Source organism: Diceros bicornis, chromosome 14, assembly GCF_020826845.1.
Source record: "Diceros bicornis minor isolate mBicDic1 chromosome 14, mDicBic1.mat.cur, whole genome shotgun sequence".
Classification (NCBI taxonomy): domain Eukaryota; kingdom Metazoa; phylum Chordata; class Mammalia; order Perissodactyla; family Rhinocerotidae; genus Diceros; species Diceros bicornis.
In genome coordinates this window covers 16,358,439-16,646,796 of record NC_080753.1, presented here as the reverse complement: position 1 = coordinate 16,646,796, position 288,358 = coordinate 16,358,439, and the positions used below count along the sequence as shown (strand labels likewise).

The following is a 288,358-nucleotide window of genomic DNA, read 5'->3' as shown; positions in this document are numbered from 1 at the left end:
ACTGTTAAAAGGGAAAAAAAAGCATATAAACCATTGAGCCATTATATGTGTCTTAGGGCCCTGAACTTGGTGTAAATCAGTTGTTGACATGAAAATTATTATAGCATCTGCATATGCTTAGCTTTCCCCCCTGGAGTAGGGATTTAAGAAGTCATTTCTTTTACTATTTTTCTAGTGATGACAGTTTTGTGATATTTCCTGCTTCATTGTCAGTTTTCTCTCCAACATTTAGCTGGGTCTACTAGAGGCTAAAGCTTAGTTTTCCATGAAAATTTCTAAATAGATATTGTTAGATCCAGAGTAGCTTTGGAACAGATATCATATATTCCTATGACTACCTATCCACAAGACTGTTGTTTCCTCTAATTCAAAAGAAATTAAACACCCAAATATTTTTGGCTTTAGGATTCAAAAATGGGAAAATCAGTTCATGTGGTTTAAATTGCTATCTTGCTTTTATCTTTAGGACTCTCTCTTATGGGAAATTAAAGAGAATCCCAGCAGATGCTAGGATAAGAGGGATTCTTTGAACACACACCAAGATCTGAGGCTACTCAGGGAAGAAAGGGTTGCTGGGAGTACTAGTGATGCTTTCAGGACCAGCCTTAGACACACCGTGAAGAACGGTGAACTTGCTCAGCATCTCCTCATGTTTACTTTTCTCAGAGTCCTCCCCTCTATAAAGTACTCAAGCCCACATTATCACAACGTGTACCAACTAAGGAACTCATCCATATCATGGGTAGAAGACTTAATGCCTCACCTCTTCAAGAAACATTTGCATTTTTAAATTTTAGAAGGGTGACTCCCAAGGCAAAAGCATTAAACATAATAGTGAATTATCAGGCACCAGCAGAGAAGGTATGTGAGCAGTGGTTTTCTCTCTTTTCCTAGAATCTTACCATATAGGACCCAATAGTGATGGAGTTGATGGCACTGATAACCCAATATATTGATGACCTCTGATTTCAATGAAGTTATATTACCATAAAATCTCTTTGTTGCTTTGGGTAACTGGGCCTCATAGGAAAAAAGTTAAGCCCATATTATATTGATTTTTTTCCATATATTTTAGGTCATGTGGTATCACTGTTCCACTGAATAAATTAATGATGTCTCCTTATTTGTATTATCTAGAGATATGTTATTTATTGCCTTTGATGCCAGGAGGAAAAGACATTATCTCACCAGCTTAAAAATGCATCCTTAAATTACTCTGTCTTACATGAGGGGTGTGAAGCATGTATGTCGACTTAATTGGAATTTACAAATAATAGAAGATGACAGCTGTCAAGCACCAGTATGAGAAAACGAAAAGCATTATTTAAGTGGGAATTCTAAATTAGCATTTTTCCACTAGTAACAAAAACAACAAATAGCTTCTCTCTAGATAACTGCTATTGCATCATATAAAAATTCATATTTATGCTCAAGAAGGAATTGAAGAAATTTTAACCTTTAGATGAAACCACACACACACACAATTCTCTTAGGTTTCTGAAGATACTGAAAATGTCATGAAGGTTTTCATATTTTTTTTTTTCAAAATCAAGTGCCACAAGGGACACATGTAAATAGTGATAATATACCTGGAGGTACTATTTTATGATACAAATATGTTGTCCTATAAACTAGTTTTCTCTATTGTAAGGAAACTCTTCTCTGGGGTTAGTAAAAACAAAACCTGTTTTTAATTCAGTTTGTCCTGAGTCCAGAAAGATGTAATATAATAATATCCTCATAGTTTTCATTTGAAGAAAATTTATTTTATTATAAAAGAGTCCAAACTTTTGAATCTTTTATCCAAAATACTTATGTGTTTGAATTTTAAAATTTACTCAAAGCTGAACTTATTGTTAGAGCACTTGGTTTCATCTGTACTGCTAAGGGATGGAGTTGGAGCTTCAAAGAGCAAACTATTGAAGTCCTGGGCCACTCTTAAACCAGAAGTGTCTAGAAATTTTTATTTATTTGTTTGTTTTTCTTGTCTGTTTTTAAGGTGAGTAGAATTATTTTCTTGGGGTGTATGTTTTTACAGTTTTCTTACATACACAAGAAAAATACTTTTCTTATCTCAAGTAGCCTTAAAAGTGTCAAAACAGCTCTTTCAATGATCTCCATCAAGACACTTTAGCTGGTAATCCAACCTGAGATGAGTACAACGGTTTATAAATGAGGGTACACAACCCAAGTACATGAAATCCAACAGGGCAAATATTGCCTCCATTATTCCTACAATAGTTGTCAAAGAAGAGTTTCTTCCTCCAAAATGAGGCACCAAGAGGTTACTTCCTTTCCAAGATGTTTCAATACAACATGAAAGTAATTATAATATTTAAGAAGAACTTAGTAAATACCATAGTCTATACTGGGTACTTTGCATATTTATGTATCATTAATCCTCATGATAATACTATGAGGTAGACTTCATTACTACACTTAATTCACAGATATGGAAATTGATGCTGAAGTAGTTTAAATAAATGGTTATTTTCTTTTTATAGAATTTATTTATTTATTTATTTGCTGAGGAAGATTAGCCCTGGCTCTGAACTAACATCTGAGGAAGATTAGCCCTGAGCTAACATCTGTACCAATCTTCCTCTACTTTATATGTGGGTCACCACTACAGCATGGCTGATGAGTGGTGTAGGACTGCATCCAGGATCCGAACCCGCGAACATTGGCTGCCGAAGTAGAATGCGCCAAAATTAACCACCACGCCATGGGGCCAGCCCCAATAATTTGTTAAATTTATATAGTCAATAGGTGGCAGAAACAAAGTCTGAACTCAGGTATCAGTAATTCCAAAGGCCATGCTTACTTCATAATCTTAATATTAATTGCTATGTAACTGGACCCGAGGTAATAGAGCCATTAAAATGTTATTACACTCTAAATCAGTTGAAAACACCAAATTTTTTAAAATGTGAATTCTCAAAGTAAACTATGCCACATAGTATAGTCAAATCTATTATTCAGTATAAATTAGTGGGAAATCCACTGTTACTGTACTACACACCGTGCCCATTATTTCTCAAGGATCCAGATGATTATGCTTTAATATGCTATCTAACTTGTCTTTCCAGACAGCCAGCCCATACCGAGAACAAAGCATTTGATCAAGTCCTTAAATTGTCTCCCACAATGATATGACTCACCAGAAGCCTTACTTTTTAGTAAAATCACAAGGCTTTTCTTTGTGATTCACTCATGGGACTATCACAAACCACTCTTTTGGCAATTCAGTCACTCCTTTATCTCCAGTTACATCAACCAAGACTTCTCTCTCTAGAAAGATATTTCACCCACTCAATTAACATTTCCATTTTACCTGGTGACAATGGGGCCAAAAAGAAAAATAATGCAAAGAGAAAGACAGGAATCTTCATGATTGAAGAAAGTCAGTCAAATCAGCAGCTGTGGAGTCTTTCAGTAAGAGGAAGGTAGAGAGGATATCTTTTTATATTTTTCTCCCTGCAGTGATATGAATTTAGTTATTCATGTTTATCAAAGGCTAACAATCTTGTTTGGCAGTGCCTGGGGCAAAAGTGCTGGACATTGCTTTTCTTTTATCTTGGGAATATAAAGGGCTTATGACATCTCCAGCAGATTATTATGATTTTTAATAACTAGTTGTCTAAAAAATTTCTTATCACTGGGAATTTCCTACAGAAGCTCTGAGGAGTATAAATATGAGAGTTTAATCTTTGCTTTTCTTTTTCTGTTTCTTAAAAAGCTGTGCAAATTAAATAAACTATGTACTAAATTTAAAAAGTAGTTCAAAATCATTAACTATCAGGGAAATGCAAATCAAAACTACAATGAGATATCACCTCACACCTGTCAGAATGGCTATAATTAACAAGACAGGAAACAACATGTGTTGGAGAGGATGTGGAGAGAAGGGAACTTTCATATACTAGTGGTGGGAGTACAAACTGGTGCAGCCACTACGGAAAACAGTATCGAGATTCCTCAAAAAATCAAGGATAGAACTACCATATGATCCAGCTATTCCACTGCTGGGTATTTATCCAAAGAACTTGAAAACACCAATGCGTAAAGATACTTGCACCCCTGTGTTCATTGCAACGTTATTCACAATAGCCAAGAATTGGAAGCAACCTAAGTGCCCATCAAGGGACGAATGGATAAAGAAGATGTGGTATATATACACAATGGAATACTACTCAGCCATAAGAAACGATGAAATCCAGCCGTTTGTGACAACATGGATGGACATTGAGGGTATTATGCAAAGTGAAATAAGTCAGAGGGAGAAGGTCAAATACCGTATGATTTTCTTCATTAAGTAGTAGATAATAACAACAATAAACAAACACATAGAGACAGAGATTGGATTGGTAGTTACCAGAGAGGAAGTGGGGAGGGAGGAGGGTGAAAGGGATAATTCGGTACATGTGTGTGGTGATGGGTTGTAATTAGTATTTGGGTGGTGAATATGATGTAATCTATGCAGAAATAGAAGTATAATGATGTACACCTGAAATTTTTACAATGTTATAAACCAATGTTACTGCAATAAACAAAAAATTAAAAAAAAATGCAGCAGAAATTCTTGTCTCCTAATTTATTACTTTGCCACTAGACCACATTTCCCCTGTCATCTATTGTCATTATCAAAACCCTCTTCATCGTTACTGACGTAAATAATTCTTTGTTGTCTCTCATATGCAATAGAGATCTTAGAGACACAATAGGTATAAGAGAATTTCACAATGAATACATACACTCACACACACATACATAGCCAAATAATAATGTGTGTAATGCTGTATTTGCAAGATGCCAAATGATGACACCATCAATAAATAGTAAGTCATTTTAATAGGAGAATAAATTATTTGGATGGTGTCTTCAAGGAGATATTTTAGTTATGGTTATATAAAGGAGATGTTTAACAAAAGTTCTGAGTCAATTTTACTTTTCTTTGGGTGTCCTTTTTTTAAGATTGGAAGTAACAGGATTATTGGAAATGGTAGTTACCATGGTGCATTAAAGAGAAGTAATAATGAAATGCCCAATTTAAAGGCATTAGATTTCTCTGTTCTTAGAGGGCAAGGGAAGTTTCTCTATTAAAGATAAGAAATGTAATAAACCTTATTATGTTTAATTGCTGAAACAAGAAACCTAGAACACTGCAAGATTATTCAGTGGTTGTTATATAGCAAACTGTTGAATTCCTAGGACCAGTCTCTGTCTGCAACAAATTTGCAAAAGTGGGTTTGGGTCCTCTGGGCTATCTTTACTGTTTGGGTGGGTTCAAAGCCTTGGTAATTATTCAAAGCAAAGGTGGGTAGTTTCAGATTCGATGTTACCCCCTGTCCAAAGAGTGCTATTAAAGCTTCAGGGCTCATCCAAGCCTAATGTTTTTAGGATGTATTTCTCATTCTCAGCACACTGATTATTGCAAAGGCTGCCTACACTGCTCCAGAGATTAAAGAAACAGCTAAAAGGAGAAACTAACATGAAAATAACAAAACCCCTGTCCTTTTTGACATCTCTCCCTACTGTGGGATTCTTTCATGGACCATAGCCTCTTATGTATCTAGGAAGTGTTGTCTAGGAGTTATGGTACCCGAATTCTTTCCCAGATGCTACTGAGTTGCTAAGAAACATTTTGGTCAGTTCATCTATCTGGGCTTCACATCCTTTATCACTGACTAACAAGTGATAATAAGATAATAAGTGATCATAAGAGCTAACATTTGTTGATCATTTACCATGTAGGCACTGTTTTGAACTCGTTATATATATATATTTATATATATAACCCATTTAATCCTTACAACATCTGAGGTAGGTAAAATTATTACAGTATTTCCAACCTGTATATGTGGAAACTGAGACATGAGGAGATCAAGTAACGTGCCCAGTTTGGCACAGTTGATGGGTGGTAGTGGGGGGAGTTGAATCCAGGATGTTGGACACCAGAGTTCCATCTCTTGACTACCTTCTCCACTGCGTAGGAAGAATATGATTAAATTATCTTGCAATATCCCCAGTGAAAACATTCTTTTGTTCTGATTTCTTTCATTGCTCATGACCTAAGACATAGATAAAAACTTATAATACACATGATAATTCAATGTAACGTTATTACTATGAAATTATTACGGTAGCTAATCCTGCCAATATGGTGTTCAAAAAATAGTTTTGTAATTTCTAGAAAAAATTTGTTGAGTTCATTGAATATTTTAAGTAATCTATCACACATCACTTAAGCTGGTATTTTTAAGGTAAAGCACTGCATTCATCTAATTATTTAATTACCAATCTGTCAAATGTACTGAATAAAAGTACCATAACAAAGTCTTTTTGTTCTTCAAAAGAAGAAACTTCTTTAAGAACTCAAGAAAGTGAGACTCTGTGTGATATCCAAGTTGTAACATTGATTTCTGAAGTAGAGCAGATAGGATCAAGGGCATCTTCTAAAGATGAAGTATCCTGAAAAACAGCAAAAAGGAGGATGTACCTTCTCAGGTATAATATACTACAAAATTATAGCAATAAAATAAGATGATATTTCTTAAAAATATAGGTAAATTGATCAACAAGCAGCATATGCATTAATAAGTTTAGTTTTTCATGAGTATAGCATCTCAAATCAATATAGAAAGTATGGTATATTCACAAATGATGTTGGGATTAACAAAATATCAGAAAAAAAATGTGTAAAAACCCATATCTTCTAATATAAGCTAAATTAATTCCAAATGAATTAAATTATATACTTCAAAGTAAAAATGGTCAAATGTGAAAAATACGTGTGTCTGTGTATGTGTATATATACATATATGTGTATATGAAATATACCAAAAAAATATATGGAAACATTTTATAATCTTGTCACAGGGAGGACCTTTCTAACCAAGAAAGCTTTAGGAATTATACAAAACATAATATGATTTAATTATACACAAATTTATAATTTTTTTAATGAATGAAAAACAAGCCAACTTTGAATGAAATATTTTCAACATATATTAGCCAAAAGGTTGATATAAATATACAATAAGGAACAAGTGTACAATTATTTGAAAAAATACAAACAGTCCTGAAGGAAATTAGGAGTTGGTTATGAAAAAACAAGTCACAGAAAATAAATACAAAAGTCCAATAAACTTATCTAAAATATTTAACTCCCTGGGAATTAGGGAAATTTAATTAATACGATTATGAATTTTTTCATAACCACACGTTGCATTTTTTTTTTTTCTTATGAGGAAGATCAGCCCTGAGCTAACATCCGATGCCAATCCTCCTCTTTTTGCAGAGAAAAATTGACCCTGGGCTAACATCTGTGCCTATCTTCCTCTACTTTATATGTGACGCCGCCACATCATAGCTTGACAAGCAGTGCATCCGTGTGCTCCTGGGATCTGAACCTGCGAACCCCGGGCCGCTGAAGCGGAGCACGCGCACTTAACCGCTGCGCCAGCCCCACATGTTGCATTTTTTTGTTCTTTAAAATGCAATTATGAGTTGTGGGCCCATTGTGGGAAAAAGGGCAGGACAGCCTGGCTGTGCACAAACATTAAAAATTCACATATACTTTGACCCAGGAATTTCAAAACTTCACATTTCTTCTGCAGATAATGTGCATAAAACTGAGTGAAATTTAGGCACACAGATGTACAGTGCAACATAATGAGAAATTGAAGAATTGAAATGAGCATAACTAGGGGAGTGGTTAAAAATAAATGTATGGAGCCAGCCTGGATGGCCTAGTGATTCAAGTTCCACGTGCTCCGCTTCTGCAGCCTAGGTTCAGTTCCTGGGTGTGGAACTACACCACTAGTCTGTCAGTAGCCATGCTGTGGCAGTGGCTCATATAGAAGAACTAGAAGAACTTTACAGCTATACACAACTAGGTACCGGGGCTTTGTGGGAGAGAAAAAAGGAGGAAGGTTGACAACAGATGTTAGTGACAGGCAAAACTTCCCGTGCAAAAAAGCAAAAAAAAACCAAGGCAATCCCTGAAAAAAAAGGCAAACTTATGATGGCTTCATGCCATGATGAATTATGTAGTCATTAAAAAAGAAAAATGAACATGTGTAGAGAGAGAGAAAATCATCTGTAATATCTTCAGTAGTTTGTGAACTTGGGCATATCACAGTAAATTGAGGCCTTTCCTAAATTTCAACAAATATCTCTATATCCCCAACATGTTTACCACATAACCAGGGAATATTTTGACTACCTCTTGGCCACTTTGATGTTTCCAGTCTTTCTACATACATGCTTACCTTCTAAGCAGCTCAAAAGTGGTGTGAAAAAATAAAAGAGTAGGTCTTAAAAAGGTACTCCTTGCTGTCCTTACGTTCAGATCTCAGATGCTCCCCTGCAAGTGGTAATTATAGAGAATGTAAAGAAAGAATAGGGGAAATTACTAACTGGGAATTGAAATACCCAGATATGGTGAAGATAGGTATAAACATGGCAGAAGTTTCTTCTGTCACATTTCATTGCATGAGAATGTAGTACCACAGTGATATTCTGTCAAGAAAAGGCCTTGTCCTGAACCCTGCTATACAGGGCACTCTCTTACCACCTCTGTACTTTGGAGTACCTTCCTAGAATTTTTCTGTGTTCCTTGGACCATTCAGAGCCATCTGAGTGAGGCGCTCCAAGCCCAGAGTAACCCTGAGTAGGCCCTGGTGCTGTTTCTTTCCTTCAGGCAGTCTCTTGACTCTCCAGCCTCCCCCACAATGCCTAGTGTTGGCCAGATGTCTTAGGGAGCTCTGGGTTTCATGCCTAAAGGTCATCCTAGGGACTCCATAGTGAGGCCCTGATTGAGCAGGAAGCCTGGAGGGTGAATTGATACCGCTGGTTGGCATGGTATTTCTTTTGCGAGATAAGAAGAGATTGGGATGCCAGAATGGTAGCCCACATTGACACTCTAGTATTGGGCAATTCTCACTCAGATGGGACATTGAAGAAATTCAGAGCTTAGAGCTACCAATGGTTCACTGCTGCCCTTGGAACTGAGCTTTGTGTTTGGGCTTATGGGATAGGAGCTCCTTTCCTTCTTGTATTTACATAGCAGTGCCATCTCCTGTCCAGTACCCAATGGCAACAGGAATGGTGGCAGATTTTCTTTACATTGTGCACCGCCACCCCATCCTTCTCCTCTATCTTACTTAGGTACTTAGGGTGGTTACTCTACTCTCTACCTTCCTCCACAGGGGTATCAGTTATTAGGTGGTGCTGAGGATGAGTAACCTATCTTCTGAGAATTTTCCAGATTGTCACTCCTCATTTTGAAATGCTAATGGGCCCTTTGGATCAGTCAATGTCTTCTCTTGCTTCTGATGGATGCGATGATACTGTACTCTCTCTGGTTGGTCTTAAGCTCTGCTGAAAGAGAGATAACATTCCTTGCTCAATGAGGCCATTCTTCTTGTTTCAACCACAGGCTCATCTTCTACCCTCCAGTGGTGTGACAGTGATGTATGGAAGGCAGAGGAATGGTCAACATTGAAATAGATCACATTTTAGGAATGCAGTGATTGAGGCTTAAGGCGTTCAAGAAATGGTTAGAAGATGTATTGTACAACCTATATGCTATAAAATTCCTCACCATAAATTTAGGATAACCAGAAAACAAATTACCATTCTCATTTTCCTTCATATTCTGGATGTGACCTGCACTTGTGGTAATCACCAAAAACTCAAAATAACATTTGGGAGAGTGATTGGAAACCAGCATTCAATAGCTACAAAATAGGTGATGCAGCATTAGGAAAAGATATATTATTTCAATAAAAATAGATTTTCAAGAACCATGGCATTATGATTAATAACAGCATTCCTGCCATTTTTATGTGTGTGAGAGACAGGAAATTCATAAGGAACAGGCATCTGACAATAAAGAACATGCAGAGATGTTGCCTGAACATGATGAATAATCTTCACATGCACTGATTGGACAGTAAACAGATATATCACATACCTCTTCTTCTTACCATAAATCTTATTGATACATAATTATACTTTACATGGACATATGGATTTTGTCTTGCAAAATCATTTCAAATCAAATGATTTACATAAACAGGCAGTCTGTGAGAATTATTTTCCAGGATCCAGGAAATTGGGATCCCCTTCCAATAGCTAGTACCAACTTGCCAACGCGTGAGTCAACTTGTGCATTCTCCAGACCTACTCAAACCTTCAGATGACTGCAGCTAAAGCACATATACACTGTAGTCTCAGAGAGTCCCTGAGCTGGATTCTCTCAGCCAAGCAACTTTTAAATTCCTGATCTACAGAAACCATGAAAAATAATTGATAATTATTTATTTTTAAGCCACTAAGGTTGGAATGATTTGTTATGAGGTACTAGATAAATAATAAAACACTTCTGCATGTTCTACTATATTCTCCAAAATTATTTTATACATTTTGAGTTTGTACTGAAAGCAGAATTTCCAAATAGAATTTTCCAGAAGGAAGCTACAAAAAGATCATGGAGAGCATTGGAGAGGGTAGCATTTGGGGATTTTTACAAGCTGAACTAAAGAAAGCACAGAGGATCAAGGACTAAAACTTGGGGAAATCCATAGATAGAGTGCTGGATTATGAGGAAAAATTTATAGTGTTGATAGAAAAAAAATGTCAAAATGTCAAAATACAGAAAGATATAATTCACACAAACCAATAAGATATCTTTAAGTAATAAAGAAAACCTTGGAAGTGTCAAATGAACCAAATATAATGTGAAAATAATGACATGTAAAAGGCAATTGAATTTATAAAAAAAAAATTTCTAAATAATTTGAGAAAATATTACCAGTATAAGCTGAGAGTAAGAGCCATGTTGCATGACATTAAAGGAATGTGGTTAGATTCGTACAAAGAGAATGTAGGGCAAGGACTTGTAACGTTTTAGTTATAAGAGAATTTTTCAATCTAAGTAAGATAAATATAATGTTATAAAATTGGAAGGTTATTTTTTTGTTTTCAGTCCATTCGAAAAGGGGATACAGATTCAGGTTTAAAGCAAAGTGTAGAGGGAAGGAAACTCATACTTTTGAGCAACTGCTACATGTCAGACAATCTGCAGAGGGCTTTTTAGTACATTACCCCATTTACATTTCCACTCCTTACAGAACTCTGCAGAGATTATAGTTCTTCGTATTTTTACAGCTAGCACAACTGAAATTCTTGGAGACGAAGTAACTTATCCAATTTAGCACAACTCTTGTGTCAAACCAAAGTCTCTATGATTTCAAAGCCATTTGTGTCTTCTTTTTATTACACCACTATGAAGATGCCATTGAGAAAAATCAAAAGGAGCCGTCACTAAAACAGAATTAGTGTTCAACAAATATGTTGAGTGAATGAATGAAGAAAGCAACCCAGAAAGTTCAGTAGAAATCAGTAAGGGAGGAAACTGAGAACTTCATTGCCCATACAATAGCCGCTTGCCACAATGAAGCTTTGGAGCACTTGCAACGTGGCTAGTCCCAACTCAAATGTGCTATGAGTGTAAGACATACACTAGATTTTGAAGTTCTAATACAAAAAAATAATGTAAAATATCTCAATATGTTTTATATTGATTATATCTTAAGAAAATATTTTAGATATATTGGGCTAAAGTTAATTTCACTGGGGTTTTCTTTTATTTTTTTCATTGTAGCTACTAGAAAATTTAAAGTTACATATGTGGCTTGCATGTGTGTTTCACATCATGTTTCTATTGCACAGCACTGTATAGAATGTACAGGTAGAACAGTGATATTGGAGCGTGGAAAAAACCTTCTTTTAGTCCATGGAAGAACTGACGAGACACCAAGGGGATAAAAGGCGTGAAGCATAGCACTGGACATCTAGATTTCTAGGCTTAATAGTAGCATGAACATATTTGGCCGAGATTGCTTCCATCTCACTGCAAACTTGACTTTTTTCCCCAGCTTTATTGAGATATATTTGAAAAATAACATTGTGTGTGTAAGATACAAAATGTGACGATTTGATACACATACATAGTGTGAAATGATTACCACAATATTTAAGACCTCCATCACCTCACATAATTCCTTTTTTTTTTTTTTTTGGCAGTGAGAAATTTAAGACCTACTGTCTTAGCAACTTTCAAGTATGTAATACAGTATTGTTAACTATAGTCACCATTGTACATTAGATCCTCAGAACTTATTCATCTCATAACTGGAAGTTTGTACCCTTGACCAACATCTCTCCCATTTTCCCCACCCCCTATCCCTTGGCAACCACCATTCTACTCTGTTGCTATTGTGGGAGATCAAGATTTGGCCACCCTGAAATCTATCTCTTTACCTTGGTTGTTTTCTCTAGGGACATTTGACCTCCCCCATTAACTGCCTAAAGAATTTGACATGGTGGCTCCTTCCTGGAACAGATCTATCATGATGGCTATAAAGATAACGTAGGGTAAATGTTACAATAGGAAAGGTACCAACAAGCCCCTCTTATCAGAAGTTCTGTCTCTCTGGCCACATTCTCTGGATGACCCTGTGAGGAGTTGCCAGACAATCATTTACATTTATAAGGGAAATCTCCATTTGTAAAGGTATCTCCCTCTCTGTTTTGAGAAGAGAGGGGGATGAGCTCATTTCTAGTGACTTATCAATGTGAAAGGTGAGGCCTTGAGCTACATAATAAACCTTACTCTTGTTTACTGTGCTTTAGTGGTAATCTCCTGTAACTGACTCCCCCCACCCCCAAAATCCTCCTTTGTCATTGGCTGAAAATGATATTTAAGACGAGAATTTCTGCTATTGTGTTGAGAAACGCAGTGTCCCTGCTTTCTCCCATGTATACATGTTATTAAACTTGGTATTATTTTCTCCTGCTAACCTGTCTTGTTGATTATTTGGCCAGCCATAAGAACCTTAAGGGAAAGGGCAGAGGGAGATTCTCCCTCTTCCCCCTACACTATCACTTCAGTTTTTTTAGATTCCGCATTTAAGTGAGACACACAGTATTTGTCTTTCTCTGTCTAACTTATTTCCCTTAGCATAATGCTCTCAGCGTCCATCCATGTTGCTGCAAATGGCAGGATTTCCTTCCCTCTGATGGCTGACTAATATTCCATTGTGTGTATATATTGTGGGCAATCTTTCACGTTTCCTATTGCCCTTTAGGGAACACGTAGCTCCCTTCTTGTGGTTCCCAAGTCTTCCCGGTCCAGCCCCCAAGCTCCCTCGAGGTGTTCATTTTACCCCAGCATTGCTGTAGTTTTCAGGTTCTTGTGCACTTCCTCACCTCTGCAGCACTGAATGTGCCTTCCCCTCTCCCTGGTGCTTTCTCCTGCGCAGCCGTAATATTGTGCTAACTCCTCATCTTTCAGGCCTCTCTTTCTCCCAGAGACCCTCTTTGTCCCCACCCTACGCCTGCTCAGGTAGAGACCCCATCATGCGCCAACTTGCTCCAACCATCATGCTCCCTAGTTTCTCAGTTCCTAGCCCTCACGCTCCTGTTACATGTAAGTGGTTGATGCCTTCACTCCCTGCTAGGCCATAAGACCCACACTGGATCTTCAGACCCCAGCACAGGATCTGATAAAAAAGAAAAAAAAGAATATATATATATATATAATATATATATTATATATATATATAAAATATATATATGTAACACGTGTTCTTTATTCATTCATCCATAGATGGACACATATGTTGTTTCCATATCTTGGCTATTGTGAATAATGCTGCAGTGAACATGAGAGTACAGATATCCCTTTGAAATCCTGTTTCCATTTCCTTTGGGTAAATACCCAGAAGTGGGATTGCTGGATCCTATGGTAGTTCTATTTTTAATTTTTTGAGGAACCTCCATACTGTTTTCCATAGTTTCTGTACAAATTTCCATTCCCATCTTTAGTGCACAAGGGTTCTCTTTTCTTTACATCCTCATCAGCAATTATCTCTTGTCTTTTTGATAATATCCATTCCAATAGGTGATATCTCATTGTGGTTTTGCTTGATTTTCCTGGTGATTAGTGATGTTAAGCATCTTTTCATGTGCCTATTGGTCATTTGTATGTCTTCTTTTGTAAAATATCTATCCTGTGTCTCTGCTCTTTTTTTAATTAGTTGCTTGGTTTTTGCTATTGAGTTGTATAAGTTACTTATATATTTTGGATATTAACTCCTTATCACATAGATGGTCTGCAAATATTTTCTCTCATTCCACATTGCCTTTTCATTTTGTTGATCTCCACTAGATCCTTTTTATTTTTTAAAAAATGTTTTCAATTTTCCAGTTATAAATACTCAAACAGAAAAATCTTTCTTGACCCCATTTTGATCTCTAGCTACCACATCATTTCCTTTGTTCCATTAATTGCCAAATTTGTTGAAATAATTTTCCGTATTTTCTCTTAAATTTCCATCCTCTCATTCTCTCTTGAACCAGGCTTTTGGTTTTTCTACTCTTCTGAAATTGTTCTAGTAATGGTCTTCAAAGACTTTCACATACTAAATTATTAGCCGTTTCTTTGTTTTTATTTTAGTTGGTTTATTAGCAATGGTTGATACATGCTTGTAAGTGGGGTTTCAGGATACCACATTACCTATTGTCTCCTAACTTTCTGGTCACTTCTTATTAGTCTGTTATACTGGTTTCTCATCTCATAAATCTGTGAATTTTGGCATCCCCAGGAATATAAAGATTAATCCTAGAAATTTTATCCAAATTCATTCCTAAGGAGATCTTGTTCAATCTCACGGCTTTAAATGACATCTAGAAGTTGATGATTTTAAGTTTTTATCTCCAGCCTGAACCCTTTCTCTTGAACTTTAGACAAATATTCCACTGCCTATTTGAACTTTCCAATTAAATATCTAACCTAACACTCCCAAACTGAGCTTCTGACATGCACACTTTCGCCAAACTTGCACCTCCCACAGTTTTCCCAGCTCATTTAATGGCAACTCTATTTTTGCAATTACTTGAACAAAAAACCTTAGATCATCCCTGGCTAGCAAGGATGCAATCACATCCTCACTTTCTGTCTCCAGCAATTCTTTTAGCTCTACCTTCAAAATGCATCAAGAATTTGATTATTTCTCATCATACCCACTCTCACTACTATGAAGAAGAAGACTTCTAGAAGTGACAGAATGATAGAAATTAAGAGAAGAAAGGAGATTTTAATGTGTTGCTATGAACTGTGTATAAGGACCACCTTAAATAGTTGGGAGACATATGAATAAAAATTGAAATTCCCATTTGGAGGACTGAATAATATGGATCATAGCTTTATTTATATTTATTTAATGATAATATATTATCATTATTATTTATAGATGAGAAAACTAAGAGCTAGTTTAGTAACTTGTCCAAGATTACATGAGTCAATAGTAAATCATTTAGGATTAAACCCAGAAATGCCTTCTAGAAATCTCAGAGTTTTCCAGTTCAGCATTGCAATGAAATTCAAAACCATAAAATTTCAAATAAAATGTTGTCTTCTTAAGGAATACAAGGAATAAGTTTGAATGTCTAAGATAAATGTTTCATTATTTTCCAACATTTATTGATTAATACCTACTATGGTTACAAACCTGTTATAGGTTTGAGAAGAGAAAAAGGAAAAGGATATAATACCTTCTAAACCATCATAATTTACTTGGAATCTGGCTGTGGATCCAAGAGAGAAGAATCTATAGGAGCCAGAGCACAGTGGAATATAATATAATGAGCAAGTACATGATAATGCCAATACCTCAGCTAGAGCCCTAGGACAGTATTTTGTACAACATTCTTTGTCCCTAATTAACATACTGAATTGGGATATTGAGAAATGGAGATTCTAGACCTGGATCTGTCACTGACTATAGGCATGGGCAAAAACTGAGTTTCCCTTCCCTCATTTTCCCAGTCCTGGTCAATTTTTTTCCCTACTCCAGCAGTTTTTTCTTAACATTGGTGGCTTTCTTGGAAATGAGCCCTGTCTGATCAGTTTCAAGAGTTCATAGGAGTAGATTTCCCCTATTTCCAGTGATCATTTCACTTACTCTTGGATTGGAAAATCCTTCCCAGCTACAGACGCTGTAATCAAATTGGCATTCTATCCTTCCCAATGAATGCTGGTCGCAGTACGGGGCTCTTCTATTCTCAGATCCATCAAAAGGCTACATTTCTTCCATCTGATTTCTCCTACACAAACATAGATTTCACAAAGGCCTTTAAGCTGTTGGTGTTTTTTTCTCCACCTATTTATATAATAAGGTATGTGGGGATATCTTATCACCTAATTTGTTGTAAATTTTTCCATGAGTTTTGGTTTTACTATCTAGTAGCTCTATTTTAAACATCTATGTTCCTGCCACCATCTTCCAAAATCCCTTTCCTCAAAGTTTTAATGTAAATCTTGAATTATTTTGCCTTACTTTTTATTGCGTTTGACTTTTCAACTTGTTCCTCAACCCTAGAGGTTTCTATACATTTCTTTCTTTCCTTCTCAAATCCTTGAATTTGATCCTCATGTCTGATTCTTGATCCTACGGAAGTATAGACTTTAGCTATCTTCCTTGCCTCTAATTTGTGCATTCTACTTGAATTAAACATGTTTTTGTTTTGGTTTGGTTTGGTTTTTTTTGAGATACTCATCACTTAAATCCCTAGTGGATATGTGATGCATGTCCTGGTACAAGCTATTTAAGGTAGACATTCCCACTAGGTTCACTGGATCTCCAATTAAAGGAAAACAACAACAACAACAGTACTCTTGGGCCAGTAGTTAAATTAGTTTTAAAGTACGTGATCATTAACAAATACCTTTTGGAACGTGGTAAAATATTGATAAAGGGTTAGTTTACCCTTTGTTTTTAGCTGGAAAACAAATTCTAGTCTCCACGTTTCTTCCCCAACTTTTAATGTTACAGAGATGATTTGTACTGTCTAGTACTTATATTGAGGCTGAAATAACAGATCTTTATGCATTTTCTATTCCATCTAGAACTAAGTAAGAAAATGCTGAGCTAATGTTTTACGAGTCTAAACTCTTTAGCCAAAGTTCAGATTATATTTAAATCCAATTTAATAGTATTACTATTAGATAGTATTTGATTAATATGTTTTTTTGAATAAGCAGAACGTTGAGAGAAGAAAGGAAGGCCCAATGAGTATCTCCATGCCCTACTGTAGCTTATGCATTCACCTTGTACTTAGGTTTCCTGTCTCTTAATGTCAATAACATAATGATATTTAGACAACTGATAAGCCTATGGTTATTAATTTTCATGAATCAGATTTCTAGTGAGGTTACGGTTAAGGTGGGAAATGTTCAATTGTGTAAGTGTAGGTGAACCACAACAGATCAAAAGTGGTCCTAAATTGAAGCAAAGATGGTATCCATACGATGGGAAATTAGCACCAGATATGCCTCTATCAAAACTTCTAGCTTAGAGAAAATAAGAAAGGTCCTACCTCATTCCATCAAATACATAATTAATGTCTACAAAGGAACATATCAACGTTGGCTTATGTGTTTATTTATTACAAAGTTTCCAATTATATTCTTACACCTCTCTGTGCTGGTGCACACATGACTTCTTTGGTCAGAGGTACCTCTTCGTTTTCAAGATTAATCTTCAAACAACCTCTCAATGCAGCAAATCTTACTTGATGAGAAACATATATCAATTTGCTTTTCCTCTTTAAGACAGTGTCTCCTGCAGTGACCGAAATATTTAGAGCACCGATCAGGATCCACCAAGGTACACGTAGCTGTGGTAAAAGAAGAGTAACTGAAATTACTGATCTCTTATTTAAGAGCATATTATTTCTTATTACAAAAAGTGCTATGTGTACATTGTACAAATTTGGAAAATACCAAAAATAAATAGACACCAAAAATATTACGTATCCCTATATATATATGAAATTTAAACTTGTTTTTAATTAATATATGATTAATTTTTTTCCATATATTACTCTCCTCAAGAAGAGTCAAGATTTTTTTGAACTATATAATATTCCCTTGCAGTTTATACATGACAATTTATTCAACTTTTCAACTAGGTCATATTTAAAATTTTAATACTTTAGGATTATGATAAGCAAATTTGTATGGCATATTTTAATGTTTACATGATATGTATTTAGCATACTTATCAAAGATTTAAGATTCTAGGGTTCTTAACTTATATACTGCCACCAACAATGTATGTAAATTTTGCCCCAAAATAAAACGGCATCCGTTGCAATTTTAATTTTTTGCTTTTGGTAATTTGTTGTGAACAGTTTTTCTTTCTTTTTCTTTATTTAATTATTCATATACTTTGCTTACTATGTTATTGGCATTTTTTGTTGTTAATGAATTCATAAGAGCTCTTTTTATTTTTTAAAAACTTGATTTTTTTTAGAGCAGTTTTAGGATTACAATAAAATTGAGAGGATGGTACAGAGGTTTCAAAATGAAATTTATCTTCATTTATTTAGTTCTTTGATTTCATCCATCATAGTTTTGTAGTTTTGCTCATATAGATCTTATACATGCATAGCCTTCCCCATTATCAGCATCATTCACTAGAATGGAACAATTTTTACCAAAGATAAACCTACATTGACACACAATAATCACTCAAAGATCATAGTTTACATTAGAGTTCACTCTTGGTGTTGAACATTCTGTAGGTTTGGGCAAGTATATGATGATAAATATATACCATGGGCAAATATATCATTATAATATCGTGCAGAGTATTTTCACTGCCCTAAAAATCTTCTGGGTTCTGCCTATTCATCTCTCCCTCTGCCTTTCTGGCAACCATTGACTTTTTTATTGTCTTCATAGTTTTGACTTTTCTTGTCATAGTTAGAATCATACAGTATGTAGCCTTTTCAGATTGCCTTCTTTCACTTAGAAATGTGCATTTAAAGTTCCCACATGTCTTTTCTTTGGATTGATGGCTTGTTTCTGTTTAGCACTGAATAATATTCCATAGTCTGAATGTCCCACAGTTTATTCGTTCACCTACTGAAGGACATCGTGTATGCTTCCAAGTTTTGGAAATTATGACTAAAGATGCTATAAACATTCATGAGCAGGTTTTCGTGTGGACTTAAGTTTTCAACTTTTTTGGATAAATGCCAAGGAGCACAATCACTGGATCATAAGGCAACAGTATGTTTAGTTTTGTAAGAAACTACCAAACTGTCTTCCAAAGTGACTGTACCATTTTGTAATACCACCAGCTGTGTATGCAAGTTCCTGTTGCTCTATACCCTTACCAGAATTCGGTGTTGTCAGTATTCTGGATTTTTGATGTTCTAATACATGTGAAGTGATATCTGATTGTTGTCTTAATTTGCATTTCCCTGATGACATATGATGTGGAAGATCCTTTCATATGTTGATTGTCCATATGTATATCTTCCTTGGTGAGGTGTCAAGATTTTTGGCTAATTTTTTAATCTGGTGTTTTGTTTTCTTATTGTTGTTTTAAAAGTTCTTTGTATTTTTTGGATAATGATCCTTTATCAGATGTGTATATTGAACATATTCTTCCAGTACGTGGAAGAATCTCATTATCCAATCTTTGATCTCATTATCTTGTCGTTGTCTTTCACAGAGCATAAGTTTTTAATTTTAATGAAGTCCAGCTTATCAATTCATTCTCTCATAGATCTTGACTTTGGCATTGTATCTAGAAAGTCATCGCCATACCCAGGAAATTTAGTTTCTCTCTTATGTTATTTTATAGGAGTTTTATAGTTTTGCATTTTACATTTAGGTCTATGATCCATTTTGAGTCAATTTTTGTGAAAGGGGTGAGGTCTGTGTCCAGATTCAGTTTTTTTGCCTGCCGATGTCAGTTGTTCCAACATCATTTGTTGAAGAGACTATCTTTGCTCCATTATATTTCCTTTTCTCCTTTGTCAAAGACCAGTTGACTATACACATGGGCGTCTATTTCTGAGCTCTCTATCCTATTACACTGATCTATTTGTCTATCCTTTCACCAACACCCCCACTATCTTAGTTACTGTAGTTTTATAGTAAATCTTGAATCAGGTGGTGTCCTTTTTCCAACTTTGTTCTTCTCCTTCAATATTGTGTTAGCTATTCTAGGTCTTTTGCCTCTCCATATAGACTTTAGAATTAGTTTGTGGATGTCTGCAAAATAACTTCCTGAGATTTTGATGGGGATTGTTTTGAATCTATGGAGTAAGTTAGAAAGAACTGACGTCTAGACAATACTGAGTTTTCCTATCCATGAACATGAAATTTATCTTCATTTATTTAGTTTTTTTATTTCATCCATCATAGTTTTGTAGTTTTCCTCATATAGATCTTATACATATTTTGTTAGATTTATATCTAAGTATTTCATTTTGGGGATGCTAATGTAGGTGGCATTTTTTTAAATTTTATATTCAATTTGATTATTGTTGGCATATAGGAGAGCAATTGACTTTTTTATATTAGCATTGTATCCTACCATCTTAGTATAATTACTTAAGTTCCAGGAGTTTTGTTTGTCAATTCTTTCAGATTGTCTACATAGATAATCATGTCATCTATGAACAATGACAATTACATGTCTCCCTTCCCAATCTATATACATTTTATTTCCTTTTCTTGTCTTATTGCATTAGCAAGAACTTCCAGTGTGATGTTGAAAAGGAGTGGTGATAGGGAACAGCTTTGCCTTGTAGCTGATCTTAGTATGAAAGTTTTGAGTTTTTCACCATTAAGTATGTTGTTAGCTGTAGGTTGCTTGTAGACAGTCTTTATCAAGTTGAGAAAGGTCCTCCGTATTCCTAGTATACTGAGAATTTTTATCATGAATGGATGTTGGATTTTCACAAAAGCTTTTTCCATCTAATGATATGATCATATGTGATTTTCTTTTTTAGTTTGTTGATTTGCTTGATTACGTCAATTGAATTTTGAATGTTGAACCAGCCTTGAATACCTGGGAAAAATTGTGCTTGGCCATGGTATATAACTCTGTTTATACATTGTGGTTTTGATTTACTGATGTTTTTGGAGGAATTTTACATCTATGTTCATGAGAGACATCAGTCTGTGGTTTTATTTTCTTATAGTGTCTTTGTCTGATTTTGATGTTAGTATAATGCTGGCCTCATTGAACAAGTTAGGAAGTATTCCCTCTGCTTCTATTCTCTGAAAAGATTGTGGAGAGTTCACATACTTTCTTCCCTAATTGTTTGGTAGAATTACCAGTGAATACATTTGGGCCTGGTGTTTTCTGTTTTAGAAGGTTATTAATTATTGATTGAATTTCTTTAAAATAGGCCTATTATCATCATCCATTTCCTCCTATGTGAGTTTTTTCATGTTGTGTCTTTCAAGGATAGGTCCATTTCACCTAGGCAATCAAATTTTTGACATATACTTGTTCACAGTATTCCCTTATTATCCTTCTAATTTCCATTGGATCTGTAGTGATGTCCCCTATTTCGTTTCTGATATTAGTCATTTGTGTCCACTATCATTTTTGCTTAGTCAGTCTGCCTAGAGGCTTATTAATTTTATTGATCTTTTCAATGAACCAGCTTTTGGTTGTGTTGATTTTCTCTATTGATTTCCTATTTTCAATTTTATTGATTTCTGCTCTAATTCTTATCATTTCTTCTGCTTAATTTGGGTTTAATTTGCCCTTCTTTTTCTCATTTCCTAAGGTGGAAACTTATATTGTTGATTTTAGATCTTTCTTCTTTTCTAATACATTCATTCAGTGTTATAAATTTCCATCTAAACACTGTTTTCACTGCATCCCAAAAATTTTGATAAGTTGAATTTTCATTTTCATTTAGACCAAAGTATTTTTAAATTTCTCTTGAGATTTCTTCTCTGACATACATGTTATACCAAGAGCTCTTTTTATATTAATGATAACTTTTATCTGCCATATTTGCCATAAATTATTTTCCATGGTTGTTTACATTTTGTTAATGGTGGTTTTTAGACAATAAAAGGTTTATTATAAGATAATGCATATTGATTTTCAAAAATGTAAAAATATCTTGTAACTTTAACATGCAGAAATATATAGAAAAGTTATGTTTTTAATGTATTATTTCACCTTCACTATAAGGTATTCTTACATAAAATATTTTTATTTTATATTTTATTATAATATTTTTTTCTTTAAATAAATGGTAATTGCCAGATATGTAGTTAACTTCATTTCCCTTAAATTAATAAATAATTGTCTCATACCATTTTTTGAAAAATCCTCTCCATGCTTTGAAATGATCTTCATTACATTCTTAATTAATGTTTTATATTATCAATTCTCACAAACTCTAAACATGTTTTGAGCTATCTATTCAATTTTGTGGGTATATCTATTGATTTTTTTAAAGAAAAACAAACAGCTAATCAAAATAAATAATAGAAAAAGCATATGATTTATTATATTTTATTTCTTTATATATAAATAAAAAAGTAAAGCAAAATTTGCAGAAGAGCGTCCAAACTTAAATTCCCAACTAAGAGTATTATTGAAAATTAAGCCCTTGTGTAACACGACTTGGGGCAAGAAATAGTACATTACCAACATCAAATATGTGTCCTCTCTCAATCATATCCTGTTCTACTCTATCATTTTCAAAATAAACTATTATCTTGACATACTATTTTGTTTTAAAACTTTATGTGAATGCAACTGTACAGTATAAATATTTTCATGTCTGAATTCTTTCACTGTTTTGTGTAACTGTAATTCTTCCATATTCATTATGATATAGTATTTTGTCATATATACATATTACACCCTATCATTAATTACTGATGAATATTTAGATTGTTTCTAGTTTTGGAATACTCTTGCACTTGACTCTTAGGGCACATGCTCATGCATTTCTGTTGAGCATATCCCTAAGGGTGGAATACAAGGGTATTGTGTCTTCATAGCTCCAACTTTAGGAGATAAACATGGTTCCGAATCATCTCTGCTACTTTAACCTACCAGCAGCATGATATAATAATTGCAGACATTTCAAAACCTAACCAATGTTTTGCATTTTTAATTTAGTAATTCTGATAAGACTACAATGATACCTCATACATCTCATCTCATATCTCACAATAAAATTTTCATTTTTCTGATTACTGAGGAAATACATCTATTCATACGTTTATTGACCTAGTAGATATCCAGTTTAGAGAAAATGATTAGGCTTTGTCCATTTTTCTAGTGGTTGGTCTTCTATTATATTATTTGTATAAATTCGTTGTACATTCTAATTATGTACCATTTGTATGCTAAATATATTGCAAATATTTTTTCACAATATACAGCTTGCCTTTTTACTCAATGATGTTTTTGATTTATAAAAATTTCCTAATTTTAATGCAGTCAATATTGTTGTTTTTATTATTAAGAAATGTTACTCCGCATGTGCCTAGATTATTAATAAATTATCCTCTATTAACTTGTATGATTTATTGTTTTGCCTTTCATGCTTACATCTGCAATCTACTTGCAATTGAGTTTGGCTAGCAGTCAAGAGATAGCGGTCAAATTTCATTTTTTCCTCATTTGGATATGCAATGAAATCAGCCCTATTTATTGAAAAGTTTATTTTCCCTGTTGTTTGCAGTATCATCTTTATCATTATTCAAATGTTTGCATGTGTATGAGTCTGTTTCTGGATTCTCTATTCTGCTCCATTAATATATTTTTTTCACCAATACAACACTGTCTCGTTGATCAATTCCTCGCACCTCAGTCTTCTTTTGACATTAATATCTTGATTATTATTTAATGCTTTACATTTCCATACCAATTTCAGAATCACAGTATCAGTTTTCACAAAACAAAACAAATAGAAAAATACTTTTGGGATGTGATAGGATTACATTAACTCTATGGATTAATTTGGGAAATAGTGACAGTTTTACAAAAATGAATCTTCTAATTAATTATATGACGTATCCTTCCTTGAATTAAGGTCTTCCTTTTGTTCTCTCAATAATATACGTTTTTTTAGCTGTCTGTGTATAGGTCTTATAAATCTTTCTTTAGAGTTATTCCTTTGCACTTGATACTTTTAATGCTATTCTAAATGGTATTGAATTTATAATATCATTTTCTTCTAGTTACTAATATATAGAAATCTAATTGATTTTTATACTGACTTTTTAATCCAGCAATCTTGCTAGACTCACTCATTAATTCTTTTAATTTATCTGAGGATCCCTTGGCTTTTTCTACATACACCACCATGGAAATGGAATACTGACAGTCTTTCTCTTCTATTCAAATCTTTATAAAATTTATAACATTATTTTCTTAATGCACTGGCTAGGACTCTATCGCAATGTTATTTGAAATTAATAATACAAGGCACTCGTTTTGTTTCTGATCTCAGAGGATAAATTTTTATTATGTTGCCATTTGGTAGGATGTTTATCGTAGGAATTTTTTGCAGATAAACTTCATTAGATGCATGAACTTAATTCTGTTTATTTGCCAAGACTTTTTAAAAAATAAGGAATTTTACCTAATAATTGTCCTTACCAAATGACTTGATAATATCAATTTTCTCCATTAATCTGTTCATGTGGTGACATTGATTTTAGAATGCTATATTAACCTTGCAATCCAGGAATTCAAGCAAACTTTTCTGATATTGACTTGATTCTAGTTTTTTTTATTTTTTTTTAAGATTTTTGCATCCATGTTCATGAGTGATGTTGACCTTTAATTTTCTTTCTTGTAATGTCCTTATCAATTTTACCACCAGGTAATGTTTATCTCACAAAATGAGTTAGAAGTATCCCTTCATTTTATATTTTCTTGAAGAATTTGTGTATCATTGGTTCTGTTTCTTCTTTAAATATTCAATAGAATTCAACAGTAAAGTCATCTGTGTTAGGTGTTTTCTTTATAGGAAGCTTAATTATTATGGATTCTATTCCCTTAATGGATTCAGAGCATTTAGATTTTCTTTTTTTTTGGGGGGGTCAGACTTATTATGTTGCATTTTTGAGGAATTATCCATTACATATCAATTTTTGAATATATTGTCATCAAGTTGTTCATAACATCCTTACATGATCATTTTAATATCTGTAGCAATGTACTAATATCTCTGACAAAGTTGATTTTGCCTTTTTTCTTTTCAGCTTTGTTAAAGCTTTATTTTTTCAATGAGAACTTTTAAGATCTACTCTCTTGGCAACATTCAAATATGCAATACAGCATTATTAACTATAGTTACTATGCTGTATATTCTCATATCTTATTTATTTTAAAAGCTTTATTAATTTTCTTAGTAAAAAACAAAATTTAGCCTTTTTGACTATGTTTTTTTAATTGGAAAAATTGGACATGTAACATTGTGTAAATTACAGCAAGTTACTTTGATACATTTGTATATTGTAATATGGTTGCCAATGTCACACTATTTATCACATTACGGACTTATAGTACAACATTACTATATTCCATATACTGTACATTAAATCTCTAAGCCCATTCTAGTACTGTTATGAGTTTGTACCGTTAAACACCATCAATCTTATCCTCTCACCACCCCCCCATCCCCTGATAACCACCATTTTCTTCTCTCTCTTTTTTTTCTTTTCACAGGTTTGAATTTTTTTAGTGCAACCACTGTGGAGAATAATATAGCAGTTTCTCAAACAATTAAAAATGGATCTACCATGCGATCCAGCAATTCCACTTGTAGTGTCTGTATTCTAGTTTATTAATATCTGCTTGTGTGTTATTATATCCTTCTTACTTTGGGCTTAATTTGATTTTCTTTTTCTAACTTGAGTTAAATTTTTAGTTACATTTTTAGCTTTAATTTTTCTCACGTATGGATATAATGGTAGATAAACACTACTGTAGCTGTAATCCATGAGCTTGGATTTATCTCATTTGAAAAATCTCAGGTAAAAATATTTTCTAATACCCATTGATATTTCTTCTTTGAATTAGATCAAGATTTGTTAATCTTCATGTTTAAATCTTCTATTTCTTACTTTGCGTTGTTTTTCTATTTTTTGTGTAACTGAGCAAGGTATGTTATCAACAAAATTATTATGGCATTCTCTACTTCTTTTGTGTGTCTTTTTTTTTTACACATTTTGAGACTAAACTATTAGTTGCATTAAATTTATGATTGTAATATTATGCTGTTGAATTGGATCTTTTGTCATTCTGAATAATCATTCTTTGTCTCTAGTAATGCCTTTTGTCTTAATGTCTACTTCATATATTATTAATATAGCTACTTTACCATGCTTTTTATTAGGTGTTTACATTATATTTTTTCCTGTTCTTTAGATTTTACAACTTCTATTTTCTCATATGTTAGATATTTCTCTTATAAATAGTCACTACATTCAAAGCTGTATTCACTTCATTCAAAAGATTCACTCTAACTTTTTTAATTTTATGTTTATATTTACAATAGTAATATATGTTGGGTGAAATACATCTGTTATTTTTCTTCTTCTATCTTTCTTTCCTATCTTCTTTTGTCTGTATTGGTTGTTTTTTATTATTCCATCACCCTCATTTACTATTGTGTAGTTATATTATCTTTTATTATTCTTTTACTGTTTATGCTAGAGGTTTCAACTTACCAAAGTCTTATCAAAAGTCATTGCATTTTTTTTTCTGTGTCTCTGAGCTACCACATGAGAAGATAATTTTCTTTCTATCCAAACAACGCTTTTAAAAATTTCCATTAATATAGGAGTGCTGATGTCGAATTCTTTGTTTTTGTTTGACTGAAAATATCATTATGTAACTTTCATCCCTAAAGGCTATTTTCATTTCATGCAGAATTCTAGATTACAGTTATTTTCTTTCACTGAAGATATCATTGCATTCTCTTATGATGTCCTTCTTTGTTGTCGTTGTTGAGAAGTCAGCCGCCAATTTATTTGATTTTTTGAAAGCCATCTGTTTTCTTCAACTTTTACTTTGTCTCTGATTTTTTTGCAGTTTATTATGTTTTTTCTTCTTTCTTTTCTTCCTTTCTTTCCTTCCTTCCTCCCTTCCTTCCTTCTTTTCTCTTTCCTTCATCCTTCTCTCTCTCCCTCCCTTCCCCACTTTTTTTCTATTTTCCAATCTTTAATTTCCCCTTGTTTCATTACAGATATTTTCTTCTGATTTATCTTTCATCTCTATTCAATATCTCCAATTATGCATAAATTCCTGCTTAACACACTCATTGTGTGTTTAATTTTGCTTTATTTTATTTATTTATTTATTTTGTCCTGGTAGGTACATAAGGCTATCAGATATCTGCTTTTCACCTTCTCTCCTGCCTCTTGAAGAACCGGCAGGTGCTTCTAGGGAGAAGAGCTGCCTCAAAGGTTGATCTCAGCCAGATTGTTTTGTAATTTTTAATTGATCTGTGAACTGCAATGCCTTGAAGTAGATTTGGGATTTTTTCTTTTTCTTTCTCTCCCCCATCCCCCTCGGTGAGGAGGTTATATGAAAAAAGCATAATTTTATAGTACGTTTTAATATCAGGTTGCTATGTGAAACAGACTACTATAATTTTATAGTGTTTTAACATATGGTAGAGCAAACAAATCACTATTCTTATTTTTCAAAATCTTTGTGTGGTATAGATTGATAGTTTTTTCTAATTGCAGAGTGATGATGAGTATATAGCCATGGTCTTTGAGCTTGAATTTTAATTTTTTCTTTTGCTAGCTATGTAACTTTGAGAAAGCTACTCAAGTTCTATGTGCCTTAGTTGCCTCATTTGTGAAATGGAGACAATGGCATCTAATTCACAGAGTCTTGGTGAGACATGAGAAGTTAATATTTAAATATGTTTATAACAGTGCCTGGAATATGATAGTTTCTCAGAGATTAAGAACTATTATTAATTAGTGGTGAACAAAAGACTAGTTAAAATTAAATCATTATTGAGTGCAATTTTTAGACCAGGCAGTGGGCTTTATTCTGAGGATAAAATAAAACATTGAAGCAAGGAGATAAACACACAGGCATGAAAGAAGAAGATAGATTAATTAAGTATCATGATAAAGAAATATATTGGGTCCAATATGTGAACAGATAATGGTTTGCTTATTGTTGTGAATGAAAGAGAACATGGTATGTTTAGGTCCAAAAACTAAAAATAATGAAAATAGTTTTCAGTCATTCAAAACCTGTGTCCAGTATTGTTTTAAATATTTTGTATACATTATCTCGTTTCACTCATAAAACTTTGAAGTAGATGACGTTCAGATTAAAAAACCTGAAGCTTTGAGTACCCAAATAATTTTCCCAAGGATGCAAAACTAATGCTTGCTTAACCCAGGAATCACTCTTAAATTGTTTCAAATCCAGAATTCACACTTTAAATATTTAATCCATGGCCTCTACATTGAAAAGGTTGAAAACTGACACATGAAAAGCATTCAATGGGTTTCTGGATATTGCCTCAAATTAGACACTGCTTACTATACATCTGGCTGTCTCTAGGAGACTTAATTATTTTATGACAACAGAGGAACATGAAGATATGAAAATTGGAAATTGAGTGTTAGGTGAATGACAAATAAAATGGAACTCTATTAAAATGCATGTGTTTGTACATGTAAAGAATCATTATAATAAATACTTCATAATGTACTCTATATATCCTTAATAAATGATTTTCCAGGCTGCAACCTGAATGTAGGAAAAATTTTACCTTAGACAAATTTAAATAAAAGAATTCTATCCTCTCTATTTGGAATTCTCTGTGAATCCCCTTGACTTTGGTATGTCTTAACTCAAAGATGGATGATAACTGGGAATTTAATGTCACTTTTTGTTCCCCATGTTTTACCCACATCTTATTCAGATCTTAGAATTAAATCCTTGTTTTCTTTCTGTTCCTGAAACATTATCAGTTTGGTAAGGGTTATACTTATCTTTTATTTTATGGCTGGGACCTGTATCTCTACTATTGAGCAGACTTCATATCAATTAATAGTACTGTCATGTAGAAGTCATAAGAGTTCTAAAATATTAATATTTGTGATTTATTTTTCCTTAGCTTATTCAAAAATGTTTAAAGGGTCTACAAATTGAGGAAGGTGTAATTCTTTCTGTCAGGTAGATAAAAATATAGAAAGGAATTAAGACTAATTTGTAAATTACTTTAGCTAATACAAATTAGCTAATACAAACTAATCATTGCCATAAGAGTAGCACTAGCATGGCGTTCATTTGTTTTAGGGCATCTCTCTGGATTGCTTGGGAAGTTATTTAGTTGATCAATAAAATCCGAGCCAATTTGAAGAGGCTTTTTTTTTTTCGCTGAGGAAGATTATCCCTGAGCTAACATTCATTGCCAATCTTCCTCTTTTTTTTTTTTCTTGCTTGAGGAAGATTAGCCGTGAACTAGCATCTGTGCCAATCTTCCTCTACTTTACATGTGGGACACCACCACGGCATGGCTGGTGAGTGGAGTAGGTCCGTACCTGGGATCTGAACCTGTGAACCCAGGCCGCAGAAGTAGAGCATGAGGAACTTGAACCACTCAACCACAGGGCTGGGCCTGAGACTATTTATTTTTATGGACTCCACTTTTCTTGCAACGTTTTATCTTATTTCTCAGGTAACCAAGTTGCCTTGGTGATGGACTCATCTTAATTTTAAAAATAATAAAACGTGGTGCCCGCCCTGTGGCATAGCGGTTAGGTGCATGCACTCCACTGCAGTGGCTTGGGATTCTTGGGTTCGGATCCCAGGCACTCACCGATGCACAGCTTCACTTGTCGAGCCATGCTGTGGCGGCATCCCATATAAGGTAGAGGAAGATGGGCACGGATGTTAGCCCAGGGCCAATCTTCCTCAGCAAAAAGAGGAGGATTGGTGATGGATGTTAGCTCCTGGCTGATCTTCTTCACACACACACACACACAAAATAACAATAATAATAAAACATAGAATACCCAGACTGATATTGTCTTCTTGCTAACATTTCAACACAGATGAATGTCTCTGCTCTATTTTAGACTCAGCCTCCCATTCGCCACGCAATATATAATAAAGTCGCCAAGGCTACTACGTTTCTGCCATTTGAGATCCATGACCTACATCTTAAGAACTGGCTACATCTGGACACTACCTTGTATTCCTTCTCCTCTCCTACTTCCTCTTCTCTTCTTTTGTCCTTTCTACTTCTATTCCTCTTCTTCCATTTTTTATAATATTGCAGGACGATATCCAATGTGATAAACACTTTGCTTACATTATCTCTTTTAATCTTTGCAAAACTTTATTAAATTAATGATATTACCATCCATTGTACAGTTAGGAGAACTAAAGCTTCCTCCACAAATACAAAGGATTCCCAGGTCCTTAATATAAACCCTAATCTATTTGATGGCAAGCTCACTCTATAAACCACTATAGTATGCTGCTTTTACTATCTCTATGGATTATTTCATGCTTGTACTTCCCCTAAAATTTTGCCCATTCCTTCATGTTTTAACTATCATTGGTATCGGTTGCTATCAATTTTCTACAACTGGTTTCTCTGGCATGGTATCACTCTGAACCAAACACTGATTTTACATCTTCACAAAGTATCCACTTAGACTGAACACTTTTCCTTGCTTCTTTTGTGACTTTAAGGTTTTACTAATAGCTAAACCACAACGTTGTGCAACTGGTATGTACTATTCTGTGAACTCCTTCAAAGCCATCCACTCACCTACTTTGGCATCTTGTATTGCCCTTCTTGTTTTTTTGATCTATCAAACCAAATATAGAGCATTCTATCCATGCTAGTAGGCATTATAACTTAGTAACTGTTTGAATGATCAAAAGGTAAGGGAAAGCTTGTGGTCATATTCATAGACCAAGTGGTTTCATAGCCTTATTTAAAGTTTTTTGCAATGCTCAGAAAATGTAGGGCATGATGGTATAGACCCTATACATCTGAAATGCAGCTATCTTCCCATGTGACCTCACTGCTTTTGACCAAATTATCTATTCAGCCTTTTCTTTAACCTCAGTGCCTTCTATAGGACGCAAGATGAAGTAGAAAGAACAAATATACTGGAATCTGAAAGTCTGGATCTGTATTCCATTTAGCACACATAGTAGTATAGGTGTGACCTTGAAAAACTGTCTTCTTTGATGTCATTTTCCTCTTCCATGAAAAGAGGCAATTATAGTCATCTCATAATGTTACCTGAAAGATCAGATTAGATATCTCCATGGAAAGTTATGGAATGGTGTTCGGCCTGTACTAGACACCCATATTTACCTTTTGTCTTCTCTTTCTTTCTCTCACTTTCTAAGGCCTAAATACAAGTGTCTTACTGCAATTTCAAAGCTCTTCATCAGAGAATTGAGGACATTTTTTCAAACCTCCAAGGTTGCCTTAATTCCATCATTCTTTCTATTTAAAGTGTACTTATATAAACTTTCTAAATCAAGCAAATGCATTGATTTATCTGAGTTTATTCAACTAGCTTGTAGTATGCTTAGAGAATTACTATCTTTCTCTTCTCTGTTTCCTCAGTGTCAGCATTGTGCTCAGTAGATCACTGGGCACTCAATATTAGATGATTATTGATTGACACACTAGCACCATGTCCCTCAACACCTTCCCTAATCACATTTGAGGTCTTCACTTCCTCAGGTCCCTTTCATTATTAATAATAACTGTAACAACAGCAACAACTATAATAATAATAATAGTACCTAAATTGGCACGGTAATTTTCAGTTTGTAGGGCTACTTTCTTTTTCTTTTTTATTTTTTTTATGAGGAAGACCGGCCCTGAGCTAACATTTATTGCCAATCCTCCTCCTTTTTTTCCCTTTTTCTCTCCAAAGCCCAAGTAGATAGTTGTATGTCATAGTTGCACATCCTTCTAGTTGCTGTATGTGGGACGCCCCTCAGCATGGCCGGACAAGCGGTGCATCGCTGCGTGCCCGGGATCTGAACCCAGGCCGCCAGTAGCAGAGCGCGCGGACTTAACCGCTAAGCCACAGGGCCGGCCCAGTAGGGTTACTTTCCAATACATTATTTCACTAAATCCTAACTGCAGTCCTTCGAGGTATGTATAATTAACAGGCACAAAATGTTATATTGGATCTTTATTTTCTAAAGTTGGAGTTGTTATTGATTCTGCTTGTATTGTCTTTGTTTTTTATTAAGAATGTTGACAAATCACTTAAATTCTCTTGAGTGGCAAGGTTCACAAGCTATTAAGTAGGGAGCTAGTAATAAAATCTAGATCTTCTAAATTTGAATTCAGTTCTATTTCTGATACCTGTTGTACCTCTTGAATTTCCAACTTTCTAGGGCCAAACTAGAATACTTTTGGGTGTAAATTTACATATCTATTATTAGAGAGCCTGGATTGCCTCAGTGGTTACATCTGTCAAGAATATCATATAATCACTACCAAGGGCTTCATTACAGTACATATTTTGATTATTTTTAATTGATGCATAAAGTCATTGCTATATTCCTTTACTAATGCGTTAACTAATTTGACAAAGATTTTTGAGGTACTATTTCTTTATTTTTTTTTTTACTATTCTTTTATTTCTGTTGTACTTCATTGCTCAGCATATTATGAGCCTATATCTTGGATCATCTTATAGATTCTGTTATTGGTATCCCAAGAGATATATACTATCGTTCTCAGTCCATTCATCTTCTCTGGGGCTCAATTTATTATGAAGCCTTCACTTTTGAATCTTATAAGTAAATTTAATAGATTATTATTTTCTTAACAATTTAAATATCTAAAAAAAAATCAAGGCCCAAAAAGAACATAAGATCTCACCTTAATCATCTCATTTTATCTGCATATTAATTTTCAAAATGAGGTAAGTAAGTTACATTAGTATAACACTAGACTAAATGAGGAAACCAAGATTCAACATAATCAACAGACTTCTTTAACTGACAAGATTGTGTTAAGAATCTGCGTTTTCCAATTCATCACCTAGTGTTTCTATTTTTAGCTAGAACCTATATGTTACATACAAACACACAGGAAGCATCTGTTTTACCTTGTAGAATGAAGGTCACGTAACACAGAAAATGGAGGAGATAGTAAAAAATCTTCATTCTGTAGAAAGAAGCTGCTGAAAAAATTGGTAACAAAATCTAGAGACCAGAGCACTTTCCAAAAAGCCAAGAGACCTTTACTATTTATAGTTTTCTAATGGAACAAAAATTCTCTTCATCCGGAAATTGTTTTAGTTTTGTGTCCTTGTCTCTGCTCCACTGACTAGGGCTGTAGGCAGAATTACCCAAATTGAAAACTCTTGAAATTAATTGGTCTTGAGGAAGGAATCTCTATGTGGATGATAGCTGTAAACATGACATCTTTATATGATTGGTGATCAATTAAACATCAACACTGGGGGTATACATGGAGTGAGTTTAAGAGAAATATGTATTTACCATTTTAGCTGTAAAACAACTGAACATTACCCTGTCAGTTAAACTGACTACTTCTCGAAATATATTCTAGTCACTAATCTGATGGGTTAATTCATCAATATGTCCATAGATATATAACCAAAATCTTCACTTATATCCAGTTATCTCATTAATTTCCCCAAATTATTCATTTACCAAAAGCCAAATATTAAGCCTCAGTTTTGTCACTAATTTTTATTACTTTTTTTCAGATGCAACTTGAATATTCACGGAGCTCTCTTTTTTCCTAGAAAAGCCCAATTAGTCTCCATTTATTTTAAAAATTTTTATCGAGCTCTCTTTTCCTAGAAAAGCCCAATTAGTCTCCATTTATTTTAAAAATTTTTATCGAGCTGTCTTTTTCCCTAGAAAAGCCCAATTAGTCTCCATTTATTTTAAAAATTTTTATTGAGGTAATATATGCACAAAATATATGTTGAAAAAAACTTTGTAATGAATAGAAATAATTTCCGACCTCAGTCTCTCCTTTTTCAGGTCTTCTGGTTATTATTAACATAAGAATTAGGATATAGCTTATACTTTGTCCTTGCTTGGCAACCACAAAGTATATCTTTTGTTTTCCACTAAGAAAAATGTGGATTTAGATCACTTATACTCTCTCCTTTGCTGTCCTTCTCCTCAAATATTTGAAAGTTATACTAATTTTTGAAAATTTCTGTAGGTTATCTTCAAACATTTAAATACCTGTATCTTTGCCCCACCAACTTTAGTCACAATATTAACTCTTCTCTCTTTAAAATGAAGATATTAGCCCCTTTGTTATTCACTCCAACATTTCTCCTCACTTTGCACCTCTCATTCACTTGTTGTTACACATTTCCTTTTATCTTGTCTAGGATAATATTTGCCCTCTGTGTATAACCAGGATTGAGACACTCAAGCTTTATATTTAACTACTGTAATACAATAAGCAGTATGGATTTTGTTACCTTTTTTATGTGTCTAATATGACAACACATGCTAATCAAAGACAAATGTTCTTGGTCTTAAAGTCCAGTGGATTATTGTTATTATTTTACTATTATTTTTTCTTTTATTATTACTTACTTTTCCCTTATTTTCATTTTTTTCTCAAATGTTTTCAGGTCTTTTAGTTTTAGTTGTTTCTTTTTTCATGTGTGAGGAAGATCAGCCCTGAGCTAACATCTGCCAATCCTCCTCTTTTTGCCAAGGAAGACTGGACCTGGGCTAACATCTGTGCCCATCTTCCTCCACTTTATATGGGACGCTGCCACAGCATGGCTTGACAAGTGGTGCGTCTGTGCCCGCCCGGGATCCGAACCTGCGAATCCTGGGCTGCCGAAGTGGAGCGAGCGCACTTAACTGCTGCGCCACGGGGGCCGCCCCAGTTGTTTCATTTTTGATTATGACATTTTTGAAAAGTATTTTTTTTTGTAGTTTTCTTGTAGGTATGGGCAAAAAATATAAACAATGGTCATTATTTATCCTCAAGTTTATCTTAGTATCGTAGGCGATTCCTATGCCTGTTTCATTCTGAGAGTGTCTGACCTTGTCCTCCTGTGTTGAATCTACTGGTATCTAGACTCATGCCTTTTTTTTCTTGTTTTTCTCCATCCAGAAACGTTTTCAGAAAAGATGAAAAATATGGCAATTTCCTTGCTGGAAAATATTTTTATTCTGCCCTTGTGTTTGATTGTTTGGATGTAAAATCTAGGCTCGAAATTATTTGAAGTTGTTACTCCACTAACTTCTAGCATCCAGTCTTTCTGATGAGAAATCTAATGCTAGGATAGCTCCTTTTAAGTAGTTTTATTTTTTTCTCTCTAGACACTTTTAGGACATTCTCTTTGTAATTCATACCCCAAATTTTGTGATTCACACACTTCCTGGTGTGACTTTCTTTTTTATAAGTTATGTCTGGCATTGGTGAGCTTGTATCTTTCTTCAAATCCGGGAAATTTTCTTCTCTTTTTATACGTTTTTCTCTGATAAAGTCTTTTCCTCCTTATTTGTTTGTTTGTATAGTTATTTTCTGTCTTTTGGGGATTTCTTTTAGTCAAATGTTGGAATGTTCCTCTATACGTTTATCTTTACTCTCATACTTTTTTATCTATTTACGTTGTTATTTTGCAATGTTAAATACACATTTCTCTTTTATTTTCACTTTTTCTATTTTTTTTTTAGCAAACATATTTGGAATATAAGTGCCCTTATATGTTCTCTGATTGTTCTTTTGTCATAGAGCAGTATTCTTGCTTTATAGATGTAAAAGTTTCTTAAATCCCTCTGCAAATATATTTGAGAGTTTCGTTCATTTATATTAAATTCTGTTTTGCTTGAACTATCTGTTTTCTCAGGGCCTAGCATTCTGTTTGTCATCGTAATCTTAGTTACTCATGCTGCTTGTTTCACATATTGTTGTAAAATCATTGGTTTTAGGATGAAGAACTGGATAACTTGTGGGGATTTTCTTGGATGTTGTTCAAATCTTTTTCCCCCAAAGACCTCTCTTCAACGGAATTCTCACGGCAAGGTCTGTGAATGTGGGTTGAATGGGCTTCTTTAATGTGAACAGAAGGGATTAGGACTCTCGATGTCTTGAAGATGAAACTGCCTTTTTTCTGGGGCAAAAGTTCCTATACTAGAAATTTTAGCTCTTGTCACATGATTTGTTGAATTAGTGTATGGTTTTATTTAAAGAAAATTAAAAACTCGGGGAGAGAAGAACTGTATTTGTCTTGTTCAACAGTGAATGTCCAATATGTAGAAATATTTTCATTACAGAGTAAGAACTCCAAAAATGAAAGTATAATCCAAATGAATTTCCTTGGGATCTTTGTAAAAAATCAATTGACTACATATATTAGAGTCTGTTTCTGGACTTTATATTCTGTTTTGTTGATCTATATTTCTCTCCTTTATGTCAATAGCAAATTCTCTTAATTACTGTAACTTTATAGTAAAATGTGAAATCAGGTAGTGTAAGTTTTACAATTTAGTTCTAAATTCTTCAATTTATCGTTGCTCTTTTAGGTCTTGTGAATTTCCATAAGTAAGATTGTTAAATATATTTAAAAAGCCAGTTGGATAAAATATGGAAACAACCTATGTATTTATCAATGCATGAATGGATAAAGATGTGGTATATATAAACAATGAAATACTAAGCCATAAAAAAGATGAAATCTTGCCATTTGCAACAACATGGATGGACTTGAAGGTATTATGCTAAGTGAAATAAGTCAGATGGAGAAAGACAAATACTGTATGGTTTCACTCATATGTGAAATATAAAACTAACAAAACAAAACAAAAACAAACTCATAGATACAGACAACAGATTGGTGGTTACCAGAGGGGAAGAGGGTTCGGGGTGGGTGAAATGGGTAACAGGGGTCAATTGTGTGGGACAGATGGAAACTAGACTTTTGGTGGTGAGCATGCTGTAGTATATACAGATATAGAATTATAATGTTGTATACCAGAAACTTACATAATGTTATAAACCAATGTTACCTCAATAAAACAAATGCAAAAAGCCAGCTGAAATTTTGGTTGGGATTTGTTGAATTTATAGATCAATTTGGTGATATTTGATGTTTTAACATTTCTAGTACATGAACAAAGTATATCTCTCTATTATTTAGTGCTTTAATTCCTCTCAGCAATGTAGTTTTCAGTGTATAAGGAGGTATTGCATATAGCTCTATCTCTATTTCTCTCCTTAATTTTGTCATTATTTTGGATACTTTCATATATAGTATTTTTTATTTATTTGTTTATTTGTTTTTGTTTTTATTGCGGTAACATTGGTTTATAATGTTGTATAAATTTCAGGTGTACAACATTACACTTCTATTTCTGCATGGATTACGTCATGTTTTCATGTTTACCACCCAAATACTAATTGCAATCCATCACCACACACATGTGCATAACTATCCCTTTTGCCCTCCTCCCTCCCCCCCTTCCCCTCTGGTAACTACCAATCCAATCTTTGTCTCTATGTGTTTGTTTGTTGTTGAGATTATCTACTACTTAATGAGTGAGATCATACGGTATTTGACCTTCTCCCTCTGACTTATTACACTTTGCATAATACCCTCAATGTCCATCCATGTTGTCACAAATGGCTGGATTTCATCATTTCTTATGGCTGAGTAGTATTGCATTGTGTATATATACCGCATCTTCTTTACCCATTCATCACTTGATGGGCACTTAGGTTGCTTCCAAGTCTTGGCAATTGTGAATAAGGCTGCAATGAACACAGGGGTGCATGTATCTTTACGCATTGGTGTTTTCACGTTCTTTGGATAAATACCCAGTGCTGGAATAGCTGGATCATATAGTATTTTTTAAATTCCATTTTCCAAGTATTTATTGCTAGTTTACAGAAATATAATTGATTTTTATATTGATCTTGTATCAACAACCTTGCTAAATTCAATTATTACTTCTCTTGTCTTCATCTTTAGATTCCTTAGATTTACTATGTAGACAATCATGTTCTTCAAATAAAGACTGGGTTCTTTTTTCATTTGTAATCTATATACCTTAATTTAATTTTTTTATTGCATTTTCTAGGATTCTCTTACAATGTTGGATTGAAGTGATGAAAGTGAACATCCTTACCTTGTTCCTGATCTTGGGGAAAATGCATTCTCAGTCTCTGACCATAAGAATGATGTTTGCTGTAGGTGTTTCATAGATATCTTTTTCAGTTTGAGAAAGTTCCCTTCTATTTCTGAGTGCCAAGGGTTTTTATCATGATGGGTATTACATTTATTTCGAAGATTTGTTTGCATCTATTGATATAATCATGTTTTTGCTTTTTCCTCTTGTAGTATAGGGAATTATGCTAATTGATTTCTGAGTGTGAAACTAAATTTTCATTTTATTTGACAATATTTTGTTAGGATTTCTACATCTGTATTCATGAGGAATACCAGTCTGTAGTTTCCTTATAATTTCTATTTGAGGTTTTCCTTTTTTTGTGTGTGAGGAAGATCAGCCCTGAGCTAACATCCATGCCAATCCTCCTCTTTTTTCTGAGGAAGACTGGCTCTGAGATAACATCTATTGCCAATCCTCCTCCTTTTTTTCTCTTTTTCTTCCCAAAGCCCCAGTAGATAGTTGTACATCATAGTTGCACATCCTTCTAGTTGCTGTATGTGGGACGCCACCTCAGCATGGCTGGAGAAGCGGTGAGTCGGTGTGTGCCCGGGATCTGAACCTGGGCCGCCAGTAGCGGACAACATGCACTTAACCGCTAAGCCACAGGGCCAGCCCCTCTATTTGAGTTTTGGTATGGGATAATGCTGGCCTCCTCATATCATTTGGGAAATATTTTCTCCTATTGTATTGTACAGCAGTATTTATGTATAACGGGTATGCTTTCATTATTAACTATTTGGAACAATTCAATGGTGAAGCCATCTGTACTTGGTATTTTCTATGTGGGAAGATTCGTAAATATATATTACTTTTAAAAATAGATATAGAATTTTTCAAGTTGTAAATTTTTTCTTAAGTGACTCTTGGTAGTTTCCATTATTCGAGGAATTTTTCCTTTTCAAACAGTTATCAAAGTATTGATATAATGTTGTTTATTACATTCTCTGATTGTTCCTTTAATATCTGTTGCATCTGTAGTGATTTCTCCTATTTCGTTCTGGATATTGGTCATTTGTGTCTTCTGTCTCTCTCTATCTTTATCAATCTAGCTAGAGATTTTGGCAAAACAATTTTTTACCTTTTTAAAGAATCAGTTTTTGTTTTTATTGATTTCTTTCTGTTTGTCCATTTTATATTTAATTAATTGCTGATCTTATTTTATTATGTCCTTTATTATGTCCTTCCTTCTGCTAAGTAAAAATGAGGATTTCATTGAAGTGCATATTTTATTAAATTAGTCTTAATTTACCATTCTTTTTCTAGATTTTTAAAGTGGAAGCTTAAGTCATTGGTTTGAGACATCTCTTATTTTTTAATATAACCATTTAAAAGACTATGGTTATAGTCTTGGGCTCTCTCTTTGTCTCTGTATCTTTCTCTGTCTCTTTCTGTGTGTATCACTATGTCTCTGTCTCTGTCTCTGTCTCTCTCTGAAGCCCTAAGTCCAATAGCTGTCAAGAATGAAGCCTACCAACAACCACGTGAGTGAGTTTAGAAGCAGATCCTTCAACTCCAGCTGAGTACTGAGATGTCTACAGCTTAGGTCACCTGCTTCAGTGCAACCCCATCAGAGACCTTGAGACAGAAGCATCCAGCTCAGCTATTTCTGGAAACCTGCCCATAGAATCCATGAGATAATAAAGGTTTTTAAGATGTTACTTATTGGAGTAATTTATCATGCAGAAATATATAACTAATACAATATCCTATCTTATAGTCTCTACCATTTAATTGCATGTTCACAATATTTACATTTAATGAAATTATAATATATATAATATGGTTGTGTTTAAATCTGCTAGCTTGTTATCTGTTTTCTATTTGTTCTCCCTGCCTTTGTTCTCTTTTCTTTCCTTTCCTATTTGTGTATTTTTTAATAATTACATTTTATCTACCCCATTGGCTATATATTTTGTTATCTTTTCTCTAGGGTTTATAATATAGGTCTTTAACTTTCACATATAATGTAAAAGGCTTCCAATCCTATTCTTCTGTTTTCCCTTCCCATGATTTGGGTTATTGCCATTCATTTCTTTCTGCAATGCTATAAACTGCACAATATATTATTACTTTTGCTTTAAGCGGTAAATTATCTTTTCTAGAAATTAAAAACTGAGGAAAGGATATTTTATATTTACCCACAAATATACAAATTCCAACTCAATTTATTCCTTTGTGTAGCTCCAAATTTCTGTCTTGTATACTTTTCCTTCTGCTGGAAGAATTTTGTATATTTCCTCAAGAAAGGTCTGCCAGAAATGTGTTCTTTCAAGTTTTATTTGCTTGAAAGTGTCTTTACTTCACTTCCATTTTTGATACTTTTTTTTCGCTGAGTAGAAATGTAGGTTGACAGAATTTTTTTCACTATTTAAAGATGTTAATACATTGTCTTTTGGCTTGCATAGTTTCTGACAGGAAGTTTACCTATATTCTTCTTTTCATAACAATATTATTGAGATTTAGTTCATGTGCCAAACAATTTACTCATTCAATGTGTGCAATTCAATGGTGTTTAGTAGCATAACCATCACCACAATGAATTTTACAATATTTCAATACCCAAAAGAAACCTGGCACTCTTTAGCTGTCACCCTCGCAAGCTCCTCCTCCCCCTAAGTCCTAGGCAACCACTAATCTACTTCCTGTATGTATATATTTGCCTAGTCTGGATAGTTTATATAAATGGAATTACACAATATGTGACAATTTTTGACTTGCTACTTTCACTTAGCATAATATTTTCAAGATTTATCCATGTTGTAGCATGAATTAGTACTTCATTCCATTTTATTGCCAAATAAAGGCAACATGATAGGCCACATGAAGTTTACCCATCCATCAGTTTATGGACATTTGGGCTGTTTCTACCTTTTGGTTATTTTGAATAATGCTGCTATGAACATTTGTGTACAACTTTTTGTATTGATATATGGTTTCATTTCTCTTGCATTTCTCTTGAGAGTGGGATTGCAAAGTCAAATGAAAACTCCATGCTGGTCTTTTTCAGGAACTGTCAGACTCTTCTAAAATGTTTGTACCAATTTACATTGCCACCAGCAGTATATGAGAGTTCCAATTTCTTCATATCCTCACCAACATTTGTTAATGTCTGTTGTTTTGATTATAGCCCTCTAAGTGGGTGGGAAGTGGTAACTCATTATTGTATTGATTTGCATTTCCTTGATGGCTATTGAGGTTAAACATTCTTTCCATCTGCTTATTGAACATTTGCATATCTTCTTTGGAGAAATGTCTATTCAACTCCTTTGTCCATTTTATAATTGGGTTATATGTCTTTTTATTATTGACTTGTAGATATTTTCTATATATTCACAGCTACCATGACTGGGAGGCTGCTGGCTCAAGGCTACTGTGGAGCTGGGGCGAGTTGAATGGTAATAGAGCAGTTGAAACATGACAAAACTAGCTGTTCTTACTTAGATTCAATGTCTTTTCTTAAATAAATGCTCCTTGGATTTTTGTAATTCTGTGGTTAATTTGCAGAGCTCTTACAAGGTTGATTTGACAAGGTCTTGCCAGTGTTTTGTTGCTTTTATGAAGGGCCAGATTTTTGGAGGTCTTTACTCCATCATTTCAGAAGTCCTGCCTATGATACATTATGTATTGTTTCTTTTTCTTTTTCTTTTCTTAAACTTTTATAGTTTGGAAGTTACACAAACTTCTGGTGGCTGTGCTGAAACTTAATGGCTTAAACAAAAACTATTTTATTATGCTCATTGCTTCTATGGGTGAAAATTAACACAGAGCGTGGTGGGAAGGGGTAGGTTCTTTTCTTTTGTATCTAGGACCTCATCTGGAAAGACATGAAGACTGGGAGTGAGTTCTTATTGGCTAGCTTATACTTCTTACTCTCCTTAGTGGAGTTCAATTTTCCTTAACCTACTTTAAATGTTGTTCCATGGGATTTTAGACTTTTTTTTGTTCTCAATCTGTAGTGTTCCCCTGGATGATTTTATCTCATTGCTTCAGATAAACGTTCCTCAAATCTATGTTTGAAGCACATACAGCAGAAAAATCTAAACTCAACATGTCATAAATGTTCCTTTTCAAATCTATACCTCTTATCATAAATTTTCCTTTCCAAATCTATACCTCTTACTATATTTTCTGGTCCATGATTTCGTTGTTCAGCAATTTCTCTATGTCAGAAAACTGGCAATTATCCCTCTCTCTTAAACCCCAAATTCACTGAACTTCTTTCATTCCCTCTAAATCAGAATTCTGAGTTAAATTTGTATATTGTTTAGATCTGTGCTATAGCTGTAGGTAAAAAAATATGTGCTGTGAGGACTTTAAATTCTGAATATCAAGTATTTACTGATGGAAAGCTTTATAATTTGTAAGAAAGTTTCTATTAACATTAGTTCAATATTGTTACATAATTAATGTGGAAAACTGGAAACACAATGAGTTCATTGAAGACAGGGATGAGGACAGAGCATTAAATACTGAATTATAATATGAAGAAATTAAATAAAATTCTGAAGGACCAGGAGAGAAGACCCTTGGATTGCCTGCCTGTGTTCAGAATTTATTATGATAAATAGTTAGCTCTGGATAGTAGAATTAGAAACGACTTTTCTTTTTATCTTCAGACATTTCTGTGTTCTTCCAAATTTTCTTATTATTTTATAATAAGAAAAATATATACTTTTAAAATGTTTTTAACTTGCTTTTAGTCTCATCATATTTTACTTACTAAGTTTTGCTTGATTGCTCTTTCTCACAATTATATTATCAATACTGTCCTTGCATGTGATTAAGATGTATACAACTGTGTCCAAGACCCAAGCACATTTTTGCTGAAGCTGTATAAAGGTAGCATAAACCATGGTTGAGGGTTGATACCTAAAAGATCATATGAAAATAACTGGGCTACTGCACAGGGCAAATAAATAGGCCAGAGGTAAAGGGAAGTGTTAAGGATGGAGGTTGTTTGTCATATGATGGAGGAGAACTTCTGCCAATTTAATGAAAAGGCTACCACTCTTCTTTATTTCTCTTGTACTAACTCAACATTGAACTCACTGGTTCATGATATAGTTGTGTAATCCAGAAAGACACACACATGAAAAGAGATTCATAGAAAGTAGAAAGCTCATTTTTATTAATAATATTGTTACAATTTAGAGTTATGTAGTGTAGTAGAATTATAAGTTACATCTGTAGAAGTCGTAGTACTGTTGTGTCTAGAGGTTGGCTTTTGGTATTCCCGTACAACGCAGCAGGGCTCGATATGGCAGTAATTATAGATGTATTCCCAGGTGTTGCATGAAGTCTTGCAAGCACCACGAACAAGGTAACATTCTCTTTTTCTCTCTGCAATTTCTTTTGTTGTTTTCTGTGAAACTAGGAAAAAGTAGCTATGATCATGATTCCAGGTTTAATCCCCTTGTGTAAATAGTTAGCTAGCGAGCTACATAAAATTGTTTAAAGTAGATAGTTAAACCACTTTGTTTCTGAAATTATGCCCAGGCAACTCTATTGAAGAGTTTAGATTTCATGTCTTGTAAATTGGTACAATATAAATATTTATCCAACAAAATTTCCTTTGCCATTAGCTATTTTTTTGTACATAGAATATCCTTAAATATCTAATCTGTGCATGCTTCCTCAAGAGTAAAAGGAAATGGATTTGGAAAAAATAATCTACATGTTTTGTGTTCTAAATAGCCATCCACCTCCAATGCCCCCTTCCCCACTCCCCTATAAATACTAGGCCAATCGTAGAAAGCTTAATTTTGACAACACTCACAATAGCAGTTCCTTAAATTGCATTTAAAAAGAGAAGGCAGTAGGAGCATATAAGGAATTATAGTCTCATCAAACAAAACAACAAAATAAACAGGTTAATTCTACACCTTGGAATTTTTTTCCATTATCTTTTCACCTATCAATTCTACTCATTTCTTCTTCCATGCAAAATAATTAAGAGTGAATTGCATTATGAGTTCAGATGGAGTCTCCTGATAATAATTTATTTGTTTTATTTTTCCAGAATAAAGCCTTAAAAAAAAATAAAATATTTGCCCTCCCCTCCTTTTCCATGTTAATAAATATTACCTGATGGACCACAAGACACAGTGAAGACAAAGGTCAGGAAAATACAAAGTATCTTCATTCCTGATATAATTACTTGAGTGAGGTTGAGGCAGAGCTCAAAATGCGAGTTGTGTTATTCTTTGATAAAAGAAAGATGAACTCTTGTTTTTATAGCCTTCTCAGGGTGATTACTATTCTGATTAATGCCACTTTTCAAGATTAAGCACATATTCATGTAAGTATTGTGCAATAGCAACAAGCATAAGAGAGGACTTAGTTCTGTTATGACCTTAATGAGCCAAATGTGAATTCATTTTCAGTTATACAAGCAAATAATGAGGTTAAAGTCATCTTTAATTGAAAACACATAATCAGCATCATCAACATTTTCAGTAGTATGTTTTTTTGAGCATTTATTATGTGTCAAACAGTGTTCTAAGTACTTTATATGGATTAAGTAGTTTAATCTTCATGACAAATTCTATGACATAGAAAATTCTTATTTTTCAGTTGAGAAAACTGGCGCAGAGGCATTATGTAATTGCCTCAAATCATGCAAATGGTGATTGCTATAGCTGGACTCTAAAGTAATATGTCAGAGTCCATACTCACAACCTTCACATTCTTCACCCTCATAACTGAGTAACAGGTGTTCAACATGTGAAGTTATTTTCTGTACCTGTGGCCTGAACCGGAAATTCCACTGTACCTGGAATTTAATTTTTTGATGCACAGAAAACACACAGTTCTAGTACTGTTACATTAAAAATTATCATAGTTATGCTATAAGAATAATAAATATAATTCTTTGTATACCATGTAATTACTCTGTCATAGGATTATCTCATTTACAGCAGGAAGCAGTGTGTTAAAATTTGAATGAACACTGGATTTAGACACAGAAAACTAATGCTGAGATCTGACTATTCTGTTTACTAGCTGTATACTTGGGATAAATATTCACTAGTTGAGCCTCAAGATTCTCTCCTTGAAAACTGCATTGGTAGAACCAGCCATACTTAGAGGTTCATGGGAAGAATCAAATAGATAATATATGTGAAATATGATTTAGAAGTAATTGACACATAAATTTAGACAATTTGACTGGGTATGAGAATCCAAAAAGACATATCCTTACAACTTAATGGTTTATGTTCTAACTCCCTCTGTCACTGAGAAAAAACAAATTGTAAGGGTATTCTATAATCTGAGTTTTAAAAGCAGTAATCTAATCTTCTTGTTACTTCTTTACTTCATTCCTTATCCAAAAGGTGCCTATGTATTTACAGCCAAACCGTGGAAAATCTATTTTATCAATATCCTCTTTCTAAAAACATCAAAAAGAACCCTTTAAACTGATGGAGATTTAATAAGACCTATTTTATGTAAGCAGAGCAAAATAACATGTATGAAAAATACATTATAAATTTAAAAAGCCAGGCATTATCATAGTGATGATGTGGGTGAGAAGATGACCTAGGACAAAATGGCCCATTTTTGCTTCCCTGCAGCTGTATCTATTTCATGTGTTTAAAACTAGCCACTCCTATCAAGTTGGAACATCAACTAAACTCTTATAAATAGCATAGTCTTGTCCCTCTTTGCTTAAAGGTGAAGCTGGGGCTAGTGACATCTGAATCACACAGAACAAAAATAAAGATTCAAGTGACTATCATCTCAATTTTTCCAAGGAAGCCACGTAAGTAATACCAAACTGGATGCATAGGAGAGAAGTTAATTTATTTCTTTATTGCTTAAAATGGATATCCTAGGGCTTAATTTGGGGAAGATACAGATTATAGATTTATACTAATAATAACTTTTTTTAAGGGGAACAGGCAGTGAAAAAAGTGTAGTAAAAGAGATAAGAATGAGAATGAAAGTAGTGATTAAGGAAAAGAAGTGAAGATAGAGAGGAATATTTTTTAAAAGAGTAGAGAATTGACCTGAAGTATATGAACCAAATGGTAAGATGAGTAAGCCCTCATGTTTCTACTTACTTGAGTCAGGATTTTGGATGTTTAGGTGAAAAAAATGCTTTAACTTTCTTCTTCTAAAGTTAGACGATCATAGCTAATAATCAGAGACACAAGTAGGACTCTTGGAGTTCTAAGTTCTTGGTGAAGAGAGGGTTGCCAGACTTTAGGGCTATTGGGCTGAGATATGCCTACCAAAGGAGCTTTTTCAGGCCAAGGCATAGTTGTTGAGAATGCCAGAAGGGGTATGATGCTAGGAAGAGGGATGGTCAAAAGAAAATACCAAATGCAACGCTATTCTCTTGCAACAATTTCCAATAAAAAATTGACACTTTCTACCACTTTTCTGCATGAAGTCTTGGTTGTTGGTCTGGTACTGGGTCTCAGCTTTAGGTTTTTTAGAACCTAAAACAACATTACAGTCTCTTTGCATTGCAAAACCATGACGCCATTCCCATTCTTTGCTCTTCACCACCAGACACCATGTCTTATTTCAACCCCCCCCTTCGCTAATGGCTGCAAAGCTTTAAGATTAAAGATTAAGAATCCGTTACGGAACTAATTTTATATATCACTGAAAGATTGATTGACACTTTTGGAAATTTTCAAATTGGTAAGAATCATAAAACTTTTTACAGATGAGGAAAATGAGGATTAAATTACTAAGAAGATAAAAGATTACATAGATGTCAGCAGCTGGATCTTCTGCTACAATTTCTACTTCTTTCCACTACAAAAATGCTCTTATGCAGGCTTCAATAATTATTGATGTTTCATATATTTAGAAACCATGAGTCCAAGAGGTTTAGCCTCGCTGTCATGCCTGATCCTGCTCACCTTAAAAACACCTATTAGATGTTTTATTATGTGCGAGGCATTATTCTGTATAACTTACATATACTAATGTCTTTAAACCTTAAGAACGCCCTAGGAAGTAGGCATAATATTTAGCCTCGTTTTCACATATAAGGAAACTGACACATAGAGATTTAAGTAATTTACCCAAAATCAACCAGCAAGCTGGTAAGTGGTGAAACTGAAATTGAACATGGTCTATTATCAGAGCGCACATTCTTAACCATTATTATTATCACATACCCAAAACACCTGGAATGGTTGTCTCAGAGTTCCAAGGGAACTTATATAATGATGGAAACATGTGGCTTCCAGGGAGAAAGAAGTATTACAATTCCTTTGTTCTCACCCTTTATTTTTACAACTGAGGGACACTTCTGAAAGCAGAAACTTTGAAGAGAAACCACTCCTGGGCAATTCTGTTTTTAGGAGAATATGGAGAAATCTTGGAGAATAGTGGAAACTGATCTTTCCTTTAATTCTAACAAATACCTTTTCTAATTCAGCCTGAGTCTTCCTCAGCATTCTAAGGACCAGAGGAGACTATTGCATATTATGTCTTCTCACTGAGGATGAATCAAATACAAGTTCCCATGCAGAATGCTGGTCAGACTAGTTGCTCTTGCTCTATATTAAGCCATAAATGATGTTAAAGGCAATGATATAAATCTTGAATTTTGAACTAACTTTAAAGATAACTGCCAGAATGTATGATCTGGTGGGAAAATGTTGTTCAATGTTTGTTGGCTTGTGTGCTTTGTCTGGATTTTGTGACGAATTTAGTTTACCAAGTGTACTTTTGTCCTGTCCTATTACCTGTGAATCATCTTTTTAAAAAAATTTACACATGAAAGAATTGATCTTGAACAATTTGCCTACAGCCATATCACACAGTTATTGCGGTGTGAAACTTACCTGCCTGATCAATTCTACTGCCACCACTCCCAGTCAGGGAACCACATCACCCCTCTGTGGGTTGTCATACTGTGGCAGCTGCATGTTGCTGTGATGCTGAAAGCTATGCCGTGGGGATTTCAAATACCAGCAGGGTCACCCATGATGGACAGGTTTCAGTGGAGGTTCCAGACTCCATAGACTAGGAAGAAGGACCTGGCCACCCACTTCCCAAAAAATTGGCCATGAAAATCCTATGAATAGCAGCGGAGCATTGTCTGATACAGCGCCTAAAGGTGAGACAATGGCACAAAAAGACTGGGCAGGGCTCTGCTCTGCTGTACACAAGGGTGCTAGGAGTCTGAACTGACTCAACAGCACTAACAACAGACCACTACTACTACTACTACTGCTAATAAAATCTTAGCACAAGGGCTGCATTTATCTAAGTTATTCTGTTCCAATAATTATGTCTTCCAGTGTGTAGGAAGATGTCTGTCTCCCACACTTTCAAAAGTGTCCATGAGCTCAGGGCTGTAGATTTTGGGTGTAAGTGAAGGATGGATAGTAGGAAAGAGGAAGGGAGGGTGAGGCAGTGAAATGTACAGATTAATAAATGGTGAGAGAGATAATATAAAAGAAAACCATAGCAAAGTAGGGAAGACCCATTACAGTTCTACCTTTGTATACAATGATTTAGAAATATTAATATGAAAATATCTCCAGTAACCGTTGTTTAGTAGTTGCTTAAGCAATTCTTCTTTTTTTTTTTAGTGATTTTTTTTGCTGGGAAAGATTCACCCTGAGCTAATATCTGTTACCAATCTTCCTCTCTCTTTTTTTCCCTCCCCAAAGCCCTGGTAAATAGTTGTATATTCTTGTTGTAAGTCCATCTAGTTCTTCTCTGTGAGCCGCCACCACAGCATGGCCACTGACAGATGAGTGGTGTGGTTCCATACCCGGGAACCAAACCTGGGCCACTGAACCAGAGAGCGCCAAACCCCAACCACTAGCCCATCAGGGCTGGCTCAGCAATTCTTATTTAATGAAAATATATTTCTTGTTGTTACTGATGCATCCTCCTGATATCTTTGTTAGTTAGACCATCACTTAAGTTGGTGGTTTGATGAAAGATGGCATTCTGTAACTATCAGAATATGCTTATTACTTTTTGGTATTATATATCAGTGAATTATCTCAAACTAAGGAAATTAATGTGGTAATTGAAGTATTACATTTTAATCTTGAAAATAGAGTATTGATTATCTATTGTGATTTTATTTGTCCCCTCTTCTTACCTCGGAGGAAATTTTAAGTTATGGATTATAAATTCACAATAGTCATTAAGCATTCATTTCACATGTTTTGCATATGATCCACTTCTGTGTGGATCATCAATTCAAATTTTACTCAGTTGAAGACTCATTTCCTCACTAAATACATGTTACTTTAACCTCACCCAACTATAATCTAACCTTTTCTTCAGAAGGATTTTGGCTGTGTGCGTGCACGTGTTGGTGTGATATGCAATATTTAGGCCTCATTATCAAGCATTTCAATCACATCAGTTCTTTCAAGTTGCAGTCCCACACTCTTTTACCCAGAATCACGGTTGATTTTTTCTTGCTATTCTGGTCTCTGCCACTCACATGTCACCTTATCAGAGAAGATTTTGAACATTTCCTGGTGACTATTCTAATAATAATAGTGACCCTTGCTTCATTCAAATTTTTTTTTGGCATTCCTCAATTGTCTTTATTTGAAATTAGCTTGGCTCATTACTGACTTGTTTGTTTTATTATTTATTCATATAGTTTGGTATAATTATTACTACTCTTAACTACTATTGTTATTATTATTACTGCCACATCTCACTAGAATGTAAACTGCATGAGGGCAGGCATGTTGACAGTTTTACAATGAAGTCTAGAACAGAATAGACATTTAATACACACGTACTGAGTGGAGATTGAAAGAAAGTTACAGTAGTAATTGTAGTATCCATCATTTATCTATCTAGAAAACTTTAGAAAGTGGCACTTCTGAGAAAGTGAATATCAGAATACATAACTCAGTTCCTAATCCTAAGGGATCAGAGACCAATTCGTAAAGAGTTATCCATTTCTTTCCCTTTTTGGGGTATGGAAGATGATTGGGGGAACAAATGCTCTGTCTTCCTAAGCTTAATAGAGTAATTATGATTTACCCCTCTAAAGATGGCTTGTATAAAAGAGAGTGATGACAGAAATGTCCTGAAAGAGTATATAGACTGCACACATAAGTATTCTTTACAACTCCACTTTCTATTTTTATTTTTTATATTTAGCAAAAGGCTTAGTTCTCACTAGATGCCCGAAACAATAGTGAATATTTATCGAACTTTTACTAGATATCAATTACTACCTGAACACTTTACATTTATTATCTCAATTAAACACACCAACCTTATGAAATAGATATTATTTTTACTGGCATCATTGCACAGTGAGGTAGATGAGGCTTAGAGGCATTCATTTAACAACTTATTCAAAGTCACTGTACTAGTAATTACCGTTGCTGACATTAGACCCCAAAGTGGTCTGACTCTTGAACCCATATTCTTATCCACTACACTAGAATCAATGCATTTGTGAATGAACACATTTCTGAAAGGCAATAATGAGTTTCTCTAATTTCTTTATATCTCTGTTTATAGCATAGCACTAAAGCTATTGAAGCTTTAGTAAATGGCACGTAACTGACTGACTCGAAAAGTAAATGGTGAATTCACGCTCAGAAGCAGCAGAGGGTTAGTTGTATCAGTGGTTCTCCGAACTTCACAATTTTAAAAATCAGTTGGAATGATTAATAACATACACACTCCTGGGAACTCCTAATAGAAGAAGACTATTATTCAGGGGTGTGGTACAGAAACTTGCACTTTTAAATACACCCTCAAATCTTTCTGATGCTTACCCAGGTGTGATACCACCAATTTAGTCACGTTCTCTGCTTTTGTCAGACATGAACTCCTCTATATAATTTCTTCCATTTGTACAATCATGCTCATCTCTTCCATTGGTCTAATTAAGTGATGCTTGGAATGCAGAATGAAGCATATTTTTCTCTCCACAAATCCCAGGAGAACCTGAATGCCCCTGGATGAGTATATGTAAGCCTTCTGTTAAGGCAGGGTAGCAGTGTGGACAGACTGACTTGTATAAATATGACTTTACTACTTTCTGGCCATGCAGGCCTTGGGCAAAGTGTGTTTCCATCCCGAGTCTCAGCTTTCTTAGGGGCACTGGGAATAAAATTAGTCACCTTGCATAGATGATGTAAAGATTAAATAATGCATGATGGGTACTTGATCTGACTTAAACTATTGTTTTCAGTCAGGAGATGACCTATGAAGGAAAAAATATATATATTTATATATACATTTATTATATACATATTTGTGTTTGAGTATATGTGTATGTGTATATATATATATAGACATACATACTGTACTTATAAAGAAAAAAGAGTAGGAATAAAAAACTCAAAAAGTTAAATAATTAAATCTGAGAATATTTGTCTATATTTTCCACAGTCCATAGAAGTACGTCCCTCATTGATGTCACAAGTAAAGCCCAATTTTTCTTCACTTCTCCACCATGCAAAAGCCCTACGGCAAACCTCTATTTTGTTAAAAAATTAACACAATTCATAATACATCTGAGAAAATAGCTTCTAATATAAGGTCACACCAGTAATAATTTATTTTAGGAGGTGAAACCAAACTAAAGAATACAGAAAACTGTTAACATCATGCTCATGTCCCTTTGAAAGTGGTCCATAGACTCTCAGAAATGAATAAGCAAGATTTATAAAGTATTTCTAAAGTTCATTTAATACAGTTCCCTAGTTCAGAGTGTTCATACCCTTGACAAATCACCTCCATCTGGTACCCTTTGATTAGGCTGACTGATTTTGGGATATAGAATGAGCCTATTCTTTGACATTAGAAAAACCTCAAGTTGAACCTCAGGCTTGCTTTTACTATCTAAGTAATCTTTTTGAAGTCCAGTTTCCTTATCTATAAAATGGTGATTTTAATATCAAACTTATTGGGTTGTACTGTTGACAAAGAAGGCACTCAGCAATAACCTTAAACATTACTCAGTTCTTACTACGTGTTGGCCTAACTCAAGACTCTACAATAAAGCAGTCAGCAAGATGAGCATGGTCACAGCCATGCTTGGAGCTTAATTTTCAGATATGTATTGCTCTTCACAAAATTCAGTAGAGTACTAGGAGAGAGAGTGACTTTCAAGAGAGGCATCCTAATAAGTGATCCAGGATGACTTCCACCATCCTGAGAAGGGGGTGGCCAGCAAAGGATGCCTGGTGCAGAGAGACACAGTTAAATATTCCTGAGAGTATAGTGTGTGTGAGGAAGAAAAAGCGGGCCAGCGAGCTGACGCTTAGTGAGCAATGAGGCAAGCGGTAGCAGGGAGGTCAGCGGGTAGCAGGGCTCCATCTCATCCGGCTTTTTAGGCCCTGGTGAAGTGGTGGATTTCATTATATGTTTGATGGAAGCCATTTAAGAATTTGTGAATTCACTCTGGTTCCGGGTGGGAGAACTGTTTGGGAGTGAGCAGTCAGGGAGGGAGGTAATTTTGGAGAATACTGCAGTGGTCTATGAGGGAAAAGATGGTGGCTTAGATAAGGTGTCTATCTGGGCTGCCTATCCATGGTTCTTCTTGTTCTTGACTCTCCTCATGGTTTCGCTCAGTTCTCCTCACTTTGAACCTAGCTAAACTCCTACCTCTTAGGTCTGACCGCAGATAAGGAGCACTTGTCCTTGAGGTTCTGACCTATTGTCATACCATTGATCATTGATATATATCTGTCCTCTCCTCCCCACTTCCAGTCAGCCTTGGGTTGAACTCTCTGTACTTTCTTAAAGAACAATCCAATAATATGATATAGTGAGCCATGTGGGAGTTTAGAGCAGAGGTTTTTCCTTTTATCTCATGACACATGTACACTTTAGGCACATTCACATCCTCCAACAATGTTGCCATCTAACACACAGAAAAAAACAGAAACTCCCACAGGGAAAATTTAGATTAGTTGAGAGATGAGAATAAATGCTTGAGAGAGGAAAGAGAGGGAAAAGAAAGAGAGGATGAGGGAGGGAGGGAAGAATATGGAGAGTCATTAGCATATGGATACAGCTCTAATGTGTTGCTAACAGTGTCTCTTGAACTGTAATGTGCATGTGAATCCCCTGGATTCTTGATAAAATGCAGGTTCTAGTTCAGTAGGTGTGGGACATTTCTTACACGTTCTCTTGTGCTATAAATGTTCTTGATCTGTGGAGCACACTTTCGAATGTCAAAGCCCTAGAGCACATCATCTAAGCAGGCACTTACCCCATCAGAATTGTGCTATTGGTCATCTCATCCATGTCATCATATGAAAAAGAGACCCCCCCCCCAACCCCAGGGGTGGTGATAACAATAGATTAGAGATGCATTGTTGCAGTGACAATTATTCTTTCATCCATACAAATGTATGTCTTTGTTGTGGTGGAAGTTGGAATAAAGAGCAGGAATATAAAATTGGATTTTGGTTACACAGTTTTCAGGAAAATGGAATTCTCCAGTTAGACTCTTTTCATGTTAGTCTTTCAGTGAGGTGAGTAACAGTTCAAAGGAAAAAAAAAATCAATTAGAGAAAGGTACAGATCACTTCAGCTTTTTCCCAATACAAAAGGAAACATTTAACAAAAATATGTATTAGGAAGAGACATTACCAATAAAAATAAAACAATGATTTCAATTTAGGTGTGTATTTCAGATTAGAGTTAAAGGTATTAAAAGATAAATGATTATTGTTCTGCCCATAATCTAGCAATCACTCCTTCTGAACTCTTTCAGTCTTAATGTTCTTAGTCACAAATTCAGTCATGTCTTGCTGAATTAGTCCTGGATTCGTTATCAGCACTACTTTACTTGCTCTATAATTACTTGGATCATACATAGTAATGTGGACAGAACTTCAACAATGCCCTTCTACAGGTTTCAAGGAAAAATTCCAATAAATATCTTGGTCTTATTTGCAGAAATGTGTGCCAAAAAGAAGGAACACGTTGGAAATAAGTTTCCATGGCTGGTGAGGTTTCTTAAAGCAAGAAACAATGAGATTGTATATATGAAGCTCTCTAGAGTAGGAAGAGACACATATCCATATTTATAGTTCACCTATGCGGCTCAAAGTTCAGTTTACTGAGTCTTAGAAGATCGCTGAATCTGTGGCTTACTGAGCAGAACTATAGCTGAAAAACTTCACCAACAGACCTCACACAAATGAAAGAGAAACTGTATGCTCTTATCCAAAGCTTAGTAGTTTTCAAGGATGTTAAGTTTGTTAATGATTTCCTGGCAGTTTACTGGGTAGTGGTTTTAAGTTTTTGATCTCTGAATCTCTGGTTTTCATTTAGAAATCTCTATTACCCTTGTTTTTAGACTACCTACTCAGCTTCCGTAGTTATCTGCGGAAATTTGATAAAACCATGTGGGTGAAAGTTTTTGAACAATTTGTCTTTGAGCCAGAGAAATTCTACTTTCTAACTTGCAGCCCACAGGCCTCTCCTGTCCGCTGCAGGATCCTGCTGTGGCTTCTGTGTTCTGCTTGATGGCCAATATGTTCTCCTTTGAAGTGGCTAGTCAATCTTCACCACCATGCGAGTTTACTTACAACTCTGTGGTCTATTTGTGACTGATTTTCATGGCTATTTTAGTGTGTTTTTCATCTTCTTATAGCAGGGGTCTCTTCTCCCCTATGCTTCTGTTGCTATCATTGCTGCTCCACCTGAAGTCTGGACTCCTTTTTCCTGACCAGTTTAATGACTCATTTATCAAGGTCCCCAAATGGCATATCCATGCATTCTTAATTTTCTATACATTCCTAGTGCAAGGCTATGCTATATGGGGAAGACTGCTATAATGTTTCATGTCACTATCATAAACAGGATTTTTTACAATTCTCTGCCTTGCACAGAAGTATGACTATGTCTCTCACAGCTTAGGTATAAAACCTCAAGACTTTTGCTGGGTTTGTTGAATTTTCCCTACCTCCACCCCACACTGGGCTGCCTCACCTCTTACCTTTATCACTTTAGATTTTGGTTTCTTCTTTTGTCTGGTATGTAAAGCTATCTCATTCTAATGAACACAACTAGATAATTAACAATTTTAAAACTGCATTTTGTCTAAAACTTTTGGCATTTCATAGCAATAAGGGATCCGAATTATCTCTTTCTCTGCCACATTACCAGTATCAGAAATCTCTGAGGTTTTTTCTTTTTTTTTTTAGGTATGATTTTGCCCAATGATATGAAGTCTCAGGCATGAATGTGGAAAAGAAATCTATTTAAAACCAAGGATATATACATGAAACAGTCCTGAAAGAGATGAGAAAATGGGTGTAAATTTAGGATTTTCTTATCACCTAATACATTAACCACAAGTCAAAGCAATAATAATCAATATTCTTTCCCAAGACTGGTTTTTATTTTTATTTTTTTTGGTGAGGAAGATTGGCCCTGAGTTAACATCTGTTGCCCATCTTCCTCTTTTTGCTTGAGGAAGGTTATCCCTAAGCTAACATCTGTGCCACTTCCTCCATTTTGTATATGGGATGCCACCACAGCATGGCTTGATGAGCAGTGTGTAGGTCTGTGCCTGGGATCCGAACTTGCAAACCCCTTGGCCACCGAAGTGGAGCACATAAGCTTAAGCACTACGCCACCTGGCAGGACCCCCAAGTCTGTTTTTTAATAACTGAATGCCATTGTCTCAAAAATTTGCATCCAAACTTTGAAAGATTATGTGATTTAGCCTTTGAACTGGTGTCTGTCAGCTCTTGAGTATGTGATGCCTACTGTTGATTGATCTGATTACTATAGGCGGCAATTGAATGCAACATGTGATATGTGTAGGCTGTCTGCCAAGACACACACATATACACACACACACATGCATGCATACACATTGAGAAATGTCATCAAAAGTTTTTCTCCAATCTGATCTAAATTGTTATTTACAAGAAAATGTAAACTACTCAATACAGCTCAAGAAAAAAAGAAGAATTTATTTTAAGGCTAAAAAAAAAGTCAGATGTAAATTCAGCAAAAGCTGATTTTGAGAAAAGGCAGCTGGTATGGTGGACTTGTAATCATCTCAGTTATTTTCTTTTCCTGGCTGCTGTCTTCTGCCGGTTCATCTGGTCTGTTATCCTGTCTCACAACCAGCTCCCTTACATTCTTAGTGCACATGTAGCATCATATCATCCCTAACCTGATTTGACAAAACTTTTAACCCATATGTTCAACGCTGTTGGCAATATCCCTTTTTTCACTGAAGTATGAAGTGTATAAATCACTCCTCTTTGTCAAATAAAAGATTTATAGTCAGGCCGGCCCCGTGGCTTAGCAGTTAAGTGTGCGCGCTCCGCTACTGGCGGCCCGAGTTCGGATCCCAGGCGCGCACCGACGCACCGCTTGTCCGGCCATGCTGAGGCCACGTCCCACATACAGCAACTAGAAGGATGTGCAACTAGGGCATACAACTATCTACTGGGGCTTTGGGGGAAAAAAAAAGGAGGTCTACTGGGACTTTGGGGGAAAAAAAAAAGGAGGAGGATTGCCAATAGATGTTAGCTCAGAACCGGTCTTCCTCAGCAAAAAGAGGAGGATTAGCACAGATGTTAGCTCAGGACTGATCTTCCTCACAAAAAAAAAAAAAAAAGATATGCAGTCACATTAAAGGAACAAAAATTATCTCCAGTGAGAAATAAGTGATTAAAATCTGATTCAATGTGAATATTGCTATTTACATTGCTTGAGTGAGTGATATGTGTCAGGCACTAGACTAAAAATGGGAAAACTAAATGTTACTACCTCCATTTTATCGACAGGGAAACCAAAACTTGGACAAGTTAAGTAACTTGCTCAAGGTTACACGACTAACAAGAATAAGACTCAACCAGACCCCAGACCATCTGACTTCAGGCAGTGTGACATTAAGACTTATGTTCCAAACACTTTCCCTATTATCTGTCTACACCAACACATCTATAGGAGGACAGGGTTAACCAAGACATGTATACTTGGAGGTGAAAGTAAAGCCACGTGAGATAAAAGCTAAGCATGCCTGTCAAATAATTTTATGGAGAAAGTAACTTCCTAAGAACATGTGCATGTTGATGTGAGTATTGCTTCCACCTGGTAGCAGTAAACTTATTTTGGATATGAAAACACCAGGCCTTCATTTTAATGCTACTTAACATTCAAACTCCTCCTCTAATTGCAACTATTCTTATTCTTTGCTCATAAGGAAAATTCCCTGTAACTTGGCTTCTCATGTAAATTGCCTACAGGGAAAATATGCAATTGTCAGGCCAACACAAATGATTAATATGCCCAAGAATATAATTTCCTGGGGCCAGCCCGGTGGCGTAGTGGTTAAGTTCGCACACTCTGCTTAGGCAGCATGGGGTTCACAGGTTCGGATGCCGGGCGCTAACCTATGCACCGCTCATCAAACCGTGCTGTGGTGGTGTCCCACATACAAAATAGAGGAACATGGGTCCAGATGTTAGCTCAGGGCCAATCTTCCTCACCAAGAATAATAATAATAATTATAACATAATTTCTTACTATAATTATAAAGTTGGCATCTTGTTTTAAACAATGTGGGCTCAAATTGCCAGCAAGTATCCTAAATCTGATATACATTATGGCACTGAAAAAATAGACTTTGCAGTAATGTAGAAGTTCAGAGAGAACTATGAAACTGTGCAAGGTAATGGTTGCTTTTGAAGATCTCTGTGGAATCAACCTGCAGGCCTTCATGACAATAGCTCCAGCTTGGCAGCCAAAGGCAGAGCATTACTAAAATACCTAGTGCTGGTCCGTGTTTTCCCTTCTCTAGCAGTGAAGCACTTTTGATCATCTAGTACCTCTCTAGGGCATTATTAGGAAAAATAAGCAAGTGTGGGAAAGGGAAAAGTGGAGAGAAAAACAGAGAGAAGTTTTTGAGAGTCATGGCTATTGAGTTGCTACCAAGAAGAAAAAGAGGTATTGTTTTTACTTTGCAACATTTTGAAAAATTCATGATTGCCAAAATTTGCCCTGAACCTAGGCAGTCTTGTGTATTTACAGCTGTGTATGTATGTGGGGTAGGGACCAGAGGGGTAGAAATGTGTGCTTTTAATCACCCTCCACCTTTCTTATGACAAAGGGAATGTTCTCATTTTGTCTAAAATATATATATGTATATTGTATATATGTGTGTGTGTTTATATATATAATGTGTAGGCTGGTACTGCATCCTTTAAAGCACTTAATCCATCATCTTCTTTATCTTGCTACTCTTTATAAATTATGCCCCAAATCCCGGAACCAGATAACTTAGAAGTAAAAGTGTAGATGTTTCCCTTAGAAGTGATTTTAAAAATGGAATTGCAGATCTGCAAAAGGCAAAACTACGGAGACAGTAAAAGGATCAGTTGTTGCTAGGGATTAGTGGAGAGGAAGGGATGAGTAAGTGGAGCACAGAGGATTTTTAGGGCAGTGGAACTATTCTGTATGATACTATAATGATGGATATATGTCATTATACATTTGTCAAAATCTATAGAACACACCCCATCACGAGTGACCCCCAATGTAAACTATGGACTTTGGGTGATAATGTGTCAATGTAGGTTCATAGATTGTAACAAATATATCATTTTGGTGCCAGATGTTGATGGAGGAGGCTGTTCATGTGTGGGGTCAGGGGAAAATTTTCTGCTTAATTTTGCTGTGAATCTAAAACTGCTCTAAAAATAAATTCTATTTTTTAAAAAAATGAAATCACAGATAAATATTAGTTAAAATAACTTACAATTGCAAAGAAAAAGGAATCATTAAAGCTTCTTTACTTTAAAAATGAGAAAACTAAGGCCCAGAGAACTCAAACATTTTTTCCATGTTACCATGACTAAAATATTAATAATATCTCAAAAGTATTTTGAATTATTACATACCTTCATGTGATTCTCCAACACCCTTCAAATGGAATCTCTAAGGTATGGGTTTTGTTTTAGTGTAATAGACATCCAACTCAAAGTAGCTTAAGTGTTAATGTGTAAATGTGGATTTGAATGGATCTCCTACAAAACCACACTGATCAAGCAGAAGAGGAGAGCCAAATGTGGGACTTGCACTAAGAATGACTCATGGGGACTCATTCCCAGCAATATTCTTTCCCAGTAATTCTCATGTCTCTGTCTTTGCATATTGGCTTCATATTGGTCTTCTAACATATCAGAGAGTGGGGGAATGGGGAGGATTATTTGGTTGATAGAAGCACCAGACCAACTTTATAAAGGTGGTGTAAATAGAGAGGATGGTGTTAACAATCCCAGGTAAAGACTGATTGAACCACAATGGTCAGGAGTCAAACTTTTAATGTTACCATGGACAGAGAACAAGAATTATAAGAAAATGTAACTCCTAATTAAAAACTGAGGCTAGAATGATGGGAGAAATTGCCCCCAAAAGAGGAGTATAACATGGACATGGTACCAGAGAACTTGTTATATAAATATAACAGGCAAATAAATGTATGTCCATCTCAAGTAGGAAGGATTCATTGTCCTCATTTTACATATGAGGGAAAGATACAAAACTGACACACATGGGCCTTTCAGTATATGAGAAACTTTTCCTGCCTTTGCATTACTTTCCATAATTTCCTATGAATTCTTTCATTTTCACCTAATTTGTTTACGGGCGGAGAGAAATAAAATGTAGACTAAGTAAAAAGAGAAATCCTTGAATGTTAAAGTTGTGTGTGAAAGATAAAGAATGGTTCAGAGTTTTAGCTCTCGACTATGTTTCTTATCCTCTATCCTTCTGTTCTCTCAGTTGAATGGATATTGTATGATAAATACATCTGAAAAATGAAAGTACTATGAGAAATGACTAAAGTCAGTGGCCTCAGGTAAATTTTACAATTGAAGGGACTCTATCCTTTCAACAGAACAGAAAATCCCATTGAAATTTGAGTTTCATTAATTACGCCAAAACCAAGCAAGAAATTTATGTTGTGAGTGATATGTGATATTTTAAACATATTTTTGCACCTAGAAGAAAGAGAATCTTTCATTTTTTACACTTTCTTTTTCTTTATGCCCAGAATATAATATATGAAATTAAGATTCTTAGGTAAATTTCTAGAATTTGTAGTTAAAAATCTTCTCATAGAGTAAACCCCATTCCCAGGTATTGTCACTAGGAAATTCTACTAGACATTTGATGAAGAAAACTATCAATTTAATATAAACTCTTCCAGAATACAAAAAATATTCAATATATATAAACAATAATACATTATGACCAAATGAGGTTTATCAGAAATTTAGATTGGTTTACCATTTGAAAATCAATCAATATATTCACCATATTAACTGAATAAAAAATAAATATATAAGATCATCTTCATCAAAGATGAAAAAAAATGTTAACAAAATCCAAAAGCCATTTCTGATAAAATCTGTCAGAAAGTTACAAATAGAAAGTATTTATTTGGTGATAGTCTCCTAAAATAAAACAACAGTTAACATCATACTGGATGGTGAAAGCCTAAAAGCTTTCTCCCTAAAGTGAGGAACAAGGCAAAGATGTCTGCTTTCATCACGTCTATTCAACACTCTACTGGAGGATTCTAGTCAGGATCATAAGGTAAGAAAATGTCATTCAGGTTGAAGCAGAAAAAGTACAACTGTCTTTATTTGCAGATTATATGATCAAATATTAAGAGAATCCTATGATATACATAAGAAAGCTACTAAAACAAATAATTAAGTTTATCAAGTTTGTAGGATACAGGATTAATATGCAAACTGTATTTTTACATGCTAGAAATAATCAGAAATAAAAATTTTAAAACATTAAAATTGCATCAGAAATATGAAATAGGGATAAATATGATAAATGATGTGTAGAGACTTATACACTGAAAAGTACATTATGTTGCTGAGAGAAATTTTAAAAGACCAAAATAAATGGAAAGTTATACCATGTCCACGGACTAGAGGATTCAATAGTTTAATATATCAATTTTTCCCAAATTAATTTATAGATTCAATCCAATCCCAGTCAAAATCCCAAGAATATTTTTGGAGAAATTAGCCAGTTGATTATTAAATTCATGGAAAATTGTAGAGGACCTAGAATAGCCAAAACAACTTTCACAAAGAAAAACAATGTTGGAAGACTTACGCTATCTGACTTCAAGAATTATTGTAAAGCTTAGTAATCAAGACAGTATGTTATTGACATCAAGATAGACAAATAGATCAATAAACTTACACATTCGTGGTCAACTGATTTTTGACAAAGTTGCTAAAGCAATTTAAGGGAGAAAGGATAGTCTTTTCAATAAGTGGTGCTGAAACAATACTAGATATCCACCTACATACTTGACATACTTCGCACCATGCACACACATGAAGTCAAAATGGACTATGTATAAAAACTACATTAAGTAAAACTTCTAGAAGAAAACCTTTGTGACCTTGGTTTGGGCAAAGATACAATGTTAAAAACACAACTCACAAATAAAAAATAAAAAATAAATTAGTCTTCATCACAATGAAGAACTTTTGCTCTTCTATTCACTTTTAAGAGTGAAAGCAGGTCACAGATTAGGAGAAAATATTTGTAAATTAAATATTTTATAAAAGATGTTTACGGAAATGTATATAAATAACATACTATACTCAATAAAAAAAATCCAACATAAAAATATGTAAGATATTTGAGGGGCTGGCCCGGTGGCGCAAGCGGTTAAGTGCGCGCGCTCCGCTGCGGCGACCCGTGGTTCGCTGGTTCGGATCCCGGGCGCGCACCGACGCACTGCTTGGCAAGCCATGCTGTGGCGGCGTCCCATATAAAGTGGAGGAAGATGGGCACAGATGTTAGCCCAGGGCCGTCTTCCTCAGCAAAAAAAGAGGAGGATTGGCGGATGTTAGCACAGGGCTGATCTCCTCACAAAAAAAAAAAAAAAATATGTAAGATATTTGAATAGACGCCGGAGCAAAGACATATAATAGCAAATAAAAACATAAAAAAATGCTCAATATTATTATTCATTTGGTGTTATCAAATTTAAATGACAACGATATCACTATACACCTATTAGAATGTATAAAATTAAAGATGGACCATACTGAGTGCTGTCCAGGATGTGGAGGAACTGCAATTCCCTTACCTAATGGTGGGGATATAAAACCTTACAAACACTTTGGAAAACAGTTGGTAGTTTCTTTAAAAAGTTAAACATATATCTACCGTATGATGCAGCCATTCTATTTCTAGATATTTACCCAAGAGAAATATAAGAAAGCATACGTTTACATAAGGACTTTATAGGAACGTTCACAGTACTTTTATTTGCAATAGTCAATATCTGGAAACCACCCAGATGTTTATCAAAAGACAAATGGACAAACAAATAGTGGCATATTCATATAATAGATTACTATTCAGCAATAAAAAGGAATAAAATATTTATATACGTAACAATGTAGATGAACCTCAAAATAACTATGTTGAGTAAAAGAAATCAGATTTTGAAAGTACTCACTGTATGAAAACTAATATACAGTAACAACAAAGCAAACAGATCAATGGTTGCCTGAGGGGATGAGAAGATAAGAAGGAGTGGGAGGGATGGAATGTACAAAGGCTCCAAGTAACCTTTAGGGGTGATTGGCATGTTCACTATCTTGATTTTGATGCTGGTTTCATGGATATATAATTAACCAAAACATCAAATTTTATCATTTAAACATGGGCGTTTTATTTGATGTCGATTATACCTCAATATAAATGTTAAAAAATTTTTAAAAACACATTAATACTTAAATTTCCAGTGTAAATAAAGGGAAGATATTGCCACCAAGACATTTAATTACAAAGCATGAATACAAAAAGTCCAATGAGGCAATCATTAATGGAAGTTAAAAAAGTAAAAGAAGCTCAATAGCATCAGCAATATGACATAAAGGTTTAAGGAAATGCAGAATGACCACAAGAACCTCTGCTACTAGCTTTCTTCAGGAGACATTTTGTAGATACGTCTCAGTGACAGAGGACAACTAGTCTGGCAAAGACAAACTAGATTTCAGTCAGAAGATTCTGCCAATAGATCAGATTTTTTTTTTTCCTGAATGTTAGCATTTATTCTCTCACATTGAATTTTAATTCCTTTTTAAGCAGAGTTTTATAATAATTTATATAACTATACTTTCAATTTATCCAAAACACCACATCTTCCAAGATACTCTATATTATTTAGCATTATGTATGACCACTCCTCCTGAAAATGCCTTTTCTAATTCTAGTCTTACTTCAATTATAACTCTTTGAAAACTCCCTGTCTTCTTCTTCTCCATGTTATACTCTCAAATATGAGTATTCCTCAAGATAGGGTCTTTGGATATTCATTATGTATGTATGTATCCACCTATCCATTCACTCATTCAATAAAAATATATTAAGTGTCTATCCTTGGTCAATCTCTGTGCCAGGCTTTATGGATAGCTGATAATTCCTACCCTCAAATATCATTTATCTGAAGTCTTCCCTGATCATTCTAGGAAAGTTATCATAGTCTCCATTGCCCTCTCACAGCAATTATATAGGCAACACATATGCGTTTACAGCATTCTACCATAAAGGGACTTTCTCTAAACAATATCTTTAGTTCTGATTGATATCAGAACCGTATTGGGGAAGATATTTCCTAAACAGATTCTTCAGGCCCACAATCTCAATTTTTACCATTTTATTTGTCAAAATAAAAATTGCACTAGACAAAGTTAAACAGACAAGGAAGACTTTATTCAAGACTATTGCAATAGAGGAGAGAGACTGAACTCAATTTCAGGAAAACAAAAGGTGGGAGGATTTTCAAGCTCTGGTGTGAGCAGCAGAAAAGCACTGGAGGATGCTAAGGAGAGGAGGTTAAGCAATGTGCTAGCTTGAGCACACTGAGTTATTCCTGAGTTTGCAAATGCTTTACTCTGTGATTAGGCCATCCATGCTTGATAATTGGCACCCACTGATGTTAGGCTTTTAGCCTCCCACCGAGACTGAGAAATAGGAGAGTTGTGTCCTTTGAAATGCACATGTCAAAGGAATGGTTTTCAGGTCCTTGAGAAAGACATTTCTTGTGTTCTAAAACTGACAAGAGACTGGAAGAATATTTATACATATTTCAAAGGAACAGAGAGAGAATTTACAATTGCAATTTTGTAAAGTAAATTCAATAAGAAAAATTAGGTCAGGGGCCTATAGTCAGGAAGAAAACAGTCTGAAGTTTAGTCAAAGCTGAGGGTTTGAACATTAATGCAGTCTTGATCATATTCCTTCAGTTGACCATTACATCATTCATGAAGCAACAAGAAAATCAAAACTTCCATTTTAATACAGCACTACAATATTCTGTGTCAAAAGTATGTGTTAGAGTTAAAGAAAAGTAGTTATTAGCACAGGTCTTTTTACTGCTTCTAAATATTTCGAAACTTAGAACGCCTAAGAGACAGTGGGGAGCGTGGAGGGGGGGGCATTACTTGTATAAAAATTTCCACAGAAAGAAAATTTTAAAATACTTGTAGAGATAGCTTTACTTCATATAACTCTCCATGTGAGATTAAAATGAGGTTATTTTCAGGAACTTTCACCTTCCAGAACACTACAAGATGAGAGGTAGGAACAACTGAGGAAGTAGAAAAAAGACATACTGACTGAGTTTATTTTTACATAATTTAGGTCAAACAACACCTATTGACAAACTAATATGCAAGACAGAATTCTAATTTATTTATCTAAATGTTTCTTTTTACATTTTTCCTTTGCTCATACCCTTTCCAAAGAAAGAAACACGTTACTCGGAATCTTTCTTCTCCTACTTGAGTGTATTTTGTCAGAAATGTCAAGAGGTCTCTAAAAGTTTGGTTCAAGTTCACTAAAAAATTTAAACACCATGATTGTGCTTCAAAATTCAATAGTTAAGAGCATATCTAGGCAATGGTTAGCAAATTTTACTGTACAGTATAATCAACTGGAGGGCAGGTTAAACAGAGATCACTGGGCTCCAGCTCCAGAGTTTTTGATTCAATAAGTCTGATCCCCAAGAGTTTGCATTTCCAACAAGTTCTCAGGTGATGCTGAGACTGATGCTTCAGGGACCACATTTTGCTCCTGAAAATTTCACTGATTCTTCCTATATAGGAGTCAGCAAATGTTTTCTGTAAAGGGCAAATATTTCAGGCTTTGCTGGCCAAGATTCAAAAGCAAGGGTATTATGTAGGGATTTAAATAGAAAAGAGAAAATAATTTTCCTTAAATTTTTTTTTGTGTGTGTGAGGAAGATTGGCTCTGAGCTAACACCCATTGCCAATCTTCCTCTTTTTGCTTGAGGATGATTGTCCCTGAGCTAACATCTGTGCCAGTCTTCCTCCATTTTGTATGTGAGACACTGCCACAGCATGGCTTTATGAGTAGTGCGTAGGTCCATGCCCAGGATCTGAATCTGCAAACCCCAGGCGGCTGAAGTGGAGTGTGTGAACTTAACCACTATGCCACTGGCCCAGCTCATCCTTAAATTTTTAATTGACAAAAAGTCGATAGTAATAATGATTGTGCATATTTTTTTGGAATATAGATCTACTAATGAGAAAAGTAGGATAACATTTTGCTTAATTGACGTTCAAAGTTAGTGTTTCCTATCATCAAATCAATTACAAATGTAAATACCAGCCTTAACCCATAGACCACACTAGAAGGAGGGCTGGATTTGGCCCATGAGCTAGCTGTAGCTTGCTAACCTCTGCTATACAGTAACATTAAAAAGAAAATCACAGAGTCATAGATAATTAAACATAGGAGGATGCTTTGAAAATAAAATCCAATCCTCTACAATACAGGTTAGGAAAATGAGATCCAAAGTGATGAAAAAACATGCCTAAGGAATCCTTAAAACATTTTTCACCTATAAAATAAAAATAAGACAATTAAATGTGAGGAACTTGAATCAGTTACATGTTCTTGCTGGTAAAGAGAAAGACAGAACCCTATAGGCCCACAGGAGAAAAATCACTATACCTCTGAGAAACACTCATTTAAGTTATTTATTGAGCATATACCATGTGCCAGGGATTTTTTAAGGGGTTGGTGGTATACGAGGGCACATATTAAGAAGTATGAGTCATCATCCATAGCAAAAATGCAAATAAAAAATTATCTAGACACTTTTATTTATGTTCAGATAATCAATACTTAAATGTTAATGCAGGAGAAGCATATCTGGTAACAACTGATTTGAAGACATATACCCAAGGTAAAGAAATCTCACTAAAACATAGCTCTCCTACAAGGTATTGTATTCACTATTCACAGAATCAGTTTCACTTATAGTTAGAAGGGTGGTACAAGTAACACTCAAAGAGAGGTCATCAATGGACATGATATTTCTGCAATATGCCAAAGAGAATACTAAGATAATATTCCTCTTAATGGGAATTAGTCCACTGGCAATAAGGCAATAATAAAGAAAAGACCAGATAAACAGATCTTTCTCCAACTGTAAGCTATCACTATAGATAAGCATATGGTGCTAAAAACTGTATCCAAAATATTCTCCAGGCTAGATACATACAGTGTTCAGCAAGATTAGAATATAAATAACTGTTGCTGGATGATAGTAATGGGATCAATGTAATGATCCTTTGATGCCTAGAGTATCATAATCCAAGAAACATAGTGATTATTTCTGTAATTCAGCTATATAAAAATTCCTATAAAAATGTCTATGTTACTTCATGGAAGTCTGACCTTATTGAACAGAATAATTTTTTTAAGAAAGAAAAAAGAATTATCTTCATGGTAGAAAATTTGTAGTAGAAGAGAGTTAAAAGACATTCTTTCTCATATCACGTGTTGTTGAAATGAGAGAAAAGAGAATTCTTGACTCTCTGGGGCTTACTAAGAATAAGAAAAGTTCAGTTATTTGTTAAATACTATCTTCAAAGAGCTAGTAGTCAGAGAAAGAGTATTGCACTTTCACACTGTACTTTCAATGACATTTTTCTAGACATATCAGTTTAAAAATTTATTACTTGTTTTGATTAAATAGAATTATATTGTGTGTTGATATCTTTGTAAACAATATAACTTAAATATTTCATGTAGAGTAGCCTAAACAATTTTAAGCACATGGATGTATGCTACAATAATAATTTCTTGTTAAACTAAATGCCATCTCCTCATCCCTGACCCCCACAGCGGCACAACTTCTGAAAATGCATAAGCTTCCCTTTCCACAATGAGGATTCCTAGGGTAAATAACATGGTCTTCAGGGTGGCCAGAGGAGTCCTCATTTTTGCTACCACATAGTCATTGCTTTTCACGTCTCTTTTTACGTCTTTGCTAGGCTCGTCATGACCATTGTCCATATGACTGTTAGCTGCACAGTCATGGGAGCTGTTTCTGAAAACCGAAATCACTCCTACAAACTTCTCCAACATCACATTCTTAGACAAAACTAACCCTGTTAGATTTCATGGTGAGTCTTGAAGATAGGTGTTCTGAGTAGTTGATCAGGTTTACTCACCAGCTTACCTAGCTTCCCTACGTGAGACTCAACACAACTTGTGGGATTCCAATTCTTTCTCTATCAAAATCAATGATTCTTTCATATGTCAAATTCTTTGGATTGAGCTGGCCAAACACAAGTCCGAAATTGCTGAGACAAGAACACCTATTACTTAGCTTCGTTGTGGGACTTTGACTAAAGGATTGCATGAATGAAAGGAGCCCTCTTTCTCTAAGACTCTGTTGTTTATCTCTTTGCTGTGCCATAAATATTATTTAATTGCCCAACTGAGAAAGCTACTAAACTGTGTCATCTCAAATTGTCATCTCACAAGAATTGGTCAAATGGATACAAAAAATCATTAGGCAAGCCAAGATTAAAAGGCTTCATACTTGAAAGGGAGAAAACATGCATTTTCCTTTAAGAAAGAATTAAGACTATACTGTATATAGGGAGAGTATTTTGATGTGGAAATATATTGAGAGATTTTGATGTGGAAAAAAGGATATATGAAGATAATTGTGATTCTCATAGTAAAACTGGCAATAAGGTCACATACATATATTTCGAGAGGAAGCAGAGCAAATCAGATAAATAGCATAAATGTCTGGGCGGCTAAGTGGCCATAAGGAGATTATAAGCAGAATTAGAGTCTGTTCCCTTGCTTAATTAGTATGTTCTTCCATCTGAAATACAAAGAAAGTGAGCAGTCAATGAATAGACAGAATAGAGACCACAAATTATTTTTATTCATGTAAACATTGGTATTTAGGAATTAAAGGTGAATATTTCCATTAAACATTGGCAACATTTTCTTTTTACCTACTCTTGAGTTAGTAAGATGCAACTCTGTTCCAGACTTTGATGCTCGATAGTACTTCTGTCTTCCAGAGTTTATATGCAGCACTGATTTCTCCATTTAATGCAATATCTGTAACCATACTCATCATCATCACAAAATGTTTTACATATTCCTTTCACTTTTTGGCATCTCTCAAATCTATACTTTGGTTCAAAGTCACTTCTGGCTGCAATCAAGAAAGACATCTAAAGTCATCAGTCTAATTATTCATTTGGGAGTCTTCTTACTAAGAGGAGAAAACCATCTGTTCTAGTCATAAAATCATGTGTGTGGGAGATGGAGAGCCTGGGTTGTCAGTTCGTTTTACAGCACAATTTATCAGTTGTTTCAGAAGGTGACCAAGCCACAAACATTTTACTTGCACAAGCTGTGTATGGCCTTATCTTACAGCTCACATCAGTACTAAACCTCAGCTGGCTCCTAGAGGCTCTTGCTCTCCTATCTTTTTTTCTTACTTTATTAAGACCAGGTTTATTCTCCCATGCTTTCGTTAAGATAACGTTTACAGTCCTTTAAAACCTATAATTTTCATTTTCATGTTTTCTCAATTTTTTAAATCTACTCTTATTGCCTTTTCACAGTATCATTTGTTCAATGCTTTCTTCTCCATTCTAGACCTTACACTTAAATGAAATTTTCTTTCATCATTGCTAGAGCAAATGGATATGTCCCTTTCACCAGTCTGTGATAATAATGAGTGAGTAACATAACATAATTTAGTGCTTAATTGTATGTATTTATCTTAAAAATTTGTTATAATACTTTTATTCTTGCTGTCAAAACATAAACCCCTAGATGATAATTATGATCTCTTCTGACTCTTTATCTACTCAGTATAGCCTCATAATTAAAACACAGTAGGCATGAAAATACATACTGATCAAGTAATTTATTGAGGAAATTAACCGCTTTAGATATACACATAGAAACACAGTTTTGATGTACATTAAGTATTTAGTAAAAAGAGGAGCCCCTTCGTAGTCTTCTAGTTTCTTGTGAATCAACTAAGACAATGCAAAGGAGGATGTTCTGAGATTCCAAGCTCACAGCTCTGTGTTCATATGTTAAACTAGAGTAAATGGAAGCAAACATTTTTGTTGCTTTAAATTTTATTTTTCTTAATGATTCAATTATACTGCAACCAATACTTTTTGAATAGAAAAGAGACTTTGAATTCAGGCTTATTTTTTCCCCAATTTTATCATAGTACTTACTTATCTTGGATAAATCATTCCACCTAGCTGCATGGCAGAATATAACAGACATAGCTATCACAAATATATTTTGAATATTAAATTTTGCACTTGTGTATCTCAGGAGAAATAAAGCAAAACAATTTCATTAAAATAAGGAAAATGAATTGAATTGAATTGAGATTAAAGTTATATAATGTCAACTCGTATATCCTAATTGTGTACAACCTAACTGCAATTCAGAATGGTGTTTCCTTTCAATTCTGCGGCAGGTGTTTGAGTACCTAGTATTCTCCATCCATTAGGTTGGGAACTGGACAGAAACTTCAAATGTGGATAAGACTTCAAATGTACTAATTTTATTATCATTAATAAAGTTAGTAGAAAAGAGAAAGAAGTTAAGCTTGAAGTACAAGAGATTGTCAGGAGGGTTTTGACATCTGAATATATGTACCTCATTTAGGAGTGGGAAGCTAACTCATAATGACAGAATTCCTGGCTACTGGTGAATTTTGGTGAAATCTAATGTTATTTCAGAGCCATATTTGATATAATTTAAAGTAGGGAAGAGCAGGATGCATGATTGCATTTCACTTTTTTTCTCTCTTTTTTAAAGATTCACCCTGAGCTAACATCTGTTGCCAATCTTCCTTTCTTGTTTTCCCTCCACAAACCCACAGCATATGGTTGTATATGCTAGTTGTAAGTCCTTCTAGTTCTTCTGTGTGAGCCACCGCCACAGCATGGCAACTGACAGGCGGGTGGTGTACTGCCACTACCGGAAATGAACCTGGGCCGCTGAAGTCGTGAGAGCTCCAAACTTTAACCAGTAGGCCATCAGGGCTGGCTCACGTTTCACTTTTAACTTTTGTTGGGATAAGTGCTTTTTAAGCCAATCAACATTCCTTAAACCCTAATATCTTGTTAATCCATCAAATCCATGTTGATTTTTAAGATACATTAAACTCATAAAAGAGAAGTGTGAATTTATAGTGATCATTAGTAATATTAAAAATAGACTAATGTTGTTTTTATTTTTTCATTATTCCAAAGAATGGAAAGGTTTTAAATGATGAACAAATCTATAGAATTATGTGATCTAGTTTTGTCACTTCTTAGTTATTTGCAAATAGTGTATCATTTTAGAGCCACACCTGTGTCATGTGAAAATTTTGAATGAGAATAACACAACCTCATAGTGTTGTTGTGAAAATTGGTTATGTAATATGTTATAAATTGTACAATTCTGCACAAATATTTATGTGAGGTGATTGAAACTAGTTGATATTTGTCATGTAAAAGCAAAAATGAATGACTGCTTGGAGGAAGGACACGTTCACCTACTAATGCCTCTGCACCTTTTAAATACCACTGGAGAAGTAAGGCCTATGATAACTAATTTTCATGAAAAGAGAGAAATGCAAAGAGTGGTTTAGGGGTTTTATAAGGGGTATATATTCCAGAAAGTTTTCTGGGAATCTGGGCAAAAGTGAAGAGCTACAAATATGGTGGAAGTATACTGTGGACCGCAGCATGTAACAAGTCTTGCAGGCAGATTTTAAGTACCATTTTCTCTTTGAGGAGGGGAGTAGAGAAAATTTTGTAGCAGAGAGGCTATGCGGAAGGTTGTTAGAACATTTTAAAGAAGAAATAATGAGAAAGATAGTTAAGTTAACGGGATTTAGAGTAAGGAGGAGAAAGTGAATTTGGGAGATATTTATGGGTTAGAAGCAGCCCATTTGGTAACTTTTGAATTTGGGGGAAGCGTACAGGAAAGTAGCACAGCGATGATCAAGAGTTTTAGCCCTAAATACTGTGTGGTTGAGAATAACAGTGAGACAGAGAATAAAAGGAATGCGACAGACTTCAGCCTTTGTGAGTAAGATGAGTTCTATTTTGGATGTATCAGGATTAAAGAATTTGGAGGCCAGACAGAAAAGTAAGTTCCATAACTAATAATAAATGCAGCTTTGTAGTTTGGGAAGGAGACTGAGAAAAATATTGGTTGGTAGTGGAAATCATAGTGAATGAGATCAGCTCAGCAAAGCATATAAAACAAGAAGAAAAGGGATTCAGGGACAAAAAACTAGAGGCCACTGCATTTAAGAGATTATCAAAAATGGAAAAGTCAATTAATAATTGTCAAAATAGTGACAAATTCTAGCAGTGTTCAGAAGTCCAGCAAGACGAAGAATTAAATTGGGCTTTTGGGTTTGCTTTTAGGAAAACATTTATAACACTAGCAATGAGATTTTCTGTTAATTGATGTGGGTGAATGTGGGTGATGTGGGAGAAGAGTGTATAAGATTTGATAAAGTGGAGACTATGACTGCTTTTCAAGAAATCTGGTGAAGGACAGAATACGGCAGATTAGAAAGTAGCTTGAAGAAAAAAAATCTCTCATGAAATCTGACTAACTATACAATCTAACTGACTCTACGTTTAACATCTCCAGAATCCCACCATTCTTTATTGTTTGTACTGTTACCCCCCGGAACTGAGTCACCATAATGTATTACCTATATTATTCTAACACCACCTCATGAAAACACTTCAGAGACGTCTTTTTAAAACAAAATTCAAATCATGTTTTCCCTCTGGCTAAAACCCACTGGATTACTCTCAGAATAAAAGGCGTGATCCTTTCTAGTTCCTGAAAAGCTCTGGGTAATCTGTCAACACATTTCCTTTCTGATCAACTCTCCCAGGACTTTCCTCCTGGGTCACCCTTTTCCAGCCGCCCTTGCCTCACAGGCATTCCTCACAGACCTCAAGTGTGCTCCCAGGACCATTTCTTAGCCTCTTTCAATTTTTTGCTGAAATGTCACCTTCTCAACAAGGACCCCTGAAAAATCCTATTTAGAATTATTATAGCCCATCAACATTTTGGGGTCCCTTAACTCTGTTTGATTTATCACCTTCTAATATTATTTGCTTATTTATTATATTTACTGTTTGTATTTGTCTCCACCACTATAGAATATGAGCTCCACGAAGACAGGGAATATTGTTTATTTTGTTTATTGATGTGTACCAATCTTATTACAATACGGCTAACACATAGTAGGTTCTCAATGAGTACTGCGAAAATTAATAAAGGGAAACATTCAAAATGGAGTCAGGAGGCCAGAAGGAGGAGCTCCCACACAGTACCACTCTAGGTCAATGACAGGAAAAATAGTCAACTACAGACCCCAACAGAAATCATCAACAAAATAGAATCATTAATTATAGGAAGAAAGGTACATTGCACCCCAAACAGAAATCAACTACCCCAGCAACTCAACCAATGAGGAACCATCACCATGAACTCTTTCTTTTCTTCAATGGACTTTCATTCAAAACAACTCCTCCCAATTTCCTCCTTTTTCTCTGTAAAATAACAGAGAAATAAGTTCCTCTCCCTTATTTGTTGGACTTGCCTATGGTCTTCCATAGCATGCATATCCCGAATTGCAATTCTTTGGCGATTCCCAAATAAACTCTTTTTGCTGGTAAAATAACTAGCTGTTTTATTTTTAAGGTTGATGCTATACACTGAATTGGTAAATAAGTCAGAGAGGGGGTGTGGAATGCAGTGTCTAATTCATTTATTGCCAGTGTTATGAACTGACATTGAATTTTCAGAGTGCAGATCCCATGTCTTGTTCATTTTTTAGCTATCAAATTGGCTAGTACTGAAAGCTCAGTTTGTGATCAATAAATATCAACTCCTTAAGACAGGAGTTGTAGTTTTTTCATCTTCAAATCCAAACCCCAGGACATCATACCTGGGAGGAAGCAAACCATTAATCAAATGTCGTCTGGATAAATAAATTACTAATTGAAATTAGATTTTGTTCTTGCCTGAGGACATTGAGGTGAAACAAATCCTGAAGTAGATTGGATTTGGATGCATGATATGAGGTTGGATTCTAATTCTTCTCCATCTAGTCCTGTGCTGGAATTTGATGGTGATACAGCTCATTTCAACATAATGCTTTAAATTGATTCAAGTGTGTATTGAGCTATTAAATAACAACAAAACATCCATTACCTTATGGTGTCTATTTCATCAGGGTCACTGCTAATCGAGACTCACAGAATACTAAAAGTGAAGGGAAATACATAGTGTCGTGGAAATTTAGATTCTGCACCAAAGGAGGAAAAATGCAAAACTTTCAGCTCTTTAGAGCTGATTAGTTGAATTTAAGATTATCTAGTTGTTTTGTCAATTTACATAATGAAAGTTACAATGTATATTCCCATTTATTAATATTCCCATTTATTAATATTTGCCTTTTTTCTTTTTTTTTGTTAATAAATTCTTAGGACAATAGGAATAATTAGTGACATCTCTTTCTCTTTAAGGAAACAGGCCGCAGAAATTCATCAAAGGGGATTCTAGAATTTTCAGTTGATATTACACAAAACAAACAGTTAAAAGATTTCCACAGGGAAGGATATTAATTTCACAGTTGATGCTCATACGTTTACATTCTCCTTCAAGTTTGTCACATTTGTTCCTTGGGCTGAGGGCAGAGGTTGGTGGCTTGAATAGACACTGGACTACACAAGGAGAGACCAGCTCAGAAATTTAGATGGTTTTGGTTTCTCTGTCAAGCACTGAAGCATCGAGGGAAGGTCTACCAGTATAGACTAGTTCATGCACAGAGATGCCTCAGGTGTCTTCTAGAAAACCTTTCACCATCTACCACTTCTCAGTGGCCACTAAAATTCTTGTTTGCCCTAGATTAATAGTATGTCAGGCTTCTCAGTTCTACTTTATGGGCCTTGATGTAATAACTGCCCAGTGTCTGGTTAGGTAGGATAAATTATCAAACTTTCATTTCAAGCATTTAATTTTACTAATCGCCTTTTCAACATGGCTGATATATTTATTGTCAAAAAGTTAGGTTAATTTTTTTGCGGGAGGCCACCAATGTATCATCTCTGGCCCATATATAATGACATATGAAAATTTCAAATAGATATTTGTTCTCATAAGACACAAGAATGTATTGACTACCTGAAAACATGGCTGATTTTTTTTTGTTTCCATTTTTATTTTTAAATTTTTGTGAGAATGAGTGCTTATTTATAAACCAGTTGTTTTAAACCAGGGATGATTTTGAACCCAAGGGGAATATTTGGCAATGCGGGATATTTTTAATTATCACAATAAGAGGAGGGGATGCTGTTGGCATCTGGTGGGTAAAAGCTAGGGATGCTGAGAAACAACCTGCTGCTAAAGATACAATGCACAGGACAATTCCCACAGGAAAGAACTATGTGGAGAAAAATATTAATAGTGCTGAGGTTGAGAAACCCTGTTTAAATGAATACTGTAAAAATAATTTTGAAGATATTTATACTGCAAGGGAACACGTTGAGCAAAGTCTATTTTAAGTTATTAAAATATGTGAAAGATAACTCACATAAGTCTCCAATGTATGTTTAGCAAATAATTGTTTCATAGTGGAAACTCATGTGTATTAAAATAAAACACTAAAAGTTAAACAGTCCCTTGTGATGGAAATTTATCCAGAAATTTTATCTACATAGACAAAAAGTCTTTCCCTGTGCGTGCCACTGTAATGAATAATGGTTAGTATGAACATAAATTCTTAAATCTCATATCTGCATTTATAAAATAGAATGAGATGCCATAATAAAAATATCAAGAGAGTAGCTAGGGCCTAGAAAATCTTTGACTTCTCATCTCCTTCTGAGTCCAAGTCTGGCCCACATGTATCCACTCAATAAAGTTCCTTTTTCTTTAGTTAAATTACCAAAGATTATGCAATTTAATTTTGAGGGGAAGGGAAGTTTCTGTTTTATTACTATGTTGTGGTATTGATGATTTTGTTTTGTTTTATGAGGAAGATTAACCATGAGCTAACATCTGTTGCCAATCCTCCTCTTTTTGCTGAGGAAGATTGGCCTGGGCTTACATCTGTGCCCATCTTCCTCTACTTTATATGTGGGACGCCTGCCACAGCATGGCTTGATAAGTGGTGCATAGGTCTGCTCCCAGCATCCGAACCTGTAAACCCTGGGCTACTGAACACGCCACTGGGACAGCCCCTTGATAATGTTTTTTTAAAAAAGAATTCTGAATTAATACACATTACTAAATTGTATTCCTAAGCTCATAAAAGAAGCAGAATTTGCATTTTTAACTAGAAACTGTATGACACAGATGTATTGTTCAGAGTGTTGCGGGAAAAAATACTGTGGACTTTCAGAGGAAGTAGCAAGAGGAATTCAGGCAGAGTGGAGTTGAAGAGTCAAGATTACGCCTCCTTTCTTTTGCTAGGTATCTCCTCAGACAAGATTCTCTCAGGACTGAGGAGCTGAATTCAGCTATGAGTCATTGTTTCTGACTTCCTTGGTCAAAATATTTAATTACGTATAGTCTCTTCTTCTTTATGAAATTCCTCTCTTCCTTTTTACTCCCTCTTCTAGTTCCTGATCCACATTTTTCTCCAGTAAATAACAAATAGGTAGAAATTAGAGCTGGTTGTGATTTTCCTCTGGTCTTCTGTTCTTACACTCCGGTCATTCACTCCCTTCAGCTCTGTCTCTCTCATGAGAAGGATCTGCACTCTCAATGTCTAGTCTCATAAGCCCAGTGGATTTATATTTTTTCATGGGATAATCTATAAAGCAGTGTTTAATAATAAAATAACAGCACATTTCTCTGGGAGACTTGTATCTGAGAAATATGCTTCTCTCATTTCTTTGACCTAGAGTTTCCCACATTACTTATGTCAACTAACACAAGGTATATAGAACTTTGAATGGTTCTTGAGGAATTTCCATAAAATAAATTCTGCTTACTTCTGGTACCAAGAGATCATGAGAAAATGCAATGTAAAGGCACCAGATATGTGTGTGACATAGAACCACTTCTGAATGGTTCAATATTCAATTTTATTTAACTCTTTGTGTATTACAGAGATACACAGGCCTTGAAGGATGTGCTGGGAAGACTTAGTAACTGGTCCTCTCTTCTTGGAGCATGTGTCTCTTTCTTCTGTCATCTTTACTTCTGCAAGCAGCAATGAGTTGCAGGTCTCATGCAGTAAGCAATCCTAATTTCATTTTCATGGCACTCAACTTTACACCGACCATTACCCCTTCTGCACTCTCTCGTCAAATCCAAGCTACCATAATGGGGATATCTCTTTTTGGCTGTAAGAAGGAAAGAATGACTGTAATTAGCAATCTAGCTATGACACACTCATATTTTAAAAGGAGAAAGTCCAGGAAGCAAAAGATCATCGAGTAGGGCAAAAGAAAAAGCCTCCCTTCTAATTTATGACTGTGAAAATCTTACTGAGGGCAGTTTAAGTGAATGTACTGTCCCTTGGTGCAAGGTAAATCCTGGAAATCAGAAAGTGTCTTGGACCTAAGTTAGGTGTGCCAGCTTGCTTACCTACAGGTGATTGGAAAGCAACTCTAGGATAGTTTCCAAATTTAACAATAAAAAAGTGCTCATAATTTTATCTTCTGTCAGGCTCAGTCTCGACAATCATCTAACTGCATTCTGGTTCCCCATTTTCTGCTCTCGCAAACAATATTTAGATTGAATGTTTTGCTTTATGAGTTCTTCTTCAAGAGCTTTCTGCTGCAGCTTGATGTTACTTTTCTAAAATGTTGAGAGTTGGGCAATGTTAGGCAATTTGTCTGAATTCCTACAGCTCCCTGGATATTCTGGGATTTACTTCTCCAAAGAAATATCTAACTTAGACCATGTCTGATGACAGCATTGATAAAAAAATTTTAAAGACTAGAATGTTTGGCCACTGTATGATTTCTAAAATTATCAGTGCTCCAAGCTACAGGTTTCATCTTGTAGCTTGGAGACTGACATTTACTGGAGGTTTATTATTTAGGATTGTTGGAGAAATTGGGAAATTGGGGGATGTTGGTCTAGTAGGCTGTCAGATCCATTCCAAACCAAATATATTTTAATCTTACATCTCACACTATACACTGGTTTATGTGTTCTCAGAAGCCCTTTGTTTTGGAGTCTTTTTTGCATACACATAACTTTTGATAAGTAATCACCTTACTCACATGGTGAGATTAAGGGGAAATGGTATGGGAGAATTCTAAATTCTTGCAGGTGGCTGACCAAAGGGCAGACTCCAGTACGTTCATATATTTGTGGTATGAAAGTAGATAAATTTTACCACTAGTTTTTGCCATTCATTAAAGTTTGGTGTCCCAATCAGTCCCTTTAAAGGTCAAGCCTTTCTACTTAGGCATTCTGTCTTCATTTCCAAGAGATGGTAGTGAGTAGTGATACTTATTAGTAAATAGCTGGACTCAGAGCTACATTATCCATATTGTTGGTATAAAGTCTAGTTCTTCTATTAAAATTAGCTCTTCTATTAAAGTTGCTGTTATAAAATCTGGTTTTTCTATTAAAATTAACTCTTTTCTCACTGTAACTGACACAAAGCAGAATATAACATAACTTATAGAAGAAAAATAGTTACTCTGCACACATTAAATGTTAATTTCTAAATATCGTTATTCATTCTATAATTTCTGAGGAGTTACTATTATCAAATCCTTATATGATTTGCCAATGACAAAACCTGAATTATACTCACTTTAGACAACAGTTCTGTCACACGTGACACTCTTGTCCAACATTTCACCCTAAACTGACCTCACCCTTTCTCTTATTCATTCTTTATCTTATTTTACCTTTCTAAAAATATTATTGTCTTCTTTCTCCTCATTCTGACCTCTAAATATGAGTATTCTCCAATTTTGTGTCTTTGAATCACTAATATTCATTTTTACAAGCATTCATCCACTTATTCAACTATTAAGTATACTCCTTGTTAAGCTCTATGCCAGTCTCTAAGGCCGAGTTTCTCACTCTAGGCATTATTGACCTTTCAGGTTGGTCATTTCCTTACTGTGGGATGCTATCCTGTTCATTGAAGGATGTTTAGCAGCATCCTCGGCCTCTACCCACTAGATGCCAGTAGTACCAAGTGTGACAACCTAAAAGGTCTCCAGACATTGCCTAATGTCTCCTTGGAGGCAAAGTTGCCTCTCATTGAAAACCACTGTTCTAGTGATGCCATGAGAAGCCAAACATATATTGTCAGTGCTCTCCGATGCATGGTTCAAATACTATCTTCTCTCTGAAATCTCTGCTGATTACTTTCAGGAAAGTAATCTCTCTTTTCACTGCTCTCACAAAGCGCTTCATATGTAACATTCATATTACATTTATAACATTTTAACATGCTAGGGAATTTCTTTACACAATATATAAAATCCTACTTAATATATAAGCTAGAAATGGGCAAGACATTTCGGAAAATATTTCTCAACTCAAAATTTTTTATTTACACTCACCTGCTACGTTATTCCTGAAGCTACCATTAACCTCCTTGGAAACCAGAAGAAAAAACATCATAACTACCCTTTCAGCACAAAACTATACTCTCTTATAACCAAAGCACATGTCAGATTTAAATAAAAGTGATTATTGGCAATAACACATTTTTCAGTTTGGCAGATAAAGTAAAACAATAGGTGACTGTGAAACAATACCTCATTTCTAGACATTCCGTGCATTTCCAACCTCTAGAAAATGAAGAGGAAACTAAGTGACTTCGCTGGAAATCTCCCTCCGTAGAAAATTTAAGGAATTTTATGTAGACATCTTTTCATCTGTTACTGTCTGACTGGGAAAGGAATGAAATTTTTCTACCACAATTTTGAGTAAGAACTTTCACCATCTGAAAATGAGATATAAAAAACAACTGAGAACTCTAAAAGAGTCATACATATGACATTTAATTGTATGTAGTTTAGTTCAACCACCATATACTGGTGAACTATAAGGTGAAAGACAACATTCTTATTGCTCTATTATTTTCTAAATATAATTTCTAACTCTACAGGACACATGATTTTTAAATTGGTGGACAAAAGTATGAATAACTTTAGTTATTAGTAGGAGCACCTGATAGGCCCCTATAAGGAAAAAATAAGCTAATAAAACATAAAATCACTTGGCATAGTTATCTATTATGTTAGCTATTGTTGAAATTAAAAGAAGAAAAAGGTTTATCACATGTTAAAAGATATGAATCTCTGTAGAAATTCTTTTTGGCCCTTTCTATAGCTGGAAAAAATGTAGAGATCCTTTTCTAGCAATTTTTGAATGGAGGGAGAGGAAGCTATTTTCTTAGTTAAATTAACAACTGCATTATTTGTTAATTAATGCTTGGCCCCTATCTAGAATTTTATCCAATTACAACCTTTAAATGATAATTTTTCAGTTTATTATTTGTAAATTTTTAGGTTGTCATGATGGACTCTATAATATTCACAATGAAAGAACAATTTAGTCTCTTAGGCCTCTGTTATAATTTCTGTTGGGCCTAAAAAATTCATCCACATTCTAAAAAGGAATGTTTTCCTGAGAGTTAGTGAATTTGAGCCTGATTTCATTGCCAGTACCATAAATTGCATAGACTTAAGCTCGTCCTTTCATCTTAAGTTCTTTAAGAGGAAGGGAGTAGAGTTAATGACAGCTCCATCTCCAAAACTTAGTATCTATTTCTGTACAATTAATACTTACACATTAATTCAGAAGGGACTCTTGTTACACACCTGATGTGAAGAGATAGTCTTTGAGGGGAAGAAAAATCTCACAAAAAATATAGCTCATGTACAAGGTATTACACTCAACATTCAAGTAATCTGTAGCACTCAAAGACAGAAGAGTAGTGACCAGAAATATTTAAAGAAAGGCCAACAAGGTACATAATTTGCCTGTAGAACAGAATATGAAGAAAGGCTTCCTACTAACTGGAAGTAGTGTACTGGCATAAGTCAAAATGAAGGAAAAGGTAAATAGATCTTTCTCTAACACTGAACCATCCACCCCTTACCAGTTGATTAGTCTAAAGAATATTTTATCCATTGAGAATAGATTCTAACAAATTGTTAAAGGATTAAGGTGATGAGACTAATGTATTGATCTTATTTTCTCTTTAACTTTTTATTTTGAAATCATTTTTGATTTACAGAAGAGTTGCAAAGATAATAGGGGCCAACTTCCCCTTATGGTAACATCTCACTTAACCATGCTACATTTATGAAAACTAAGAAATCAATATTGGTATAATACTATTAAACTACAGACTTTATTCACATTTCACCAGTTTTCCCACTTCTGTCTTTCTTTTTTTCTGTTCCAGGACCCAATCCAGAGTACTACACTGTATTTAGCATAAAAATCTTTTAATCCCTATGTTATTACCATACTTTTAACAAGAAACAACTGATGTCTCCTCAAATTCATTAGCACAAATACGCCCATAAACATTTCCATGTTACCTGGTAAAATAGTGACCCAAAAGAGCAGAATAAAGAAAAAGAGATGAATCTTCATTGTAGAGAGTTTCTTAGGAAAAAAGTGTTACAGATCTTTTTCAAGTTAGATTTTTCAAATAAGGAAACAGCGAACCCTTTTATTTATAGATTCTCCTGGGAAGTGGTTTTAACTACTGAGGCTTATCAATAGCAAGAACATTTGTATGCTTGGTTGAATCGTGCCATGTTCAAAGAATATGGTCACAAAAAATTATTATTAAATTTTCCTCATAAAAGTAAAATCTACTTGTATTACCTTAGACTCTCATGAAAACATAATCTTTAAGAGACTTTTAAGGGATATGTGTCTGGATTGCTAAGATATCAGGGTGAAAATGTTATAGTAATACAACCCTCTATTAATGCTAAATATTCTAATTCTCTTAGTATTAAATTATTGAATGTCTGAATCATAGAATTTTACAGCTAGAAGTTTCCATTGAGATCACTTTTGTTTACAGATGAAAACAATGAGAATCTGAGAGGTTGAATGATATATTTCAATTTATATAATATGTAATTATTTAAATATAATGTGATCAGGAAATTCTGGCTTCACTAATGAGTATGGGAAATACTCTGCAGAATAAGTTTTTAAGTATGACTTGTGAATTTCTTATCATAAATCATCTGATTTCACAATTCTAGGTATAATGTTTTTAATTCTGTTTATGGAACTGGAAGTGATTTCCGATCCAGTTTGCATACTGCCCAAGTCTATTATTTCAGACACATGAGGAAGAGCTGGAAGTTTCACATAGTATACAGGAGCTGATGTTGTAAACAGAGAACAATTAATCAATTTTCTCCTACCACAGAGTCAAGAGAATTTCCAGGACAGTGGTTCATAAACATTAGCTACATCACAATCCCCTAGAGGGCTTATTTAAAACAGATTGTAGGTCCCACTCCCAGCATTTCTGATTTAGTAGTCTAGAATGGAGCCTAAGAATTTGCATTCCTAACAAGATCCTGGAATGCTAATACTCCTAAAAGGGACCACATATTATTGGAAGAAACCTGATTCATTCATTCTATAAAATACCAGAAAAATGAATCACAGAGTCATAGAATCTATGTCACAGATTAGTAAGGAATGTGAGGTTGCTTAGAAATCCTAATCAAATCCTCTCATGTTCCAGGTGAGGAAAGTGAAATCAAAACAGATTAACTTACTTGTCTAATAATTGTTACCCTTTACAAAAACTATTTAAATTATACCTTTAAATTATAAAATACAGATGGAAACTTTGGACTTAAATGAAATGTGAGGAAATTTGTTTAGCTGTGCTTTCTGTCTGGAAAAGAAAAAAATGAGAATTCAGCATCAGGAATGGAGGAAGACCACTTCAATATATCACTGTGTAACATTAATTCAACAAATATTTACTGAGCACTAAAATTTGCCTTGTTGGAATTTGCTACAAGCTGATGGTGTATTAGAGAAAAAAAGAGTTTAAATGTTAACTTGGAGGTTGACATCAACCAAAATGGCAGGGTAAGGATCTCTGAAAAGCTGCCTCTTTAAAAAAGCAATGAAAAATCTGGCAAAAACTGTCAGAATTAACTTTTTCAGAACTCTAAAAATTAACCGAAGGCTTGCAACAACTCAGAAAGTACTAATTCAAGAAAAATGGCACAATCTCTGTAAGAAGAGTGAGTTTGTGACATTTTAATATATCCTAATCTTATCCCTTACTCTTCAGCTCAGCAGAAATCTTGAAAAATAGTGGTCTCCATTTATGGTATCAAATGCAGCAGAGCGTAGCTAGAGCTCTTCAAATTCTCATTCCCAAACAACAGTCTTTATTTAACCTGTCAAGTGATTTCCTGGAATACTTTGATTGAAAGGCTTATCTTTATTTCCCTTGACTCAGAATATGCCCAGTACTAAAGACACTCTCCACCAAGATCTTTCAAAAACATTTACAGGCAAATGTTCTAGTCACTGTTTCCTGAGGCAGTATATAAAAGCTGGGGCAAACAATAGATTAACTAAAAAATTTGGAAGAAAAGTTAGAGAATAAGATATGCATAGGCACTTTCAAAAACTCTGACATATTCCTGGGAACTTAGAAGGCCATTTGCATGTTTGTGTATAAGGCTGTGCACATTCCCAGGGATGTATGCATGCTCAGGAATGACCTGAGAAGGACCTAAGCTCTCACCTCTGGTTGATCTTGAAGCTCTACACAAGCAGGAAACAAAGGCAAAAGCAGAGAAACAAAATGTTGGGCTAAGTGTTAAAGGTATTCCCTAACATACACATAGGTGCTCTCTGCAAAAACTGGGATATTTTTTGGTTTTATGCATTTAAACAAATTTCTGTACCATCATGAAGACTCTGAAACAGAAAATTCAGTGGTCCTGCACAACTAAGAATACAGACTGTAGACAATTAGCCCAGAAAAGTCACTATTTAAAACAAACAACTACTACAATAATTGGCAATAACAAGCCTTTGTGTGAGGGAAAAACCTGATTTCCAGAATAGGCACATTACAATATTTAAAACATCCAATTTTCAACAAAGAATTATAAGGCAAGCAAAGAAACAAAGAAATACAGACAAGAAAAGTATCAATGAATAGAAACAGTCCCTGAGGAAGTCCACACATTGGATTTACCAGGTGATGACTTTAAATCAGCTATGTTAAGTACGCTCAAAGAGCTAAATTAAACAAAGTCTAAAAAATTAAAGGAAAATATAAGAACCATGCTGTATCAAATAGAGATAATCAAGAAAGAGATAGAAATTATAAAAAAGGAAACAAATAAAAATTCTGGAGTTGAAAAGTACAAAACCTGAAATAAAAATTCACTGGAGGGGCTCAACAGTAGATGTGAACAAGAAGAGAAATGAATCAGCAAACTTGAAATAAGTTAATTGAGGTAATCCAGTCTGAGGAACAGAAAGAGGACAAAAGAAAAAAAAATGTGCAGAGTTTCAGAGACCTCTGGGATACCATTAATTGTACCAACCTAGATGTAATAGAAGTAGCAGAAAAAGAGGATAGAGAGAAGGAAGCAGAAAGAATATTTGAAGAAATAGTGGGCAAAAACATCCCAAATTTGATGATAAACATTACACATCCAAAAAGCTTAACAAATTCCAAGTAGGAAAAATCAAGGTAATACACACCTAGACACATCATAGTCAAATTTCTGAAAGCTAAAGACAAAGAAAATCTTGAAAGCAGCAAGAGAGTAGTTACTTGTCACATACAAGGAATCATCAATAAGATTAACAGCTGATTTCTCATCAGAAACAATGGAGACTGGAAGGCAGTAAGATGACATAGTCAAAGCTCTGAAAGAAAAAAAAAAACTTGTAAACCAAGAATTCTATATCTGTCAAATTATCCTTCAAAAATGAAGAAGAAATTAAGACTTACCTGGATCAGCAAAATCTAGGAGAGCTCATTACTAACAGACATGCTCTACTAGAAATACTAAAAGGAGTCCTTTGGCTAAAATGAAAGAACACCAAACAGTAACTGGCATCGACATGAAGAAATTAAGAATATCGATAAAGGTAATTATATACTATACAGATAAACATAAAAGATAACATAATCATATTTTTGTTTGTAACTTCTTTTCCCTCTATATGATTTTTAAAAACTGCATTAAAAATAACTATAAATCTATATTAAAAGATTTATAGTTATTTAGGCCACAGAAATATAAAGACATAATTTGTGACAATAACAGCATAAAGCGGAGAGAGATCGAGCTATATAGGAGTAAAGTTTTTTATATTGAAATTAAGTTGGTGTTAACACAAACTAGATTCTTGTAAGATAGTAAGTGTAATTTCCAATGTAACTTCTAAGAATAATACTCAAAAAATACTAAAAGAAACAACCAGAGAAATAAAGCGATACACTAGAAAATATCTACTTAACAAAAAAGAAGGCAGTAATGGAGAAATTAAGGGACAGAAAAGACGTAAAATATGGAATAAAATATATAGAAAACAAATAACAAAATGGCATAAATAATTACTCTTCAGTAATTAGACTAAGTATAAATGGATTGTCTGTAGAACTGGAAGGCAGAGATTAGCAGAATAAATTTTAAAAAAAGATCCAAGATTCACTTATGTTTCAAAGACACAAATACATTGAAAGTAAAAGGATATGAAAGTTGTTCCAAGCAAATAATAACTAAAAAGTGACTGTACTAATATTAGACAAAGTAGACATTAAGGCAAAAATTGTTACTAGAGACAAAGAATGATATTATATAATGAAAAAATAGTCAATCCATCAAAAAAATATAATAATTATAAACATTTATATACCTAACATAAGAGCCTCAAAATACATGAAGTAAAATATGACAGGAATTGAAGGAAGAAATAAATAGACAATTCAAAAATAATAGTTAGAGATACCGTTTTCTCACTTTTGATTATGGATACAACAACTGGACAGGTCAGTAAGGAAACGGAAATATGAAACAACACTATAAACTAAGTAGATCTATTAACTAACTAACTAGGCCTACTAACTAACTAATTAGATCTGTAGAACACTCCACCCATCAAAAGTAGAATACACATTCTTCTCATGTGAACAAGTATCATTCTCTAGGATAGCCATTTATTAGGCACAAAACAAGTATCAATATATTTAAATGATTGAAATCATACAGGAATATTCTTTGACTTCAATGAAATGAAATTAGAAATCAATAAGGAGATACCTTTACAAATGTAAATATTTGGTAAACAGAACTTTGTTACAAATGGGCTTAGTGAGGACCCTGCCAGTCTGTCTACACCCAGAGTTAAATTCCTTTAGGCAGTTTGGGGGAGGTCAAATGTCCATCAGAGAAAATAATCAAGGTAAAGAGATATATTTCAGGGTGGCCAATTTTGATCTCCCACAGTGGTTTCTTACAAAACTAAACATACTCTTACCATACAATCCAGCAAATATGCTCCTTGGTGTTTACGCAAAGAAGTTAAAAACTTATGTCCACACAAACACCTGCACACGTAGCTTAATTTATAATTGGCAAAAATTGGAAGCAACCAAGATGGTCTTCAGTAGGTGAATGAATAAATAAATAATACATTCAGATAATGGGATATTGTTCAGTGCTTAAAAGAGAAAAAAAAGAGATATCAAGCCCTGAAAAGATATGGAGGAACCTTAAATGCGTATTAGTAAGTGAAAGAAGCCAGTCTGAAAAGGCTATATACTGAATGATTCCAACTGTATGACATTCCGGGAAAGATAAAACTATGGAAATAGTAAAAATATCAGTGGTTGCCAGGAGTTAAGGGGGAGGGAATGACGAACAGGCATAACACAGAGGATTTTCAGTGCAGTGAAACTACTCTGTATGATAATATAATGGTAGATGTCATTATAAACTTATCAAAACCTTTAGAATGTACAACCCCAAGAGTGGACTCTAATATCAACTATGGCCTTTGGGTGATAATAATGTGTCAATGTAGGTTCATCAGTTGTAACAAATGTACCACTCTGGTTCAGGAAGTTAATGATGGGGGAAGATGATGCATGTGTGGGGGCAGGAGGTATAGTGGAGATCTCTGTACCTTCCCCTCAATTTTGCTGTGAACTCAAAACTGCTCTAAAAAGTAAAGTCCGTTAGAAAATGAAGTAAATTTAAAAAACGAATTTTCTTGTTTAATGAAGAGAAGGACCTTTACTGAGAAGTTTGAGGAAAACACATGGATATATAAAATCCAAATGAATGGGCATAGATTTTTCTAAAAATCAGTAATAGAAAGTGAATAGCAATAGCAAACAAGACATAAAGCTTTAGTAGAGGAATCTCTATTAAGACATACCTGCAAAAAGCAGACAAGTAGCTTTACAAAGATAAGCATAGACTCTAAAGAGAAGAATTTTTCAGAAGATTGCATTTTTCTCTACGATTTTGCAATTAGTAATCTCATAATCCATAGATTTAACATAAATTGTAGCACAAAGAATTAGAGTAAATTCTGTGTAATATACTACTATGAATTTGCATCTCCATATCAATTAAAAATGTCAAAAATTATGACTATTACTTGTTCTATCTAATCGTTCATGTAATGTCATTGCTAGTAAATAATAGCGATATTGAGGGAGGTGGCTGAGTAGGAATTTCAAGATTTTCAGGCTACTAACCAAAGGGTGGACCCAAACCTTTTTCATATTGATTGTGGTAAGTAAATAAGGGAATGTTACCATTATCATTATGTGCTTGAGTATTCTATCTGATTCTTGTAGAGCCTGCCTGTCCACCTAGACATTTTGGCAGTATTTCTGATAGCTAAGAGACAGTTAATAAGTACCTACTAGTGGCTATGCAAACTCAAAGCTAAAGCTCTCATTAGGCATGGAGACTTGAGATAAGGCATATCTCTATTGTTAGTATTGGCTTTTTGTTCACTAAAACTCAAGTGATGCAGACACAAGACGTAAAGAAATAGAAGCATAGAAAACCAAACTGTTGCCCTGCACACTCTTATTTGAAATTTTAAGTATTATTATTTATCCTGTAATTTAGTTCTCAGAAGATCATACGATCAGAAACACTTGGAATCTTCTCAAAATGAGAAACCTAAATTATGCTCACTTTATCGAATAGAGCCTCATCTTCTGGCAATTGTTAATATTTGGTACTGTTGCCCAATAAGTCCCTTGGGAAATGATCTTATCCATTGTACGGGTCCATGTTTGTTCCTGCTTTTCTTCTCTGAAAGTTTCTTACCTTGTACCTTTTCCATTTCATGCTCCATAAATTGGGAATTCCTAAAGATTGTGTCTTTAGTTCTGATCATTTCTTCTATCCATCTATCCATCTAGTTGTTCAGTTAATATTAATTGAGCATTTACTATATGTCACATACTCCGCTGTTTCCTAGGGAGACCAGGGAACAAAATAGATGCTTTCTGCCTTCATGGAACTTTTTCAATATCAAATCTCATTCATCCTATGTAATGTCTTCCTCCAGTAGTTTAAATAAAGTGATGACTTCCTCCTTTGACGGTCATAGTATTTTATTTATTTTATTTTTATTTTTTTATTTTTTCAGCTTATAAACAACAGAAATTAATTTTTCCCAGAAATTTATTTCTCACAGTGCTGGCAGACTCAGTGTCTGGTGAGAGCCTGCTTCCTAGTTCATAGATGGCTGTTTTCTTGCTGTGTCCTCACATGACAGAAGAGGATGTGGGAGCTCTCTGGGGCCTCTTTTATAAAGGCACTAATCCCATTCATGAGGGCTCCACCCCCTTGAACTAATCACCTCTCAAAGGCCCCACTCCAAATACCATCACTTTGGGGATTATGTTTCAACGTACGAATTTCGGGGGGACACAAACATTCATTCTATAGCAGACACATGGAGTAGAAGGTGTCAGTGTCCACAGGGAATATACCCTCATCCAGCCATTCTTAATGTGTATGCAGAGTCACCCCCATGGATTATACATTAGCCCCAGGATGTCATGTCAGATTTGGTTCAGATATTCACCCTTGCTGAGACAAAACAACCATCCCCCTTCCTATTTCCCTGGGGTTACTTTAGGGGTTGGGAAGAATCTCCAATAACATCCTCAGAATACAAACCATCATAATTTGTATTATCCCATTTTCCTAGAAGGCTTCTCACCCTACACTTCTCAGTATAGCTATAATAGATCCAGATGTCCTTCTGGATCTGTCTTTCTCACTCTCTTTTTATTTTTATTGAGGTATAATTGACATATAACATTATATTAGTTTCAGGTGTACAACATAAGGATTCAATATTTGTATATGTTGTGAAATTATCACCATCATAAGTCTATTTACAGGAACTCTCCTTCATTGCTGTTGGGAATACAAAATGGTACAATGACTTTTAAGACAGTTTGACAGGTTCTTACAAAACTAAACATGCTCTTATCACACAATTTAGCAATTCTGCTCCTTGCTATTTATCCAAAGGAGTTGAAAACTTATGTCCACACCAAAAATCTGCACACCAAAAATCTTTATAGCAGCTTTATTCATAATTGCAAAAACTTGGAAGGAACCAAGATATCCTTCAGGACGTGAGTGAATAAACTGTGATGCATTCAGACAGTGAAATATTATTCAGAGCTAAAAAGAAGTGAGCTGTCAAGCCATGAAAAGACATGGAGGAATCTTAAATGCATATTACAATATGAAAGAAGCCACTGTGAAAGGATACACACTGTATGATTCCAACTACACAACATTTTATCATGAACTAATGTTCAATAACTCCTACTAATCAGTAGGAAAAAGGACAAAATCAATAAAAACAGTGGCCCAAGATTTAATTAGAAATTCACCAAAAAATATATCTATGCTTTCATATGTGAAAAAGTTTATCAACATCGTTATTTGAGAGAAACAAGTAAATGAAAACCAGCATGATATGCATTTCCACACACAGAAAAATGGCTAAAATTGGAAAAATGTGGAACAAGTAGAACTCTCATACATTGCTTCTGGGAATATAATTTGGTATAATTACTTTGGAAAATTGCCAATATCAATAAAAGATAGACATATGAATAACTTATGTTAAAACAATCCTACCCCATAGGTATGTATACGCCCCTTAATAATAAACGCATATGTAAATAAAGTTTTTAGCAGCTTTATTCAAAATTTCCATCTATGTTACAATGGATACATAAATTGTCTTTTGGTTTACTATGGGACCACTGAAATGGGGTTCAAGATTTGAATCATAGATCAAACTCACAAGACCCAATTAGGCTTATTTAAATCCAGTTTGACACAGATCAGAAAATACACCATTGTAGACACCAGCAACATCATCTATAACTGATGAACACCCAGATTCATTTTCAAGTGACCTCAGGCACTATATACAGGATATGGTTTTGTTGTAAGGTTAGCCCAAAGCTGATACGTGTGCATATCACAACAACATAAATGAGCCACCAGGTATACGGTGTCCCGGCTTAAATACCTTGTTAACCGCTATAAAGTTAAGTGACTAGCTCCCTTTCCTTAATGAGGCCTTAGTCTACACATTGTAAATTATATAATAAACAAGCCTGCCAGCCAATGACACAGCCTAAAGAATATTCTTTGAATAGTATTCAGCACATGGCAGGCCCTGCAGAACCACGACCTATTTTTAGCATAGATGTTGCAAGATGTTTGAATAAGGGCAAACCTTTAAACTAGATGGTTCAATAAGACCATCCTGCTTATCCTTCCCTAAGAGGCCATCTTTTAGCCCTCATCAACACATCCTTGCCACCTATCCCTGCGGCTATATATAGATACAATTTCTCCATATAGAATATATATGTGTGTATATATATACACACACTTTAATAGAATAATATGTGCATATGTGTGTATATATATATGTGTGTGTATATATATATGTACACATATATGTATGCACATATTATTCTATTAAGGTGTTTTTCCTGGAATTTAGTTCATACAAGCAAACACACTAAGACTCCAGTAACTAGCATGATAAGAATCATCTGATGATATGAAGGAATATCTTAAAAACACAAAATGAAGCAATACAAAAGAAGTTAATTGTAATCATAACAATTCAAAGTTATTATTATTATTATTATTATTATTATTATTGCCTCAAGCTGCAGGGACTTCTCTCTTTCCTCCTTAAAGTAGTTTTCGTTTATTTTACCCTTTGGGGTTATTCTTCTCAAAAGACTGGCTATGTACTTGAATTATTTTTATTTTAAGAATTCTATCAATAAACAGAGGAAAAGTATAACTAATATGAGAAAGTTACAAGGGCTTCATAATACTTCAAAGCTCTTGCAACCATTTCCACTAGTTCAGGGATAATACCCTCTATCTCTCATCAACTTTCTCCCTACTCCCGACTCTCCTCAAAGAATGCTTGATATACATCACCAATCGTTTACCACATGCTTTGCACACTAAACATAGAATTGGCCCCAGAATCTCATTTAATACAGTGGTTCCATAACGGAGTCTTCCTCTCCATTCTGCTTCTATTTCTGACTTCAAAGCTCCACTCTGTATTCTGAGTCTTTCTTCCAAGCAGGCACAATGTTCACGAATGGTTCAGGCTGAAATATATTGCATTTAATGTTTTATGTATTAGAGACATGTATGGACAGAAATACTAAGCTGTGAATGAAGTAATAGAAATAATGAAGTAATGAGAAAACTTAGTTAATGTTGGTCCTCTTGTTATGAATGGGTCTCTTCAGTTACTCCATAGGGTCACATTCTTTCAAGCAGCAATGAGTTGTAGGTCTTGCACAGTACGACATCCCAAATTCTTTATCACCACATTTGTTTTTACATTGACCACCAAGCTGTCTACATGCATTCCACCAATTAAAGACAGGATAGTACTCTTTACTTCTAGCTGAAAGGAGGCAAGAATAGATGGAATTAATAATCCAAGTAAGAAATGCCAAGATTTAAAAGAAGGCACACGAAGAAGCATAGACCATAGAGGGGAGACAACGGAAAGGGATTCTCTCATTTTTTCATTCGAATCTTTTTGTCCCTACCTATATCTGGCAAATCAAGGAAATCAGTAAGCATTTAATTCCTAAGCTAGATGTCTCTCCCCTACAAATTTCAATCTATTAGGTGGTGACTCAATAAGGGATATCTGAAGAGCTTGCAATTTATTAACACTTTCCTCTGTCTGTCTTGCTCATCCCCCAGGACCATTGAATACAAGTGTGACAATCTCCATCTCCTCCCTCATTTATTATTCATGCTTAGTTCTGTTCTATGCTGAATCCTTTCCTCCCCCATTGTTCATTGTAACTTGACTTCAGCAGTTCTAACATACTGAAAAACACTGTTTTATTTTATTTAAATATCTCCACTCCTCTTGGATCTACAGGCCACCCTCATCCCCAGGAGAAGTTCTGCTTAAAAAACAAACAACAACAACAACAATAAAATACAGATACTTTCAGAAATTATCATAACGAATAAGAAATGAACAGAAAAATGAGCATAGTGAACATTCTAGTGAGGCTTTTAATTTTTCAGGGCTATTTCCCCTCCTTGTTTCTCACATTAAGCTTTCCAAAGCTATAGAAACTTAAAAAAAATTTTCCAGTCTCACTTTGCACTGTAATTCCTATGATTTTTTTAAGTTCAGCAATCGTGAGGAATGAGGTAAGGATTTGGATATGAGGCGTCTCTGTCACTAACATAAGTTCTGAAATGCAGGAGAACGTTTTCATTCATTCCCTGTATCTATACAGAACAAAACTATAAATAAACGGTGTAGATTAATGAAAGGCCAAGTTTTGGCCCAATATAATAAATGAATTTTTAACATTGAAAGCTTTTATAAGGATCATGAAATACTTTGTCTTAGGAAATACATATCTACCATCCTGACCAAATATAATCAGGCCCTACTGGACATATTTTAGAATGTGGGCCAGTATGGGTGAGATATTGTCACTGATATCTATAAGCCTGCTTTCATCCCAAAGACCCTTTAATTCTGTAATCAATCAAACCCTTGTCCATCTTTTTTTTAGTAAAACGTTTTCGTAGAGGTTTTTAATATACATATCATTTTATTTATTTATTTTTTCCCGTGAGGAGGACCAGCCCTGAGCTAACATCCAATGCCAATCCTCTTCCTTTTTGCTGAGGAAGACTGGCCCTGAGCTAACATTCGTGCCCATCTTCCTCCACTTTATATGGGACACCACCACAGCATGGCTTAACAAGCGGTGTGCCAGTGCAAGCCCGGGATTCGAACCAATGAACCCTGGGCCGCCGCAGCGGAGCGCGCACACTTGACCACTGAGCCACCTGGCCGGCTCCACATACCGTTTTAAATAAAGTAGAAATATTACTGATAAATTTTGCAGCAAGTGGTTGTTTTTTTTTTTTTTTTTGTGAGGAAGATCAGCCCTGAGCTAACATCCATGCTAATCCTCCTCTTTTTGCTGAGGAAGACTGGCTCTGAGCTAACATCTATTGCCAATCTTCTTCCTTTTTTCTTTTCCCCCAAAGCCCCAGAAGATAGTTGTGTGTCATAGTTGCACATCCTTCTAGTTGCTGTATGTGGGACGCGGCCTCAGCATGGCCGGCGAAGCGGTGCGTCAGTGTGCGCCTGGATCCGAACCCCGGCAGCCAATAGCAGAGCATGCGCACTTAACCGCTAAGCCACAGGGACTGCCCAGCAAGTATTTTAATTAATGAAGATTTTGAGGCTACCGTATCACTGAGTATCCTTTCATCATACTCTGGATTTGCAGGATGTTGTGAATTCAGGAACCTGGCCGTCAGCACTCTAAGCAGATCTGTTAGCCAGTAATTGCACATTATTTGTAAATAATATTAATAATAACACCAAGCCCAATATTTTCTCTGAGATGGGAAAGGTATGTCTCATAACCAAATAATCTCAGCATAGGCCTCTACCCAGAGCAACATATTACAAGGGGAGGGTATTCAGAGAGGAGAACAATTTTGCCTAAACCCTTGCATTCTTTTCTTTTTAAAAATATTTTCTTATATTATAAAATAAAGCAAAAAATATAAATACAAAGCTTAATGTATTACTATAAATCAAATATCTATGTAATTACTACCTACGTTAAGAAATAAAACATTGCCAGAAGCTCTATACGTACCTCCACTTAGTCACAATCTTCTCCCTCTCTCTCAAGAGTAACCACCGTCTTGAATTAAATACGAATTTCCTTATATTTTTGTGATTCAAGTATATCTTCTTTACTCTTGCTTTTGCATATATATATATTTAAAATATGTAGGCATTACATAGATATAGATACATAGATGTACATATATCTCTCCAAGGAATAGAGAATCATATAGTATTCTTGTTTGGTTTCTGTTTTTTCTCAATTAACATTGTATTCATATAATTCATCTATGTGGTTGGATGTAGCTATAGATTATTGATTTTCATTAATACATGGTATTAACTTGATTCATTTGTTGCAATTTTGATGACCATATAGGTTATTTGCTATATGGCAAATAATGCTGCTATTAACATTCCTAGACTATTTCCTGGAGCACATTTAACAGTCTTCTGTTGGGTAGATATATTCAAAATAGAAATCTTAGGTCATAGAATATAAATGTCTTCAGCTATAATAGATTATGACAAATTGTTTTCCAAATTGATGCTAACAGTTTCACTCTCTTCAACAGTGTATGAAAATGCTTATTTTTCCATTTGCCTTGCAAAACTTTGTATTATCTAACTTTAAAAACTTTAAATACTCTGTTGAATGTGCGGTGGTATTGTTTCATGGTTTAAATTTGCATTTTCCTGAGTGATTGCTAATGAGGATGAGCACTTTAAATAAGTTTGTATATCCACTTTTTCAAATTACCTTAGTCTTTTCCCCATATTTCTGCTGAATTATCCATCTTTTTCTTTTGATTTATTAGAATTCTTTATATATTCTAGGTACAAGCATTTTGTCAGTTATATATGGTGCAATTTTAATATTCCATTCTAGGGATTGGCCAAGCGAATATATAAGAACTGGATGAATCTTTGCATACTGAGGTTAGTGATCAAGTGGTGTTATAGCCAAGAGGGAAGAACCTTAGCAGCCTGTGAGTCCTGAAGCCTAAGTTTGAGATGAAGGTGACCAGATATTGTATATTAATGTAACTTATAATTAATGTAAAATTAAATAATTTTAAATTAAAATATAGTTAATGTAATTCTCTAAGTTAATATAAATATAGGTATAGATAGAGAAATATTGATAGCTATATAGAGAAACAAAAATAGACATTTAGAGAAAGATTTACATAGATAAATCAATGTATGTTATAATAAAGGTAATTTTGGTTTTGAGGAGTCAGAACTTCAGAATTGCAAACTACAGACCAAGGGAAGATTTAAACTTATGTATATCAGTCATAGTGAGTAAAAGTGATTTTTAAAGTTGTTTTATAACATAAATTCAGGCCTTTCCACTTATACACATTGCCAAAAATATCTGGTACCCAAAAAGTGGTGACTACTGGTATTTCTTTTTTTAAAAAATGTCTCAAAACAACAGCTGTTACTGGATATAGATAACTGCGATAAAGGATATCTCTTCTTTAAATTGACTTTCTTCAAACCATAACTGAAGTGATATGGTATACAACAAAACTTAAACAAATAGAATCACCAAAGAACAAATTATTTTTCTATATAGTTTAAACATGAAATATTAACAATCAGCTCTTGCCACTGTAACTGAACTCTTACAGCATCCTGAAATCAAATCCACTTGGAGTCTTCTTAGGGTCATAAATCTGAGTAAGGTCTGAGTTAGCTAATAGTACCTCACCTTCAGAGAATAATCTTCAACTTGAGCATTATGGTCCAACAAATCAGCAAACTTTTACGTGCTTCTGTCCTTGTTTCTTGTTTTCCAAATATCCTTGTCATCTTCATTTTTTCCCTTTATGCTCTCTAGATATGTGCATTCCTGAAGACTCCTTCTTTGGTTCTCCTCTTTCCCTCTATCCATGCATCTATTTATTCATTCATTCATTGATTCATTAAATAAATCTTTTTTTTTTTTTTTTTTGGTGAGGAAGACCAGCCCTGAGCTAACATCTGATGCCAATCCTCTTCTTTTTTTTGCTGATGAAGACTAGCCCTGGGATAACATCCATGTCCATCTTCCTCCACTTTGTATGGGACTCTGCTACAGCATGGCTTAACAAGTGGTGCATCGGTGCTTGCCCAGGACCTGAACCAGCGAACCCCGGGCCGCCGCAGCGGAGCACACGCACTTAACTGCTTGCACCACTGGGCCGGCCCCTAAATAAATCTTTATTGGGCACCTACTATACGTCAAGCGCTGTGGTGGACATTAGCAATGCTATAGTGGGCCCCCCAAAATATGGCCCTTGTATAAACTAACTTGAACAAAGACCTCATCATTAAGTCTTTTTCTGAACACTGTCACAAAAATAACTCTCTTTCTTTACCCTCTCATAGAAATTTATTTGTATGACTCACATGGTGTTTGTAACACTCTAACTTGAGAAGACATTTTGCTAAATGATATTCTAAATCATGATTGAGATAAAGACTAAAACAGAGAAGAATTCCTTTTTAAATACATCCCCAACACCCAGTCTGGACTTTTGTTGTTCAACTGCCATTTCAAAGTATCTTAATCACACCATCTTTAGAATTAACAAGAATATCTTTATTACTCTTTCTATATAACAATATACTTTGTATATCCAAAGACCTCAGGGTTATGGACAATGGACAGTGGTAACTGACAAAAAGAAATTTTGCCGGCTGTCAGGTAAGAGGGAAACCAAGACAACAGTTGACTCTTAAGCATAATGGCACTAATGACATTAACACATATAATAATAAGGATGCTGGAAGCAACGACTGTAGAATTTTCCCTCTAGGATATAGTAAGGATACTTGTCTAGACAGAGATTCATCAAAAATGGGATCACCTGGCTTTAAAATAAAACTTGTTTCTCATTTTGAACATGAAATTCAGCTTTCATAAAAGTAGAAGGTCAAAGACCAGAAGAGCCAAGTCAATAGGGACTGGGATAGAGAACATACGTAGGATATTTCCTTCATTTCATTCGACAGATAGTGATTAAAATGTGCAAGAAATAATTCTACTTATTTTATTTTACCTGTGTCGTTTTCCACTGTAGCATATTGTGCCTTTTCAAATATTGTGGAAAAAGTGTGTAACTTTGAGTACAGTGTCTCAAACTTCTGACTACATTTGGTCTTCGATGATGGCATATGATTGTTAACATGTTGGTCAGAGCCTACTGAAAAAGAAAAATGTTACTTCAAAAGTATAAGAAAAGAATGTTTTCTGAAATAAGAACACTAAGTATTTGTCTGTATTTCATGGCCCTATAAACTATAAGATGTTTTAGAAAATGACAAACGTATAGTACACATTTCTTCAAAATTGGGTTGAATACGTAAATGCATGACTTGGTTATTAATAAGATTACTTCATGTGGCTATTGTAAGAAGTACTGAATTAATGTGGGCAAAAGGCAGAGCAGATGCTAGTTATTAAAATCATTATTATTAAGAAGAAAAAGTGCATATTGAAATCTATATAATTCTACATAATATCTCAGAAAATTTTGAGAAGTAGAGGGAATTTTAATGAGCATGTTTTAGTGAATTTTTATGAAGATGATGAAGGAAAAAGTTATTCTTATTTAAATTAATTCCAACTTGCATTACATGGATTACATTATCAGTTTAGGTTCATTTACTTGTCCGCTTTTGGTAGGACATTGTCAGCTAAAAAGTTATTTATGTTTGAGCGTTAGAGCAGAGAAGTAGTGAGAGAATGGGATATAATAGACATATTTTATGGTGATATCGTCTGATCTCAATAATGACAGATATATTGGTGATCCAGGGAATGTAGCAAGATAAAGAAGAATGAGAATTTAACTGGAAATGTACGTGTGCAGCTAGTGTTACTTATGAATACAATAAAATTTGGACTTTTAGCAAGCCATTCAACCTCACTTAACCCCTGCTATCAATACTATAAGTGTGTGATGAATAATTTCCAAGCATAAATTCATTCCATTCCTAACTTTTTTCACATCTATTATTATATTAAATTTAGTAGAATTTGAATATTGAGTAAACACACATTTTAGGGCTTGATTAAATCAATATAGCACCATTTTCTTCCAACAGATTACATATACACGGATATATATAATTTCATATAATCAAAGTGAATTACAATCTTTACTAGTATATTGCCCTTGAAAAATTATTCAAATATTTTCTCCAGCTACGGGCTGTAAATAAACATAATGTGATCTTGCTGGTGGTATTAATATAATAATTCTAGAATGTTAATGATATTCACTTTAAAAAATCCTGCCCCTCCCTTCTTTAGTGCTGACCCCTCTGGCAATAGTATTTATGTTACCTGGTGGAACGAAGACACCAAAGAAGAACAGAATAGAAAAAAAGAGAGGGATCTTCATTGTAAACGAGTTCCTAAGAGAAAACAGTCCACAGATCATCTGTCTTAACTCAGGTATTGTTGAAATAAGGAAGAAAAGAATGTTTTCATTTATAGAACTCTCCTGCATAGTATTGATTCCTGAGGGTTATTAAGAGTAAGAACATTTCCACGCTTGGTTGAATAGTGCCATGTACAAAGAGATGTTAGATAGAAAAAGCTGGTACATCATCACATAAAAAAATGCCATATACTGATTCCTCTTAAGGTCAGTTTCTCTAAGACATTTTAACAGTTACAAGATGATGGTTATAAATTGCTAAGTGATCAAGGTTGAAAATAATCCTGCAGCAATTCACATGATATTCCAGAAGTACGTGTTTTGTACAGTCATATTTACCATTTTAATGTCCCTAGTATAAAAAATGAATCTCAATGTAATAAGAAATCCAAAACAGAATTTTAGACTGAAATTACCATTGAGAACATTTAGTTTTACACATAAAAGTATTGAGATCCAGAGTAGCCAGGTGAATTCATAATTCATATCATTTTTATTTAGAATATATATAAACATAAATAATGACAGTATACTGATATGTTTGGAAATTACCTTATCTAGCTTAGTTGTACCTTGAAGAAAAGTCTTTCTCCTCAAGTAAGGTTTAGGAATGTCAATGCATAAACGTCCCATGTTATAAAGTCAGATTGCATTTCTCTTTTTCTTCTATGTAGCTTTGAGTTATTTCTGAGCTCATACTCAAGTTTTCCACAGTCTACTGTAGTAGACATTGGAAAGGAGTAGCTGAAATTGTTCCCCAGGTCCCATAAACAGATGTTAGGAGCAACAGTCCATTGATTCTCTTTAACCACACCCAAAGAGGGCAATAAGAACCTGGATACAGGAGTCCCAGTGAACATCAGTCACCCTTATTCTACAGCAACAGAGGTGTTTGCTATTAAAACACGTATAGATATTCAGAATCTTGGCCAAGCTTCCTGAACAAAAGTAATAAAGAAATATGTCCAAGAGTTGTTTCCTTCTATAACCAATTTCTTCACTCTATAAAATAAGAATTAAAACTGAAAGAAAGCTAAGAACTTTCTGAGAAACACATGATTAAGAATTTCACCATTATCTAACATAGAGTAAGACCATGCAGGCCTGTCTCTATGTAAGATTAATTCAAGAGAAATTAATCAAACACCTATCATGTGCCCATTACTTCTCCAGTTCCTGTAGTATAACTATGAAGAAGATACGGTATTTGATGGTTGTGGATGAGAATAAGTACTAGTTGAATCACTGAAACTAAAATTCAAATTCTATTAAAAACAGTTTATTGGGTACCTTCTGTATTATCAGAATTCCTGTGAATAAACATAAGGAAAAAGCAGAGAAAAAAGGTCTCTCATTGATTTTCTATTCTATTCTGTTCCGAAGATACAACAAAGATGCAATACCACTACCTTCCTCTAAGTACGAGGCCAATGAGAAATTTATTTTGGATATTTCATTTATTAAATCTGAGGAAAAAACCCACAAATGAAAACATTACTGCTGATTCATTTAGGATACTTTGTGACCCAGGTCTAACCCTTTGGAGAACAGGGAAACCACTCCCTTTTTTGAACAGATAAGCATCGTTTCAATCTTTCGCCCTGGATGTCCGACATGTTAAACACATTCTCTGGAATCTACGTTGTAAAGCAGAACTAGACTATTCCTTTCAACATTTATTATTTGTATATGAGAATACATATCATTTAAGTTGTTTTTGTTTTACAGATATAAAGAATTTAAAATCATGGACAACTGGATAATTTAGGAATGCCTGGATTCATTAATTACCATTCTATGATCACCTCATAGTTATTCGAGTTATTTAGGAAACAGATATAAAGATCTTGCCACTGCCTTGAGAAACTCAAATTATTTTTGAAAAGACATGCAAAGAAGTATATGACAAATCAATAGGATAAATGTCATAAAAGTTGTATGAAAATAGCTCTTATTTGTCTTCTGAGTTTAGTATTTTTCCTCCTGTAGCACAAAGGTCAACCCTGAAGATTGCATATTACAATGTTTCTGGACTAAGGATTTTGTGGATCTAATAAGAAAAACCTAGATGGTGGAAATTAAAGCAAAAACTGGCATATTGAGTATATTAAGAAAGTATTTTATCCTGCTTCATTTTCTCGTCACTTCCTAATTCTCCTTATTAGATTATAGAAAGCAAATTATTACTACAATTAGTAGTTTGGGGTCTACAATATTTAAGTTATCAAAATCCACACTATTTGGATAGTAAAGATGCACAAAATACATTTGCCCTCTGCTGGTCAAGGAACAAGGAGAATATCTCCCCTCTGACTGCTGAGATTGTCCTCTTCAGGAGCAAAATCTCCCCATTAAGTTTGCCCTTACTGCTAAGAAATTATTTATTATTATTATTATTATATTTTTGGTGAGGAAGATTAGCCCTGAGCTAACATCTGCTGCCAATCCTCCTTTTTTTGCTATGGAAGATTGGCCCTGGGCTAACCTCTGTGTCCATCTTCCTCTACTTTATATGTGGGACACCTGCCACAGCATGACTTGATAAGCAGTGCGTAGTTCCGCACCCGGGATCCGAACCTGTGTACCCTGGGCCGCCGAAGCAAAGTGTGCGAATTTAACCACCACACCACTGGGCCGGCCCCAGCTGCTTTATTATTTTTAATCGCCATAAAAAGGAATTTTCAATTTCTCCAAATACTTTAGGGGAAAGAAGTAAGAGGAAACTAGCAAATTCAAACTAAGAAATCAACTCTAAAAAAATAGCTATGAAAAGAGAGACGGAGAATCCCAAATTTAACAAATTGTTGCTTGTTGGACTGTGGAGCTCAAACTGTTCCTTTACCTTTATCCAAAATCAAAAGATACCATCGATCAGAAAATCTGCTGCCAGCCCACATGGATTTATAATTGGTAGCAGAAGCAGAAACAAAAAGGGTGAACTATCCTCATCAACCTTTTCTGTCTCATCCCTTGCCTTGCAGCTGTTAGATGTGGTTCTTTTTTTCCATAGTAACGAGAGTCTGGTATCCACTTCTGATTCTGAGTTTATATTTCACGTGTTCAAAAGCTCACAAGAAACGATTACAAGGATTGAAGAAGTAGTGTTTACGGATAATTAAGTGAAGCTAAAAAAAACATTCACTCTATTATTTTTTTAATCTTTTTATCTTAAAGAGTAAAAACAGAGTTAATTTAATCCTCATTTGTTACCTTATAAGGTAGCAATTTGTATGTAACAATTACTCCTTCCTTAAAGGGCTCAAAATACGGTTAGTTTAATCTTCTGTTGGTTATCTACTATACAAAACTCTGGTAATATTAACTCCTGTTTATACGTTTTTCTGGAGAGTAAGAACTCCGAATATGTAGTCTCTGATTCCTTGTATTTCCCTGAGCATCAAGAATTTGCAAAATAATGACTCTTAACAAACTTGTATAAAATAAATTAATGAAAGAATGTGAAAGGAAAAGGTAGAGCAGACGTTAACCAATATGGCCCCGATCTTACCCAGAGTGGATGCTCCTCCTGAGTGTGTTTGTGTGTGTGTGTGTGTGTGTGTGTGTGTGTGTGTGTGTGAAGGAAAGAGAATGAAAAAGAGAGACAGATTGAGTGCACTCATGCTCGTGCTCATACTCAGATGCTTTCTTCATTAAACACGGTCATTTTGTTCCTTTGTCTTTTATCATCTAAACTTCAGTAAGATCATAATTCTATATGAACAGGAATATTTAGACAATCATATAATATTCTTTTTTAAAAATTTTTAACCTAATTTTAGTGATTACTGTGAGGAAGATCAGCTCCATGGGACATCAATTCATAAGTCCCCAAGTCCTCTTCTCTTTCTATTTGATTTACTCAGTCATTGACTGAAACTAGGATTAGAGTGGAATTCAGTAGACCCATATATTAGTTAAGGCTCAGCAAGTAAATAGCAGTGACAACCCTGCCATCCATATATCTGAAGAAATCATAGACATTTATAATTTCAAGCACAGACCTGCTAATAATCATAACCTCTATGGAGCACTTACCATACGCCAAGCACTGTTTTAAAAACATTTCATATTGTAGTTCATCAGGTAGATGCTATAACTCTCCCAAAACACAAGTAAGGGCACTGAGGCAAAAAAAAGTAAATTAATACACTTCAGGTCATCCAGATAATAAATATTCCAATTTTAAAAACAGGAGTCTGAAGCTATAGCCTATCTCCTTAAGTACTGTGCATCAATACACACTCTCGTTATGTGGGGAGTCTGAATGCTGTCTTCTGGGGCTTTCTGAGCTGCTGATATGAAGGTGGATGTGAAAACATACCAGGAAAATGTGTGGAGGTCAAAGAGCACTGAAGGACTGAGGACAGAGAAAGCTTTAACACAAGCATCATTACTTGTATCACATTGCCCTGCACTAAGACTTACTGAACTGAAACAAAGAGCTAGCTGTGCTCAAAGTTGGACAGTTGCTACTAAGGAAGGGAACATTCCACGTAGAGAAATTCCTTGATCAGTGAACTATATTCAATAATGTTTTGACTGTTCTGGCCACTAAAATACTAAGTCAAACTAGATTCATTTTATTTTACTTTAAAAATAAGACGCTTGAGATCCACAGAAGCTACACTACCTTTACTTAAAGAAATATTTCTAATATTATTTTGTCAATACCAACTATTGACCTTGACTCTTCAAGTTAATCTTTCAATATTCTTTAGAAAAATACTATTAGAATAATCTTTGAAGGAGTAGGCCAAAAGGAAAGCAGATTGGACTAGGAATGAGATATTCGTATTATCGACTCAGCTCAGTTTCTTTAACTTTGGACAAATTCCTAAAACCACTTGTTCAAAATTCCTCACTTGTGGAATGAGGATATTGGACCAGAATTTTGCTAGCATACTTTCCAGTGTTAGCATTCTCTGAGCTTTTGTTTTAAGCAGATTTGACGAATGTAGTCACATCTATTTGTGTCGTGGGATGCAAAGCTAATCTATGCATAGCTAATCTATAGATCTCTCACACACTTGTAATTTGGGCTAAAATGTCCATTGAACAAAAATCAATCATAATATTTTTTAAAATATGTAATATCATGCTGGAATTTAGTTATTTTTATAAATGTGTGTGTCAGGTACCAATCAGAAAAAGAGAAGCTACTTCACGTACTTCAGACAAAGGGAATGTAATATAGAGATTGATTACACAGTTGAAAAGAGAGCTGAGAGGTCAAATAGGAGATGATGGGGCAACCTAAAGATTAGCAACAATACGAATCCCATCACTGCTAGGGCTGAAGGACTGAAGGGAGGAGATGCTATTGTCAAAACTCAGAGGTTGTGGCCCTCCAAAGGAACCAATAACAATAGTGGGGGTTTAAGGAGAACTGATATAAGAATACTATGTCTTCTAATACATAAATATGATATATAACTCCATTAATTTCAGAGTTCTTTCATCTCTCAGCAATATTTTGTATACTTCACTTAGAAATATTGTGTAACTTTATTTCCAGTAAATTGAGATCTTTATGCTCTTGTACGTGGAATTTTAAAATTTCATTTTCCAATTTATGTTGCTAATATACAGAAGCCCAGTGAACGTTGTATTTTGACATTGTATCCAGTTACTTAATTCATATATTAATTATAATGTTTTGTAAATTCTATCAGACATTCGAGGTATGCAATCATGCTATCTGGACATAAAAATAATTTTATACTTTTATTTCCATTATCTGTACCCATAATTTTTTTAATTGACAGTGCACTGACTAAAACTCTAGTATATTGCTGAATAGAAAGGGTCATAGTGGACATACTTCTCTTATTTATGATCTTAGGTGAAAACATTCAAAACCTTTGAAATTTTACCATTTAGTTTTATATTAGCTATAGGATATTTACAAAATATTCTTAATAGAGTAAGAAAATGCCTTCTGTTTTTATTTCTTTAAGAAATTATTTATTATTATTATTAATATTACAGATATACATTTAATTTTATTAAATATTTCTGAATCAATTGAGATTATCATACACTTTTTCTTCTTTGTTAGGTTAATATGGCTTATTTCCCACAGCATAATTATTTTGGGAATCATCCCTGCTGTTGCGTGAATCAATAGCTCATTCCTTTTCTATCGCTGAGTGGTATTCCATTATGGATATACCACAATTTGTCAATCCATTCTCTTGTGGACAGATATTTGTGTTGTTTCCAGTTTGAACTATCATAAATAAAGCTGTTGCAATCGATTGTGTAACACATCTTAAGATAATTATATGTTTTCCTTTCTAGGAGTGGATCATATGATAGGTGTATGTTCCAATTTTTAATATAAAATTTATATTAAGCAATTTAAAATACTGATGGCTTTCCAAAAAGACTGTGCCATTTCATGTTCCCACCAACTTGTATAAGATTGGTAGTACCTCTCCATCCTCACCAATCTGGTATAGTCAGATTTAAAAATTTTTGCCATTCTAATAGATAGGAGGTAGAATCGCACTATGGTTTAATTGTGCATCTCCCTAATTACTGATAATATTGAGTATCTTTTCATGTGTTTATTTACTATCCATGCATCTTCTTTGGCAGTGTCTGTTCAAATCTTTTGCCCATTCCTTTTAAATGGGATTGGTTCTCGTTACTGAGTTGTGAATGTTCTTTATATAATTTGGATACAAATACCTTATCAGATATGCAATTTGCAAATATTTTGTCTCTGTCCATGGCTTGTCTTGTTATTCCTTTAATAGGGTCTTTCAAAGAGCAAAAGTACTTTTTCACACAAACTGTCTCTTGTTATAGAGTGTTCTTTTGGCGTCATATATAAGAAATATTTGCCTAAAACAAAGCCAAAAACATTTTCTCCTCATTTTGAATTAATCTTTCTATGGATAAAAGTTCTATTTATTTGTTTGCTTATGCATGTGGATATCCAATTTTACTAGCACCACCATTTTTTGAAAAATATCATTTCATCATTGAATTGCCTTTGCACCTTTGTCAAAAATCAGTTGTCTATTGCTAGACACTCTATTCTGGTCCATGGATCTATGTATTTAACTTTACACCAATACCAAATTTCTTGATTACTATAACTCCATAATAAGTCTTAAAATTAGGTAGGCTTAGTTAATTTCCCATCTTTGTTCATTTTCAAACTTGTTTTGGCTATGCTAAGCTCTTGGTATTTCCATATTAATTTTAGAATCAGTCTGTCAATTTCTATAAAAAATGTTCTTGAGATTTTTATTGGGATTGCATTGTGCCTAGAGACTCATTTTGGAAGAAATGTCATCTTCTCAATATTAAGTTATCCAATACATTAACCTTTACTTTGTGCTTCTTGGATTTCTCTCAGCAATGATTTGTAGTACACTGTCTAAGTTCTGCACATTGTTGTCAGATTTATTCTTATGTATTTCATATTTTTGATACTATTGCTAATGACATATTTTGATGTCAATTTTCTGATTTATTTTTGTTAGTATAAAGAAAAATAATTGATTTTTTGTGATGATATTGTTCCCTGCCATTTTACTAAACTCATTCATTAGATCTAGTAGCTGTTGTGTAGATTTCTTCCATTTTTTGTGCAATTTTTGATCAATGTTGTTTCTTCATTTCCAATCTGGATCCCTTTATTTCTAATTCTTGTCTCTTTGTAGTTGAATCTCCAGTACACATTGAATGGAAGAGATGTCTTGTTTATAGTCCTAGAAGGAAAACATTTAATCTTTTACCAGTAAATATAACGTCATACAGAGGTTTTTCACAGATGCCCTTTACAAGATTGTACAGGTTTCATTCCAATTCTAGTTTGCCAAGATTTCTCATTTAGAATGGATGTTGGATTGTGTCAAATGTTTCTCTGCGTCTACTTAGATGATCATGTGTGTTTTTTTTCTTTTTTGTAGTGCATTAATAAAGTGAATTATATTGATTAATTTTTTTCACTTTTTTTTTTTTTTTTGCTGAGATATAATTCACATACTAGGAAATCCACTACAAAAATTAAAGTGTACAATTTAGTGGTTTTTAGTGTCTTCATAAGGTGGCACAACCATCACCACTACTTTCAGAATATTTTCATCACCCCAAAAAGTAACCTGCACCCATTTTCAGTCATTCCTCATTCCCTCTTCCCCCCAGCCCTTGGAAACCACTAATCTGCTTTTTCTCTCTATGTATTTACCTATTTTGGACATATCCAATTGAATCATACAATATGCAGCCCTTTGTATTTGGTTGCTTTCATTTTCCTGATGTTTTCAAAGTTCATCCATGCTATAGATAAAATTAATTTCTTTTTATGGCTGGGTAATATTCCATTGTATGGATATACCACATTTTGTTTATCTGTTCATCAGTTGATGAATATTTGTGTTGCTTCCATTTTTTGGCTACTATCAATAACTCTGCTATGAACATCAATGTACAAGTTTAATATTTCATTGATTTTTCTCTATAGTTTTTTCTTTTCTATTCAATGATTTCTGATTTTTTTAGTTTTGTTGTTAAGACTACAAAATTTAGAACTGTTATGTCTCCTGAGGACTTTCCCTTTTATCCTTATGAAATAATCTTCTTTATCCTTGATATTATTCTTTCCCCCTAAAGTTGTTTGATGTTAAATAGCATTACAGCTTTTTTAAATTAATATTTTCACTGTATATATTTTTATTTTATTTTCTAACATATTTGTGTCTTTATATTTACAGTGCGATTCTTGTAGAAAGGATGTAGTTATATCTTTTCTTTTTCTTACCCTGACAAGCTATCTTTTAATTGAAATGGTTAGTCCATTATCATTTAATGTGGTTATTTATAAGGCTAGGATTACGTTTATAATCTCGCTATTTGCCTTCTATTTGTTCTCATCTGTTCATGCTTTTATCTTTTTTCTGTCTTCTTTTTGATTATTTGTATTTTTTTTAATTCTTGTATTTTATCTTCTAATTTCAGGTAGTTTTAGCCTTGAGTCTGTTATATCATTTCAGTTATTTCTTTAGGCTTAATGGTATACACCATTAACTTATCAGTCTACCTTCAATTGATATTATACCACTTTGCTTATAGAATAAGAACCTTCCATAGAAGTATATTCCTATTTCTACCCTCCAGCCTTGATACTATTATTGCAGTACATTCTGCTTATACAATGCACTTTACATTATTATTTTTGTTAAAACAGTACATTATCTTTTAAAGAGATTTAAATAATAAGAAAAAAAACATATATTTAGCCATAGTTGCAATTTCCAGTATTCTTCTTTATTTTTTGTAGATTCGTGTTTTCTATCTGGTATTATTTTCCTTCTGCTGGAAATATTTTATCAATTTTATTTTTTTTTTAATTTTTTTTTTTTTTTAGTTTCTTTACAGTTTATTAGCTTGCCTAATTTTAACTTTATATAGTTTCCTGAGTTAAGAACCAACCATCCTTGTTATAGCCGATATATCACATTCCACTGTTCTACCTAAAAAATTTCACTCTGATATGCCCTTAGTTGAGAGTGCACATGTGAAATATACCAATACCTAAGAAGCCTGTTCTATGAATCTCTTGAGAGGCAAAGATTTCTGTGTTGAATTTTCCAGAAATGTTCATAGAGACCCTCTTGGAGAGACCTGGTGTCTATTGTTTATGGTCAGTACACTTACATGGCACGTTAGCCTAACAAACACAAATATTCTCAGCAGGCTCTTCTCTCATTTGTTTTAACTAGGGATGTAAGGCTGCATTCACAAAAGATGGCAATTGTTTTAATGATAACGTATTTTGTTCGATAAGCACAAATCAAGTGTTTGGTGATTGACTGTGATAGTTTGCCATCAAAAAACACACGTAAAATGTTACATTTAAACTCAATGGCTGTTTCATAGCTTGTGAAATAAAATTGCTATAACTTCAATTCTCTTATTCAATATCTATCGGTTTTGTTTTCTTGAGATTAAGCACAACCTGAGAACGGATAACTTTCCTTATGAGCCTTTGGATTGAAGTATTATAATATCAAAATATGTAGATAAAGTGACTTCTCTTAGTTGGCAAATGTTCATAAAATATTATTTTACACAGCAGTGCACACTTGAGACTTTTCATACTCACAAAGGATCAAAAACCCAAATTGATTTTTTTTTTCAGGTGTACATCATTGTACTTCTATTTCTGCATAGATTACATCATGTTCACCACCAAAATACTAATTACAACCCACCACCACACATATGTACCAAATTATCCCTTTCACCCTCCTCCCTCCCCCCTTCCCCACTGGTAACCACCAATCCAATCTCTGTCCCTATGTGTTTGTTTATTGTTGTTATTATCTACTACTTAATGAAGGAAATCATATGGTATTTGACCTTCTCCCTCTCACTTATTTCACTTTGCATTATACCCTCAATGTCCATCCATGTTGTCACAAATGGCTGGATTTCATCGTTTCTTATGGCTGAGTAGTATTCCATTGTGTATATATACCACATCTTCTTTATCCATTCGTCCCTTGATGGGCATTTAGGTTGCTTCCAAGTCTTGGCTATTGTGAATAATGCTGCAGTGAACACAGGGGTGAATGTACCTTTACAAATTGGTGTTATCAAGTTCTTTGGATAGATACCCAACAGTGGAATAGCTGGATCATATGGTAGTTCTATTCTTGATTTTTTGAGGAATCTCCATACTGTTTTCCAGAGTGGCTGCACCAGTTTGCACTCCCACCAGCAGTGTATGAGAGGTCCCTTCTCTCCACATCCTCTCCAACACATGTTGTTTCCTGTCTTGTTAATTATAGCCATTCTGACGGGCGTGAGGTGATATCTCATTGTAGTTTTGATTTGCATTTCCCTGATATTTAGTGATTTTGAACATCTTTTCATGTGTCTGTTGGCCATCTGTATATCTTCTTTGGAGAAATGTCTGTTCAGGTCTTTTGCCCATTTTTTAATTGGGTTGGTAGTTTTTTTGTTGTTGAGATGCATGAGTTCTTTATATATTTTGGAGATTAAGCCCTTATCAGAAGTATGGTTTGCAATTATCTTCTCCCAATTGTTAGGTTGTCTTTTCATTTTGTTGATGGTTTCCTTTGCTGTGCAGAAGCTTTTTAGCTTGATGTAGTCCCATTTGTTTATTTTTTCTATTGTTTCTCTTGCACGGTCAGACGTGGTGTTTGAAAAGATGTTGCTAAGACTGATGTCGAAGAGCGTACTGCCTATGTTTTCTTCTAGAAGTTTCACAGTTTCAGGTCTTACATTCAAGTCTTTAATCCATTTGGAGTTAATTTTTGTGTATGGTGTAAGGTAAGGGTCTACTTTCATTTTTTTGCATATGGCTATCCAGTTTTCCGAACACCATTTGTTGAAGAGACTTTCTTTTCCTCATTATATGTTCTTGGCTCCTTTGTCAAAAATTAGCTGTCCATAGACGTGTGGGTTTATCTCTGGGCTTTCGATTCTATTCCCTTGATCTGTGTGTCTGTTTTTGTGCCAGTACCATGCTGTTTTGGTTACTACAGCTTTGTAGTATATTTTGAAATCAGGGAGTGTGATACCTCCAGCTTTGTTCTTTTTTCTCAGGATTCCTTTAGCTATTCGGGGTCTTTTGTTGTTCCGTATAAATTTTAGGATTCTTTGTTCTATTTCTGTGAAAAATGTTGTTGGAATTTTGATAGGGATTGCATTGAATCTATAGATGGCTTTAGGAAGTATGGACATTTTAACTATGTTAATTCTTCCAATCCAAGAGCACGGAATATCTTTCCATTTCTTTGTGTCTTCTTCAATTTCTTTCAGAAATGTTTTATAGCTTTTGGTATACAGATCTTTCACCTCTTTGGTTAAGTTTATTCCTAGGTATTTTATTCTTTTTGTTGCAATTGTAAATGGGATGGTATTCTTAATTTCTCTTTCTGCTACTTCGTTGTTAGTGTACAGAAATGCAACTGATTTTTGTATGTTGATTTTGTATCCTGCAACTTTACCATATTCGTTTATTACTTCTAAAAGTTTTCTGGTGGATTCTTTAGGGTTTTCTATATATAAAATCATGTCATCTGCAAATAGTGACAGTTTCACTTCTTCCTTTCCAATTTGGATCCCTTTTATTTCTTTCTCTTGCCTGATTGCTCTGGCTAGGACTTCCAGTACTATGCTAAATGGGAGTGGTGACAGTGGGCATCCTTGTCTGGTTCCTGTTCTTAGAGGGATGGCTTTCAGTTTTTCACCATTGAGGATGATATTAGCTGTGGATTTCTCATATATAGTCTTTATTATGTTGAGATACTTTCCTTCTATACCCATTTTATTCAGAGTTTTTTATCATAAATGGATGCTATATCTTGTCAAATGCTTTCTCTGCATCTATTGAGATGATCATGTGATTTTTATTCTTCATTTTATTAATGTGGTGTATTATGTTGATTGATTTGCGAATGTTAAACCATCCCTGCATCACTGGAATAAATCCCACTTGATCATGGTATATAATCTTTTTAACATATTGTTGTATGCGATTTGCTAGTATTTTGTTGAGGATTTTTGCATCGATGTTCATCGGTGATATTGGCCTGTAATTTTCTTTTTTTGTGTTGTCCTTGTCTAGTTTTGGTATCAGGGTAATGTCAGTTTCATAGAATGAGTTAGGGAGCTTCCCCCCCTCCTCAATTTTTTGGAAGAGTTTGAGAAGGATAGGTATTAAGTCTTCTTTGAATGTTTGGTAGAATTACCCAGGGAAGCCGTCTGGTCCTGGACTTTTATTTTTGGGGAGGTTTGTGATTACTGTTTTGATCTCCTTACTGGTGATTGGTCTATTCAAATTCTCTACTTCTTCTTGATCCAGTTTTGGAAGGTTGTATGATTCTAAGAATTTATCCATTTCTTCCAGATTGTCGAATTTGTTGGCATATAGCTTTTCATAGTATTCTCTTATAATCTTTTGTATTTCCGAGGTGTCTGTTGTAACCTCTCCTCTTTCATTTCTGATTTTACTTATTTGTGCCTTCTCTCTTTTTTTCTTGGTGAGTCTAGCTAAAGATTTGTCAATTTTGTTGATCTTTTCAAAGAACCAGCTCTTGGTTTTATTAAGTTTTTCTATTGTTGTTTTAGTCTCTATTTCATTTATTTCTGCTCTGATTTTTGTTATTTCCCTTCTTCTACTGATTTTGGGCTTTGTTTGTTCTTCTTTTTCCAGTTACTTCAGGTGCATTGTTAGATTGTTTATTTGAGATTTTTCTTGTTTGTTGAGATAGGCCTGTATCGCTATAAACTTCCCTCTTAGAATCTCTTTTGCTGTATCCCATAAATTCTGGCATGTCGTATTTTCATTTTCATTTGTCTCCAGGTATTTTTTGATTTCTTCTTTGATTTCTTTGTTAACCCAGTCGTTGTTCAGTAGCATTTTGTTTAATCTCCACGTATTTGTGGCTTTTCTGATTTTCTTCCTGTAGTCGATTTCTAGTTTCATACCGTTGTGGTCAGAAAAGATGCTTGGTATTATTTCAATCTTCTTAAATTCATGGAGACTTGTTGTGTGGCCTAATATGTGATCAATCCTGGAGAATGTTCCATGTGCATTCGAAAAGAACATGTATTCTTTGGTTTTTGGATGGAATGCTCTGTATATATCTACTAGGTCCATCTGTTCTAGTGTGTCGTTTAAGGCCAATGTTTCCTTATTGATCTTCTGTTTGGATGATCTATCTGTTGGTGCAAATGGAGTGTTAAAGTCCCCTACTGTTATTATGTTACTGTCTATTTCTGTTTTTATGTCTGTTAATAATTGCTTTATATATTTAAGTGCACCTACATTGGGTGTGTAGATATTTACAAGTGTTATATCCTCTTGTTGGATTGTTCCCTTGATCATTATGTAGTGCCCTTCTTTGTCTCTTTTTACAGTTTTTGTTTTAAAGTCTATTTTGTCTGATATGAGTACTGCTACCCCAGCTTTCTTTTCATTGCCATTTGCGTGGAGTATCTTTTTCCATCCCTTCACTTTCAGTTTGTGAGTGTCTTTAGGTCTGAAGTCTGTCTCTTGTATGCAGCATATATATGGGTCTTGTTTTTTTACCCAGTCAGCCACCCTATGCCTTTTAATTGGAGCATTTAGTCCATTGACGTTTAAAGTAGCTATTGATAAGTATGTGCTTACTGCCATTTTTTAACTTTTTTTTTTCTCAGTGTTTTAGTAGTCCTTCTCTGTTCCTTTCTTCTTCTATACAGAATTGATGGTCACTTTAGTTTGACTTCTGTCTGAAAGCTGTACTCTTAACTCCCCTCCTCCCTCCTTTTATGTTTTTGATATCATATTTAACCTCTTTTTTGTGTATTTGTATCCATTATGTTCTAATCATGGAAATAGATAATTTTTCCTATTTGTGGTCTTCTCCTTTCCCCTTAAATCAGTCCCTTTAACATTTCTTGTAGCACTGGTTTCTTGGTGACAAATTCCTTTAATTTTTGCTTATCTGGGAAAATTTTGATCTCTCCTTCCATTTTGAATGATAACCTTGCTGGATAGAGTATTCTTGGCTGTAAGTTTTTTCTTTTTAGCACTTTAAATATATCATGCCACTCTCTTCTAGCCTGTAAGGTTTCTGCTGAGAAGTCAGCTGATAGCCTTATGGGGTTTCCTTTGTATGTAACTTGACATTCTCTTGCGGCTTTTAGGATTCTCTCTTTATCTTTAATTCTGGACATTTTGATTATGATGTGTCTTGGTGTGGGCCTCTTTGAGTTTATCTTGTTTGAGGCTCTCTGTGCTTCCTGTACCTGGATGTCTGTTTCCTTCCTTAGGTTAGGGAAGTTTTCATCTATTATTTCTTGAAATAGATTCTCTGCCCCCTTGTCTCGCTCTTCTCCTTCCGGGACACCTATAACATGGATGTTAGTGCGCTTGATGTTGTCCCAGAGGTCCCTTAGACTGTCCTCACTCTTTTTAATTCTTTTCTCTTTTACCTGTTCACCTTGGGTAATTTCTTCTAGTCTTTCTTCCAGCTCACAGATCCGTTCTTCTGTATCCTCTACTCTGCTTTTGAGTCCCGCTAATGAATTTTTCATTTCCAGTATTGTATTCTTCATTTCTGATTGGTTCTTTTTTATATCTTCCATTTCTTTGTTGACATTCTCACTGAGTTCATCTATTCTTCTCCCCAGATCAGTGAGCATCCTTAACACTCTTAGTTTGAACTCTCTGTCAGGTAGGTTGCTCATTTCTGTTTCACTTAGTTCCTTTTCTGGGGTTTTGTCCTGTTCCCTTACTTGGAATGTATTCTTTTGCCTCCTCATTTTGCCTCTTTCCTTGTGCTTGTGTCTACGTATTAGGTAGGTCAGCTACGTCTCCTGCTCTTGGATAGGTGACCTTATGTAAGTGATGCCTTAGGAGGCTTCCAGTCTGCTTTCATCAGTTCTCAATGTTCCAGGGGTGACCCATATGTGGGCTACGTGTGTCCTTCTATTGTGGCCTGTTTGCTCTCCCTGTAGGCGCCCAGGGAGGCTGAGTTATGCTCCTGGCCAGCTGTTGTAATGCTCAGCTGCTTGTAGTTGTTGTGGGCCCTTCAGTCTCTTTATCAAGTGTGGGGAGCCCCAGCACAGTTGGCTGCAAGTTCTAATACCACATTTGTGTTGCAGTATTTCTTTTAAGTGAGTAGGCCCCCAGCGTGGCAGGTTGTTAGGCTCAGGGCCTTACAATTACTGTAAGCCTGTAGCCTATTAGGTCTCTTGTCAGCTCTCTGAGGATTGCAGCTGGGTGGGGCTGGCCTCAGGCACAGGAGCACCCAATCGTTTCAGGCTTTGGAAGGTGGGGCAAACCTCCTATGTGGGTCTTTGAGAAGCACAAGTCTTCTGCAGCTGACAAACCCTGCCGCCCAAGGTCCACACACACAGTCAACACAGTCCTGCCCCGTGTGAGCACCCCGACCTCCCCAAGTGGACTCAGTCTCTCCACAGCGGGAGCCCCACACGCTCCGCCACTGCCCCACACTCTCCACCCACTCCTTGTGCACGCCCTGCCTCACTGAAGTTGGCTCAGTTGCCAGGCTGCAGAGAATCCAGTCACCAATCTATGCAGGCCCACAAGTTGCCTGAGGGCTTCTTGTTGGGTGGGGCCAGTCTCTAGGATGGGCTGCCTGCCCTGGCTGAGCTGGATTAAATTGGTGCTCTAGCGGGTGGGGCAGACCCCGGGCTAGCAGGCCTCAGGGAGAACTCCAATGGCGTCTGTGTCAGCACGCCCACACTGGGCCACAACGATGGCCGCCGCCAATGTCCCAGTCCCTGGAGAGGTCTCACCCCTCACCGAGATGCACTCAGGGCCTATTAGGTGAGTTTCTTTTCACCACAGCACTGTGCACCTTTCTTTCTGGTGATTTTAGGATGATTTTAGGATTTTCTCAAACGGGTGAGTTTGCACACGGGCCCTTTAAGAGCCAGTTTTAGTTTCTTTGTGAACCGGGTTTTCTGGGGGTGCTCCCCAGTGTTTTAGTAGCAGGCAAAGTCAGATATTAGGCCTCTGCTCTCGATTGTGCTGGGTCCACAAAATCCCCACAGCGGGGGCGCTCCCCGGCTCAGGGCCCCGCGCCTCCAGGGAGGCTGCAGACCTGTGAGCTGCTCCCGGCAGCCGTGACGCTGGCGGTTTGTGAAGGCGGCGTTTTTCCTCTCCGGAAGGGAGTCTCTGCCTCTTCCACCTCAGTTAGGATTGTCCGTTGTTGCAGGAGTTCCTCTCATCCAGTTTTCAGTTCTGTCTCAGAGGTAATTTTTCCACGAGTAGCTGTAAATTGGCTGTGTCCACAGGAGGAGGTGAGTTCCGAGTCTGCCTACGCCGCCATCTTGACTCCGCCTCCTATTTTATCAATTTTATAATGTGGGTGTGTTGGAGATAAATTCTTTCAGCTTCTGTACTTTTGAAAAAGCCTTATTTCACTTTTATTTTTGAATGATATTTTTGCTGAGCAAAGAATTCAAGATTGACAGAGTTTTTTTTCCTTCCGTTTATTATTTTAAAGATGTAATTTCACCATTTTTCCACTTGCATAGTTTTGGTATCATTCTTATTTTTGTTTCTTTGTATGTAACATTTGTTTTTTTCTCTGGCTGCTAGTGTAATTGCCTCTTAATCTTTATTTTTTTGTGTGCAACTTGATTATGATGTGTTTGGTATGGTTTTCACCATGTTCCTTTTCTAGGGTTCATTGAAAGTTCACACTTTTTATCAAATTGGAAAAATTTTGGCTATTGTCTTTAGTAATTTTTCTGTCCTTCACTCTCTCTCTTAGGGACTCCAATTACACATATATTATGCTACTTGAAATTTTCCCACTAGTCATTGATGCTTTTTTATTTTTTAAATCTTTTTTTATTATTATTTCTGAATTTCATTTTGCATGGTTCCTATTGCTAGATCCTTACGTTCATTAATCTTTCTTTCTGCAACATGTAATCTGCCATAAATCATGCTATGTATTTTTCATCTCACCCATTGTATTTTTATCTCTAGATTTTGATTTGGCTTTTTATAAAAGAAATGTATAGTCTTTCTTTTAACCTATTTAACATATGGAATAAAGTTTGCTAATTATAACATCTGAGTTAGTTGTGGGTCAGTTTTTATTCAGTGATTTTTCTCCTATTTATGGGTCTTATTTTCTTGCTTCTTTGAATATTTGATAATATTTAATTGGATGCCTGACATTGTGAATTTTACCTTTTTGGGTGCTGGATATTTTTATATTCTTATAAAATTTGTTGCACTTTGTTCTGGGATGCAGCTAAGTTACTTGGAAATACTTTGATTCTTTTGTTTTCGTTTTAAGATGTATTAGGCAGATGAGAACAGTATTTAGTCTAGGGCTGTTATTTTCCCACTACTGAGACAAGCCTCTGCTATGTACTGTTTCACATAGCCCATGTAGCTGCTGTGACAAATTACAACAAGCTTGGTGATTTAAAACAGCAGAAATTTATTCTGCTAGATAATTCTGGAGGTCAGAAGTTCAAAATCAGTATCACTTGGCCAAAATCAAGGTGTCAGCAGGTCTGTGCTCCCTCAGGAGTCTCTAGGGAGGAATTTGCACCTTGTCTCTTCGAGTTTCTGGTGGCTGCTGGCATTTTTCGTCTTGTGGCCGCATCACTCCATTCTCTGTATCCATGATCACACTGCCTCATGGTCTCTGTGTGTGTCAGATCTCTTTCTGTTGAGCTCTTATAAGGACACTTGTGATGGCATTTAAGCCACATTTGGATAATCTTAGGTTATCTCTTCATCTCAAGATCCATAACTTAAACACCTCTGCAAAGACTCTTTTTCCAAATAAGTTGATATTTACAAGTTCCAGAGATTTGACATGGATGTCTTTCTGGGGTTTGTTTTTCAGCCTACCACATTCTGTTACAGTTAGGACACTTTCCAATCAAGCTAGTGGGACGAGGCGCTGTTCTCAATCCTGTGTGAGTCTTGCTACAGTTCCTTCTATTCATTTTACCTGGCCGCATGGACTTTCTTTACTTGCCTGCACTGATGAATCCTCTGCTGCATATTTGAGGAGGAACTTGTTCACATTTTTTAAGTTCTCTTTCTGTGCAGCTCTTTCTCTCAGGTAGGCTGTCTTATCAACTCCGGCTGCCTGTGTCTCCCTGGGCTCTCAGCTCATTCACTTCAACTCCGGGTGTCTGCAGGTTTCTGCCTGACTTACTCCTCCCTATGCCATGGGCCAGAATATTTCTCAAGGCTTTCATTGGACATTTATAGGACTCACGTCATTTTTTTCTGTCTCTCAGAAATCACTATTCTCCATTGCCTGATGTACAGTATCTTATTGTTTGTTTTTTACTCTTTTTCCAGTTCCTAGTTGTGAGGAGATGCCCTCTAATCTTAACAGTTACTTGAAACTATAAATGCTTAATTTTCTAGTCAGTTGTGGTTGCATTATTATAACACATTATGTCTAGTAACCTAAGTGCACATGTCAAAATCACACGCCCCACTTGGGAGCTCACAAAAAATGGCTACTGCAATTAAAAGAAGATATTTCATCTGAAGGTTTACATTTGTTTCAGACCTTTATTCATCAGTTAATTAATTTTCCCGTGTAGTTTCTTCAGCATAAATGCCCTTCCAACCCCTATCCCATTAGCTAATTCCGATTATTTCTTCATTCTCAACATAGGTATTATTTTTTACCAGGGATCATCATAACTACACTGGATTAAGTTCTACTCCCCTTCAAAGACTCTTTTTCTATCTTTCTCTCATCTGTTCAGATATTGAGTTATTCAAAGGTAGAAATGACATTTATTCATCTTCATATCTAGATGGGTCTAGCTCAGTCCTAACATTTCAATGATGCTCAACAAACATATTTATAATTGACTTCTAAGGGTTGCATTTTTATGTTTTATATGCAGGCTTCTAAAAGTTGCATTTTATTTTATTTTTTGTGAGGAAGATTGGCCCTGAGCTAACACCTGTTGCCAATCTTCCTCATTTTGCTTGAGGAACAGTGGTTCTGAGCTGACATCTGTGCCCATCTTCCTCTATTTTGTATGTGGGATGCTGCCACAGCATGGCTTGGTGGGTGGTGTAGGTCCGGGCCCAGGATCCGAACATGAGAACCCCTGGCTGCTGAAGCAGAGTGCGCCCAACTTAACACTGCACCACTGGGCCAGCCCCTGCATTTTTACTTTTTATATGCAAGACTTGAATTATGAAAAAAATACATCGTAAGTCATCTAAAATATTGTTCAATTGTTCAACATTGTCTACCTCATAAAAGTTTCTAAGTGTTGGTTGAAAAAATAACCGGGAGCTTCTGATGACGAACTCTCCTGTGGGAATTGTGTGTTCCGTTAACATGACCAATCAGAGACTCTTTCAACTCTTTTTTTTTCAGCAGCCAACAAATATGTGCATTCTTTAAACACCTTCATCTTAAGGGTGGGGTATTTGCCTTCACTTTATTCTTCTGCTGTTATTTCCAAGCATTTTGAATAAAAAATGATTCATTTTAATTTCTAAACATATAAGAAGCATCAAATTTGCATTTTTGAATGAAAATTGTAAGGAACAGATAACTTGGTAAGAGAGTCTGCGGAAGAATACTATGGACCCTCACAGCGTAAGTGAGGGCAACTGAGAAGAGGTGGGCTGTGGGCAAAGGTCACTCCTCCCTCTTCTTTAATTCATCTCTTCAAGTAAGACCATCCTAAGGACTAAGGTACTGCGATGAATCATTGCTCAAAGTTCCTTACTCTTTGGAAAAAGGTAATTCTATTGAGTGTCCTTCTTTCCTACCTTATTTTCTCACTCTTTACACCCTTTCCTGCTCCCTGTCTCACACTTAGGTTTGACAAATTATAAATAAAATAAAACTCTAAACAGGGAATGGTTTTTCTTGTCTCTTCAATTCCCGCATACCAATCATTCTCCCACCACAGTTCTGTCCCATTCATAAGGAAGATCTAAACATCCATGTCTAGTGTCCCAAGTCTGGTGGATCTAGATTGTTTTATGAAGTAACTTTCTTAAGACAAATGACACAGAATCTGTAATGAGACTTGCCTTTCAGAATTAGACTTTCTCCTATTCTTTGATCCACCTATGGCTACATTATTACTTCTTGTAGTTAACCCCATAACAAATACAAAGTGTGTCTCTGAAACATCTTCCATGTAATGGACTCTGCTTTACTTCTGCTATTACACCTTGAAAAGAGAACTGAACTGCAGAGGTTTTATGTTTATGTATGAGTGTCTGCTACTCCTGTGTGGTTCAAGCATATATATTCCATTTTCTCAACCTTTATTCATCATAGAAATTCATGAACAGAGTTCTAGTCCTTAATGGAAGTTTGGAGAAAGCTTTATTATGAAAAGTACTGAACTCTGGGTGCACGGGTCTCTACCTTTTTCTATCATCCTTAGTTCTGCATGATCTTAATTTCTTCCTTTTGGTCAGCTAATATACAGCCTGAGTTGTAGGTTCTAAGCAGTAAATAATACTAATTTCTTGTTCGCCCCAATGATGATTACATTGTCCATAATTTTTCTTGTATGCTTTCCCCAAGTCCAAGCTACAGTAATGGCACTGTTTACATTTGGCTGAAATAAGGAAAGAATAGCTGGAATTAAAATCTAGATATGACAAGCACAGTTCCAAAATAAAATAGGCCAAGGACCTTCAGAAAGCAATATGCCAATGGGAAAAAGCTATGCTACCATATTGGAAAATCTTTATTTCTTACTATGCATATCCTGCTATATGCCAAGCATTGATCAGGCTTTGTGGAGCTCTAGTGGCCAGAAGCTGGATCCTGCCATCATGGAATTTGCTCAATCGAATTCTCTGCATAACCTTTTCTGAGAGCTCTCATAAAAATAGTTAACATCACCTTTGTCCTCTCATATATCATTTACAACACTGCAACTTGAGAGGGAATTCCTCTAAATAATATCCTAATCCTGACTCATATTAGGGCCAGAACAAGAAAAAATTCCTCACAAATTAAGTCTTCTAGTAGCCTAAATTTTTTCACTCACCTGTATTTTATTTCTTCAAGCTATCATTATTACACCATCCTTAAAATTAGCAAAAACACCCTGACAATCCTTCCAACTCACCAATATTCTCTAGAAGATCCCAAATATACGTTATATAAATGTTGACTGTAAGAAAATGTTTTGCCATGCGAAAGATAAAGTGGTGGAGGTGAAACAACACCTCATTTTTAAGCATATTAACACTGAAGCTACTAAGAGAGGAAGAAAGTGAAAATAATGGCCAGAAAGTTTTTCTTCTAGAAAAAAATTATGGTTAGAAAACTAGACACAATTTCATCATACGACTTATCATTTTACTTTGAAAACAGATATCCTGCTTCACATTACATAGAAAATTTTACACTATAAAGTCAGAGAAATGAGGAGACAAAAAGCTAAGCATAAAATATGTACTTAATATATTTATCTTTGATTCAGTTGAACAACAACAAAGTCTATTGATAAATTACAACGTGCAAGACTCCCTAATAATTTTCATCTTTGTGTATTTTTGCCATATTACACATAAATAAGCATTTTAGTGAAAATATGTGCCTCTGAATTTTACTTTTTCTACTTCAATCTACATTTGCTTGTCAAGCTTTTTCTTATCTTGGCAAGAGAATGGCAAGAGTTTTCTAAAAGCTTGATGTGACTCCACTGTAAAGGAAATGAATTTATTTGAAAGTATAAGAAAAAGGGCTTACAGAAATAATAACACTATGTCTCCATCTTTAGTTCATATCTCTATGTCTCTCACTGTACCTTAAAAATAAAAAGCCTACAATGCACATTTCCTTGATAGTGTGTTGAATGAGTAGATTAATAAATAAATGCATGAATGATTTGTTTGCTAATAGAGTTCCTCATATGGCTATTGAAGGAACAGTGAACCAGTACATGGAAAATGTTTAGCACAGTACTCAAAACATGTTTGTTAGTTTTATCACTATTGTAGATATTATTGTCAACAATTTTTTTGATATTTCTATAGCTAGAAAGAATCTTAATGATCAAGGATTGAGACTTCTGGAAAAAATGAAGAGTAAATTATTCTCCTTTTTAATATAAATGCCGTATCTTGGCTTACACATTCAGAGTAATCTGCCCACATGCCTTCCTTTAGTGATAAATTATCAGCTAAAAAGTCTCAATGTTGGGTGCAGAGTATATGATTCACCTACTAGTCAAAGTAAGAATAGTCAATTTTTCATTTATTTTATTCTATAATTTTATTATTTCACAAGGCCATTTGTTCAGTGTCTCGGACAAAGCAGTAAAGTAAAGATGTGAGATGAGAATATAGTTTCAGTTCTAACATAATAGATTATGTGATCTTGAGGATGTCACTTTACCTAACTTGGCTTTTCCATCTCATTTGAAAGATGAAGAGTTTGACCTAGAAGATTTGTAAGATTCTATACAGCCCCAAGCACTTTTTTCTATATACAAACTATTAATTCTTACCTACATATTAAACATACATTTTTCTATATTCAGACTATTAATCTTCATCATCATATTATACACATTTTGCTATATCAAGAATATTAATCCTTACCTAAATATTAAATACATTTTTTCTATACCTAGACTATTAATCCTTAAGTACATGTTATATATAAATTGATTGTTATGTAGACTCATATTTCATTGATTGATTGAATCTCTATCACCCCATTTTCTAATTTGATGTTACAGTAATGAATATACACAGCCCTTGTCACTGTAAAGTCATTGACTTATACATATTGTCCTTAAGGATAACATATATAATTTTAGGACTTTCTGAGAAATAGGATTTGCTATTTCCTCAAGAAAGAAAAATCAAATTAAAAATATACTCTTGGGATAATGTATTTGCATTCAAAAACAATCTAGTGTTTTGAGAATAGTAATGACAAGTAAAACGTAAAGACCCTTAGTAGAAACACTCTTCCTCCAATTTACATATAGTAGAGTTGGCTCAGATGTTCTACAAATCTGAAATAGGTCATTGGCAATAATGTGAAGTAGAAGGGAGAGGCCAATATTAAGTCAAACGTATACTTAGTGCAGAGTGTTAAAGAAAATATCGAAATGATTTCTCAGTCAAGATACAGAAATCTACAATAGTGAATTCTGAATAAATGGTGATGATGATAAATTCTGATGAAGATGATTATACTAGTAAACCAATCCTATAATGCTAGTGACACTATATTTTTGATATGAAATTCTTTATTCCTCCTCCAATTTAGTATTATAAATAAGTCCACTAAAAAATTTCATATTACCTGTTGAAATTACAACCCTAAAGAACAGAGAGATACAGAAAAATAGAAGAATTTTCACTATAGATAATTTCTCCAGTGTAAAGAGTCCATGGATATGATTTCTCTGTTCAGATCTTGCTTAACTAAGGAAATAGAGTCTATTTCATTCATAAAATCTCCTGGGAAGTTTTGATTACTGAGGAGTATTAATAGAGAATATGGTTCTATGCTTGATTGCATAATGCCACATTCAAAGAATATGATCAGGAAAAAAACTTGCATTGTCCCAGAAAATATATACAATCTGCTTACTAAAACCTCAGGGAGACCATCTTGGGAGCAAACGTTACAGTTACAAAGGATATATGTTTAAACATTCAGACATCAAGTTTTAAAATTATGCTTCAACAATTAAATTGATCCCTGAATATCTATTTTAGACTTCTAATACTATAATTTTGAATCTTAGTGTGCAGAGACAACTTAATCATAACAATTTAGAGTTTGTGGTATTGGAAAGAATACTTAATTTTATAATGAAGACACTAAAAACCACTAAAAACAAAAGAGGTTAGGTGATGTATTATAACCTATATTATTTATAATTTATTAAAAGTAGAAATTCACCAATGATTTTGTAAGTCTATCTAGCCAACCTTGGAGTATTTTGATAAAAGTTCTTAAAGTAGATCTTATGACAACTAATAAACATTTCATTTTTTGAAACCAAATTCCAAGACTCTAATTTTTTCCCTAAATAACTCAGAATTATTTCTAATCTACTCTGTAAAATTTCTATAGGCTATTGTATAAAGATGTATTTCTAGTCCTCAGATACTGGTGCTGAAAACAGAGATCAATTACTTGTTTTTGACAACACTCCAAGAGTGCCTGGAATGTGGGAATGAACAGGATAACCCACAGGAGTCTCAGTAATCTTTACATGTTTGCCATTCAGACGCAACAAGATTATTAATCACATGGTCATAGAATAGTAAATAATTTCAGGATGCATAAAGATTCCAAACAGATCCCCTGATAACTAGAGAGATGAAGTGATTTGCCCAAGGATTGGTTTCCTCCTCAGTGAGTTTTTCCCCATATAATATAGGAATGAACATTCTAGTACTAATATTGATTGAGTCCTTGGAACTTGGTTATGACATGTTCTTGCTAGGAAAGAAAGGATTAAGAATTTTCCCATCAGTTGACATGAAGGTGGCATTTTAGCCTATCATCTCTAAGTAAAATTGATGTATCTGGTCCTGCTCAAATCCCATAGTACACAATATAGAGAATTTAATTTTGTTATGAATGAGAATGATTATTAATGTGGGTCACCAAACCCACAAGCAAATTAACTAAAACATCTCTTTGCTACCAGAACTCCTGATACTAAGAACAGAGAAGAAAATTTCATTATTTTTTTTCTCCTATTCTTTTCCAAAAAAATAATAAATATGAGATTATTCTTTTACTCAAGGACTAGAGCCAATTATAATGTCTATTTTTGAACCCACATTTTCCAAATAAAAAGGAAAAGCTATCAAAAAGAAAATGTTAGTACTGATTCACTACAATGCTTTATGAGCCAGGCCTAAATCCATGAAAAACATGGAAATTGTTTGCCAACTTGATTGTGCATGGAAGGCCACCTTAGAAATAAATCTGAGCTTATGATTTTTAACTCTGCAACACAAAGCCTTTTTTTCCCTTCAAGATGGGGAAAGCACAATCTCTAATTTAACTTTTGTCACATAAATTGTAATTATCGTCAAAGTCCTCATAATCACTACCATTTCTTCAAAGCTTATTATGAATCAGGGGCTGTGCTTTAGAGATGTTATCTCATCTAGTATCCACAATAACCTTATAAAGTAGATACTATTTTCTACATTTTATAGATTAAGAGAGGGTAAATAACTTGCCCAAAATCACATAGTAAGTCAAAGGCCTAGAATTCTTGCCTTGGTATGTTTAATTCAAAATATATAGTTATAACCACTAGACTGGTCAAGTCATATTATTTCTTTGTATTTCTCTTTTCTCATCTGTAAGATATGTAGTTGAAATTTTTGTGACAATTTTCAAACTTTGTAAATTACAGATTTTTTTGAAATGAAATTGTGTATAGAACCTTGATTTATAAAAATCAAGCTTCAGGAGGAGAAGAAGGAATAGGTCTCTAAATCTTCGCATCCCTGTGGTCTCCTGGAATAATCTTGGCTCCTATAGAAAACCCATTTTGAAAACTACTAGACTATAAGGTCTTTTGGGGCCCATCCAAATCCCTTCCACAAATTCCCTCTACATTTCCCCTTCAAAAATCTATTTTTACCAAAGAAATTTATGAATCTAGTAAAGGATTTCATAGTGAACAATTTCATAAATGAGCACCATTGGGCTGCTGAGGAGAAACTATGGGTCAAGGGTCTTTCCTGGTAACTCACTAGACAGTGCAGAGACTATAAACACTCCTTATCTGAGGATATTATTTAGACCACTGAAGAGACAAAAAACATATATCAGATTTACCTTTGGCATAGCAAACAGAAGCCATGTTCTTCCTGCTCAAAGACTCTTGATCAGGATGACCTTAATGTTCCCCTCCCCTTGACTAAACTTTAGACAAGTTTCTCCTGACTATAGGCCCCGGACCTCCCTTTTCCTTAAGCATTCTCTTTAGAAAACTTGCAATTATAAATTTTTTCTCTGCCTCTTTGAGATGTAAATATTCTCCCAGTCTCTCGCTAGTTTTACAACTCAAGAACGTCTTTTTCAAGGACCTTCTTAAGGAAGAAAAGATAGCCAAGGTTTGCCAGCTTCTTAGATCAATGGTAGAAAAAAGTTGAAAAATAAATATGACCCAGCTTTTGAGATCTGGATGGAAACAGATCATAAAGAATACATTGGGTATATTGAGTGATGGCAAGAACAAATTTCGAATAATAAGAAAATTCTAATGACTTCTATATAACTTTAGTGAATCAGCAAATGGGGGAAAAAGAACTCTCCTGGGATAAAGCTAGAGCAGATATGGTGTCATCTGGAGAAAACAAAGGGAGGTTTGGTAATAGTAAGATAAGTGAGGGGAAGAGGAACCAAATGAGAAATAAGTTCAAGGTGAAGGAAACTTTACTCTGAATTGATGTAGCAGAAAGAGGTATAATTTAGGCAACCTTGAAGTAATAATGCTTTCCTGTGATCTCCAAACTAGAAACTATGCTCACGCTGAGTATAAGATGAACTTGCTAAGGCTGAAGACCCGAGAACACTCTGTAATATCAAGCACAGATAACCAAATTAATTAAAGATGAAAAGTTCTTACTGAACATCCTGTGACTTTTCAACCCAACCACATGGCTATTTCAGAATAAACTGTTCATTAGAATGTGGCATTCCTTTTGATCCAAATCTGTGCTTTGCTGATATTCTAAGTAGTGGTAGTCACCAGATTAGTCATCAAGTTTTATTACATAATGGGAATAATGAAAGTTAGGTCTTTGTGTGAGGCAAAAAGGGGAAAAAAATAAAATCAAAGCAATCAGGTCACAAAGACATGAAGGAAGATAGAAAATATGAGAATTGACTTGAAACTTTTGGTTAATAAACATCATCTGACTTATAGATTACATTAATGTTCACACTAGGAGTGAAAGGAATTTGGCTGTAGACTAAGGTACGGAGCAGTGGTGGAACTGTTCCGAGTGCAGCTAATGTTTACCTGAGAATCCTCCCTATTCTTTCAGTCACTGCTGCAACTCCTCTCAGCTCATGGTCACAAAAGCATATGGGAGCGGAGCTATACATGAGTGTAAGGCCCCAGAACATTCAGGGTAGAAGCAGAAGAGCCGTAGCCTGATCACCTTCTTTTCTCTTTCCCTTAACTATTTAACTTGAGGTTAGGGAAGCAATCTCTCCATACTTGAGAGATCTATGGAAGATGCTCATCAAAGCCTTTTCTTTTTTCAGTTAATATTGACTGCTCTCAGGGAGATAATGAAAAGTCTTGATGAAAATTATATTTTCTTTTTAGTTATAGAACATTTTTTTTTTTACTTGCTGTTTTACAAATAGCTCACAGTCGTCGTCTTTTTTTTTTTTTTTTTTTCTTTTTTGAGGAAGGTTGGCCCTAAGCTAACATCTGTGGCCAATCTTCCTCCTTTGTTCCTTTTTTTTTTTTCTTCCCAAAGCCCTAGTAGATAGTTTTATGTCATACCTGTACCTCCTTCTAGTTACTCTATGTGGGACGCCGCCACAGCATGGCTTGATGAACAGCGCCCAGGATCGAACTGGCAAACCCCGGGCCACGAAGCGGAGTGTGCGAGCTTAACTGCTATGCCAGTGGGTCGGCCTCAGTTATACCATATATATACCATATATATATACCACCATATAACCTCGGTTATTTTATGTTCACAATCCTAGTGAAAAACTGTGGTCCCCAAAACACAAAATCATTAAAAAATATATAATAGCCCTTTATATATCTTAACGCTCCTTGAAAGTTGAAGAATTAGCTAAACAGAAGTCTAATGCCTCTTCCATGCTCAAAAAGTTTCTAAAATAAAAAGGAAAAGCATTTATTGTGCGTCACTATGCTGAGTACTATACTAGACACTTTCCATTTGGTCTGTTTCTCATAATAACCTTGCAGGATGGTTATTGCTACCTCTATTCATAGAGAAGGGAAACAGATTCAGAGAAAGTATATTATTTAGGTTATGCTAAATGCTATAACAAAGCAAGCCAGATGTGTATAATATCTTAAACATGATAGAAGTTTATTTCTTGCCCATGTAATGTCAAAATGAGTAACGCTGATCTGTAGGGGTGTAAGGTAAGCCCAGACAATTGGCTTTTACTTTTTGTAATGCAGGTATCTAACTAAAGCTTTGATTGCCAAGGCATCCACTTCAAAGAGGGCTATCTCGAATAAACACATTGCCAGCCACATGAGTAGATAAAGAGCTAGGCTGCCTCCCTCCACTGAGGCTCCTTTGTTTTAGAGATCTTGGTGGATTTCGATAATTGACGATTTGGACCACTTGTTTTTTTCTCCTCCCACACTTTAAATCCCCACTCCTATGCTTTAAATTCACCAATAAAGAGTGATCCCACTAAACTGCAGGTCTTCACTCTTCACCCCAATAAAAGCAGAACCCCAGGCTCACGCACTCTCTCTCTCTACCTATGACCTCACTCTGTGGCCCCAGGTGTGCCATGTAATTTCCAAGTCCTGTAAGTAATAAATCTTTTTGTCAAAGTTTCCTGATGTTTATTGCTGAAGGGCATCTTGCAATGTAATAAGAACCACAAGGGCCAGACCAGCCACAACGTTGGTTATAGAAAGACTGAGACTGACATACAAAACAAGGGATCTCGCTTCCAAGCATTTATTCAGGGATCCATGTTCTGCTCCAACTAAGGATTCTGTCACCTTCAACATGTGGGTTTCAAGGTGACTGTGGAAAGGGAAAGAGAAACAGAATCTCATATAGGAGTATTTTATGGACCAGTCATAAAAATGGTACCTACTACTTCCTTTTGCTAGAACTCAGTCATGAGGTCACTTTTAACTCTAAGGTAGGCTGGAAAATGCAGTCTGTTGTGATCTCAGAAGCAAGAGAAAATGAGTTTTTGAACAGCTAGCCAGTCTCAAGCATAGTCTAGTTTTCTGGTCACCAAATATCCATTTAAATCTTTGTCCCACATGTAGAACAAACTCCTTCCCTCCCTGAGGGGAGGCAGCTCAAAACCTCATTCCAGGATCCGGCCAGTGGCATAGCAGTTAAGTTCGCACACTCTGCTTCAACTGCCTGGGGTTTGTGAGTTTGGATCCTGGGTGCGGACCTACACACGACTCGTCAAGCCATGCTCTGGTGGCATCCCACATACAAAAAATAGAGGAAGATTGGCACACATGTTAGCTCAGGGACAATCTTCCTCACCCTCCCCCCTCAAAAAAAATCTCATTCCAACAAAGCATCGACTTAAGAGTCCAGGATCTTCTAGAGCTGTGCAGTCTTTTCTTTCAGGTGTGGATACGACATATTAAAATATAAGTTATTTTTCAGGAGACAGGTATTAGACTAATCATAACAATATCATTTGTAGTAGCATATCATTGGAAATAAATTTCATGAGGAGAATGAATAAATTGTGGTATATTCAAAATGGCTAATTAACAATGAAAATGAATTCACTGCAGCTACATCCAAAAATATAGATGAATTATAGAAACCTAATATATAAGACTTGTATACAATTCTAACACATTTGTGTAACAGCATGGATAAATTAGTTTTTATTAGCAAGTGGCATAAGAACTGTCCAGAAAAAACACACTGCTATATTAAGCACCTTCTTTAGAAAGTTCACTTTGGGTAGAAACTAATTCTCTAAGGACAAATGTGAATGGAGTTGTGTGCACAAGAAAGCATAAAGAATTTGTTGATCCAGGGAGCTGAGATATGAAGACCCAAAATATGGGTAGCGGGCTTCACACGCCACAGTGCGAACTGTCCCCATTACTCCTAAATCTTCATTAAATTTACTACACCTAAACAATGTTTAAATTCAAGTGGAGACTTTGGAGGAACCAAAGAAGAAAGCCAGTTTTTTTTAACATCAATTAAATGCAGGGGTGCAAATGAAGGAGGGCAAAGGCAAAGAGAAGCATGAGATGCCAATTGTAGAAATTCCCATATATCATGAGAGGGGTTCTAGACTCTCACCAGACCGTGGAAGCAGGGGTTCACACTTAATTTAGTCAGATCATTGTGGGGCAAGTGATTGGATTCTACTGAACATATGAGTTATACTGATTGGTACTTGAGCTCACAGTAGATCTGAAGCAATGGAATAATTGCATATGGGAACATTCAAGGATGATATTCACCATAGTTTACAACATGTGTGACACAGGCAATGATCAATCAGGAAGGATGTCAGCTATAATATTAGAGTAGAGTCCTGGAGGTTCCCTGATATGCCAAGCACTACCTCTTTTATTACTGATTCCTGAGAAAATCTGGATGTCCCAGGCAAAGGGTGATAATAGCCCAGGTGACAATGAGGACAACTGGAGAACTAGAACAGTGGCTATCTACCAACAAGTATAAACTTATTTCAATATTTGAACAATTATGATGATCATGTGTACCAGTGGAATATGAGAACCAGATACTTTGATACTGCAAGAAGTTATAGATGAGAGGCTGAAAATAAACAAGGAAGGGAAATAACTCTTATCCTCTCCCCTTAACAGTAAGCCGTATGCTCCTTCCTTGCAATCAATTTACCATTATAACACCTGGGAGTGGGTACAGTGTCTTCCACCTCAGAAAGGAGAGGAATATGATATACAGAAGACCCCATGCAGTAAAGAGGAAAAAAAAGGCAAGTCAATCCCCTCTGGCCCCAGAAAAATGTGGAAAGAAATTTGACAAGGGAAAAGAAGGGCAGTTAGGGGAGAGATGCTTGTAGCATGAACTTTTCAGAGCTTCCAACATGAGCAGAGAGAACACAGGTAAGATGGATTGATGAGATGATCAGTAGCATAGAAGTTTTACCCCCACTTCAATGCTTAAGGAAGAGATTCCACTAAGGCTAGTCTTGTACCGACCTGGGGGCAACCATAATTAGAGCAGAAAAATGGCCACATATGCTAGTTAGGCAAAGGAGGAACTTGACCTAGCTTTTCTCAAGCATCTCAGCTACCATGCCAATCTCAGCTCGGGATGAGACTCAGAATTTTCCACATGCACTTGGGAGTATGAGGAGGGACACATAGAAGTTAGCTGAGAGTCCAACTGTGATGTTGCCATTAAAGGTGGTACACGTGGGAGCAAACTGATCTTGAGTTCAAGGACTGCCAGAGCCTGAGATTAAATGGGAGTTGCAGTTGTATCTCAGAGGGTCTACAATGCCAGTGAGACCTGAAGTTAGTCCTAGTAAGTGAGGAAGAACACTGGGCCCCAAATGAGCTGAGAAAGATTAAACCACGAGGTCAATGGTAGTAAAATTAAGATGCAAAATCCTGGAGGACAAAGAGACCAGCTGAACACAGGACATTACTCTGGAGACCAGAGGGCTCTGAGGATAGAATTGTGAATCCCAAGGCCATCCCTTCTCTAAGGTATGGTCACATGAACCCTCGTCCTCTGTACATTCAGATGCCATCTTGGAGTTGAACAGGGGAAATGAGTGCCACTCTGAAAGACTAAGCATTTACCTACAGGAACATTTTAAATTATTGTCTGGGGCTAAGTTGCTCAAATGGATTGGTAGGGAATGGAGTTCCCCATTACCCTGTATAATGGTACTCATAAGATTTATTATGTGAAAAATAAAGAAAATATATTCTTTTTGTATATCTCAGTGCAATGAGTAAATGTGTGACTTCATAAGACAATAAAGGCAAACTAAGGAACTGGCAAAGTTCAGCAGTTTGGAAACTTTCTGAAAAGTGTTTGTAACCACATGCAGCCCCAAAGTCTATAAAGTTCCATATGTTAGACCCTACTATGATTATTGTATCCAAAGCACTGGTAACAAATTTCCAAAAATAAAAATATGCTTCTCTGTTCAAGAATATAGACATTATATAATTTATTTGATATTTTTACTTTCAAATTGATTACAATATATAATAGTGTGTATTTGAAGTGAAAAATTCTAGCTAAAGAGAGTATGATTTTCAACTGAGGTTTCTGTAAAACTATTTCACACTGTAGTTGCTGTTTCATGCGAATCCATGATGCCTAAATGATTTATTCTTATTTCTTATTGAATATTCTTGTTCATTTAGTGTTTTAACTTACATTCTTTACTATTTTCAATAATTGCCACCAGATTTTGGCTTCACCAATTATTTCCTCTCTCTCTTTTATCTTTAAAGCTACTTTCTTCTCTAAGCGTATCCCATATTCTTCAGAGTAAGGAAAAGAGAAAAGGATTTATTCAGTGACTATTCTCTATAAGGTTCTGTTCTAGGTAAGGAAATATTTTGAAAAATGAAAATGTAAGAGCTTTGAGCTTCAAATCATAGAAACCTAAGCCAAACTCTAAGTCACCTAAACTGCTGATGTTAGCAAAGATTTGTAAATAAATTTTATAATAATATTTATTTTATAAATAATTTTATAACAAAGATTTGTTAATAAATTTTATAAAGTATTGAAGAACAACACTTCATCAATATTTAAGAAAAAGCCTCAGATTCTAAAACCAGGAGAACTGAATCCCATCAATAGTTGCATGAAACTACTACTTATTTCCCATGTTTAAGAAACTGGAAAGGAAGGCTTATCCAAATGTCTACCTCATCATTTAAAACTGGACATTTTAAGTTGTGAGACCTGAACACATATTTCAAACAAAGTATATGACGGTCTTATGAAGAGGTTAGGAATAACGGAGCAAGGGTTCTAGGATTGTGTGTCCAGAGTGAAACACGGATGGACTGAACAAAGCTCTCTTTCAATTTTTTGACTCAAAGAAATCCATTCAATGACAAATAAATTATTTTCCCTGTTTAATAGGAGTATTGTGTTAATAATGGCTTATGAACTAAAAACAGTTTGCTCAAGATAATTATAAATTTCTAGAGACTTATAACTGTGCCATGAAATGAGAGCAAAGCTGTGTTTGCCCTTCATTTCTCAGAAAGGTCAAGTGTCTCAGAGCATTTAATTTAAAAAGAAAAAAGTGCACGAAACACAACACTATTTTACCAGTTGAAATGGCTCTGGAGTCTTCCATCAACTTCAGGAATTAGTTTCAAAGTGTTGCCTGCTTTCATTCAGTCTGCAACCAGCATGGAGCAGACCACCTGCTGTGAAATAAGGGTGTAGCGACCAACAGTTATTATAGCAGTAGCCATAAGTTTATTGCTTATTGGTACTAAACTTAAATCTTAGTAATTTTGAATTACTGAGTTAGCTTAGATTTATGGAGATGCACAATCATTTAGAATGACATTCATTCCAGAAGGATATATTATCTAAACCAATTTTCTTATAGTGATGCAATTGCAATACTATAGTTACGGTTGTATCAGCATTTCCATTATAAAGTCCTATTTTCAGGGTTTTATAATTTGACCATAAAAATTCTCTCCTTGTTGAAACTTGGCAAACAAGGTCTGAGGCATACAACTCAGTTTTTTTTTTTTCATGAAATTAAGAAAGCGCACGCATGTTTGATCTATTCAGCCATTTTAGGCTTTAAGTCTGCAAACAACAACAAAAATACACCAAATTTACCTAGACTGACAGAAAGAATTGGAGAAAAGAACAATTATCTAAAAAACTAAGGTGATAGTAATGGTCGATTTCTATCGGTTACACGTTAAGTTCCTGTGAGGATAGGAAGAACAATAGTTTAGAAGGAGGTTTGAAGATGCAAATGAAAATCTCACCAATTAATGATTGGGGGAAGCCACTTCACCTCTGAGTATCAAGTCCCCTATAGGTGAGGTTGAGAGGATTACACTTCCTATATAAAGGTCTGAGAATCAAGTAAGTAGAAACAAAGACTGAAATTTTAAAAGCACTCTATAAGTATCCAATGTTATTTCTTTGGCTCACAATAGTTTCTTCTTCTAAACTTATAAATCTTATTGTCCACACTACTTATTTAGATTTGTTATACATGCATAGCTCTCCCCAAATATATTGTAAACTCCTGGAGTAGACTACCTCATCTTTGTCTCCAATGGGGCACATAAAAATATTTGTTGAATTCGTGGCTAATTAAATTGGTTTGACATTTTCCTTTCACAACTGATAGTGCTTGCCCAACGTTATTTTGCATAGAGTCCCCATTTCTAGTTGCAATTAATCCACCCTAAAAACACGACGGTGCCCTCTAGTGATCAACAGAGAATATGTGAATGATGTACCAAAGAAAGGCCGGAATCTGTCTTTATGAGACAGATCCATGGGAATTTACTCTGTATAATTTATAAAGTACATAAAACAGATGATAGGTCTTTAAAAATCTAAATTATTCAATATAAAAGAGGAAGGGCATTACTCAGTATTGTGTTAAGGCAAATGATGAAGAGCGTAGGCTCTGACGACAGACTGCTTAGGTTCAATCCTGGCTCTACTACTTGCTAGCTTTGTAAACTAGAAAGATATCTAGACTGAGACCCCATTTCCAATCTATGAAAGTGAAGATAATGGTGTCAATTGTATCTGAAGGTTATTGTAATGATTACATGGGATAATCCATGAAAATCTTAACTCATATTAAGTATTAGAAAAATATTAGTTATCATTATATTGTTCTTTCTGCTGTCCCATTCTGAACATAATATTCTTTCCAAAATTGTCATTAATGAAGAATATCTTCTTTAAAGTGTGTTTCTTTGAATACTTTGTTTCAGTAAGCTTAAAGAAATATAAAGTTGAAAAAAAGTTGAGAGGCCAGCCCAGCAGCATAGTGGTTAAAGTTCACATGCTCTGCTTTGCTGGCTGGGGGTTCGTGGGTTCGGAGCCAGGTTGTGGACATACACACCGCTTGTCAAGCTATGCTGTGGTGGCATCCTGCATACAAAAAGAAAAACAGAGGAAGATTAGCACAGATGTTAGCTCAGGGCCAATCTTCCTCACCAAAAAAAAAAGTTGAGTGTTTCTTGCACTATATAAGGTATAGAATATATGGCAACTCTTACCTTCAACACATTTATAATTAATTCTTTCACTTATGGTAAAAAAAAATGTAATTAAGAATCATAAGACCCTGGGCTGAGCACTGCATGGGGAAACAGAAGCAAAGAGATGGTCCTTACTATTCAGAAATTTACATTCACCAGGTAGAAATGTGACATACCATGTGGGCACTTTAGAGTTGCAGGCATAGAAGTTGAGCTCTGGAGTATAATTATGCGGTTTTCGATTTACTTGCTGTGTAAACTTCGGAAAGTTTCTGAACATTTCTGTGCCTCAATTTCCTTATCTACATCATGTGAAGAAATTTCCATAAAGTATATAGTTTAGGAACTGGCACATTTCAAATGCTCAATAGATGTTAAACAGTAGTGTTACAACCATTGCTTTTCACACTATCTTGGATTTTAATGTTCAACTAAAATAACTAAATGTTGTCTACTCACTCAAGCTTTTCTAGAGTTTGCAAATTGGATTATGAAACGTCTAAGAAGCCTGCCCCGTTAGGATGTGCCCATCGCAGAAATAGAACCCTATCCATAATAGCCAATTGGTGAGGGATTATGTTTTTCATTCACTGGAGAAGGGAAAATCTAAACTCAGGTAACTTATAACCTTAAAAATATACAGAAACAAAAAATTTTTCTACTCCTAAATGGTATTTCAACTTTCTGAGTCCCCTCACATTCAGAAGGCAGAAAGGATCCCACAAGAAACCGAATTCCAAGATATGTTAAATTTACACAGAAAAAAGTATTTTATGGCTTCAGAGGAAGGAACATTATTTTCTATAAAATCTGAAGAAATGTGAACTTTTTCTAGCGATATATTTATCCAAGCAGTAAATTCTGAGGTCAAAACTTCAGGGTGAACTCTATGTGAGACTGTTTTGTTAGGAAGAAAATAAGAGATGCTATAATTTAAGGAGGTTGCCATTCTAAAGGATATATGCAAGAGATTTGGAAATATATTGCCTTCCCTGAGTCAAGAACATCGATGATAGATGCAGGAAGGGGGCACGATAAAGAGATATTATCTAGAAAATGGCTTATCCCTTCTGGGATGTTGTTTGTCTCTCACTTGGCAAGGATCATCGTCCTAGGACACAAGCCCTCAGAGACCAAGTTCCACATAAGCACCTGCTAAGGAACATGGCTGCATGGAGGAAGAAGGTTTTATAAACAAAAGAAGAGTTATTAAGAGATGTGCTGCCTTAAGAAAGGTATTCCAGGGGTGTACCTTGATGAGAGAGTGAGAGGAGTTTGAAGGGGAAGGTTTGAAGACTGCCTACCTAATAGTCCAGTGTTTACCTCTGTGGTTCACTTCAAGTAACATTATAGGGGATAGTATTCAGTTTTACTTTATAAAATTCAACAGGCATATATTCAATATATGTTATAGACAGGTGCTAAATTAGGTGATTGAAATTCAAACATAAATTAAAAGTAGATCCCTGTTCTCAAAGATATTATGATTTGGTGGAAGAAACTGAAAATAAAAGCTGAAGATTTTAATAAAATATGACAAGAAAATGGGCAAATAATATTTTGAGAATACTTAAGGGGACAAGGAGTGTTGAGAGGAAGCCTGGAAATATTTTCTGAAAGAGAAGACAGTTTACCTGAAGCTTTTGGTGAGAACCGTTTTTCATCAGTTGAAGAAAGGCAGAAACACGCTACTGACTGAGGAGGGAACCTGGCAAATGTCCTTTGTTATCATGCCCCCCCTTCCCCTGAGTTCTCTCTCTGCAGCTTTCTGAGCTGGGTCTCAGGCACAGACACGTGGATGTGGATTAGTATTTCCTCATAATGATCCATCCTCGTGTTGGATGGTCCTGTCTCAGTGGGCTTTTCTGAGACACAGAATTTAAAAGGGGTCTTGGAGGCACATGAATGGATCCTGACACTGTATTGGAGCAAAACTAGCAAATCAGTCGACACTTGTTAGGATTTCAGCTACTTTTTGACAGAGCAGTAAAGAGGAAATTTATTTATTTAACAACTATTTAGTGACTGGCTACTCCTGAAACAGTGTATAGTCCCTGCCTTCGTAGGGTTTATAGTGTAATGGAAAAGATACACTAGGAAGTTGAACAATTAAAAAGGAGCAGGGTCATCTGTAACATAAATATACCATATGCCGGGGCACTCTGGGAGTTTATAACAGCAGGCATCTAATTCGGTATAATTCAAGGAATCTAGTCTAATGAAAATATCAGTAGCTGTGGTAGTGATGTGAGGGATTAGCGGAATTGAGCTATAGCTGAAATAAGCTACAAGTTAGGCAAAGAGATGAAAGCACCATGTGAGCTAGATATTAAATGGGAGTAAAGCAGCAGAAGGCCAAGTGCATGGCAGTGGGAATGGTTTGCAACAGATGCAGGCAATAAAGGCGTGCGCTGACCATAGATTTTAAAACAAAAGTTGATCTGCTTGCTGTTATCACTGTGCGCCAGTGATTCTAAACAATGGCAGTGGTGAAATATCCCTACCCGAAAAATCTTTTGTTGGTCTACTTGCTAAACAATCTCTGTAGACTCTGTTGAGTTTTAAATTATATTGAAGCTTCTGTTTACTCAATTTTTTAACTTATCCTTTAATAAATACTTTATTTTACACAAAAATTAGTTTGGAGAAATTCCAATTATACGACCAGCCCTCAACACACTCCAACATGCTTTCATTATAAGAGTAAGTTTGTAACTTTTCAAAATTATCCAGGGTCATTTCAGACACAGTCATTGGCTCTAACCCCAGTGGTGCAAAACATTCTTGTGCATAAACAACAGATTTGAAATAAACAATGTTAGCATAGTAATTGTAAATATGAAGAAACAGCACTTGAGTTACTATAATTCTGTAACTCTATGTGACTTTTAGAAGTTTTCATTTGAATTTAAGATTAAAAATAGTAAAACAGAGTCAAAATTCTAAGGTGTAATATATATGTATATATAATGCAATATGTATGTACGTGTGTATACATATACACATACGTATGTATATATGCATATATATGATCAAATCATATATATAAAATGTGAAAGCTTTTCCTGAATTAACTGATCCAGGACTAAATATGCAGGAACACCACTGAAGGAAAGAACTATCCTAGGCAGAAGGAAAAGCGCATGTGAATTCTTAGAGGTGAGTTGCAGTATGTTCTTGGGAAAAGTTCAAATGCTTCAATGTGGCTGGATCAGGTGATGCAAAGGAGTGGATACTGAAGACTTAATCCTGTGCAAAATCATGCAGAAGCCTGGAAGCTATGTTTCGAAATTTGAACTTGAACTCATGGACCACTGGGAGCCATTGACGAGTTTCAAGAGCGAGATTAGCACGATCATTTGTACGTTCTAGAGATAATTATGACCACACTGCAAGAATGGGTTATGGGAACAATATTGAGTGGAAGATCGGCTATGTGACTGCTGTCATTTCAGTAAGAGAAAATGGTGTTCTGAAGTAAGGTAGTGGGTCTAGGGTTAGAGAAAAACACAGGTGGAGAGAGAGGAGTTTGGGCTTCTAGTGTTTTGGTTCGGATAACTGAGTGGGTGGCAGTGCCAGCTACAGAGCTAAGGAGAACACAGGAGCAGGAGAGTCAGAAGAGAGTCTTATTTTGGTCATAGGTTGCATGATTCTCCATTGAGATATAAAAATAGAGGGGTCTTGGAGGCACATGAATATGTTACCCAGAAGCTGCAGACAGACCTAGAAAGATATGTAGATTTGAGATCTGAGAATAGAGGTATTTGGCTAGTCGAAGCTCTTTGGGCTCTGTACTTTCTTTAGAAGTTCTATAGTCCAGATCCCTCGTGCTGCCTCTCCTGTCTCTACCACACAACCTCTATCACCATGCTTTACTAACTCCACATCTTTAGTCAGGCTATTTAGTTTCACTGGGCCTCAACTACCTGTAACCTAGCAGTTGTCATACATTAGGGGAAGGACATATTTTGAGAGTTTTTAAAATATTTGTCCACATTTTTTTTTCTAACTGCCTCATAAGCTGACTGGGTATTTTCCCAAATAGAAAGTCTTTCTTTTGATTTAGATTGTTGGCATCTCCAAGAACTCCTATTTAAAAGGAAATTTCCTTGAGATGTTATTAATAAATAGTAGTAACGGTTAATAATCAAATAATGCTTACTACATGCCAGACACCATCCTAAACAACTTGCATATTTTAATTCACTTGATTCCTTAAAAGCATCTTAGGTAGGTTTAATTTTTATCACCTACTTTACACATGAGAAAATGGAGGAAAGAGAGGCCAAGAAACTTGCTCAAGTTCCCACAGCTAGTGGCGGGATTTGAACCCAGACAGTCTAGCTCCAGAGTCTGTGCTCATTACCCCAGACTATACGACTAGTAATTTCTTTAGTGGGATGAGTTGTTTGATGAAGAATTACTTTAGTCAGGTCAGATTACATGATAAGTGCAATAGCTCATAATATAAGGATTTTCTAGAATGAGATTCAGAGCAGGTGAACTTTAGTGGGCAGAAGTGAAGGTGCAGTCCTGTTTAATGCCTGGAGCAAGTTCTGGGTCACGCACTGCATTCAACCTCTTGGGCGTCTACATATAGAAGAAGGCAGTGCATGCCTGGTGGAAGGAATACAAATAGAGGCAAGATAGTCACAAAAGAAGTAGGACCCCATCAAAGTCATTTTTCAGATACTTTATATTGAGAGTACCTGCCTGCCCCCAAGTTTTCTACACAACCACGTTTACCCATTTGTCTTTCCGCAAGAAAGTTACCTACATGACATGGTATCAAATTCTCCATCAATTCGATGAAAAGTGAGAGTCTTTAGGGACAAAGAATCTGTAGAGTATTTCAACTATTTTACAGCACTTTCTCCTCCCTGCCTCCATTTGTTTTCATTTCTCTCATTTTAACTTGATTCTGTTGTAACAGATGCCGATACAGTTTTTGACACTGAGAATGCCAGATCTATCATTAATGTGTTGCCAAACTGGGGAAGCTTTACTAACAATATGTTTTGCCTGCATCAGTTCGCTTCTTTTAATAGAGAGACTCATTTGAATAACATCTGAATAGAGGAGTTAATAATAGTAGCCTAGAAGGGAAAGCCAGATTGGATTAATGAGAAACTGACCTGAATCTTCACCCTGAATTAAAATTGAATGGCATTAGAATAATTTTGGAGGCACAAAATGTTCTGTCAGTTCTAAACCCTTCTTCCATTATTTCCCTCTTTCCCTCCTGCTACCATATTTTAAACATATTCTCACCTTTGCCCCTCCTGGCTTTACCAGGGAGTTAAGAAAGTATATCTTGGATTGACCTTAAAATCATTTTGTATTATCTGCAAAACTATATTATTCTGAAATCAATTACAAATTTTAATTATTCATAAATGATGTGTCAAGTAGTTCATGCTGATATATTCATATGTATGTAATGACTAAAAACTGGTAAAGGACATTAATAGAATCATTTTCCTCTTTTAAAATTCAAATGCCTAAGAATGTTACAATGTCATATTCAGTTTGTGTGTTTGTGTGTGAGAGAGAGAGTGGGGGGAGATAGAAAGAGAGATAGGGAATGACAGAGAGAAGAATAAGAAAGAATTATTGGGGGGCCGGCCCCGTGGCTTAGCGGTTAAGTGCGCGCTCCGCTGCTAGCGGCCCGGGTTCGGATCCTGGGCGCGCACCGACGCACCGCTTCTCTGGCTATGCTGAGGCCGCGTCCCACATACAGCAACTAGAAGCATGTGCAGCTATGACATACAACTATCTACTGGGGCTTTAAGGGGAAAAAAATAAATAAATAAAATCTTTAAAAAAAAGAAAGAATTGTTGGTAGTAAGGCATTCAGACCCATCTATCTGTCATTGGATTAGCAAAAATTTGCTGTAAGAAATGATTGTCTCATATGAGAAACATAAGATGAGCTTAAGCTCATCTAAATACAATAAAATATAAAAAGTAGAGGGCTCAAGAGGTATTTGAAAGAGCTATTTTATTTTACAGTTAATTTACCGGAATTGAACATCTAGGTTTTGTTGTTGTTGTTGATCTTTTTTGAAGTATTAAATATAGACAAGTGCACAAATCCTAAGAGTACACCTTGATGAATGCATCCATGTAACTAGCACACAGATCGAAAATAGAAAATTGCCAGCATCCCAGTCATTACCCAGACCTCCCTTATAAAATGTAACCACTACTTGACTTCACTTTCCATAGATCTGCTTTGTGTTTTTTTAAATTTTATATCAGAAAAATCATACAATTTATAATCTTTGGAATCCAGTGTCTTTCATTCACAGTGGTTGTCAGATTCAACCACGTAGGTGTGTTTAGCAATAGGTTGTTCATTCTCTATTCTTATAGGTATGAATATACCACCATATATTTATCCAATTTACTGTTCAAGAAAAATTGAGTAGTTTCCAGTGTACAGCTATTATAAATAGTAATGCTATGAATATTTTGTATGTGATGTTTTTGGTCAACCTATGTGGATTTTTTTAGGTATTTACAATTAGGGAAAAAAAGTTTCCATAAACTTAAGAAAATGCTGATCATTCCTAGACCTCTGTTTGGCTGGGAAATTCAAGGCACTCATTGCACACACATTTTTTGCCTAATAGCCTCTTATTTTTGTTTGCAATGAATTTGTCTATGTCAAAATCTCCAACTCTTCCTGTAAACACGTCTACTTCCTAAAGCTGCATTGTTTTCCAAATTCTTCTACTTAGCTTGAAAAGTGGCAAAAAATAGTTTTTACTTAGTGTAAAAATGGCCATGAGGTGGAACTTCTGACATATCAAAATCAATATGTTTAAGAATAGTTTGAGAAAAATTAGGAGACAAAACAATAAATAGCAACTTCTTTTAATTATTATTCTTAGAAATAAAAACAAAATTTCACTCTAAGCTCTTCCCTCTAAAAGACTTTGTAATCTTCTGAAATCTACCCTCCTTGCATTTATCTCTTTCCATTTAGCTTTACCTGAACTTCTAAGTGAGCTACTTTTCTTCAAGGTATTTTCCTAAAAGCTACATTGTGAAATCTTTAGAACAAAAGTCAAACCTATAGAAATTAAATTAAAACAATTGTTTAGAGACAAGTTAAGGGCTGCGATTAAGGTGCTAAACTTCAGGAAGAAAGGCCAAAAAAAAAAAATGCTATAATATTCACGACTTTGCAAAATACTTATTCTCCTGGACTGTAGATCTGCACCAAGCAGCTCAATAAATCATTAGCTTGTTGATGGGAAAAAATATTTAAAAGCAACAGAGTCGAAAAGAGAAAATTTGAATAACACATTATGAAAAGCTTTTTAAATATAAATAGAAAGTACACTACATAAGGCAATTTCAGAAACCTTTCTTTAAGAGAAGATTGAGTACCGTTGCAAATTGTAAATTAAATTAAGATGAAACATAGACTGTAGGAAACATCCAATAGGTTTCTGGGGTGCACTTAATGGCAGCCATAAGGAGGACATTATCCCTTATTTTTGATGATGAGTTCAAGCCCATTTAACCAGGAAAAAAAAATTAAAATGTGAAAACAACAATTTAGAAAATATTCAATGTGTGGTTAGACATTTCCAAATAGCCTTAGAAAGTAAATAGGCTAGAATAATATAATTTATGGCTCTTTAAATAAAACAACCAAAAGGGCCTCTGATCTCTATAAATTAGGCATCTAGAGATAAGAAAATGTACAAATATTGCAAGTAAAGGGGCCATTAAGAGAAAAACACATCTCACATTGGTACAATCCAGAAGGGTAACTTAAAAATCTGTGCAATGATTCTGCTCCAAGGGAGACATTAGCACCCAAGAATTCCCTATCCTTCCTCTAATATCCCTAGAAGAATTGTCTATAATTGTAGATGGACAATAATACAGCTTTCCTATTTTTATGGTGTCACTATATACACATCTAAGTCCACTACTATACAGCACCAGATACTTCAGAAAAAAAAATTTACAGTTGTGTGAAAAGCAAAAAGGAAGGAAAATCGACTTTTAAGATTAAAAAAGAGAGAAAGGAATTTTGTATTAAAGTAGAAATAATTGGTTAGGCCAGATTGTGAAAGAAAGATAATAAAAGGCGGATTTGAGCATATACAGTAAGTCGTAAAAAGCTTGAGGGTAAATAAACTTTACCTGGGTTTAATCAAACTACTCAAGAACTGAAAATACTCATGTACTAACGTCTAACTGATATTGTGAGGTCATTGTCAGAAAAAAATTTTGTATTCTCTGTGGTAGAACTCCTACTAATATAATAGTTAAAATTCTCTCCTACATAAAATATACTGCATCTCCTACACATCATCAGATTATAGCTGATCTAGATATCAGAATGCCTACACCATGTATAGCTCAATGCTGATGGCAGCATTCCCATAGACAAAAGATTCCATAGGTATAGATTAATCGGAGTACAGGACATAAGAGTTTATATTGATTCTTCTTATAATCTTTTTCTTTTTTACAAATAGAAATATATTAGGCCCTGCTCTCTGTATTAATTCAACAGTATGACACATGTAGAACAATTGCCAAATAAGCCTGTCTTCTAGTTCAGTAGCAAACTTAGCCTCTTTACCTCAGAGCAAGTACAAGCATTAACTAAATCAGTCAAAACATCTTTAGATCTTATTCTACTAGGTATTTAAATTTAATGTTATCATAGTAGTGAATGCCTACTCCTAGTGGAAGCTACCAAATGTTTTTATATGTTTATCAACTTACTGCGATTTATTGTTACATTCTCCTCCTGTTACTATCCATTAGTGTAAAACTTAATCCAGTGTCCCTAGTTCCTGAGATCTCAACCAGTCTTCAGCTGATGGGTTTGGAGGGGATGAATGAATATGGTGTTTGTGTCTGAGGGTATGGTGTCATGTATCTTCTGAGGTCTTATGGTCTAATCGGAGATTCCTGAGTTTCTCCTGGCCCACAGAGCTGGTCTTCTACACATAACCAGAGGGAGGCATATGGGCAGCATTGCTCCAGACTTTTCTATGTAAGTCTGGGCTGTGAGCTGATTCAACTTTCTCATAGTCAGCTCTTGTCATCTGAATCTGTTTCCCCCCTGGTTATGATCTAGAGAACTCGAAGTTTTTACCATTCCCCATCTGGAAATTTTAGCTGGTCTCTCTCATGTGCAGAAATACCAGTCTTTCCATCAGCCTGAATCTTCTCTTGGTATTTGTCACTACAGAGTCTGTGTGGTAGTTTTTGTTTGCTTTTTAAAAATCTTTAACAAACATTTTTTATAGCATTGTTGTGGCTACTCTGCAAAGGCAGGAAGGATCCCTACCAAAAGTTTTGTTCATATGTTGAGACTGATGCCACAAACCCCTCCCAGGTAATATTCGAGGTTTATTACTTACATAATTGGGGTCTCTGCAGGGAGCAGGGCAGGCCTCTCAAGCAGGTTCAAAATGGCTTAAAAAAGCAAGGAGAGGAGACTGGCTCGAGTTTTCATTGTGATTAGGGAGTGGCACCGGGGTGAGGTTTCACTCACAAAGGGGTTTGCATGGTTTGAATCTCCAACCTGTGTCAAAGAAGGAGCACCCAGGTTTTCTTATCAGCTCACCCAGATCTGGGACACAAAGGGAAGAGAGAGGGTAAGGTTTGCAAGCTGCCAGCAGTCAGACTCAAGAAATGGAGTCAGACCACTTATTACAAGCACATTCCGTGTGTCAGACAAGGTTAGAGGCACTTAGGACGTATCGGTCGACAAAACAGAGAACAATACCTAACATCGCTGAGATTTATTCCCTTCAGGGAAGACAGAAGTGCACAACAGATATAATACACGAGTAAAACAAATAGTATGTTAGATCCCAATGAGCAATATGGAAAAAAAAAAAGAGTCGAGTAGAGGAATGAGGATGAGGGAGGCAGGAAGGTGGGGGCAGAAATGCCAGTTTAAATAGCGTAATCAGATTGGACCTCACAGAAAAGAGGAAATTTAAACAAATACTTAAAGCAGGTGAAAGTGTTAGCCAGGCAACCTAAGGAAGAACCTTGAAGGTGGAAGGAGCAGCCAGTGCAAAGACCACAAGGCGCCAGGACACCTGCTGGAGTGTCTGAGAAACAGCAAGGAGGCAGTTGTGAAGGAGGGAAGTGAGCCAGGGGAGGAGGAGGTTGAATGAGAGGGGGGAAAGGGAGACAGATTATGAAAAGTATTATAGATCATTGCAAGAAATGACTGAGCGGACTGGGGAGCAATGAGGGAGCTTTTCCTGGAGGAGTGATATGATCTGATTTATCTTTTAAGAAGATTCCTTTAGCTGCTGCGCTGCGAATAGACTGTAGGAGGGTAACCATGGCATCTGAGAGACCGGTTAGGAAGCTACTATTTTAATCTGGGTGAGAAATGATTTTGACTTAGGCCAGAGTGAGAAGCATAGAAGCAGTTGAACTCGAATACACATTTTGAAGATAGAGTCTACAGGATTGACTGTCAGGTGGGATGTGGCACGTGAGGGGAAGACGGGTCAAGGAAGGCTCTCATGTTTTTGGCTTGAACAACTGTGGACACCTGCTGTAGGTGGACCAGGGTTTTACAACAACATGTGAATTAAGCCAAGGTCTGCTTACAATACTCCATTCACAGTACAATTCTATGGAATATTAAAATAGGTAGTATATAAGGTGGAAACAGATTTTAAAATATAAACAAGTAATGAGTTAAGGCACAGCTGGGGCAAAATGGGTCAGGGTTCAGGGTGTGGACACTAGAAGGAGACTTCCTAGTTTCAAATCCAGACTCTGCCTCTTTCTTGCAAAGTGATTTTCAGAAAACCATTTACTTTCTTTATATCTAAGTTTCCTCTTATGCAAAATGGAAATAAGAGTATGTATTTATTATGGATGAGAGTGTTGGAGTGTAAAGACCATGGATGTTAGATTTGGGGTTTAATTTGAGTCCTTGCTAAATTCCTTAGTAAATTAGGATACAGTATTCACCTCTTTGACCTCAATTTCTTTATTTGAAAAGCAAGAAAAATAACACCTAACTTGTGTACCTATAAGCATTAGGAAAAAATAATGTATTTGGCATAAAGTAGGTGTCCAGTCATCAGAAGTTAATTATAACTTGCAATTTTTCTTCTCTTATGTGTTAATTTTTCCTCTTTAAAAATGATTTTGGGGCTGGCCCCATGGCCTAGTGGTTAAGTTCGGTGCATTCCACTGTGGTGGCTGGGGTTCAATTCCTGGGCACAGACTTACACCAGTCTGCGGTGGCCATGCTGTGGCGGTAAACCGCATACAAAATAGAGGAAGATTGGCACAGGTGTTAGCTCAGGGCAAATCTTCCTCAGCAAAAAAAAAAAAACACAAGATTTAAGTAATCCCACAGATTTTTTCTCCATCACATTTTTATCTATCAGCAAATATAACATAGCAGAGAATGGTCTTCAGAAAATACTAAGCAACCTTGTCCTTGAGATGGGGCAAAGACGGTAAAAGAAAAAACAAAGAGTGTTTAAACCACTCTTTGCCTTGCTTCTGCTTCTAGACAGAAGATTAATGATACCGGCAGACCTAGGAAACATCGTGAACTAGATAAAGTTGATGTTTAGTGCCCTTTGTATCATCATTACTCCACCACATCTCTACTTTCTGTCACTCTTTCCATCCCTAACTGATTCCTCAACCTCACCATCTCCCTCTCAAATCTTCAGAACTACAGCAGTAAATATTAACTCACATCTACCAGGTCAATTCACAGTGGATGTGCACCACCTACCAGTTCATTCCACACGTGTTGAGAGTCTTTGAGAATGAAATGGTGAAAACTTAAACAACAGTAGGTGGAGTTACCTTCTGTAAGGGGTACTACTGGACTGGTCTATTCACTTTGGTAATGACAATAGAAACTAAAATAATGGTTAGATTCCCTAATTTCAAACCCTTCTTACTAACACTTAAAGGGTAGTATTTTAACTCAGGACTTTGATACGTATGTTGAATTTTCAGTTGCAAATGATGATAAAATCTATATTTTACAATGTTTTCTATGCAAGGCATCTGATATTAAGCATTAACATATATAAATACATTCTTAAAAATATGTTTGAAGCTATACATAATAGTTATCAACAATCCCAACGAGGTACTAGGTTACACAGCCAATTCTTTAGCGCCTCATGTTTCTTAGGGTTTCAATAATACCCTCATGAGAAAGGGCAAGATGTTAACCTCTGAACATCTTTGTGATATGGTTTCATGCCTTGCACCAGCTCTGTTGATTCTTGTGGATTCTGTACACATCAGTTGGGGAGAGGAAATGCTGGAATTATGGATAATGCATATTGTCTGTTTACTATTTTTAAAATGTGGCAAGAGGAAAATTTAAATCCCTGTAGATTTAAAAATTTACCTTTATTAAAATGCTTTTTCTACAAATATGACAGAAAGGAGTTTTAGACAATCCCTATATTTATAAGTTAAACGAACAAACAAAAACACAAGAAAAAAATAACTTCCACGATGAGCAATATCTATAAGAAACTCCCGTTATTCAGAATGTTTTATTTCTTGTTTCTAATTCATTCACGTACCCATCATGCATTTATTTATTCATCAAAACTTGGTTGCACATATACCATATTTTAGGTACTAGAGAGGTGAAGAAGAATATAGGTCTTGTCATGTAAGGACCCCCTACTCTCACCATCATATTTCCTGAAATAATTGGAATTCAAAATGGTTGGTCTCTGTCCCATTAGGTGTCACTGTTTCTTTGGTGTATACTGTGTAAAAACAAATAATAAAAGACATGAAACTTGCCCTAAAATAACTTTGTAAATGAAAGGCCCTGAGAAAAGCCTATTGAAAAGTAAATTAAGGAGTTACCACAACTGTATGTTAAAGGCACCAGGAAAAATGTTCCACATTATAGAGTTTCTTCCACCCTGATTTTGTCTTTCATTCAATCATTCAGCAAATATATTAAGCTCAAACTTTGATCTAAAGGATGTGCTATATTTTGGGATACAGAAGTATATAAGAATTGTTTTTATTTTCTTCCTATATCGCAGAGAATATAGATAAAAAATCACATAATCATTCTGTAATGTGATAGATATATTTTAAAAAGTATAGCTAAATGTCTGAGATTTTAGAAAAACTAATTCTATCTGAGATATTAGGTAAGATTTAATATAGGAAATTTTGAAGGATAAATAGCAGGGCCAGGGCTAGGGTGAGATGATTGAGGCCTTCTCCTTGAGTACAAAATATAAGGTGGTGCCAAATAATTCAGTAATCAAGATAAATAATGTTTTAACAAAATATTTTAAAAAATCAAGTTGGCCATGGGCTGACCACCCGTTTTTGTAAAGAAAGTTTTATTGGGCTTTCAACAAGTAAGACTGGGAGGAAAGTGTATTCTGGGATGAGAAAACAGCATGAGAAAACACTGGAAGATGTGGGAATGGCCTGTGAGATGTTTGAGAATGACAAGTAGCCTTGTGAGGTTAAGAAGAATGTCTGAATGGAAGTACCTTTTTTGATTTTTTCCTAATGTGAAATTCTGGATTATAGAGTCATTTCAACCTCTTCTAAAGTTTCCATCCTGCAGGAAGCAATGAATTAGATTAATTGCCCTTGAAGTATTTGTGATTTTTTTTATATAATTTTATTTATTTATTTATTTTTCCCCCAAAGCTCCAGTAGATAGTTGTATGTCATAGCTGCACATCCTTCTAGTTGCTGTATGTGGGTCGCGGCCTCAGCATGGCCGGAGAAGCGGTGTGTCGGTCCGCGCCCAGGATCCTACCCCGGGCCGCCAGCAGCGGAGCGCACCCACTTAACTGCTAAGTCACGGGGCCGGCCCAATATTTGTGATTTATTTGAAAACATGATGGACTTTCAATAATATTTGCTCAATTGAATAGTTTCCATCCTACTTTAGAAACCTAGAAGGAATGAGAGGGGATAGTGAGGAGAGGGAGGTGTTGAAAAAGAGCATAGAAAGTCAGGACTTAGAAAACATTCTTCACTTACTCTGCAATTTTGCTGGCTTGTCATACATGAAACAAGTATGGCATGTGTAAGTAGATGAAAGATTTGTAGAAACCATACATGTACAGAGCACTAAGGGGATATATAATAAGACTAAAGATAGGTGGAAAATATTTAAGTTTTCTTCTAAGAAATGAAATTCTGCATTTATTTTGAGTTTTTGTTGGCTTTTAAAATTTTTTCCAGCTTTGTTGAGTAATGATTGGCAAAACTTTGTGTATATTTGGGTTGTACAATGTGATTTTTCTAAGGTGTACATGTTGATTTAATATATGTATAACTTGTGAAATGATTACTACAATCAAGCTTATTAACATATCCAACCCCTCACCTAGTTACCATTCTTTAGTGTGTGTGGTGAGAACACTTAAGATTTACTGTCTTAGCAAATTTCAAGTATACGATACAGTATTATTAACTGTAATTGCCATGCTGTACTTTAGATCCTCAGAACTTATTTATCTTACAACTGAATGGTGGTATCATTTGACAACATCTCCCCTTTCCCCCATGCCCTCCCAGCCCCTGGCAACCACCATTTTACTCACTGGTTCTATGAAGCCATACACAGAAAAACAAATACTGTATGATCTCACTTATATGTAGAATCTAAAAAAGTCTGTACCTATTTCAAAGGAAAAAACATACCTGTGATGGTATAGGTTGATTGGAAGCACATGTTGTGGGAATGGTGGAGAGTGCAGGAAAGGATAAGTTGTTTGAAACGTATATAAAACATGAAAATAACAGACACAGTAATGTTCAAAGGAATGAAAGTTACCAAAAGCGGTATACCTGGTTCTGTACCATATAAAGAGCACAATCATAGTTTTTCTATTTTATATAAATGCTATCATATATATGTGTATTTGAACAGTATATTTGCATCTACATATAATTACATCTGTATTTGATTTTTAGGTCATTATTGGTTCTTCCATAAAGCTCACCCATTAGACTTCAAGGTCAACAATGAATTAATTTACGAAGTGGGGAATTTCTGGACTTAGGGAGAAACCCTTAAGAAAGTAGGGGCGCCACAACCTAAACTCTGGCCGTGTCACCACTTAATGACTGCATGTTAAAGAACTCTTAAGAGAATGTAAACTTCTCATGTAGTGACCTGGAGCCCAGACACAACATTGAAATTAGAGTGGGTCATGCATGTCAACTCACCTATCATGTGGCTGGCCTTCATGAAGTCTGTCTACGGCTGATATGCCTTTCTTTAAAACCAGAATAATATTTACAACAAACTTCAAAGCAGCGTCAAAGACACTAACAAAAACAATAGTTTATCACCAACCCCCATGATGTGCTTCCCAGCTCCCAAGAGTTGACAACAAAAAAATAAGTTGTCATCAAGTATAGCATCAAAAACATGAACTACAGTCACATCAAGATAGCTTTTTCTTTTTCCAGGTTCATCATTATTTTAGTCACAGCTTTGACTGAGAAACCACTAAATATGAACCAAGATGAGAGAGGGAAGACAGCAAAGTAAAAGATACGTAGAGCGATAAATAGATTTTGATTCTTTTTAAAAAAGCATCCCTCTCTCTAGTGTCTGTTTGTGATGGATGGTTTGAGAGAAGACGTCACAAAATCCAGCCACATAAAAATGTAACATTCAGTACACGAACACATTATGCATTGCCTTGGCAGGGCCTTCCTCACTGAGAACAGAGAATACTGCTCAGGAATATGGCAATGAGTCACTTGAACCGAGTGGTCGCTGGGTGGTGTCACAATGTGTTATTTGTTTGTTTCCTTCCCCTTCATTTATGTGGAAGCTATTTGCCCTGGCTGATTTTTAGAGTCTAAGTATCCATATACATACTTATGTTTGCCACGATTATTATGAAATTCCTTTAGCGGTTTATATTTTCCATATTCAATTACATTTATTACCCTATGACATGGCAGCTTTATGATATAAAGGAGTTATCCACCATGATGATTGCAAACAACACATCCAAATTGAGGGAAAAATAAATAAATATTGTATCTCATTAGCAGGAAGTGAAAAACTTTCAGGTTCTAAACACAGTTCTGGCCAAATCGTATTCAGCCGACAATTATTCACTTCTCCGTGAGCTGCTGCTTGCCCATTCTCTCATTATCTCTGGGCTTCATCTATCTCCCCCAATCTCTTGCCTTAATGATGTTCCTCTCTTAAGACTTACAGGTAGAATCACTATTTATCTATTAATTTTAGTTTATTCCTTCTTCAGTCAACTTCTTGAAAATTCTTGTGCTAGTCTTTCCTGTCCAACTCCCTGGCTTCTTCTTTCAAATTCTTCCTTCAGTTTTGACCAAGTCAAACTGATTGAATCTATTTTTGGCCAAGCTTCTTACTTTAGGAATCTTTTCCTGACCTACTGTGTTCCCTTGTGAATTCTGTATCCAGGTATTAATAGAATTCCTGTCACTTTCTTGGGTTTCTCATGCAGTCTAGTGTCAACCTAATTATCTGTCAGAGAATTTGAAAACCTGTGAGCCTGCTGAGACCTGCATTTAAAAATGTTATGTAATGCAGACGATGTTACCAGAGCATCTGAGCACCTGAGTGAGGCTAGAGTGTTGACAAAATGCCCACTTTAGGAGATGTACCAGGGAGTAGAGAAGAAAGGCATCAGAGCTAATATCGTCTATTCATGAAGAACTATTCATTCATTCATTCATTCATTTATTCATTCATTCATTTTGGTTATTGTTTCTCTAGGCCTGTTCATCTCTCTCTTTTATCTACTACAGTCATAGAGTTAATGCTTTGTAAAGTATTCTTTCTAAGCTAGAGGAAAATTGTTTAGTAAGGCTCTTTGTCCAAAGGGTGAACAAAATGAAGTTTATGCTGCACTTGTATCCGAGGGAGATTGAAGTGAATGGTACAAAAGGAAATAGTCGATAAAATCTGGGTACAGAGAATCTGATACCAATTAAGGTAATAACTCACTTACCAGGATGTCATTTTTCATGTAACCTCAAATATACTGAATTATAACAGGAACCTGGAAGAGAGCAAATGCAAGCAAACAAATTAATAACTGCAATCATTTGAAAGGGATGCCACAAGAGCAATCTAAAAAATCAAAATTATAAGGTATTCTTTCAAAGACTCTTGAAAGATATTTTTATTTTATAAAATATATGATTACAACAGAGCTGGATTATGTTACTTGTTAAAAATGTAATTTAGAAATGTGGGGAAGATTTGGATTCTAGAGAAAGCCCACTGACCTCACGTCAACTCTGATAACAAGACAAAGAAAAGAAAATGTACAGAACATAGTTCCAAGAATTAAAAATAGCGTAGAGTTCTCACCCCTTTTCAACTGAGATAAATGACCAAAATATCATAGTAAGCTTTCAGAATATCATTGAATTAGAGTTTATCTGTTCGCTTTTGCTGCATAAAAAACCACCCCCAAACATAGTGGCTTAAAACAACCACCTAATTACTTATTTAACTGACAATTCTGCTGGGCAGTTCTGCTGGTCTGGCCAAAGTTACCTGATCTTGACTGGGTTAATTCATGAGTTTGTAGGCAGCTGGGATATTTTCTATGGCTGGCCAGTCCCAGAAAGTCTCACTCCCATGTGTGGTGGATTGCTGGCCATCAGCTGGGGCAACAAGGGTGTTTGGGCCACACATCTTTCATTATGCAGGAGGCTAACGTGGACTTGTTCACATGGTGACATTTTTTTCTAAGAGCAGCAAGAAAGACAGCTGCAAATCCTCTTATGGTCTGGACTTAGAACTGGCACAATCTCTCTATTGCCAGTTTTTGTCAGTTAAAACAAATCTTAAGGCCCGCCTAGTTTGAAGGAGTAAGAAAACAGACTCTACTTCTTTCTGGAAGAGCTATAAAGTATGATGGAAGCCATGTTTTTTACAATCTACCACACAGAGAATATTAAAATCATAGATGCTCAAAATGGCATAACAGAGTCAAAAAAACCCGAAAAATTGTTTATGAAGATTTACACATATTTATTTAAAAAGGTAATAGTAGATCATTTTGAGGGTCAAAGAACAGTTTAGCTGTTACTATGGCTATTATGAAGCTAACAAATGTAACAGTTCTTTACAAGTGATATAGTATTCACTAACAATAAGCTGGTATTATCATCTAAAAAAAGCCAGTAATGTGGCACAGTTCCTTCCATGGTAATACTAAATAAATGAGGCAGATAATTTGTGCATGTCCAGCATGTGTGACATTCTGTGCTTGATATTAAGTCTAAAATGGTAAATAAAACAGTTTCCATCTTCTTGGACCATACAGTCTAGTGGGTGAGGCAGATGATGAAACAAAGAAATAAACACATATTTACCATCAATGAAGACCGGCATGATGAAAATAACGGGATTCTGGCATAGGAAATGACAGGGAGGGGATGATACCTGCTTTGTATAAAGTGTTCCAGATGGCATCCCTGAGGAAACCGCATGGTAGCCGAGGCCTGGATAAGGATTAAGAATACTATAATTAACTCCACTTTAAAATACAATGTTTATATGAATATTAGAGTTATAGGTGACCATAGACGTGATCTAGTCAACTCCTTCAGTTTATAGATGATAAACTACTGGAGTTCAGACAGCAGAAATAATTTGTTCAAGTCTCCTCAGTAGTTGGGGAAGATTTGGGACCAGTTCAGTATGTGCCTTTACACCACTGTGCCCTCTTTCCCTTTATTCTCAAACACACTTCTGCAAAAGTCCTTGTTATCCACTTGTGAGTTCAATAAATCTTGACACAACAGTAAAGATTATTAATTTCAAGAACTTTGCAGGCTATCTTCCTCTTGGGGCAAGTGCAGGCTGATAAGGGAGTTGCTGGAAATCATAGTAGTTAAGAGACTTTGGTCTAGGAGACATTTTGACTTGGTTAAATCCACCTCTGCAACTTAGCAGCTATGTGGTCTCAGGCCTCTTTGTGCTTTGGTTTTCTTATTCGTAAAATGGGGATAAAGATATCAATACTTAATTCATAGGATTGGTATGAGGATTAAATTTAAGTTAGTAACTGCAAACACTTAGAATAACACATCACACTTAGTATGCCCCCAATAAACGTCATCGATTATTAGTGTAATGTTTATTCATGAGGTCTGAGGTTGGACCCCAGCCACATTTTCATAACAATCTAACTGGGAGAAAAGAAATGAATGAACAAATGGAGAAATTAGAATTGAGAAAGTTCTGATGTCTCAGATAATAGCATGGAAGCAAATTGCCAAACATTTTCTCCTTGATTTTCGAGGAGAGTGAGTGCAATTCAAAATAATAGTAATAATAAATATGTTTTGTTTTGTAAGTTCCTAGCTGAAATTTCAGGTGTAGGAGGCAAGACTTATGCTAATGAAGATGCTCTGATTATTTTCATTTCTCCAGTGTCCTAGCTCATTTACTCATCTGAATGCTGCAGGACATGCAGTGTGGGGAGAATAATTATATAGAAAACAACCAACAAACCATTGTTATTAAGCTCTGTAAGAACTGAGTGATTGATGCCCTCTCATTAATTCAAGTCCTGATCACGATGAGGACATTTCGGCAGCCATATGGAGTGTGGGTGGAGTTCAACAAGTGTCCTCCTTTCCACTGCACACACACACTCAGAAGCTGCAAATGCCCTTCATGTATGTGAATGTTTGGGAGCTGTCAGACGTACATATTCAGATGTTACAATATTTTAGATTTATGCTAATATGTCACAGGGTTAACATGAGAAGTCAGGAAGTGTCATTCATATATGACTTTGGTAACAACTTCCATCACCCCACCACACGTCTTGTCACATTCCATGCTGTTCTGGAAGTGGCTTATGTTGCCACTTGATCTTAACACTCCAAATTATCATCAAATTCCTCTTCAAGTGTCCCCGACATTCCTTAATTTCTGAGTTGTGCAGTCCACGTCTGGTTAATCATAACATATATCTTCAAAAGCCTCCAGTCAATTTTGATTACCATCTGCTGCACATTTGAAAAAGTCTTTCCTGTAGTGGAGTGGCCAGAATGACACGTGTTATATCAAAGCCTTCATGTCAACGTGGAGAAGCTAGTTTTGATAAACTTAATTGAAAGGCATGCTTTTAAAGAGATGTTACCCTTGGCTACATATATGCATCATTTTAATTCGTTTCTCTCTTTGTCTTTTGTATTAGTTTTTACTTCTTCTTAGAACTCTTAAATCAACCATATTTTCTTTATAAAATTTCTAGAGAGAGAGAGAAGATCTACAGTGGCAAAATAAAATGGTAGTCTTTTACCCCTGGGATGTTGTTAAAACATTATGGCAACGTAGAGTGCTTGAAAGGGAGGGAATCTTGATGTTTAAAGAAAATGATGAGACTTTCTGGATTTACCTATCTCCTCCTAAAAAGAAAAAAGAAAAGTCCGTGGTCATTTAGTTACTAGTTAGTTGATACTGCGTTGCGTGGAGGTGAGGGAGATCCATTTTCTATCCAAATTATTCTCATCTTAAAGACAGCCCACTTCATAGCTTCAATGGTGAGTATATCTATGGTAAAATAATGAATTGATATCACAGTTATTTATGCAGTTTGTCCCCATCTCTGTCATCTTTGTCATTACCATCCTCATCGGCATAGGCCTTGCAAACAGAAAGCACTCAAACATTAGCACTCATGATCATTGTCTTAGTTCGTTCAGGCTGTTATAACCAAGTACTACATATCAGGTAGCTCATAAACAGCAGAAATGTATTTGTCACAGTTTTGGAGGCTGGAAGTCTAAGATCAAGATGCCAACATGGTCAGGTGAGGGGTTTCTTCAGGGTCACAGACTTCTCGTTGCATCCTCACATGGCAGAAGGAGCTGGGGAGCTCTGTGGGGTCTCTTTTGTAAGATCACTAATCCCATTCATGAGGGCTCTGTCCTCATGACCTAAGCACCTCCCCAAAACTCCGCTTCCTAATAAATCACATTGGGCATTAGGATTTCAACATATGCATTTTGGGGGACACAATCATCCAGACCCTAGCAATCATCTGGCTCTAAATTTTATTTAGATACTGCTATTTATGGAGCACTGTCCAGGGGATCAAATAGAAGTCTATACAATAAGGTGTGTTTTGAAAGAATTCTTAATCCTAATTTAAAGGAGGAAATCAGTTCAAACAAATCAATACCAACAACAACAAAAGCTGCCTAATGAGCATTCAAATAGAAAACATCTTTACGGAACAGGGAACCTCCTCTAGCAACCCATTGTAATAGACTTTGACGATTTTCTTTCTGGGTCTTTCATTCTCTCCATAATTCATATACACATATTTAATATCTATTATACTCCAGACTCTGTGCAGAAGTCCAGCCCTTCCCACGTTCTGACCGACAATTTCCTGGGAATGGAGTCACTCAGAGCCTTGGAGTCTGAGTTCATTTAATGAAGTGAAAACTAATATCACTTCACACTCTGTGATGAAGAGGCTTCTCCAGGTGACATTTACACAATGAGTAGGGTGGAGAAGTAGCCTATAGGGACTGTCAACGACTCTCATTTGCCATGAAGTCCAGACCCCCAAGAACATTTTACATCAAATAATAACTTCCTCCTTAATCTCAGCAGATACTCCCATTCTATAAAACTAGAATTTAGTGGGGGTAGGGATTGAACGTAATACATTTTTACAAACCTCGTCAGTGGATGGGATTTCCAGTTTTCTTGTCTCTTCAAAAGCAGCTCCTCTAAGTCTTAAAAGCAGGAATTCTATGTTCAGGGACTAAACTGACAACTCAGAACTATTGTTATGCAAAAACAATAATGTTGATTTGCTGCCTCAACTCTTACTTGAAATGAGGCAGAGAAATAGATGGTTGGCCAGACTGTGCCTAATCCCTATAGCCTTGTGTGTGCTGATAAGACAGTGTCACAAACTTTTCAACTGGCCTTCTCTACCAGGATGGAAAGCTGAGGTCCAATTCACTGGAAAATTTAGCTTAGTTTAGTTGAAAATAAGAGGATTCATTAGGAAAGATTCAATAATGGTGTCTATATTTAAAATTTTTAAAATTTTCCTGTCTTTTAGGGGAGGGGATACCTCAAGAGCTAGGATTTTCACGGTGCATTTAAATGTGCATGTAGCCGTTAGCAAAATATTAGAACATAGTTCATGTTGCCACTATCTTGGTTAAAGGGATCACCTACAGCAGCATTATAAAGAAGCCATATCAAATCCTCTTTGGAATAAGGAAGGTTGTGTATTAAAAATAAGTAAACATCTAAATTGTCAGTCAAGTATACATCAGAAAAGCAAAAAGGAAGTAGGACTTTTACAGAAATATGATGCTTTGCCAAAGTTTGTCTAACCATGTACCACAAATTGCTAGGTTTATTTAAAATAGGCCCAGTAAGTGAGGCTTGGCTTCAACAGTGTTTTGTTTTGAATTTATTATAATTAATCTCATCTTGTCATCTGGATGACACATTTTCCCAAAGGATATCATGATACTTAACAAAACCTAGGAGTAATGGCAAAATAGTGTGATAATTGGTGTTAAATGGATCATTTGTTCAAGTGTTCTATTACACTAGTTCATCTCTCTCCAGCTTCACTCTTTTTTCTACTCCCAAATGATGCCAATTATCTAAAAACCTGAATAATAATTTATTAAACTTTACTTGTCACCTTATTAACTCAGTCCTTCCATTCTCTTTCCAAATCCTGCATCACACAGTTATTTTACATTCAGCAATCCTTTTAATTATAAGATAATTATGGCTGTAAAAGTATCTATCAGTGTCTATTACTAAAGCGGAATCTAAATCCGATTTGACTTCTGCAGATCCTTTAAATGTAAATTTATTTTCTGTCTTCTTTTTAGCCTCTCAGGAGTAGATTTCTTTCTCCTCTCCACTTTGCACTAATAGCAGATTACTTTATAGATTCAAGTGGCTTTTCTATGGGGTTTGGGAGAAAGTTCAGCGTCCTACTTTGCATGAAAACTTCCGGGCCTCATTTCTGCCATTTCCCTTGTAATTTGTATTTGCCTATATAAAACAATATTCTGGGTTTATAAGACATCTTCTTTTCATAGTCTTTTATAAAAAAAGGTGTTTAATTCTCCCTACTGACCTACTGAGGTTTGTACCTCAGGCAGACATATTAAAATAATGACTAGTTGAGGCACATTTTGTAAATAAGTGGTTTTCTACTTAGCACATTATATAGTAACTAAGAAATGGAGAAAAGATAAACTCATTGACTATAGAAGATATGAATATTGTAGTTCTTCTCCTGTTTCTGCAGCTGACCATGGAAACATAACCTCATTGATCTGGAACAAAAGCCTTCTTAGTCTACACAAAGTGGGCCTTTCTCACGATTCAACATTTATAGTCTCTACAGAGAACAAATGTTTTTCCTGAGTTGCTGTGTGATATGATATGATATGATATGATATGATATGATATGATATGGTTGATATAATATCTACTGATATGCATGTCACAGGTCCATCTATGCAGTGCCATGCTCTCCAAAATTACCTGGCAGTTCTGATTCCAGATATTCAGCCCCATTGTCTCCATAGGTTCACTTACACTTCACAAACATGTGTCCTTGGTTTGGATGTGGAAAATAATATTGTCACAATATAAGTGACACTAAACTCACAATCTTCAAAGGATAAGGTTCCTAGGCAGAAAAATTTCATACCTCATTGTCTTGGAAAATCATGAGCAAGTTGAAAACATGCTTATCTCCACCTTCACTTTGGCCACTGTTTTCTTTGATACTAGTGGACACATTCTGAAAGCAGCTGGAATTCTGTTAAACCCCCGTGGTAGCTTTGGCTGCCAATCTAGGCCTAGCCAAGACACCAGGGCAAATGGTGAGCACCTTAGCACTGGCTGTGTGTTGGTATTATCCTCCAGTGTAAGTCTGAGGAAGGTTTTGATTGGGAGGAATTCTCATTACACAGCTGTGGAAATAAACATTATAAGAGGACATGATGGAGTTGAGATTTAATCCAGATTTATGGAGTTCTAAAATTAGGCCTATTACTCCTACACTTTAAGGCCTCCTGTATTAGTTTCCTAGGGCTGCTGTAACAAAGTGCTAAAAACTGTGTAGCTTAAAGCAACAAAAAATTATTGTCTTACTATTCTGGAAGCTAAAAGTCTGAAATCAAGGTGCTGGCTGGGTCATGTTTCCTCTGAAACCTGTAAGGGAGAATCTTCCTTTGCCTTTTCTAGCTTTTAGATTTTATCAGCAATCCTTACACTTCTTTGGCTTGCAGATACATCATTCCAATCTCTGTCTCCATTGTTGCATGGCTGTCTTTCTCCTGTGTCTCTTCGTATAAGGACACCAGTCATATTGGATTAAGGGTCTGCTTTACTCCAAGATGACCTCATCTCAACTAATTACATCTGCAATGACACTATGTCCAAACGGGTTACATTCTGAGTTACTAGGGGTTAGGACTCCTCCAATTCAACCTATAACTCCTTGCATAGACTAATGCAACATCTTCAAAACTAAACTTGAGTCTGCTAAAAGTCCTTCTTGGCCCCAGGGAAGTTTAAGTTTGGGAGACAGAGAGAAACAGATTGAGAGAGATATTTCACTCCATTTCTCCTGGGCCGTGACTACATCTGGAGAATTCTCAGTATTTCATAAATACTAAAAACCTGCCTATCTGATGTTATACAAAATGTTTCCCTGATTTTTAAGCACTGTATGATATTATTCCTGGATTGTTTTCCAAGTTTTATCATGGCATCCAAGTAGTCGGTGATCAGGACTTATATTTCCTTGAATCCTCTATGCTGTTTAACCTAAAACAAAATAGATGCTCTGTTCATAGTTAAGGATTTGAATTGAGTTGCATTATATTGAATTGTCAGGGAAGAACATGGTAGAGCAGCAGAGCATTATCCAGGGATACCCTTTCCCCTTCTGCAGATGTCTCCCTTGGCTGTAAGTTCTTGATACAACACTTCTTACAGAGTCTGGCTGGGTCTGTGTTCAACAGGGAGTGATGCCACACCTTCCACACTGAGCCAGAGAAGGATGCTGGGTGTACAGTTCCATGAGATTAAAACAGTCCATGTGGCCCACCCTGGAGGAAACTTTAGTCATGATTTGCTTAGAAAGGAAGTTGAGATAATGTTGTCAGTCAGGTTTCTCCAGAGAAACAGAACCAATAGGAAATTATATATATATTTTATTATTATTATTATTATTTATTATATATATATAGATTCATCGTAAGGGATTGGCTCACATGATTATGGAGGCTGAGAAGGACCACAATCTGCCGTGTGCAAGCGGAGATCCAGGAGAGCTGATGTGTAGGTCCAGCCTGAGTTCAAAGGCCTGAGAACCAGGAAAGCCAATGGTATAAATTTTAGTCCAAGTGCAGAAGACCTATGTCCCAGCTCAGACACAGTCAGGCAGAAATAGAGTAAATTCTCCCCTCCTCCTTTCTGTTATATTAAGGCCCTCAACAGGTTAGATGATACCTACCCACATTGAGGAGGGCAATCTGCTTTACATAGTCCACTGGTTCAAATGTTAATCTCATCCAGAAACACTCTCAAAGACACTCCCAATATAATGTTTAACCACATACTTGGGCACCTTGCGTCCTAGACAAATTGACACATACAATTAATCATCACAGAAAGTGTTCTTGAATTTTTGAGAGAACCATTCCTAAATATTTACCAGTTATTTAGGAGACACGTTTCCTCTTCCCTTTTTGCACCCTGTCCCCGATTTCCCACGCCAATGGTGGGAGGTGATCAATGTTAGTGGAGGTTAAGGTAGAGAACCCTGAGTTGTCAACACAGGAAGCAATTCTGATGGTGAAGAAGTACATTTTCCCCTAAATTACTGATACTGTCCCCATCCATATCTTTTTTCTCTCTCACTGTCCTCTAAGGCTCCAAACTTGACCTAGAATTTTATTTCAGAAATAAATGAGAATTACAGACAACATACAATTGAGAAAAGCAGAGAGCTAAGAATTCAGATAAGCTCATATTAGAATCCCAGAATTGTTTCTCATTACCTTGGAGCTCTGGGGGCATGGCTTGACCTCCATGAGCTATCAACTCTCACTCATATCAGGATATTAATACATTCCTAAAGGAATAATTGAGACAACAAAGTGATGTGCTGGAAATACACTCAACATCACACAGCTCGTGTGCAGTCGGGCTGAAATTTGAAATCAGGGTTTGTCTAATTACTTAGCCCATGATCTGAAATGGGTCAACAAACTACAACCTCTAGATCAAATCCAGCCCACTGCTTGCTTTTATAAATAAATTGTATTGGAACAGAGCTATGCCCATACTTTAAAATGCATTATTATACAGCTTTTGCAATGGCAGAGTTGAATAACTATGATATAGACAAAAACTTAAAACTCACAATTCGTTTCATTGTGTTTAAGTCTGCCAACTCCTGGTCTAAGACATCGTATTATACTGTTGGAGATACTTATGCTAAAGTTTGAATTAAAAAGATATGAAAAAATATAATAATGTTGTGTCAATGTAGGTTCGTCCATTGTGACACATGTACCACTCTGGTGTGGATATTCGTAGCAGGGGAGGCTGTGCTTGGGTCAACAAGGGGTACATGAGAACTCTGTGCTTTCTGCTTAATTTTGTTTTGAACCTAAAACTGCTCTAAAAATAAAATTTACTAATTAAAATATATATATATAAAACTCTGACAACAAATAAAAGTTGAAACTAAAAAGCATATTAAGAAGTCCACTTATTTCAGCAAATAAGACAGTACCTCGTCCATTCTCTGTCTACAGAGTAACTAGAAATCATACTTGGCAGCAATTCAGGTAAACAGTACTCTAGACACATTCTATTTTTCTAGGAGGTTGCTATTCTTATAATAAATTATTTTAATATGTCCCTACTGGTATAAGTATATACCATATTTGTGTGTTAAGACACATTATCTAATAATAACACAACTAATAATAGTTATGTCATTATTAACAAGTTGTCACTCTTAGTTTGACAAGGCTTGTTCTTTCAGGGACAGATGGACACTATATTCAGCTAACCAATTGCTCTTTTCTGCACCATGTCTAAGAAATGTAGCATCCTGTGGGCGACTGGGTATTTCTAGTACAGCCAGATATGATTTAACTGACTTCTAGTAATCTGAGCATTGTGTCTCACCAAAAATATCTTTAAAAATAAGCCACCTGTGGATTTTAAAAACGATGTTCCATTTTAAAAAATCAATATCTTTTATACTGCTCACATAAATACTTCCCAACAGATTTACAAGAATTAGGAAATTCAGGCTATCCCTACAGTCCAGACTTGACAAAAATCACATGTTAAAAAAAAACTCCAAAACAGCTTCTTGCTGAGTTCCTGCAAAAGATACTGTTTAACCTGTCAGATTGATTTTTTTAAATCAAAGTTAAAAATAATCAAATAAAAAATGTAAAATTTAAAGTTAAGAAATTAGTTAAAGTGTATCTACAGATTTGCAACTGATTTTCATATAAGTCAAAAATCTTGAAGATTTAATTGATTTTCCATATTGTATACTAAGGAATAATATTTTGTACCTCCTGAATAATTCACAAGTTTGATTCCTAAGGTATACACACACACACACACACGCACACACATATATACGCCTAATTATTCTGGTAGCGAAGGTCAAAAGGATAAGGTAGCCATAAGTTAGTAATGAGTTGGAGGCTTTAAATGGAATGTGAACCTAAATTACTGTGTTACATTACCTTGTTGAAATCTTATTGCTAAAATTTTGCATTGCTAGGCAGTAAACTAGGAAAAAAAAAAAAAGAACTTGAGAAAGTGTTAATTTTTAAGCAAGTTTGACAAAGATTGAGTTTCACATGACAAATATTGTCAGCAAGACAGGATTCTGTCAGTGGAAGAAGTTTAAACATTAACAATTTCTGTCAGGCTGTTGACACAATCATGGCAGACATTTCCCAAGATGCCGAGATGACTGCTGGCATTTGTCAACAATCCTGTCATAGTGACAGCAATAAGACCATGTCTGGAAATGTGACAGTTTTGGCTTTGTGCTCCCCTGAGCAATAGCCCAGGTGTTCAGAGAAAGTGTGGGAAAACCCATATTTCTGCATTGTCATTCGAACACAGAAAACACAGGAGGAAAATGAGCTGTCACTCCAATTCCCATGATGCCTTGCTGCTTAGCATAACTCTACAGTGCGGCCCTGGGTCCACTGGTCCATACTCTGACAGATAATTAAGAAAGCAGCAGCTTTTTCTAGACGGCTCTTCCTCATGATTTGCATTTTAGCCAGAGGCGACCAGTTATAAAAAAAACATGATGGAAAGATGGTAAGAAGCCAATTAGATGGATGGATGGCTGACTGACAGCTCTCTGGTATTACGACTCCAGATTTCAGACTACATAGCCTGGCAGTTTCTACAAGAACCAACTTTTTTGCAGGTTGGTAAAGCTGTTAAAATGTGGGACTATATATAGCTCTATATAATTTTTGCAAAGTTGTACATTTTCCTTAAATAAGCATATATTCTTTTCAATCAGGGTTTGCATTAAACACGTTTTCGCAATTTAATCACAACTGTGTCACTAAATTTAGCAATATTAAAATTCTAGACAACTCGTAGGCACATTAGCTGTGCCAGTAGAGAAGTGATTAAAAAGCTGAGAAGCACATTGAACCAGCAGAGATAAAGTGAACTAATGATTAGGATGTCTGTGCAAATATACCTTTGGAACTTTGAAATGTACATTGGTTGAGCAACTAAAAGCATAATCCCAAACTTCCTTTCCATCTTTAGATTCTACACACATATATTTGCCTATTATCCTTGTTTAAGGTCTGATAGATGCTTGTTTGTCTGCTACTTCAGCTAATTTTGAAATAAAAAAATAAACTGTTAGACTCAAGCTTCCAGTTTGGCTGTGATAGTCGATAGTTTCTAGCCAATAGAAGTTAACTCTTCGTAATATTGTCCAATTTGGAACCTTAACCAATGTTTTCTATGTGCTACATGCTGTGTACGTGTATGTTGTATATATACACACATAGACACACACACACACACAGACACGCCTTAGCAGCAGCAAACCATTTGCTATTAGAGTGACATGTCTCCATCTGTAGTTTGACATGAGAGAATTTTCTTTCAAATTGTAATGATACTTTAGATCTGTTTTGGATTTTGAAATACTAAGAAAAGGCAATTATTTCACCCTAAAGTGAGGTTTTAGGAAGGAACATCAACCTAAATCAAAATTGCAAAGTGTATTTTTTGACTGTGAGTCATGGATCTTCTACAAACTAAGGATGAATATTAAACCAATAGTGGGTCTGAATGCTTTTAGATGCTTGAAACCAAACAGTGTACATTTCAAAGTACCACGTTAATCGTTCAATCTACATTTGAGGTCAAAATCCACAACACACGTAAAGCGTGATTGGGAATGTCTGATCATATGGATTAACTCCTCCTATTTCCATTCTTTTTCAACTGTACTAGTATTTGTTTTTTTGCTTTTGCTTTATATCATGTTCTAAATATTCTACCCATATATACTTGGAGAATTTAAACAGAAGTTCAGGCAAGTAGGGACAATTCCATAAACTACATCCCAAATTAGAGAGGAATAAATGCATGTTAGTTTTCATTAGAAACACTAAGGTTTTTCCTATAGACATAGTACAATACCAATAGAAATAAAATCTTCTTAAAGAGTCTTTATAATTTTTTCAACAAACACGTTTCCTCTCAATAATGAAAGCCTTCGTACAATCAGAATATACTTTCATTATTCAACGTTTTAGTTCCCTCCTAATTTGCTATTTTAAAGAATGAAATACTGAATATACAGCATCCCAATAAAATAATTCTTCAAATAAGAAAAGAGAAAAGCTTTGAAACATTTGTTTATTTAGCTGGTTGTCCATGCTCAGAGTCCGGCTGGATCTTTTTTCCCACGTCCTCAGTTTGAACCAGCCACTCATATTTTTTGTTAAAATTTATTTCACTGTTGGATTCTCTTACTTATGGCACAACGGTAATGAACCGTATTTTCTCAAGCTCTAGGGGAAGTTATGTGTCTTTTTAAAAAATAATTAGAATTGAAATTTGAGTAATAATGTATTATGACAGATTTTAAAATAACAACTCCCCTTGCTATGCAAAATGTCTTTGTTTCTAAACTATGTATTAAGAGAGAATTTATAATGATGTACACCTGAAATTTTTACAATGTTATAAACCAATGTTACTGCAATAAACAAAAAATTAAAAAAAAAAAAAGAAAGAAGAGAGAATTTCTGTTTTAGGGGAAATCTGAAGACCAATATTTATTAAATTGAAGTGAGCTCTGAAAATACGAATTTTAAAGGAAACCTATCATATCACTGTAAGGTAAAGAGATATATTTGTAAATAAAAGGTAAAGCGTATTGTCATCAAAACAAAGACACTTCACCGTAAGACTTGTTGGGATGTTCCTGGAAAATGTAGTAAAACTCAGTGGAGCTTATTGTGGCCATCATGTGCATATTAAACTCATTTGCAATTTAAGTGGCTGGAATCTGAACATACACAGGAAACAGAAGAATAAGAGAAGTTTATTAAAAATAGTTTTTCTTCAGTGTATCTGTATTTGTAATTGAATATTTGGTTATAGATGTGCTTTGTCAGATTTAAAATAGAATATTTTGATAGCATTTAACTATTGTAGGTCTGCCTCTCAGGTGGATATATACAAATAATGATTTGAGACACATTTTGAAAATAACCAATTTTCTTTTCAGTTCATTTTACACAAACTCAAAAGTAGAGGAAAGAAAAACTTGGGTAAAAACTACTTAAGATGTGAATGTTAAAGTTATTGCCTGTTTTTTTTCCAGATAGTTTATAGAAATAGAGCCTCACTGATCTCTTTAGAATAAATCTTTATAGTCTTATGCAAAGCTGGATTTTTTGTTGTTCAATATTTATAGGCAATTTCTGTAAGTAAAATAATGATTGGCCTTGAACATTTTTTAAACTATATCATCAAGGGATAATGTTGTTTAGGAAACAACATTAAAAATCATGTCGCTAAGGAATAATGTTATTTATGTTTAATTGCTCTTCAGCACCTCATATTCTTTTCTAATTCCCTAAGCACCCAATGACCCTGCAAACCACCAGTCTCAACACAATGGTGAAACATTTGCCTCCTTATTGGGTTTGGAGCACTTTCCAGAAGCCAAGATATTACTTAAAATCTGCTCATCTTCTCTGATTTGGAATGGAGTCTGGCTGTTCATATGTATATACATACATATAGAGAGACAGAGAGACAGGGAGACAGAGAGACAGAGAGACAGAGAGACAGAGAGACAGAGAGAGAGAAATGAGAAGAGAGAAAAGAAAGCACTGAAGTGGCAGAAATACTGAGAGAAAAAGAAATCAGCAACAATTCTTTGTTTTCCCATGCTCATTAATTGCTCAGAAGCCTATTAAAAGGAATGGTTTGAATTCTATAAGTCTACGATATTAAGACATCCATACATAGAAAAACCAGGGCTTTCCTAAAGACTAGAGAAGTGTGTAGATCCCAACAGGAAAACAAGTCCTCTCTCTCCCTGCATTTGATAGTCTTTCTCGTCAATTTCTTTTCAAGCCCATCACCACCTATGTTGTGTAACAGCTAACTGTAAGCTCTTTAGAGGCAGGGGCTGCATCTCACTTATCCTTTTATTGCTGCATCAACATTACTGGCTCATGGTAGAGGTTCAATTAACTGTGACTGAATTTAGTGCAGACTTTTGCCTGGCTTTGCAGTCATTAGATCTCATACCTATCACAGGTTAACTGCTCAATTGGTTACTTTTGTGTGCCCTAGTTGTGACTGGGTCAGGTAGTTTTACTGTATTCCTCAAGCACAACTGAACCAAGCTAAAGTATGTGCCTTGGTTATGAGAAGACTAGAGCAGCAAGGATGGGTAGAGCAATGCATGTCCCAGTCACCATCATCACATCATCATCATCATAATAATATGATAATAACTATCATCATAATCCATCATCTGCCAAAGACTGACTACTGACTGATCATCTATTCTGTAGAGAACCCTTTGTACTGCCTTCCATAGCAAAACTATTCTGTGTCTGTAGGTAAAGATGGTAAAATACTGGCAATTTTTTTCATTCCACCCAATTTTACCAATTCAATCATTCAAAACATCCTTGAAAGGTAAATATTTTAATCCTCATTTTGCATATGTGACATCCAAGAATTTAAGTAACTTTCCCTAGGTGTAATATATAGTATGTGGCAAAATAAAATTTGAACCGAGATCTTTCTGATTTCAAAGCCTCTGCTTTTTCTACTGTGCCTGACTTTCTAATAAATAAATAAATATTTAATTATTCACATAACAAGAGGTTCTAATTTTAATGCAAGCATTTCCAGAGAAAAAACCTATGAATAAAGAATTAGTAATGTTGTGTATCTTTGTATATGGACACTAACATTATTTATTTTAACTATGTTAATCCTCAAGTCATCAACGCACAACAGAGTTTTTCTTATAATCTGTAGAGGCTCAAGTTACTAGAAAGGGAAAAAATTGGACATTAATTTTGTTTATAAGACAAGTTTAGGGAGCTAGAAGGAGAAACATAAGGGAATACAATACAGTCTTTGTCCTCCTGGATCTCAAAATCTATTGGAAAAAGACACAAATAACTTTAATATAAAACTTGATACACACACTGTAAGGTTCTGAGGAAATGAAGTTCAGTGATTGTCCTGAGAAATTAAGAAGAGGCTTCAATTGCATTAGGTTTTGTCAAGTGATTATGCACTTATGCTGACTGAGATGGGAAATGAGCCTGGATATGTAAGAATGAGGGTGGCAAATTATCACATGTATCTAGAGTACAGAGTGAACACTGCAAGAGCAAGATCGTGTGAGAGGCTTGCAGAAGGATGACTATGTAGGGAAATAATCTTGGAAAATCGGGATAGGACAAAATCAAGGAGACACTTCCTTGCAAGGCTAAGAAGCTTGCACTTTCTTCTGTAGGTAACAGGAAGTCATCTATGAGCCTCACTGTGACGTGACTGGATTTGGAATTAGGATGATAACTCTAATAGCAAAATGGAGTATGGTTGGAGTAAAAAGTTTGGCAATAGACAGACCAGTATGGGGACTGCTTCAGTGACAGGGATGATGAATAACTGAGCTAAGACAGTGACAGTAGATATGGAGGTAAAGGTTTAGTTACAGCCAGCCCTGGTTGGTAGCATATCAACCGCACCACTCTTTTTTTGCAGTCTCCTCTAGTTTTCTAACAATGATAATGGCTTTACTTTTATTAGATTTAGGCTCTCAATCTGCTGGTAATTGCCCAATTTGATTGTTAAGCATAGTTCTCTGTCACCGGGCAAGAGTAGGAGCAGAATAGAAAAATGTTTCAGTATTTTCTTCTCTTTGGGAAAAATGTTATTATATTAATATTAATTTTTCTATTTTTATTTTTTCAACAGAAGGTCATACATATGCTATTTCAGAGTTCACAGCTAGCCCCTCACTACTCAAATTGTGGGTGTTATTGCCAGACTGCGGAGATGCACAAGAATTGACTTGCGAAGCAAGGAGTTTATTCATGCCCCCCACACACACACACTGTTATCTCTGGGAACGTGTAATCAATGTAGGGTGAGAGCCAGTTAGCACTGCTGAGGTTAGGGCACACAGGCTGTTCAGTGGAAGATGAGGAATGAAAACGTGATTATTATTCAAATTGGAATATAAAATAAAGAGCACATTCCAGGAAAGAAGAGGAGGAGGATAATGAAAATAAATAAAGATTTACCTACTGAATCACTCACTATAGTGTGTCTTGTCCTTGAAATGCCAAAGACATTATAATAAACTTTTGCAGCAAGGAATGCTTTGGGGGATTTATACTCCATCTCTTTACTCTTGCAGGTATGCTGACATAGAAATTCTTAAATGCTGGGAATGTCTACCAAGTATTCCTGGATATATAGATTAAGTACTCTTACAGAAAATTGCACTAAACTAAAAAATCTATGTATGAACCAAAACATAAATTCTAAATGGCAGTTAATGGTCCAGCGATTACGAAGAAAATAGATGATGGACCAAAATTCTAGTTATGGACACTAGAACTTAGACTGCAGTTTTGGAGCTCAGTAGAGACATATGATAATGTAATATATCTAAAAAATTGTCTTAAATCCTTAATATTTAAAAGCATGATATCTATTTAATAATAATTTATTTGATGACTAATTTGAAGTAGTTTTAGTCATAAATACATGCTTGCTCTGACTTCTTCTTGATGACATTGCTGTTCACGTGAAGAAAACTGTGATTTAAATTCATATGCACCCCAGTTATTTTACCATTTTACTTTATTTCTCTTAGACTGTGCTACAAATTCTTATTTCTTGTTTTTTTTCCTCCATTTCGTGCGTATGTTTTCTACCTTTTGTTTTTATTCCATATTTTTGTCATATAATTTGACCGTTTTTTTCTTCCCCTTAACAATCTAGTTAGTTTCTGAACAGTTTTATTTTCGCTACTGCGATTTCCACTGTCACCGGCAGACAGCCGCACTGTTGAGTAATTTGCTATCAGCAATTACTAGAAAGGATAACACACCATAGAAATTCTAATAAAGCTTGGAGAATTCTTTTCAAAGTACCTTAACATTCCCTCTCCAGGTACATGCATCCTCACACAGTGTGTTAGCTCCTTTTTGCTTCCAGGGTTCTGGGTCAGAGCAGATGAAAACCGCTGTGCTTCTGGGGAGAACCTCTCAACCACCTTTCTGCAGAACAGCATGGTAGCCGTTGTTGGCGCCAACACCACTGGCTGCCTTTCTGTTCTCATAAGAGACTAAAGAAGTTTCCCAGAGTTGTAGGGAACATTAGACCACCACATAAATACTTCAACTTCAGGAAAACTGAAAGCTGGGAATTCCTATTAACATCACAAATCCTTCTCTTCTGTTCTGTCTTATCTCCCTCTTTTTTTTTCCTCCTTTACTGTCATCTGCCTTCACATTTGAACCTTAAAGATAGGAAAGTTAAGAAATATTTACGTTGATAGAAGTCTGTCAAAATACTTTTTATCTTTTATTTTTACTACTAGGAGGAATAATGCAATTTTGTACCTTGAAAATCAAATTGAAATTATTAGATATGCTTAATTTTTCAAAGTGAATAAACCACATATAAAAAGCATGGACTACGAAAAGAGCATAGAATAGCTCAATCACTTTCTGCAATGCTTTAATTTGAAAGTATGAGCATTTGCCCCAATTATGTGATGTCCTGCAGTGATTAATTCACTTGACATTTCCAGTGTTGTTTGAAATTACTTTCAGGTGACTCTGCAATGTTAATTGCTATATTAACATAAGAGATCTTGAACTTACTTTTATGATACCTGCACAGAGTCATTTCTGTTCAGGATGGCTAAAATATCTTTTTTTTTTGTTTAAATCACTTGATTTTCCACATAATGAGCATATTACAATAATGCAATATTTATCAAATCTGAATAAAATCTTTACCATTTTAAAAAAATAATTCTCACAGATGTCCAATTTTAACATAAATCATTTTATTAATTAAATATGTATAAACATAAAGCTGGAAGGATTTCTTTATGGTCAAAACTTTATGGTACGACTCTAAAAGCCAAAGAAATTTATATGTGAAATGCAAATGAATTTAGAAATACAAAAATGGAAATAGGATAATTTATTTCACATGATTGAAGAAGTCATTTTCCTGCAAATAAATTGCTGCCAGCGTCACGAATGTAATAGGGTTATCGCACAAGATCATACACTGAGCTCTGTGTGATGATCCGGTCCTCCCACCACTTTTTCTATTTCAATTACTTAAAAAAATAGTTCTTATTTTGTACCTTGACATCGTTTCACCTTCAACTTGTCATGTGTATTGTTTGCTTATTAAGCACGTTCTATCCTGTCCTTTTCTAATTAGCCCAAGGTCATTGAAAAAGTATTCTTTTCCCCTTCATGATCATAAATACAAATGCAAATATAAACACTGAAATTGCATGGCAGTAGTAAATTATGAAGGGGCCGTTGATATGCTTATACAAACAGTTTTGAGATTATCTTTCAAATCCTGCCACACAATATGAAAATTTATATAAATTACTTACAGCTCAATTCATTGGAGCTATATATATTGAATGCGTAATTACTTATAGACACATTCATTGAACCTTATAGAGATGTTTACTGTTATTTGAGAAATGCTGACTTCGGTAGGAATGGGCAGGCTGGTAGGATGGTTATATAATGTTATTATTTATTTATTTTTCTTGTGAGGAGGACTAGCCCTGAGCTAACATCTGATGCCAATCTTCCCCTTTTTTCTTGAGGAAGATTGGCCCTGGGCTAACATCCGTGCCCATCTTCCTCTACTCTATATGGGATGCCACCACAGCATGGCTTAACAAGTGGTGCGTCAGGGCACGCCCGGGATCTGAACCTGCGAACCTTGGGCCACTGCGGTGGAGCACGCGCACTTTGCTGTGTCACCGGGCTGGCCCCATAATCTTTTTTAATATTCATATTTTTCTTTAAAAAACTTATAATACAATAATTTGATAAATAATAAAACACAAAACCTGAAACTTAACCAAAATTTTAATTTAGGAATCAAAACACTAAATGTTAAACCTCATGACTTTCCCTCATGGCTTTCTTTCCAATTTTGCTATAGACAGAATAGACTCTATTTTAAGTTACTTTTAATGAAAAATCAAGGACTTCTAAATAATTAATTAAAATATTTTATATAGGAAGTTATTACACTCAATAACATAAAACACTGCACTCAGTAACAAAAGAGGCATTTATTGATAAATACAAACTTTTAGGATGCCCAGAGGAACTATGAATTCACTTGTATTTCCCAAACCTATTCTATCAATGTCTTAGGGAAGGACAGTAGGAATTCATCTTCTAAATGAGCACCAAAGCACAGCCACCTCCAGCACAAGGTGAGCTTCCTTTGAGTTAATGTTGTGATGCAGTTGATAAAAGGGCTAACGTGGCTCATAATGCTTTGCTAGATATAGCATAGCCCACTCTGACCACGCAGGCCTCCTTGCTGTTGTTGCTTGGAGGTCTTTGCACTAGCTCTTTCTTTGGCCTGGAATGCTCTTCCTCCAAATATCCATATAGCTCACTTTCTACAGTTTTGTTTCTCCCTTAGCTACTCAGAGACGTCTTCCCTGAATTTACTATATAAAATAACATCACTCCTATTACTTGTTCTCTTCGTTCATTAAAACTTAAAGCCACAACATGGAAAACATTCTCAAAGAGTCTATTGGGAAAAACAACTTCTTAAGTATGTAAAGTCAGTATAATAACAGTGCTGTATATTGATAAGATAGAGGCATCTTTATGGTACTTTAAGAATGCAGAGCAAGAGCCCTTTGTGAAGGTTTGAAAGAGATTTGGCCTGGATGATGCAGAATGGCTCAGAGTCAGTCAAAGGACTAACGTTAAGTTGGAGTTTAGAGTCAGAGTAATTGTCATGAGCAAATGAATAGATGTGTGATTCAGCTTGAGGAAACTATGTATAGTGGTAAAGCACAAAACTGGAAGGTAGAGAAAGTTGGGAAATGACACCTTAGATATGTTTTAAGATACATGTACAGAAGTGCTCCTCTTCTTTGGTGATAGTCCAAATCTTTAGCCCTTGCAAAAAGAATATTCTTTAGGAGCCATTTTTAAATTACTGTACAGCCTTCATCTCCCCAGAATTAGCTAGAAACAACTGACTGAATCAGGGGACAAATGGCACTAGGAAACCACTCCACTGGATTTTCATTGACTGATCAGGTTCTCATTCTCAGTAATTCAAATTACAAGACCTAGAGAGAAATGAAAAGTCATTTAGCAACAGGGTTTGAGCAGGGTTAAGCCAATGCCACACACAAGTTGAAATCATGGAGGGCGTAAGTTATGAGTCAAATGTGGGAATAGGAAGTAGTCATAAGGAGACAAGAAAAAATATGAGACAATACAGAAAGAGCAAAAGGGAGAAAGAGACATCAGTTCCCAATCTCCAATTTCTCACATCCATTTTCATTAATTCTAGCTGAACTTTGCTTTTTGATTATGGATATTAGTTAGGCTATAAGTTATCCATTGCAAATGATATATATGTGGCACTTCTTTTGTCACAGTTTTTATTGGACCTAAAGACAGTTAGGTGCGAACCAGCTCTACAATCCAAAGCTAGGGGAAAGACACTGGACTTTCAGAGAGGGATTCAAAAACTATTTTTTTAGTCTTTGGCATCTCACACACTTTGAGTGTGTTGAAGCTGAAGAGAACACTTTTTGAAACAATTACTAGTGTACTGGAAGGTCCTTCTCCCTCTCCATGGAGCAGGGGTAGGATGTACCTCCTCTTCACCTCAAGTCTAGTGAAGTGAGCTGTAAGGACCTTACCAGAAAAGCTTGATCTGTGTTTTACTGAAGTCTGATGAATACAGCTGACTAGTGTCAGAATCATGTGTGACAATTCCACAGATGAAAGGTGATAAGTGGAGCTGCCTTTCAGTTGGTGAATAAAGAGGGCTCAAATGGCAAGCAGCTGTTCTCCTGCTCATGGTTGGTCCAAGGTACAACTCTGCCAGGGCACAATGTGCAAACTCTGCTGAGGTGCAAACCTCAGGTATAGGCGTAGGGTCATTTCAAGAGAGATCCAGCTCAAGAAGCATCTGAGGTGGTATTGGTGCCCCCAAGAAAGAGGCTGAGTGGAGTGAATGCCTGGTGCCTGAAGGAGAAGTCATAAGCAGGTAGCTGAGAGTCCTTATGAGTTGTCAGGAAGTTCTTATGGATGGATCTCTGAGGAGTTAATGGAAGCATACCAGAGATATATAATCAACTCTAAACACCTACGATAGTCAAAGAGAAGCAATAAGAAATGTCAGCTGAGTAAGATTTTTCCTGCCCCTATCTCTTCTCTCTTCACGGCTTCAACCCTGGCCTAACTAGAGCCAAGAGCTACCAGGGAAGGGCCAAGAAGCACAAGCACACAGGGTAAAAGGAAGAAGGCAGACAACTCATCGACGCCCACTGTGGTCTCCAGGTGCAGGACGGATGAAAGGAGAAGTTCAAAGTATTGGCTTTTAGTCAGGACTGGACTTTTTTGTTACAGAAATGAAACTATTCTTGAGAAAAAATTAACAGAGAATTCTTTTCTACAAGTGAGCAAATAAGCTAAGGATTCTGCACAAAATTTTATCTAGGATGTCTTTGGTCAGGTCTGCTAGAAGCAGAGCTTGAGATGGGATTCTCATCTAAGTGATTTTTAGGGATGAGTGATGAGTGCTCCCAGGAGAATATGATTGGGGGAAGCAGGATAGGGGAAGAGGAGAAAGTTAAACAAGAGAGTGATCCCAGCTGGAGATTAATTTCAGTCTTTAATCTGGTCCTCCAGGGAACTTCTGGAGCACAAACTACCTCACAGTATTAGTCTCACCTTCATTCATTGGCTGTGGCCTGTCAGGGGAAGGTGATGGGTTAGGACGTCTGGGTGGGCCACTGACAGAACCCACTATACAGGGATAGGGATGGGGAAGAATTCATCTCCCATATAACCATTTCAGTTATAAAAACTCATTCTTCTTAATTGAGCTAATGGAGCTAATGTTTTAGGTTTCTATTCTTTAAGACCAAAGAACACTGCCTAGAACAAAATTGGGGAGTTACATACTGATCTTTCTATCTCTAGCAGCTAGAAATAAGACAGAGAAAATATTCTATGGATATTAGTGGAAAAAGTAAATAGATGAATATAGTATTTCATTGATTAAAATCACTTCCTGTTGTCAATCTCAAAGCCTCTGTAGTCGTGGTAATGAACTTGATATCTCTGCAAATGGGGCTCACTCAGAACTGAATATCTGTGGGCAGGCAGGTAGAGCAGGAATGTGGTAGGTTTAAATAAGATCTGAAAAAATTTTTAATTAAAGGAAGGGTTAATCTAAGATTCACTTTATTTGCCTTTATGGATTTCAGAGTGTAATAAAAATCTGTGAACAAGGAAAGAAGCAAAATACTTAAGACTGTATGATACCATATATTTTGGCATGGAAGACTAGGGCATATTGACCTCTGTCTTGTAAAATTCACTCAGAAGAAGGTCATACTCTGGCTTAAATTTCAAAACAGGTATCATCTTCTATTGTCCTTTGTCTCAAAGTGCTTTCTCCACTAAGGGACTCAAATTAGGCACTGGCATCCCCGATAGAAACTGTCATAGTGTCTAGTGCCCTGACGGCAGCCTGGTTTTCTCATTCCACCATGAGGAGTCAGACTACTCACAACTCTCAAGCCACAATAACGTGTTCTGAGAAGAAAACTGAAAGTGACAAAAGGCCCTGTATTCTTTCTTGCTTGCTAGCACTATTGCAGGTGCTTTGTTGAAACAAAGCTCCGAAGACAAAGCTATGGCACCAATAGCAAGCAAAGAAGTCACACAGATGGCAGAAAATTATCCGAATGTGGGAGGCCAGAGAACGATAACTTTGGGCAGGAAGGCTCTTGCTACAATTTCCTTTCATATTTTTAGACAAACAGTGGCAAGGGTTCCAACGCTTAGTTAGACAGTTGGGTTTGAGATAAAAGTCATCCTGATAAGAATATTTGGGCTCCAGCCTGGATCACAGAGAGTCCTCAGAGTGGCAAAAGAGGATCAAACATAAATCCTAATTGGATGACCTGACTGAACAAGGAGAAATCCAGAGTTCTAAGAGCTCAGAAAAACAAGAGAGAAAAAGACCAAGAAGGCATTGAAATATGAAGATAAAATCAATACAGAATTGCCTAGGAAATCAATAAGAGGGATAAAGGACGTGCAGGGGATGTGAAATGTGTGTTCTGTTTCCTGTACAAGTGAGAAAGCTGGCAGCATGTTTTGAACATGCTGCAATGCTGTAATTAAAGCTCAAGGGAGAATGGCAAGAGGGAATCTTAATAATCAAGTGAAAAGATGCCATGGCAATAAGTGACTCCTTGTCAGGAAAACAGTTTCATAGGCAAATCTTAAGTTAAATATGAACTCACGTACATAGCCAGAAGATAGATCTATAATTGTGTCTGTGCATTTGTGGTAGTAGAGACTGGGGCTTGATTTTAGAACCAGAACCTAATGAAAGCATCATCTTTCAATAGGCCAAAGTACCTTGCTCATACAATTACCACAAGCCTAATGATCACAGCATTGTCTCAGGGTTTACTTCAAAGTGAGAGATTATCTCCTCTCAGATGCCCAGGGTATCTGCAAAGGGACAGAAACCCCCCAGGTCAGTCTTTCATGGTTAGTTGCATTTATAGAAAGCCGAGGAGAGGTGTTTATACTTACCCTTTCATGTACTAGACAGGAATAAAGCAATTAGAGAAAAAGCTTAGAAAAGTACACACACATACACACACACACACACAACACTTTCTTCACAATACAGAGTGGATATGTGTACATATATACATATACATATAAACTAAAAATAGTGTTACTGAGAATCATGTTTGATCATGTGGGCAGAGTATTGGGAGACCTCTGCTTAAAAAATGCTATAGTCTTTTTATGTTCCTTCCTCATTTAAGCAGAGGTAAAGTACTTTACATCTCTTGGGGAAAACATACATATCATAATCTATGTGAAAGTGACTCTTCCTCGAATTGTCTCCAAAGGTTCCATTCACAGACACTGAAATATAAATAATGGTTCCATCCCAGGATTTGTTCAATATGCACTCCTAATTATAAGCGAGTTGGTCTGCATATAGGAAAATGAAAAATGAAATGTTTCCTCATTGTTTAAAATAAATCTGTCAGAACTTGTAGATTCAAATGATGTTTGTCTCCTTAAGAGGTCTTATTTAGGCAATTTATAATAAAAATGCTACTTCTGTGACAGTTACTTTTGCATATCCCCAAATTGCCAATATTTTCCAAAGAAAGTATTTTAAGTTTGATAACAAACAAAAGTTTTTTAGAATAAAATTTTAAGTGTCGCAGATTCTAGAAAATGGTAGCATGGATATAAGATATCCTTTTAACTCTACAGATCACCACATCAAAACAGAGAAACTAGTTAGCAAAATCAAAAACACAAGAAACATTTACAGTGAAACAAAGGTGGCAAAGTATCTTCAGGAACCCCAAAATACAAGTACATAGAGAGAAACCAGCAACAGCCGCAAGATCTGTGTGGTATCAATACCGGTGTTGAAAGAAGCAGAGGGAAGCAACAGGCATCTGGCGATGCTAAGTAAGGAGAATTTCAAAATAGACAATCGATGTTTACTGGAAAGTATGGTGGGCCACTATGAGAACGGTATCTCAAATTGGAAGAGGTTTGCCTTCTCCAATAGTGGGTGAATGCATGGAGCCCATGGTAGGAAGGTCTGAATGTGGCTGGAGCGGCACAGCCCCTGTGAGCTCTAGAAATGAAGCATTCAGAAGAGGGTCCTTCTGAATGCTGAGTGTCGTCAAAACTGACTGGATCAAGAAAGATTAAGGTGAAAGAAGGTCCAGATAAGAGTTGGAGAGAAATAGAGCCAGAAATCTCAAAAAACATTTGGCCATATTTTTTAACATTACATTGAAACAACAGAAGAGAGCTCTGTGAGGTTAGAAAAACTTTCCTGAAACCCATCTTCTTCTAATTAAAAAATAAATAAAAGCAAGTAACAAAAAAGTATCCAGATGAATTTCTTACTTAGCTGTTTTAAGATGTAAAAATGTAAATACAAAGCAGAATAGCCTTTCTATAAACAATAGAAGGATGTAAGAAACACAGGCCCCCAAATACATGGAAGAACAAAATAGACCAGAGTTACAAATGTTCAATAAGGAGGTGAACAAACTTAAGAGAAACTAGAAATAAAAGAAAAATTATTTAAGAAATTGAGACTAAACTAGAAGGATCACAAGAATGACTAGAATGACTAAGCAGATAATGCCTAAATGGATATAAGATAAAAAGGAGAAGAAATTTTAAAATCATGAAGAAATGAATAAAGAGAAAAAAAATTGAAAGAAAAGAGTTAGATATTGAACATAGGCAAATGATATCCAACATGTGAGTAATGACGATACCTTAAGAAGAAAACTGAAGCACAGACAGAATGAATATTAGAACATACAATCTAAGGACAGTTTACTGAAGAAAAAGAGAAAAAAATTACATATTGAAAAAGAATACTATATTCCCATAAATGTCATGCCACAATGATTAACACTAAGACCTATTTTGAGAAAATTACCGAATTTGAAAGAAAGAGCGAAAATTCTTTGGCTATCTTGACAAAAAAGGAAGTGCCTAATGAAGGAATAAAACTTAGATTATCATTAGATTTTGGGGCAGTAGTGCTTTATGCCAGAAGAAAATGGAGTAATATATTTGAGTAACTAAAGAAAAGAAAATGCACCAAGGATTTTATATCCATCAAATCTGGCTTTGAAGCATAAGTGGCACAAGCTGTTAATATGCAAGGACTCAGTGAATTATTGCATCCATGTTCCTGAGGCTGTGCTACGGGACAAGCATGAGACAAGAAATGTAACTAGAGAGACATTGATATGAGGACTGGGGGTGAATGTTCAATCCATATCTTATAAAACTAAGACCAAATGAGGGTTTAAAAAGGAGAAAGAATATTATGTAATAGCCATATGCTCTGATAATAAAGTAATGGTACAACCATAAACATGGGGGAGAATGAGGAGGACATATGCAAACACACACACACACACACACACACACACAACTTTTCAGTAATTGTATTGGTATGATAGTACTACTATTGTTATTCTTATGCTGTTGCATGTATAACGTGAAATAAAGAAAATGAATAATTATAGGATATTCTATCATCCCTTGTGCTCTTGAAAACCAGGATTCTTGGTATATAAAACAACAAATATAACATAGATTCTGAATTTAAATTGAAATTATCAATATGAATGTTTGACATATGTTATCTTTAAATATGCCCTACTTCTTTCCATTGAAAAGGTCTAGAAATAATGGTCAACCCAAGAGCAGAGAGCATTGAGCATTACTAGCAGCTAGATAGTGGTCTCAAAATACAATTTCCCACTAAAAGAAATGAGGGTTCCATAGATAAATGACTGATTCCAGATTCGATATGGGAAATGTACAAGATGTGCCTGGAAAAATTATCATACCAAATAGTAAGAAATCTCTCAAAAACAGTAAGTTTATATCAAAAGAACTCAATTGCCAATCTGAAGAGGGTTCCATTGGCCAAATATGGGGAAATTTCAACTTCCATAAGACTAATCATTGCAATAGATTATAACCTACAAGATATGGTTAAGTCCGTGAATTCATAATAATATAAAAAGAATGGTTACCTTTAAAAGATAATATGGAGCAGATTCGTTTTTTTGAGAACTGGTAAATTAAGTTAAGGAATCAAGCATTTATCCTGTCTCTTCATTAGGAGCTATACCACAGGGTAACCAAATAATAAATGAAAGGAAGTATTTCTTTACTAAAGAAATCAAATTAATAAATGAAAAAGAAATGACAGAATCTAAGTATCACTATTTTGCGAGCTTCAGCTATTAATAGGTGTAGGCAATGAATATCATTAGCTGCAAACATCATAAAAAGAGAAAATCAGGCAATATATCATTTCTGATAAAAGAACATACTACATGTACGGTCTTGCCAAAGGGATCAAACCTGAATCTGATCAACTCTGGATTCTAAGCGGCAGAAAACACAAAGGACAAGGGTATGTTTTTGTAAAGTTTGCAAAGGTAAGAGATTTTGAACATAATTGGTCAAAATTTGTCTCTTTCTCGTTGGCCGAATGTTCTCTCACATCTGGTGGCACTGTGTGGCTGCAGCCATTTTGTGGATTCGGCTACAATAAAACTAAGTTGAGAACATAGTAGGTGGGGTTAGTGGGGATATTTATTGATTCATATTCTCTTCAATTTCTAGGTAAGTTATTGCTGCCTGCCCTGGTGGAGAAATGGCTTCTAAGACTACTCCACTGTGCTGATTCTTCATGGTGATATGAAGGGGCAGGGTTCAAGGCCAGATCACTATGTGAAGATGTCTTATTGCAATGGGTCCTGGTAGTATATGGGTGCTGAAGGAGGTACACACTCTAAGTAGACTTCAGCTCTCATTGGTGCCTAATCAAAACAAAAGGAATATTCTCAGTAAGCAGAACATGCAATTATAATCACAAACTTCGACTTTTTTGATGAGAATCATACAAATTGAATTTGTCAGAATTCCTGTATTTATGTTTGCGGTATTAGTTAGCTTTTTAAAAAATATATAATTTGTTTCAATTTCTCTTCTCATTCTAAATAAGTAATTGCTTTTATACCTACTACTGTATTCCTAATTGTATATTCTTTCTCTTAAAATGGATTCCAAAATTGTTAAAGATTCAGGTCCTACAAAACCTGCATCTGCCTCTCTTGTCCCTAGAGATTAGTAGGTGAATGGAAGGCATGTTAATTTCTTGCCTTTACTTCATCCTCTGTTGTCAATGGAAAAAGAATACAGAGAAGCCTTCATTTTGGAAGAAACTATGTTAATGAATTTCTTATCTCTCATCCACATTCTACAGGCAGAATATGATCGTGCTCAGACCAATAATGGAGTAATTTTTGCAAGGAAAGATTCATTCCTTGATTAGAAAAAAATGCCATCTTTGAGTTAAAAGTGGCCACTCCCCAGAGGTCAGAAGTTTCTCTTCTACAAGAAGAGGCAATGTTGCATCATACAACCACGGTCAGTATTTGATAGAGGGACTCTATTTAATAAGTATCTAGTGAAATCATTATTTTTAGAGGTTTTTCATACCCAATACTATTCAATTCTCACCAAAGCCCTGAGAGGCAAATACTATCATATACATTTTTTAGATGAGAAAACAAGCTCAAGAATGTTGTACCTTTGCTACAAATGAGTAGCAAAGTCCATATTTAAACCTAGGCCACCCTGACTCCAAAGTTCAAGTGTTATTCTATGCTTCTGTAACTAATTAGCCAGTCATTTAAATTGTCTGGCCTTAGTTTCCTTATCTGGACACATATGATATTTGACTAGAAGATCTTGCAACCTCTGAAGTCTTTGATTTTATGAAACCAAGTTGAGCAAACTTAACAATCTCCCTGGTTAGCTCATTCCCATGTTATATAACTTAGGAAATTCATCTTGATTTTGTTGTGCCTCATCTAAATTTGGTAAATCCATCTCCTCTCGATCTGTCCTTTGCAGAGGTGTAGAACAGCTAGTTTGTCACAATCTTGCGTAATTACTCTCTGTTATGATGAGAGAAGAAAAAGCAGGTAGGGAGAGATGAAGGAAGCTCTTGAAGGAAATTTCTAGTAAGAAATCTGGACACGCTGTGGCTTCATCTCATTGGAAATATTTAAATGCGAGTCTCAACCTCAGCAAGCAGTAGAAGAAGAAAACGATGTTTTATTTTTTTCATCTCTTGGGTGTAATAAGAAGCATGAATGTCTAAATGACATCTAGAGAGATTTAAGTAATATATAAGTAATAAGTTCTTGACTAGTACATTTAAAAGGCATGTGGAAAGAGACTGTGGATTTCCTTCCCTGATTATCTGTGAAAAAACAGAAAATGTTTTTGCCAATCTGGAAACAAGGATCTGGACCAGAGAGCCACTTGGGGTTGAGGGGTGGATGGGTCATCCGCCATAGGGAGCTCTGATTCTGTGATGTCTTCGTGGGCCATGGCGGGCTTTCAGGCTGCGGCTCCACCTCTGCTGTTATCACTTATAGCATCTATTTCTGACTCTGTCTCTTCTGCCTTGTGGTGGGCTCTACAATTGCTCTCACTGCAGTTCCTTTGTTAGAGATTTGCCCTCTTGACACATCCAAATGAAGAAGTTGCAGCATGAAAAGAAGATTGGTGACAGACCCTGCAATTTCATTCCCTGTAGTAGGTCTCAAAATCATATCTACATGTCATCTGGCTAATCAGAGGTCCATGGTGAGATCTGTCAGAGATTTCTGTTTTAAGAAAGAAATTCAGACACAGTTGACAAGAGAATTTGAATGCTTTTCCCCATCGTGTGGCAGCTACCAGCCTGTCTATTATTATGCGAGTGCAAGCCTGAGGCTGTGGTGAGAGAGGAACCTCAGGGTGGCCACCGAAGGACATCAGCACGGGGGAGAGGAGTCCCCCTCCCCTCCTTCAACAGCAGAAAACAAACAAAGAGGAACCCACCACCAATAGCAAAAAGCAAACACTAGGTAAAAATACAACAGCTGAACATCAGTCTAAACTGGTTTGTAAGAGAATATAATGAAACTCAGGAATTATACAATCAGTGAGAGAGATAGTGTCAAATGGGGTAACTACACCACTCAAAAAGGCTGGAGAGTTATACTTGTAACTAAACCACAAAATCCCCAAGCAGAAAATGCCCTTTTTCACTTATGGAATTTACAAAACTATGGAAATTAAAAGCTTTACATCTGTAATTCTTGGTTCTGGAAAAGCAAGTCAGATCCTTGAAAGGTCTTGGCTCTTTTCCTCTTAATAAACTACAAAGTGTACTGGCCTTGGAGTCAAACCTTCCCAAAGATGAGAATATAGACATTTATTAAACTTTTTGCCAAACCACTCCATTATTCTAAGTAAATCATCTCTGGAAGTTGCAGAAAAGGAAGTAAAGCTCTGTAGTGAAGAGCACAGATTCCAGAGATGAAGTGTCTGCGTTCAAATCCTGGCTCTGCAACTCATGAGTTTTCATCACCTTGGATGAGCTACTTAGCTTCTCTCTGTATCTGTTTCCCCATCTATAAAAGTGGAATGATCATGATAATCTGCAGACATCATAGGGTTACTGAGAGGATTAGAAGCATCAATACAAAGTGTCTGACACATAAGAAACATTCCGTAAACGTTATTATTATTGTTATAATTTTATCAGTCAGGATAGGCTATGTTAAACTATGTCACAATCACCCCCAGTATTTGAAGCATCAAAATAAGAAAAGTTTGTTTCTCACTCAGCTATAATTCCCTTGGCAGAGAAGCTCTACTCATCAGAATTATTCATGGACCCTGGCTAATGGAGTAGCTACCATCTTGGAAATTCGTGGTTGTTGTACTAGAGGGAAGAGAACTCTGAAGGGTCTTGAGTCAATATTCAAATATCCCAGCCCAGAAAATATGCACATCACCTTTGCTCACAGCTCATTGTCCAGAAACAAGACACTTGGTCCCATTAAACCACAAGGGTAGCAAGAAATGCAAATTTTTTATGTGCCTAGAAAGAGAAAGAATTGTAACTTGTGAATAATATTAATTAATACCTTTTTATATTATAATCTAATATATTATATAATCTATAATATATATAATATATTTATATACAATTATAATATAAAATTTATACATTATAATTTTATACTGTAAAATAATATACTATTATCTTAGTAGTAGTTGTAGTAGCATGCTAAATCAACTCTTCAAGATACCAGTGATCCATTTATTAGAGTGAGATATTCCTAAGTGAGAGAAAGACTTGGCCCAACAAGGGCTTTATTTACGTACTTCGTTCTCATCAATACAATATTTAGTTGCGGACTAAATAACATCATTTGAACATGTATTAGGTATCAGATAATATACTCGTTGCTTTCACATTTCTTCACACATAATTCTAACAACTCTAAAATGGAAGTACTTTTAGCCCAATTTTGCAGATGAAGAGGCAATATCTAGAGAAATTGCATAACTTACCCAGTGACACAGCCGATAAGCATGGAGCCAGATTTTGGATTCAGATGTGCCTGACTTTGTGTACAGTATGGATTCAAAGGATTATCTAGCACAAAGAGCCATGTATTAGGCCCTGGTATCCCTTTGGGTAGTACATGTAAGTATGAACTAGCCTGAGAGAAAAGTGAGCTTTTACCAAGAGATTTTATAAAATCTTAAATTTCCTTCTTGATTTTCTAAAGGTAAGACAGGAAAAGTTTTGTCTGCTTAGCATTATAGGAATCAATGTAGTCTATTTTGGGATGTGTTCCATTTTAAGTTCAATAAAATACTTTCATTTGTTATTCTGGTTTTCATTCCCAGGGTGAAATTTGAACTTGGATCCTCAATCACAAAAGGAGAGGAAGGCATATTAAAAATGTTAGCCTAGCGTTGCCAGTTCTATTGGATACTAGAATCCTCATCTGCCCCTCCAGATGGACGCTCTATTTTAGAGAAGCACATGGACTGGAAGGAATAATGGAATTGACTGGAGGTCAGTGAATGCAGCAATGACTCAGTCAACACATCATTCGGGAACAGTTACATTAACAAAATTGGTCTAACATGACAGTGCTGGGGAGAATGCCTGTCATTTTAGGTTGGGCTAAACAGGAATACGAAGAGACAGTGATAATTCCCCAAACATGCTTCCCATGGATAATCCAGGATCTCAGCTCTCTTTGGGAAGCAATACTTGAGGCAAGAATTATTACGTTTTATGGAAACAGCAAAAGCACCACCTGTACTCTGCATTCCTGCATTTTCACCTAGAAAGGCATTCTTTCATCTCCTAAATTATGTTTAGCCCTAGGAATGTAGCATAACAGTGCAGGGTGTCAGTGAACAAGAGTTTGCTCTAAAAATGGTATTTCTCTAGGAGATGAGTCTTGGAGCTTACTATGGGGAATAATTGCATATTCTAACCTGCAATATTTCTTTTCACTTGAACAACTTGATAAAGACTTATTATAAGAAAAAAAAAGACAGCACCAAATGAATAAACAAATGCAAACCTCTGATTTTTCATTTATCCTTGTAGATCAGATTGACTCCTATTTACCATTTTTGGTTTCATAGTACTCACTGCTCCAGCCCACACACAGCTGTTAGTAGTAACCTGAGTGCATCCTAATTGCTCACTCACATCTACACACATAATACAAGCAAATGATTATATGGTACTTCAGACGTGCTAGGCACTGCTCTAAATGCTTTACACACAGTATTTTATTCTCACAATAACCCTTGGCAGGAGGTACTATCATTACCCCTATTTTATGGATGAGAAAAATAGGGGCATAGCATGGTGCTTAACTTGCCCAAAGTCACACTGATAATAAATAGCAAATTCAAACTGAGGGAGTCTAGCTTCAGAGGCTCTCCTCTTAACTATAGATCATGCTTTTGAAATTTGATGTTATCTTTATTTGGAAGATCCTTTCACCCTTTAATGCCTGGCTAATTCCTTCATCATTCAAAACTTGGCTCTGACCTTCACTACTTATGGAAGTCGTCTTTGACCCCTCTCTTACTCTCATCACCCTGCCATTCTCCTCTAGATCGGGCATCAATTCTCCGTCCCCCAGGCAGCCTAAGATTGCCCTGTTAGTTGCTGGTCTCCTCCACTAGACTGTGAAATTCTGTACACTGGAAAGTACTTGTCTATTTCTGCATCCATGTATGTATGTATGCAAGCCTTCTATGTATGGCACGTAGTTGTTAAGGAAATATTTGTTGAATGAATTACTGTTATAAATAGAAGGAGGATATGTCTGTGTAGAGACCAGAGTTATCTTTCATTCACTAGTTGGTGAGGGATCTTTGAAATTTGTTTAAAATCATTTTCAGTGTTTTTGAATGGGTGTAACTCAGAACTTCAGCGACCACACACAGAAACCGAGTGAAGAATTCTGTTGACGTGCAGGTGTTTCTCAGAGAAAAATTAGTACTGCCTATTTTTAAACGATTTTACAGTGTTTCCAACCTTAATCTACCAAGTGCCAAATGTCTATGTCTCTTTATCTAAAAGGACAGAGCTGCTTCTGGGGTCTAAAGAATGCTCTCTTTATTTTTTACAGAAGGAAAGCATGTCAACAAAACAAAAACAGATGTTTGTGACTATATTATATTTGAGGAAAGGCTTTGGGGGACCTCTTTTTTTTTTTCCAGACACTGAGTGATTCAAATCTCAACAACCTTAAAGGAATTCTGATTTCAAGCTTGTATTAAGAAATATCCTTTGTGTGGACTCTGATGACAGAAGTCAAGGTAGTGGTTTTAGACAATATGACATTAAGTCAATAGCTTGTTTTGAAAACCACACTGATGTCAATGGCTTCTTTAGAGCAAGCTGGGGATCCAGTGTGAGTGGCGATAAAAGAGCCTGTTCTCTACGTGGCTGCTCCTTCAATGTCCCTTTCAGAAGTTTCTTCCCTTTTGCCCCCTCCTGAAAGTGGGAAAGCCACAGTGTCCATAGTCCCAGACTGGAGGCTCCGTCCTTTTTCATATGCATGTGCCTCTGGAAAGAGCACAGATTTCAAAGCCAAAGCTGCAAAATCCTGAATTGGAATCCCAGCTGGATGATCTCCAGAAAGTCACTTCTTCCTTTCTTCTTCCTCTTCTGCTCCTCTTCTTCTTCCTCATTCTTCAGCAAATCTATTACGTCACTTTTTTTCCGTAAAACAAGAATTGTAGCAAGTATCTCATAAGGTTGTTAAGAGGATAAGAAACAATAAAAGTCTGTAAAGTGCCTGGCAGAGTGGGGCACACACACAAATGCAAACAGCAATTATTGTAAGTATCATCCACCATACATTATCTGGGGTGATAAAGGCAGGGTAGCCAATATATTAAGGTAAGCTGGTTTTGTTCTATGTTGGATGAATATGTTCTTGAATATTATTCCTATAGGAACCAGTGAGATGGATCTGAGAGAAAACCAACCTGTAATGCACCAAGCAGACTGCAGGGCATTATCTCAAAGCTTCACACATCTGTAAGAAAAGACCAGGGAAACCCAAACGTACTACAGTTACATTAAGAGAACATCCCTTCCTCTCCTGGGTTAATCTCAAGAGTTTTCATCCATTGCAAGTGAGTGTTTTTTCCTCTTTACTGGATTTAAAATATTTATACCCTGCCTAGGCATGATAGATACTTGTGAAATGATAAGCAGTGTGTGGAAGAGTGATCGAAGGGCTGGATGATAAGGAAGGAAGCAGACTAGCTGATTTTCATTTTAACAGTTTAAATTCCACGGTCCAATTTCTGGACAGAATCAATAGCTCTATGTACTTTTCCTCCTCTTTTACTCCTTCTCTTTTCCATATCTCTCTTTACCATGTTTGAGCTTCAAAAATTTCAGGAGCAACCCTGAATGTGATAAAAGTTTTTGTATAGATAAGGTCACCTGGCAAATCCTACCATTTCATAGCACAGGTAGAAGCCGTTAGCCTCCTATGCCTGCTTCTGTCCCCCGTCCCTTCTTGTGTGGTGGATAATTGTCCTCTCAAGGCCTCAGCTCACTACCCATGCTCTGAGTCCAGTGCCCTCGAACCACTTCAAGATTCATTCACAACCCAGTTTCCCTCATCAACTGTACCCTTCTGTTGATATAAAACATGATTCAATCACTCCCATATTAGATGGAAAGAAGGAAGGAAGGAGGGAAGGAAGGAAGGAGGGAAGGAAGGAAGGAAGGGAGGAGGGAGGGAGGGAAGGAAGGAAGGAGGGAGGGAAGGAAGGAAGGAAGGAAGGAAGGAAGGAAGGAAGGAAGGGAGGAAGGGAGGAAGGGAGGGAGGAAGGGTTAGAGGGAGGGAGTAAGGGAGGAAAGAAGGAAGAAAGGAAGAGAGAGAGGAAAGGAGGGAGGGAGGAAAGGGAGGAAGGGGAAAAAAAATCTCCTTGTCCTTAATATCCCCTTCACAGCTACTTTTTCACTCTATGCTCATGTCCTCTTCACATTTCTCAAAGCATTCTATACTTTCTTTCTATACTTCCCCTTCTTCCACTCATTCCTCAACCAACTCCTATCTCAATTCCCCTTATTCTACAAAACATATTTCACTAAAGTCAGCAATAATCTCTATGGCTTTAAATTAAATGATCGTTTTTAGTCCTTATTTGACTTTTCACCTCTAGACCTGTTCATAAAATGTTGGCGTTTCTCAAGATTGAGCCCTAGCCCTTCTCCCTTCCCAATCTGTGCTCCCTCCTTAAGAAACTTCCTCAATGTACACCACCTTAAGTACAAGCTACATGCTATTAAATACCAAATCAAGCCTGCAGAAATAGGTTTGCCTTTCTGCTTGATAGCTCCACTGGAATGTCTCTAAAGTACCTGAAACTCAATGTCAAACACAAAGTTTATGCTCTCTTCCAACCTACAACCTCCTCCACCGATCCTATGTCAGTGATGGCATCACCAGACCCTGAAGAGTCACGCTGAGAAACTCTTTCACCCTTCCATACCAGGCCCTGAAAAGTGTGTCCTAAATGGCTTTCCAACACATCTGCTCTGTTCCTACACTATTTCACCCACATCCAAGCCATAATCATTAATCTTGCTGAGCTATAATAGAGTCCAAACTAGTCTCCCTTTTTGCCTTCTCCAGTCTGTTCTCCACATTTCCACTAGAAAAACAATCCTCAAATATGTGGTTTCTGGACACCCTTTATGGATTCTTCAAATGCATTTTATTCACTCCATCTCTTTCTGTCTTTTGCCTGGGTAGACTAAGCATCTCCAGAAAGCTGAAGATAAATGCTCAAATGTTCTAATTAGTTGATTGCTTTGATAATGGTAGCTCATTTTCTATTTGTTTAAAATGAGTTATATAACACATATGAGGTAAAAGATTTTCCCAGTTATTTATTACACGTAGAAATTTGGAACTGTAGATTTATCTAAAAATGGAAGCAGTTATCTTGTATATTTGTCTACTCCTGAGGCATAATTTCAGATTTTCCATGTATTATGCCAAATGAGTTTGAAGTGCTTCCATAGTTATTACTTTACCTTTAAAATGCAAAACTTACTCCCTCCATTTTCATCGGAAGATATATTTCAAGTGCTAAATATAAAAATCTTTATTTTCTACATAAAGGGTCTAAAAAGAAGGTAGGTCAACTTTTCCCCATAATCAATTTACCTGAAATTTTTTCTGAGTGATTGAGGCAGAATTTAAATAATTCATTTATTTATTCATCAATTATGAGCTTACTGAGTCTTATAATCCTGGTGGAATTGTGCAGGGAGTGGTGGGAGACAAAGGACAGGAAATCAGATGATAAAGGAGTCTGACTTAGATTCCACATGTGATCTGGTTGGGGGACAAAATCATACCCCATGAAATATATGCATGTAATTATGGATAGAAATAAATAGATAGAAAAAGAAGCAAGAGAGTTTAATGCCCAAGTGGATTGTGTTTAAAAAATAGCCTTATATTTCAGAGAACAGAGAAAAGAGAGAGGCCAACAAAGGCTTCCTGAAAGAGGGGAGGCTTGAACTGGTAATTAAAAATTTTAGATAAGCAGAGAGGTATTCCATGTAAAAGGAAAAGTTCAAGTCATAGTGAGGGTGCCATTCACTTATTAATTCATTTGATCCATTAAACAAATACTTATTGAACAATTACTATGTATCAGGCACTGTTCTACATCCTGGGGATATATGAGTAAGAAAAACAGAAAACGTAAATAAATCCTCATTCTCATGGTACTTAACATCCTAGTGCATTGAGGAACAAAACTAAAATCAACCAGTAAAATAATAACAGCAAGCAAAAAACCAAATAAATAAATATAAAATTTAATGTTTGAGAGAGTGGTAAGCACTGTGGAATACAATAAAGAAGAAATTTACAATTTTAGGAAGCATATTTTGGGAAAGCCTGAATGAGAAGATAATGTTTCTGGAACACCTAAAACGTGTACAGTGCAGATATCTGAAGGAAGATTGTTCCAGGCAGTGGGAACAGCAGCATCAGCAAAGGCTCTGAGATGGAAGCATGGCTGGCATTTCAAGGAAGGCTTTGGCTATAGAACAGAATGATAGAGGGACAGTAAAAGGTAAGAGATCAAATATGCCAGGGCTTTAAAGGCTAACGTGAAGACTGCTTTTACTCTGACATAAGAGGGTTTTGATAGAAGAGTGGCTTGCTCTCACTTATCTTTTAAGGATTTACACTGTTGTGAATAGGCTGAAGGGAATAAAGGCAAAAGCAGAGAGACCAAATAGCTGAATAGTATAATAACTTAGGCAAGAAATGACCATGGCTTGAACCAGGGTGATAAAGGTGATGGTAAAGGTGACAGCAAGTAATTAGATCCTAGTAAGTGATTTGATGTAGATATGTTGAAGGTAGAACTGACAGGACTTGCTGATGGATTAGAATATGAGATTTAATAGAAAGACAGGAGGGAAAATTGACTCCAAAGTGTTTGACTTGAATAACTAGAAAACCAGAAGTATCATTTGCTGAGGAGAAAAGTGGGAGAGAAATGGTTGGCAGTGGAGAGAAGATGAGTAGTTCATGTCAAACTTGTTAAGTTTGAGATACTTATTAGACACTGAGGAAGAGATGTCAAGGAGACAGTTACACCTTTGAGACTGTTCTTTAGGAATGAGGTCTGGGTCAATTGCGAGTCATCAATATATATAGTATTTAAAGCCATGAAACTGGGTGATATCACCAATAGATTAGACCAAATAGAAGAAAAAAGAGGGGCAAAGAGTAATCCAAATATAATTCAATATTTAAAAGGTTGGAAGATGAAGAGGAACCATGAAGAAAAGAAGCATTCCATGAAAGCGGAAAAAAAATCAAGGGAATGAGATGCTCTGGAAGCCCATTGAAAAGAGTATGTGAGGGATGAGGGGTGATCACCTTTGTCAAATGTTGTTGATGGGTCCAGTAAGATAACTCTCAAGACTGGCCATTGGATCTGGCTCCACATAGGTCATTGGCAACCTGGATAAGAACAACGCCAGTGGAGTTTTGGGGAAGAAAATCTGGCTTTCGTGGGAGTTAAAGAGAGAGATCAGAGATAAATCTTTGCAAATGTGTTGCTGTAAAAGGGAGAAGAGAAATGGGGGTGGCAGTCAGGTGAGGATATGAGATCAAGAGAGGAATGTGTTTGTTCAAGAAAGGATAAATTACTAATGGGAATTATGAAGTAACAAGAAAATTCATGGTGCAGGAAGAAGAGAGGAAATGACTTGATCTGCATCACTGAGTAGCAAATTTTCTTTTTCTCACCTGACAAGCTAGGTTGAGCCATACATCTAAACATTTGGGGATCAGTTCAAAGCAGTCATATTTCTTGGAGATCTGAACAAACTTAAAAGATAATAGGAGAGGGCCGGCCTCGTGGCTTAGCGGTTAAGTGTGCGCACTCTGCTGCTGGCTGCCTGAGTTCGGATCCCGGGTGCGCACTGACGCACCGCTTCTCCGGCCATGCTGAGGCCGCGTCCCACATACAGAAACTAGAAGGCTCTGCAACTATGACATACAACTATCTACTGGGCTTTGGGGGAAAAAAAATAAATAAATAAAAATTAAAAAAAAAAAAAAAGATAATAGGGGAACCCAGATCTCTCCTCTCTCCACCAGGGGTACGTAAAAGCCCTCTCTACCCTGCATCTTAGAAAGGAGTAGATACAAAGAGACCACTGAGAGTTTGGAAAAAGAGCCCTGAATTGAAATATTTACCCAGGTGGTATTGAGGTAAAATGAAATAATCATTCCATATTTATTAAGTTTATATGATTTTGAAGTTTAAAGTCCTTCTTACTGCTCTCCTTTCCCTTCTAAGCCCATACCCCTCTGTTAGCACAATGGGAATCCAGGATGGAAGTGAAGAACTCCAAATGCGTTTGCCCTTCTAAATGGTGATATATAATCTTTAGCCCTTTATACTATCTTGTTTAATCTTCCTAGCATCCTTTTGAGGCAGTGATTTTGAGCCTTATTTTTAGGCACAGAGTGGTTAAATAACTTCCTCAACTGTTCAAAGCTAATAAATACTAAAACCCTGGTCAGTCTCAGTCTATACCCCGTGCTTTAACTGTATGCTAGACCAAGACCCTTAAGTTGAAGGTAATGTAATGTAGGCCTCTTCTGAATAAAGAGAAACAACTACTGATGGACCAAGACTCTTTAAGAGTGAAATAGCACCAGTGGTGCTGTTTAAACAACCTAAAAGCTGCCATATTGAAAAGGACACTTGCTATGAAAGGAATTTGCCGTAATGCACCTTTCTGGACACAATCCTACACATATTCTTGACCTTGCCCCAGTTTCAGACTTTCATATCTTCACTGATCTTAACTGGGGCTATGGGAAGTTGAGTAACTTACCCCCAGTACAGAAAAGTAAGAATTCAAAATTGGTTCTGACACCAAATTTTTAACCACACTAACCTGACTCATTGCATAATTATTTAGTTTATGTACAACTAAGTCTACCAAAGTTTGTTCTTAATTATCCAAAACCAATTCATGACCACCTGACTTAAGTTAGTTGCAGCCACTGGGGAGACTCCCTGGGACTCTGAGTCATGTCGTGATGTGGCATCTGCCAGTTCTGTCTTATGTGGGCTTACCACTATGGAAAGGGAATATAACAGCCCTCTAAGAACTGCAGGTCAAGGGCTTAACTATTTGTGTGGAGGGAGGAGGAGGGGATAAAGTCCTTCAAATGAGAAGAATGTGAGTTTATGGAGCAGCAGCATAGCTTAGAGGTGAAGCACTCTGGCTGTGGAAGCATATGGGCCTGGATCCCGGCTCTAACACCTACTAGCCTACCGCGCCTGTGTTCCCTCATCTACAAGACGAGGACAATATTCATATGTAGCACATAAAATGTGCGAGGATTAAATAAGTTAATATATGTAAAGTGTCTAAAACAGTATCTGTACATATAAAGGGTATTATTATTATTATTGTTGTTATTTTCACTCTCTTGGTTGCCAGATTGTGCTGGGCGCTACCATCCATGTCCCAGGAATTTGACAGATCTCAGAACTATTAATGGTCTTCTTTACCACTGTGGGGCCCAGAGTGGGTTTCCTGGCCAGGAGGAGCCTCAATTGAATCAAACTCTACATGTTGTGCCATTTCTCTGGAAAGACAAGTTCACGACAGCATTGTCATTTAGAAGAAAAAGAAATTGATTCTCTAATGGTGTCCCACTTTCAGTAACAATCTTTCTTCAGCTTTTATGCTTTTATAGCAGTTACATCCATACTGTGCTGATGCTTAGAGTTTTACGCTCAGGCCTGATTGCTCAGGACTCTAGGATCCCTGCTCGTCAGGCTCTTTATCACGGCATCGCATTTCTTCTGACTGCTTCCCAATTTGTATACATTGTTTTCAAAGTGAGATGTCTATACACAAAGGGGATTCTGAAAGTGAAATTTCTCCATCATTAGAGGGGGAGATACCATCTTCCTGCCCCACGGCCTGATGGCTTTATATCTGCATCTGTAAATAACATTGGCTTTTTCAGACTCAATTATCACACGTATAACTGATTGCAGTGTCATCTCATAAACTGTCCACGTTCCTGTTACAAAGTTCTTTGACAGTATCACCTTTTGCATTTTATTCTTCTCCTCAACTGTCTACATGCCAAATGTGCAAATTTGCTTTTTCTCCAAATGGAATCTCATTTTGTCATTTTCAGCTCCTGCCTAAAATGACGTCTGATGGCGAAAGTGGTAAGTTGCTCTTAATACTTTAGTAGGTTACCTCCTTGCATAAGGGTGAGCTTTCTAGAGCTTAGAAGAAATATTTTCAGGCGTATTTTGTTTCCTGTGTGTGGAAAAACTTGCTGCTATGTTTTGTAGGATGGCCTGACTTTTTTAAATGCATATAGCAAATCTGGTCCAGTTACAGAAGTAGGAGGCCCACGCCGTTTACTCGCCTGTTTGTTTTACCAGGTACACGGTTTGATGAGCATCCACAGGAGGACTGATTTATATTTTGTACGAGAGGAAGAACTGGCCTTGGATAACTGTGGACATCTTGTTACATCCCATTTGTAAACCTGTCAACCACTTAACGACAGCCAGAGCACAAAACAGTATTTACTTGTTCATCAGCAACAAGGCCCATGAGTAGAAATAGCTATTTTTCTAAGTGTTTATATGGTCACGGGGCAAGCTATAGTATATAGTTCATGTTCTTGGGAAATCATCATAAAATGATATGGTGTGCTCATTTTCCATATGCCTCATCAGTAAGATCCTATATGCCTGGGTTATTATCAGGCTGGAAACTTACTATGTGACAAAATTTCACTTACTGTCACAAAATTTGATTATTTTGTCAAATCACCAACATTGTTGTCCTTCTGCTCCAGTCAGACTGGAAGTATGGAGCAGGCTTCACTCTTTCTAGGAGACATGTATGCCTTTGTTAGTTCTTCCTCATCTCCCTGATCTCTTAACTGTGGAGTGTGGCAAGGCTCAGTCCTTGGCCCTTTTTCCTATCCTTACTTACTGCCTTGGTGATTTCTTGCAGGCTAGTGACTTTAAATACTATCTGTATATTCTAAAACTTATATAAACACGCCTGAACTCTTCTTGTACTCTGACTCCTTATGTACAGCTGGTAATCTCCACTTAGACTGATAGCAGGCATCTTAAGCTTGATATGCCCCAAATGAGTTCCAGGTCTCCTTCCTTAAACCCATTCTTTGTAAAGTCTTCCCCATCTCAGTTAATGACAACAGCAACTCCGTACTTCCAGTTGCTCAGAACAAATACTTAAAATCACTTCTCTCACACCTGACATCATCCAATCCATCAATCCATCCTACTGGCTCTGTAGTTTCAATGGATCTAGAATCCTACCACTTATCACCACCACCACCCTGCTCCATGACATCATCATCTCCCACCAGGAATGTTGCAAGAGCGTCCTTACTGATTCTTCTCTTGCTTTGCTTTAGTCTATTCTCAAATCAGCCACCAGAATATCAATTTTATCAAGTTTCTCCTCTGCCCCAAATCCTCCAATACCCTACATGATTTTGACATCAAATTATCTCTCTTCTTGGGTGACTGTTTCCCCAGGTATCCACAGGGCTCAAACTCTCATCTTTTCCAGGTGTTTACTCAAATACACCTGCTCAGTGAGGTGTACCTTGACTACTCTGTTTAAAATTGCACCTCCCTACTCACTCCCTATCCCCTTGCATGCTCTCTTTTTCTCCATAGCGTTTATCTCTATACAAAATACCACCTATGTTAGTTACCTATTTTGTTTATCATCTCTACAGAAAGAATTAGCTCCTTTAGGTCAGGGGTTTTGTCTGTTTTGTTCACTTTTATATCCCCAGTGGATCCAACGGTGTCTGGTACACAGAAGGCACTCTAATATATTTGTTGAGGGCCGGCCCCGTGGCTTAGCGATTAAGTGCACAGGCTCCACTACTGGTGGCCCGGGTTCAGATGCCGGGCGCTCACCGACGCACCGCTTCTCCGGCCATGCTGAGGCCGCGTCCCACATACAACAACTAGAAAGATGTGCAACTATGACATACAACTATCTACCGGGGCTTTGGGGGAAAAAACAAAGGAGGAGAATTGGCAATAGATGTTAGCTCAGAGCCGGTCTTCCTCAGCAAAAAAAAGAGGAGGATTAGCATGGATGTTAGTTCAGGGCTGATTTTCCTCACAAAAAAATAAAATAAAATATTTGTTGAAATAATTAAAGACACAAATGCTGCAACTTCATCTTGTGTTATAGTCACTTAAAAGGCACACTATGAAATGATGGTTATGGGAATCATCATTGTATCACATTCACATTGTAAAAAAACTTATTTAAAAGTTAAGGCAGGAAAAGTAAACCCAATAAAAACTGCTCCATAATCGAATTATTTTCCATACTTCTAACTCATTACATTACCTCTTTTCTTCAATATATGCTCTTAAAGATTAAAACCTTCAAATATTTACTAAATCAGAGCAGGTTTAGGTAGTAGGATGGGAAGAGGATTTAAAATGGTCCAGTAATTGCAGTCCACTCCACAACCCACCACTATCAGCATATTATTCAGTAATGTTTACCTTTGCATCCTCACTACGGATGGTGCAATCGAGCTAGGGGTGTGGAGGCCTCACGTTGAACTGAGACTCACCTTGAAACGTCTTCACTATTTATTTCAACTAGAAAAACGTTTCAGTGAAAACCTAGATGAAGATTGTCTTTATGGTCCAATGTTTCTATGCAGAAACCAAGCACAAAACCCATGAAATGGGAAGCTAATTTGGCCAATGTGCAGCCAGAGGAGTTTCTTTCCTCCACATCGCCACACATGGACTATAATTCTGTTGAGGAAGGAGAGGAAATCAGGCTTACCCAAGTATAGAAAATTTTAGACTCATTGAGACCTGGTTTGTATTTAAGCTACTTTTAAAGAAACCAAGTGAGCTTCCAGACTTCTAGACCCAGCTGTAGATTCTCTGGTTTCCTCATGTGTCTTCCATGATCTCCTAAATCTAATTCTCCCTTCTCCAAAATCCTTATCGCTCTCTTTTGTAACTACTGTGTATATTTTATGTGCCTAATACCCGCTCTGTCGCCTCAGTCCTCCTGGATAGAAAATAACCATGTCTATCTTAGCGCACACACACACAAACACATAAGTTTTTAGGATGCACAAAATTATAACAAGGAATTTTTTTAAGCAAACCTAGAGGGAACTATAATTTAAAATAAGAATCAGATTAAGACTGGATAAAAAAAGATGCTGAAGTACCATGCAATGAAACTGAAAAAAGTAAGTGAAAAGCAAGACAAACAAGGAATATTTGAGGTTACATAGTGAAATATTTTAAAATAAAATTGCATGTGGATAAGAATTACAATTAATGGAACATTTAGGTACATAAGAAAAGATGAGGAAAGATGGTCCTTCAGCACCTTCTGAGGAAGATGGCAGAACTAAAGCCATCAACTATTAAAAAAAAAAAAAAAAAAAAAAAGAAGTAGATTACCCTAAAGCCTTATTAGAACCTTATTTTTGTCATTAAGTTTAATTATCTCTCACTTACTGGTGCTTTTAGCAAGCCCAAAACCAAATAGTTTGATTTTCAGGTTTTACTTCTCCTCTCAACTTCTTATCGGGTAAGGAGGTGGGAGACAGGAGGAGGAAGGTCAGCTAAAAGTTCCAAAATCATAGGACAGTAGGAAAAATAAGAATGTGGAAGTGACTAAATGAATCAGAAAGGAAATAAGCAATAAAGACTTTATTTTGTTCACTAAAAAAAAAAAAAAAAAAAAAATTGCAGGCAGTGTTTCTCTCTGCCTTTTTCCAACAATTAGAAGAACCTCCTCAGCTAATGGTGTGTAACAAATTTCTGATTCTTCCTTGCATTGTAAACATTAGTGTCTCTGGAATTTTATTTATAATTCAGTATTTCTGTGTATGTGGGCGATCAAATGGTAAAGGTGAGGAGTATAAGCTCCCAGGATCTTCATTGCTTCTACAGCTCCTGGCACAGAATCATCACTTGATAAATATTTGTTGAAAGAATAAAAGAATGAATTGACACGGAAATATAAGTACTTCATGGTTCAGACAAAAATCTCCATATATCAGGGTGTAATCCAGATGCTGCTGACTATGAATTGCGTGTTCATCTTTTTTTTTTTGGTTTATTGTGGTCACATTGGTTTATAACATTGTATAAATTTCAGGTGTACATCATTGTACTTCTATTTCTGCATGGATTACATCATGTTCTCATGTTCACCACCCAAATACTAATTACAATCCATCTTTTAAGCAAAGGGCAAATAAAGCACTCAAAGATGGACCTGGAGACCATTGTGCCCTTCTACAATCGGTCCATCACTTTCCACCACTTGATGCTCCTCATCATCCATGTCCTAGTGACTGGTGTTTGGTCATAGGCAGGGTTTCAGGTGTAGCTTATGGAATGAGTCACATGATTTTATATTTGCTTTCAAAGTAGTATTGATTATATTTCCTGAAGTCTTTCTTTATTGAGATATAATTGACACATTATATCGGTTTCAGGTATACAACATAACGATTCAAGGTATGTATGTATTGCGAAATGATCACAATAAGTCTAGTTAACATCTGTCACCACACATAGTTGCAAATTTTTTTTCTTGTGATGACAACTTTTAAGGTCTACTCTTTTTAGCAACCTACAAATATGCAATACAGTGTTGTTAACTATAGCCACCATGCTGTACATTGCATCCCCTGATTTATTTATTTTGTAACTAAAAGTTTGCACCTTTTGACCCTCTTCACCCATTTTGCCCACCCCCCCCCCCCACCTCTGGCAACTACCAATCTGTTTTCTATATCTATGAACTTGGTTTTATCTTCTGAAGTCTTTAGTCCTGAAGAATTTCTTGTGTTTTGCCCCATGAGTTTAGATTATCTCTGCTCAATTTACCAATGTCATCTTATTCTCTAACTGCTCATTTCCCTCTCTTTCTATTACTCATCACATTCTTAGACAAAAGGAATCAAATTACCTGCCTATAGAACCAAGCGAGCATAAGAACGAGACAAAGAGTCTGAGGCTTTTATAGGAGCCTAGCTCCTTAATGACCCCTGACAACTGGTACAAACCACATCTTGTAGTGTCAGCTTCCAGATTTTCTTCCGTACTGTTCCTCTACCTGGAATGTCTTTTCTCTTTCTATCTAGTTTCTACACAGCTACCAAAGTCCATATTTATAAGCGTGCCTTTAATTTAAGTAATTCTTGTCTGTCCATCTACCTGCTACTTAGCAGATGTTTTGTCATTTTAGCCATTTATTTCTTCATATGATTTTGAATTCTTTTGTGCAAAGGCTATATCCTATATTAGTTGTGTTCTACAGTGTTAATCGTGGTCTACTGTGAAATAGTCACTCAAGTGTTTGTTGGTTGACTGACTAATTCTTGGTCATCTTGTGTTTTCCATGATGCCAGTTCTTTATAACATGGACCAGTTGCTGATTTCATTCCTGGCACTTAGGCAGGGCACTGTGCCTAGCGGTTCAATTACTGTAATCTCACTTCTGCTTCTAGATCATTTGGGATGGTGCTACAAGTATTGGAAAACCCAGTGAATAAAGATTTAAATAGTTTGTTTTTTCTTTCACATAAGAAGAAGTCTGGATTCGGTGGCTGCTGGATTTGATTCACTAACTCAATGGTACCAGGGCCGGCATTTTTTAAAGTATCTTAATCCTTCTGTAACAGATATAGGGTGGTTGCTAAAGCTATGGGAATCAAGTTTATGTTCAAGGGAAGAAGAAAGAGAAAAAGGAAGGGTGAAGCCAGTAATTCCATCCCTTTTAAAAAGAAGCCAAAGAGGCAGCCCTGATGGCCTAGCAGTTAAAGTTCGGTGCACTCTGCTTTGGTGGCCAGGGTTCCATTCCCAGGCACGGAACCATCCCACTTGTCTGTCAGTGGCTCACTGTGGTAGTGGCTCACATAGAAGAACTAGAAGGACTTACAATTAGGATATACAACTATGTACTGGGGCTTTGGGGAAGCAAATAAAAGAAGACAAAGTTTTCTAAAAAGCACTCCTGATACCTGGCATGTTTCTGCTCACTTCTCATTGGCCCTTGTGAGGGGCGGGGAAGGGAGAATGAGGTTGCTAATACAATGGGCTAATTAATTAATAGAACCTGCCACAAACTCCCTCATGAACATGCTCTGTGTACCTTGGTTTCTCTGGTGGTAAACTAGGGATACAACTGACAACAAATTATGTCAGAGGAGGTTGAAGTTGTGAAGTGTTTGGGGTCAAGATAAAATAACGTTTCCTTCATTATCTAGAAAACGTGGGGAATGAAATCTCTGATAAATGAAATATAAGATTACACTCAATTAAGCAAGGAATGAGGATGCAAACAAGCATTTGTTGAGCACGTACTATGTACAAAGAAAAGGCAAAGGAGCCTAGAGTTTGTTATTACCATCTTTACTTTCCATCTCATGGAAATTCATGCTCAACGAAGTAGGGAAGTACCAAAGAAGAGCAGACAAACAATGCCTTGCTCTTGTTCTTGCTAATGGAGAGGTGTAGAGCTGGCTCCATATATAATGGAGAAGGGAGAACTGAGTTACTTGACGGAACTGTTAGAAGTGCTCACGAACCAAAATCCTAAATCATTTGAATGTGAGCTTCAGATCCCTTCCAAAGTGACGTAGCTACACTTTGGGCATATAATAATCATATTAACAAATTTTAAAGTTTGTGTGACTAGTTAAATATGTTTTATAAAGCAATCTATTTTAAAATTATTTTAGAAATATCAGAAAGGCATAGGATAGATTAAAGGGCTTATTTAAATGAAATAATGACATCTATTTTGATCCTATTGCTCTAGACTTTTGACAATTTGAATAAAGGCTAGACTGATATTTATATTTGTATTACTTTGACATAGTAGTAAGAATAAGAACTTTAGTGAGTTTAACTCACTTAAGGAAACAAATAATTCTTAGTCACATTAAATGCCCGGACCAGCATCCAGAGGAGTTACTGTGAATAATTACCTGTCATTTCTGGACATTTATTAAGATGTCTTCTGTGAAAATGCATCTTGAAAATGCATACATAAGATCCTACATTTTAAAAGTAAAATACAAAATTACATCTCATGTTTTGTTAATCCACAGACTTATCATCCCTTTAAATTCCAATTAATAATGATAAAATTTTACTATAATAGGTCAATTTAATCTGAATCTTACCTTCATAAATAATGTTAACAAAGATGCAGTTTTCTGCTTGTATTTGGAATAAATAATCCTGTTGTTCTTTGTTAGGCTAAGAGGGAAATTATTATTTTTTTCTATACTGAAATGACTAGAAGAATTAGAATTATATACTTCTGATTTTTAAACAAAAATGTAACTTATTCAGTTTTAATTAAGCATTAATTAAGCACAGTTAAGTTGACAAATTTTATCCTATGTATGAGTAGAAGTTTAAGATTCAGAATCAAAATATAATTCAATTTTAGTTTATTTTATAGTCCTAGATCAAACATTAGGTGGCACTGTTGTCACAATGAAAAACTGCTTCAATCACCCATTTTTCTTCACCATCCAGAAGAATCGTCTTTTAAAACTCTCATTTAAGTCCTCACTATGGATTATTTTCACTTTGCAGTGTGATTAAAATATATCTGTAATAAACATAAGAAAGATTAAAATTCATTGTCAACATCTGCTATTCACTAAGAGGTGTGAACTATGATAACTTTTCAAGGAAGCGTTCTCTGAATTCTAGAATTTAAGAGATATTTGCATAAAGAAGAAACAGCTATTAAGAATACATTCTATATTTTTTCTAATCAAAGATCTCTATTGCTTTAATGTAGAAATATTATACCAAATTGTTTTAACAATTTCTTTCTGGAAATTACTGCCAAATATTTGATGGGATGCCTAATAATCACAGAACAATTTTTTCTTTAAGTGATAGAAGAAATAATTCTGGAAAATATTATTTAGTATGCAGTGAAGATAAAAAGGAGTAAGCAATTGGATGCACACACATCAGTTCATGTGTTTGTGTTGTTTGTGTGTATGGGGGCAATGAAGATAGATAGAAAAGGAGAAAAACCATCAGTATAAGAAAAAGTACTTAATTATATAAAAGGATTCAGAAATGTCAATTAAAGTTACAAGAAAGAGAAAAGCAGACAGAACACAGTTCTAGGACCAGCAGGACAGAGCAGCAGGTTTACCAAACATCAAAGAGAAGATGAGCTTCTCTCCACTTATTGTGAGTTTAGATTATATGGGTGAGTTGACCAAACTCTCAGGAAGCTCATCTGTGGGTAGACTACAATCGTTTTCACCCTTTGCTGAAAGCTGCAGCTTAGTTCATTGGGTAAAAACACACGTTCTGAGAAAACGTGCCTGTATTTGAATCCTGGCATAGGAACAATTTACGAAATCTCTAAATCTAGATTTTTCTCATCTATAATTAGAGGTAATGATATTCTTTTGAGTGGATCTGAGGATCAAAATAGGGAATCCATGTCATGCCCAAATCCTGACACATTGTTAGGGCTTAGTTGGAGGCATGGTGCTGATGGGGCTTTTATCTTTTTGTGTTATTAACACAGTCATGGAGCTGCAGAGATGGTCCCACTTCCCTGCTGACATGGGGTCTGCAGACACCAGTGGTCTGATCCACACTGGGGAGAGAGGGAGACTGCATTATGCCATCCAGGAGAGACCCTGTGGCTCCTTACCGTGAGGCAGAGTCAGGGGTTCAAGAGCTTTGCGGCTACAGTCTGACGGCCACCTCCAACAGTGGCAGGGCCATGGGAAGACTGCATAATCACCGTAAAGCTCAATTACTCCGCCTGGAAAGTGGAAATAAAATTAGTAAGCCTCACCTCACAAGGGTAGTGTGAGGGCACCCATACACACGTTGCTTCAATCAATATAATAAGAAGAGTTCAGTAAATATTAGTTATTACTACTACTGCCACCACAGATGATCCACTTGTGATTGCTCAGTCTGAGAAAGATTGTCCACCTTTTCATTTCCATCGATTTGGAAAAGCGTTTAAAGACTCCAAACAGGGTCCGCCCCGTGGCTTGGTGGTTAAGTGCGCGCTCTCCGCTACTGGCGGCCGGGGTTGGGATCCCGGGCGCGCACCAACGCACCGCCACTTCTCCGGCCATGCTGAGGCCGCGTCCCACATACAGCAACCAGAAGGATGTGCAACTATGACGTACAACTATCTACTGGGGGGCTTTGAGGGGAAAAAAAGGAGGAAGATTAGGCAATGGATGTTAGCTCAGAGCCAGTCTTCCTCAGCAAAAAGAGGAGGATTAGCACAGATGTTAGCTCAGGGCTGATCTTCCACACAAAAAATAAAATAAAATAAAATAAAGACTCTAAACAATATACTTCTAAGCTGACCTCTATACTGACCCTGGGAGAAAACAATGTATCACTATCAAAGGAATTTAGAAAAATCATAACATTCTCAGCAAAAACCATAAAAGAGCAGAGATTTCAAATGTAGATATCTTGTGAATTGCAAATCCAAGTCATAACACTAGAATTTGCTGACCCCACTACACAAACAGCAAATGCTATGTTTTGACCAAACTAAAATCCTCTCCTTCTTTTTCAAAACATGTGTGCCAATTAAAGAGAATCTAACCTGTATTTACTAAAATAATGCACCCATACTATCTTATTAAATATTTCTGATTACAAATCTTCCTTCCCCTCACTATACTATAAACCGCCTGATGGTAAATTGGTTTCTTATTCCCAGCATTGATTTCAATCTTGATGTAGTAGGCAGTGAGTAATCTTTGTTAAGGATGAACAAACGAGTCAGTAAAAAAACAAAAAATAAAAAAACAACTATTTGTCTATCAAATCATAATGGAACCACTTTTGTGTGTGTGTGTGTGTGTGTGTGTGTGTATGGAAGATCAGCCTTGAGCTAACATCCAGGCCAATCCTCCTCTTTTTGCTGAGGAAGACTGGCCCTGGGCTAACACCTGTGCCCATCTTTCTCTACTTTATATGGGACACCGCCACAGCATGGCTTGACAAGCGGTGCCTTGGTGCACGCCCAGGGTTCCAAACCCGGGCAGCCAGCGGCAGAGCACGCGCACTTAACTGCTAGGCCACGGGGCCTGTCCTCCTGGAACAACTTTTTAAAATTTGTTTCCAGAATTTGCAATAGAAGTCAAGTTTTATCTGGCATCACTATAACTCGTGGACCTTCAGCTGCTGACATCCCAAGACCATGTAAACGGACCAAAGAGAAGCCAGCCAGATTTATATTTATTCCCCAGAAGTCCCCGAACTTCTTACTCTATCAAACTTAAGAACTATCCAAATAATACCAAACTGTCTCCCCCCAAATTAGGAGAAGCATTGGGGAGATTTAAACCTTGTATTTTATATTTTAACACTTACTGTTAACTTCTGCTGTTCTGATTTGTATATTTAAACTGAATTTTTCATCCTATATTTCAGTCTAGCAGGGATTTATTTTCAATTTAAATAAATAATAGTTTTTATAAAAGTGTTAATACTTTCCTCTAGATAAGCAGGTTTGCAGTACTGCGTGCGATGTGAAATTAGAGAACAATACTAGTTGCCTTTGAGTGAGGCCTCCTTTGTTTCAGGCACTATGCTGGCCTCCTGATATTTAGGCAATGCTTAAGATATCCTGAAAGCCAGTTATTATCACAAATGAGGGAACTGAGGCTCAGAGAGGTTAAGTAACTTCTTCATGGTCACACAGCTAAGTAATCTGGGAGCTGGAATTTATATCCAGATATTTCTGACTTTGAAACCTAGACTTGGCTGACCATTTCATTTATTACTAGAAGTATTTGCTGAAAGTATCAACTTCTCCATAGGAGATCAGTTAGTTAAGGTAACTAAGGTAATACATATCTGGCATGCCAATTTTGGATGGCCTATCTAATTCAGTAAATAAAAGGTAATTTCTGGGAGAAAATAAGATATTTAGCTGACCTGCTCAAGTGAGACAGTAACTCACAATTACAAAGGTCATAAGTGAGAGATCGCTCTAATAAATAGCCTTGGTGGACTTAACATACGTTCATTAAACATCTACTACCTGCCGGGCACTGTGTGAGGGACTTTCAGGAAACACAGCAAGCAAGACAGGTCTGGTGAGGTAGAGCTTGCAGATGGATGAGAAACCATGCACCTGCAACTTGTGAACACAAGGCTGTAAGAATGAACATGTGAGTCTCGGCGCTTTACATCAACAAGAGTGGAAAATAACCAAACCTAGTGAAAGCGAGTCTCGAACAGTGCGGTGAGAATAAAATAATGCCACCAGAGGAGAAAATTAATCAAAGTGAATGAGGTAGGTTATATTATTTTGACTCCAACTCCCACAGCATGTGTCTAAGCAGCCTGAATGTTTCCCCTCATATATTCTGTGTTCTACTCCTCCTTTTATCAGCTTCGTCGGTCAGGAAAGTAAGTGGTTGTTGTATCAATATATCTCGTATATTAAGGCCATCTGCCAGCTCAATTAATCGAATACATTCTCACAGTATGGGATTTCTCGGAGGAGTAATTCTATTGTAACGCTGCAGAAATTATATAAATGTCCTATGTGACTGAGGGAAGAAATATTCAGAATGACAATTGCTTACCAGGTAAAGAGATCCAAAGTGTGTTGTTGTTTTATTTTTGTGGGTTTTTTTAGACCTTTGAAGCTTATTTTGATTTTGACATCCTAAAAATTAATATTGAGCTTTTTTTTAATTTAATTTTGATGAGATAATAAATTCACATTGTTAAAATTTAAAAGGCATAACAGTACACGGAACATTTAAAGGCAGTAGACTTAATGAGACAAATAGTAGTAGAGCTCAGGAATAGATCATCTGTCTCCATGGTTAATGTCATCCATGACCTTGACCTCTATAAACCTCAGTTTCCTCATCTCCAACAGGACAAGGATTTATCGAGGGACTCGTGGTTGGAATGCTAGTACCGTGTGAAGCTTTACTCGGAATTATGGACCTACCTGATGCTTTTCTTCCACATACAAAATATTTTAAAATTTAAAAAATAGATTGTTAAAAACTGCAAATGCAATTCACAACAATTCTGTGGCTTGATAGAGAGAAAATAAAGTGTAAGAAATTATAGTTTTATAACATAAAAGGGGATACTTGGTGGAAATTCTCATGGAAAAAAATGAATCACATAGAAAATGATCACTCCTTACAAGGGAAAGATTTGTTCAAAATGCATCAGGGGAATTTAATTTAAACACACAGAATTACTATTGTGCATATGAAACACTAGTAAATATTACTGTTGGAGGCTATGAAATTATTTTATCTCAAAGACTATAGCTGTTCTAGAAATAAATAATTGCTGGATCAACTCAGGCCTGTTTCAGAAAGCATATTCCTATTTTATTCATGTTCAAGAAAATAAAATCTCCACATTTAAATATAATCCATTGGTCTTATCCCTTTTTTTTTTTAATTTTGGATTTTAGTAAAAGAACAAAAATGAGTTTAATAGGAGTCTGGGCTCAGCAAGTCTGTACTGCTCACTCCACATTTTGGCTTAGAATTTGATGTATAACCTGGTTTTTAGGAACAGGTTTCAGTGCAGTCCTGCAGGGAAGCAGAGATAAACACAGGTGACCTCTGATGCTCTCTCCCATAGCTGAGGATCTATTAGTTTACATTCATTAAGCTGTTGGTAAGTTCAAAGCACTCAGCCTGATTATTCCCTTTTTCTCCTGGGATGATGTTCTTTCTGGGTAGAGGGGAAAAAAATTCAATCCAAGTCAAGACCCTATTCTTTTCCTCTGGAATTCTCTCCCTGCTCTAGCTTATACTAGGCAGCAGAGAACATCTTGCACAAAGTCCACTGAGCAAATTCTCTTTATTCCATCGAGGAGAAAGTTGCTAGAGAGAAAGGTCACTATTCTGTTCTTTCTTATAGTGCCCAAAGTGAATTTTTCAATTAATATTTATTTTTCGAGGGCCGACTTTGTGACTGCATAGGTTGATGGGTCATATTGCTTTGCACTGGGAAAAGGTCCAAATGTCATCAGTATAATCTCACTCCGTGGTTGTGGAAAACATCTCATCCTCTGAGCCATAGAAGCTGACTTCCTTACCTTTGCTTTCAATGTAAGTCTCTGTTTTATTAGAGAATATAGTGCATCATCAATTTTCTCAGATGATTTCAGGAAAATCTCCCCGTCCTTAAATGAGTTAATGGACACGAATATTTCTCTATAAATTAGGATAAAATATATAAATATAAAGAATAGCTATTGTTTTATTAATGGGTAGGAATCCAAAAATTATAAAAAGTCTGCCACTTGTGAGTATAGTTTTAAGTACAGGGCATCTGCTCTGTGCACAAGTATCCGGAAGGTGAAAGAACACTCCATGACACCTAGAGAAGACTAGTTCAGCACAGAGCCAGTCTTGAAAGAGTTTAAGATTCTAAGAGTCTCAGATTTCTTCACCAAACCCTGTCCCTTTGAAATCATCATTATTAGGGTTAGTGCAAGAAAAGCTTGCCAACTTTCCTTAAGAGATAGCATACAGAGAAAATAACACTGGCTGTAAAGCAGCCTGGGCTTCATGAACTGGGCAGCTCAAGGTGGGGGCAACTACTCCAGGAACTCTGTGCACTCCAAGCCCCTGCAACTACTCCAAAGATTCAGAATATTTTTCCAACTTGCAACCCTACGGGAGCACATAAGTGTTAGCCAACAAAAGAAATGTTCTTTATGTTGGAGAACATAGAATTCTTTCTTTGTTCTGTTGCCACCTCAGGCCCTAAGATTAAGGATGAGTGAGCCAGAAAACACAAAACCTTTGGTGACAGGTAAAAAGTACCTTAGATGGCGCTAGTACAGGCAACCCTCATGGATATGATGTCTAAAAAAGTCTGTGTAGGTGAGTACGTGTTTGGTGTGTATGGATGCATACATCTGTGGAGATTTCAAGGCTGTGTGTGCTTGTGTGTGTGTGTGTGTGTGTGTGTGTATGCACACATGCACTGGAGCTATGCAATGGGGAAGAAGAATCCCAATCAATGAAACCTCTGTCTTCTTGTGTCTCTGGCCAGTCCTGTTTTCTGTACCTGCCTCTAGCATGACTCCATCAAAGGTTCTCCAGCACCGTATGAAGACATGATAGTCAGGTATGAAGCTGAGTCTGAGTGGAGAATTGAAGCAGAGGGGTAATGCATGGACCGTTTTATGAAAAGTTAAATAAGATGGAAGAACTATGAAGAGGCAGAAATGGCTAGAGGTAGAAACTTATAAAGAAAGGCATGGAGAAAGTCAGGAGAAGGAAGGTGGCAACTGAGAGTGGGGGCTCCTCCTTTGGTGCTCCCACCATTGACTGGACCTCCATCAAGCAAGCCTGACACTTGCCCATGGCAGAAGTTAGTCTCGGTAGTCATTCCTGAGGACACTAGGGTTATTGAAGACACTTTTTTAAACATACAATACTACCTGGGATCCCCTAGAGGATAAAATACTTATTTGAAAATCCTAAAGTAATAATTGGCCAAATGCAGGGCTCCAAAGAAAATATACAGCATCTTCACGTTTCAAGCGGCCTTTTACAACAAAAGTTTTCAAGATCTTGGTGGAAGACAGATTTTTTTTTCTCCTAGGCCGGCTGTGCTGTAAATTTTCTCAGTCTATTGGAATTTACTGCTCTTTTCACCTAAAATCACTGTAAATGTTGTGACATGTCTAAAAATGTGTCTGCCTCTCCTCTGTTTCATCTAGCCTCAAACTATGTTTCTTTATAATTTGACCATGCACTTTCAAAGAGTGCATTACTATCTTCCTCGTTAGGGCCTGTTCTTTATTTTTCATATGGGAAATAGCTTTTATTTGACTTGAGTGAGATGCCATAGAAGGAGATTAACTGATCCATAGATAAATTCTTTTGCACATAGGCTGAGCACAGGAAAAACATAACCAGCTAAATAAATAAACTTACTTGAATCAAACAAATTTGAGTAAAAAATAAAAAGTACGGGCAAAGTAGAATTGTAACTTAAATTGTAATGCTAAATCGGCAATATAAATTTGTTAAAACTGGCTCAATATTGAGAGTGGAAAGGATCAGTATTGAGATTTTTCCCAAACTGGAAGATACGGTCACCCTGTTGATAGCCTTTATCTTCCTCTGCACTTAGCTCTATAACCCGGATGAATTACTTAACCTTGATGGGAATTAACCAGTGATGAGGAAAGTGAGCTCTGATGCTGGACTTAAATCTTGGCTGTACTACTTACTAGCTGTGCCAGCAAAAGCCCCCAGGTAGAGTTGGGTGCACAGTCAGTAACACAGATTGGAGCTAAAGGAACTGGTGCTATAAGGAAGCACTTGTTCTGCCAGGGCCTCACCCCTATGACACACTGAAGAACGAGTTATGGAAAATGTCCCTGGAGTTGTATTCCAGGAGACAGTAGGCCACTGCTTTTTCTCCTAAAATTCCCTCAGCCTCAGAAATAAAAAAGGCTAATGATATTGACGAACTGGTAAATTTCATGTTAGTTTCTTCACCATTATACCTATCCTCCTACCCAGGTCAGCTCTATCCTGACTTCACCCAGCCCAGCCCAGTGAGAAAACCAACCATGACATACTCACTCGATTCAAAGACACATCTGTATAATTCCCTTTTAATATCATGATAAGAATATAGAATTTGTGAAATTTAGCATAGCGTTGAAAACCAGGGAAATTTCCTTCTATCACTCTGTCCTAAGATTATGCCCATTTCCAAAGAGCAACAGTGAATTTTTATTTTGTTTTTGAGGTAATCACCTCATTATTTTAAGCTACATGTTGGGAGAAAAAAACGTTTAAAGCTCTTCCCTTACAAAAAGGGAGTTATACAACAGGGATATTAGAAGAAAGAAAATATAAATGAGTTATTCCTGGGCCCAAGTTTCCCAACAAGAGGTTACCATCCATTTCCTGAGTTCTCTCCACTGTCATTAATGTGACAAGAAGTCTTAGCCTTGTTTGTTCCTATCAGAAAAATAAGTTCTTCTTGGATTACATGCAGGCCCAGCTTCAAGCAGTCATTCAATCAAGAGGAAATGTTGCTTTTAAGTTTTAGTGCTTTGTAATGTTCTGTAAGAAGCCATAATCCACTTTACTAGATGAAAGGAAGCAAATGGAGACACTGTGTGTGTGTACAAATGTATGTGTGTGTCCCAAAGCAGCTTCCTTCTCCTTCTACATCATCAGCAGGACCAAAGAGTTGATACAGGTTACTTACGCAAAAATTTCCCAGTCATGCAAAACCGTTGGGTTTAATAAGGCCAATTTACAGTCTAAAAAAATCAGCTGCCTGATTTTTCAAACAGGTCATGTGAGAAAATTATACAGAAAAATGAGGAAATGAAAATACCAAAGGTGATTAGATAAGAAAAACGTCACTTTATAATACCTTTTTTTCCCCCCAAGCAGCCACCTCTAGACCTAGTTTAAAGGGCTGATTGCTTTATTTAAAGTCCAGATTTCTGACACAAAATTCAGTGGCCAATGTATGATATTATTAAATTTTGGAAAGAAAACCTAATTGGGCTTTGCATAGGGTTGGCTAAATGAATCATTCTCTAATATTAGTGACTTCATGCCTTAATAAATTATCTAAAGAGTTATTCAACAAGCCATTTTTAAAGATAGCCATAGAAATATATATAACTTTAATTATAGGACATTGAAGCAATAAAATCGTGATTATATATCTATGTAAAGAGCAATAGAAAATATAAGAAACAATAAGTCAAAATAGTTTCTGTTAAATTGAAATGCATCATGTATGTTTATTCAAGTGTCGTCAACAAACAAATATTAAAATAAATTGATAGGATGTGGATTTCTCTCAGTCCTTCCAGTCAGGTTCACAAAGTGTGACTGCATTGTGAGATATAAATGTTATACGATTTTTGTAACATAATGATACTTTCACTTAAATACGAGAAGAAATACACAAATCTAAATCACAAATGGGTTAATTGGGCTGCTTATGTGATCAAACACCTGGTTTGAATCTCAGTTCTACTCTTTTCTAATGATATAACCTTGGTAAAGTTGTCTAACTTTTGGAGCCTTAGCTTTTCTCCATATAAGTTGTTTTCAACTTCTTCTAAAGATTAAATGATAGTTATTAATAGAATTATTGACCTAGAGAGGCATTTTGAGATCATCTAGTCCAATTCTTCATTCTATAGGTGATGATAGGTCTAAGGTCCAGAGATTTAACTGATTTGCCCAGGTCAATGTGGCATTATCAGCAGAGCTGGTGTACAGCCTGTGTTTCCTTCATCACCATACATTGTGCCTTCTATTCTAGAACTCTGCCTTTTGACACTTTAGCAATTAGAACTCTTGGTTCAATTTCTGAAACATTTATGTTAAAATCTACCCAATATTTCATTTTTCTATATGTTTTCCTCCAAAATATTTCCACAATATGGGACATTGTGAACCTAAACTGAGGACCTCAAATATCAATAAAACTTTAGCTAAACTTAGTTGTATTCCTTGGTTATTTGTATCTGATAAAATCTCTCAGAAATAATACCAGTGATTCCTGTTTTCCTAAACTGTAACTAGTGCTTCTCTGAACTGGAGACTTTAGTAAATACAATTACATAGCGTCCTCACATAAAAATTAATGTAAATAAGTTTAAATAAATTTAAAGTTATGGTAATGTAATATTCCATGAATTAGGTTTCTAATTTCTGAGATATTGGGCTTAAAACCGCAATGATATGACAAATTTCATTGAAATAAAAGATGTGTGGCTGTTTTGGATTATCTACTCTTTCAAATGATGTTTTTCAAATTAGCTACTATCAAAGCTGTTATAAGAACAAGATAATATAAACACATTCATACAAAATTATAAATTAGTGTCAGTAGCTTAATCTATTATCCTTTCCAAAGATAACTGAATTTTATTAAGCAAAAGCAAGACTTTAGCACAAAGAAGAGAACTATAATTATTGACTTCTAGAAAGGAAGGCAATCAAGGCCAGCAGATACATCTTTCAACCCATGCTGCAGAGTGACTGCCTCCTCAATCCATACCCCAAACCAATAGTTCTCCAACCTTAGTGTGTATTAGAATCACATGGAGGGCTTGTTAAATCCAGATCGTTGTCTCCCATCTCAAGTTTCTAATTCAACCTTCTAAGGTGATGCTAACCCGGTGGGTCGCACTTGGGGAAACTTTAGCCTAGAGTGGCCACTGATTCAAATGATAATATAATAGGTTAGAGGATATTAGCATTACTCTTTTAGGCAACTGTACATCACAGGTACAATATAAGAAAGTAGGATTGGAATGTCTCAGGATCAGATCTGTATGACTTCCATTGTAAGAAGGTGGCTTATGGCCATGGAACCTATAAAATAGCCCAAATCAAGTGGAATGTAGAGGCAAAGCATCCAGTCAGAAAAGAGCAGATGAGAAGTGAAGAAATACATAAGGAATGGCAAACAGAACAGTTGTTCCAACATTGGGTAAAGCATACACAACTGAGTAAACAGAAATGCCAGTGGGATATGATGCTATGACCTGAGCTATTAAACCACAAAATGTGAGGAGGCAACGTGCCCTCATAGTGTGGATATAAAACCACATTGCAACAGAAGCCACCTACTCTAGAGCCCCATATCTACAGTCCTTATCTGCTTTCCTGCTTTCTTGACCTAATAACCCCCACCTCACCATCAAGCTCCAAGTTTGCACTTCCCATATGACCTCTTCTACTTTATCTTATCACCAACCCAAGACCTTGATTATTAACCCTTTCAAATCTCAGTACATTAAACTCTAAATCAGGCACCCACAGAGTACAAGTTCTTGCCTAGGGCATGTCCCCTGCTCTCTGCTTGAAAGGAAAGCCAAACAATAATTCTTGTTAGACTCCCCAAGGTTACAAGCAGTGACTAATACTGAGGTGGGATATACACTCAGGAAACTGAATAATCTGTGAGAACTGACCACTCTTGTACACACACGCACCCTACTTCTCCCTATATCCAGGGCTCCAGAGAGAGCCATTATGAACTTTTGCAGGTAGCAATAAGAAGATGCAAAATAAAGTGTCGGTAATGAATTTGGGAGATGGAATTAAGGAACTTAATTCCAATTAATTAAGATACCCAAGATTAGCCTATGTGCTGGGAGAGGATTGTTAACTGCTCTGAGCTTACTAGAATGCTAGATATTTTCCATACTTTACCTTTACTTCCACAATATTCTTTAAAGATAATTTCCTCTATCACCATTTTACAGATGAAGATACTAAGACTTAGAGGGGACTTGTTCTAGGCCAGGAAGTAACAACAAAGCTGGAATTAAACAGTGTCTAATCTTGTTTCTTTAAAGAATTATCGTGAATATTTAAAATTGAAATCAAGTAAATAATTGAAATTTTTATTATTATTATTATTATTTTTCTGAAGGTAGAAGAATCAGAATGCCCCAGAAACTCTATTTTCTAATGCCTTTCTCAACAGTAATAAGTACTTCACAAGCATTATTTTAAATATTTTTACATTCCCTCACAAAAACCTTATGAGGGGCTGTGATTTGTGATTTTAAAGATGAAGAAACCGAGGCATCAGGCGCTTAGGAAAAGCATCCATCCAAGTGGCAGGGAAGGTACTCAAATCAGGATCTATGTGACTCCAAGGTTTTATCCACTCCACTCTTCGGTTTCTTTAGCTTTCTACTGGCATCCATAGAGGTCAGGATCCGGCCAAAATAATTTACTCCAAGAGGACCAATGAACGTATTTTGTGCCGGGACTTGCACTGTAGTGAGTATTCCTAAAACATAATTGTGCGTGCTGACGTGCTAAAGGTTCAGCGTCTTTTTTCTACCAAAGAATTAATATGAAGATTCTTTTCACGGCTTATAAGGCTCTTCATAATTTTTCATGTGCCAGTAGGCCCATCCACAGGCCCCGCCCCTTACCATAGCTGATTGGATAAGGGAGATATCTGACCCAAGGGCAGCCAATCCATAGGCTTTCCAGGGTCCCCTATATTGGGTTCTGACAAGCTGGACCCATCATTCCGTTTTTTAAATTTAAACTGAGAAACAGAGGAAAGATGCAAAATAGCAATGGGACAGAGACAGAATACCTTATATGAAATGGCAGCATGCCATGTGGTGAAGGTTAAGGCCCTAAAGACAGACTCGAGGATAAAACTCTTGATGAAGAATATGTGCATAAACATTGTAGGTATGAAACATTGACATTTTATGTTCTCCACTGAATACTTTCAAAGCACTCAATGATATTCTCCCCATATTTATTAAGTAAATGAGTTTTAAAGACTATCCCGGAGCTGTTAAACAGCTTTAGCATGTTTTCTCAGCTAGCATCCTTTAAGAATCTCTGTTAAATTACAAAAAAAAAAAAACAAAAAACAATTTAAATGGTAACAAATGCATCAAGTTAATAATATTTACATTTAAGTGATGGAAAATTCCTAAAAGTAAGAAAAAGGAAGACTTTATGTTTCCAATGTCCTATAAAAAAATATGAGTAATTTAAAAGTGTATAATAGATTTTAAATTAAATGTGTAAAAGCTCTTGCTTTGCCAGTTTCTGATTCTTTACATATATTCAAGGTCAAAACCCATTATACTGATGTCCTCTCCCATGGAATACAGAAGAAAACCCAAATCTGGAGTCAGTTCTGGGTGCAAATCATCTGCTGATACTTATCAGGTAAATGACTGCAGATGAGGAAAATCCACTCTGGGCAATATTTTACTCCTCTGTAAAAGATATGATATACTAATTCACACTCAACCTCATTATCATTGTTTGGGTTAAAGGAGCACTATGAATAATATAATGTTCTTTTATCAGCCTCATGTTTTATCTTATAAAATACTGCTTCAATATCTATCACCTAGGGCTTAAAAGTAGTTTTTATTATAAACAGAGTGTGGCTCAAATTGTTTATGAAAAAGTAGGTCTGATATATACTTAGGATATCAGCTGTCATATCTCTTCCTCCATATTCGGTGACTTATAAATCCAATGTACTCTTAGAGCGGACATCATTTAATAAACTCTTAGCATTTTCCCAGAGTGACACAGCAAAGGCTTTCAGAAATCAGTCGTAGAAATTCAGTATATCTCCAGGAATCTGGTCAAAAACTAACAAATTTAAATTTTCTATTGTCATTCTGGTTCAGATCTCACCAAATCTACTGTTTTTTGGTGTCCCTAACATCACTAGTCTGACTTCCAGACATATATATCATACCTTTCTCACGAGTTCCTCATTTTTATAAAGAGAACATGTAGTAAATGATATTTACACTCCACTTGAAAACTTCAAGCACGAGTGTCCAGTCTTGTGTTCCCCAAATGCAGCCGGGGAAGCTGCTTTCACAACACTGTTAATGCTTCATTACCAAGCCAGATGTGGTGACAGCAGCATTCTCTTTGACAGTTCAAATGGCACATTTCTGAGAGAGTGTTTAATTCAAGGCTACAAGTGGACAGAGCTATCCAGACCTCTGAAGCACCCTTATTATGGGTTTCAATTGTGTCACTGATATTTTCCCCCTTTTTAATAGGTGAGGCAGCTGACAACTGAATTAGCACACTCTCCTTAGTATGCCAGTGGCTCATGACAATAGCCTAAGGGGGAAGATATAGATAACTGAGAAGTTTTCTCACCGTTGTGATATATTTTTTCATACGGTTAATAAGGCAATTGAAATGACATTCTGTCACAGTGGTGTAATACCATGAGCTTGTGGTTTCCCTATGCTACCACTAGGAGGAGATACTTTTTCTTTAATATTTTTTAAAAAGAGAAGAGGAATAAGAAATAAAAATATGCTTAACAATGTGACAGTCTGCAAACTTGAATGTCCCTTAGTGTAATTAGATGCCAGCAGCACCTAATGCTAATGGGAGGGGCTCTGTGCCAGGTTGGGCTTGTTCTGGTGAGGAAAAAGTTAAGTAGAATTAATAAAGAAAACTTAAAAACTTAAAGAAAATAGTTTATTATCAAACAGCATTAAAAGGTATAAAAGCTAAACATATGTGATCTACTCTCCTTAAACAAAATTTTTTCTCCCTCGATAAGTGGGATTTTGCAGGCAGGACCGTTTTAAGATCTTCCTTTGCCTTAAACCCTCTTACTATTAGAGGTCCCTATCAGATATTAAAATGTATTTACATTGCACATTACATAAACATGTATGTATGTATGTATGTATACAGGTATGAGAAGTTTTAGTTGACTAATTGGCATATTATTACATTTTGAATACATTTAACTAAACATAAGATGATTATAATTTTATAATTTCCATTTATATTTTGGAGCCAACATTTTTTTCCTATGTCCTTTATACTTTCATTGGCTCTTGAAAAACTCACAGGTCCTTTTATATCTCCTAGATGAAACAACATCTTTGAGAGATGTACTCTTCAGGATGGGTCTGTCCAAATGCTAGAAGATGAGAATTCTCAACTGTGGTGAGAAAAAGGTTTCTGCTTGGTCTCATGACAGCCTCATGATACAATGTGAATATTCAGAGTGTGAAGATTATATTATCAAATATTAGTATCAAAAATATTATTTAATATGCTTTTATGTATTAAATATTAATCTATTATATGTTAATATTATCAAATATTATCCACTTTGTTATATCGGTTAAAAATATTTATTGGGGAAGAGTGAGCAGGAGTGAACTAGTTATGTAAGCAATAACTTAAACAAACTTACTTAAGCAGTTCCCTAAAAGAAGAAGGGTTAGGGAAGGTTTGTTACCCACCTGTGTTCAACTCCAGGCTTATCAATCTACTCACTGCTACCAAGTATCCTGTCTGATGAGTCTCTCTAAGATCTATGAAAATAGACCTCTGTCACCTGCAGCTAACACGTCACATGTACTTCACCTTTGAAGTTTAATGTTCTATAAGACAGACATTATTCATCTCCAAAAGGAGAGATTTTTTTTTTCTTTTCATTTTGGTGAGAACCTTAAAACTCAGGAAACAAGGATATAGCTCAAAACTATATGCAACTTTTTAACAACTTCACAATTTTCAGTTTGTCTCTAAAGTGTAGATTTTGTTATCCTCACTGCAAAGAGAGGAAACTAGATGTCATGAAATAGGAAGATTGACCTAGGGTAACAGAACTAATTAAATGATGGAGTTATAACTAAGAGACGTTGACATTCCAACTCCACTTCCCTTTCCATTGGCTCATGTCCCTAGCTAGGTAAAGAAAGAAGAGATGCTCACTGTATTTAAATATGACCCCTTTTTACCATTTCCTATGATTTTATTTTATTTTATTTATTTGTCCCCCAGATATAACAGAAGATAAACTTCCTTACTCATTAAAGCGAGCAAAACTCACTCTCCCTGATTTCTGTGAGTTGTATATTAATGTGGTCTACAGTAGCCTGACTGTGGTAGTAGCCTGAAGATTTGAGGGCTGTTTATATGATGAAGTTCAAATAATTCTCTATATATGTCAACATTTTGTGTTTCAAATGAAAAATTACTATAGGAAATTGATAAGAAATGATGAAATTTTAAAGTACTAAATAGTTAATCAATTATGTAACCTCAAATATCTATTATTGTCCAAAAGGAAATAATTGGCACGTGCCCTAGTTCCTTGGAATCCCCATGGGTAACACAAAGACTTGCCAGAGTGAGAGTTCAAAAACGCTTACATTGGCTGGGACCTAAGAAGGAATTTCTAGGTAAGGCAATAATGCTTTGGAAAAGAAGTCCTAAACATCAAATTCAAGGAGCAGAGCAAGAGTGGGTGCCAAAGGGAAAAGTCAGCAATTTAGAGCAGTTCTGTCCTGATCATCATCAGGTTGGGAGGAAAAGCTTGCATTGGTGTTTTAAGGCCCCAGATTTGACTATCAAACATTTTTTTGACAGTCTAGCCAACCAGGGATATAGCTCCCAAGGGCCTTTAGCTGATACTGACTCAAGTCACGCATTTCCTCAGCTACATGGTACGGGGAAAGGGGAAATGACAAGAGTCACAGGCATGATTTCTGAGGGTCTTTCTAATGCCTCTCAAATGGATTCTGCTGCATATTCTCATAAGCCAACGTGAAGAAGAGTCTGTGTGTACAGGAAACACATAACCCTCCACCTATATTACAAGGCAGGTTCCAGAAACAAAAAGAATCTACTTAGGCTTGGAATCCTCTGCCTCAGATGACTCAGGCAGAACTAGTCCATGGTAACATGATACATATCATCATAAAAGTAGGCTTCAGTTAAGACATAACAAGTTATATCTCTTTAGTACAATAATTTCAGAGTTAATAATTTGCAAAGTATAGAAACAAAGTCATGTTCTTCAAATAATACTGGACTATGTGGTTCAAGTAGAAAATAATATTCATTCTGTTGAGTTGTGCTGGCTTATGGGTAACTTAGGAGGAAGCCTACAATCTTTACCTTTGGTGAATTGAACTACAATAAAGGCATCCACCACCTTGCTGCCATTGTTAGGACCAGAATCCCCTACCCACATTTCAGGACCAGCAAAACATGAGTAAAGGAGAGCTATCATTAGCTTTCCAAGGCATGAAGTTTTACAACACTGGAGGACAGGCCAAGGGCCAGGACTGCTTTCTCATATTGGGATGTCTGGAGTTCCATGAGGGAGAGGATTGGAGGCACCAGGTATTGGGAACTTTAAGATAGACGAAAGGAGGTAGACTGTGGGAAGTGAACAAAAAGAAAAAGTGAAAGTTAGGTGGCACCCACTTACAAAAGAACTGCTCAACCTCTGACAGAGTTCAGCGTGCAGTTCTGAGAGGTTGGGGAAATTCCTCGGAGAGTTTCCTCTCCCTGATTACCAGGCTGAGGAGGTATTGACAACCCCACCGTGAACCACTCAGTGAAGACAGACGCAAACAGGCAGACAACTCCTCTAGCACAAGATTCTTAAAGATAATTTTCTGTAAATTTTCTCCCTCCCAGGACAGCGGTGGATACTGGTTTCAGAATAACATATAGAGTCCTTTACCACACTTGAGTGTATCTATTTGTAGATTCTTCTGCCTGGGCAAAGCAGACATTAGGGCAGGCTTTTTGCATGTTTCTCTTAAGTAATACAGCTTTTGCCAAGGCAATGTAGACCTGAAATAGCAATTTGGCACATGTCAGGATGAGCACATGTGTGGGGCTTAGGAAAGAGAAGGCAGAACTAGGTTTCCTAACATCTAGTACTCAAATGCGACAACCCCTTTAGGAGAGAGATTAGATTTTCTACGTGGAAGTGTGATTTGAGCCTTTTTAGCTCACTACTACATTGCTTCAATTTATTCTTGTGATATAGTAATACCCAGGAAGCGTTGCTGCTCTAGTAAAGGCATAGTCTCTGTTTTTTATGAAGTTTAGTAACCACAGGAGCTTAGTGTCACTGCACACAAAACCAAGAATGAAATAAATGTCATCTGAGTGTTTTCTGTGTATATTTAAATACCGTTGATGGATCTACTAGAACACTATTTTACAAAATATTTTAATACATGTTTTAAAATATGCAAAACTTTAACTAACAGAATCTGAGCAGGAAAAGAATATCCAGGGAAATGCATAGGAGGAAGTTATAAAAATTTCAGTGAAGTTTGCATGTATGTTTAACTTTCATATAATAAATATTACGAGATTGACTTTAGTTTCTTTGAATCTGAATGAATCAGAATATTCCATTCCTTTCTTTCTCTAATCTTGTTATAGGTTAAGTGAAAATAAAGAAACCCTTAGTTAGTGCTTTTTAGCACATTGATAATGCTCAACTGTTTTTCTCAAATTTTATTCCTAACATCCATCCACTCACCCCACCGTGGTCCTTACCTGCATATGCCAATTCCTAGTACATCAGTAGAATAGTTCTCAACAGATAGTTGATTATACCCACTGCTCTCCATCCCAAATACTGTACTGTTATTCTTTTCACCTATTGGTGAGGTTCAGAGCACTGCCTTTAATCTCTCTGTGCTATACCTAAGCATGAAACAAGCATGGATACTAACTAAAGTTGTGAATCTAACCCTAAAGGAAGGAGACATGGAAGGCGAAGAGGAGCTCTCAGGAAATCAAAAGCTAGAGGGAAGTTTGCTTTGGACAAGAGTATTAGCAAGGGGCTTACCTCCCCTACTCTCAAGAGCACATGTACAAAAGGGCATTCTCTGAGACTTCTCCATTTCCCATTTTCTTGAGAAGCTCTGAACTGAATGTCACAAAACTTTGTAATGGTCTTACGATCCTGCAGACCTGATTTCTGCAAGTTGCCAATCCATTTTCTCCTTTTGAGAAGGATGCCTCAGGAAGTTATTTTCACTCTTATATTTTTCTTGGAACAAAAAGAATTAGCTCACTGTTAAGGACAAAATCATTAAGTGTTCCACTCTCCTCTGTGTAATACATAACCTAAGGAAAGAACAAATTCTTGCCCTCAAGGATCCTACAATCTCTGTTAAAACACTGGATATGCATTAGCATTTTAATAGTGCAATAATTCTGTGATGCTGTTGGAAATGCTTTACTTAAGTGGGCACAACAGCTACATTTTATTCTAATGAAAATTCATTGGCAATACTGGTTAGCATTTGCCAGTGGGAAGTGGCTATTAACCTTGATGTATGTGTGTACACCCACATATAGTGGCCGTGTCTCTACCAGGAGTACATTTTCTAAGGTACAAACGGGGGTGGAGGGAGTGAGTGAGGAGAGACCATCTTCATGCTCTATTTACTGTATTTGGTATGTTTGAAACTAGAGGAGGGTGGAGAGGTGGTCCCAGACCTCAGGTATAGGTGAAGGATCAAACTTGTCTGATCAGTAACAACTCTTCTTAAATCTCTTCCTTTTGATATCAGAAAAAAGAAAATGGTCCTGTTCTTTAGTTTTCAAGTTATTGATGGTCATCTACTATCTGGTAATTGTTTTTAATCATCCAGATGCATGGCATAAAAGCACTAACCCCCCATAAAAAGCACTAATATTGTTTTTTGATAATCATAATAATGCTAGTACTAATAATAATGGCTACAATTTATAGGGCTGTTAAAAAGGCGCTTTCCATATAAGAGTCCATTTAATTCTCACCACAACTTTAAGGTAAATATTAATATTGCCCAAGATTTCACAATATGTGCCAGTGGGTCCGATATTCTTGCTTAGCTTTGCTTGCTCAAACTCAGTATTTCTGCTCTCTGCAGTTTCTCATAAGATTAACAGTGGTCCTAATATCACTAGAATAGACAGTCTGTCATATACACAGAGCCACACATTTATGCCTATATATAAGAACCTCAGGAATAAAAGTGCCATTAAATCATAAAAAGCCCTCACAGCCACAACATCTCTAAAAACATTTTTATTACACACAAACATTTGAAAATCAACATTACCAATACTGTACAGATATATCAAACCAGAAGTAATAGAAGATTCCACTTTCAGAGACGCGGATTCTGAGACTTCATGCATCTACAATTTATTCCCGATTTAGAAACAGTGACAGCATGAAGGAAGGCTTGTCCATTTTGGAATACCATATCCTATTGCTAGCCAAACCTTCCAACCCCTTGACACTACCTTCAGTTTCAATGATGGAGTGCATTTTGTTTGTTGTTTCTTGCTTGTCTTTCTTATTTTCACTTGCTTTGATGTCTCTAATCCTACTGATCCACGCAGGTGACCAAACTTTCATCCGTAATCTGCAGCATTCAAATTAAAGGAATGGTTTATAGATTCTAGGATTTTCTGAGCACCTCAGATAAATCCTTCCTGGGCCCCTCATGAACGGATAAAACCAGAAGCAGAGGATGAAGTTAAATTGATCCCAATCAATGCACCACAAAGCATCAAATTGCATTCACTGCCAGTCAACAAGCAAATAAAGATCTGTTCCTCCCCATTTTAAAAATAAATCTTGTTTTTATTACGTTTTACTTTTTTTCCTACTGCCAGTTGATCACAAGTTGGTTTTTTCTAGCAGGTAAAGATTCACGGGAGTAATTCGTCCTTCATTAGGTGATAAACAGCTTTTAAATTTCCACAGAATTCAGTTTCTTATTGCTCCCTTCAACCGAACACTTCTGAAACGCTTATGCTCTTGTGTTACATTAAGAACAAATATAATCCTTTTTTCATAGCAAAATTCTATATGTCTTTAAAGAAAACAGATAGAATGGAAATAAGTGCACTTTTTCCCAGTCACATTAAACAGAAAGGTTAAGCTCCCACTGACAGGAAAGATGTATTTGCAAGTGATTAGTTATATTTCTATCATAGTGCTTGTCTGTGTTCTTCCTTTGATGTTTAAACAAAGCTCTTGAACACGCTGGGTTGTATGCTCTGATGTTGATTTATAGGTAGAACTGAATTCCAAACACTAAGCCAGTAGGTAGGCTTTAATAAAAGGCACAGACTTTCCCCCTGCTAGTTAGTGTGTGACTAAGCGATATTGTTCTAGGGCCCCAATCTGTCAAGACAGGTGTACAATGAGGGGGTCCTTCAGGCTCAAAGACTCGAGCTCTCCACAGAGGGCCACATTCTACTCTACAAGACTGCTGGGTTTTAAACCCTTAGAAGAAAAATAATCCGTGTTTAAAAGAAAAAGGAAATTTTTTTGTTCAACAATGACACACCTTCATTTAGAAGGGAGGGAGAAGCTGAGGGTGATCAGGCGGTCAGATGGCAGAGGAGATTCACGCCAGGCAGTGCCAGTCCTAAAACAAGCACATCAGAAGAATGGTAGAGCATCTTCCACAGCCTCATCCATGCCTAACTGGCTGACATCTCTCAGTGTGCTGGAGGGTGGGGATCCAGACAGCATCATGGGCAGTTCAATGAAGCTATCTGCTTGAGCTGCAAAAGGAGGAAAAATTAATGTAATACAGATATTTGGTTAAAATAACAGAGGCTTCCCCATCTGGCCAAGCCCAGGGAGATGTGAATTACTGCAGTCAGAAAATGAGGGCATGTGTAACACAGCCGTCTACCAACTTCATATTGTCAACACACATGAAATGTCTAGGACCACGCTATCATTTGAAGAAAGAGCAGCTTACTATGCAGTATTGCCAGAAATGCTTCATTTTCACCTGGATATTTTGCAATGCATTTTCCAAGTAATAAATTGCAATCTCTACTTTACATCCAGTTTATTTTAGGACTTTCTAGGTGCAAGCCCAGAAATGTAATGCATGTAAGCTCTTTAAGGCCAGAGAATAGATTTTACAGACAAACAGGCAAACAATCTAATAACAGTAGCATGTATTGCTTTTGTAAAAGGAATAAATGCATATGTTGTATAAAATATGTAATAAATAGAAAATTTACAAACAATGATACCACCAGCTAAAGTTAATTACTTTTGCCTTCCCTTCCAAACCTTTTTATATCATTTGCATAGGAATATATCAACATATAGATGTATGTATATATATAAATTTATATATATGTATAAGTATACATATCATACACATATATGTATAAATATATATTTACAAACACAAGGTATATGTTCTGTTTTGTAATTTTCTTTTCCCACTTTTATTGTAAATACATTCCATGTAAAAAAAGAATTTACAACTTCATTTTAATGGTGAAAGATTCTCAATAATTGCAAGTTTAGATTTTTCTCCAAATTTTATTATTATAAACATATGCAAAAGATCTTAAATATAGTAGATTTAAATATTTGCTTTCTGATTTAATGAACTCATGAAAATGAGAATCCTTTATCACATACTCATTTTTCTCAGTGCCCAATTTTCCCATTAAACGTACTTGTATCTTTTTCCTAGATGATGTTCCATTAACAATTGGGAATTATTAATTTGGACTTAAAAAGAAAAATTTTTTTGTTCCTAATTTGCTCTAAGGAGTTTATACCAAATTGCATGCTAACTCATAATTTTCTTGTAGATGACCCTTGAGAGTGGGAAGAACTGGCAAATATTCTTGTCATCACTCAATACTATAAAAAATCTAAGGACCACAGGACACTCTAATAAAACCTTCCTAAAAATTGATGTTTGAGACTCAAATATCTTTAATTAACACATCTTTTCATCATTTTCAGTTCAATCAATGCATATCTAAACTTAGTTCCTACTTTCACAATTATGAAAAAAAGCATTTATTATTTATGCCTACTGTACCATGTGTCAATATTTACAATCATTTGGCTAAATTTCCATTTGTCACCCACCCTCATGAGTTTTGATTCTTTATTAATTAATACTATTTTCCTCTTCTTAGTCATCTTTTTTTCACTTGTATCCTTCAATTCAGCTGTCAGCAAACAATGGCTCACAGGCCAAGTCCAATCTGTGTCCTGCTTTTGTATGACCCTCAAGCTAAAAATGTTTTTTGCATTTTTAAAGTGTTATAGAAAGAAAGAAAGAATGTGCAATACAGACCATATGTGGCCTACAAATACTAAAATATGTACTCTCTGGCCCTTTACAGAAAAAGACTGCTGACCCCTGCTCTAAGCCCACAGCAGTCTAGGTTAACACTTGTTTTCCTGAAGAGATATTTGGAAACCTCAGATGACTGAATTAATCCTGACGATGATGATGGTGTTGGAGGGACAGGGAGACGGGGATGGCATTTTGTATTAAAATAAAATTAGGAAACACTGAATTAAACAAAATTAATCCATTTGGTTATTGTGGTACATCTTTGTATTTTAATACACTAATATGTGTTTTGAATTTCCAAAAGTGAGAAGACTATGCAGCAAAATGCATTGTTTTTTCAATCTTACTGATATGAAAATTTTGTTTTATAGGGATAGTGCTCTATGAAAATTTGCTTAGACACATTCTTTGAAATAAGGAGGAAATAATATTAAAAGTAAAAAGAGGATACGGTAAATTTATTTTTAGCCTACTAACAAATTCTCATTATATTCATCCTATTTTTTTTTTCCAGGATTAATTAGGCTAACATATTTTCAAGGTAAGAGTTATATTTACACACGAAAAATAAAATGTCATGGGGCCCGCCTGGTGGCATAGTGGTTAAGTTAATGAGCTCCGCTTCAGCAGCCCGGGGTTCAACAGTTCAGATCCCATGCACAGACCTATACACCGCTCATCAAGCCATGCCACGGCGGCATCTCACATACAACAAATAGAGGAAGATTGGCACAGATGTTAGCTGGGACAATCTTCCTCAAGCGAAAAAAAGAGGAAGATTGGCAGCAGATGTTAGCTCAGGGCCAGTCTTCCTCAGCAAAAAAAAAAAAAAAAGAGAGAGAGAGAAACAGAGAGAAAAGAAAAAGAAAATGTCTGACTCAGAACTTATTCAGATTTTCCAGTCATTTTCTCTTAACCTCAATTTTCTAATATTGATGATCAAAATTTGAGAGCAGAGTAGAGATGGGAGAACAGAAATATATTTATGTGGTATTATGAAAATAAGAGCTTGTTCTTTTCATTATAGTTAGTTTTCACAGACTATGAAGTGTAACATTTAATCTGTCTAATTCTGTCTTCTACCAGCAGCTCTGTGAGAGAACGGACCACATGCAACAACATAGAGAATTTAACCACAAATAAAAGAAGATGGCTGATGAAGTGTCACATTTTCCAGTTCTCAGTTGTCTGCTATGTGGCTCATTTTGAATGAAAGTTTTCTGTTTATCAGCTTTGTTTACAAGTTATTGACCTGTAAAGCCTATACCTACTATTGGACTAATTGCTCTAATCACCACATATTACATTTGTCAATCAAGATGTAAATATCGATATGTGCAGGTTCACATTTTGTTTCACCCTTGACATACACAACGTCAGAACATGTTAGATAAACTGTAAAAACTTGTAGATAAAGTGTATGCAAAAACAACATGAAAAAATTGTTCAATAATTTCCCTTACAGATTTTTAAAAACAGACTCTGTACTCATTAACTCTTGAATTGTTAGTATTTAACATTCCTCAAGTCAAAGAGCTGGACTAGAAGATCTCTAGAATTTATCCTGGAACTGTGGTTATAAGATACTCTTGGCACCTGTTGTATATAATCAAATACTTTGCATTTAACCTAGCCTTCCATATATTCCTCTACATTCACAAATTTTCACATACTCTTAAAAGCTCCCCAAATTCAAGTCTTCAAAAAAAAAAAGCCAATTTCTATTTTATAGGGTGATGGGATAGTATTTAACATCTTTTTTATTGCCCAACTATTTTAACCAGCCTTTTCAACCTCACTGCTTTGATGCGGTCTCAGATACCTTCAATCATAAGGCACACAAATTATTTTGCCCAACTCTCAATATAGCTTGAAAGAGAAAAATGAAAAGTGAAAAAGAAAATTGAATGATCGAAATTATCCTTGAGTATATCCACGAATTTAACAACCACATCATTGAAAATGAAACTAAATTCTTTTAACATCCTTTCTAACATCCCACTCAATGCTACAAAACTCCACTGAGTCAAGACTCTTGTGATATTGTGATTTATAATAAAAAATATATATTTGGTCTTCCTCCCGGTTTCTGGCACAGAGCTTCTGAAACCCTTGGGATTTCCTGGGTGAGGAGGAAGATAAATGTATGTTTTGTTATGTAAATTAGGTGATTTTTGGAAAGTACTTAAGAATGGGGGCTATTGCCAGTGGAGCCAGCCAAGTGAATGGAGGATTGGGGCTATCAGTCCCACCCCCCAACCTCTGGGGAGTGGGGAGGGGCTGAGGATTGAGTTCAATTTGCCACTGATTAATGATTTAATCAACCATGACTATGTAATGAAGCGTCCATAAAAACCCTAAAGGAATAGACTTTGGAGAGCTTCTGGGTTGACGAACACGTGGAGGTGCTGGGAGAACGGCCTGCTCTGAGAGGGCACGGAAGCTCTCCGCTCCTACCCACATGCCTTGCCCTATGCATCTCTTCCACCTGGCTGTTTCTGAGTTACATCCTTTTATAATAAATTTGTAATCTAGTGAGTAAACAAGTTTCCTGAGTCCTGTAAGCCGCTCTAGCAAATTAATCGATCCCAAAGAGGGGTCATTGGAACCTCTGTTTTATAGCTAGTCAGTCAGAAGCACAAGTAACAACGGGGCTTGCAATTGGCCTCTGAAGTGGAGGGAGGTCCTGTGGGACTGAGCCCTTTACCTGTGGAATCTGACGCTATCTCTGCGTAGATAGTGTCAGAGTTGAACTGAACTGTAGGACATCCAGCTGATGTCCTGAGCATTGCTTGATGATGTGGGGGGAACCTCCTCCTGCCTCAGGAAGAAATTGGAAACTCAGAACTGAAATAACTCTGTAAAAATATTAATATATAAAATTATGTAAACTTTGGATTTAATACTCTCCTTAAATAATAATAACATTGTGTTTTTGAGGTTCCATGAAGGACCTAGATAAATCATCTTTGGATGTCATATTTTTAGTTTTTAAAAATATTCATCAACTAAAAAGTGACTTTGTCACTGGTAATAATTTTGATCCTTAATCTCATTAGCTATGATAGCTTCAACTATAAGAGGCTATAATTACGTCCCCGATGAAGAACTTTTCTTTTAGATTCAAATATCCAACTCAGTCACTGCTAATTCACCATCCTAGGTCCCTGTTTACCAGCTGTGTGATCTCTATAAAGCAACTTGTCTCTTGAAATCTGTTTCCACATCTGTAAAGTAAGAGAAACAATGTTCCTTAGCTCATAGATTACTCGGAAGTATTAAACGTGAAAGTTCACATAAAGCATTTAGAAGACTGTGCCTGATGTATTCCTATCACTTAATATATGCTTTTTGTTGCTGTTATTATGACCAGTTTCCCCTTAAAACTTGTTCCTTCTCTCAAGATCCTTATTCTGTAAATACCTACATGATATATCCAATCACTTGGTCCAGAAATTTAGGATTCGACTCTGTTTTTCCTTCGTCTTCTAAATCCAGTCTGTCAGCAAGCCTGGCCCATCCTACAACCTGCATACAACTAGATTGCTTCCTCTCCTCTCCATTTTTATTGCTACTGCAGACCCTCAGGATTTTTCCCCTGGATTTCACAATGGTACACAGATCATTTCCCAACCTCTGTCTCAGCTCCTTCCAAGACAACCCATTGCTTCAGCGATATGTTAAAATTCTTGGCTGATCCCCATCTCCACACTTTTCATCGTTCCTTATAAACTACAAAATAAGAATAAACTCCAGCCCATCAAAGAGGTTTTTCATGCTCCAACTCTAGCTGCAAGATGTCCTTGCCATCATGCTCCAGCAATGCCATTCCTTGTCATTTCTACAACATGCTTTACTGTTCATTCATTATACATTTTAATTATTCCTTTTTTTAAAGAATACCCTCGACCTCTCCTGGTCATTCTTTATATTTCATGGCCCACATTAATTTTCCACTTCTTTACCAAGCCATCAATGACATCTTCAATCTTATCCTCTCTATTGTAACCCCGAGAAAGTTAATTAATCTTCCCCTTGTGCAAATACTATACTTCATAAATTTATTTATTTATGTGGTTATCACATCATTTTAAAATGATATATTTTATGTCTGCTTTTTCTTGAATTCCTTGATAAAAGATATATCCACAGAGTCTAGTTGAATACCTGATACATACAAAGGAAACAGTGCCATGTAGATGGAGTATGAAAAGAAAACCTATGTGGTTTAAAAAGTTTTGGTCTTAATACTGCCATCGACATGTAGGGAATTTTCTTTCTCTAATGTCTTTTAATAAAAATACATCTTGGTATTGGACTCTCCTAAAAGTCATTTTTGTATGATATTCACTTGGAATTTTACCCAATTTTACTGAGATTTGGGGTAATCTTATACCTGTGGTTTCCAACCCCAAATCAGACTCATTCTTTCCCCATGCGTTTTTTTTTTTTTTTTTTTTTTTTGGTGAGGAAGATAAGCCTTGAGCTAACATCTGTTGCCAATCCTCCTCTTTTTTCTGAGAAAGATTGGCCCTGGGCCAACATCCATGCCCATCTTCCTCTACTTTGTATGTGATACGCCTGCTACAGCATGGTTTGATAAGTGGTGCGTTATGTCCATGCCTGGGATCCGAACCTGCGAACCCCAGGCTGCCGAAGCAGAGGGTTCGAATTTAACCACTACACTGCTGGGCCACCATGGGGGCCCCCCCACCCTCCATGCTTCTTAATGACATCAATCAAAATGAAAGAACAAAGTGGACTAGATAAGACCCACCAGTTCTATTTTTATAGGTATATCAGCTAGGGTTCCACCAGTCAAACAGAACCAGTAATATGTATCTATACATAGGAATTTTTTTGCAAGGAATTGACCTACAAGATTGTGGGACAAGTTAGGCAAGTCCAAAATTCATAGGGCAGGCTGTCAGGAAGGGTAGGCTGAAAATTCTTGGTCGTGAGCTGATGCTGCAGTCCACAGGCAGAATTTCTTCTTCCTCAATTCTGTTCTTAAAGTCTTTCAACTGATTGGAGCAGGTCCACTCAGATTATCAAGGATAATCTCTTTTACATAAAGTCAACTGATTATAAATGTTAATCACATTTACAAAACACTTTCACTGCAACACCTAGATCAGTGTTTGACTGAATAACTGGATACTATAGCCTACTCAAATTCACACATAAAAATGCCAGAATTTCCTTCTAAGACGTTTTAACAAGAAGAGAAATGCAAGTATAATAACACATTAAACATCAATATTTATAGTTTAAAATCACACAATAACACTATTCATTTATAACCATTTTATAATTCCAGATTTGAGAACTTAATTTGCATTTTCATCAGATGTACTTTTTTTTTAGCCTTCTTAAAAACACCTTTATTAGTTTTATTTATCATTGGGTGCTCTGTATAAGTTAATTTATGACTCTCTCCCTTTTCTGGTCTGATGCAGTGTGAGGCAAGCTTCTTTTACCATTAACACCACAAAGTCAATACTAGTATAAAGAAAGAAGGAGAATAAGCAAGAAATTTTGTATTTCTTGATTAAAGATACTACCTAATTAAATGATGACCGTGTGTATGTTCTCAACAATTCAGAGCAGTGAAGATATGCAATGAGAAAGAGATTGCCTGCCCCAAATAATAAAACATATTTGGGGACGGAAAAGATGCTACTTTTTCCCTCTTTTTATTTTGGATTATATACTTATGTCATTTATACCAAATAATTCAGTTTAATATTACTGACATGTGTGTTGCAAATCTTTTTTTTTTTTTTTTTTTTGTATAGAGAAACAATTTTGTTTTAGGATTCTATGATAATTTTATGTATGCTTCTACTTTTCGTAAGTATGTGTATAGAGATGACTTCACCCCAGTAATATTATTATCCAAAATTCTTTAGCTTTGTGAAATGACATTGACTTTTTATAAATTTACTGTGTAATTTTCACAAACTTCACTTAATTTCATCATAAAGCATACCCACTAGTCTATTATCATACCAAAGCTTCCCATTTATTCCTAAATCCAAAATCCACCTTACTTCATGTTAATTTAAAAATCCCTAATTCTGAACTAGTATTTTCTGACTTCACTCTAACTACCAGGGCAGTATTTTCTCCTGTCAATTCTGAAATATGAAATGAGAAATCTGCTTTTATTAATCTAGTTAGGGGAATGAACTTCAGACTTCTAAAACGCAGCAAAGAAATTGAGTCAGGCAGGAAAAAAAATAATGAGAAAATTAGGATGCCTTAGTGAGCAGGCAGAGTCATTTTATGTAGAGGTTTCCCTCCAGCAACTAAATCGAGCCCAAACAAGCCTATTTCTCTGAAACTTGCTTTACCCGCCATTCCGTCGCAAAATACATTGTAATAATATCATAAAACAGCTTGAGACGAAGAAGGATTCTGATTGACTGTTCAACATTCCAAAAGGGTAGATTAATATCTGTGAATCTCACAGCTGAAGCATTTTAATGCAAACTTGCAGTTTGTGGGAATTGAATCTGTCCGCCAAAATCATTTATTTATATATAGAAAAGGGGGGGAGGGATAGACATTTCATAACAGCAATGAGTCCAGGGGATGCTGTTATCATGAGCTAATCACATCCCATAGGCATGATAGCACTCAGCTGTGTCCCCTGTCTCGTATTGCTCCAGAGGAATGATTATCTCATGATAATAACCCTTACCGTGGCTTAGTGGGTAATAAAAAAATAACTTTCTTCCTAAGTTCTTGGGTATTTATTTATCGGCTAACTTTTTCCCTCTTGATTTCTGGTCATATGTTACTTCCTGCTTAGGAAACAAAAATAAATTCTACGTTCTGATGTTATTTTTTGTTGGCACAGTGCAAAAAAAAATGTGTGACCATATTGATCTGACTGAAAGAGCAGCATTGCAGACAAGCTCTGATCTCCTGAGACCAGTGTCCAGAAGATCCATACTGGCATTGACATTTTATAGGATGTCTAGACTGGCTAATCCACTTTGGAGAAACACATGTATTTTGTAGCATGGAAACAATAAGGGAAATAAATGCTTATACAATGCCATACTTGTTTTTGTGCTCTAATGCACAGCTATCCAATACGTACATTTAATTGGAGCTCACATATCATGCAACTTAAAATGTGGTTGTCTCACTTAGACAAAGTCCTGCTACCAATGAACCTCACACTGCCCAACTGCTAGATATGTCGACAGAGATGCGAGGTTATGTCAGTCACGACAGCAGGGATTCCAATGCTTTCTGCCAGTATTTTCAGTTTAGGATGCAAAGGCAATGGGAATGCTGAGGCAAAATCCTAGAGAAACAGAAAATCAAAAAGGAATTAGAGCAAAAGACAATAGAGAAGAAGTGAATTGGAAGAGAGAGATTTTACAACACATTTCTACTTGTTTCTTTGTTGCCTACACGATAATCTCAAAATTCCCTAATCTGCCATATTTTCTAATAAAAATATTGATGTATTTCTGTTATTTCAAAACATGTATTCTTAACAACACATGCTTTCCACGAAAAGCGCTCTATTTATAAGATGCACTTCTTTTTATATACCATGACCAATACATAGCAACGTGCAATATTTAACGTTTAAAAATTTAAAGGCAGATCTAATGAAAAAATAATTGCCCTGTTAAACACAGCATAAAAAATCCAAGTGATCCAATTGAAAATAATTAACTGCAGTATATGTATGTAGTAACATAAAACTAAATATGTGAGAGCAACATTAATAAGTATTGGTGTACACGGAATTTTCATTCTATAGAAGGTGCAAAACTTCAAAATTCTGCAGACCATATCATACACGTTCACATAGGGAAACAGAGTGTAGTATACCTTTCTTTCTTTAAAAGAAAGACTAAGAGATTGCTTCTACTCTCTACTTGACTATCAATAGGGCAAGTGGACTCGAAAAAATCCCTTTATCTTTCTCTTCATCAATTTCAGTTTCTAAAAAACTAACAGTTCAGACCAGCCAGACAAGTTCTTGTGCTCTGACCAACTCTGATATTCTAAGAATTTATAATTGTATATGGATCTTGCTTCAGTTTATCCCACAGTCCACTACAAACAATAATGGACACGAAAAACACAACATAACCCTAAGGCCAAGAGCAGAGGGAAAAGAGGATTTGAACACAGAGAACATCTTTGGTTAAGTCAGCAAGTTGCGAATCTGCCAACTTGGTCAGTTCTGTTAAATAACTAGTCCTTCTGTGAAAAAAATCTAAAATGTCGTGTGGAAATTGTTCACTACACTTAAAAAAACTTCTAAATTGTTGGTTAAGTGAAATATCAGTATATTATTACTCAGTTTACATATACGGCTGCAAATATTTTTACATGAATGGAGAAAACAAATTAGCTGCTTTCAGTGGAAGATGGCAGGATGGTGATTCGTGTAGTCTCTCTACCTTCCAAACACACCATAACATTGATTAGGAGGAAAAGAATACTGAATTGAAAGAAACAAATAATTATGTTTAATTGGTTGGTCTAAAATGCATTAGATCAGTGAATTCAGAAGAGACATTGAGTGAAATCTAAAAGATTAGGGAGTATTTACTTTGTGATTAAAAGAAAGAGGTGACGAAGTTTGGTTGGAGTTCTAGCAAATATAGGAAATCTACTTGAATCTCAACTGTACCAATACCTTTCTGGTCACCTCATTAAGCAAATATTCCTCACGTTGACGATTTTATAATGAGGTAAGTCACGTGAAAAAGCATAACGAATAATTAGGGGTGAATGACACACAGTCTAACTTGCTCCATAGAGTAAAGTAAAAGAAGATTTTTGGGAGTTTGTAAATGGATGAGGGATAAGATCAGAGGGAATAGAATTCATTTATATTAAAAAATAAAGGGACTCTGTGGAGATAGTAGTGAGGCAGCATGGTCTTTCAGTCTCTCCAAATACCACATCAAACTGACAAAGTAGTTAGAAAGCAACAGCTAAAACACAAGACAATATTTAAAACAAAATTAGGAGGATGAGGAAAAGCCACCCTCAGCCACATAATATGGTATCTCTGTGTTGTGAAGAAGGAAGTAATGGGGATAACGACTGACAAACCTGAGAGTAAGAAAACCAGAAAATAGTCAACAGGTATAGATTGGAAAGTAGTCTGCCAATCTGAGAACTGCAGCTGCAACCAGGTAGGGATTTGCCCTCTCCTATGGGAGGTCTGTGGCAAGTGTCCTCTGTAAGAAGGACGAAGGATTGGAGAGGTCTAGCCCCTATGAACTCTCTAGCTCACTAACCAGAGCTCCCTTCTAGAACAGAGCCCCCCAGTGAGGAGGAACTTCTGGAAGCAGAATCAAAATTGAGCAAGGGAAAGTAAAGAAAGTGTCAAACTCAAAATAATGGAGGGGAATAGAGTCAAGAAATAAATAAGATGCAGTTCTGTGAAGTTGGAAAAGTTTTCCTAAACACTGCCTCATTTTAAAAACCCAGAAAAATGAATTCCATATAAAAGTGAGAAACAGAAACTAATGAAGATAGAATTCTACACAAATTTATTTTAAAATAAAAGGAAAAAACAGAACAACACTCCAGAGACAATGAAAATATGCCAGAGACTTGCTTACAAAACAGAACTAATTCTATTTCAAATCAAGCTAAAAGAGATTAAGAAAATGATAATGAACATTAAAGAGCAAGATAAATTGGAATTAGAAAAATTAAAAAAATGAGAAGATAGAATAAAGTAAGAATAAGAAATAAAAGTCATTTCAGAAATGAGACCAAACTATAAAAAATAAATGAGCTCATAAATACAACAGATAACACATTTAAGGGAAATAGAAGGTGAAAAAAATTAAATTCAAAAACAAAAGAAAAAAATATAAATGATTAATAGAATTTAAAAGAGAGGAACAATATTGAGTGTAGGCAAAAAAAGATAGAACATATATATGAAGAAGAAAACCAAGCAATAGAACAAATAAACAAAAAAATACAAAAAACTATTGAAAGACTGCATTGCATACCTGATAATATTGACCCAGAACAAACAACACCAAGACATATAATAGCAAAATTATTAAATTAAAAAAAATGTTCTTTTTTATTTAGATAAAAAAAGCAGATGACTAATATGGAAAATAAAACTAAATTAACATCAGACTTTTCAACAGAAATGTTTTACCTGAGAAGAAAGTAGGGTAACATATTAAAACATTAAAATTTAATAAAATTAAATTTATTAAAATAATAAAACATTAAAATATTAAAAGGAAATAAGTGTGGAAAAAGGATTTTATATACAGTAAAACAGATTTTTACATAAAATGAAGACACAAACTATCAGTTGTGCAAGAACTCAGGGAATATTGTTCCCATTATTCCTGATGAATATACTGGAGAAAGAACTTCAGACATCCAAAATGATTAGAGAGATATTGACACAGGGCTGGTCGTGAGGATTAAACATGTAGTTATCTGTAGAAGTACATTTACATAAGGGCTAAGAAGGTGAGAGTGTGGTGTGCAATGCCTATACATTCTGACAGTTCAGATATAGCACAACTAAAAAAATATGGGGGGGAATGGGAAGAGCATATGCTAAACAATTAATGTTTTCAGTAACCATATTGGTGGTAGTATTATATTCGTTATTCTGAGATATTTGTTTGCATAATACGAGGTACAACAAATGAGTAATTATGGAATATTCTATTCCTGTCATCCTCCTATCTTTGAAATCAAGATTTTTAGTGTGGAAGAAAGAAGATGATGATGTAGTAGGAAAAAATAAATTGTAGTAGGGAAGAGGTTGAGAAAAAAGATCCATAGCCCTAAATTTGGATGGAAAGTATCAACAAGAACTAAAAGGGATTCTTAGAGAAAAGACTGATTTCCAGTATGGGAAAGAAACGCACAAGTTGAGCCTGGAACATTTTATTCTACCAGGTAGTAAGGACACTATCGACGACTCTTGGAGAACTCACGGGCCAACTCAAAAAGGCTCCTACTAACAAATATGGGAAATTTTGAGCTGCAATAATGATAAAAATTGCAATGGGTTGGAATCCATTAAAATGTTTAAATCCATGCTAATGATAATGTTTAAAAAGTTGGTCACCTTTGGAGGACGATAGGGAACCAGTTCATTCTCTTGAGGTCTAGAAAATAAAGAGAAATAAACCAGTGTTAATTTTGCCTTTCCTATCTAAACTATAATGCAAGATAACCAAATAGTAGTTGAGGAGAAGTCCTTGTAAAAATATTCCCACCAAAGAAGGAAAAATAAATGATAGAATTGGAATATCACCATTTTTAATCCCTAATGAATAGATAAGGCATTAGGCACCAGTGGCTGCTAACATCATAAAAAGATAGAAAATCAGATATTTTTCTCCTGTGTCACTCCTATATTTTTGTCACTCCCATATTTTTGCCAAATACCATCGGTAGTTGTGCCAAAAACACTGTACTTGGGTGTGATCCAGTTTCTAAATCCCACAGCCAATTTACTAAAAATGCAGAGAGAAAGAAATATATTAAACTGCACTATGAGTATACAATCAGCAAAATCTAGATTGTAGGAAATAACACAGGACAAATGCACAGGTTTTTCAACAAGTAAAAGAAAGGGTTGGAGAGGAAACCTAAGGTTAAAGAGAATTAAAAGACAGCAAATTTCAAAAAGAAATGAGCATGATTACAAGCCTGGAGAGGCACATTTGGATGATAAGCTTGTTTTTAAAAATGCAAAGAAGTAAATACTATATAAATTAGGATAAGGTTACCTACAGGGGAAAGTAGGGAATTGTGATGGGGATGGAGCAAAGGAACTGGTCTTCCAGGTGAATTAGCAAGTGCTATTACTTGATCTGGTGATGTTTACAGGGTGTTTACCCTAGAGTAATACATTAGATAATATTCTTATTTGATTTGTTTTTAAGAATCTGTGTTTTATTTTGTAATTAAAAATGTAGTAAATAAGTAAATATAAAATCGTTTTCATCAACTTAAATAAAATAGAAATATTTCTTGAAAGACATACATAACAAAAACAAACATGAACAGAAAGAGAAAATAGCACAACAGCTATTAAAGAAAGGAATATATGCAATATATGCAACCATCCTTAATATTAGGAAATCTAATCCAGTGATATATACAAAGAATTATACACCATGACTGTAAGCTTCTTATCATGGAGTGCAAAGTGAGATTAAAATTCAAAATCAAAAAATGTAATTAACCATATTGACAAAATAAAAAAGTAAGACTATATGGTTATCTCAATGCATACAGAATAAGAATTGGACAAAATCAGTACAATCTCAATCATAATACAAGCAGTATATTTCTATAGAGATTGTCAAGTGGATTTTAAAATTATTTATAAAATGCAAAGGACCTAGAATGACCAAAATCATTTTTAAAACTAAGAAGAAATTGGAAGATTTTCACTGCATAATTTCAAGACTACAGTCATCATAGCAACAGTCATCAAAGTGTGGAATTGGCATCATGACAGACATATGCATCAATAGAACAGAACAGACAATAGGGTCCAGAAAGAAACCCATACACGTAAAGTCAATTGTTTTCAACAAATGTGCTAATGTATATAATAAGGAGAAAGATAGTCTTTTCTAACAAATGAAGCTGGAAAATAAGAACATCTGTTTGGGGGAAGAAAACGAACCTTGACCTCTATCGCACACCATACATAAAAATTAACTGAAAATCAATCCTAGACCTACAGTTAAAAGCTAAAAGTACAAAACTTTTAGAATAAAATATGGGGGGAAATCTTTATAAAATTGACTTAGGTGATTAATATCTTCACAGAGGACACAAAAAACATAAGCCATAAGGTGAAAAATAAATATATTGAACTTCATCAAAATTAAAATCTTCTGTCCTTCAAAAGACATATTAAGAAAATGAGCAGTCAAACTGGAGACTAGTAGAAATATCGCCAATATGTATATTGGTCAAAACACTGGTATCCAGAATATATAAAGAATTCCTATATTAAAAAATAAGAAAATGAATAACCCAATTTATTTTAAAATTCAAAAGATTTGAACAGATATTTCACAAAAGATGATATAGAAACGACAAATAAGCACATGAAATGATGCTTAACATCATTAGTAATCAGGCATAAGAAAATTAAACCATAATGAGATACCGTTACACAACCAACAGAATAGTTAAAATTAAAGACATGGACATTATCAAGTGTTTATGAAGATGTGGAGCAACAGGAACTCTCATAAAAATATGGAATGGTGCAATGACTTTTGAAAACAGTTTGGCAGTCTCACCAAGTTAAACGTACACTTACCATACAATCCAGCAATTCCACTCGAGATATTCACCCCAACAAAATAAAAATATCTTGATACAAAGATTTGTACACAAATGTTTATAACTTCTTTATTCGTAATAGTCCCAAACTGGAAACATGTCACATATCCATCAATACGTAAATGGATTAACAAATTGTGTTATGTCCTTACAATGGAATACTGCTCAGCAATAAAGAGTAATGAACTACTGGTGTGCTCAACAACTTGGATAAATCTCAAAGACATTACGCTGAGGAGAAGACGACAGACAAAAAAAGAGTGCATGCTGTACAATTCTATCTGTATTAAATTCTTGAACAGGAAAAATGAATCAATGGTTACTGAAAGCAGAACTCTGGTTACCCGAGTTTGGAAGTTGGGGAAACAATGGCAAAGAAGTATGAGGAAACTTTGGATGGTGATGGAAATAACCTACTTATTGTACTATCAATACATTTTTGATTGTGGTGGTGATTACATAGGTACAGACATTGGTCAAAACTGATAACAGTATACATTTAAAATGGATACATTTAATTTTGTATATATCTACCTCAATAAATTTTAATTTTAAAACATAAGGAGGCCAATCATGTAACGAGAACAACAGCAATCACTACAATGCAGCTGCACACTGGGTAACTCCTTTGGTTTATAGTTACTGCTCTCAGTATGGTCATAGCATAAATACATTAAGTGAAACTATGCTGCCTCACGTCTTCTCCCTGAAAGTCATTACTAGGAACTACAGGACAGGGAGAAGATCAAACCTATTCCTATGGTGGATTTTAGAATTATTTTGAGTTCCTAGGCATGTGGAAATATTCTGACTTTATTTCTTGCTTTGGTTCTTACTGCCATTCCAAGAAAGTTCTACCCAACTTAAAAGGGGTCCTGACTAGAGGAAAAAATTGGTAAACAATTGAATAAACAATCAGAAATCATCAGACATTCAAGAAAAATTGTCATATGTCAAGGAAAAACAAGGAATAAAAAAACAGAAAAACTGACCCTGAATAAACAAAAATAATCCCAATTGCAATGTTAAAACAAATTCCAACCATTATCCTAAAAGATGATCAGGAACATATTCTATTAGTAAATGTCCAACAGTGTACCATGTACAATACACAATCAGAACACAAGAAAAAGTCAATGGACATTTTAAAAAGAAAGTCAAATAAAAAATTCTGATTAATGGCTGGAATATAGTAAAAGAAGTCTCCCAAATTTCATGAACTTACGCCTTCATCTATTTATTCAATATTTACTGGGCACCGACTTTGCGCTGGTGTTGACTTAGTGCTATAGATAACACAGTGAACTGCACAAATCACAACACGGTCCACATGGACCGTAAATTTCAGTTAGGAAACAAAAAATAGACAACGTATAATATGATGCCAAGAAGTGGTAAGTGCTGTGAAGGAAACCAAAGCAGGAAAAAGACATCGAACAAGATGCAAGTTTCGTCAAAGAAGGTCTTTTTGATGAACTAATATACTGTATTAAAAAAAAGGTGAATAAAGGAAATTAGCGAGGCATGTGTAGTCCGGGGAAAGTGTTTTTCAAGCCATAGTCACATTTAAGAGCCCAGAAGAGAATAATTTTGACATATTGCTCCAGCAGCAAGAAAGTCCTCGTGGCTAGAACAGAGTGAACTAAGGAGAAAAAGGCAGAAGGGAATGACGGGGGAAGGCAGGGGCCCTTTCAGCTATTGGAAGGGCTTTGTATTTTCTTACTAGTGTGATGGGAAACCATTGGAGCATTCTGAACATGGAAGAACCACGGCCCGATTTATATTCAAAAGATGACTGTGTATGTAAAATTGACAGTAGGTGAGCAGGCACTGAAGTGTTAAAACCAGTTAGGAGATTATTGCAGTAATCTTGGTGAAAATGATGGTGACTAGAACTAGGAACAAGGAGGTTAGTATGACATCGTTGGATAAATGATATAGGCATTTTAGATGCAGAGATAACTTAGATAAGATGTGGAATGTGAGGAAAAGAGAGACAACAGGAACAATCCCTATATTTGCAAATTAAACAATGAAGTGACATTGGTGCTGCTGTCGGTAATGTGGAGAACTTTAAGAGAAAATTTGCCAGTGGAAATCATGAGTTTTATTCTGAATATGTAAAGTGGGAGATAACTATTAGGCATAGAGGGGGCCAGGTAAGAATTTTACATGTAAGTGTAGAACCTAAACAAACAAATACATGAATAGAGATATAAAAGGCACAAAGACATAGAGAATCAATCCAGAACACCTAGCATTCAACTCATAGAAATAGTAGTAAAAAAAATAATCCAAATTATTACAATAGCCGTTAATGCTGATCAAGAGATATTTCAGGCTTTCTGCTTTCCAAGGACATGTTAAAATTTCACTCCTGGCCTCCTTTCAGATGGGTGGGGGATGCAACCAGTTCAGGCCACTGTGTTGTTTAAAGAAATGAGAGGAGTTTCCGTCACACATTTAATTTCTGGTGCGACCCATCTAATGACTTCCTTTTTTCTTCTCTGTATGACAACTGGCCAAGTTTATGATGATGACTTCTCCAGGAGTCTTGTCATGAGTGACAACAACAACAGAGCCGCAATGGACATGAGGCATCAGCGAGAATAAATCTATGTTGTTTTAAGACACTGATATTCGGAGTTGCTTGTTACCAGAGAATAAGCTAATCCATTCTGATTAATACAACTATTACTTGAGGGACAGGGAAGAAACAAAGACATCTATGGATCTGCACAGCCTCAGCTATTTTGTCTCCTATGCATCTGTTCTTAAGACATTACTTGAAAATGTACTGCAGGAAAATGAGAGGGTAAACCAAGAAAGGGGATGACATGGGCTCTGGGAAAATGTGACTCTGTCCCAGCAAAATAAAGAAAGGAGGCCTCAGGAGGCGCAGGAGAACAGAAGGCAAAAGAAAGGAAGACTCTGGGAAAAGAGGATACTATAAAAATGATAATATTATTGAGATAGTAGAAGAACTTGAAAATACGACAAAGACAAAAAAGGGCATTAAAAAATGAGAGTTTTACATAAAAAACACCCACTCGCCTCCCCTCAAAAAATTCAAAACTGTGCAAATCAGAATTCAGATGACTCAAGAGCTCCAAACCTTAAAAGGAATTCAGGCAATTTCAGAGACAAGAATTCACAAAATCTATCAATAGGTAGAATGCATAAGAACTTGGAAGATATTAGTAATAAGATAAAAATATAAATTTTACAAAAGCTAACGTATGGTAATCAAAACTCTCCATGCAGTGTAGTAAATTATTTACAATTATATACTGACGTTCTCATTACACCGGATCTATGTAATATATTTTACTATCAATCCAATTTTAAACACGAGGAAACAGATATCTCAAGTAACTTGTTCAAAGTCACACAGCTATTAAGTGGCAAAGTCATTATTTGAATATTAAAAGTGTAGTTAAATTTCAAATACTCTTCACCATGCAGTTAGACAACTAGACACTCCAGTAAAGGTATGATTACAATACAAAAAACACTAGAGTGTGACATGATTTTAAGCACTTGTGGAGTTATTTTAAAAAAGGAAAAATCTATTTTGAATAAATGGAAATGGTGAAGTTGGAAGTATAGAGAAGAAATACATACTCCATGCATACTCAGCTCTGTAGTTTACACTTTACATACTTATTGTAATGTAGATCCTGATTATTATTGTTCAATTATAGATAAAGCACCAAAGTCTACATTTTAATTATGGAACAGTATTTCAAGGCTAGCAGCCTACAGACCTGCAGATATGTGAACTCTTGTTATATGATGAAAGTAGTATTGCAAATCAGTGGGCAATGAGTACTATCCAACAAATGTTGCTGGGAAATTGGTTGTCTCTATGGAATAATAATAAATCCAAATAAAACTAGATTCCCCACAGATAAATTTCAAATGGGTTAAACACTTAGATGTAAACAAGCAAAATCCATAATATTTAGAAGAAATGGAGAATTATCATATGACCCCATGTTAGGAAATTACACGTACTTCTAGGGGTATGAGGCCATTTTGTAAAGCATCTCCAAAATCAAGATTAAATGGCAGGAGATGATTGCTCTTTCAAGATTCTAGCAGTTCTTAAACTTTTTTTCAAAATTGATTCAAATGGAAAGGAAGAGAAGGAGAAGAAAGAAAAGAAAGAGGTAGAGGGAGAGAAAGCAAAGAGCTGCCATTACACTAAGTATTGCCCTCTGATCATGCACGTCCAATGGCATAAAAACACTGTATTTTACTATTCAGGAAACTGAGACATAGAGTATAGGTAGATTGCCAAGGATCATATATATATACACACACACATACATTAGAGAGACCCAAGACTTTGACATAGGTCTGTCTGGAATCCTTGGCACTTGCATAATGCTACACAGTCATGTGACAAATGATGTTCACTTGGGTAATGTTCATTTGTAAAGAATTTAAGGTTGCCACATGGAAAAAAAATAGACTTCAGGTCATACATAATTTCCAGTTTAATGATCATGATTTCACCATCTTCCATTAACAAAGATGTATTTAGATGCAAGGTAATGAAAGCAATGTCATTATAAGGATTACCTTGACTCCTCTTTAACTTAAGTCAGGGGAATCACTCCCCAACTTTCATATTTTTGACTATTTTTAGTAACAAACTTGCTATATACTTCCATAGGAAAAAGAACTGTTGTGCTTTATATTCCCTGTGGCCCCTTATCTGCATGGAAGGCCCAAAAGATGAAATTTCATCCCTAACAATCGGTTATCTGTGCTCGGGTCTTTGCTTACACCCCAGGCAGCCGCATGTGGATTCTGGTGATGAACCAGAACCTAGCTGTGCAAGCATCTTCTCACAGTAGAGCATGCTGGTTATGGGCACAGGATCTAGAGTCACACTACCGGCCCTACCAGTTATTAGATTTGTGATTTGGGGCAAAAAACTCACGTTCTCTGTACCTCTATTTCCTCATCTCCAAACTGGAAATAATAATAGCACCTATACATCCCTTATTGTTTCCCCGAAAAAGACTTAGAGAAGGAGTTTAGCATGGAGGAGATTTATTAAGGAGTGCCCTTGGACTCAACACTTGTGAACCGGTGGGGAGGGAACAGGAATAGGCAGAGAGAGAAGTCATGTGATGCAGACCCAAGAGCAGATTTGGACAACACCATAAGGAGCTCTGGAGCTAGAATGGTCTTTCAGAAGTGTCCAGAGTTGGGCTAAGATGCCCGAGATTTTTTATGCAGGGATCAATCAATCACTAGGGGTGAGCTACCTTGGAAGGGCATGGTGTTGGGTGAGGCAGCTGTCTGCAGCTGAGAGAATCCTCGTAGGAGCTGACAGCTGAAGACTTCTACCTACTGCACTCCTTTAAGCCTGGGCAACAAGTCCTTCCTTGAAACGGGATCTGGGTGGCACATTACAGCCTCTACCGCATTATCTCCCAAGATTGTTGTGGGTTACATGAAAGAGAGAGAGATTATAAAAGTTCTTGACAAATAGTCGGGACGATGTAAAATGTTGGCTATTATTATTATTGAACAAATAGGCAACCTCATATAAAATGTAATATTCGTATGGAAGGAAAAGATAAGCCTAGAGAAAAATTGGGGGAAGAGTGGTTATAGTGAACATTTGTTGCCGTGACATCCGTGGATAGCATTCCACTTCTTTTTGGAAACTGATACTCTCCCATTCCAACCATGTATTTCCAGAGGGGCTGCGAACCATTACGTGTGGCTTACCCAGGGCCAATAATGGAACTGCCTTCTAACCAATAAGCCTAGACTGGTCTGGAGAGGGCATGTGATATAAGATAAGCCATCAAATCTTTGCCTAGAAATTCTCACTGTGGAAATAAAGAGAAGATTCCTTCCTCTCCAGCAGTTAAAAAGCTGGCAGATTATGAACTCTATAATCTCCCTGTAGTTCAACTCATACTCTGGGTCCTGGAAAAACATAACCATAATCACTCAAGCTGGCTTGAGAAATTGTTTAAAGAGAGAACATAATTTAGGATGGGGAAGACCATGTCATCTACGAATTCCAGGCTCTACCATCCAAAAGACTGGGAAGCTCTGGGTATTTTGAGCTGAACCTGCCTTGGTCCATCCTCTGTGAAGACCAGGGTCGGAGTCTTCCACAAAGGATGTTGCTTACAGGATCAAAAACCACATTGCAAAGCACCGGGACAAGAGCCTTTCCAGAGCCAAGATATGAATCCCTAATCCCCCTGTTACCTTCCCACCCACCCTGAGGAACCCTGCTCGGCAAGTTTGCAGTTGCACCTGCAGTTTGAGGTATTAACACTAGAGGTCGCTCCCTGCTCATGAGCCTTTGTCCCTGCAGCCAGGGCTTTGCCTCACACCCCAGCCGGCTGTGCTTTTTACCCTACTCTGCAGTGTCTACACCAAATGTTAATTGTGCTAAGATGGAAAATGTCCAATATATACAATCTTGAAACCCCAGATTTTTGATCTGCTTCCTAAAGCCATGTCATGTTCCATGACAGACATGCAAAAAGTACACTTCACCAAAAATAAAAAAAAAAAGTCTCTATTAACATAGTGCTTTCCTCCCCCACCCCCAACAGAAAAAGAGCCGGTGAGACTGGCTGGACCCAGTGAATCCCAAAGGCCCCTTTCTCCCAGGGTCCGCATATCTAGAGCAACAACAAGCGCCGACTGAATGACCACCTTAGAGCCTTATGTTAATAAAACCCCCTTGAGGTGTGCGGTGAACAGCCCACAGAGCTGTACGTTCAAGCCTGGGCCACCCAGTTCACTGCCTTATAGGCCTTACATTCTGATAGAGTGGGAGACAAACCCAAGGAAAATGAAGGGGGAAAGAGAGATTTTACCTAAGGCCCAGACTAGATCATTAGGCCTAATCCATCTACTGCAAGCCTATTTTATAGTGGTCTTCCTTTGGCACTATCAAGAGGGACATCCAACAAACCAAAAGAAATGCCAGGATGTGTTAAAAAAAAGAGAGAGAGAGAGAATTCTTGTTACACAAGCCTAATAGCTCCCTCCATTGCAGAGGTAGTATTAACTCCTTACCGTTTAAATTCCCTTGGACTTCATCCACCCCATTAGATATTCCTCCTTCTTAGAGTTGAAGGCAGGCTAGAAAGGGTGATGGAAGAGGGGCCTTGAGCCGGGCTGGGCTGGAGCAGCCTGGAAGTTCATCTAGAAATCAATGATCTCACTAGGTTGACTCAGCTAAATATCCACACCTCTATTTTATGCTCAAAGATAGAATATGGAGCTTAATTAATTAGAAAATATTTAAATTTAACTTAAGCTTACTTAGCCTTCTCTCTTAAAACTTCTACCACTATTACCACTTTTCCTAGCAAGTAAATTGAGACTTGTTGAGTATGGCTCTCCAATGTGAAAGGCTAGATTTATGAAACTGAAGTACAAATGTGTTTAATTTAGCAAAGAATCTCCAGAAAACCTGGTAAGCAAAGTCTGCATTAAGATAACAAGAAAAGCATCACAGATTATTGACCTTACTAAGGAATCATCTCGCAGTACGTGTGATTTAAATGTCAAGACTCTACATGCTTCAAATGTGACTCAATTTATAGCAACTTCAAATTCACACAACTTTTCAGCACCACATAGATTGCATTTAGTGAAATAAACCGGCACTTAACTAAAAAGCAGAAGAACTAGAAACGTTGCAGACTTAATGATTTCATGTCATTGTGCCCATTGCACAAATGGTTATTATTTAGGAGGAACGTTAATTTTATCAACTAAAGGGGGTCCAATTTCAAGACATTAAAATTTCTGTTCAGGTTAATTTTTTGTGCTCATCAACAAAATATGCCCATTCTTATTGGAAATGGTCTGTAGCTACAATAAGAGGAATATTCACTAACAACGAACTTCCTGACAGAAAGGTCATTTAAACCCTGGAATGGTTACTAGGACACTGCAGTCTCTTTCCAAGAAGCTTTAAAAAAGTTGAATTCACTCTCATCAACAAATATGCTGTAAGTGTGGCTCTTTGAAGGTGTACCATGTAAACTCAAAAAATATTTTCTGGATGATTATTCTGACACCTGTTCTGCATGCACTGTATGTGTGAGTAGTAGAAAGATACATGTGCACGTAAATGCTTTTCTTTCATTGTGGAGTCACTGCCATGCCTTGCCATGCTTTCGAATGCAATCATTATGCTATTCACCAATGTTCTGCCCACAATCCTACTCACGAGACAGTATTATTTGGAAGGGATGTGCCATCACCCCTTTGGCCAAGGAGCCAGCCAGACAATGCACCTCTTGGATGCCCCATCCTCATTGTAATTCTGCCTGAGCTCTGCCTGTTCCCTTGCCTCTCCAAAGGTCAGCCTGAGGTCTGCACTCCACGGCTAATGGGTGCACGCTGCCTGCTTACTTCTCCTGCTGTGGCAGAGGAACTCAGTCTCTTTACATCTCTCTTTTCCCTCACTTTCTCCCTTCCTCCCTCCTTTCCTCTCTCAGTGCTAGCTCTCTCTTTCTCTGCCTTGCAAATGACTCTGAGGAGCTAGGCTGGTGGATGATTTATATTAAGAAAAAAAAAAAAGCACTCAATTTTTTTTTTTTTTGAACTGGGCTCCCTGAGAGCACTCAGGGCTGCCTCGTACTGCTCAGTGCCTACCTGCTCAACTGCAGGGAAACAAGCTTCTGAAGGCTTTAATGGGATTTCGCCTGAGGCTGTTTTATTAAGATGTCGGGCTTTTTCTGCTGCCTCTGCAGCTGACACCATTCACTGTCAGCTGTCCCCTCCCCTTCACGCCCCCACGGCCACCCCCCCCCCCACAATGCACCAAATTATTCGCTTCATTTAGTGCTCATGGCTCAGTGTGGGCAAATTGGGAGAAGGAGCCCTACTGGGCCAGATGAACCAGGCAGAGAGGTGAAAAGCCACTGTGCTACTTAACTGGGGGTTTGAAGGGAGGAGGGGGGCAAAAAAAAGAAGACTAAATCAATACCACCGGGGCACACTTCCATTCTATTAGGAAGAGTCATATTCAGTACCAAAGACCCATTCTGGAAGTGCATTTACATTACTCATTTACATGAAACCTTCATTTGGGAAAGTCTGCATGCAAAGCTTTGTACAATTACCTATAATATATAATGTGCGTCATATACACGTTGCAAGGCAGTTTGGAAATTATGTCATTCTATTAACGACATATTTCTTACAAGAGAAAATCAGCATGGAATTATATATTTTAATGAAAGCTCTGGATTTTCATACATTCTGGAGAGGGAGAGTTGACTATAAAGTGGAAATTAACATGGGCAGTTGTAGTGATGATGAAGACAGCGGGTTTGGGTTTGTGCATCTGTGTGTGTATGTGTACTTGTGCATGGGGGGAAGTGTGTGTGTTTGAGGTATGTTTGCAGGATGAGGAGCATGTTTACAACAATGCAGCCCATTCTTAATTACCTGCTATTTTCGCAGCAAGAATAAATTAAATGCAGCTCAGTAGTAGTAGTGATGAGGTTGTGGTGTCAATGGTGACATCTAATTAATAGTGAAAACTTTATGTTTATGTAGAACAGATCTCGTAAATGCTCAGGATATTTTCTGAGTAATTTACAATAAGGGATAACACAGGGAAAACTTGCCATGTCCCCATTTTATGGGTGAGAAACCTAAGGGCATAAAAGGAAAAGGCAATGGACTCAAGATAATATAGCAGTTCAGTATCGGATGCTGAGAAAACCACTGCCTTCCATTTCCTTTGATTGACTTGTCCAATAACCTGGTGTAACAGGATGCTTTCACTTAGGAGTCATTCACTCACTCAACAAATACTTACTGAGTCCTCTATTTTGCACCTTCTATGCACTATTCCATGTGTTAGGCTCAAGGTGACAAATGGAAAGCAAAGATTACTGTTATGTCTGCTCTCACGGAACTTCCAGTTTAGTGCAGGAGACAGACATTGGTGAAGCAATCAAAACTCTACCTGCTGGTACAATTTAACGAGGGCCTTTATCAGGAGAATTTGAGGCACTTTGGAGAATCAGCTTAGATTTCTCTGCGGAACTAGTGGTGGATCTGAGATGTGAAAAATTAATAGGAGTTAACCAGGTGAAACCATGTGTGTATGGGAGGGGGAGGATATTAGGATATACATGTACAGGGGTCTTCTGGCAGGAGCAAGATAATGCTTTTAAGGAAATAATGTGTGATGTTAGCACAAACATCAAGTAGGCAGGTAATCCAAAGTGTTCCTGGTGAGGTCAGGTTCAGAGCTCAAAAAGCCTACGTAGGTGTTGTTTCTTCCAAAAGCACTGAAAAGTCTTATGGCATTGAAAGGTTTTAAACTGTGGGAGTATTTGAGGGGAGGGTGTAGTATCACCCAATTCTCATCAGTAAGAGGTCACTCTCTCAGTATGGAGAATAAACTAAAAGAGTTCCAGAGTGAAAGTATAAAAATATCTAAAGGACTTTTGCGGAAGTCCAGGGAGAGAGAATGGTAGTTGAACTTGACAACTACCATTGCCAAGGAAGGTTGACAAGGATGACAAGGAAGTTGGAGGGAAGTGGACAATGCTAAGAGATCTGTAGCAGGTAAAATGGTTGGTGCTGCTAATAGTGAGCCAGGGAGATTGAAGAGTCAAAGGTAATTTCTAGACTTCAGGCTTGAAAAATGAATGAACGGTGGTCCCATTTACTGAGACACAGGAACACTGGAAGAAGGCCAATGCTGGTGGACACAATCCTTGAATTTGGTCTGGACATGCTACGTGAGGTGCTTTTGAAATTTAAATCACAATGTACCAAGTATGCAGGTGTTGAGTAGCTGTTGATATAGTCTAGTGCTCAGCCAAGGTCTAGCCTGAAGATACGTGTGGATTATCCGCGCATTGGTGGTAGTTGATACCAAGGGAAATTCATAACATGAATTAAAAGGAATAGAGGGAGAACTAGGAATATCATATTTATTGAGTGGCTAAAAAAATTGACCCTCAAAAGAAACTGAGTGTGCTCAGAGAGGAAAAGAAACCCTCGGGAATGAGTGATGTCAGGAAACAAAGATTTTCAAAAAAGACAAAGTACTCAGCAATTTCGTCCAGGTGTCAAATGCAAAGAAGCCTAACAAACATCCATTAAATTGTGCAACATGGAGCCCATTGTTTCATGATCACTGTTGGATCAGTGGGACCCATAGAAGGCCAACTGGAGTGGACCCAAAAATCTAGCCTAGGAACAGTGACCATTCTCTATTTACTCAGGACTGTCCCAATTTATGTCTGTTATCCCGATAGATATCAATATCACTTCTGTCACTCTCAAAAGTGTCACTGTTTAGACAACAAAATTTATGAGCACAGAAATTTTGAGTCTGAGACCTTTCACACATTGTTCACACTTGTCCCTCCTTGAATTGCTCTTCTCTAACCCATAACCAACCCCTATCAATTCTGCCTTACAGATCTAAAATGTAACTACTGTCTTCCATCTCTGCTGCCAATGCCCAAGCACAAATCATAATCATCCCCTGCCTGTACATCAATAGCCTTTCCTGGTTCCATTCCAATCTATTCCTCAGGTAGCAGCCACAGTGAAAATTTTTAATCATAAATCAGGTCATGTCATTCCTCTGCAAAATGAATGAAAGAATGAGTGACAACCTTCAAAAGCTTTCCACTGACCTGAAATAAAAACCAAACTCCTTAATATTGCCTACAATGTTTGCCATGATCCTGACTCTGTATATCAATTAAACTTCATATTGTCTCACACACATAGTCTCTCTCCCTGAACTATAGCAAAATTAAACTCATATAAGGTATTCAAAGTGATGCGAGCCTTCCTGATACAGATGTTGCTCATATTGTTTTCTTGCGTAGAAGTATTTAGTTCACCCTTTACTCAGTGAATGCCTATTCTAAGTCTGAAAGCCAAGTCGTTAGCTATGTCCTATACTTCCACAATCCAACATAATTCTCCTTATTATTCTATTATACAATATCCTGTTCTTTTCTTTCATAGTCATTTTCACAATTGCAAATATAACTTTATTTGTGTGTTTACTTATTTTACATCTAGCTTGTCAGGAGATTCTAATCTCAGTGAAGACAGGAGTAATGCGTGTGTGTTCAATTGTATATCCTGATTGTAGCACAGTACTGATCACATCTTCTGGGTTCACAAAATATGTTTCAACACAGATTGATTATGTACCAAATTTATGCTAAGCACTGTGTTATGGTCTAGGTAAGGATGTCCTGGGTTAATGGCCATTCTAGGGTTAAAGCCTATCAGGTAAACATTGTTTAGTTCCAAGTCATTCTTTGGTTACCAAATAAAGAGTTGAAGCTCATGGATCTCAAAGATAAAGGCAAGTGACACATCTTGTTTACGATACTATAATTTGAATTAAGACATCAAGATTATATTGGTAAGGAAGTGTGTGATTAAGTTTTAGGCACACATTTTTAAAGGATTGGTGTTTTCTGCATAAACAGCCTTACTGTTCTTGGATACCCCCATTCCTAAATACCTTGCCCCCCAAAATAACTACTTGACTGAATCCTACTTTCTTTGTCACTCCTAGTAAAAGTGAGGAGCCTAAATGACCATCTTTCCAGAAAAATCTGAAGCAACTAGACAAAGTCATGATGTTGCTATAACAAGTCTAGTATCTACTGATGGAAAGTCCACCTTCCTCTGGTTGGAGAAAGTATGGCTTTCAGGAAAATATTTATATCATCCTTCATCAACACCAAGGGGGCACCCACTGTCTTGTTTTCTGACCCTTAAATCACCTCTAGGTTGGGATCTTGTCTTTCTCTGTTTATTAGGTTAGGGAGATTGAGAGGCTGAAATAAATTTGTTTGAGCTTTAATAATCCCTTGAGTTTGTGCCCCTTGAAAGTTCTACTTACCTAGAAGGAAAGAACCTGCTCTAACTTTATCACTGCAGTTAGAATATTCATTTGCAATCTGTCAAATATAGGTATTATGGGCTAGGTACTGGAAATTCAGAAGTGACAGATGAAGAAGTGCCAAAGTTCAGGAAAATAAAATAACTTTTGACTAGAGTATTCATGAACAAATTGGTAGATAAATAGTTCCTCTAGAAAGTCACAAAAGCAGGCAATTAATGCACGTGTGCATATGCACACACACAAAGACTGTAGTCTCATAGGCTTATGTCCAAGAATTCAACTTGTATGAATTGGAAATCATCATCAATGGCCCAGATTTCTTTGTTCTGTATTTTTTATCTCTGTGAATAAGAGTTCTAACCACTCAGTTAGAAATATGGGTCAGAAATGTGGGTCAAATTCTTGATTTCTTCTTCTGTCCCCTTCTTTCTATTTATGTTAGTCCAGTTTCTTCAAGAAGCAGACAGGGTTAAACATGTAAGATACTAAGGGACATACCCATGAGAAAATGTGAAGGGGGTTGGGAGGATGCAAGACATCAGATCTATATGCAGCTATGATTGCAAAGGAAAGAGAGAGAGGAGGAGGGGAAGAAAGAGAGGGTGAGAGGGAAGGAGATAGGACAGAAGGAAGGAAGGAGAGAAGGAAGGAAATTAATTAGTTTAGGTGGAAGCATCTTAGACAGTAAAGCAGTTATAAGTAAACATTGGCAAGACCATCAGGGAGTCTTTGAGCCAAAGACACTCTATCAGAGGATTTCCACTTCTCCCAAGGGTTGGCCTGCCTTATTATCCCTGATGCACTTAGTTTGGGGCTGGCAGTAGCCTATGGGGCATGTGGTGAAAACGCAGAGAAGGACTTCAGAGTGCAGCAGCTAGGGCCTCGATCAATTACACTCTGGGCGGTTGGAGACCTAGGACTCCTGTCTCAGGGCTGCCATACCATTCTTATTGGAGTTACTTTAGTTCAGGACATCATCTCTCAACTAGACTAATGCCTTGGTCTTGTTTCTGACCTCCATGCCTCTAGTGTTGTCCCCTCCCCAAAGATACACATTTCTCTTCATAATCATTTATCCTCACTACAAAGTTTTGTTTTTGTCATTTTTCTTTTAATGTGAATTTGAGAGTATAATTACTTTTTTTACAAACCTCAATAGCTCCCCAGCACCCTCAAGATAAAATCTAAATTTGTTCTATTGGACCACAAAACATTTCATGACCTGACATTCCTCTTACTTTTTTGATCCTTTTTATTTTGAATGGCAACTTCTGAATGATTTGCCATTACCAGCACAAATTATTCTTTCTGGTCTTAAAGCCTTTGCAGATGCTATTCTGGCTGCCTGTAAGGGCCTCTCATCTTCCTTTAAAACTGTCTCACTTCAGGTTTTGGCTAATATGTCTCTCCTCTAAGAAGTCTTTCCTAAGCTCCAAGGCAGGGTACTCCTTATATGTGTTCTCATAGAACTCAGAGCTTAACCAAATGTGTTTTTCCCTACACTGCGAATGCCTATTTGCGTGTCAGACTCTTCCATTGTTAGCAAACACTGGACGCAGCTCAGTTTACAGTAAGTAGTGCTAAATATTTGTTGAACACATGAATAAAGTAATCACACTTAATTGACATTATAATATAGAAAAGGGAGTGATGAACTGTTGATAATGAAGATCAGTACTAAAAGTTTGGGTTCAAATAAGGAGCAGAGAAGTGAGGCAGACTTCTGTTACTGAATGTTATAACACAAATAAAAAAGTCTGACAAAGAGGGGCCGGCCCGGTGGCGCAAGCGGTTAGGTGCGCGCGCTCCGCTGCGGCGGCCCGGGGTTCGCTGGGTCGGATCCCGGGCGCGCACCGACGCACTGCTTGGCAAGCCATGCTGTGGCGGCGTCCCATATAAAGTGGAGGAAGATGGGCGCAGATGTTAGCCCAGGGCCGTCTTCCTCAGCAAAAAAAGAGGAGGATTGGCGGATGTTAGCACAGGGCTGATCTCCTCACAAAAAAAAAAAAAAAAAAAAGTCTGACAAAGAAAAAGTGTGAACTAGGAAAAATACCAAATAGTATCCACTACTGAGTTTTCATGCAAACGAAAACATCCCTCTTATGAAATTTTTCACTATGAGTTTTTCAGCTTCTGAATTTGGTGAAGGTATGTGCACTTGTATGTGATATGAAAATGAAACTGTTTTAGAGTTTAAGGTATACATATAGAGGCAAATGTGATATCACATTTAAACTTTCCGTGTTTTTCAGATTGACAGAGGTTGGGAGTATCCAGGTGATATGTTAACATAATGTTATGTCTCAGACAAAGGAGAAAAATTTTAAAAATATGATTTCTCTTGGAGATTCAGAGACACCATAATTCCACCTAGAATCTGTAAACATTATTCCCAGGCTTGATGACCATTGCTGCAGCTATATTAAGGGCTTATTATTATTTTCTCCTTTCTCAACAAGTCTTCTTTCTACACTGCTTAAAATAACATAGTGGAAAATTCAATAATTATCTCCATGATAAATTTGACTATATCCAGAATACAAATTTAGAGATTAGGTAGCTTTATGATTCATGGTCACCATGTTTCTTCATGACCTTTCCGATAATAATAATAATAAATATTATTTTAACAACAACAACGTAGCTAACTTTTATTGGGCATGCCAGAATTAAAATCAACTCAGTTATTTGATATTTAGGGCAATAATTTTTTCTTATTTGACATTTGTTACTTGTACAATATGATGATAAATATTGTCACTAGAAAGACCATAAGATTATAAAAAATATTTTAGTGTATTTTCTATTATTAAAATAAAATTAAACAATTTTCAGTTATAGGACATTTTTCCCCTTCACAGCGGATAAAAGCCAACTATTTGTAAAGGAAAGATGCATGTTTTGGAGTCAGATAGACTTGATTTGAAACTTAGTTTCATGAATTAAAACTTTATGACCTTGATCGTTTAATTAAACTCTCTGACCTTTAGTTTTTCAGTAACCTTAACCTGGCTTGTCCAGAAAACAGAGATCAGGGCACGGCTGACTTGCTAAGGCTTTACTAGGTGGTGCAATCCAAGAGAAGTGAGAGTGAGCAGAAAAGAAAAGTGATTCAGGGAAAGAACAAAAGCAAGTATAAGATGGTACATTATCAATTTGGCCACATCTTCACAAAAATGTATATAACAGGCAGTTTCTTGGTCATGTGGGAAATCTTCCAGACAGGCTTTGTACCTTGTACAAAGGAAACATTGTACCTTGGAATAATCCATCAGAAAAAGGAAAGCAGAGGGATTTATCCTCTTGATCTTTCCCATCTCCTCCTGACTCCTTGGTTGAAATTCACCCAACAAGGCATTAATTTTTCCACTTACAGGTTGGCTTTCCTCCAGGGGGCCCCACAGCACACTGCTTCACGTGAGCTCAGAAGTGGTAGGAAGGAACCATATTCTCTGTGGGTCCAGTTTGGATGGACCTGGACTCTGTGTAGCAAATGACGTATGTCGCCCTGGCACACAGAAATAAAAAAGGAGAGGAAATAATACTGACTCTGATAAATTATGGTTATGATAGTGGTGGCTATGGATATTTTACCCATTCATTTCTTCTTTCATTTTGACAAGAATTTATTATGCTAAATATCAGGACTACACTAGTTTGGGGGCTAACATGATGAAGATTCAGCTTCTGCTCTCCAAGAGCTTATAACATACGTGTGTGTTTGTGTGTGTGTGTGTGTGTGTGTGTGTCGGCGTGCGTACATTCAGGTCATTAAGGTACATAGTAAAATTACTTAGAGTGAATGTGAACATGAGTTGTTTTGTTCGTGGGAGAAGTTGCCTCTTTTGGAAGTCGAAAACTGCCAATGAGTCTTAGTGAATCACAGTTTCTGGTATTTTCCATTTCTTTGGGAAATGGAAAGTTTTCCTGCATTTGCTTCTTTCAGAAAAGAACCATTAGAAATAACTGCAGAAAACACTGTGTTTTTGACATCTTTATTGGGACTATTTCCTTTGTGATTTCGGTTTCCTCTGCCGTGATGAGTTAGCACCAAGTTCAGGGTCAAGGTGACTCAGATCTTAAATAATTTCTTATTTTAAGGTCCTGGGAGTCATACCACATGTGAGAATGGAGTTTTTATTATAACCCTCAGTCTTATAACCGTGAAGGTCTAATGTTACTCAGGGAAATGCAGAATCAAGAAAGACTGCCTCACCCTACCCGCTATTTCTAGTCCGTCTTTATGTTCCATCATCCTTTGGGTTGTGGACATCCTTGGATTTGAGGGAAAATTCAACAAAGATAGCTTCTATCTTCAGAAGTAAGGCTACTCTCCAGAGCAGCTAGCTCATATTCAAATATTTCCAGGAATAGTTTGGGAACCTTAGTTAAAACCATGCACCACTCAGAAAAAAAATACATATGAGTCAACTTTTATCTGTAAAGGGATGCAAAAGTAGAGCGGCAATCAGCTTATCCCAGAACAAATCAAAATCTGCACCAATTACCATTACCGTTTTTAAGGAAAAACTCTGCAGTGATAGTTTCTCACTGTTTGTTCAACTTATGTACTTTCTTACTACTTTATCTTATCTCCCGAAGTACTTGTCAGAGAAAAGGCATCAAGTGTTTAAATAAGGACAAACCTATAATGGAATAACTTTTTGATTTTATAATAATCTTTCTGTTATGTTTAAGAAATCATTACTGGGCTGAGACTTGAGAACAGACAGAATTTTATAACTTGTTTCAAAAGCACTTCCATTAATTTACAAATAGGAAATAATGTAGACTCTGATAGAATTGTCTATTTTGTGCTCAAATTTTGAGAATTTTTTTGTTAGAGTCTGTTCTATCAGAGAGTGAGAATGTGTGCCCCAAACATTATAGGGATTATTTTAGATGTAAAATTGGAGTACAGTTAGATGAGGGAGCCTGGCACAAATGGCAGAATTTTTCTGAGGCAGGGTGAAAGTACAATACGCACATGCGATGAGAAAAAAAGGGTGAAAAAGGAAAGAACATGACTAAATTTAGGCACATAAGCTCCAGTATATTTCTTTTTTTGTGGAATGACTATAAATTAACAAGTTAGAATCCCCTGAGTGCATGTCAGTCCTTGGTTAAGAGTTGATTGTTCATGGAGACATAGTCATCTGTCGGCCACTAAGGCACCACGGAATGCCCTGTTAACAGTTCTGCCTTAGGCTTTGAGAGAAAAACTTCTTATAATAGTAACTCATTAAAATGTTCTTCAGTTAACTGAAAGAGCTAAGATCCTTCCTCGGCCCCTGACACTCAGAGAGAGTATGGGGTCTAGGAATAATTGGGCCCTCTGAAAATTATCAGTTCAATTCTACAGTGAATGTATTTTAAATTATTTCAAGAGAAGGAGAACAAATTAGTCCACATAGAGGTTCACATGAGATTTAAAATGTCTGTAGCTGCATCTTGCTCCTACTACATAACTTTACGACTTTGGAAAGTTAAAGTTAAGCAATATTATCGTTAGCTTTAACAGCTTAAATCTGTATAGGAGTGGGCATTGCTGGAATAGTCCTAAGGTAGGACTATTTTTCTTTTCTTTTTTCTTTTTTTTTTACCGTGTCCTGTCACTGATAGTTGCTGTGCCAGGAGGAATTCAATTACAAAATGTATTACCTCTGTAAGTTTTCCACGATGAATGCAGTAAAGAGAGAGAGAGAAAGGCAACTCTAAGAGAATCTGCTATCTCAGGTAATAGTGCAAATTAAAATATGAATTCATTCCTAAAAAGTCATACTTAAAAATTATAAGATGGCAGTTGTGTAATATATTACTAAATATAGAGATGTACAGAGTTTAGTCTCAACTTTTTGTCTGTATATGTTAATCCACTAAACACATCAAACCATCACCATCACATACACTATAAACTCATGTGTGCAGAGCCTTATTCTATAATGGTGGTTCTAAACCATGGAGATGTTGGCTATGGGTAGAGACACTTTTGATTGTCACTATAAGGGGTAGGGGATGCTACTGACCTCTGAGCAGAGGCCAAGGATGCTACTAAATAAGCATCCTATGATGCACAAGATAGCCCCCCAGAACAAAGAATTATCAAGTTCGAAGCATCAATAGCTCCTCTATTGAGAAACCCTGTGCTATACTTAGGTAATACAAAGTAGTATAGATCCTATTATTTTTTTCTCTCTCAAAGAGCTATAACTCTCTAAGTGGAAACATAGAAACAAAATAAACAAATGGTTATACAAGGTACCATAGAGAAAGAGTATCAATTTAGTGATATGGAGTTGTGAAGGAGGAATGGGGAGCCTGGAGAAGCTCACTCTGGTGAGATCTTAATGAAAATTTAAGACTTTGACAAGTGAAGAGTGGGGCTTAGGGCCAACAGGACCAAGATGCAGACATATCTTCAGGAATGACTGGGAAGCAAGTCCACCGGGTGACTAGAATGGAGGACTGAACAGTGGAAGATGAGATTAGAAATAAAAACTGGGGCTGAAACATGGAGGACATTCTACATTATCCTAAGATATTTAGATTTCAATCTATAAAAGAGAATCATTTAAGGTTTGTTTGTTTTTTTTTTTTTTTGGTGAGGAAGATTGGCCCTGAGCTCACATTCGTGCCAATCTTCCTCCATTTTGTACGTGAGACGCCTCCACAGCACAGCTTAATGAGCAGAGTGTAGGTCCACGCCTGGGATCTGAACCTGCAAACCCTGAGCCGCTGAAGCAAAGTGTGCAAACCCAACCACCATGCCACCGGACTGGGTCCCATTTAAGGTTTTTAAACAGCAAAATGATATAATACTAAACCACTTCGTTTCACAATTTCCTTATTTCTCTATTTCAGTATATCATACTAGTTCCCCAAACTTGCATCTAGTTTACCTTCTTTTAAAACCATTTTTGATACTTTTTATTTGCTTGAAATGATCCACAGTTGTATAAATGCAGAGTTGTTGACTTCGCTATTTCCAGAAAAGGAAATATTGCTGCGCTTTTGGAAATCTGAATCAGAACTTAGCGGTCATGCGTTTCCTCAGGTACATGCTGGCTATTCTTGTGACAACACTGCCACTTCCTACCCACAAGCCAACTGGGATGCAGTCTTCTAAGTGGTTTGCCTCCTATTTCTAAGTCCATAAGCACAGTACAGATAAAATGCCTGGGATAAAACACATTACTTGGGTGTGGAGATGTAGAACTCCTCAGAAGCTAGCACTCATTGGTTTTATGTGCTTTAAATTTCTAATATCATGAAAAAACAGCAAATTTTGTTTGGGGCTGAGCAAATGGAATCATAACTTGTGTTTTTCAATGTGCATGGCTTGCTGTGTGCTTTCAGCATTTCTGGCAGTTACTGTTGTGTGTCCCTTTGGGAAACTAAGGTTGGCTGCGGGGAACAGAAGCACCAAGATCCCCCCAAATTTCGTGAACCCATTGGGATGTCCTTTCACGTAGCAATTAGCAAAAGTGTGCAGGATCATGTAACAATGGAGGCGTTGGGTGGAAATGAACTTAGATGTCTCTAGTCTTCCCTTCCTCTATCACTTCTTAAAGGAGCTCCTGCTTCTATGACTACAAGTAAGACTATGTTATTTCCTACCCCCAATGCCAAGAGACAATGCAATGAAAATTGGGAAATAGAGAGATCAGGGCAAGTATCAGTGAGTTTAACTTAACGGCTTTCAGGTAGTCATTTAAAAGTTTTTTTTTTAAGTTGATTTTTTAAAAGTTGACATGATTGATGTCATGCTGTTTTTAGTTATTAAAGATGAGATATTGAATGATCTTGTCCTTTTCAGAAACACACACACAGAAATGCCTCTTCTTTGATTTCTTTAAAAATTGCATATCATTTTTCATTTGGTTCTACCTCTCTTTCTTTTCCTTTAGATTTTTTAATAGTTTTATTTGTAATTTTGTTCAGAGATCTAGAATAAAAGGAAGTAATATCAACCAAGCTTCAGCACTATTTAAAGTCTTCATTTGCTATAATCTTATAGCAGTGTATATACATATTAAAATTCATTTCATCTCTAATCTGTTTCAATTAAAAAGACAGGGTTGCCTTCAGCTTTATGAAATTTATGATATGAAACACCTTAGATGTGCTATAACTGTTAAACTGAATTTTATTTAGTATTTTGATTATAAATTAGGGAAATGGTACATTAACTCCTTTCTGAGGCTAAGATTAAAAAGGCCTCATTTATTTGCTGTTGTTGTAGTGTTTTGCAACATATGTTATATTTATAATTGCTTTATTAAATCTTATACATTGTAAGTGATAATCATATTGCCCAGAGCTATAAAATCATCAAAATATATAATGACATTTTAAGTAGTTGTATCTACAAATGGGAATTTTTATTTTTAGCTTTTTAATAATGTTTTCAACTGAGTGTTGGAAATAGTCATCAGCTATTCAGAAGAGAAATACTATTTCCACTAAATATTTGGTAAGTGATATTAAGAGGAAATCATAGTCAAGTCTCAGCCAGATAAGCATGGACGTTATAGAACAACTTCACTGTAGAAAAAAACCAGGTGTAGGCCATGGTTTGATGGAGATGACACAGACAGACAAAATCAGGTCCATAAGGCTGGTTCAAGCAATACTCTCTGCTGGCAGCATATCTCCCTTTCTTACTCTCCTTAGTTATGGCCATGAACTTGAACTGTGATACCCCAATTGACGTCTTCTCCTTCTCCTTCTTTTTCTCTTACCCCTCCCCTCCTACTTCTTAAAGAAAACGTTCTCAAGGTTTTATCCTTGAAGCTCATTTCTCTTTTCAGTTTTACCATCAACATACTTTTTCCATAGTATTATCTAAATGCAGAAGTGAATTCTAAATTAGTAATTTACTTCTAGCCCAAGTATCATTCCCAAGTTCCAGAGGTGTCAGCATTGGCTGATTGGACACATCCTCTTGGAATTTTTCCTGATGTCCTACTTGCCCCTTAAACTCACCTTGTCCAGAAACAAACTTATCATCTCCTTTAAATAAGTTGCTTATTCTAACCTATTAATTATTTCAAAAGTTTGAGCTAAGCAGTACACAAAAGTGTCTCTAGATTCAAAGGCCAATAAGGATGTTGACTCAGTATAAAATTTCCTTCACTTAAGTTTACCACAAAATCAGCCGTCTAGAAATCAAGGGCATGAAGAAAATCAAGGACTTGAACAAAAAATCAACAATATGAGTAAGTGGGCACAGGCCCCAGTGCCTCTCCCTCTTTCATTGGAAGCATAATTAAATTCTGGTCTTCTGAGCATCCTGGACAATGTCACCTGGTCGGAAGAGCCCGGGATCAAAGTTCGTATGTCTTCATTCTGGTAGGCTAGAAGCAATACCTTTTCCACAGTAAGACTTGTAATTTCTATTTCTTAATTTATCACTGGGCCTATAGCACTCCTGGCTATGGCTTTTCTACCACAGGGACTGTCAACCTTCCTGACTATCATTCCAGCTTATAATTTTGAAATCATCTTTGCTTCTTCCTTCTCTACTGTCTCCATGTCCAATTAATTTCAGAGTCTTATAGATTCTACTTCTACATTGATGAACCATTCTTTCCCTCTTCTTTTTACATTCCATCTCTTCAATTTATATCATTAATATCACCAAATGCAGAAACAGTAAACTTTATCAGGCATGAAAAACCATTACTTAAAAGACCAGATTGTGTGCCTGGAGAGGTGTTCTTGTTATAACTGCTTTATATACGCTGGCAGTGTATGGGAAGAAGAGAACCCCATTAGTTCCTTAGGAACTGGATTTGTCTCTATAGTGATTAACACAGAGCAAATGCTCATAAAATATTGTTGAATTAAGTTCAGATGTGTTTTGATCTATTTTCTGCAGGAATATTTCACTGAGAATGTACTATAAGAAATCTCATGACTTCTTTACTATAACATCATCACATGGGAGGTAGAAATTAATTAAGAAGAAATGACATGCCATGATCTTTAAGTGTGAAAAACAAAATAGAGCTCACTTTTTGGATAAAATTTTTCATAGGAGATCACAGTATACCTAAAACAACCCCTTGTGCCCAAACTATACTGTAAATATTCCTTGGAGTCTCAAATAACAAACAATCCTTACTTATAAATGTTCAGCATAGGAAAAAAAATAAAACCATGAGCTATGAATCTATCATTTCTATTCTACCCTCAGGCATAGTCCAAGACCCATCCTAAGTATATTTCATGGAGCAAAGTCTTCATGATCCCAGACACGTGTATCTTTCCCTATTTGATGCATCAATATGCTGCTGAAGAAAAAACAATGGAAGTATTTCCCAGCATGCATTTTTTCAAAGAATGCGTCTGGGAAGAAAAGTGAGAAGAGGTGGTGGATAAGACTGAAAATATTCGGTCCTTGAAATTAAAAACTTTCGCATTTGAATGTGCAGGTATACATGCATGTACAAAGACATTAGCACATTAGGAACTAAAAATTAGAACTGTAAAATTTAGACTTCCTAGGGCCGATTTTCAGTAAAAGATTTCCTTCTTTAAAAACATGAGCTATGGCAATCCTCACTAGAAAGAGCCGTTATTCCTTCTGCGTCCTCTGTTTCGCTACAACATTCAGCAAAGGAACCCAGAGGAAAGATGTGGACACATCTGATTAAACCGGACCTTGGACAAGCAGGGCTTGAGGAACAGTAGATGGGGATGGAAATGTATTGCTCTTGCTTTTCATAAGCAGAAGATGAACTAAGTCTTCTGAATATTTGGGGAACTGAGCTGGGGGCAATAAGGTCGGTGGTAGGAGAAAAACTTGACAAAACAAAACAACAAAAAATAAAACCTAGGCATAGAAGTGAAGCCCTGGATTAGAAGTCAGTCATCCTGGATTTTATTACTTGTTCTACTAGTAATGAAATATGTCTCCAGTATTAACTTTCTTGCTGCTTGGGCCGTCTGTGTACTCATCTGTGAAGAAAAATAAAAATCTGTGGAATTTGACCTCTAAGGACCCTCCAGGACCAACCTCTTAAGATGCCATAATCTGACGGCTTTCTAAACCAGGGACACTCTGGAATCCTGTCTCCATCCATATTGGACTCTTTCTCCTAACAGGACTGTGCTGACTCTTTAGCAGACTTTATTCCCTGAGAGTGGGGACACGGCCTGAAAGAAGGAGAAATCTCCATTACAGAGTAGGTGCTCACATTCACTGTGAGATTCAAGGAAGTCCTAGACTGGTTAAATAAACTATGGTCTAGCCACATAATTAAGCCAAAAGATATGAGGAAGACAACTATATGTTGCTACAGCACACTCTCTACGACATATTATTAAATCAAAAGCAAGGTGCAAGAGAATGTGTAGTACTCTATCATTTTTGTTAGAAGGAGGTAGGCATACATATACATATTTGCTTATATTTTCAAAGTGAAATTATGGGTGTAAACCAAGGGCTAATAAAATGGAAGCTAGAGTCCTTTGAACGAATCTTGGTTTATGATTTCCAATTTGGAACTATCCAAATGTTTTGAATATATTTTTAAATGTATTTAATCAAAAAAATTTATCTCCAAGAATTAAAAACAAACTGAAACAAAAGAATCCAATATATTTCAAGTTGGAGGCAAATCTACGCATAGAAAATTATTTCAAGTGATTTTAAAAGACAGTAAATTGTCTAAGGACTGTACAAGTGCACACCCACACATATTTAGTTATCCCAACTTGCAGTCATTGGGTTACTGTAGTGATCTTGGCTTTATTTTAATGTAATTGAGAACTAAAGTTTTCAAAGTAAGTAAAAAGAGATGCAAATATAAAATCAATGCAATTAATGGACCAAATGCCGTTAACTTAATATATCTCATGAGTCCTAAATTCCAGCATCAGGGTCATTTCTTTAGTTTCACTCTTAATTTTATTTTAAACTCTAAGCAGAAATATGCTTATTAGATTATTTAGGGTCAATGAAGAGAGCTTGAAGAAATAGGAGAAAGGAAAATAACATAATAGAAATAAGTACGGTAGCTATCATTTTTCACACATACTTTGCACTAGGTACAGTGCTAAGAGCTTTCCAAGCTTTGTCTCATTAAATCCTCTCAACAATCTTAGGAGGCAGGTGCAATTATGATCCCCAGCTGTGAGCAGTAAGTTGTACAGATTTTAGGTAAATTTTGACATGGAAAAGCAGAAAAAGAGCTTAGTGTAAAGTAAATTAGTGTAATTGAAAACTTTGGATTCATACTTACCTGAATTTGCAATTGAATTTTATTTGCAAACATTAACTTATTCATCTTACTTAAACACTCTAAAACCTTGTTTTTCTCAAGGTCAAGAATGGGTATTGTAATATCTACAGAGTTAACCTGGGAATCTAGACTGATTGTTTTGCCTTCATTTGGACTAAGTAGTGTGGTGTTATTAGCGAAAAGATATTGCAAGAATAACCTCAAGCATAACTTCTATCTATTTAATTGTTTCCTTCTATGCAGACCCTAAAGGAAAGTTCCTGTAGTGGCTTTAGACATCTTTCTACTAGGAAATGACCAAAGTACTATGGAGATCTGGATCCCAGTAAAATTTATGAGTCACTAGTAAGTCCAAAAAGGGAAACAAAGTAGCTAAAATATGTAAAGAAAATTCATCTCCTTTCTTCAAGGAGAAATTTGGCCTTTACCATAAGAGTGCTTATTTCACACATCCATATTATCCATTTGTTGCCAAATCCTGGGTCCTGTTGGAGGCAGAGTCCATTTTAGATGAAGTTGCCTTTATTTGACCAAGACTGAGATGCCTTACAGGTTAGGGGCTTTCCTGTGTTGCTCACTTTCTGTCTCCTCTACCACCTCCCTTCAATGCCCAAAACATACAGACTTTCTATTTATCTGAGCCCTACTCTTCCTTCAAGGCTTGTTTTGATCCCCACCTCCTCTCTGAGATTGCCTTTGCTCCAGAGTTGTAATTTTGTTCATACTACTGCTTACTTGGTAGTTACTATCTGCTCTCATGTACTAAGTTGTTTTTGAAGCACATGATCTGTATCTATGTCTATCATCTATATATCTATATCTATCTATCTATCTATCTATCTATCTATCTATCTATCTATCTAATCTATCTCTCCATCTATCTATCCTAGACATAAGTGTCTTTGTACAGAAGTTTTGTTCTTGACATCTTGTTTTTTTTCTCCATGTGGATATGCATTTGATGCAAGAATCATTTACGGGAAAAAAGTAACCTTTCCTGATTGCACTGCAGTGCCATATATGTCATAAATTAAGTGACTGAATTTGAATGGGTCTGTTACTGGACTACAGAACTTGTTTCAGGATTAATTTGTATATTCTTGTATAACACTATTTTGATTCATTGAATAAGAAGGGATACATATGCATTAAAGGTGCGATTGGGAGGAAGATACCACTTGTGTTGGATTTGGTTCAAAGGAACTTCCTAGTGATGGTGAAATAGTAAGGTCGGTTCTCTCATTTATGAGCATGGAAGAAACGAGAAACACTTCAACTTCTTTCCAGGTGTACATCTCTCTTTCAAACTTTGTAAGTGACCATTTTTTGATTGAGCAAATGGAGAAAAAAGGGTTTCCCTTGTTGTTTTCTCAAACTGAGACTCTACAGTCTTACACTATGAATTGGAACTTCAGAATAAACTTAGAAGTAATTGTGGACTGTAAGTTTTCCTTTAGCAGGGAGAAATGGTGTAGTTTTGGTCTCACCTCATTATTTGAAGAACTCTGAAAATATTAGAGGAATTTTCCTATACATCTTTATAACATGATTAAAGGAAGAGAATGAAAGGGAAAAGAAAACTAACATTGTTGGGTCTCTCAACCAGTTAGTCATTATGCTAAATGTTTCACACATGTTATTTTAAGTTTTACAACAACCTTGATTAGTAGATAATATTATATCCATTTCATGTGTGAGAAAATAGAGATAAAAAGAAATTAAGAAGGCTTCCAATTCCAGGAAAAGATGGCCTAGACCCACTTTTCTCTGTTACTTTCCTCTAAATACAACTAAGTATCCTAGAAATAATTCAACAGAAATCATAAAAGGACTAAAAAAGGTGGAAAGGGGAAGGCAGACTGGATAGAGAACTTAAGATTTAAGGACTAAAACCAAAGTGAGGTCCCTGGGTTTTCTTCTTATTATGCATATATCTACTAACGAGGCCTGTAACCTAGAACCACCAATAGGCACAGACATAAAAAAAAAAGAAAGAAATACAAGAAAAGCCTGCTTTCTCTAGCCAAAGGACTAGGAAAGGGTCAACCAAGTAGAGACTTTGAGAGGAGCCTCCAACTCCAGCCCATTACCTAATAGCATCTGCAAGCTTGATATGCTGGCACCTATAGAATGCCTGGTATCTCCCACCCTCTGCTCAGTGGCAGAAAGTTACTCAGGTTCAGTCTTTCCTGAACTTCCCCTCCATGGAGACCAGGAAGCCCAGGTGGCACCTGAAGGAATTGAGTGTCAGTCTCAGAGGCAACAGAAGAACAAAGCAGGCTAACATGGCATTGCAAGGATCTGAAAACTAAATTCTCATTTGAATTACAGTTTTAAAAATTAGGCCAGTATCTACACACTACTCCTAAATAGGATGACTGCCTGCTAAAACAGAATATTTAAATAAGATCAAGAGTCTCCCAACATGTAGAAGGTCCAGAATACAGTGAAAAATAACTCTTCATACCCAGAACTAGGAAAAACACAGCCTGAATGAGAAAAGACAATCAAATGACAATCTCCAAAAGTAAAGAATTTGGAATTATATGATGAGAACTTTAAAGCAGCCATCATAAAAATGCTTCAACAGAGAGTTAATGAATTTTCTTAAAACAATTGGAAAAAAAAAAAGAGAAAATCTTAGCAAAGACATTAAATTTATAAAAAAGAACCAAAGGTAAAGTATAGAAGTGAATAATACAATAATCAAAATCATATATTCCTTGGATGAGCTCAGTAGTAGAGTGGAAATGACAGAGGATAGAATCAGTGAACTTGGGACAGAGCACTAGCATTTACTCAATCTGAATAATAGAGAGAAAATAGACTGTAGGTAAATAAACATAGACTTAGAGGCTTATGGGACAAAACCAAAAATCCAACATTCTTATCATCAGAGTCGTAGAATAAGAGAAAAAAATGTAGGGCTGAAAAAAATTTGAAGAAATAATGGCTAGAAACATCCCAAATTTGGTGAAAAATATAAACATGTAGATTCAGAAGGTTTAACCCAAATAGGATAAACCAAAGAAACCCACACCAAGACACATCATAGTCAAATTTCTAAAAATTAAAGACAAAGTCAAAAAGACCCAGAGAGAAATGATACAATGCCTATAGAAGAAAACCAATTCAAACAAGAGTGGATTTCATATCTGAAACCATGGGAGCCAGAAGAAAGGGGCACAGCATTTCTTCAAGTGCTGAAAAAAAAGAACTGTCAACTGTAAATTCTATATCCGGTGAAAATATCCTTTAGGAATAAAGGAGAAACAAAGACATTCTCAGATGAAGTAGGGTAAGGGAATTTGTCTTCAGCAGATCTGAGTCATTAAAGAAAGGCTAAAGCAAACTTTAAGAAAGAAAATTAAATAATAACAGGAAAAGTCTTGTAACTTTAGAAAGGAAAGGAAAACAGAATGGATAAAAATAGTATTAAATATAGGAGACTAACCTTCACCACATAAGTTATTTAATCATATTTGATGATTGAAGCAAAATTATATTGATGTTGGCTCATTTGATGTGTTGCTCAATATCTGAAGAGGAAATACTTAAGAAAATTATATTTTTGAAGTGAGGAAGGTAAATGGAGGAAAATTTTCAATACTTCACTTGAAGTGTTAAATTGTCAATACCAACAGGCTGTGATGTTATATAGGTATACCGTAATACCTAGAGTAATCTAAGAAAATTATACAAAACAACATTTTAAAAAATATTATAAATAAATCTACATAGAACTCTAAAAAATGTTCAAGTAACTCACAGGTAAGCAAGAAAAGAGAAACTTAAAAATGAGAAATAGAGGGAACAAAGAAAACAAAAAACAAAATCTCATACTTAAGCCTTAACATATCAATAGTTATTGTAAATGCAAATAGTCTAAATGCACAAATTAAAATACAGAGCTTGGTAGAGTTGATTTAAAAAAAAAACTCTCACAATCTACCTATATGCTATCTAAAAGAAAGTCACTTCAAATGTAATGACATTTATAGGTTGAATTTATTTATTTATTTATTTATTTTTAATTTTTTTATTTATTTTTCCCCCAAAGCCCCAGTAGATAGTTGTATGTCATAGTTGCACATCCTTCTAGTTGCTGTATGTGGGACACGGCCTCAGCATGGCCGGAGAAGCGGTGCCTCGGTGCGCGCCCGGGATCTGAACCCAGGCCGCCAGCAGCGGAGTGCGCTCACTTAACCACTAGGCCATGGGGCCGGCCCCTATAGGTTGAATTTAAAAGGCTAGAAAAAGATATATCATGAAAACATTAATAAAAAAAAGAGTGACTATATTAATGTTGTACAAAGCAGACTACAGAGCAAAGAAACTTACTAGAGACAAAGAGTGATATTACATAATAAGGAAAATATCAAGTCATGAAGAAGATATAGCCATCCTGAAGGTGTATGCACCAAACAACAAAGTTTCAAAACTCATGAAGCAAAATCTGACAAGCTAAAGGAAATAGGCAAATCTACGATGGTATTTAAAAATTTTAATACCCTACTCCCAACTCTCAACAATTGATAGAACTGCTAAAGACAAAATAAGCAGTGATATGGAACTGAACAACATTGTCAACCAAGAGAATCTAACTGAGTGAGAAAGCCTTGTGATAACAATATATTTTTGTATCTTGATTGTAGTGATAGTCATACAAATTACATATATGATAAAATTGCATAAAGCTACACACACAAATGAGTGCAGGAATAACTGACTGGAGAAATCTGAATAAACCCTATGGATTCTACCAATGTCAATTTCCAGGCATTGATATTATATATTATAATTATACAAGATATCATTGGAGGAAGCTACATGAAGCATAAATGGAACCTTCCTATACATCTTTGAAACTTCCTTTAAATCTATAATTATTTCAAGATAAAAGTTTTCTTTTCTTTTTTTTTTTTTTTTGAGGAAGATCAGCCCTGAGCTAACATCTATGCTAATCCTCCTCTTTTTGCTGAGGAAGACCGCCTCTAAGCTAACATCTATTGCCAATCCTCCTCCTTTTTTTTTCCCCAAAGCCCCAGTAGATAGTTGTACGTCACAGTTGCGCATCCTTCTAGTTGCTGTGTGTGAGACGCGGCCTCAGCGTGGCTGGAGAAGCGGTGCATCGGTGCGGGCCCTGGATCCGAACCTGGGCCGCCGGTAGCGGAGTGCGTGCACTTAACCCCTAAGCCACGGGACCAGCCCAAAAGTTTTCTTTTAAAGACAGAAAAAATAGTCGTTAAGCAATCTGTGCAGAATGGTACCAGAATCCAAATCCAACTTGTTGTCTTTCCAGGTTATATTCCCTACCCTTATTCACTGAAAGAAAATTGAGATTCATGGAAACCTCATTAGTCTTTCTCTCCAAAATTTTCTGTCAATGAAAACTGATTAATTATTCAAAAATCCACGTAACACAGAGAGGGGGAAGCTCTAATAGTAAATTTTCATCATCCAAATATCTTTTACAAAGACATAATTCTCCACTTCTATCTGCTGGTGAAGACATTCCTAAAATATTGATCCATTGACAATTTAAAATTTCTAAAGCAAATAATAATTCAAAATACTGTAAATCAAGTAAGGCCACTTCCAGATACTATGTCATGGACATCATCAAAGCGAGCTGGACTTTTGTCTTTAGATGAGAGTCGGCAGCAAAATGCAAATTTTGGATCCCATGAAAGAAACAGAGCTTGTTTTAATCTTTGCAGGGTCACATCTAGCTTTAGCCATAAGCTCAATGGAAAACATGTTCACAACTCTTATTTCTAAAGTAAATAAATAAGATAATATCATGACTTTCCATAGTCCTCATATCTCTCTAATCATTTTTCATACGTAAAATGTAATTTTTAAAGAAATTGTGCTGATAAATTTTATTCAGTATTCTTTTGTAACAGATTTGTTGACAACATATTCAGCCTTTCTTATTTAATATTTTAAATTTTATAAAATAAATCACTTAGGAGGCAAGTCAGCTCAAAAGAATTTGGACAAAAGTAACTTGAGCCTCAAACACTCTGCAAGAATAAAAGCTGAACTAAAATCTCTGTAAATCAACCGATCCAATAATCCAGAAATCTGCACAGCCAGGTGAATGTTGTTGCATAATCTATATAATATTTTTGATTTGCAGTTACAAAGTTTTTCTTTCTCTGCAATCTATATTCGTTTTTAAAAGTCAGGCTAAACAGAATTCCACAATTTCATAAATTACCAAGCCATTTAGGATGCATAATTAATTGGATTGTACTGTGCCATATTTATGAGGGTTATTCATGCACAGTATGAGATAATCATAAATTATTTTTGTTAACAAAATCTCTTGAGAGACTTTTTAAAGAGCTTTCCCTTGAGTAACTTCCCTTGGTGTGACTGCTGTCTGATTTTTTTTTTCCATTGGTTAAATCAGGAATGAGCTATTTATTACTTTATAATTATAAGTCTAATCTGAAAAATACTGAAGCAATCTGCAGAGGAGGTGCAAAGCAATATTGGGATTCAGAATTTTCAAATGTTTGAAACAATTTGATGAAAAGAACAAAATGGTAATCATAGATTTGATGTCTATATTTAAGCTTATCCCTGAGTTGCAGCTCTATCTTGGTCTGTATTTCTTGGCACAAAATTTATAAAAGCCCTGAGGTTTTTATAATTTTCTGGAGCAAACTTTTCAAAAGCATAGGTCCAAGCAGAGTTCATGACCATAAATATGAGAAGGGAAAGAGAAGTTCTTTTCTGAAAAATAGAAGGCCAAAACACATCAAATGATATTTAATTGGGACTGGAAATATTCCAAGTTTGATTTTCAAAAAAAGCTTTGATTTATAATAGTTCATGTTGGGCTCATGTTGAACCTGCCAAAAATCCAAGCTAGATTAGAGACTTTTTTGAAATAAACACAAGCTTAATCTGATGTAGGTATTTCCAAACTCCCACTGCTTTAGTTATAACATCATCTGTTACCGAATGATTTATAAATCACCTTTTATAGACAAATTTGTCTAAGATGGAGGGTGAGATACTTTAACATGAGGACCTAAGGACACGTCCAACTCATACATTAAAGCCACATTTAAAACATTTAAAACAACTCTTCTTGCGACAAACAAACAAAGATATTTCCTGTCCATGTTTTTTTAGGGCTGTGATTGTATCTGGAAATTTACAGTCCCTAAAATGTTCGTGCCTTGTTCCCCAGTGATCAGTGGATAAATGGTCACTGCTATTAATACCTAGAGCCAGTAGAGGACTTACTACTTAGAGCCTGCTGCATACCAGGCGCTCAACCATGTGCTTTCAGAGAGGAATTACGACTTGGGGCTCTTGAGTCAGACCAGAGAGCTTGAATCCCAGCTTCCCTGTTCACTGCTATGGACCTGGGGCAAGTTACTTAACTTTCTGTTCCTTACCTTCCTCTCTTAAAATGGAGATAATAATAGTGCCTGCCTCTTAGGATTGTTGTGAAGAAGAAATGAGTTAATACAGATAAAGAGTTCAAACAGATAAATCTCTTAGAGCAGTGCCTGGAAACATTCATTAAATGTTAAATTGTTGATATTTTTACTATTATTTTACCCGTTTACAAAGGATGAACCTAAAGTTAATTAACTTTCCCAAGGTTACATGATATTTGAATATTGGCTTGTTTGACACCGTGAACTTTGTGCTTAATCACAAGCATGCAGGGCCTCTCAGCAATACAGCTCATTATTTCACATAAGGGCAAGCAATAATTTTTAAAATTAGGACTTGTCACTGTAATATTCTTTGATATTCATCCTTTAGCTGGTTTTGAACTTCAGCAGATCGAAAAAACAGTTGTGCCTATGAACACCAGAGGAAGATATTACCTACCTAATCATCTGTATACATTTTCAGGGAATCATTGAAAATGGACCCTAGTTTGCAAGCTTCAACTATATTTATGGGAGCAGATATACCTCCTGATCTTGTGGAAATTTCCATCTAATGTTAGTGCATCTAGATGAAAAGTGGCTGAATAGTTAGTTAAGACAATGGCGACTCAAAGTGAAAACTTCTTATAAAGATTCAGTCTTTAATCTAAGGTGTTTATGTTCACAAAGAAACTCCTGATTTCATTTGTAGAAAAATCACTTTTACAGCTATAATACAGGTCTGAGACAGACTCGCAGAGTTCAAATCTTCTTTCTATCTGTATGATCTTGATAAGTATTAAACTGAGCCTTTCATTGTACCTACTGGACAGATTTCTGTAAAAATTAAATAGGTAGTACTTATAACGCTTATAAAGCACTTATCACAGAATTTGGGATATTTGTAAGCACTCAATGAATATCATCTGCTACCATCAGTGGTGGTGACGGTATTGTCATTATTTACAGCAGGCTAACTAGGTTTAACTCAGATTGCTCCTCTTCCTGAACCCATTATGATCAGATCCATAAAAAATAGAGACCTTTCTCATTTTTCAGAAGGAAAATTGATAAATTCTTCATACCAGTACACGGTTAGAGTTATAAGAGAGATTCTCCGCTGAAAACCCCCATCGAACTTAAACGATGGGAAATGACCATGTCGTAAAGCAAAGCTATTTTCTCCACTTTATAGATCAGCTGAGAGAACTTAGGCAGCTGGGTCTGTTGTGGTTTCGGATCCAGCCTGTAGTGTCTGAGAAACCTCTACAGGGAGAAGGAAGATCCTCAGCAGTTTTGTAACCCTCCACGGATTTTGTGATATCAGTGCAGTCAGAGAGGGCCCTGTAGAAACAGGCAAGGTAAATGTCCCAAGACAAAATATGAACAATCCTTAAGAAATGAATGCAGAAAAATTCAGTTATTTGATATCTTGTGATGGCAACTGCTCTGTGCAATAATGGACTCAAATCTAATTATTATTATTAAGCAATTACATAGCACTTTATTTTTGCAAAGTGCTTAACAATAATTTTTTATTAGATATTCATCACAATAACCCTGTGAAGGAGGTCAGAATATCTCCAAGGAAGAAAAGATGAAGCTATTTTTTTTCCTGAAACATCTTACGATAAAACACTCTCATTTTCCTAATGCTAAATAGAATAGTTTTATGTTGCGATTTGTTTGTACTCTAGCACGCGACCTGGTTTAATAATGTGCAATTTGGAATCACCCTGCCTCTTAACTGCCTGATGCAATAGCTGAGAAAGTCCTGTATCCTTGAGGACAGTACAGATAATCATAGAAATTAGAAAATGTGAGGAACAGATAATAAGGACAGAAATTCAGAAAAGAAATAGTTAATGGAATCTCGGAAATTGTTTAATCAGAAGCAATAAAAACAAGAAATACTTGCATTGCTTTATAATTCTCTGAACACTTTTAGTCAATGTATTTATTAAATAAGTTTTTGTTTAATTATCACAGTTACTCTTAAGAAGTAAAAATTTTCTTTAAAAACAAACTTTTTTATAGATGCAGAAAATGAAGTTTAAAGAATTGAATAACTGGCTCAAGGGAACACAACTAGTAGTTGTTAAAGTTGATGGTTGACACAGTCTTCTTAACTAAGCTAGCTCTATTTAATCTATCAGTTTATTGGAAGTGGCACAACCAATTTATCTACTAATGCTGTCAGGTTACAAAGAAAAGTAGAATTTCCCCTTTTGCAAAATTGCTAACATAACCTGGCTTACTGCATAAATCATCTCCCCCAAAAGTGCATGTCACTTCAGTTTGTCCGAGTATGATTCACACTGTCCTCAGATATAGCTCCAAGGAGAGCGAGAAGTGATGGTCTTTTGGAGTCCTGATATGGCTACTGCCCAGGTGGCTGTCTTTGTACTACCGGTGCCACTGTACCTGGACAGAGGTTGGAATGATACAGAAAACCCCGGCCAAGAAGAGTATTGTCTTCTGGTGCCACCTGTCACTATTCTAAGGATGCTGAGATTACAGTAAATTTAAGGGCAAACATGCGTTACCCTCTGAATAGTCAGAGTCCGCTGCCCTCCAGAAGACCAGAGAAAATGGAGTTGCAAGCAGATAGAGCAGTCTTGTGAAGAGAAGCGTTTTGTTCCAGCAGCTTAGAGCAAAAATGGAGCTTCTCCGTGAGAATATATGCTATTGGCTGCATCAGGTAGGAATCTTTGGGCTTCTGTAATTGCCATGTTGTGCTTATGAAGCACTGCACTCCCGCAAGACACGCACACGGCGGACTTCTCTAGACAGCACTGTGGACAGATGGACTCCAGACAGCGGGAGCAGGTGTGAAGCCAACAGAGGAAAGAAATGGGGAGTCCTGTCAGTACCCACAGGGACTTCCTCTCGCAGGAGGGAGACATTCTGTACCCAGCAGCCGAGAGCCAAAGCAGACTCTAAGGGAACAGTGCAGTGGGAGAAGTTAAAGATCCGGGGCCAGGAGACAGCTCAGGGTAAAATGCTGGGCCACTGCTCTTCCTCGTTGCATTACGGGCAGGGCTGCTTGTTTACACTCTTTTCCACTCTCTTCTGCTGCCTTTCAGTCCAAGTGCACTTGCTGTTGTCAATCTGCAAGTGCAGGGTCTGATGAAAACGTCCAGTGGGAGGAGTGTCTTAGAGTTCTGAGGAAGTCTTTTGGAAGTTTAAAAATTAAAATGATATGACTCTATTGGAGGCAGAAATCTCTACCACGAGGTTTCACATGGGAGCTTCTTTGATGTTAAGAAACATGACTCAGACTTTCCCACGCCAGGTGTGAGGCAGATGCTTAATGTTGACTTACCCATGACCTGAACATGGACTTCAGGAAGCAGCAGTGCTAACAGATGTTGCCAGAGGTACTGACTTTACAAGATTTTCCAGCCTGTTTTTTAAACAGCTGTGTGTTTAAAGCAGCCATCCAACAGTAAATATTCTTAAATAAAGAAAGATTCTTCATGTCATACAGAAGTATTTATTTTTTTATAAGTTTAATTCTATAAGAAACCCAGAAAACTGACACATTAGGATGTGGAGCCAGATACTAAATGGGGAAATGAGGGTTTGTTTGCTTGCTTGCTTTAAAAAAAAATAAAGCAAACTACAAATAGTAAAAATTAATTTAGGAACTTTAGTTATAAACTTTACGTTTACTATTGTTTTCTGAATGGTTACTAAAAGTACTTTATGGTGCTTCAGTATTTATTTCTGGAAAAAACAACGTTTTTCTATGTTACAGTGTGCTAATATTAATGATGATGAAAGAGAAATAATCATATAAAATAATTACCATGACTATGTAAAGTAGCTTTGCCCAAGGGCAGATTCACGTTCCAAGAGGCCCTCTTTTCCCCAAAGACTGTCACATTTTCCAATTTCTCTATTAAGAGCTTTGTCCACCTTTGTGGGAGAGATTTGGCCCAGTCTAGGGCAGCAAGAGGGAGGTGGGGATAGTCACCCAGTTCTTTATTTCCTTGGTGAGAGGTGGAGCACCTTCTGCCTGGTGCGTTCTCTTTGTGGGGATTGGCATTAGGCCCTGTACTCCCTGGAGTCTTGGGGCAGCTGTCAGGAGCACAGCCCACTACACATTCTCAGCATTTTGATTTTGCTGATGAAGAAAATGGCCTCAGAGCCTCACAGGAGAGGGGGAGAGTGGGGTGGGGCTGAATGATATGCAGATTTTGTCCTATAGACTTCATAATTTGGCAAATCTAATCTCAACTTTGTTTACTTCAGGTCTAATATCCAAAATGGGGAAAACTCAACTGAATAAGAAAAATTCACCTACCAGAACCTAGAATATGCAATTATGTGATGAGTTTAGTCAATGAGTTGCAGGATATTTTATAGATAATGCATTCAGATATATCAACTATATATCTGCATATGCATATGTAAATAAAAATAGATAAATAAACATAAATATATAATTTTTCTATATATATATGCATACACACACATAGTTTTTAAATCTATGTTGTCTCTTTTATGATTTATCTTATAAAAATTTAAAATATATGTGAAATACCAGAATAATTTATTTAGGCATAAAAATGCAAGCCTACATTTGCCAAAAATAAACTCTATCTATCATAATAATTAAAATGATCTTTTGCATTCTCAAACTATGTAAAAATTTGCCACACCATTTAAGACTCAGAGTATTAATATTAAGTGTTCTCAGCTAGCATTTTAGCCCCTTGAAAACCCAGATTCTATTTTAATTTCTTTGTATTTCCAGCCAAATTATGTTCACAAATATGCACATAAAGCGCTTATTCACTTGGCTTTGTATGGAAATGTGCCTGTGTGTATAGTGGCAAATATTGACAGGTTGGATGAACCAAGATGCCCTCTTCATCTTATGGATGAAACATTTTCCTTAAAACAATGCAACTCCGGACCCACAGAACAACCTGCAGAGGTCTCTCCAGAACTGCTCCAGCCCATTTCTTCTGTTTCTTATTTTCTCCCTTCTCTTAGCCATGTCTTTTACCGGGAGAAGTTGGTAAAATAACCAGTTTTGTGTTTTGACAAATTGAGGTTTACAGCACACGTATGTAGCTAATGAATCCTAGAATATCTCATGAGTTGTTTGTCTTTAGGAAATATACATTTTAAACAGGGCTAACCAAAGCACTTAATTTTAGAATTTTAGCCTCTGTCTATTGAGAAAAATAAGAAAAATTTGTGCCAAAGGACTTAATTCCATCAAATTACTCTTCTGGGGTACTTTTATAATGAGTATGTTTGGTTGAAGAAATAAACATTTAATTGAATCAAAATGAAAAAAGCAAAACCATGTGCTTAAATGACTTATTAAATTATTTCAGTGATTTTAGTTTGGGGAATTAAACATCATGAGAAGATATATAGCAAGTTCTAATTTGCATTCTCTCTCAGATGTCTATACCAGTGCCTGAGGACTCTTTTAACTGCCCCTAAGCTTTTCAAATACGGAGAACAAGAAGGAAAGGACCTGAGGAAAACCTCAGAGGGGCGGTGGTGGCCATAGCTGCCTCTCTTCTTACATTTTCAAGTATTATCAGAATGAGAGCTACAAAAGTCTCGCCTGATTTTCCTTACAGCCTTTGTCTTCCCTTTAATCTATTACCCCAAGGCCTCAGAAACTGGTCAACAAGTTAAATGCATTTTCTCCTTAAACATTCTTTTTTCATGAAAGGGACACATTATTGACTCATTTACCACCATCCATTGTTTCAATAAGCAGAATGTAAGCGAAGTGTAATAATTATAGTAATATTTGTTTATAACATACTTTGTTCCAAAAAAAATTAAGGCAGCTGTAGAAATTTAAACTGACAACTAAATGTTTATATTTTAACGTTGCAGCTGCCCAAATATTTGCACCTTCCTCAAAGCGCGCATTTGGGGTCTTTTGTGCAGCTCCTTCATGCTTACAGTACAGATGGTAGGTGGGGTGGACCTGACTTAGCCCAGTGTTCTTTCCTTCCACGGGGCCTCTCCAGTGCCACCTCAATCCTTTTAATCTGAAGTCAGTATCTTTGGTACCTTGAAATCCTTTATTATCTCAATTTGGACCACATAGTTGAAACTCTAGGTTTTGCCCAGAGATAAGTCTGGGGAAATTGTGAAGAAGGCTCTGTGTCCCCAGAGCAATTTCCTCTTCCATTGCCCTCTCCTCACCATGGGTGATCACATGATCCCACGAAGCCTGCCACACCCACCCCTACCCCCTACCCTACTGTATGCATCCTGGGACCTGGTGTGACTTCCTGCCCCTGAGGCACTCTCACAATAATAGTCAGTAAATAGACGGGAGCTGTGTGTCAGTCCCTAAGCTAGGTGCATCACATGGTGTGGATTATTTCATCTTCTCAATAAACTGAGGAGGCTGGGGTTACTAACCAAGCATCTCAGAGGAGGCAATGAGAACTCACAGAGGTTCAGTGGTGTCCCCATAACCACAGAGCTCAAAAGGGGTAATAAACTACTTTAAGCCAATGATTCCAGGTGGTGATGGAATGATGAGACACCATCCTAGGGATTTTGCAAAGGAAAACTAAAATTACTACAAGTGGGCAATGTCATAGCAATGCAAGGGGCTACTTTGCCATACTTCCTAAGGTTGCATATTAAAATTCTTCCTTGGACTAACTTAAATACATAAAAGATCCATAGTATAATCTGTACTTTTATTTTTCTTCATTTTTCTAGGCCTAGGGGTGGAGGAGTGAGAGCACGAGTGTCTCTTGGATGCCTAGAAATCCTGCAAACTGACAGAATCATTGGAAGTGTTTGGACAGAGGAAGGAGGCTGAGCTTTGGAATTAGGCTAAGTTGGATTTGAATAAACCCATTTACTTACTAGCTATGTGCCTCTAAGAAATGTGTATAACCTCCTCTTCCCTCATCTGCAAAATTAGGATAACAATCTATTGAAGGCAGTTCAGTTGTACTGATGGCCTACTTTGTAATCCTGGTTGGGACTCCAAAAACTCCAATAGTTTTTGTACGCCAGGATTATACCATTTTGTAGTCCTCTCTCTCACAGCTGGCATTGCCTTATCTAAAGAAGGGACTCGCTTGTTCCCACCGTTCTGAGTCCACTTGGTTTTTAGAATATTTTGCCGTCAACTTTTCTTGGTTGATCCATACAATTTCAATACTCATCTAACCTTACAGGGATGCTGATGTGGGGCAGGAAACCCAACTCAGAGATTCTGAACTGAATGTTGAAAGATGCCCATAGTTCACAAAAGGAGTAAAGGAGAACATATCCCTGTTCAAATACATTTGAGTTAACACATGAGGCTTCTGGTGACAAATAGAAGGAGTTTTCCTCTTTCATATCTAAGCCTTATTTAAAATGTTTACTCAGGAACAAGGTGAGAGATGATTGTATCCTGCTTATAATTTGTTCAGCTTAGAACCATGAACTCAGTAATATCTCCTACGCTTCTGTAAGTTAGATGTACCATGGTCCTTATACAATTTAGCCCATGTTCCTAAATCACTTCTTCCATGGGTAAGGCAAAAATTGCCATTTCCCAAGGTTTTGGTAATGCTTTGAATGGAATAATAAATATGAAGGCAACTAGTATAGTTACTAACACATAGTAATGCTCGATATATGTTAGTGTTCTTCTTTCTTTCCTTACCTTTTTCTTTCATCTTTTCCATTTGCTTCACGAAGGTAGATGAATGTGTGAGCATCCTGGGACAGAGATCTTTGAGTCCACCCCATTTCTCGCATGGCACAACTCCATAATTTGTACTCTAACTACCAGGCAGTACTGACTTCCTAGGCAGTGGGAAGCACTGATTCCCAGCTTGCTCCAGTTCTGAGTGAAGTCATGAACAGGTGAACTTGGAGGGCAGAGTCTGCTCACTGGAAAGTGATTGAAGTGGCATTCCAGCCATGACTAATTTATTTAGTATTCAAAAATCAGTAAAGATTTCTCTGTCACATCATTCCCCTAAATAAAAGGGAATGAAAATAAAGTAGAAACCTGTTTGATGCCTCAGGCATATTCAGGTCAGTTCATTTCAATGCTTAATTTGTGGCACTTCATTTAATGGAATCATTTAACATCCAAAAAGTAATTATAGAAATGAACAAATTTGGTTTCCTGGGGTTGGTATCCGACATCACAGAATACTGAAATCCCTACTGCTGGCTTAAGCTATGTTTGTCACTCGGAAAGCAATTGAACTAAATTAATTTTGAATATGTGTTATGGATGAGTTCTTACATATTTCAATCTTAACTTCTTTATATTGTAATTGAACTTAGTAATGGATAAAGGAATTCCTACAACATCATCACTCACAATTAAGTAACGTACCAGAATTGCACATTACTAGAGCTCAAAATACAGTTACCAGACATTAGAACTAGAAGAAAACTAGAGGTCATCTAGTCTAGTCCATACTTTACACGTAAGGAGACTGAAGCTCAGAGAAGTTAAAGGACTTGCATGAAGTCACACATCTACTTAGTAGCAAAGCTCATGGTTGAAATCTCCTCTCTCTCAAACATGTGCTTTTCCTGTTAAATTATATAATTACTGGTTGATATATCATATAAGGATATATATTCATTTTTGAAATGTGTTGATAGGAAATTTGTCAACTAGTTATTATAAGTGTCTTATTATGTTAAGTACAAAATATTTGCCCAGATCATATACTCTCACTTCCTATATACAGGGCCAGGAAGGTAGAAGTCAGGGAGAAAATAAATAGCTATGTGAGCTCATATCCTTCTGTATCCTGTGGCTGTGGTTACTACATTGTTTTAAATATGTAAAACTTTCTGGATGATAAAATCAGAGAGAAAGATTGGAGGCTGAGCAGGGAATTAAAGAAAGAAGACAGGTGTTTGGAAAGATAGTCAAAGCCTAAAAGTGGTGGTTCAGCCTGGGAAACTTTGCAAGCAATTCCAGTTTTGTCCTCATTCACATCCCTGAAGTGATCAATCAATAAACATGGATGGAAAGTCCATTCTATGCCAGGCACTATGATATGAGCTCAAGAAATGAAAAGGACAAATCACAATTTCTGCCCAATGCATTATAAGTCATGATGGAGAGGACAGCACATGCAAATATTGAAACAAATAATAATAAAAACTGCATAGGAGAATTTCTAAATGTTTGAAAAGCAAAAAAATGTGTTATATATTACAAGAAGAGAAAACATAATTAGATGCAGTGTCAGAAAACACCGCCTAGAGAGAAGTAGTAGGAAATTCACATGGATTATATACATAGTAGGTGCTTTATATAGATCTATTTTAATCTAAAAAATCCTAAAAGACATTATTATATCAGAAGGATGTAAAACATGACATTGCACTTAAATATAGGGAGTTGTATAGAGCTTAGCATTGTGCTTGGTACTTAGAAAAAGCTTAATCAATGTTGGTTTGGTTTGGTAACTAAATGAATTAGATGAATATATAATAGATAGAACGAGTACTCTCTCAGTCACTCATTCTCTCTCTACCGCGTAGTCGTTTTTATTCTCTTTTTCCTTCATATGTGCTTTATCTTTTTTTCTACATAAAGGCCAGCTTTCTCCTTTTGTAGTATATCTGGTATAAGATGGAATTTCTACAGCCCAAAGTATAAGTTATCTCAGTTTAAGCAAAGAGCTCATAATAATCCATTGTCTCAGTCCCAAATCCACATTCTCAGAGGGAAGAATACAATTAACCCAGTTTGAGTCATATACATGATTCTGCTCCAATCAACTGTGACCAGGGCAGGAGCAGAACCATATAGGACAAATATGGCTGCCCGGGACCACACCTTGACTGAGAAAATCAACTGCTTAGGGAATTTGAAAAACAGACTTTTCGCACCAGGAAAGAAAAAATGTGGGCTTTAGAGACAAGAACACTACCATCCATTTATTTTGAAAGGGGAACTATATTAGTCACTGAAGTGTAATGTGGAAATTAATTTCACCCATATCAATTACTAGGGCTCTGATGAATTGAACACTGATTAGTTAAGTTTGGAGAGATCACTTTAGATGAATCATAGTAGGACAGCAGATATGGGGAAAATAACAATGTCAGACTAGTTCATCCTCCTGCGTTTCTTGTTTCAGTAAATAGCACCATTTTACATACAGTTTCCCAAACCAGTAAGCCATTCTTTTCTTCTCTTTTCTCTTTTCACTACCACACACAACAAATCATCATTTCTTTTAAATATACCATTTAAATAACTCTGAAGGTCACATTCTTTTCTTAATACTCCAATCCCAAAACCCAGGCCCACCTAGTAATAAGTTCCCAATGATATCTCAATCACCAACTTATCCCACACTATACACAATCCACTATCCAAATTGCAACCAGAAAAATATTTCTAAATTCATCATGTCCCTCCTTTTAGACCTTTAATGGACCCATTACTCATAGGTTAAAATGTTAATATACCTTGCACAGCTCTCTAAACTGGCACCTCCATCTCTCTCTAGTCTCCTTTCTTGCTAATTCCATCTCCTACTCTAAAGCTTCTTTCAGGTACATTGCCTCACATCTAAAACTTTACAGTTATCATTCTTCTGCCTGGGATACTCTTCCTGGCCTCTGCTTCTCCCCCACTTACAATTCCAAATTTTACCCAGCACTAGGGTCATGTGGTTGGGCAGCATAACATCAGGCTCTGGAGTGAGACGGGTCTGGAATCAGGTCTCTCTGGTCACTAACTCCATGTCCTAGAGCCTGTTTTCACCTTCCATATACTTGTATTAATATAGATGTTAATAGTACCCACTCCAAAGAGTTGTTCTATGGATTAATTGTACTTGGCATGGAGCTGGGCTCATACTAAGAAAGCAGTAATCGTTAGCTAAACAACAATCAAGGCAACAAAAATTCAGGCATTTCCTACTGTCCTTTAGAACTTAACTGTCACTTACTCTGTAAAGCCGTTCCTGATGCATTTCCCTGATCCAAGTGTGGCTTTGTTACCTGTCCTATAAACTCTTTTAATGCCCTATATTTTGCCTATCATAATATTTATTACACTGCATTTTAATGACTAGTTTACTTGTACATCTCTCCAAATAAACAGCACTTCAGTCTGGTTCACTGCCTAAAGGATGCCTGGCATAGCATTCTTTAGAAAAGTGTTTTTTTACTTGAAGTAAGGTCAAGTTGCACTCACTCCAAACTTCATCTGCTTCTTGTCTATACCAATAGCCTGCACACAGCCTATGCAGCTTCGACTTGTTCCATTTCATAGATTATCCTTCATACCTGAGCCTGAGACTCTCATAGTGGAGACTTCATTCAAAAATAGGCAGTAGTAGGGGCCGGCATGGTGGCGCAAGCGGTTAAGTGCGCGTGCTCCGCTGCGGCAGCCCAAGGTGCGCCGGTTCGGATCCTGGGCGCGCACCGACGCACCGCTTGTCAAGCCATGCTGTGGCGGCGTCCCACATAAAGTAGAGGAAGATGGGCATGGATGTTAGCCCAGGGCCGGTCTTCCTCAGCAAAAAAAGAGGAGGATTGGCGTTGGATGTTAGATCAGGGCTGGTCTTTCTCACCAAAAAAAAAAAAAAAAAAAAAAAAGGCAGTAGCAGAAGGTTTAGTAAACCCAGTTCTACTATTTAAAAAATAACCCAATTCAACAATTGCCGATGATGCTGATCTTGTATCAATACTATCATCTTCACTTAGAATAGAAACATTTTTATTGAAAACAAAAAGATTTTAAATATAGTTTATTTACCTCCTTGTTTCTCTGTGAAAACTATTTCTTTTTAGAGAATTTTCTATCTATATGACTCCTAGACAATAGTAGCTATCCTAATTATTGTGGTTATATTCTTATGTATCTTATTTGTCTATCTAAATGGCAGATCCTGGTGAACAGGTACAGCGTGTCTTATTTTTCTTTGATTCTCCGCAAATCTCCACTTATTTACAATAAGTAATTCACTACAATACATAACCAATAAATATGGAATGACTGATGCCTATTTTCATTTTTTGCAGACTTCTTATATTTTCATTTTTATGAGATATGCTATTATTCCAACATGGTGTCAATTAAAACTGGTGTAGTTACTCTCACTTTTCATTGGGTTGACGAGAGTAACGGAGTGTGAGGATAATGAAGAACCTGTTTCTGGAGTTCTTATTCCACTTATATCCTCTTCAGGGTTGGTAAATTTCCTATCTAAGCACACAATGGCATTTAAAGTCAGGGTTTCTTTCCCACAGGAAGCATTATGCCTTCAAGAGAGGAAGGAAAAAATCATCATGGCATGCCAAGCAGGATGTCACTTACACTCGATTGGCCACATCGTCAAGGTTCATTTCCATTAAGCTTTGTGTCAGTTCAGAAACTTTACACATGAGGCTGTGTGTAGCAGTCTACCACTGCTAACTGCCCTGGGGCTAGCCCAGAGTCCCAATCTTGTCATTGGTTTTCCAGAATGCCTCTGTGAGAATTAGTTGCATATGCTGGCCAGACTCACCATTTGAGACAGGACTGTGGTTTGGTTGTATTTTTATAAATCACTCTCTTACTAAACACTTACCACCTCTGACATATTTAGATAGTGAAAAGATAAGAACAAGAAAAGAGTGAAAATACTGGTAGATAATGATAGATAGGTGGATAGATAGATGGACATAGATGGAGTGGATGGATGACTTCTGACATTAATAATAGAAACAAATGTGAGAAGGGTATTGCTTTCAATTTCTGTCCAATGCTTCTAAAATGTGTCATGAAATGTGCATAAGAGAGACATTCAGACCCTGTTTTTCAGTAGTGACCATATTCAAGTACCTGCATCAACTTAAAACAATAGAGAAAAAAAATCCTTTAATCCAGATTAACACTAGATGGTGGGGATTAACGAGGGTGTGGAGGTAGGATAAGGGAGTACGGTTACATCCTTTTATTTTTGGTTGGTGTAAACCCAAGAAGCCATGATGATTAGGAGTATAAAAAAGCCAGTTATTATTTATTGAAAATATTTTTATTTAAAAAGTTTAACGATCTCTTCCAAACTACTTTAATCTACTCTCAAGTGAAGTCCTCTAAGTCATTAAATGATATTGTGTAAAACAGGATATTTTCATTTTACTATTTTATCTTCCACTCTTAGTTTCTCATTTACATGTTTCTAACCATTTCACATTTTAAAGACCAGTCCTAAAATGAGTTGCCATTTGCATGATGTCATATGGGAGTATTAAAAAGTTCCCCTCACAAAAACTCTAATCCATACTAGTTTGCAGTGACTAAATTTACACTATTCATGAATGATTCATTACCATAAAGAATACCACCAATGTTTCATGTTATTATGGATTATAAATTTTATAAAGGGCAATACATTAATTCAATATGGGTCAATCACATCATGTTTTGAATTTGTGACAATTTAGAGGAGAAATGGTGACATAACACGGGCAAGTTTTGATAGAGACTGAGAGAGAATAAGAGGGTTATGCATATATTTGTGTATCTTAAATAATTTTCATTTTCTTTCTTCTTCTACTCTCCATGATTTTATGGAGGTTGTGTTGGTTGAGTTAACTACAGTTTTGTCCAGGGTTTGTACAATGTGAAGACAGATTTATGACACCAAAGCAATAAATAACACCCATAGCTAGATGCAAAAACTGGTGAGATTTTGGGCACGTTGTTTGGGGGAGAAGGTAAGTGCATTTGTTGTGTACATAAAAGATTAGAGATCTATTTGCATTATGATATGTAGGAGCACTTTACTGTGTGTTACTACATAAATTGGATGAAAAACCAAAGGAGTATAATGAACTGGATGATGATTGTTTGAGGTTGCTCAGAATACAAACAGCCTTCCTTTATCATGGAAAAGCCAACACAGGTGAGGTCCACGCCACCCTCAAGGGGGGCAGATATTCCTTTCCTCAACTCTTGGACAGCTAATATAGGGGTCTGAGTAGACCCAGCCAATCTAATGTTCCTACCAATTCTTTGAATCTAGGAGTAGTAATGGAAAGTCATTGGGTTTGTCAGAAAGTATTTATAGAGACTTCAGCAGACGCGATAGTCCCATAGCGTGGCAGTGAGTACAAGGTGGCATAATCTTGGTGTTATCTTCTTTTCCTTTAATTCCTACCAGTTATCTATAACATGTTCTCCTGCTGCTCCATCAATTCTGAGGTCTGTTTGATGTTGATCCAATAAACTGCATTTCTGCTTAAGTTAGTTAGACATGATATTCCTTGTTTGCAACTAGGTACTTAACTGCTATATAATTTTTTATTTTTTTTCTTTTTTTCTCCATAGTTCTGTATAAAATTCATTCAGGAAGAATTTAATAAGCATTGCTTACTTTGCAGAAAATTTCCAGGAGAATATGAGTTGCTTTCCCTGTGTTGCACTTTTAACTAACCATTTTTTTTTCTATTGCTTATTCAGGGCAAGGAATGAGTTTTTTCTGTAACTCCAGTAAGATGTCCTAGCATACTTTACAAAAGCTGAAGGCCAATCCTGAGTGTAGTGATTTATGTGATTGCCTACTGTTATGATTTTAGTGGTGCCCCAGTCTGCCATAAATACCAACATCTCACATCTATTTCTTTGAATCAAGTTACCATATTTTTAAAAGAACCTTCAGAAAAATGTAAATCTTTATAGGAAGAGCTACATCTGAATGACCACTAAAAGTTCGTGTTATCCTGATTCAGTTAGCTAGAAAAAAGGAATCATCTAAGAATCAATGGGAAAGAAATTACGAAATAAAAAATAAAGTGAGATTTAGGTCATGAGAGTATCCAACAATTCAGCGGTATTTTTCATGAGTCAATGTATTTTCACGGAAGGATAGAAGAAGGGAAAGATTTATCTAAGTTTTGCAAGACGATGAGGAAAGTCACTAGAGGAAGTGTTGAGCATCTAGTGGTAGGGTGTAAAAGCACTTGAAAATAATTAGGAAAAAAAGGAGTGCAAGGCTCTGTGTACAATATCTTGTAAACAATGCCCTGTTCTAGGCAAGATTAAAATAAGGTTCATATTTCTAGGCTTCCATACACTGGCCAATTTTTTTTTGAGGGAGTTTTAATAAGAATATGTAATTCCACCTGCAGGGGCTCTTTTAGGCTATTTTCTTAAGTTTTGGGGCCTAGTGCTTAACATAACTTTTATAATGTTGAGTGCATGGTTAGGAATTATTATGACATTCTGATGGTCTTATCTATTAAATAGACCTACATGGCAAAAAACTTGCATTTCTTCTTATCATAAAATGCATCATCTTTTCCAAAGATGATAGGTAGCATTTATGTTTGTTTTTATTTCCTTGACCTATGAATGCTAAACCTAGAGGTTGATGCAAGTGGTATACCTGGTGTCAATTTGCCATCGGTATGATTCCATTTAGAAATTCATTGGCATTTAGTATGGGTCCTGTGTGCATTAAGATACTGACAGCCCCCCCCCACACACACACAAAGTAACGTAATTGGATGAGATTGTTTGAGATATATCAGCCTCTCTATTCTCTACACTTGCTCAAGGAACCCAAAAGGCTGCAACTGCTCTAGGTAGAAAGAATAGTTTCCAATACAGGTTATAAAATTGATGAAAATTTCAAGCTACAAGCTATTTTTTTCAGTTACATTGACTGATTACTCAGTCCAAAACACACTGTTTATATTAGGATTTTGAAGTGTGATAATTTGAGTTTTGCTTAAAAAATGAAACACAAAATAGAAGGTATTACCATTATTTTCTTGTTTTCAACAAATAACTCTAGTATATGCTTCCCTGGGGGGAGAAAAAACTTATGTGTGATTGTGTATAATTGAAAAAGCAAAAATAAAGAAAACAAACAAAACATTAGTTCAGTTCCAGCATATGTTGACATTAACAACACTATTTTTGTTATATTATTGAAATATTTAATAGTCTATTTTTTTGTCTTTGTATTTTAATTACACTAATGTTTTTATGTTACAATGAAACAATTTTCTCTGCCAAATTCTCGAACATCTTATTGTCTAGCTAAAATAGAGTCCACATGGTGTTCTAGTTCCATGAGCATATGGCTGGTGTTGCACATTTGTGCTTCTGTGAATATGATGCTGAGGAGAGTGCCCTTCATCAATGGAGAACTTACTTTATCCCACTCATTTTCTATTCTCGCCTTCCCAGGACACTTGGGTTCCCCTAAAATCCTTTAAACTGTTTCTCATTCCCTCATCTGTTACCTTCAAAGTACCTATCACAATCTGTATTTTTGATGCTCATTTTTTCTTCTGGTCTATTGTTTGTCTTCCTCATAGGAATGTAAACTTCCTGAGGAAAGGGTCTTCTCTGTTTTGTTTACTGCTATAATGTCAGTATTTGGCACATAGTGAGTGCTCAAAACATATTTGTGGTAATTAATACTGTTAGCCACGGTCTTCCCCAGCCCTACATAAGGTGATGCACTGAGCTGGTTTTTCTGCAGGCTCAAATCCAGCTGGTTCCTGACCAATCCAGTGTATACACTGCTGATGTTTTTCACAACACTGATTAGTGTGAAATTAGTCTTCCTGTCTTAAGTTCTATATCCAAGAAGTGTGTGGTTAGTGAGTTTCCACTCCACAGTTTTCCCTCTCTCCATGATCCTACCCTCTCTGGGAGTCTGTGTGTTTCTGCCTTATAACATCTCCCTGTGGGAATGGAAGCCTAGTTCTGTGCCACAGCTCACTTTCTGCGGGCCTGAAAATATGGCTAGCCTTTGGAATCCCCTTCCTTTGGGGTCTGTTTTTTGTCCTTATTCTGAAAGGGAATTATGAAAATCAAATTTCTCTGTCATCCTGGAGTTCCATCGACAAAGAAATAAAGTTAGGGATTTTATATTTTCATAAAAGAAATACTTTCTGGACTGTAAGATGAATTGGATAGTGAAACAGATTATCAAGCAAAGAAAAATAAACTATTTTTGCAAAAATTGCAAAAATAAACTAAGTATCAAATCTACTTTCCATTTTGGACAATTTTAGGGACCCACTTCCCAGCGTGTTAGGCGTAAAATCAAGTCATGCTGTTAGCCTATCCATGAGTTTGAGTACTGAGTCCCTAAGTGATCTAAACTTAGTGCCTCCAGAATAATGATGAAAAGTACTCATTTGGTTAATATTTTGGGCACTGATATGCTAGGCTCACACGAAAAAATGTGGGTTTTCATTTTTTAACATTATGGAAATTGTTCTAATATTGGTAAGAAGGCTTTTCCCCTCACTCAGATACTTCCCAATGAAAAGTCCTATCAGATATGATTTTCTTTATAAAACACTTATATTGCTTGGTAACAGAAAACAGAAGCCTTCTTTATTCATTATCCTGTCTCTTATATCCCAAGACTTATTATTACCTACACTCAGAAGCTCTGCTCCTAGCTATGCAGTTATTACTCAGATGATTCTGAGCATTAATATCAAACCCCCTGAATTCATACCATTACCATCTGCTGCTCCCTCTTGGTTGGGTGGTAGGAGTAAGTGTCCAGGAAAAGCAAAAGGCACTCCTCGCTTCCACAATAAGGTAGCGCTTAGTAATCATGGCTTTTTTTCCATTTGTCTCAGAAATCTTCTGAATATAGCCATCAAGGTATTTGTTCCCAATCAATCGGAACTCTAATATGGGAGGAAAACTACTAATTCATCTTCTGAAAAATTCTATATTATGGCTCCCACTGGACTCTTTTCCATCCAGATCTCCTTATCAGGGAATGAGGCCAACAGAAAAGAAAAGCATCAGTTGATATATTTCTGTGCTTCACTACACCTATATTATATTAAGGTAACAAACCAAATCACCAAAAACAGGATTGATTTTTTTGAAGTTCTATGTACTGTTTAACTACTCAACTTAATTGCTACATAAATCCCTTCAATGGTGTTTCCATTGCAAGACAATGGCTGAGATCTGTGAAATGTAGCTTAGGTATCATTTATTTTCCAGCAACAATGGGCAGAAATACATTATGGAGCTAAAGGTGGCATTGAATCCACTGGAACAAGGATTACTAAGATTGACATATGCCTTTTAAAACTGATTCTTCCATGCAGATTGAAGTTCAGTTGCAAGATTCAATTTACCAGAGCTGAGTGAAGATAGAGCAAAATGATACCAGTGGACACCCAGTAAGAAAGAGAATCAAGCTGACTATGTATAATATATGTGACTGCTGTATAAACCTTACATAATTTTGCTCACCCACTATTACGCTGTGGATATCATGCTGAATACTAACAATAGTTATCATGTGACTAACGCAAAGTATATTCCATTAAAAAGCAGATAAGATCATGGGAATCTGAATTTATGTTCATGTATACAGACAGACACAGACACAGATATGCACACTAAAGGCCTAGAATTTTAGAGATGGAAGAGACTTACAGTGTTCTGTTCTTCATACGAAATTAAGATCCTGGAATGATCTGGTCTATGGTCACACATCTCACTTTGACAGAGCAAGGCAATCTCCCACACTGCCAGCTTTTTGTTCCTAAATTTCTGCATCAGAAGTTTCCTAATTTAGATTTATTTTCAAAACATTTTTGAGGAGTCACTATGTGCTTGACACTGTCACTAATTGCTTTCAAATATTTACAACATGGATATATATATTATATATGTTATATATAATAACATAAATTATTTCTAATTTACTGATGAAGAAATGAAATATTTATTATTTGTTGAACTAAACTGAACAGTTATCTGAATGTCTATATATGTCAGACTCTGTGCTGGGTATCAGGGATACAAAGATGAATAGAATCTCTTCCCTGCCTACAAAGAGCAAAGATGTCATAGAAGAGATACATAAAAATAAAACTGAAATATGTGATAAATGCCATGGCACCGATGTATACAAGATATGAAGGTGGCAATGCAATTTGGCCTAGAGGCTCAGTGAAGTCTTCAGGAAAACTTCCTGAGTCTTATAAAGGAATCTGAATTCAGAGTGCTTGAGATGGATGTATATCTAGAATGATTGGAGTAAGTAGATGGTGGTAACATTAACTAATATACGGAACACAAGAAGAGGAGGAGGGACTTGGTAATGGTGAAGTAAGGTTATGGGATGGTTTGAGATAATTATAGATTAATTTGTGGATATGTTGGGTTTAAGGTTCTTGTAAAACATCAAATTGGATATATGCAGTAGACAGATCGATAAGACTCATTTTAAATAATAGGTCTTCATTGGAGATAGAATATGGGAAATCAAATTACGTGAAGGAATCTTCCAAGAGACATATATCTGGAAGGAGACAAAATTAAATTTAAATCCCAGGTGTCTGGTCTGAAGTTCAGGATCTTTCCAAAGAAGAGCTGTGTAATATTACATGCTATTCATTACCGGATATTCCATTCTAAGTAAGAATGGGAAATAAACAGAAATCCTATTTTAAAGTGGACATGTGTGTGGGTATGTGGGATGTATGTGTGAGTGTGTGTGTGTATAAGTGTATTTATTTCTAATTGTCTTCTTTCAAAGGAATTCCTTGCTCAATACTGCAGAAGACTGTATCGCATCAAGGCTTACCAGAGAGTACTTAGAGAGAAGTATTGTCCCATTTTAGGAAGAAGAGTGTATCGAGACGTAAAAAAGTCTGGAGAGTTTCTGAATCAACAGGATGAATCTCAACACAATTCTCATTTGTCAAATTTTCTCTTTGAAAAATTTTCAAGATTATTCCCGAACACCTTCCAGTAATGGGGGAAACATTCCTTCCACTTCATCTTTCAAGAGTTCTTACTAATGTCTATTCGTTCAGTCATTCATTTATTTTTTCATTTATTTGACATACTTTCATTGACTATCTACTACACATCAGGCTGTATGCCAGGTGCTAAAAATAAAGTCAGACATGGTTCCTGAC

At 36.0% G+C, this 288,358-nt stretch overlaps 5 protein-coding genes and 1 long non-coding RNA gene across 11 annotated transcripts; 1 reads left to right on the top strand and 5 right to left on the bottom strand.

Annotated features, from left to right (window-relative positions):
* Positions 1-17,605: 17,605 nt before the first annotated feature.
* DEFB114 (defensin beta 114) lies at positions 17,606-42,934 on the bottom strand. Its single transcript, XM_058555460.1, has 2 exons — positions 42,802-42,934; positions 17,606-17,748 (listed from the first exon to the last, which is right to left on the bottom strand). Exons 1-2 carry the CDS (start codon positions 42,932-42,934, stop codon positions 17,606-17,608), a joined length of 276 nt encoding a protein of 91 aa, XP_058411443.1.
* Positions 42,935-43,221: 287 nt separating this feature from the next.
* Positions 43,222-44,223, bottom strand: DEFB113 (defensin beta 113). Its single transcript, XM_058555459.1, has 2 exons — positions 44,166-44,223; positions 43,222-43,451 (listed from the first exon to the last, which is right to left on the bottom strand). The coding sequence occupies exons 1-2, from the start codon at positions 44,221-44,223 to the stop codon at positions 43,222-43,224; spliced, it is 288 nt and encodes a 95-aa protein (XP_058411442.1).
* A 24,223-nt stretch (positions 44,224-68,446) lies between these two features.
* On the bottom strand, positions 68,447-68,599 carry LOC131414240 (beta-defensin 110-like). Its single transcript, XM_058555458.1, has one exon. The coding sequence runs from the start codon at positions 68,597-68,599 to the stop codon at positions 68,447-68,449; it is 153 nt and encodes a 50-aa protein (XP_058411441.1).
* An 8,035-nt stretch (positions 68,600-76,634) lies between these two features.
* Positions 76,635-81,026, bottom strand: LOC131413408 (beta-defensin 110-like). The gene is made up of 2 exons (XM_058553933.1): positions 80,972-81,026; positions 76,635-76,783 (listed from the first exon to the last, which is right to left on the bottom strand). The coding sequence occupies exons 1-2, from the start codon at positions 81,024-81,026 to the stop codon at positions 76,635-76,637; spliced, it is 204 nt and encodes a 67-aa protein (XP_058409916.1).
* A 10,225-nt stretch (positions 81,027-91,251) lies between these two features.
* On the bottom strand, positions 91,252-98,038 carry DEFB112 (defensin beta 112). The gene is made up of 2 exons (XM_058555457.1): positions 97,981-98,038; positions 91,252-91,412 (listed from the first exon to the last, which is right to left on the bottom strand). Exons 1-2 carry the CDS (start codon positions 98,036-98,038, stop codon positions 91,252-91,254), a joined length of 219 nt encoding a protein of 72 aa, XP_058411440.1.
* Positions 98,039-114,283: 16,245 nt separating this feature from the next.
* LOC131413585 (uncharacterized) lies at positions 114,284-221,505 on the top strand. Of its 6 annotated transcripts, XR_009221982.1 has the most exons (10): positions 145,030-145,364; positions 179,307-179,470; positions 182,804-182,975; positions 185,393-185,575; positions 188,354-188,551; positions 189,247-189,343; positions 206,129-206,203; positions 212,694-212,793; positions 214,492-214,569; positions 215,416-221,505. It is a non-coding gene; the product is annotated as an uncharacterized LOC131413585 (long non-coding RNA). The 6 variants fall into 6 exon arrangements; XR_009221981.1 differs by lacking the exons at positions 145,030-145,364; positions 215,416-221,505 and adding an exon at positions 114,284-114,404 and having other exon boundaries at positions 214,492-214,653; XR_009221978.1 differs by lacking the exon at positions 215,416-221,505 and having other exon boundaries at positions 214,492-214,653.
* Positions 221,506-288,358: the final 66,853 nt, after the last annotated feature.

Coding starts and splice junctions, on each gene's coding strand:
- DEFB114 (XM_058555460.1), bottom strand. CDS start 42,934: ATGGTTTATGCTACCTTTATACAGCTTCAGCAAAAATGTGCTTGGGTC. Junction 17,749..42,801: donor GAGCAATCAAGCAAAACTTA/GTAAGTAAAATA, acceptor CTTTTACCACAG/CTACGTGTACCTTGGTGGAT.
- DEFB113 (XM_058555459.1), bottom strand. CDS start 44,223: ATGAAGATACTTTGTATTTTCCTGACCTTTGTCTTCACTGTGTCTTGT. Junction 43,452..44,165: donor TGTGTCTTGTGGTCCATCAG/GTAATATTTATT, acceptor ACTTTTTCCTAG/TTTCACAGAAAACAACAAAA.
- LOC131414240 (XM_058555458.1), bottom strand. CDS start 68,599: ATGTCTTTCTTGATTGCAGCCAGAAGTGACTTTGAACCAAAGTATAGA.
- LOC131413408 (XM_058553933.1), bottom strand. CDS start 81,026: ATGAAGATTCATCTCTTTTTCTTTATTCTGCTCTTTTGGGTCACTATT. Junction 76,784..80,971: donor TTGGGTCACTATTTTACCAG/GTAACATGGAAA, acceptor TCCTTCTTACAG/CCAAAAAGAGATATCCCCAT.
- DEFB112 (XM_058555457.1), bottom strand. CDS start 98,038: ATGAAGATCCCTCTCTTTTTTTCTATTCTGTTCTTCTTTGGTGTCTTC. Junction 91,413..97,980: donor TGGTGTCTTCGTTCCACCAG/GTAACATAAATA, acceptor GCCTCCTTTCAG/CTAGAAGTAAAGAGTACTAT.